This window comes from Lutra lutra, chromosome 6, assembly GCF_902655055.1.
Source record: "Lutra lutra chromosome 6, mLutLut1.2, whole genome shotgun sequence".
NCBI classification, from domain to species: Eukaryota; Metazoa; Chordata; class Mammalia; order Carnivora; family Mustelidae; genus Lutra; species Lutra lutra.
This window is the reverse complement of record NC_062283.1, coordinates 86,776,309-87,064,666: the sequence shown is the minus strand read 5'-3', so window position 1 is coordinate 87,064,666 and position 288,358 is coordinate 86,776,309. Positions and strand designations below refer to the sequence as shown.

General features: G+C 37.8%; 1 protein-coding gene and 1 pseudogene across 10 annotated transcripts; both read left to right on the top strand.

Annotated features, from left to right (window-relative positions):
- Positions 1-55,314: 55,314 nt before the first annotated feature.
- On the top strand, positions 55,315-269,653 carry AHI1 (Abelson helper integration site 1). Of its 10 annotated transcripts, none has more exons than XM_047733427.1 (26): positions 55,315-55,451; positions 59,964-60,031; positions 62,938-63,062; positions 69,919-70,478; positions 73,021-73,202; positions 84,108-84,321; positions 85,467-85,659; positions 90,224-90,319; positions 95,429-95,614; positions 96,970-97,122; positions 99,313-99,445; positions 103,043-103,166; positions 108,654-108,883; positions 111,054-111,160; positions 114,351-114,469; positions 117,165-117,295; positions 119,016-119,156; positions 132,939-133,135; positions 139,049-139,075; positions 152,610-152,727; positions 185,648-185,703; positions 220,093-220,255; positions 223,667-223,767; positions 244,568-244,623; positions 259,452-259,555; positions 268,771-269,653. In XM_047733427.1, the coding sequence occupies exons 2-26, from the start codon at positions 60,022-60,024 to the stop codon at positions 268,779-268,781; spliced, it is 3,537 nt and encodes a 1,178-aa protein (XP_047589383.1). In that variant the 5' UTR covers positions 55,315-55,451; positions 59,964-60,021; the 3' UTR covers positions 268,782-269,653. The 10 variants fall into 10 exon arrangements, 8 of the variants coding, with proteins under 8 accessions (XP_047589383.1, XP_047589385.1, XP_047589386.1 ...); XM_047733428.1 differs by lacking the exon at positions 55,315-55,451 and adding an exon at positions 55,824-55,892; XM_047733429.1 differs by lacking the exon at positions 139,049-139,075.
- Positions 113,398-113,788, top strand: LOC125102332 (40S ribosomal protein S12-like; annotated as a pseudogene).
- Positions 269,654-288,358: the final 18,705 nt, after the last annotated feature.

Here is a 288,358-nt window from a genome sequence, read left to right as displayed (position 1 = left end):
CACCCCAATGTTCATAACAATGTCCACAATAGCCAAACTATGGAAAAAGCCAAGATGCCCTTCAACAGACAAATGGATAAAGAAGATGTGGTCCATATATAACAATGGAATATTACTCAGCCAGCAGAAAGGATGAATAACCAACATTTACATCAACTTGTTTGGGACTGGAGGAGATTACGCTAAGTGAAACAAGTCAAACAGAGAAAGTCAATTATCATATGGTTTCACTTATTTGTGGAACATAAGGAATAGCATGGAGGGCCTCAGGAGAAGGAAGGGAAAAATGAAGGGGACGGAATCAAAGGGGGAGATGAACCATGAGAGACTATGGACTCCAGGAAACAAACTAAGGGTTTTAGAGGGGAGGGGTTGGGGGGATGGGCTAGCCTGGTAATGGGTATTAAGGAGGACACATATTGCATGGAGCACTGGGTATTATACGCAAACAGTGAATCATGGAACACTACATAAAAACTAATGATGTACTGTATGGTGACTAACATAAAATAATAAAAAAATTATTACAAAATATCTTATTGGGAAAAGGCAAAACACATAATGATATATAGGTCAAGTTCAGAAATTACATACAAATTCTTTGGTTATTTTCTCTTGTAGATGCGCTTCAACAAGAGAGCTGATTAAATATAATAAATATTTGGTTCATCCACTGGCTGATCTTATTTGCAGCAGAGCAATTTTTGTGAAATTTATTCTTTTTTGTGAAATTTATTCTTGAAATAGCAATTTACTATTTTATTATTTATAATATTGAATTCAAATTATGATTAAATATTATGACACTTTAAAAGTTAAATTAATTAAATAAAAACTTAAAAAAAAGAAGCTGGATTCTGAAATTGGATAGACTTTAGGTTGCTTTACTGATACACTTACTTACTATGCTGAGGTGGATGTTTGATGTATAATTAGAGCTCACTAAATATACATAAAACGATGAAAGTATTGTACTGGGCAATTAACATTACCATCCCTTTCCCATAAAATAGAGTTAATATTAAGTCATTCTCAGAGTAAATACAAGAGATTATAATTATCATAAATAATGCTTGAAGAGAATTCAGTACGATGCCTGACATTGTTAGCACTCAAAAAATGGTTTCTAAAAACCCACTTATTGTTGCACAAATAACTAGCACCTATTAAATCCCACAGTTAACTGCTTTCTTTGCTCACCACTGTTTTTACCAAATCCTCTCACTCTAAGCAGACAGACTTGCTTCAAACTTCAAACAGAAAATAGAGGCCATTTAACAGGAGGTAAGAGGCCCCATATGGTTGACTTGCCACCAGGTGGCTATTTGGTCTCCTAAAATAATAATGCTCTATCAGGAGCTCAGCATTGGTCTTGGTTACTGACCTGGGGTTGCTGGGTTGTAGGATTTGACATTCTGGCAAGGACTCCAGGCAATGGAACAAACTTATTGTTCCGGTAGATCTTAGAAACCAAATAAAGCAATCATCTGAGTGAAGTGGAAATGACAGACATTAGAGGGAGGAATAGAAAGGTTAAGGGAAGCTGTACCTCCCAAGGAGTAAAGACATTTTCTCAAATGTTAATGCCTACCAGAAAGCATACACCATGGAAGAGGTACTAAATAACCAAGCAGACAACATGTCTTAGCCATTTGGCATTATCCAGTCTCTGACCAGTCACCCAGAACTGATGGGATAGGGATATGAACTCTCTGGAATGTGAACAGAGTGGCCATGATGGCAGAGATGGTCAAAAAGGTTCTTTTTATACAGTCTTACTTCTGGGCCCCCTTGATTAAGTCTCATCAAAATCCAATCACAAGTGTACTCCCCTGACTCCTGACCACACATGTGAAATAATTCTCAAAAGTTCTTTGGTGTGCTATTTCTTTCCTCTCTTATCAGGCTCAGCATAATCCCAGCAGAGTTGTGTTTGGGACTTAGGTTACCAGCTTCATAACTAGATGAGTGGGGAATTCCTGACATGGACACTTGTTGTCTTGTAGGGGAGAGGTTTCTGAGGTATCTTCCAACAAGAAAAATAAATAATGCTTGGTAGGGAGAAGAGGACAACATCTACAAATCCGGAGGGCTTGGGGGAACCAGAGACAGCCAAAAATTCGCAGGGACATTCTCCCAGATATCTTCATCCCATGTATCAGGGTCCCAGGACCTACTCTGTCTGAGCATTTAAACGTCTCTGAAGCTGTCACTTTGACTACAAAATCTTGTGTCTGCTTCTTGGCTGGGTATGTTCCTCCACTCTAGAAGATAAGGGTTTATATGTAAGCCACCAGAAAGTCCCTCTGGTGTTTTTAGTTAGCTCTTAACTATTTGTTAACCATCCCTCAGTTTTCCATCCTCCCTTGTAGAACATCAATAGAACTTAGCAATAATCTGCCCTCTGGCTGTCTGGTTCCCCAAATCATAAGTGAAATCTTAATAATTGGGCCTCCAACTGTACCAGGACCCACATTCTTCTCAGGAGAAGGTTCTCCTCACTATCTGGGCAAAGAAGCCAGTCTCTAAATGCTATCTTAGTGCCTGTTTTCTCAGACCCCTCCCAGCTTCCCTTTGCCAATTTACGTCCTCTGAGAAGCAGAAGCCAAGATGAGATCAGACATGCAGGTATTAACTGGGATTAAAGTCTCTGTGAGATAAAGGAGGAAAAAGCAGGATTAAGTAGGGAGAGCCTTAAAACGGGCATGCCAAACTGACACCTGTAAAAGAAGAGAAGGAAAAAAGGATTGGATAAGAAATCCCCAGACCACAACTCAGTTGTAAGAAACTTTTGACCAGGCCAACATGGATGGGCATTCCCAAGCAAAGGCTGCTCATTTGAACTAGGGCAGGAATGGGCCCTAAAACCTCTGCCATACTCAGCCATTGGCTGGGAGCAATCCAGGGGAAGTGTGGTCTAAGCCTCTCACAAGGGCAACAATGGAGGCGATCCCTAGAACTGGCTCTCTCAAAGGATACCGAGCAGTGCAAGTCCATAGCCACCACACTTGGCATGTTTGAACGTATTGGGAGATGAGAGGAGATCTGCATATTCAGAAATGAGAAGAGATCAGGATTTTGGGAATAAATTAGTGATGAGTGCATAGACAGCTAAACTTGACAAAAGGCAATTAGTAGAAAAAATGATAAGTTGTACAAGAAAGAAAAGTCAAATTCACTATGGTTCAGTGGTGAGTGATACTTCAATGATCTCAAGCATAGAATTTAACCAAGTAAAATGTACCAAAATGATTTTAATCAAAAACTACACTGTAAGAGGGCAAAAGTGTGAACAGCAAAGGGGGGGGGGTCGGTGGGGAGGTGGTACAAGAGACCAGAATTACTATCTTCCATTTAGGAAGTCATAGGACAATTTTTAGGAATAAAGACTCAAGCAATAACAGTATAAGCAGTTCATTTAAAATTATTAAGGTAAATGATAGAAGTAACAACTGAAATAATTGAAAATGTTGTCTCTAGGGAGCAGGAATCTGTGGTGGAAAGAGGTTTAGCAGAGGACTACTGTTTTTCTTTTTAAGCCTATGGTATTACTTGACTTTTTAAACTGTTAATATTGAACTTTGAAATATTAAAATTAAATTTTAAAAAGCAAATAAAGAATGTCCCATAGTTAACTGTAAATTCTACTGAATGATTTATGCAATTTTCAGATATGATGTTGTTGAAAAATACATCAAAACTTAAACTTAACTCATACTCACTAAAGGGATACACTTTTACTCTCATTTCATATTTCACTATAAGTGTTTGAGCATGCAAAATTAAAAAGATCATCTACTGTGTCGTTAGGAGATTTTAAAAGGAATGTTTTTAATTCAGTCAATGGGGAATTTTATGGGGTTTTTAGCTCGTTTTCTGATAATATACACTTGGCTTAAGATCCGCCTGTGTCAGCTGTTATCAGCTGCCTGTGTGCGTCACTGAGTTTGCTTTGTGGTATTATCTGTAGCCAAAGGAAACACAGAGGAAATCATCACAGCAGCTCCACACATTTTAATCAGCTGAAAAAAAAAATCTGTTCCCCCACTGGTATTTTCACACATACCTTCAACAGCAAAGCCTACTATATTATAGCAATAAAAAAATGCAAAACAAAAAACTGTATATGGATTCTGATAGCTCCTAATTCAATCTTTAAAATGTAATTTATATAAAGTCAATAATTCTAAAAAGCCCTCTAGTCCCAAAATTTGCATTGACCTTTTCCACAACAATGTCACTTGCATTTTTGCTTAGAGTTGTTTCCACAATCTTGCCTTCTTTGTTTCACACCCGACTCAGGGAAAGCCTCATCTTTCAGTAGGCAAAATTAAAACCCCTCCCTGACAGAGAAAAAAACAAGTCTGGTAAAAATCTATCTTGAATGGAAATGATAATAAATATCCATCATCATGTGTATCAAGTATAAACGGTTCCATAACATAAAGTGCTGGAACCATTTAACTTATATTCTGTGTCAAATTATTCTCAGTTCTGAGCCCCCACCTGCCTAGGTAGGGAAGCAGCTGATCAGTATCAGTAATTAGTTTTTACTCCCACACCATTCAAGGGGCTGTAGAAGAACCCCAGGGTCCAGAGGAAATGTTATGTTCCCAGATTCTTATTCCACTGTGGTCACCATCTTACTGTTCCTCCTTTGAGCACATATCCTGCCACAATGCATGTATCTTGCACCACTGCAACCTGCTGATAGAGCAGCCTACAGAAATTTACAGAAATATCTGTCTGGAATACATCTTGTCTGAAACAAATCATACTTATCATTAAAACCTGTTCTGCTAGAAAATCTTCCCTGAGCTCCCCTTTCAATTGTTCTACAACCACTGATGCTGTTTTGTGATCTACTGAGACAGATGTACTCATAAGCCTGATCACTCAGTTAAAAGGATTGGCAACCATCACCCACTTGCTTGAAAACTAATGTTACATTTGCATTCTTCCTGTATATAAACCCAAAGCCCTTACCCTACACAGGCATGAAGGGCAACTGAAAGAAGAGAAATAGTGTGTATGCGTGTATGCGTATATTCAACATTGTTTATACAAACACAGACACACACACACATATACATATGTATCTTCACAACACTGGAGGAGTTAGAACTATAAAACATTTTCTTTTTCTGAATCAAATAATGCCTATAACTTGTCACTCACCAAGGATGGCAATAATTTCTATATTACTTATCACTGGTGTTCACCTATTCCCTTTTAGAAAATGCCTATGCCTTTTAATAAGTTATCAAGATGATTAAGAAGTACTATTTTCCCATACTAGTCTACGCATTTGTTGAAAGGATAAAATTTAAAAGATCTTTTCTCTCTGCATATCCCCATAGACCTATACCCAGGTCTGAAAGAGAAAAGAGAAGTCTGAGGGTTTAGTATTCTCTTGCTGCATAAGGATCACTGAAGCACCTGTTAAAATACTAATTTTTGGCTGCCATTCCTGGAGATTATGATTTAACGGGCCTGGGGCAGGGCCCAGAAATTTGTATTTTGTATATTTATGAAGTTTAATAAGTGATTTTGATAGAACTAGATTTGGGAACACGTGTAAAGAACTGAACTGAACTTACATATGTAAAAGATCTCAGACTTTTAAAATTTGTTATAAAATGTTAAATCACTATAAATGTACCCTAGAATTCTAAAAGCTGTGGTTGGAAAGAGATTACTATAATTTTATGAGATATAATTTTATACATATGCCCCCTGCTTTTTGTCATTATGGTAAAATACGCATAACATGAAATTTACCATTTTTAAGTATACAGTTCATGGGCATTAAGTACATTCACATTGTTCTGTAGCTATTACCACTATCCATCTCCAGAGCTCTTCATCTTCCCCATCTGAAACTCTGTACCCATTAAACACTAACTCCCCATCCCCACACCCGTGCCCCTGGCAACCACCATTCTTTCGGTCTTTGTGAAACTGACCACTCTAGGTACCTTATGTAACTGGAAAAATACAGTATTTGTCCTTTTGTGACTGGCTTATTGTACTCAGCATCTTGTCCTCTAATAGTCCATTATATATATATAGCACATTTTAGTTATCCATTCATCCACTGACAGACAGACAGTGGGGTTGCTTCCAACTTTTGGCCATTGTGACTAACACTGCTATGAACATGAATGTACAAATGTCTGCTCAAATCCAAATCTGTTGGATATATGGCCAAAAGCAGAATTGCTGTAATTTTGTAATACTCTTAATAAGATAGAAGAGTGCCTGCATGTATTTTAGCCTAAAATTCCTAAGGCATAAATTTAATTCTGATTTTTTAAAGTGACAAATACAAGACTGACCTCACATTCATTTTAGAGTTTTATCTCTACTTGCTCTTTCCTTTCAGGTCTCTGCATTTCAGTATGTTTTATTTTCCATCCTCAACACACCTCTCATGACAAGTTCACTATTCCCAACCTTCAGTTATTCTCACTTGTCCTTTAGTTTCCAAGTTCATCATCAAGCCCTGGATTATCCCTCCAATTCCTCTTGCCCAATGAGCCATATCTTTGTGAATGAACAAGTTATCTGCCAAGAGCATTGTTCCACTGGACATTCCCTCTCTCTCCTGGCCTCACCCTCTCTGGTTCTACCGGCTCTTTCCCCTTAGGCTCTAATTCTGCTTAAAACCAGAAGGAAACTCCTTCTACCTTTAAAAACAAAAACACTCAAGCCTACAAGTTCATTGTCCACCACACCTACTTCAAATGCTGAACACAGGCACATGCATGCACCCACACACAGAGACTTGGCCTCTGCTCTAACTCATGCAAAGGATGGTGTACTCACCTTACACTTTGCCCTAGTTAGTAGACTCGGTAACCAGGGAAACAGTCCTAGCTTCCAACCAACACAGAAAATAAGAGGTCTTTCAGCTAAAGATTAAAAGCAAAAAACAGGGCTATATTGTTTGCCCAATATCACTTAGACAACAAATAGGATTCCAAACCCCATTATTTCCATTGGTAGTGTGCACACACACATACACACACATACAGAGCTACCTTTCATAGGTGGCATCCTGTCACAGACTTTCCCTCATGCCTGTTAAGTCCCTGACCAGGTCCTTCTGTCCCGCTTTCTGCCAAGTGCAGAAGCAGATGAATCACTTGTTCTAACTGATGAGTGGCCAAATGTCCTAAGAATGTTTGAAGTCAGGCCTTCCAAGTACCAAAAATTATAAAACATGCTTCAAAAAAAATCTACTGGAGTTTCCAAAGCCAGACTTCTGATTCAAAAGTTGCCTCCTAACCAGACAGTGCTCAGCCTCATTTGCTGGACTTCCCATGCTCTGAGGGCTGTGGCCGCTAGAAACCAGAGGTAGGTCCAGATGAAGCACCACATGAGACCCTGTCTTCCACTACCACATACAAAATAGTGTTGGTAGAGACAAAAGTAATAAATCTCTTAATAAAGTGGCAGGTGGTACTGTACTCCCAACAAACTCATAAAAAAGGTATAGAACAGGCCAAATTTTAAAACCCAAATCCAAAAAGGACAAGGAAAACCCTGGGTTTTTTAATTAAAACTCTTTCACACTCTACTCTACACCCAGCTGAAAAATCTTATCTCACACTCGGCTTACCTTTTACTGCTAACCACCACCAGAAAAACCTTGAATCTCTTGTTCCATTCACCCTAACCACAACTGTATTTCTACAATGGCACTGGACCTACTCTGCCAAAGCCATCAGTTTAAAACAAAACACGGAAAAGTATTATTGCATCTTTTGAATTGGCTTCTTTATTTTTGGTGGTGATGCAGTGAAACCAGCAATTTCAGAAATTGCTAATTGTCTAAAAGTGTATAATCATTTTCTAGAGCAATTTGGTGGTATGTATCAAGAACCATAAAAAATATTACACATTTTACCTTAGTAATTATGCTTCCTAATAATATAATCCAAAATGGGTAAAGGGGGATTATTTATATACACATTTATAAATACATATTCATAGTAGTGATATTTTAATAGAAAAATGGAAGACTATTCAACAAATGAGCAACGTTCAAGCAAGTTAAAGTACACTTAGACTATTGCTATGTCTATCATAAATAAGCTTGTAAAAATATAGTAAATGTAAAAATACACATGATTGACTACTAAATACAGAAAAATACAACTATGTAAAAATCTGCATAAGACAAAAGTCCATGAGAATGGATAGCAAAATTTATACAATAGTCTGTTAAGGGAATGGTCCTGTTACTCTCCTGTTATCTAAAGAGTTTGTAACATTTTTTTCATTATTTCTATGATAAAAATATGTCCGACATTTTTAAATGGTTAACATCAGATGGCTACATAAAATCATTAACAAAACACTGTTTAACACTTTACACTGATTATGAATACATATTATCTAATACATAGTAATTTTAGTTTCTTTTTAATGCATATAGATTTTTTTTCATTTGGAATTCATCTAAGATGATTCCAAACAATCTAAAAACCGAGTGCAGTTATTCCATTCAGCCTGATAAGCCAGCTATTTTATAGTCTATCGACCAAATGGATGTCTCCAATGTGTGCAAATGTGTGCAAATGTGATGGATTTTCAAGCTTATTCAATTCCCAACCATATATCCTGACTGAGACTTGAAGTTTATATTATTTTATTTCAGGTACTAGTGAAATAATTTTGACTGTATAATTTTCAACAAGACCAAATGAAATCTTCACAAATTATATGGCTTTGGTGCTTTTATCACTACATATATGTGAGATTAAGAACCAGCCAGGAGTAGAAAATTTGAAAAATAAAAGGAATCTAGAGCAGAGGGGAGAGTTTTATTCCACTGATTATATTCTGGACAAAAAAAAAAAAAAATACAAAATGCAAAGCGGCTGAGAAGCACTTTTACTTATTTAAAGATCATAAAAAGTACCATATCAGAATAAATGCATGCAATGTCTCATTCCTGTTTGCAGATAATGCTTATCAAAGATGTGTCCTGATCATAGTATTCTATAGGACTACACAGATAAAAAGAGGCAAAAGTTATGTGAAATGCAATTTAGAAAGGAGAAAAAGTTGCAAAAGTAGTGGGTGAACTCCCTTTTTATCATCCACTCCTTCCCCACCTCTTCCCCGAGCTAAAGAGTGAGGAATGTTCCAGGTAGAGTGTCAGTGAGTTTCAGAGCTTCCCACTCACTTCATCTTTTGTAAAATGAGTTGTTACTCTCAGAACAAAAAACAGGAAGAAAATGTTTGTGTTCAAAGCACATTTATAAATTATTGTACTAGTTCAATCAGCATGTTTTAGGACTTTATGGAACTTAACCTCATGGTTTTATATAAAATGTTTGTCAATGGTAGTTTCTAGTATTTTTCCAAGAGTCAATTTAAAATGGTTGTCAAAAGTTTCTTATTACATCAAGTTGAAACTGATCAACACACAGTGTTAGAAGGGGCTTAACAGATATGATTTTGTAGATAACAAATCTGAAATCCTCAAGCAACTCACTTAAATTCTTTCATCTGTGCCTCCTTGTATCCCATTCTTACTCCACAGTGGTCTCTTTTCTAACCTAGTATAATCACAGGCTCTCAGAGTTTAAATTATATTTAGATTAAAAAATTTGGTCATATAAAATTTTTAAATTTCTGTGTAGCAAAGGTAAAAAAAAACAGATAAAATCAAAAGATCAAAACAACTTAGAGAAATAATCTACAAGATGACAAAGGGTTAATTTCCTTAATTAATAAAGAGTTCTTCAGGTCAATATGAAAAAAACCACAGTACAATAGAAAAATGAGCAAAAGATTTAATTTAGAACTTGTCATTACACTGGGAATTCCCTTTATTGCTTTTCTATGATAAATCTCCTGTTTCCTAGATCCCCTTTCTTAATTTAGTCCCTCATTTTCAAAGAGTACAACCTCCAGTGCGCTTCTGAGAAAAGGCATAAATATTTTGAGGTAAACATTTTGAGCCTGTGGAAGGCTGAAAATATCCTTATCCTATCATACATTTGATTGATGCTAGATTTCTATGCTTGAAAAAAAATAAATGGAAACAAATATTTTCATTTCATTCTTTATTAGCCATTATTACTATTAACAGGATGTGCTTGACATTGGGCACTGTACACTTTTCAAAACTTGGAAAACTGTCACCCCTATTTCACCACAAAATCACCCACACTGATCTTCACAGAGTACCTGCTTTTAACAGCATAAACCCAGTTTTGCAAAAATAATGCCATTAAAAGGAATACAGCCCAGTCTAAAGCCGGAACTGTGAACTACCTCAATCTAGTATTTCAGGATGCATCCAAGACATATCATTACCACTGGGTCTACCTTAAAAGTAAAACAGCCAGTTGTTTTACCAGCAAAATGCATCCACTGAGGCATAGCACAGGAATTGCAATTTGTGCCATGCAAGCCACGGGCAAGTCTGGAGATCAAAGGAGAAGAATGTTACTTCATGAGAAAAGGAGGAAGTTCAAAGGGGCTGCTCTGAATGAAAGTCCACTGGAGAAAAGTAAGAGTTCAGATGATTTCTCATTGGCTGATTTGTAGTGTTTTCTTATTGGTTGACTTTGTTGCTGGTCAAGTAGACAAGGTACACTTTCCTCTTTTGGGTTTGCAACTGATTGGGAGAGACAGGATGTGAAAGCTCCACTTTTCTGGCTTCCCAATTCCTTATGATATGAGTTTTCCTTTATTCATTTTCACAAATGCATTTTCCTGAAGATTTAAAAAATTCTAGGGACACCCTGTGAGTTTGTTATAGTGCCCTGGACTATAGTGCCCTATAGTTTACTATAGTGCCATAGTTTGCTTTGCTTTTTTTCAAGCTTTGAAATTCAGCATCAATCAAATGTATGATAGGTACTACATTCGATATAATATAATAAAGTTAGATTCCTTTAATATGTATTTACAGTATAAGTACATTTTTTGTATTTGTGTGTATATACACTAAATATACATATTATGTCTTCACATACATATACACATAAATGTGTGCCATTTTTTCTGTGTGTGCATGTTCATTATATATAGCTATATAAATTTAAATGCTTTAAAAATTATAAACTGATTTACATCAAAATGATGATTATGGTCTCTAAGTGGTGAAATTATGGGTGATTTTTACGTTCTTTCTGCTTCCTATGTTGGTTTTCTACTTCGTATGAGGTTCTATTTCATAACCATTGAAGCCAGGACAGCTCTATTCTGAACAAAAGAAATTAAACTAAAAACTAAACCATAAACCAAGGTTCTCTCCAGCTTCTTTTTTTTTTTTTAATTTTTTATTTATTTATTTGTCAGAGAGAGAGAGGGAGAGAGAGCGAGCACAGGCAGACAGAGTGGCAGGCAGAGGCAGAGGGAGAAGCAGGCTCCCTGCTGAGCAAGGAGCCCGATGTGGGACTCGATCCCAGGATGCTAGGATCATGACCTGAGCCGAAGGCAGCTGCTTAACCAACTGAGCCACCCAGGCGTCCCACCAGCTTCTTCTTTTAATGAGGAAAGTAAATTTAGAACTCATTCAATGAAAGGATTTTCCTGCTAAGAATGCATTTAAACCACTGTAAATAATCAGAGACATACTGAGGTAAAAGTAGTACCACTCTATAGCTCAATTAATTGCTGAGAAGAAGAATCTTCCTCATTCATAGATTGGTCATAATTTTTAAAAGGAACAAGCATGGGGTTGAAGCAATAACACTCTGAGAAAAAAAATAGGAAAGACATATGACCAAAAAAATAGACCTAAACCCACAACACACACCTCAAATATATTGCCATGAAGCTGGTGAAGACTTTAAACAGTCCTCTTGGGTAACAGTGAACTTAATCAAACAATGGCCTCTAAAAATACTCCAGTAGGGTGGGGGTGGTGGAAAGGAAAAAGAAGGCCATCACAAAAATGAAAGTCACATTAGGAAGGAACAGAAAGGAAAGTCGAGAAAACAAAATCCAGTTCATGGAGGGCAAGCTTGAGAGCATGAGCCAAACCGAAAAGTAAAAAAGGATTAGAGAGTATATTGAAATGATAGAAGACAAAAGAATTCAAATATACACTTATTTGATGTTTCTGAAGGAGAAAACAATAAGACACAAAAAAGTATTCAAACTATAACTCAAAAATCATTTTTTCAATAAATACTTGAATCCACCAATTCAAAGGTAATAGTATGTTTCAGTAAAAATGAATGCAACTGGGAGGCCTGGGTGGCTCAGTGGGTTAAAACCTCTGCCTTCGGCTCAGGTCATGATCACAGGTCATGGGATTGAGCCCTGCATTGGGCTCTCTGCTCAGCAGGGAGCCTGCTTCCCCCCTCTCTCTCTGCCTGCCTCTCTGCCTACTTGTGATCTCTGTCTGTCAAATAAATAAATAAAATCTTTAAAAAAAAATGAACGCAACTGATAAAACTGATAAAGTCTCTTTCCTGGTAAAGATGTTAAACTTCAAACATAAAGAAAGAAATCTATGAGAAGTGTAAATCAAGTAAACTTCAACTTTCCCCAAGCCAAATTATAATGCCAAAAGATGGTGGGAAAATGTCGGGTCCTTGGGGAAGAGATCTTGCACTCCAGATATGTGTATAGTCAAAGGATTGTCCAGGCACAAAGGGACCCAGCAGACATCACAAACATGGATGCATTAAGAAATATGGCCCTTGAATACTTCTTAAAGAAACTAACTTTAAGAAATGATGGTGGTGATGTTTGCACACAGAAAGAAAGAAAAAGAAAGAAAGAAAGGAGAAAGACACCAACTTTAGCCAATCAATAAAAAGAAGAAGAAGCTGTGGCAAGAGTAAAGGTAGTGAGTAATGAATCCATTTGAATGTAGAGCTAAGATTGAACTACTGGGGTGATGGTGGTCACAGGTCAGGCCATGGACTTAATTGACCACGACAATGTACAAAGGGTCATCCAGTAGGAGGGCTGGTGTGAGAGAACATAAAGGGCCAGGGGGATGAACTGATAAACGTACACAATTCGTGTACAATCTAAATAATGCTCTGTGTATACTATTTTATGGTATAAAAAGACCCACCAGAAACCAAAGAATATACATCCTTTAGAAAACATAAAAGCAAAGGTTAAAAGAAAGAAAAAGACTCAGATAGGATCACATAATAAACTTGGTGTGCTGAAAAAACAAAGTCTGAAACAAAGTGACACAGTAAAATTGGAAACAGAAGAATCAACAGAGATTTAACTGGAAGATACAAACCCAAAGAAAGCAAGGTCATCATAGCAGTAGGAGACAGTGCTGAACACAAGTCAAAAAGTACCAAATATGGCAAAGAGTGGCACTTTAGAACAATGCCTACGATACACAATATAGATCTGATAGTCATGAATATCTATGCACCAAATAATAACAAAATGGTCTTAAAACAAAAATAAGAAATACAAGTGACATTATCAGTTAAGGTTCTTTGGCAATAAACAACAAAAACCAATTCTGGCTCATTTAAGACTAAAAAGAATATATTGAATCACATAGGTGAAAATTCTAGAGCTAGAACAGTTTCAGACAAACCAGATTAGGACATCATCCTCAGGGGCTTGCTTGATGGTTCCTGACAACTTCCATTTCTCTCCTGAGGCAGCAGAGCGGGTAATCAGCTTCCTCAATAGCCCAAACAAGGGTTCAGATATTTAATCCTGGGTTTTGTGCTGATGTAGACACTGCAATCATGGGGAAAAAATCATACACTGATGGTCTAGCTTAGGCTCAACTAACTTTTTCTGTGAAGAGTCAGAGAGTAAACCTTTTTGACGTTGCAGGACCCATGATCTCTGTCACAGCTACTCACAACTACTCTGCTATTGTAGCATAAAAGCAGCCATATATAAATGAATGAACATGGCAGTATTACCATAAAACCTTATTTATGGACAATGAAATTGGAATTTTGTATGATTTTCACATATCATAAAATATTCTTCTCTTTTTTGACAGCCATTTAATGATGTGAAAAACTTTCTTAGCTCAAACTTAATGGGTGGCATGCAGGATTTGGCCCATGGGTGGTAGTTTGCCAACCTCTGCTATAGGACACCCACAAAACTTGAGCACAGAAGACTGAGAGAAAAGGAGAAGTTGGCCCCTCAAAGCAAATCAGAGTAATGAGTGCAGAGCAGCAAACACCATAAATGCTCACCCTAGTACCATGATGCTTTATACTTTTAGTCCCGAAGGGCTTACAGGGGTGTTGCCCACGGAACTCAAATAATTCATCCTGATGCTAGAAGCATAACAAATGGCCCACCTCCAACTCCTAACTCCCTTTCACCCACCATTACTATTGCCAGGAGGCGGAGCCTGTATGACTGTACTTCCTGTGGCATCAACCAAACAAGCAAGTCACCAGTCAGGATAGCTCTGCACTTTCTGAATGTGGACCACTCAGTCAGTGCCTGGTCCCCAGTGTTACTGACACCAAGAAATTATATAATTTGGGGAATATTCTGCATGTTCTTTCATTTATTCCACAAGGAGCTAGTTATTGATGACCACCCATTATTCTAGGCTCTAGGGAAAAGAACAAAAAGCAGAGGAAAAAAGGAGGGGAGAGCACCTGCTGTCATGGAGCTTATTAACTAATTAGAAGTAAATAGGGAAAACAGAAAAGTAAAACAGGGAAAGGAAGAGGGAATGTCGGGTGTCATTTTAAATAGGTAATCAAGGAAAGCCTACCATAAAGATGACATTCAGGCAAAGATTTGAAAGAGAAGAGGGAGTGAGCTCTTCCAAAAATTCAGGGAAAGAGTATTTTAAGCAAAGAGACTATCAAGTGCAAAGGTCAAGGGGTAGGAGTGTGACTAGCATTTAAGGAGGTTAGGATGGCTGGAACCCTGTGAATGAGGAGACAAGTAAGAGAAGATGAAGTCAGAAAAGTAGCAGGACAGGAAGTACAAATCATAAAGACCTTGGAGGCCATGGTACTCTGATTTTTACTCTGAGGGTGCCATAGAAGTGTTCTGAGTAGACAAAACATGATTTGACTCACTCTCTTAAGCAATCATTTCGGCTCTTGTATCAAAGAATTTTGAGGGGCAAGGTCAGGAGACAGGAAGACCAGCTAGGAGGCTGCTGTAATCATCTAGGTGCCTCATCCCCCACTCTCAAGCAGAGAACATTCTACTGGTGGAACTACGACTCTGTCTTCAAGTCTCCAAGTGCAGCTTATGAGAAACTAAACCATCACACAGCTTTGCAGAACAAACGCTAATTACAGTTAGCTCAGATATTCACCACCCCACGCTGGCTCCTGTATGAGCAGACATTATCGGGGGATCCCCAGCTGACACCCCCCAGCACTGCACAAAAAGAATTGAGAAAACAGTGCCGTCTGTGACCTGTTGCCTAATTTTACCCTCAACCTCTGCAAATCCACTACTCCATTTATTCTAGAATATGTTCCACCTATGCTTTAGTTTAAAAGTCTCCTGCCAGCATTCACTTAAGCTCTCTACTCAGCTGCCTTTCTCGCTGCAAGGTTAATCACCATGAGTTGTGTTTGGGGTAAGAGGTAGCAGAGATGCCACCAGTATGTTCTCATTATGGAGGAGTGTCCACTTCCTTACCCAGCAGGCACATGCCTTCTTTGAGCTAAATACTCTGAACAAATACACGGACATTAACTTCAGGCTATTTTCTTTGACCTTGCAAGAGCCCTTACAAGTTTTGTGGCAAGAAGGGAAAAGACAGCACCACCCCCTCCACCAGAATGTCCAAGCCACCGGTTCAGCAGCACCACCTTCAGGGATGCCCTGAGATGTGCATATCTGAGAGCCTGAAAGGGATGAAGTTCTTGAACCTAGGTGAGGTTTGGTGGGGTGAGGTTTGGAGCCAACGGCTAAGAAAGAATTCTTAAGACGTCTTTGGTGCAAAAATGTGGTTTATTAGAGCACGGGGACAGGACCCGTGGGCAGACGGAGATGCTGCACCGGGCATGTGAGGAGTGGCTAGTTATATACACAGGAGTTGGGTAGGTGAGGACAAAGGGGTGTTCAGAAGGGCTATTGGGGTAAAGAAGACTGTCAGGATATTGAAGGCCTGGTTACTATCAAGCCAAGGCCGCTTTCCCACTAATGAGGCACTAACATAAAGACAATTGGGAGTCTCCTGGTGGAATGTTACATTCCTGCTATCAAGCGTCCTTGTTAGTGAGATTTAGGTTTAAAATATATTTAACTTTATTTACTTTTCCTTCTACCTCAGCCTCCTTCAGTTTTTATGGAGGGGAGGGTGACATTAGGGCTTGAGGAACTGAGTTATGTGCCTCTGGAAATTGGGCTATTGATAAGGTAACTTCTTTGGTGTAAATCTCAGGGACATTTGTAAACCAAGGGAAACTCTGTCTTGCAGGATTGTGATCTCTGCAAGTTAACTATTTGTTTCTCGTTTATGGCAGTCAGGGGTACCTGAGGAATGTGACACATATTACCGAGGGGAGCGGGTGGAGAGGGGGTGCAAGGTGCCAGCTTTTGCTTTGTCTTCAGCCAGCCTCCTGCTCCCTCATCAAAAGGGACCCGTTTTTATATCCCCAACACCCATATAAATGCCAGAAAAGAGATCCGTTATTCTAGAGTAAGAGGATTCCACAATGGTCAAAAATGTTTGAATAATCCTGAGTCTCACAAGATAATGGCAGAAAGTCAGCCCCAATTTCCCCCAAAGGGAGAAGGTTTGAATGATGCTTCACTTCCTCTGAGAATTTAAGGGCCCTGAAGTTCCTGTTTACTGCCACCAGCTGCTCATCTGCCCTAAGCTCTTGTTTTTAAGATGAGCTACAAAATAGTATCCTGGGGGGGAAAGGGTAAAAAGTGCCAATGCCTATGCTCCTCCCCAGGCAGCTGACTCGGAAATCCCATGAGTGAGGTCCAGGCATCACTGGAGTGATTAAAATGTGCAGACAGGGTTGAGCACATCAAAACTCATGTATCCATTCCTTAAGTTGGGGCAAAATCATTCAGGAAAATCCAAGGACAAAGCAACCTGTGTCTCTGAACCTAATTCAATAGAAAAGCAGCCCTGGGCCAAGGTCTGCTCTCCCTTTGGGAATGGGAGTTGAAGGCTACCAAAACTCGGTTGCAGATTCAGAAGTACTTCCCTTTGCCTTTGCTCTCTAACACCGCAGCCAAGACAAAGTTACAGATCTAGCATCCCCTGTATGCTTCCCGGGGGTGGGGGGGAGGCCGGGGGACAGGTTCTGTTTCTCTGTCTGCTTCTTGACAAGCTGCCTTGTCATCGGTGAGCTTATAATTCCCTCTTGGAACACTCCCCACTCACAGTACACTTCACTCCATTCTCTTCTGCACACGACTAAATTTGCCCAAGGCAATAAACCCTCCCTGCTTCGAAGAGATGATCTGTTTGCTGCATAGCATTCTCTGCTCCTTGCTAGTATAGCACTCAGCACACAATGTTACATTGCTTTTCATCATGTCTGAGACACCATCAATTAGGAGATACCTTATTTCATGGAATACTAAGGAACAAAACAAGCTGTCAATAAAATTATAACAATGCTTTCTTGTAACTTAGAATTTTCATTTCATACATATTGGAAGAATTCTTTTGGTGTAATTTTGAGTTTTATCAAAAAGCCACGGTTTTGTTAGCATTTCTTATTTAACCAGCTAATAGTCTCAACTTTTCCTATGTGGACATGCCATAGAAACTTACGCAGCTGCTGTTCCAACTCAGCAAAAGTTGCTTCCTTTTTTTTTTTTCCAGCAATACTTTCTGAAATTCATGTTTGATACCCGAATGACAGCCCTGCATGACCTATGAGTTGGTCACATCAACTCCTTGTTGTTTTGAAATTTCTTTCATCTTTTCAAAGGGATTTGGCAATTTCTCCTGCCTTCAGTTGAATTGCTTGGTATGATATTTTTGGTATTTCTCAGACTTTAATGTGCTTATGAATCACCTGAGGATCTTCTTAAAATGCAGATTCTGACTCTGTGAGTCTGGATGAGGCCTGAGATTCTGCATTTCTCACCACTAGTTCTGAGGTGATGCTGATGGTCTGTCTGGAGACCTCACATGGTATGGCAAAATGACAGGCAATTCTTTTCATGCATCTCGGTCCCAACACCTTACACAACTTACTCAGCTGGTATTTTCATTCCTTAGGATCCATCAAGCATCTTATTAATTTGCAAGGAAATAAGAAAGGGGGTCATCCTTCCAATGATAAATACTTTATTTCACTAATACCAAAGAGATACCCCCACTGAAGTGTTTCTAGCCTTTCTGCAAATGTAATAACTAAAGCTGAATTATAGTATCATCTTTAAAAACTTTATAAATGACAATTAGCTCAACCCATAGGAGTATCAACAACGTATATAACGGTGAAGAGAAGACAGTAAGAACAGCTGTGATCCAGTTTGTACATACACAAACCAAGACCACTTAAAACTACTGCTTTGCCAACAGCATTTGTGATATGCCATCAATTGGAATGTGCAACTTGATTTCAAAGATGTGCAACTGTGGAAAAACAATGCATGCCTTACCATGGATGCAGTAGTACAGTAGTCTATGTTCTTGTCTCTTGACCTCAAATGTATTGTTACTTGCATGCAGGAACTAGGAAAGCCTTTGTCCTAAGCCCAGAACTCAGTGTCAGGCATGAAGTAAGTGCGTGCAGTGCAGATGCAGCCGTAACACTCTCCCAACAATGTCATTTTGGCTGGACTAGATAGGGGTCGGTGACACACTTATTTGTAACATGTATATCTGAAATGTTTTCTGGTCATGCCTACCCAGGGCTCACTGTGAGTAGACTGGGGACAACCATGTGCTTGTCAGCTAACCCTAGCCCAGGATAGTAGAGTAGATAGTAGTGGTGCCAAAAAGGCTTACTGTGTGATTCTCTGAGATTTGGGTAACCATAATTTGCCTTTTCCTACAGTATAACTGGTTTACTCCTTTACTCCCCACTCTCCTGGCTGGCCTAGATTTCATTTCTCCTTTTTTTCTGGGTGATGGTTCAAATCAAACAGAAACTTGGTATGTTTAGGTATAGGGTATCCCTATAGTATGATTCACTTGGACTTTTTAGTTCATGAGCTTCTCGAAGATAAGTAGGTAGTTTCCCACCTTCAAAAGAAAATGAGGGAAGAATTATGTTTAGCATGTTACAAAGGCATTTCATGGAACAGCATGTTCATTAACACAGAAGTTGGAAATATATATTAATTAAATATTCTGAGGATATCATGAAAAATCTCAGTAGCTGTAGAAAATTAGATTTTCATGATCTGATTTTTTAGCTTCCAAACCATGATGCATAAGACAAATATTCAAATAAGAAAAGCCCTCCACTTAAAGCAATCTTACTGGAACAGAAACGGACATCTTATAGTCCAAAACATGAGAATTTAAATAAAGTCATTACATTTTCAGACTTGAAAGATCTTAGAAATCATCTTATCTGAACCTCTATATATTCATAGGGTTGAAATCTTTATAGGCCTTCCCATCCTCACAATTCTAATATTCTTTATGATTTTAACATTCTTTAATCAAATGGAAGTGTGAGAGTGTTCATCACTGATTCACAACAAAAAACTTTTTTGTATATGCTTAAATCACAGTATTTTAAGTTAAATATTCCTCATTTCAAGCAAGAAAATGAAAAGGTAAGGGAAGGTTCTATCTGTATCCTCTGCCCCTGTGTAATAGAACTCATTAAAAAATGCAACTAGTGACCCTAACTAGGCAGATATACAGCCAATATTCTTACCACTAAAGGATACTAAAAGTAACATTACTAAATATCCATTATATCCGTTACATAAGGGATACTAAAAGTAAACCTGAGGAATGGAGAAATCAAAGAACAATACTATTTTTATGATAGGGTAATATGTCTGTAAGGGTTGAGGGAAATGCTTCTATAAGGAAAAATATCCTCAAATTTTAAGTTAACTTTTTCTAAGCCATAATTTCAAATTTCTTTCTTTAATTTATTTTTTTAAAAGATTTTATCTATTTACTTGACAGAGAGAGATCACAAGTAGGCAGAGAGGCAGGCAGAGAGAGATGAGGAAGCAGGCTCCCTGCTGAGCAGAGAGCCCAATGCAGGGCTTGATTCCAGGACCCTGAGATCATGAGCTGAGCCGAAGGCAGAGGCTTAACCCACTAAGTCACCCAGGTGCCCCTCTTTCTTTTAATATTTATATTTGCTATAAAGAAAATTGAGGTTGTTTTAAAAAAAAAATCTTTACAGGAATCTGACTGCTTACATCAAAAAATCTTCTGCACAAGTAGTTTGATCCAGCAGCAAGTTCCATCACTGATAATACTTTCAGTATTTCTTCATTCAGTATTCCCCAAGCAGATATTTATTGCATGCAAACCTCTTTTATATTTCTCTTGAATTATTCTGATATGTGCAAGAATGTGGAATATCAACCCAAGGCCTAAAAAGTGCGAATGTCCCTTTAAAAGGGTCTAATTTATGGATAAAGGAATTTAGTTATTGAGGTTGGAAGGTGCCTGTGTTATCTTTTCCTTTCCTTTCACATATAAATTATGTTAAGGAACCATTTTTCTGAAGTCCATACTATAGATATCCTTACAATAGTTGGCCCATACAACAGATGGCTACAAATGTCTATAACTTTCTTTGGCCCCAACTAAGCCCTGATTCTGTTACTCACTTTCATGTCTAGCTGGAGCAGACTAGCAGATCTGAGTAAGCAGAAAACCAGGAAACAAAATGTTTTTCAATTCATTTGCAGGAAGGACAGAAGTCAAACTCATACTCTGTAAAAACTGGAGCTTTGGTGACCTCTTGTGGGATAATTTATTAGTGGTTCATAATAAAGTAGTCCCAGAATGGAATCTGAGATAAGTTTTCTTTGTAGGTTCATTACACTGACAGGCCTACTAAGACCTAATGGGCCTGTTATAACCTAGAAATGTCTATACATACTTAGTTATCAATGCTATGATAATAACTGCATTTGGTTATATATTCAAGAGAGCTTATCTATATATAAACACACATTCAATATTTCATGGCCTTCTGCAAGGGATGAGATCACAAGGGAGCTTGGGAAGAGATAATGGATAATCAAAGCTAGACTACTAGGTATAGTATAAGGGCTCAATAAATGAATCAATGGAAAAAATAAATTAAAGGATCATCTTCATACTTAATAGTTAACATTACTATCATGAGGCCTTTAATGAGGCCACATAGCTGGCAAGGAAGTGTTGTTACTTTATAGCTCTACCCTGCCTCATTTGTATAGATTTGTATATTGCAATTTGGTGCCTTGTAAAAAATACATGAAAATATATGACATATATTAACTGGTATGAATGAATGATTTCATAGAAAAAAAATTTAACTGGATTTTCCTTAAAAGAAATGTGTCTAAGTTGGGGGGAAATATTCATTCAGGAGGAAAAAAAAATGTATAATCGTTGATGGTTTGGGAATATGTACCAACATAAACAGTACCTAGTTTAACAAGGTAAGCTTGTTAAAAGCATCAGAAAATAATGAACAGGAAAAATGGCTCCCTGTTTGGTTCTATAGCATTCAAATAAAACATGCATATTGCATTCCCTTTAGTGTCTTTTGGTCCTTTTGCTACTCTGTATCACTTATGTAATAAATTACTTCCTTCATAGAGAGCATTGTAACAAGCAGAAATAGATTTCTGTGGCTCGTTGCAATCAGAGTTAGGGAATATTGATTAGTCCCCTTGACCAATCTCTACTAAAGTAAACCAGCACTCCTTCTCCATCAAAGGCATGACCATTTGGTGTTTGGTGAGTCTGAATACCTCATGAGAGACAACTAATGGAGGAGATAAAGCCATTACCCCACACTTAGAAAAATATTAGAATATCACCCCGAGAAATATAATGTTGTACTTTGCTATTGAATGAGAAGTAAAACAACTAAAAGTGAATTGGATTGAAACATTAAGCAATCAGATCTAGGGTTGTGATGGTTTGAGCATAACCACTTGGGATATTCATTAGTGACATTTCATCAGAACATGTCTATTTTCCATATGCTCTGGAATATCACATTTTAGAATTCCCTCTTAAGAGTGTTTCCTTAAGAATCAGTGTTGTCTATAAATTTTTTATTAAGAAATCTGAAATATACATAAAATTTCTTTTTAGTTTTTCCTTTTAGCTCCATTTTAGTTTTTTCTCCTTAAAATCCAGGCAGGCATCAGTCTTATGACTCTGAATGTATTAAGTGGGAATCTGAAATGTAAATATTTTAAAAGATAGGCCAATAGAAATAAAGGCTATTGAATATACATTGAAAAACTAAGAACCAGCTTACCTGACATAGGTGTCCAGATAGATTTCCTTTGTTTATACTTGGTTCAAAGCTGATCATTTGTTTAGGACATTACACCTTGATTACAAACCACTGGGAACTCTACATGAAGCAATATTTTCTATTTTACAAAAACTGAATTTCAACCTTGCAAGTGCCAGTCTGTTAATAATTACAGCTAGGTTTTAGAATTAAGGTGTAAGAAAAATAACAACTGATATCCCATTAATTCAAAGGATCATAAGAGACTGCTATAAACAACTGAAAACCCAAAAAGTGGACAACTGAGAAGAAATGGAAAAATTCTTAGAAACATACAACTTACAAAAACTGAATCAGGAAGAAAATTTTTAAAAAAGCTAAAGAGACCAACTATTAGTAAGAAGACTGGATCATCAATCAAAAATCTCCCAACAGATAAATGCCCAGAACCAGATGGCTCCACTGGTGAATTTCACCAAACATTTGAATTAACACCAATCCTTCTCAAACTCTTCCAAAAATCAAAGAGGAGGGAACACTCCCAAACTCATTTTATTACAACATTATCCTGACACCAAAACCAGAAAAGGACACAAATGGGGGGAGGGACAAAACAAAAAATACACAACAACAACAACAGAAGACTCACAGCTATAAGCCAATATTCCTGATGAATATAGAGGCAAAAATATTCTCAGTAAAAACTAGCAAACAGAATTCAGCAGCACATTAAAAGAATCATTCATCACAATTAAGTGGGATTTATCCCTGAGATGCAAGCATGGTTCATCATATTCAAATCAATGCAATGCATCATGTTAATAGAATGAAAGAAAAGACTATGCTCACCTCGACAAATGCAGGAAAAGTATGGGTTAGATTCAACATCTGCTCACGATAAAAACTCTTAACAAATTAGGCATAGAAGGGACATATCTCAATCTAATAAAGACAAGCCCACAGCTAACATCACACTCAATAGTGAAAGGATGAAAGTTTTTCCCTCTAAAATTAGGAACAAGCTAAGGGTGCCCGCTATTATCACTACTATTCAACATAGTCCTGGAAGTCTTAGCTGAGCAGTCAGGCAAGCAAAAGAAATAAAAGGTATTAGAATTGGATAGGAGGAAATAAAATTGTTTTTATTTGCAGATGATGAGATTTTATCATTTAGGAGAAAATCCTAAAGACTCAACCAAAAAACTGCAAAATCTAATCAATGAATTTGGTAAAGTTGTAGAATACCTCATGAATATACAAAATCAGCAACATTTCTATACACTAAAAACAAAAAAATTTTGGAAGAGAAACAGATCCCATTTGTACTAACATCAAAAATAATAAAATTCGGGGGAATAAATTTAACTAAGGAGTTAAAAGATCTGTGCAGTGCAAAGCAAAAGACATTGGCGAAAGAAATTGAGGAAGACACAAATAAGGGAAAAGTATTTTGTATCCATGGGTTGGAAGAATTAATCTTGTTAAAATGTCAATTTTACTGAAAGCCATCTATAAATTCAGTGCAATCCTTATCAAGATTTCAATGGCATTTTTTTTACAGAAGTAGAAAAAAAAACAAATAGCCAAAAAAACCCAAAAAACCTTAAAAAGAACAACACAGGAGGTAAGACATTTCCTAACGTCAAGCTATCCTATAAAGCTATAGCTATCAAAACAGTATGGTACTGGCATAAAAACAAGCAGACCAATAGACCAGAACTAAGGGCAGAGAAATAAATCCAAGCATATATGGTCAACAAATATTTGACAAGGGAGCCAAGAATCCTAGATGGGGAAAAGACAGTCGCTTTGGTAACTGGAGTTGGGATAATTGGATATTCACATGTAAAAGAATGAAACTGGACCCATATCATACAACCTCGCACAAAAATTAATTCAAAATGGATTAAATACAAATATGAGACCTGAAACCATGAAACTCCTAGAACAGGAACAAAGCTCCTTGACATGGGTTTTTGCATCCCACCTCAAATACTTTATTTCTATTCCCACATTTTCTTCCTTAGTCTCCCTGTAGAGATGAGTAATATTTCATCACGTTGAGGTAACATCATTTATTAATAATTTGTTTTATGGTAATAGGAGTTGATTGTAATTTATTTGCTATCAAATACAAAGCTGCAATGCTGCACTATAAAAGTTTTGGAAGGCTTTATTACTACCAATAGTTTGTGCTGATCTCTTTTGAAATAGTTTGGGAGCTCTCAGGGACCCAGCAAAAAAAGAAGATGGCACATTCCAAAGGGTTTTACTCAAGAGAGTTTAATGAAAGGACTGTTTACCAATGCATGGATAGGATTAAATGTACCAGCAAGGATAGGTTAAGTACACAGAGGCTAGCAAAAGTAAGACACCATCACCAAGCCATTAAACCTGAAGTGCAAAGACAGGGAGCCGGGTAAGAAGTAGTACTGTGGACACAGGTTACCCAGCGATGAGTTGTAGGGTTGAAGGAAAATAACCATGGCTAGGACTATGATGACTGGGAAGGGTGGGATAAATACTCCTACCTTTCCTCCTGCCTTCCCATTGCCTGCCATGTGGCCGATTGGCTGAGCCAACTGGAAGCCAGGGAAGGGATGTGGGTGTAGAGAAGGTACCTGGTGGTATAGAGGTCAGTCTCCTGGGGCACAGAGAATGTATCTACCTGGGGAGGTGGGATGGTAGACAGAAAATAACTAGTGTAGAAGGCCCATATTTTATTAATTTAAAAGTTGAAGAAGCACAATATTCAAATATTTAAAATTTCAATTTTTTTCTCAGCACTCTCTGCTCCCTTTCCTATATTATTTTACTCCATAGGACTTACTGTCCTTTAACATATTTTACAATGTAATTCTTTATTTTGGTTATTTTCTACCTCTCTCATAAGAAAGCAAGCTCTTTGAAGGCAAGAATTTTGCCTGTTTTCGCCACTGCTGTGACATCATTATATATTTGTTTAATGAATGAATATGTTAAGGGTCCCTAGCAAACCAGAGAAAAAATCTTTATACAGGACTCTTTAAAAATATAAATAACTGAAGATATGAGATTTACTCTGAATGTTTAAATGTTGTAATGTGGTTTTTCAAAGCAAAGAACATAGGCTTTAAATGATTTTCAAATGTTCCATAATACTCACAATAAATAAAAGGAACTCAAATTTAATACAGCATATAAAAATATCTCTAATAATGCTTATTTACTAATGTGCATTAGTAAAATGAATATAGTGCTTTCTTATTTAAAACTAATAGCATTAATATAATGTAATGCCAAAAAGATGTAAAATAAACAAATGCTTTATGCAAGTTAATTGTCCTTTAGAACAGTATATCTATGAATTCGAAGTCAGGACACTAAACCACACTTTTAACCCTGTTGTTTTTCTGCATAAACTTAGAGCTGCTGTTTACTCATATTCTTCATTAAGGTCCCAGCACGAAGCAGATGTGTAATGCATATTTAGTCCCTACTATGTGATAATCACTGTAGCAGCACCACATATATAAATTATGGCAGACTGACATTAACTGATATGTTTCCCCCTTTACTCCCTATCCCCACCCCTTACCCCAGACACTAGAATTTAAGCTCCATAAGAATAAAGACCTCATTTTTCTTGTTCACCACTGTATTTCTGACTACTGCACTAGAACTTGGCACATAGTAGATGCTCATTAAATGTTTTTTGGAATGAATGTTTATACTCCTCAGCAGCAAATATTAGAGCAAAGAATAGTTCCTTATAGGCCAAAAGTTATAGTTCCTTATAGGCCATTTTGTTTATATAAGAATAGCAGTAGATGGTCTTTCTTTTCAATGAGCTTACAAGGAAGATAAGACATCCTTGTGTAAGAGACACAGCAAAATGTTATTGGAGCAAAGGAAGCTGACAGGATGCCCAACTCCCCACCTGGGAGCTATTTGTCCTTAGGCACAAACCTTTCCTTGCAGTATCAGCTTCATTGACATTAAAGTCAAGTCACAATGGCACACACTTCATAGGGCTCTTGGGAGAATTAAATGAAATAAAGTATATAACAAGCTTAGCAAAATATCAACAGATAGCAAGAATTCACTAAAGGCCAATTGCTTATAGTTCCTACTAAAAAGTTCTGTGATTTAATTAAGTGCTATAAAGTGTGTTTTACATAAAGTTGAAAAAATATTTCCTGGTATTACCTCTGGTAATTACAGCTCATTCTTATTTAGCTAATTAGTTTTATTGGACCTGCATCTGAACATCATGGCCTATGCCTCACCTCAACGAACAAGAAAATTACTATTCATGAATTAACATTATTGAATAAATGTGATTATATAGGAAAGAGCAACTTTCTTTTTTTTTTTTTTAAAGATTTTATTTATTTATTTGACAGAGATCACAAGTAGGCAGAGAGGCAGGCAGAGAGAGAAGAGGAAGCAGGCTCTGTGCCGAGCAGAGAGCCCGATGCGGGGCTCAATCCCAGGACTCTGGGATCATGACCTGAGCCGAAGGAGAGGCTTTAACCCACTGAGCCACCCAGGTGCCCCGAAAGAGCAACTTTCTTAACCAACTTCTAATCATACATATTATGGGAAAACAGACCTTTTATTAAAAATGGAGAATTGTTAATCAAACTAGGAACCTCTGCTAATCTGTGGAAGTTATCCATGAAAGTTTAGCTCACTCATCTGTAGAAATGTCATTTGTGTAATATTCTCTACCACTTACTTACTTCTGACATTATTCAAGACTATATGCCTTCTTCCACAAGGTACCTATGCTTTGATTTGTAAAATACTATCTTTTTTTAAAAAGATTTATTTATTTATTTGATAGACAGAGATCACAAGTAGTCAGAGAGGCAGGCAGGAAGAGAGGAGGAAGCAGGCTCCCTGCTGAGCAGAGAGCCCGATGTGGGGCTCGATCCCAGGACCCTGGGATCATGACCTGAGCCGAAGGCAGAGGCTTTAACCCACTGAGCCACCCAGGCACCCCTAAAATACTATCTTTAACCACAAGTGCCTGGGTCAAAAAGTCTTATAAAGCAAAGTACCATCAGAAATAGTCAGAATTATCTAAACATTGAATCATTTATTAGTAGTTGAGCAAGATTATCTCCTGGACAGTTAGTCATGCAGGTTTTTAGGTTCACAGATGTAACATTTTTATGTATAGTCAAAGACTGATATTTCTAATTCAAACATCACACAGATATGAAGAGACTTATATCCAACATTTCAATCTATTTTTCACTAATAAGTATTTGAAAAACAAAAGCCCCCAAATCCTAATTATTCAAGTATGTAATTAAAATTCATCATGAGAGGGTGCCTGGGTGGCTCAGTCATTAAGCTCTGCCTTTGGCTCAGATCATACTCCCAGAGTCCTGGGATCCAGCCCCATGGTGGACTCCCTGCTCAGCGGAAAGCCTGCTTCTCCCTCTCCCACTTCCCCTGCTTGTGTTCACTCTCTCACTGTCTCCCTCTGTCAAATAAATGAATCTTTAAAAAATTTTTAAAAATACAATTCAATATGAGAAGCCTTCCGAAAGAAGTTTGATAGTGACATACTTGGCTGAGTTTTTATGAATACACACACAAATTCTGTCTCTGCATTTATCTCCTTTACAACAAGGGTATTAGAATATGTAAATATATGCTACAACTGCTAGAACTCTGGAACAATATTGTAATCTGAAAAGTCAATGCTGATTTATTCCAGACATCATTTGACAGAAATAGTACATCAAAAAGGAGTAAAATATTAGGAGATATTTATTGCAAATTAGGTACACATATACTTTCAAAGAAAAAGAGTAGGGAAAGAGAGCATCTTTAAATGTCTTCAAGAGTAATGCCAAGACGTTGTGAACTGGCCATGTCACAGGATAGCAAAAGAATGCGTAACTTGGGTGCCTGGGTGGCTCAGTGGGTTAAGCCTCTGCCTTCGGCTCAGGTCATGATCTCAGGGTTCTGGGATTGAGTCCCGAATCGGGCCTCTCTGCTCAGCAGGGAGCCTGCTTCCTCTCTCTCTCTGCCTGTCTCTCTGCCTACTTGTGATCTCTCTCTCTGTCAAATAAATAAATAAAATCTTTAAAAAAAAAAAAGAATGCATAACTTAACTACCATCTTCACATATAAATGCTATAGTTTTTAGAGACAGTTTTCACTTGGGCCTATTTATTCAGACAGTATTATATTCCCAACAATAATAGTGTTTATTTCTTCATCCGTTTAAATCAGGCTTAAGCAACCAGCTGTAGCATGTTGAATTTTTAAGAAACAAAGTCAGTCCAGTTTCATGAGTTTGGGCTTTTTATTCCATATTTGAATTTATTTTTCCTGGAAAGGAAAAATTGTTATAGCAGTACCTGGTATGGTACCATGAACATAACAGACGTTTAATAAATATTTATTGCTGTTGAAGTTAAAAGAAACACTGATCTGCACTCTGCATGATATGTTGAAAAGAACCATTTTGCTTGCAAAAAGCATAAACATTTGGTGAGGCATATGAATCTTAGGCAATTTTTGAAATGATTATTTTGCAGGTGGTCTAATCTACTACAGAAAGGATAAAATGTTACCTACAACTATGATTAAGAGTCATTAAAGTGTAAAGAACTGTTTAGAAAAGCAGACTCTACGGAATGCTGATTTGTATTGTGATCTGATGGCCTTTGCAGCAGATGAATTCAGAAGAGAACCCCAGCTGCAGACCAGCAGGATAGAAGGAGGGAAACCAAGTGGGGACAGAGCCAGCCTGATGGCTATGACTCTAAAGTCTGCCCCAATTTCAGCTTCTAAAGGGATATACAAACCTTGAGTCCAGGCCAGCTTAATGTTGATTGTCATCATCTTAAATATGGCAGGTGAGAGCCTGTCACCAAAAATTGGTTAAATGGGAAATGCTATTATCCAATAGTTGGCAGTTTTGTGTTCGGAGAGGGAGTGGTTGTCTGGGTTATAGGAGAGCCTTAGTCAGTGTCCCGCAGACGAGAGAACACTGGGATAGGATCCAGATCCTCCAGAGAGAAGGGCTGGCAAGACGAGTCAGCTTTCCAGACCCAGACAGTTTGGCCAGGGCTTGGGCCTGGAATCCATTACCAGCAGAAAATGAAGTCCAAACACAGAATAGAGGCAAGAGCCTAGGCATACAGTAGGGCTGGAATTGGGACTAAGGAGCTTAATACTGGTGGCCACAGTGTCGTTTATACAGGCTCACTCAGCAGCAAGCGTAGGGCAATAGATAAGTTCCAGACACTGTTTCTTGATGGGAATGAAATTCCTGACAACCTGTCAAGCTTGAGTCTCATCGAGTAACAATATGATGATACTGTGTCTACAGGTTAATGTTAAAGTCATATTTGCTTCTTGGGCATGGCTATACAAGAAATGTCAGTTTGAAGTGTTTGATTTTTATTTTGGAATAAACTGAAATAAACCCAAACTTAATTAAAATTGACCATTCACTTCTATATTAGAAAGTCAGCCCCACAAAAATCCTCTTTGTCTCTTTGTTCACTGAAATATGCCATATGCCTAACTGGTACTCAGCTAACATTCAATACGTATTTGTCAAGTTAAAGAATGAATTAGCCAAATACTAAGTGCCATCACATGATCTGAAAGCTTCAGTGCATGCCCTGACAGAGACCCTTCTCTCCTGTAGCAGCACGGCTGAAACTGCTAACAATCAAGCACAGAACTTTATACTGCAACTGACTGAACTACAACGCAGGTTGAACTCCCAGCTTCAGGGGGTGTCTACTGTTAAAGTGAGGGTACTATCTGGGAAAGGACGGGATCCTGAAAGTTGGAATGTAGGAAGACTCTGATGATGCTGGGGCCATTGAGCCCCTAATTCAAATGAGTCTTCTTTGACAGGGGAAGCCTTCCCTCTGCCCAAAATGAATGAGGTCTCTCCACTTCCAAGAGAAAAGAACCCTCCACCCCTGCATGAGGGGATTAACTCTGACTGAGAAAACCATCATGGCCTCTCCTGAGGCACTTGCCATTCAAGACATAGCTTAGTCTCCTCAAGATCAACCACTACTACCCCTCTTTGCTTCCAGATCTAAGACTTGACTCAAACCTCAAAAGGTCCCTAAAATTGAGGTACAAAGTGTGACCCATAAAAGGTGTGCTACACTCCTGCAAAATATTTAAACATTCTAATTTGTATTAACAGAAATAGGGAAAACATGTATGGAAATGGATATTGAGGATGTGGGATAATAGTGGAAGAAACATAAACTGAATCAGGCTGAATTGATTAATATGGGTTCACTAAGCAGAAATTCTGTATTGAATGTTGCAACTTGGGGAGTTTCTTTGGTTGGTTGGCTGAAACATAGACCAAATGGTAGCCCACAGTGAGCAAAGTGGAAATGCTGGACATGCCTTAGTTTAATGTAGAAGAAGGGTCTCAAAGATTAGATTAGAGTGGACTTATCTTTTAAGACCTACTCACTCACTCACTCCAGAATACATACCTTTCATCAAGACTATGAGAAACAAATTTGTGACGACAGCCCCAGCATCCTTGAAGAGTTGTGATCACTCTTCTCTGGAGACTAATCCTTAACAGTGGGGACGGTGGTCACTGAATTGGGAAACCTAAATGTACGAGAGTAAGTGGATCCTGGTGGGGCAGGGGTAAAATGAGCACACTCAACTATCAAAGGCAATGTGGTCATGGTTACTGCAAGAGAGCAGAGTCAAAGCGAGTCAGACTAGTCCAACTCACACAGTCCTATGGCACTGGCTAGCTCATTATGGTGTTCCTAGAAGTGAAATAGACAGTCTACTAAATTCTTACATGATCAGTATAAACAAAAAAGTTCTAAATCAATTGAACAAAAGTCTAAGTAGAACCATAAAAACAGAGAGCCATGGTCTCTCAATTATTTCCCAGACTTGAGCGAGTGTACAGTCCCAGAATCCCTTGAATGAAAGAGAGACCAAATCTCCTTAAAGAAGGACTCCACTATAATGCCAAAAATGTATACTATTAATGTTTCCTCCAGTCTTTCCTACAGGGATCTAGGGCTCTTTACTAGAGGATCTGTGCCTAGGGAAAAGGAAATAATCAGACTTTTCCAGGGATTACTGGACACTGGCTCTGAACTGACACTAATTCCAGGAGACCCAAAATATCACTGGGATCACCAGCCAGAGTAAGATCTTATAAAATTCAGGTGGTCAATGGAGTTTCAGCTCAGGTCCACCTCACAGTAGGTCCAGTGGTTCAACCAAATCCAGTGGGCCAACCAAAATAACCCAGTTTTGGAACTCATAATTAGAAGACACATACTCAACAGCTGGCAGAATTCCCACATTAGTTTCTTGACTTGTAGAGTTCAGGTTGTTATGGTGGGAAAGGCCAAGGGAAGCCATTGGAACTGCCTTTACCTAAGAAAATAGTAAACCAACAGCAACACATTCCTAGATGGATTGCAGAAATCAGTCCTACCAACAAGGATTTTAAAAATGCAGAGATGATGAGTACCATCACATCCTCTTCAAAATGCCTATTTGACTTGTACAAAAAACTGATAGAGCTTGGAGAACAACAGTGGACTATTCTAAGTTTAAGGATGTGGTGACTTCAATTGCAGCTGCTATACCAGATGTGGTTTCACTGTTTGAGCAAATTAACACATCCCCTAGTACCTAATGTGCAGCTCTTGATCTGGCAAAAAGCCTTTTTCTCCATCCCCATCACTTAATGTCCACCAGCAGTAGTTTGCTTTCAGTTGGCAAAGCCAGCGAGACCTTCACTATTCTACCTCAGGAGTCTATCAACTCTCCAGCCCTAAGTCATAATTTAGTTCAGAGAGATCTTGATCACCTTCCCTCCACAAGACATCACAATGGTCTATTACACTGATGATATTAGACTAATTAGATCGAGCAAGCTGTACTATAAACTGATTGGGAAGACATTTGTGTGTCAGTGGGTAAGAAATAAATCTGACAAAAATCGAGGGGTCCAGTGGTGTGGGGCATGTCAATATGCCCCTTCCAACATGAAAAATAAGTTGTTGCATGAAGCCCCTCCTACAGTCAGAAAAAGAGGCACAACATTTAAAGGCCCTCTTCAGGTTTGGAGGCAACATATCCCTCATTAGGGCATGCTACTCCAGCCCATTTACCAAGTAACCTGAAGAACTGCTAGTTTTGAGTGGCGCCCAGAATAAAAGAAGGCTCTGCGACAGGTCCAAGCTGCCATGCAAGCCGCTCTGCTTGCATGTGTGATCTGGCAGATAGAGATCCTGTTTGAAGCCTCTGGCAGGCCCTGATCAGCAAATTGCATTGTAGGCTCTAGCGTTTTCGGAAAAAGCCCTGCCATCTTCCACAGATAACTACTCTCTTTTAAGAAATGATCTTGGATTCGTACTGGGACTTATAAGAGACTGAATGCTTAATCATGGGCCACCAGGTTACCAAGCAACCCATTGCCCATCATGAGATGGATGCTATCTTCCCCATTAAGCCATAGGGTTAGTGTACACAGGATTCCATCATCAAAAGGAACTCCTATATACATGACTGAGTCCAAGCAGGCTCTGTGGCATAAATAGGTTATATGAAAAAGTGGCTCAAATGCCATGGTCCTTACTCCTGCTACATTACTTTCTCCCTCCCAGGTTGCACCCATGGCCTCACAAGGAATTTCCTATGATCAACTGACAGAGGAAGAGAAGACTCAGGTCTCGTTTACAGATGATTCTGCACAATATGCAGGTGCCACCGAAAAGTGGATAGGAGGAACACTACACCCCCTTTCTGGGACATCCTTGAAGGACAGTCGTAAAGGCAAATCTTCCTAGTGAACAAAACTTTAGGCAGTGTACCTATTTGTTCACTTTGCTTAGAAGAAAGAATGGTCAGATACGCAATTATTTATCGATTTATGGGCTGTTGCCAGTGGTTTGACTGGATGGTCAGGGACGTGAAAGGGACATGAAAACACGATTGGAAAATTGGTGACAAAGAAATCTGGGGAAGAAATACATGACTCTATCTCGGTATGGGCAAAAAACATCGAGATATTTGTGAATGCTCCATGTGATGTTCACCCAACAGTGACCTCAAAAGAGGAAAATTTTAATAATAGGTATGTGTTCTGTAGATCCTGTCAGCCTCTTTCCCCAGCCAGCCTCTGTCATCACCCAAGGGGCTCATGAATAAAATGGCTATAGTTAACAGGGATGGAGCTTATGCCTGGGCTCAGCAACATGGACTTCCATCCACCGAGGCTGACCTGCCTATGGCCGTAACAGAGTGCCCAACCTGCCAGCAGCAAAAACCAACACTGAGTCCCTGATATCACTTCATTCCCTGTAGTAATCATCAAACTATCTGGTAGCAGGTTGATTGCATGGGATCCCTTCCATTATAGAAGGGGCAGAGCTTTGCTTTTATAGGAATAGACACTCTGGATATTGATTTGACTTCCTTTAATGCAATACTTCTGCCAAAACTACCATCTGTGGACTTACAGGGTATCTTATGCACTGTCATTGTATTCCACACAACATTGCTTCTGATTAAGGAACTCACTTCACAGTAAAGGAGGTGTGGCCATGGGCCCAGGTTCACAGAATTTCCTGGTCTTACTACGTTCTCCACCATCCTGGAGCAACTGGCTTGATAGAATGATAGAATGGCCTTTTGAGGACTTAGTTATAGCACCAGTTAGATGCCAATACCTTGCAGGGCTGGAACAAGGTTTTCCAGAAGGCTGTGTACGCTCTGAATCAGTGTTCAATATATGATGTTATTTCTTCCATAACCAGAACTCACGCGTCCAGAAATCATGGGATGGAAATGGGAGTAGCAGCATTCACTATTACTCTTAATGACTCACTAGCAAAATTTTTGCTTCCTGTTCTTGCAACTTTATGTCTGCTGGCCTGCAGGTCTTAATTCCAAAGTAATGAAAGCTTTCACCAGGAGACACACAATGATTCCATTCAACTAGAAGTTAAGATTGCCACCTGGCCACTTTGGACTCCTTATGTCTCTGAAGCAACAGGCAAAGAAGGGAGTTATTATACTGTTTTGGATGAATGATTCTGACTGCTAATAGCATATTGGACTGCTACTCCACAATGGAAGGTAGGAAAAATATGTCTGGAATAGGAAAATACCTCAGTATTCCAATGTTTTGTGATTAAGGTCAAGAGAAAACTACAAAAATGCAATCCAGGAAGAATTACCAGTAGCCCACACCCTTCAAGAACAAAGGTTTGGTCACCTCATCAGGTAAATAACTATGACCAGCTAAGGTGCATGATGAAGATGAGGAGAATACAGAACGGGTAGTAGAAGAAGGTAGTTATAAACAACAACTACAACTATATGACCAGTTACAGAAATAAGCACCATAATTGTCGTGAGTTTTTTCTCCTTATTTTGTTGAGAATATGTCTGCACGTATATTAGTGTGTATATGTATATCTTTATTTTATTCCTGCTGTTATTTCCCTACTATGTGAAATAAAATGTATGGACTTTATATCATATTTAAGGATTGCTCATTTTACATCATAGTATTTAAGTTATAGGATATCAAGAATAGTAAATAACACTCAAGGACTTTACCTCCTCTTCTAGAGAAGGGGGCATTTTCAGTTATATGAAGGTTAGATGTATCGTCTTAAATGAAATTATGCTTGTTATTGTCTTCATTTGGAGAGTAAGTATGGTTTGAAGAGATGGTTATAGGTGACAAGTTGATAAGAGTGAACTTGTGATGGTTAATTTTAAGTGTCAACTTGACTGAGCCATGGGGTGGCCTGGTATTTGGTAAAACATTATTCTAAGTGTCTCTATGAAGGTGTTTTTGGATGGGTTTAACCTTTAAGTCTGAGAGACTGAGTGAAGTAGATTGCCTTTTCTAATGTGGGTGGGCCTCATCCAATCAATCAAAAACCTAAATAGAACTGAAAGGCTGACCCTCAAGCAAATAAGAGGGAATTCCTCCTGCCTGACTGTCATTGAGCTGACCCATCAGCTCCTGCCATCAAACTAAGATTCAAAAACATCAGCTTTTTGGGGTTTCCAGTTTGCCATCCTTTGTGCTAAAATGACACCATCAACCTTCCTGGTTTTGGGGCCTTTGGACTCGAACTGGAACTAGAACTATGCCATTAGCTCTCCTAGATCCCCAGCTCACTGGGCAGATTTTGGAACTTGCCAGCCTCCATAATCACATAAGCCAATTTCTTATATATATAAAAAAAAAAGAATACACACACACACACACACACACATATATGTATTGTACAATCTCAGATATATCCTATTTATTCCGTTTCTTTGTAGAATCCTAATACATGGAGTTGCGGGGCTGGTTAATTCAGTAGCACAGAAGTATTAGGGAGAAGATTCTTGCTACCTTCTCAGCCTGCCATCTTAGCATCCTGCTTATCATCTTATGCTGATTCCTCTCATGGCCCCAGTGGCTGCAGCAGCTTCAGATATCACTTCTTCATCCAGCCACCCTGAGAGTCAGAATAATACTATTGTTTTTTAACATGTTTCTTTTTAAAAGAAGCCTTGGGGAGAAATAACCCCAGGATATTTCCCCTCATCAAAAGATGAAATGATAATTGGCCAGAAAGATCACATACCTCTTCCTAACACAGTCTCTAGAGAACAGAATAAAATTACAATGATTGGCTAAGAGTAGTCAGATTTATCCCCTTGAGACAAGGGATCTGAGTGACTTTCCCTAAGCCAATGGCCACCCATCAGGTGAACAAATGAACAAGTTTTAACAGCAAGAAAGAAGGGGAACATAAGCTTAAAGCAAACACCAGGATCTGCTCTAAGTATCCTGCCCTAAGATAGCTCTCCATTTCCATGTAGATGGGAAGCTTGAAATTTCCTAATGGTGCTGAACCTCAAAATCAGATTTTCCCACTAAGTGATTAAGAGCTAAAGGGTCCACAACTCAGGTCTCCACCCACCCCCTTCAAGATTGAAGCACTCACTGCAACAGCTGTTGGCACTATTGGCACCTTCAGTTTTTATCTGATTCCTCCTTGGGAACTGACTTCAGCTGAAGAAAGAACCCTCATTCATCAGGTTGCACTGGGGTGGAAATAGAAGACCGGCCCGTGCAGGAAAAGAAAGGTGCAGGCCACTTTGCCTCAGTGCTGAGGTCATCCCAGACTTCCCTGTAGCATTGACTGAGGTCTTTATTATGACAGCATTCTAGTTCAATCTCTCCTTTCACCCAATCCTGCTTTCTTCACTCACCTTCTTCCACCCGGCCCTCAGGTATAAAAGGCCAAGAGCCCTCCCAGATAAACTTGCCATATTGAAATCTCAGAGTCTGTTTCAGGGAAAATCCAACCTGCTCAGGAGAAGACAGAGGGGTCTGGACACAGTTGATGGGATATTCAGATCCATTAGTAGAAACTATGTTCTGACATCTTCTCCAGAGTAAGAATTGTAGCTGTGGTGAAATATATTACATCTGCAACTTCTGTTGTCTTAATTGGTATATAAAGTTCAAATTTAAGATCAAATTTTTCCTAATCTAGCTGTAGAGATACATTTTTTAAAAATAAATAAATAAATGTCTGAAAAAAGCACACATGTAGATTTCTAAAGAAAAGCTTTAAGCAAAGGATTTGCAAATGCTATTATTTTCTCCCTTTGTGCTGATACCTTTCATAAGAAGGCAGAGCCACCTTGGCATAAATTGCTTTAAAAACAGTAATCAAAATTCATTAAATTCATCTGTCCCCATGAGAAGAAAACATCATTATGAGGCAGTGCCTAGGATTTCAGAACCTATTTGGAGATTTTTCAGAGGGCCTCCCATGAATAACACCTAAAATGTACAAGGCGCAGCCCTGGAGATACAAAAAAGTTATATTGCCTTAAGGAGCTTATACCCTAGTGGAGTAGACAGAGAAATGGAAAAATGTAGTGTGAAAAATGTAGTAGTTGGACTCAGTTGCAGTAGTAGTGAAAAATGCAGTAGTTGCCCTCAGTTGATACATCAAGTATAAGGAAGGAAAGGAAAGAGGTAAGAAATGATGTTGGAAGGGTACATAGATATTAGGTCATGAAAAGTCTTCCTAATATGTCAAATTTAAAAGTTTAAACTTTATTCTAGAAGATTGAGAAAATTTAAAAATTCAAGCATGGTGGCCATGGGCAGAGTTGTTAACAGTCATGCCCAGAACAGATTTAGAGACACAACTAAGGTAGGTAGGTAAAGAGACCATCACAGGAATCCAGGCAAGAAGTAGCAGGGACTTGAGAAAAGGTGACAGAAACAGATAAATCATAAAAATCAAGGAATCATGGAGATATTTCAAAGTACTATGAAGAAGGCTTGGGTAACATTTTCGATGTGGGTCTTTGGTGAGATACAAACACGTTTACTTTGAAAAATCTTAGGAATTTTACTGGCCATTTAGTGTCCACCATGCAATGTTAGTCAGTTGTCCTAACTGATCTGACCTCTAAAAGAGAAACTGTCACCAAGTCATTATAATCCCAAATGGTACCATATATTCTCTGGTTTTCTTGGTTCTAACCCCTTCCATTTCCTGGTAACCCATGTAATAAAGGTAAAAGAAAAAGAGATTTCTGGTGTCTGTATATTTCAGGGCTCTTGTTTTTCTTTGATGCTTCAAAAAGTAGTCCTTGCACCAAATTTTAATTATTCTGAGGAAATAACAAGTCAACTGAATATTACCAAGGGGGAAAGATACATTTTGTAACTTTCCTAATCTATACTCATCTTCAAGGGAAGCCATAGCTAAACCCAAATTGATATTGATAGATCTTAATAATATTCCCAAGAGGGGCGCCTGGGTGGCTCAGTGGGTTAAGCCACTGCCTTCGGCTCAGGTCATGATCCCAGGTCCTGGGTTCAAGCCCCACATCGGGCTTTCTGCTCAGCAGGGAGCCTGCTTCCTCCTCTCTCTCTGCCTGCCTCTCTGCCTACTTGTGATTTCTCTCTGTCAAATAAATAAATAAAATCTTTAAAAAAAAAAAATAATGTTCCCAAGAATGATAAGCTGGGATTTACAAAAGCAACAGGAAAGCCTGGCTGGCCACTCAATGTTATGCCACCTGAAAGAGATGATGACAGATAGTAAAGACAATGGGGGAGGGGGGAAAAAGTAAAAGTTCTGTTCATTTCCAAGTTCACTCCAGTGGTCTGCTTTTAATATTAGATCTTCTTATGAATAATACCAGCCCTCTATAGTCAGTCTCAGGAATCTACAAACTTAATTTTTACTCCTACATAATGCCATAAGTTTGAGATAGAGCAAAAGACAGTAATTTCAAAAAAAGGTAAGATATGAGCTAGAATAAAGTATCACCATTATTTTAGTCACATATTACCCACTTTTCTCACAGATAGGTTCACAGTAAAATGGATAGTGAAGAAGGAAGAATAAAAACTTTCAGCCCTAGTCCCAAAGCTATCTTACATACGTTAACATTTTCATTCCCATTTATTACAAATGTATACTAAGTGAGGTTGAAACACCTGGGATATGAGGCACCAGGTGGTATCATCAAGCAGGAACATGTCACACCCATTCAAAGCAGTGAGATCTGCCCAGCAACATCATGTTGGACCTTTTAGAACTTCTTCCATATGCCTGCTTCCAGTTGCCATGTCTACCTTGCTGACTCCTTTTATTTGGATCCAGTTTGGGGTTTCTAGGGTCTTTTCTCTTTGACCCTTGGCATTGCTCCTTCAATAACACAGTAATTGCCTCTGAATCTACTACATTGCTACTTTCTCCTTAAATTAAGTTTGAGGACACCAGCAGATCTCCAGAATTGACTGTTATGTACCCAGTGTCTGGTGTTCCTAGAGTTTGTGCAGTACATATTAGGATCCATCAATGAGCCACAGAAAATCAACACATTAAGACTGGGCATTCAAAATTGGATTGTGATGAGGGTTACCCAATGTATAAACTTGTTAAATATCATTAAACTGTACACTGAGAATGGGTGAATCTTATGATATGTCAATTATCTCAGTAAACCTGAGATTTCAGTTTACCTCAGTAAACTGAAAGAAACAGTTTGGTCAGATAATGGAAGTAGGTAGCACAAGTTTGGACTGACACTGAACCCAACCAAAAAATAAGTAAACATAGAGAGTGCTATCATCTTGAAAAGGGCTGACTACACAGAAAATCAGTTCACTGGGGCAAATCATAGGATCTGTTAGTTACATCAGCTCCCAGTCCCCAGAAAATTGGGGTATTACTAAAAACCTAGTAAAATATAGCATTGTTGTTGGTGTTGGTGATTCAGCATAGTTACCACTGGGATCCCAAGATGAGGTCCCAGTTGCAAGGAAAAGCACCGCAACAAGGAATTTATGTTTGTCTAGTTGGGCTTTAGTATGCAAATCAATTCTATTTAATTTAAGGAGACCCCCCCCAAAAAAATGATTTATTACAAAGGTATGATGTCACTTATAAAACCGAACAACAAATTGTTGGCTAGAACACTGAAAGAACCAGGACAGGGCTGACAGCCTTGGGCAGCCCTCAGTTCCACCCCAAGACTGGGCTGTGGTGCACATCTAAGGCCCTGAGTTCGAGTACCTCATGCACTCGGTGACCCTTCCACACAACTGGTCCCAGGACTCAAAGAACATGAGCATTGGCCACTGGGGCTTCCTGCTGCAGCACCACCTTGAGATCGTCATGCCCCCAGGCATCAGTGGCTGCGGCAGAGCTGCCACAAAGCTGTCCCTATAGCCCAGGCCCCAAACCGGCAGTGACTTCTACTTGCGCTGCCTCTGCAAGAAGCCCGTGCTGGTGGACCCTGTGTTCCAGAGGCGTGGCATAACGCCACGGCAGCTGCCACACATGTTCACGCTCAGGTGCCAAGCGCAAATATCAAGATCTGCTCAGTCTAGTGGCGCCCAGAATTCTGAGACCTGGGAGGGAAGTTTCACCAGACCCTGGAACGAGAGCCCAGTGCCTCACAGTGACAACCAGCGGCGGTCCAGGAGGCCCAGGCCGCCCGGGGTGCACCAGGCTCACCCCTGTCTAGTTGGCCTGTTTTAGTGGCCCTGCAGTGGTAGCTGCCGCCCAGGATCAAGCCCGTCACTTACACCTTCCAGGCCCTTGCGACCACCTCGACCTCCCAGCAGCCAGTCATGCAAGCGGTTCATACGGCCCACGGGCACCCTGCGGTACCCGTCCCCAGCGTGGCTGGCCTGGCCCCAGCGAACACTGTCGCCGGGCAGGTTGCAGTCACTCAGGCGGCCACACTGGTTCCTCCTAAGCCAGGGCCTCAAGATCCGCGTGCAGATCACAAAGCAAAAGTGAAAGTGGAACCTATTCCTGCGATTAGCGGAGCCACACTAGAAGCCGCTAACTGGTTCATTCAGTTTTGTAACAGACCACCCCATCCGGACTGTCACCATAGTACAACAGGCACCTCCCATTCGGCAGCAGCCACCTATAAACACTGAACGGCAAAACAGGACTCACATGATGCCAGTCGGCGTCGCGGGCCACGGCCAGGTGAACAAGGCAGTGCAAGTGGTCTGCACAGGCTGGCGACACGCGTGAGCATTGGTGTTCCTGCCCACGAAGTGCTGGAACCGCGACCAGTCCGGAGCTCGGGCGGCGACAGCTGCGTCTTCACCCTGCACGTGGGAACGCCGCCGGCAGCCACGAGCCAGGCTCCGCGTGCAACTCGAGCCGCCGGGAGAGCTTTTCTTCTTAAACGTCAACTCTGTGGAGCCAAAAGGAGACACGGCCTCTCACCCAATGCTTCCAGCGCATCCTCTCCGTGGTAGACCACCAGGAGGTTGAACTTCACCTCAGCGCTGGAGACACGAAATTCAAGTGGCTTTCAGTTAAAGACGGAAGTCACGCCAGCATAAACCCACGTGCACGGAAACCTGCGTGAGGCCGTGTCTCCCCATCCCGCGCGCAGCTTTCTGAGGTTATGAAAGGTGTGCCCTTCCGGGTCCTTCCAACGGGTTGGGATGCCTGGTGAGGGAAGACCTGCGGGGACCCTGGCCACGGCCACCCGGCCACCCGGCCACCGTAAGGGGAGCCCGAGGACCAGAGGCTGTGTAAAACAGTACTTTGTTGTTCACATGTGGAATTAGAATATTTTGAAGTGTACTTTATTTTTTCTTCTTCTTCTTTTTTTTTTTTAACAAAGTAAGAGAGCCTTTGATGTTTCAGATCCGTCCATTTCTACTCCAGACATTTAAGAATCACACCAGACCTTTCTAGTGGTTTCAGTAGGAAACAGTACAGTTTTATGTCCAGCCTATGGCATAGTTTACTTGTTGTGTCTGTCCAGTTAAAATTCAGGTGGAGTTACTTGATGACATCTGCAAGTTTTCCCTGTTAGAGAAGGGGCCTGAGGCATTTAATGCACCTCCATTTCAGTGTGTAGGATGGTGCGACAGACTGGACAGACCGCCACCTCCTGTCGCCCTGAAGGAAAGAACTGCCAGGCTCACCAGAGCTGTGCTGAACTGTTTCTCCTTCCTGCTCCTCGTGGTAGTTCTTGTTTCTTTGTGTTGACTTTGTTCCTGGAATAATTTTCCACCCTAAGTAAAACAAGTCTCCTAAGGATTGTGTATGCGTAAGGAATAACACGGAGGACATGGGGAGACGGAGAGGAGAAGGGAGCTGGGGGAAATCGGAGGGGGAGATGAACCGTGAGAGACTATGGACTCTGAGGAACTAACAGGGTTTTGGAGGGGATCAGGGTGGGAGGTTGGGTGAGCCTGGTAGTAGGTATTCTGGAGAGCACATATTTTGTGGAGCCCTGGGTATGGTGTATAAACAATGAACTCTGGAACACTGAAAAGAAATTTTAAAAATAAATAAAATTTTTTAAAAAAATAAAATAAAACAACAGAACTGTTATTACTTCATTGGGTGGGGGGGGGATTCAATCTTTTACCACACACCCTTTGGAAAATGTCAGAGATCTCTCCATGGCATGCTTGTGACTCGGTGTCACTGGCTCTAGGCATCCTCCAGTCCAACCATTTGTCTACCCCATGATGTTGCCCTTTGCCCTGCTCACGGGGAGCCCTTGCAGGGGTGGAACAGAAGCTGTGTTTTAAAAGCAGGGGCTTGGAAGCAAGTGCTGTGTAGCTAAGCATTGGAAACATCCAAGTCATTTTCTGATTTCTAATATAAAATTCCCCTCAATCTTTCAGAGCTGAACCAGTACTAAGGCTGACTTCTGTCTTATAAAAAATAAAATCCAGAGGAAAGGAAATGAAGGTGAGAGAATAATCAGTAGGAACCCCTCCAGGCTTCAGTCTATGCTACCCCAGAAGAAAACCACTGGGCTTTCCAGAGTATTCCATGGGGTCCCAATTCAGCTGTGCAAACAGGAAAAAAAAAGCTTTGGCCTTATTGTGAATTTCTAAATGTCATCATCATAACATTATTCATTTAAATGTAGTTATTCTGGTATCTAATAGTTATTAAAAAACCACACCCCCCACATACATATATGTATACATACCTATAATATATATGAGTACATACACAAACTCAATAAGGAAGACAGAAAGTAGGCCATCAGCAGACAAGAAATGCCATCAATTTCTTTTGTTTTGTTTTTGTTTTTTGTTTTGTTTTGTTTTTTGAAATGCCATCAATTTCTTAAAGAGAATAGCAGTTAGGAGAGTGAGATAGAGAGTTGAAATGAGGTCTCCCAAAAGATATGTCCATGTCCTAACTCCCAGAACCTATAAGTATCACCTTATTTGGGAAAAGGATCTTTCCATGTAATTAAGGATCATGTGATAAGGAGATCACCATTGATTTTCTAGGTAAGTCCTAAACCCAATGACAAAAGTCCCTGTAAGAGGGAGATTACACAGACACAAGAGAGGATAGCCCTGTGAAGACAGAAGCAGGGACTAGAATGATGTGATTACAAATCAAGGAATGCCCATAGCCACCAGCAGCTGGACACGACAAGGAATAGGTACTCCCCAGAGCCTTTGGAGGGAGCGTGGACCTGCTAACATCTTGATTTTGGAGTTCTGGTCTCCAGAACTATGAGATAAATTCCTTTTGTTTTAAGCTACCAAGTGTGTGTACATTTGCTATAATAGTTATGAGAAATTAATGTAAGTGGTTTCTAAAGAACCTGAGAAAATTGGCCTTGTAGAAATACAGAGCAGCTCATAAAACACTAATTGAAAGCAAGGAATGGAATATGGGGTTAAATGTGGGAATTAATTGAAAATAAGTGAAAGTTGTTAATTGTCCCTCAGACTACTTGCTCATCCCAACAAGCAGAATACCATCATCCAGGCATTTACCACCCTAGCAAAAAAATGACAGATTCTTCTCTACAGAAACTTTCCTGTGGAGAGAAGCAGGGCAGCTCACATGAGTGTTCCCCAAACACCCTAAAAAAAGGTCAATTGGCTGGCAAGCCCAGCCCACAACCATGGAATTATCAATCAGCTTTTCATTGCTTTGTATTTTAGTGAATAACCAATAAGGAAGGAACCCCTGAATAAAGAGAGGCTAGAGATAAACAGGGAATTGTTGGAGAGGGTGCAGGGGTCCAGAAACAGTTGAAATAATTCAAAGAACAAGAGAGAAGCAAGAAAGAGAAGGCAGTCTTTTTTTGAATAGACTCAGATGTCTGCCAGGGAGGGCAACGACGCCCACTCCTCAGTGTCTGAATCTACCTCCTCAGGGCCACCTCGCCGGAGGCTCCAAGTTCCTTCCTTATTCACTTTTCCCTCAACTTTGGACATAGTAGCTCTTCTCTGGTTATTCCTTCTCCATACCTTAGAGTTCTCTCTCAACGCTTTTGTAAATACATCTTTCCTTAGTTCAAAATTGTGAAATCGTATACAATTTCTGGACATGAGAGACTCCATTTTCAAATTCCACTTTTCTTTCTAACTAATGAACTTTTGAACTGAGCCATATAAGGTTATTGTTATAGAAGCAGTTGCTCATAAAATCCAACAGCGAAACCAGCAATTGAACCATAAAATTGTTGATAGGAACTTTATGAGGACAGCAAAGTTAACTAATACATACCAGGAAGAGTTTTGTGTGATAGCACCAATAAAGTAATCAGATAGTAATCAAAAGTGGTTCAATCGGTCAGCACCAAATTAGCAGGGTTTTTGGGTTTTTTCTTCATTTCCTTATCTAAATCATGTAATTACCCCTCCCTTCCTTCTCATAAAAACCTCTTGCTTTCTGCATATGAGCCAGACACTTTTCTGGTTACTTCTGAGGCTGTGCCCTGCAAATTGCAATTCTGAGACCCCAAGAAGGCCTTTGTTCTTTTTCAGTTTGCCTCCTTTTCTCGATTGATGCAATGTACTTGGTTCACAATTATTTTCTCTATGCAAATTATTGGTGTGGTAATTTTTGTCCACTGACCAGACACTGACTAACACAGTAGTCAATAAGAGTCTGAATCTTTAAAATCCTGTAAAACTTAACACTAGAGATTAGGTAAAACTCTCAGATTGCTAAAGTGTAATTTTCAATAGATGCTTAGAAGCCAAACTGAGAAAATCTCCCGGAAAATAGAACTAGTTGAAAGACGGGAAATATTGGAAGTGAGATTGAGGTGTGGAGAGGGCAGAGAGGGAAAGAAGTGTAAGGTTGCTGATATCTTCATCTTAAAAAGTGGAGTGACCTAGATGATATATAGTTGACCAAAAATAAAGGGGTAAGTATACTATTTAAACTTACAAAGATAACCAAGACAGAAATTAAATATAGTAATAGTAACACTTGTTTAGTGCTTTTAATGTATTAACCCATTTATCCTCATAATAATCCTCCAAGGAATGGATTATTATTATCCCCATTTTATATATGAGGGAGAGGGTTCAGAGAGACCAAGTCACTTGCCTAAGGTCACACAGCTGGTAAATGGCAGAAATGGGGTTCCTGAGTGTGTGTTCTTATCCATTGTACTCTACTGCCTCCTTACATGACTTTATTGAGAAGAGATGGGTAAGGAATGTACCGGGTGATGCAAATGACTTAATTCATCTTTTAGCGGTAGATAAAGGCAATTCTTAAAACTGATGAATTAAGCAATAGTGTTAAGAGATGGAGAAGTGAGCACCAGAAGAAACAAAAACAGAAACTGTTTAAAGGGATGTATAATAGTTCTCCCTTATCCATGGGGAATATGTTCCATGACCCCCAGCAGACGCCTGAAACTGCCGATAGTACCAAACCAAATATACACTGTTTTTTTCCCTATACGTGCATACCTATGAAAATGTTCAGACTATCAATTAGGCACACTAGGAGATTAACAACAAGAACCAATGATAAAATGGAACAATTATACTGTAATAAAAGTTATGTGAATATGGTCTCTCAAAATATCTATTATACTGTACTCATCCTTTATGTGATAATGTGAGATGACAAAATGCTTATGTGCACAGATGATGTGAGGCAAATGACGCAGACATTGCAATGTAGAGTTAGGCTACTATTGACCTTCTGCTGATTCGTCATAAGGAGGATCATCCGCTTTCAAACCATGGGTGCCTACGGGTAAATGAAAACCTGGATAGCAAAACTGGGGGGCAGGAGGAATTGCTGTACTCTTAGGACCAGCGCTTTGGGAAGGAAGTGGTGAACCACGGATTTGTCATTTTCCCTGATAAATATCTTTCTGTATCATTAACATCTTACTTTAATAATCATTTATTTTAGACATTTTAAAAAACAAAATTATAAATTATCTCAGGTATGGAGAGGAAAAAATGGGATCAAGAAGCTAACTACACAAATTATGTATTTTTAAATTTGACATGCTAATTATACAAAGATAATCTTAAATGTGAAAACGAGGAAAGTCCCCTCTCACTTGGGGTGGAGATATCTAACCTGAGTCCCTCAGAGAAGGAGACCTGGTAATTACTCACAACAGTGTTGGGAAAGCCTCTATTTTCACACTTTGTAAGAGAGATGCAGCTAGTTCTCAATCTCATAAACAGATGTCATTTGAATGATAAGATGAAAAAAGTTAAGCATTGATCAGCACAAAAGACCTGCAGCGCAGAAAAGGGAATGAATGTCTGATATGTATCTTTTGTCCAACCACTGGACCTCATGAGCTGTCTAGATAGTGATCTCCAGAAAGTGGATTCCTGGAAGTGTTGATAGACAGACTGGTGGTATGAGGACTCTTCTGTACTGTATTTATTAATCTAGAGACTACCTTGGTGTCAAATATGTCTCAAGCTATTATAAATTCAAAGTAGTATGTTAAGCATCAGTAAATTAAATGGTTTGAATAACAAGCGGGTAAATTATAAGATGTAATTAAGGGCATACCTTTAAAACGTGGTCTTTCTGGCACTGGTAATGACAGATGTTGCTTTACTGCCATCTAGTGTTCATTGCTTTAGAGACCTAAATTGAGCATAGGCTGAATTTTTTGTTTTTTTTTCTTTCCTTATCTCTGGAGTAATTCCTGTTTTTCATGGGGCCTTTTGAGACTTAAATTAAAACCCTTTTCCTAACAGAATAATATTCATATATACACAATAAATCCATAAATAGCTTTATACTTTATAGTTCCATGAATTCTGATCTAACCTACATCTATAGGTTCATCAAGTTTATCAAGTTTTCTTAGCAAGTCACTTCACAGAAAGTTTATAAGGAAGGCTCAATTATTTCAGTAAGTTGTCTACTAAATTTGAATGGCAGCCACTATTACAAGGCAATTACTATTAACTCATAAATACCTTGCAATATGTGTTAGGAGTTGAGAGAGAAGAAATTCTTTTTTACCCAATATGTCAAAGAGATACACTGTGGGGGGACAAAAGTTCTGAATATCAGCTAAAAATTCCCACTAAATCGCATCTTTGAGTTCTCATAAAAGTAAAGGAAGTTCCCCGGGGGCCAAGGAGAAAAAAGTGATAAGTAGGGACTACTTAGTGGCGATCCTACACTAGAAGTATTTGCTGATTCCCTAAATGTAGTCCTGGAGTGGAAGGACTTCCCAAAATGTAAGATATGAAGTCTCGTTCAGTGTGGGAATTAAGTTCTTTGCATAAAATCGGGACCCTCAAGAGACTACGCCAGCAAAGGAGGCTTGGATGTCTGAGTTTGATTAGAAAAAAATTTCCCCCTCTGAACTGTAAACATAACCTCTTTTATGTAGGATTTAGGTTCGAATCAATATTAACCTGATAGGTTGTATGTGGGGTGTAAGTAGTCAAAGACTACTCAAAGGTGTTTGATGTTTGGCTTGAGTGGGGAAAAAAAATGGAGTTGCCATTATACAAAACGGAGAAAGCTTCAAGGGAGGGGTTGATCTTCAAGTGGGGATTAGGAGTTTAGTAAATCTGAGATGTGTATTTGACATTTAAGTGGAGGTATCTAAGTATGCGGCTGGATGTACGAGTCTGAAGTTCAGGAGTGAAGAATGGGCTGTGGAGATATCTCTGGGAGGAGTCTGCATGACCATGGGACCATAGAGACTGGCAGAGATACCAAGTGAGTACATGTGGATAGAGAAGAAGTCTAAGAGATTAAGTTTGGGATATTCTAATATCAAGAGCTCAAGGAAATAAACAAAAATTAGTAAAACAGACCCAGAAAGAGGAAAAGTACATAAACATGTAATCCCACTGGTTAGCAAATAGAAGTTAATGAATTCAAAATAACACCAAAATTATTTAAAATACTGAAGAACGAATTTAGTGACAATATGAGAGAATTATGTGAAAGCTCTCTTAATTAAAAAACTATCATATTTGGCACTTTTATTATAATTGATGAAGAAATTCTGGAATAAAAATAATATAGCATGAAGCCATTAAAATGGATTAAATAGATGCATATTACTGACATATAAATCCTTCTAGAATGGTAATACATGATAAAGACTAAAACAAGGCAGCAGGAAAAAAGTCTATAGTATGAAATTGTCTTTTTAAATTTAGTGCGTTTAGTATATATATGAAGGAAAGTCTGGAGTAATGTATTAAAGACTATTATCAGTGATCCACATATGGCAGAGTTTCAGCTTCTACAGTAAAAATGTCTGGATGATTGATTGAATTTTTACTATGAGCACATACAAACATTATTTTTAAAAATTTTATTATTATTATTTGTTTGGGAGACAGAGAATGAGTAAGCAAGGGAGAGAGAGGGAGAGAGCATAAGCAGGGTGGAGGGTAGAGGGAGAGGGAGAAGCAGACTCCCTGCTGAGCAGGGCCCTGGGATCAGATACTTAACCGACTAAGCCACCCAGGGGCCCCTACGTATGAACATTACTAACAAGCTTGACATTATTTTTAAGATTTACTTATTTTAGAGAGAAGCGTGTGTGTGCACCCGTTGGGAGGGCATGGAAGGAGAGAATCTGTAGCCAACTCCGCTCCGAGCAGGAGGAATCATCCCAGGATTCATGAGATCATGAGGTCATGACCGAAGCCAAAACCCCAGTCAGATGCTTAACCCACTGAGCCACCTTGGCATCCCAACAAGCTTAACAATTTTAATGAAGTTTATAGGGCCTATATAAAAATGTAGAAATTAGGGGCGCCTGGGTGGCTCAGTGGGTTAAGCCGCTGCCTTCGGCTCGGGTCATGATCTCAGGGTTCTGGGATCGAGCCCCGCATCGGGCTCTCTGCTCAGCGGGGAGCCTGCTTCCTCCTCTCTCTCTGCCTGCCTCTCTGCTTGTGATCTCTCTCTCTGTTAAATAAATAAAATCTAAAAATAAATAAATAAATAAAAATAGAACGAAAAAAAAAAATGTAGAAATGAAAGTATAGCATAATGTTAATTCAAGGAAGCAGAAATATCTTACATACAACATGACCAAAATTAAAATATACATACAAAACAGACTGAAAGCAAAATTGCTTTAAAAAGCTAATTGAGTCCATCTACAGACGAATGGATAAAGAAGATGTGGTATATATACACAATGGAATACTATGCAGCCATCAAAAGAAATGAAATCTTGCCATTTGCGACGACGTGGATGGAACTAGAGGGTATCATGCTTAGCGAAATAAGTCAATCGGAGAAAGACAACTATCATATGATCTCCCTGATATGAGGGAGAGGAGATGCAACATGGGGGGTCGAGGGGGTAGGAGAAGAGTAAATGAAACAAGATGGGATTGGGAGGGAGACAAACCATAAGTGACTCTTAATCTCACAAAACAAACTGAGGGTTGATGGGGGGAGGGGGTTGGGAGAGGGGGTGGGGTTATGGATATCGGGGAGGGTATGTGCTATGGTGAGTGTTGTGAAGTGTGTAAACCTGGCGATTCGCAGACCTGTACCCCTGGGGATAAAAAATATATGTTTATAAAGCTGTAAAAAAAAAAAAAAAAAAAAAAAAAAAAAAAGAAGAGCACCACTGTTTTTTACAAAACATGGAAAATGACCACCATAGATGATGGGAATTTTACCCTCTGCTCCAGCTGGATAATTTGGACCATAATACTTTGTTGCTCGTGCTGATAGGACCACTAGAGTCCTCCCACCCCCATCTTCTGTGAGGGACGCCCCCAGAAGCAGTCACGGGACCTTTTCTTTCTCTGCTGCAGAGACACCATCAAAGGCACCATTGTCTGCCTCCACCCACCATCCCTACCAGGACCCCGAGTGACACCTCCTCACTATCAACTCCCGCGAAGGGCCAAATTTCAGCCATGGAAGAGAGATTCCCAGGTGCTGATCTTGGCTCTGACTTTCTTATAGTCTTCACGTGCCATGCTCCTCTCACAATAATGTAGTTTACCCTTTTGTTTCATTAGTACCATTGTTAAGTTGCCACGACATTTCTAGAGAGGGGTGCAGGAGGCTGTCAAAATAAATAACGAGGCATGCAAGCCATTTTTGAGCCTCTGTTACCTACTGCTGTGGGTTTGGTGGCCAGAGTCAGGCCAGTGCCCCTCCACCATCACCCACGCAGCCTCCACCACCCGGCTCGTCTGGTTCTGCCAGCTTCACAAAGGCCCCATGACGGCTTGCACACCTGGCTGAGCTACATTTCTCCATCATAACTCAGAGAGACTACTTCCAAACCTGAAGACCTCACCCTTAAATGGAATATGCCTAAAGACAAGATGAGGGGGAATGTGTGTGTGTGCACGCACACGCATTGTGCCCACACAGTGTATTAAACATGGCGTGAGCCAAGTCACTTTATTTCTGTCCGTATTTGCCTTGTGAGCAACCATGGGGTTGCCCCAACCATACCCATTTCTTTCCGCTTTCCTTCGGCTGCTCTCCCTTGCTGCCCTTGCAAGGGAGGAAGTCTGGAGAGTGCAATACTGGGAACGAGGATGGGGAAAGGAGCAGAAGCCCCACACCACAGACTAAGTGGGAAGAGGAAAGGGAGGTGCGCGGTGGACATCATGGGAGGAGGCACATTTAGGAGGCCCCAACGTGGGTGGAAATGCCGATGTCCACCAGCCAGCTGAGCATCTCCCTGGACCTCAGGGAGCCTGACATGTCAGCAAAAAAAAAAAAAAAAAAAAAAAAGCTAATTGAGATTCTCTTTAGGAAGTAGTACTAAATATTTTTTCCTATTCCCCTGTGGTTCTATGTCTTTCAAATTTTCTATGATATGAGTTCTCCTACTTTTGTTTTGCCTGCTTATTACAAAAATTTCCAAACACACAAAAAAAACATATAATAGAATACCAGGTACCTATTAGCCAGCTTCAATGGCCATCAAAATTTAGATATATATGGGTTATCTCCCCTCATGTGTTTTTTTTTTGTTTGTTTTAATTTTGTCAACTATTCTAAGCAAATTTCAGGGGCATCTGTGTATCTCAGTTGGTTAAGTGGCTGCCTTCGGGCTCCCTGCTCAGCAGGGTGTCTGATTCTCCCTCTCCTTCTGTCTGCCACTCCCCTTATTTGTGCTCTCTCAATCTCTGTCAAATAAATAAATAAAATCTTTAAAAATAAATAAATAAAAATAAAGCCAATTTCAGACATCAAGTCATATTCTACAGATTTAAGAAAGGCTTATTCATACATAATGACAATGCCATTTTTTCCTTTATACAGAAAGAAATAAAAATTCCTTTAATATAATCTAATACTTAGCCCATACTGAAAAATCTCTGTCTGAAATGTCTTTATACAGTCAGTTGGTTTTGAATGAGAATCCAAATAGTTCCTGTCTTTGTATTCTGTTGTAGGTCGAGCACAACAGCAGCAAGCCAGGGTTACAGGTTAAATTTTGATCCCTCCCCCCAAAAATGCATAAGTTGAAATCCTAACCCCTAGAACTTCAGAATGCGGCTATATTTGGACATAAGATTTTTAAAGAGGTAATTACACTGAAATTAGGTCATTAGGGTGGGCCCTAATCCAATATAACTGATGTCTTAAGAAGATTAGGACTCAGGTACAAAAAAAAGACTATGTTCAGTCACAAGGACAAGGCAGCCATCTGTAAGCCAACGAGAGAGGAGAAGAAACTAACCCTGCCAACATCTTGATCTTGGACTTCGAATCTCCAGAATTGTGAGAAAATAAATTTCTGTTGTTTAAGTCAACCAGTCTATGTATGGTACTTTGTATGGCAGACCTAGCAATGTAATACAAGCAGTAAAGCCAACATGTTTTGATGGGATAATGTACATTTTGTACCGGGGAGTAAGTATTCTATCAACCGTATTTATGTTTTATTCAATAAATTATTTATTTAATAAATGTTTGAATGCCCTAAATTTATTTCATGAATGGTTGGCCAATTTTGTTATTACTACCACTACTAGTCTTAATTGCTTGCCTCTTCAAGTACCATTAAAGTGATCTCACTCTTATATTCTGAACTAATGAGAAGGAAAGCGCATATCTGCTTTCTCCAGTTTGAATGGGGCTCACTTATATGTTTGCTATGTATTCAATTGCTTACTGGATATGTCCCTCTGAAACTATCTTCCCTCTATACCTGCTAACTTTTCACTGTTAATTAGCCATTTTCCATCCAGTTTCCTAAGCCAGAAACCTCAGTACCTTTAAACCATTTTTTATTATTCTGAAATACTTTTAAACTTACAAAAAAAGTTGTAAGAATAGTACAAAGAACTTCTAACTTTGCCCAAACTCTTCAATTGTTGACATATTACATTTGCTCTATCATCTTTTCTCTATACACATTCACATTTTACTTACATATGTTATTTATATATACTTTTTTCTGAACGTTTGAGTAAGTTGCAGGCATGAAGCTTCATTACCTCTAAATAATTCAGTGTGTATTTTCTGGAAACAAAGTTAACTCCTACATTAGCAGACTATAGTCATCAAAATCAGGAAATTAACTTTGTTAATATATAGGTGATATGTAAAATATCACCTAGTCCACAGACCCAATTCAAATTTTGTCAGTTGTCCCAATAATATCCTTTACAGAAAAAGGATCCAATGCAGAGCCATATGTTCCATTTTGTTGTCATGTCTCTTTAGTTCCCCACAATCGGAAAAAAGTTCTTTAGTTGTTCTTTTGTCTTTCATGACCTTGACAAACTTTTGAAGAGTAGAGATCTATGATTTTGTAAAATTGTCCCTTTTTGAGGTTGTCTGATCCTTCCTCATGATTAGATTCTCACTTAGCATTTTTTGGCAGGAGAATCACAAAAGTGTGTTCCAATTGTCTGTTTCCACGTGGCATACAATGTTGATTTGTCCTGTTACTGGGAATGGTAACTTTGCTTCCCAGTGCCAGATTTCTCCACTGTTAAGTTTTTGTTTTTCCCTTCGTGATTAGTATATTTGGCCAGGAGATACTCTGAGACCATTATGTTCCTCTTAAAGTTCTCAGACTCTAGTTTTAGCATACACTGATGACTCTTGGCTAAGTCAATTTTTACTATAATAATTGCCAAATGGTGATATTTCTACCTATATCATTCCTGCTACATATGTTAGTTAGCATATAAGGAATATATATACATATATGTATTTCTATTATAAGGAAGAGCGTTACTTTATACCCATTTAAAAAATATTTATGCTTTTATTTCAACATAGACTCAAGTATTCCTATTTTATTCAGCAGATCATAATCTATTAACATTATTATAATGGTGCTCAAATTGACCCAGATGTGGTCAATGGAGGCTCCTTCAAGCTGGTTTCTGTGTCCCTTTCCTATGTTCCATCATTTTGTAAAAACATCTTTAATTTCTGGTGCAACAAGATTTTTCAGGCTCATGTACTTCCCCTGTTACTGTTCTGAATCAGTCATTTCCCCAAGCGGCTCTAGTTCCTTTTAGTAGAAAATGGTGTTTAGAAACCAAGATCTAGGCACTACCTGCTCATTGCTCCTTACATCTCTTTAGCAGAGAGCCCTAGGGAAAAAACAAAATAGATGGATTCAAAGTATAGACAACATTTGGGTAGAGATATGGAGGTGTAGAAGTTTACAAGAAGAGATTTTTCAGAGAGAGGAGACAATATGTACAAGAAGGGACATGTGAGGGTATGGATTGTTTTGCACAGTACACATAATTTAATATTACTGAAGCATAACAATGAAAAGAGGCAATGAGAGAAGAAACTAGTCAGGCAGATGGAGTATCTTATATCCTAGGCAAAGTAACTAAATTTTCTCTTACAGATAATCCTTTGAAGAATTTTCAGGACAGTGGCATTATCAGATTTACATGTTTAGTGAGGTCATTCTGGTAGCAGTATGGAGGATGGCATTATGGAATCAAACCTGGAATCAGGGGACTCGCAAAGAGGCTATCTCAAAAGAATAGCTGGAAGTAATGAAGGCTGGTATGAGGCAGCCCCAGTCAAGATGGATAGGCTATACACTAGTAGATAGTAGATAGGAGAACGGACATAATTTGGTCTAAGAGGCATTTAGGATGCTCTATAGGCATTTACAACACGGGGAGGATGGTGGTTGCTTAAACCAAAATAGAAATCCAGAAACAGGAGTAGGTTCTAGGGTGAAAAATTGAACAGTTCGGTTTAAGATGCTTTGGATTGATGGTATTTCTCACTGAATTCTCATAGGATTTGTAGAAAGAAAATGAAATATGTTTTGTAAAGTGTGGTTTTGCTAATACGAATAGAAAAGATGGCCTCTGAAGAAACATGCTAACACTCTCACTTTGCAAACTAAGCAACAGGTTATGTATGGTGCAGTGTATGACCGCAACTGCAGGAAATTCAAGAGTTGGGGAGGGACCTGTCTCATATTTTTCCATCCCTGGTGACTCAGAGGTAAAAATGGCGCCTGTGGCAGAAAATTAGAAAGTGGGAGGGAGCACTGGGTATGGAAAAAATGAGGGTTTTTTTTCTGTTTGTTTGTTTTGCTTTAAACATCTGGTGTGATAACACAGCGCCACACGAATTACGAACATTTTTTTCGTTAAGGTTTGGTCTATATTCTCCGCGTTTAAAAGGAAGTTTCATTTTGTGGGCGCGATCGCTTGGGAGGTGGCGTGCCTGCGGCTTTGCCTCATTCACGCTTCTCGGCCTTGGCGGGTTCCATGACTGCCTCCCTATCTCTGGCCCCTCTCGTTTTTTTCTCCAGCGCTGGCTCCAGTTCTGAGAACACTTTCTCGGCGGTGACGACCGGACGGGCTCAGACCCTACGCATTCGCAGGTCTCCCTGGCGCTAGGGAACGGGAGATTCTTTCTTGGGAGGACCGCGACCTCGCGCTTCCTACAAGCGCACGAGGAGTCCCGCGCGCGGCCGCCGGAGCGCGTGCCCGACCGCAGTCTGAAGGCCCGCGGGCGCGGCGCGCGCACCACCTCCGCAAGCGCGACACTGCCGCAGCTCCGGGCCCCGGCGTCGGCGGCGCGGGGGCGGGGCCGTGGAGGGGCGTCAAGGCCCCGCCGCGGTCCAGGCCGGGAGCTCGGGCCGCACGGGTTGTCGTGGGAACGGAGGCGTAGGCAGGGACTGACGTCAGCGGGCGGTGGCCGCACTGCGCCACCCGGTGGGCTCTCAGAGCCGGAGTGGCTGGCGGCTAGGGTGGCTACGTGGGTGCCTGGCTCCCGGCTCGTGCCCCCGGCGGCGCAGAGATCCGCTTCGCACAGTCCCAGTGTCGGCTCCGGCGGGACGGACTGTCCGCCGCTCTGGACTCTGTTCTCCGTGAGTACGCTGCAGGCCTGCTGGTGGCGGGAGCCCGAGCCGGGCGCTTGGCCTGCCTGGGCCCTCTTAGAGGGGGCGGCGGCTAGGGGGACTGGTCAGGTCCGAAAACGCGGAGGCGGCGCGCTGGGGGGCGGGACGGGGGCGGTGCGGCGCCACAGAGGGCTGACCAGCCCAGTGCCGTGGAGCCTTGGGAGGTAGTTCCTAATGAATAGCTCTAAGTACTTTCCCGCTCCCTTCCCTGGGCTCTTGTCTCGTGAGTCCTCGGCGCGGTGTCCAGATCCGCCGTGGAGGAAATGCAGTCTTTGTCTTTCCTACTCCGGATTCTGGCTTAAAAGTATTTAACTCAGACATGCACTAAATACGTTTATTTCCTTGTAGGGTGTCAGCTTGGTGCTGAACCTCGAACCTGTGAAATGCCTTCTTAATTACATCCGAGAAAAGGTGATAAGTGTATTAACGTTTGTAAGAGTCATGTCGATCTGTATACGAACAAAAAAGAGTGCACTATTTAGAATCGCTACCAATGTGTATTTCAGCATTACTGTGGAAACAAACTGCAGTGTGTGGCTTTTACTTTTTTGAGAAAAGGATGCTAACAATTTTTTTCACCTGTTGCATTATTTTGCTGTTACTGCTTGGAGTTTCAAGGAAGAGATTGCTCGTCTGAGAACTCTGGGAAATTTCAAAAAGTATTTGAAAAATCCAAATACCAGAAGTTTTTAAAACCATATTTAGAATCTTGTTTGTTTATGGAGAGTATCTTGATTTATCAGTTCAATTATGTATACAGGGTTTTCGTTAGTTTCTTTTTTTCCTATGCTATAAAATTCAGCTAAAGGGTGAATTATCCAAGCCTCTGCTGCTTCTCCCTTTGATCTTTAGACATTTATTGGCCGGTAATCAGATGTTTAGAGAAAAAGAAAAATGAGATGAAATGTATTGTTAATTTTCCTAGTTAGTATTTCTCAGCGTCTCTTACAAAAGGGTTTGTGAGGGAGAATCTTTAAAATAATCGTATATATGAGGCTCAGGGATGTCATTTTAAGTTTGACCTTATTTTTGCCAATGATGTTACTAACCAAATATTAGTCATTAATTCTATAATGTATTTGCTATGGGACACATTGTTTGGAAATGATTATTTCTGTAATGTATTTGCCATATTAAGTAGTATTAGTGTTTGTTCAACTGTTCATTGAACTACTAAGTAATAGTAAATAATGTCACTACATTATGTATTGTATTGATGTATTTTATTTTATTGCACACTTATATTTAGTACTATAATAATAGATATAAACTTATTTTATTGAGCTCCTACAGTGTGCCAGCCACTGTGCTGATCACTTTGCTTTTCAGAATTTCCTTTTCTCTTTACAATAAAGTAGGTACCATTTTAATTTCCTGGGTCATAGAACATTTTACCAGGGTGAAAATAAAGGACTGAAGTAGAGAGGGAGGTATGGAGCTCAAGGCACTGTGGGAGCACAGAAAAGTATTTAACTGCCCCTTGAGGGTAGAGTGCTCCCAGAGAAGATACAATCTGTATTTAGCATTAAAGTATAGTTAGGAGTTTGTTGGAGTGACAGAAGAAGGCATATCTCAGGAGAAAGAGGTGGGTGTGTAATGGTTTAAAGGCAGGAAGGCGTTTGGCACAATTGAGAGCCTGTAAGTATTTCACATGGTTAGAATTCAGAATGTGTGTGGAAATGTGGCTGGAGAATGAGTCATTTCATAAATAGCCTTGACCCCCCCAATGGTATGGACTTCCAATTTTTTTTCCAGTAAGTGACTGAAATCTAGTGAAGAGATTTAAACAAAGAAATGATACCATTGCATTTGTATTTTAGTACATTTCTTCTGCTTGCAATGAAGAGGATGATTTATTTTTTAAAAGGATAAGGTGATAGAAGCATGGAAACAATCTTAAGAAAAAAAGTAAAATCTTTCCATAGCTTTTTTTTAATCCCTCAAAGCTGCTGTATCATGTCCCTGCCTTTGAGGGTGAGGGAAGTCAGTAGGAAGCAGAATCGTGGAAAGAATTAGCCCCAGGGGTCTCACCTTCCATTCATCCCTCCACCTGTTGCCACCAGATTTCCACCCCTGCACAAACAGCTTTGCAAACATGTGACTTGCTGATTGGACTGTAGATCCAGTAGACACTCTTTACAACTTGGTACCACACAGTGATAGAAAACTTCTTTCTTAAAATTCTTTTTCTTTGGGGGGCACCTGGAGGCTCAGTTGCTTAAGCATCTGACTCCTAATACCCGCTCAGGTCATGATTTCAGGGTCCTAAGATCTAGCATGGCGCCTGCCTGAAATTGTCTCTCCTTCTCCTTCTGCACCTTGCTTCCTCTCCGACCCCCCCCCCCCACTTGCTCTCTCTCTTTCTGTCTCTAACAGCAACAACAACAACAACAAACTTCTTTCCCTTGGTTACCTCTCTCTTCGAGCTTTCTCCTCTCTCTTTGATGTCCTTTTGCTTTATTTTTGGGCTCCCAGAATTCTGTCTTTGGCACTTTTCCCCTGAAACCACCACAGATATAAAGCCTAGTTCTCAAATCTTTAGCCTACTTGCTGGATTACTATATTCTAATGCCTACCAAACAACCTGATTATACACATAAACAAATATACAGTGATAATAGCTGTCATTTTCAAAGGGCTTGCCATGTTCCAGGCATTGTGCTGTTTTATTTGCATATTCTCACTTAATCTGTACAAAAACCTTATGAGTGATTTATTATTGTTATTCTCTTTTGAAAGATTAGGAAATTGAGGTCCAGAAGTTAATTTACTGGCAAGTAGAACTGGGATTTGAATCTAGGGGTGTGACACTGAGCCAGTGCTTATAGCTGGCTGGTGCCCCTCAGATACCCAGCTAACATGCCCCACTAAGCTCACTGAGTGTCCCCATAAGAAGTATCTATTACAGTCGTAACAGATGTTCACTGGTGTTTGTTTGTTTGTTTTTTAAGACATTATTTTAAATCATTTGACCCTTATAACAACCTTTTGAATATGTACTGGTAGACTGATTTTACAGATGAGGAAACAAATTCCTAAGGTCACACAATTAACTATTTGAGACTAATTCCAGGACTTGGGTTTTAAACTTATCCATTATACTTGTCCCGTATTCCAAAAAATGATACTACTGGCCTAAGTATTCTATTTTCAGAAAATGAGAATCATCCTTGACTCTTTGTCCTGCACTGTCAGTAGTTTTTATTTAATCTTTCTGAAATGTCTAAAATACCATAAGTACCATAATTTTTTTGTTTAATGGTAAGCAAATCAAGCTGAATATAAGTAAGTCACTTTTCTTAGTGACTCATAGTCATATAGTTCAGCTGTTTTCCTATATATTGAATGACCACAGAATATATAAATATTAAGTCATTATTTGGTTTATATTTTTTCTACTTATGTGCTTTCAGGTTTCAATTTCTGATACAGTTAGGTTTACATCTTCTCTCTTTTCTAATTTGCGGTAGATTGGAAAGTAGATGACCAATACTTCTTAGGTGTGTATCTACTAGGAAGAATACCTTTGGGCTCCCATCCATAAAGCACAGGAGTCTTTACTGTGTGAATTTAGTGATATCTATTTTGTCTGTGTACCAGAAAATTGTTATATGAGTTAACCCACATAATTAAGTATATGTGTATAATCATTCTTACCTTTTTAGCCTTTCTTCTCAGACTTTTCTGTCCAGAGTACCCATGATATTAGAGGAACCAGAACGTGGATCCCCAGGGATCTAGAGCCTTAATAGATAATTGCTCAGCCAACTCAAATTATGTTTTTATTTTTTTTTTACAGTCTTCTGTTTTATTCTTAAAAATGTGTGAATATTGTGTTCTAATGTGGACATTAATATGTTTGTTTTGGACATACACCCTCATCTTTAAGTAAAATTGGAAATTCAGGAATACATATACTGAGTTTATCCCGGGTTTTGATATGTAATAATACACACCCATTATATTTGAGGAAGATAGTACAAATGCTTATGCTTAACCTTTTCTACTGCAACATTTTTAGTGGCAGGTACAAAAGTGTCTAAGTGCATTGTCTGTGAATATGCTACCTACAAGCATATTTTACTAATTTAATAGTGTATGCTCTTGGGAAAGTCAATTCTTGGGTGGAGTTTGTTTTCTTAAAAGTACATCGAAATGTTTATTTTTCACTTTAAACACTTTTAAAAGTACATTAACATATTAAGTACATATTTATTGCCTTTCAAGATTTTTAAAAGTTTTTTGTTTCAAATACATATTTTATTCAAATATAATCCAGTTTTCTTTACTTTTCTTTAGACTCTAAATTAATCATATGTACTTTAAGTCATATACATAAGACTGGATAAGAGAATTTAGCTTTATTGGTATAAACCTGATGAGGTAGCTTAGACAAATCATCACATAATCTTGTGTGAAAAATGTTTTGTAATTTTTATTTGCAAATTCCCTACTACAAATAAATTCTTGTTGTTTTAATAGGATCCTGATTGAGTCATTGCTTTACATTATAACTCAGTGCTCTCCATAAAGCTGAGAGATGCCCAATGGTAAGACTTTTATGAAATTTATATCTGCAATACATTTTATTTATTTACTTATTTTTTTTAATTAATTTTTTATTTTTTCAGCATAACAGTATTCATTATTTTTGCACCACACCCAGTGCTCCATGCAATCCGTGCCCTCTACAATACCCACCACCTGGTGCCCCCAACCTCCCACCCCCCACCCCTTCAAAATTCTCAGATCGTTTTTCAGAGTCCATAGTCTCTCATGGTTCACCTCCCCTTCCAATTTCCCTCAACTCCCTTCTCCTCTCCATCTCCCCTTGTCCTCCATGCTATTTGTTATGCTCCACAAATAAGTGAAACCATATGATAATTGACTCTCTCTGCTTGACTTATTTCACTCAGCATAATCTCTTCCAGTCCCATCCATGTTGCTACAAAACTTGGGTATTCATCCTTTCTTTTTTCTTTTTCTTTTCTTTTTTTTTTTTTTTTTTTTACAGCTTTATAAACATATATTTTTATCCCCAGGGGTACAGGTCTGCGAATCGCCAGGTTTACACACTTCACAGCACTCACCATAGCACATACCCTCCCCAATATCCATAACCCCACCCCCCTCTCCCAACCCCCTCCCCCCATCAACCCTCAGTTTGTTTTGTGAGATTAAGAGTCACTTATGGTTTGTCTCCCTCCCAATCCCATCTTGTTTCATTTACTCTTCTCCTACCCCCTCAACCCCCCATGCCGCATCTCCTCTCCCTCATATCAGGGAGATCATATGATAGTTGTCTTTCTCCGATTGACTTATTTCGCTAAGCATGATACCCTCTAGTTCCATCCACGTCGTCGCAAATGGCAAGATTTCATTTCTTTTGATGGCTGCATAGTATTCCATTGTGTATATATACCACATCTTCTTTATCCATTCGTCTGTTGATGGACATCTAGGTTCTTTTCATTATTTACTTATTTTAAAGTTTGAATTATTTTAAGGGGTTCTTTGATTTATTAATAAATACATTAACCAAATACTACAATTAGATAATTAATAGTTTGATATTCAATTTCCTATTTATTTTATTTTCTTATTTCTTTTATTTTTTATGTTTTTTTTTATCAATTTTCTATTTATTTTATTTTCTTATTTTGTTTTTTATGTTTTTTATCAATTTTCTATTTAATGTTAGGTATTAAGGTTAGTATGTATTAGATGGCAGTTTGGGACTTCACTGGAGAAGGTAAATAATCATTACAGCAATGGTGAGTTTTTATTCCTTATTATCAAAATGGACGGTTTAGGGACGCCTGGGTGGCTCAGTTGGTTAAGCAGCTGCCTTTGGCTCAGGTCATGATCCCAGCGTCCTGGGATCGAGTCCCACATCGGGCTCCTTGTTCTGTGGGGAGCCTGCTTCCCCCTCTGCCTCTGCCTGTGCTCACTCTCTCTCACTTTCTGACAAATAAATAAATAAAATCTTTAAAAAAAAAAAAAAAAAAAGGACGGTTTACTCCAGAGCAGGTAATAGCAACTTTTTCATAAAGGGAAAGCTAGTAAATATTTTAGGTTTATTCTCTGCTATAATTGCATAAAAGCATACATAAGAATTCTTAACAGAGTGGGCATGGCTGTGTTTCAGTAAACTTTTATATATAAGAGTAGATGACTGCCCTGTAGGCCGTAATCTGCCATCACCTGCTCTGGGGCAATCATCCATTCATTCAGCATTTATTCAGCATTAGGACATGTTTATTGAGTAAGTACACTGTGCTAGATCTCATGAAAATAGTAGGGATGGTAGCATAGTGTAGTGGGCGAGACAGAGACAATATAATTATTTGTGTAGATATACAAATAATTATACGGTTTCAAGCTGTGTTAGGTGCTGTGAAGAAAAAGAACAGTCTGCCATGTGAGGAATGGGGAAATTCAGATGAGATTGTCAGGAAGTGTTCCACTTTTAAGGCAACATTTGAACAGGCAGCTTAACACCAGATAGCTGAGAAGTTAGAGGAAGTTTGCACCAGGTAGAAGCAGCTTAACATGGGAAGGTGCTTATTCTGGTGGAGGAATGAGAAGGGCAGAATGGCTAGAATGTAGGGATCTAAGGGGCTGTTTCTCTTGGTTTCAAGCTGTAGAGGTAGGCAGGCCAGGAAATGAGAACGCTGTAGGGCGTGTGAAGGAATCATTTTGTCCTAAGTGAAGTGGGAAACTGGCAAGGTCTTAAGCAAGGGAATAACATGATCTGACTTACGTTTTTTTTTTTTTTTTTAATTTTTTTATTTTTTTAAAGATTTTATTTATTTATTTGTCATAGAGAGAGAAGCGAGAGTGAGCACAGGCAGACAGAGTGGCAGGCAGAGGCAGAGGGAGAAGCAGGCTCCCTGCCAAGCAAGGAGCCCAATGTGGGACTCGATCCCAGGACACTGGGATCATGACCTGAGCCGAAGGCAGCTGCTTAACCAACTGAGCCACCCAGGCGTCCCCTGACTTACGTTTTAAAGAAAAAAAATAACTTTCAGCTTTTTGTATTTATGGTATGCTGATTATTGCCTAGGCAAGTGTTAGCCATTCTTCATGCAAATGATCTTTGATATAGAATTATTCTGATTTTACAGATAACAAAGATGAAGTTTAGAGTTGTTAAGTAACTTGCTTAAAGCCACCTAACAGTGGTAGATGCTATCATGAGTCACAAGTGGAAACTTAACTTAGTAAAGGAAACTTTTAAAGGGAGTAGCCCAAAAGGTAAGAGGGATTCAGGTGAGTGTGGTGTCACCAAAGCCAAAAGAAAAGTTTTACAAAGGAAGAACTGGTTAGTTCTAAAGTAGCTGAAGAACTCATGCCGATATTTACAAGACTATGTTCTTTAACATCTGCTAGCATATAGCAGATACCTGCTATCATAGAGTTGTTTAGAAAATGACAGGAGTCTTTATCTTTGCAGTGGAGAGTGAAGCCAAGGTAAAATCCAAAGTTCGCTTTGAGGAATTGCTTAAGACCCACAATGAGCTCACTGATGAAAGAAAAAAACTGAAGAAAAAAATGGGCAAATCTGGAGAAAAAATTGCAGTGAGTAATCGATCATTTGGTAATGATGACATATATCTGCATGGAATTATGACTTTGATATTAAAATTCTGAGGAACTTTGGAAATTGAAAATAGTATATCTATGTCATAGTCAATAGCACATGGTATAAAAAGCTTATGTTAGAATCTGTATGACTCTTGGGATACTGAGTTCAATATTCAGTGCTATGCTACCAAAATAATGTAGACAAAATGATGAGAGTGCTGAGAGAATGGGCAAACTCAAGTGGCCAACATAGTACACATTTTTAAAGAAAATGAAGGTTTTTTAATCCAGAATTGTGAAGAATTTAGGGAGTAATATGTTACTCCAGATATTTAGCGGCTTGTCTTTATTTAGACTGATTGATCTGATTCTACCCAGCAGAACCAGGAGAAGTCACTGGAATCTGAAGGCAGTAATTATCTTTTTGTATTTGAGGTACACGTTCAAATGACAGGTTTTGGCAGCACAGTTGAAGAGATTAAAAATGCCAAACTCACCAGTACTAACAGATCAACAATTGACTACAATCTGATTCCAGAATATTATAGAGTCTGTAATAGTATCCACGGTTAATGTACTATTCACTCTTCAGACCTGTCTTGCTATATTAGTTGGACCTTTTATTCCTTTGACCATAATCTGTTATGTGTACACACACACACACACAGGTGCAAATAACTTCATGCATGTTCTGGTAATTGGTACATAGTATTTCTTTGGCTAGAGTTTTATTACTTATGTATAGCTTATATTTTACTTGTTGCAGATTTTACCCTATTCTGAATTTTGCCATGTGACCTCTTCATTCTAATATTCTCTCTGGCAGCCATCAACATAATAGTATATATTCTCAAGTGAGACAAAAATAAGTACTAACACTGGCCAGAATCCAGCTGCACACATGTGAGAGGTTTGTAGTACAGCTGTTTACTGTTGCGTACCAATTTAGAACTCCTGGTGGAATCGGGCAGATTAGGTCTTCCATAGTGGATGCTGCGCATTTGTATAATGCGCTTCTCCCGGTGGTACTTGTATGAGTATGATAGGGAGTAGTGGGATATGGAGGATGGAATATTGCATATTGGCATATGCCCTCCCCTTGGGTAGGTGATATACATTGGACAAAAACAGAAAAAACCCTGGAAACAATTGTATATTTTTAAGGACTCAGTCAAAGTAGAACCTCATGTTTTCTCTTACTGGGCTTTGTGAACTGGACTTTGTGAGCATGGACTAGATGCTGTTTAGGCCGGGAATGCTCAATTGAATGGATAACGAAAAAATGGGCAGAGGAGATGTCCATTTAGCTATTGTCCAGTTAGATGTTGGGAACATGTGAGGTGACTAAAGATAATCTACCTCGCCTCTTTTGGTACATAGCAGGCCATTCAGACACCACCTTTATCAGAGATGAGTATCCTAAGAAAAAATAGGAAGAGATTTTTTTAGCTCAGAAGAAGGGGACTATTCCTGGAGGACTTACAGGAAAACAAAATATTTTTGAAATGATTTACTTTAGGAAATAAAGTAAACCTCTTTTTATTTACTAGATAACAGTGCTTCCTATCTTTCAAGCACTTCTAAACATATTATGTATATTCACTAGTTTTTAATAACATGAAATGATGAGGTTTTATTCCATTTTAGTTAAGGAGACTGGATCACAGAGAGGTTGAATAACTGCCTAAATTTGCAAAGTTGGTGGCAGAACCAGAATTCAAACTCTAACAATCTGGCTACAGAGCCCACTCTCTTAACCATAACCCAGTAGAACCTCTTTGAATAACATATGAAGAGATGGGACCTCATCAGAACAAAAACATGTATAGAACAGGCAGGCTGAGATTGCAAGGGAAGCTGGCTGAAATAAGAAAAGGAAGCAAGGAAAAGGCTGTACTAAGAGAATTCATAATAATGCAGATTCATCTTATTATTTTTCAATAATCTGTTAGGCACTGTGATAAGAATTTTGCAAATTCTGTTTCCGATTCTCATGTTAATCATGAAACATAGGTAGTGGGGCTTTTATTTTGCATGAGAGGTTTTATAAACATCAGAACAGAAAAACCACTTAACAAAGATGTTAAATGTTTTGCCAGAGCCTTAAAGCCAGCAGTAGAGTAAGGGGGATTTAAAATTATAGTCTCTCCATGTTCTGCCTTTAGTTGCTCTTTAAAAACTTTGTCTTCAGCCTAAAACAGTAGAATTGGTACCATGGAAATATCTAATTAGCGATAAGGAAGATGAATTTGAGGCAGTCTCCCATGAGAAGAAATGGCTAAAACTAAAATGAAGTAAGTAATGAAAACCTATAGAAATATTTGACCTCTAAGTAAGTGTTCCCAGACAATGCTAATGGAGCAGAAACAGTAGAAAAAGCATGGTGAAAAAAAACCTTCTTGAGATTAACAGAAAGATCTAGGAGGAGATGAGTCTATCTTGCATTCTGGGTAAAATTTATGAGATGAGAACTATATTTAGAACTTTGTAATTTCAGGAGAAAAGTTAATTTTGCAAGTATCTCAACAGAAAAAGACAAATCTGGTACATTTCAGGCCTCTCTCAGAAAACACTGAATCCAGAAGACAATAAAACAATATCTGTATAGTATTGAGGGAAAAATTGTATCACAAGAAATCCAATGACCTAAGTGTCAGTTGTTTGTGAGGTCAGTAGTGAACATGAGAATGAACAGAGAATTATTGTAAGTGTTCCCTCCCTGAAAAAAAGAAAACTGTTGAATGTGTATTACTTGAATATGTAGTACCATTTCCAGAAACAATCAAAATTAAGAATGTAAGAACAGAGAATTTATGGTCTGAAAATATATCTGCATGAGTCTTTTGAGACCAGTTAAACATATAGAACTTTATTATTTGTGCCAAAAATAATTACTGAAAATTTATATTACATAATGTACCTGTGATAATGTGAGATAACAGGAACATTATTTTAAAACATTGGGCAAATCTTTCCTAGCTTGCAGAGCAATAAAACGTCCGATAATGATTACTTTTACCTAAAGTGTAGTCAGAAGTTACTTCATCCTGGAGTTCAAAATAAGTGAAACAAGTAATATGTAAAATTGATTATTTTACTTTCAGAGTCATCAGATGTCAAGAGAAAATGGGTGCCTGGGTGGCTCAGTCGTTAAGCGTCTGCCTTCAGCTCAGGTCATGATCCTGGGGTCCTGGGATCAAGCCCTGCATCTGGCTCACTGCTGGGCAGGAAGCCTACTTCTCTCTCTCCCACTCCCCCTGCTTGTGTTCCTTCTCTCTCTCCCTGTGTCTCTCTCCATCAAATAAATAAATAAAATCTTAAGAAAGATAAAGAGAAGAAAGAAAGAAAGAAACGAACAAGTGAACACAACAGACTTTTTTAAAGATTTTATTTATTTATTTGACAGAGAGAGGTCACGAGTAGATGGAGAGGCAGGCAGAGAGAGAGAGAGGGAAGCAGGCTTCTCGCTGAGCAGAGAGCCCGATGCGGGACTCGATCCCAGGACCCTGAGATCATGACCTGAGCCGAAGGCAGCAGCTTAACCCACTGAGCCACCCAGGCGCCCCACAACAGACTTTTTAAAAAGGAACAAAGGTAGTGAAAGAAGAAATTTAAGAATAAACTCTTAGGGGTGACTGGGTGGCTCAGTTGGTGAAATGTCTGACTCTTGATTTCAGCTCAGGTCATGATCTCAGGGTGGTGAGATGGAGCCCTGGGTTGGGCTCTGTGCTCAGCAGGAGTCGGCTTGAGATTTTCTCTACCTCTCCCTCTGCCCCTCCCCCTGTGCATGCACACTCTATCTCAAATAAGTAAATCTTTAAAAAGAAAAAAAGAATGAACTGTTAATCATAAAAATAAATGTAAACAGTTTAAGTTTCCTATTTCAAAAAGCAAACTCTAAAGTAATTTTTTAAAATGTCAGGTGTTTAGCTTGCAACATTGACAGATCAAACAAAATGACATAAAGTTTAAAACTAAAAGTTGGCAAAAATATATACAAATCTAAAAAGAAACAGAATTTTCTCAATTATGAATATATTGAAAGAACAAAAAGCTTAAATAAAAACCATATGTTGAGAAAATATTTGTCTTAGCCAAAATAGGGTTTCTCCCTAAGAACTCAAGAGAATAGCATTGGGGCACCTGAGTGGCTCCGTCAGTTGAGGTCCAACGTTTTGGTTTTGGCTCTGGTCATGATATCAGGGTCATGAGCTCCATATCAAGCCCTATGTGGGGGCATGGAGTCTGCTTAAGAGTCTCTCTCTCTCCCCCAATGCTCCCCCATGCACACACACATTCTCTCTCTCAAATAAACTAATAAATTAATTAATTTTTAAAAAGAATATCTTAACAATTGGCTATAAGTCAGCATCAGTAAATCAGTACAAATAAGTTGAATGAAAACCATACGATTGTATAAAAGTAAGGGAAAAGCCGTAATATTTTACTTAGAGGTTACTAGTGATTTTTGAAAAAAAAATTTAGTGTTCATGTAAGTGATAATTATGTACCTTCTGAGGTGCATACACATGGCTTATTGTGTCTGATTTCAGGAGCTTCCAGGGCCCCCTTTGAGAACGGAGGGTAGTCCCCTGATGACCTAAAGATACCTCACCAATAAGTACTTGCTTCAAAATCAGGATCCATAAGGAAAGATCTCTTTATCTCAAGAATATAATTAATATTCTTGAAGTTTTAGTAAATATAATTAGACAAGAAATGTAAATAGCATTATCATAGCTTTTCTTCACCTAATATTTGTCTCTACTACATACCAGGGACTATGCTAAGTGCTCTGCGCACTTACTTCACCTTATCTCGCAGGAATCCTGTCACCTGAGTATAGATCGGAGAACAGAGATTAAGGAACTTACCCAAGATCTTACAACTATTAAGTAGTGAATCCAGATCCTTATGACTCTGGAGCTTATATTCATGACAGCTGAACGGTATGGCTTCCTTGATACACCAGTGTGTAGTGTGAGCAAATCTATGACTCCCAGTAAGGAGGGCAAGGACTTATACTTGATATTCCAAATAGTAATGCTATCTGTGCCAGTCAATTGAAAGTGAACAAGTATGCAAAAATCATCTGTTATAGCCTAGAAACACATCAGAAAATACTGCAGAACAGGGTGCCTGGGTGGCTCAGTGGGTTAAGCCGCTCGGCCTTCGGCTCAGGTCATGATCTCGGGGTCCTGGGATCGAGTCCCGCATCGGGCTCTCTGCTCAGCAGGAAGCCTGCTTCCCTCTCTCTCTCTCTCTCTGCCTGCCTCTCTGTCTGCTTGTGATCTCTCTCTGTCAAATAAATAAATAAAATCTTTAAAAAAAAAAGAAAATACTGCAGAACAAGCAAATTAATAAGCATTTCATATACAGAAACTATAAAAGCCTTACAAGATCTTAAAAATAAATTTTCTAAAAATACAGATTCTTATATTAAAAACCTGTGATATTTTATTAGTAGATATTTCAGAAAGCATGCACTTTATGTATGCTAGTTCTTTTAAGCTTAACCCAGTAGTAGCAGTCTCCAGTGGGCTATTTATTTATTTATATTGGAGGGGTTCTGTAACAAATTATCTACCTATTTATTTATTTATTTATTTTAATTAACATGTAATGTGTTATTTGCTCAGGGGTATAGGTCTGTGAATCATAAGTCTTACAGAATTCACAGCACTTACCATAGCACATACCTTCCCCAATGTCCATCACCGAGCCACCCAATCCCTTTCACCCCCCTCTTCCCTCCAGCAGCCCTCAGTTTGTTTCCTGAGATTAAGAGTCTCTTATGGTTTGTCTCCCTCTGTGGTTTTGTCTTGCTTCACTTTCCCTCCCTTCCCCTATGATCCTCTGTCTTGTCTCTCAAATTTGTCATATCAGTGAGATCATATGATAATTGTCTTTCTCTGACTGACTAATTTTGCTTAGCTTAATACCCTCTAGTTCTTTCCATGTCGTTGCAAATGGCAAAATTTCGGGTTTTTTGATGCCTCATAGTAATTCCATTGTATGTATATACCACATCTTCTTTCATCTGTTGATGGACATCTATGTTCTTTCCATAGTTTGGCTATTGTGGACATTGCTGCTATGAACATTCGGGTGCACATGCCCCTTCGGATCACTACATTTCTATCTTTAGCGTAAATACCCAGTAGTGCAGTTGCTGGGTTGTAGGGTAGCTCTATTTTCAACTTTTTGAGGAACCTCTATACTGTCTTCCAGAGTGGCTGCATCTAGCCTTTTTTATTAAAAAAAAATCTCATTTAAAATAGTTTTGATTAGAGAAATATATACTGGTGTGTTTATTCTGTCATTTGACCTAATTTGATAATATTGAATATTGGGCAGCATTTTCAGTGATGTATTTGGATTAATTGTAGGGTAATTCTGAATTATAGACTTTTGATTTTACAGTATAATTATGAGCAAAATGAATGACCTGGGTGTGTTTTCTGTTGGGAAACCTGAAATGCTTTAACTCTGTGGCTCCTTTAGCAATTTCTCAAATATCTTATAATTATAGTATGGATCATTCTGCCAAAGAGAAAATTAACATTTGAGATGTGAGCAATTTATTCACTTCTGAAAAGTCATTAAGTATTTTTCTCCATGTTAATTATCTCATTTAATCTGAGGTTACTCTCAGAAATTATGAGTCTTAATGCCAAGAGCATAAACTAGGCTAGTGCTAATGAGATGGTCTAGAATGCTATCAGTGTGTTCAAGTAAAAAAATGAATTTATTTTCCCAATATTACACTGAATACGGATCATTGTGCTTTAGCTTTATGTCACTGAACTGCGCTTGGTTGAAACTTTGTTACTGTGCTTTCTTTTCCTAGCTTGACACTGTTAGAAGCAATCGTCTGAAAAGTAAAGAAACTAGAAGTGATGATGTAAGTCCTGCGAACACTAATAACTCAGAGGAGAGCATGCAAGTCACTAAAAGCAAACTAAGGAATCCTCAGTCAACGCCTGAAAATCCAGATGATGTTAGTGTAGAGGAAGAAAAGCAAGGAAAGATAAGTAAAAAGGCGGTGAAAACAGTATTCCAGATGACTGTACAAGGAATGGAACTGGAAACTCCTGTGAAGAAGGTGGATTCCACACATCAGAAAGCACGGACCAGGCCACAGCCAGGTTTTGCTCATCAGAAGAGCGAGAAGGCAGATGAAGAAAGAGAAAATGGTAATTTAGATGAGGAGGAAGAACTGGTGCAAATGTACCAACTCCAAGTAGCTGAAGAAATGGCGAAGGAGATTAAGAAGAAAATAAGAAAGAAACTCAAAGAACAGTTGACTTACTTTCCCTCAGATCCCTCATTGCATGATGGCAAACTGAACACTGAGAAAAAAATAAAGAAAAAAAAGAAAGTTTCAATGTCGTCCAAAGCTGAAACAAGGTACTTTGCATGGACAGATATAAAATTTCCTCTAGTATTCTCAGCTTTTGAGTGATACCTGTAGTTACACTAAGAAAATTCTTAATCTTTCATGTGGATACATTACCAGTACAATAATAAGTTACACTTTCCATAGCACCTTAATATGTGCTAACTGCTTTATAAGAATTAACTTACTGATGCCTGGTAACAACCTTACGAGGAATAGTAACACTATCACCCTATTTTGCAGATAAGGAAACTCGAAAGTTTAAGTCACAGAACCAGTATGAAGCTAAGCCAAAACCCTAGCAGTCTTGTTCTAAAGTCTCTACCCTTCAATACTTACATCTGCTTATTAAATAATAGAAACCCAATTTCTCTCCCTTTTTGGAGTTACAAATGCTTATTTGGAAAAATGAATATAGTGTTTTTCTTTATCATACAAATGATATTTGCTTATTGTAGAACATACAGTAAAGACACAAAGAAGGTGAAAGTAACCTAACCATCTAAAGGTGATCATTATAAGCAATTTAGCATACTTATTTTTTTCTATATATGGTGCTTATACATATATGTTTACATTTGGGGTGTGAGTGCTTTTGTGATCGTATTTATATTTATATGTCTCTCTTTGGGGGAAACGAGATAAAAAATACCTTTTAACTACTTAGCTTTGTTTTCTGCAGTCCACATCTATATAAACAACTTGAAGTGGGAACATTCTGTATTTGATTATGCCCTGGCCTTCAGGGACAGTTTTTGCTAACGTCCTCATCCAAAAATAATTCCGTTCTTACCAAAAGCTAGATAACTAGTGGTAACAAAAGGAGAGCAAAAAGAGTTGCTAGGCGAACATGTTACTATATGTATTAACTATCTGTTGCTGCACAAAAAGGCTACTCTAGAACTTAGCAGAACAACAAACATTTATTGTCTCTCGGTTTCTGTGGATCAGGAATCTGAGCATGGCTTAAGTGGGTACCGCTGACTCAGGATCCCTCATGGCCTACAGTCAGCATGTCATCTGGGGGTGCAGTCATCTTAAGGGTTGGCTGGAGTAGGATCTGCAAGTGACAGAGCTGTTGGAAGGCTTGGAATATCCACTTCTAAGTTCACTCATGTGGTACTTGGCAGGTCTCAGGTCCTGACTGACTTGGCCAGAGACATTGATTCCTTGCCACATGGGTCTCTCCATGTGGGCTATTCACAACATGGCCACTTGCTTCCCCAGAGCAGGGGCTCTGAGAAAGAGTCTTTATGGAATCTAATCTTTTTTTTTTTTTTTTTTTTAAGATTTTATTTATTTATTTGACAGAGAGAGATCACAAGTAGACGGAGAGGAAGGCAGAGAGAGAGAGAGAGAGAGGGAAGCAGGCTTCTTGCTGAGCAGAGAGCCCGATGTGGGACTCGATCCCAGGACCCTGAGATCATGACCTGAGCCGAAGGCAGCGGCTTAACCCACTGAGCCACCCAGGCGCCCCGGAATCTAATCTTTAATCTTGGTTTCAAAGTGGCATCCATTACGTTTGTCATATATTGTCTATTAGAAGTGGGTCACTAGGTCCAGCCCACAATCACAGGAAGGGACTCAACAAATATATTAAGAGCAGAAGGCAAGGAACATTGAGGGCCATCTTAGAGGCTACTTGCCACAGTATACCATCAGTCTTTCTTACAGCTACCGTATCCGTTATGAACTTGTAAGCCATACTTAACTATTACATGTGAGTTCATGAATTTTAAATAAAACCACGGGTTACATGACCATGGCATGCCAAGGGTAGTTCTCTTTAAATAATAGTATTTGGTGATGTGATAAAACAGTATGGCTTTCTGGAATGATTATTTTGAATTATTTCTCTAATCTTTTTATTTCTCAACCTCTTTTTTAAAAATATGACTATATTGGAAGTCAGTTTTTTATTATTCAGGTGCAGATTTTTTACTTGATAAATTACAAACTTTAATAGGCTGGTTTTTCTCTACAATGACTATAACTCTAGGCTGCTACTCCTTAGCATTTATTAGTTCACATGATAACACATTTTCATTTTAATAATGGCCTTCTGAAAATGTGGTAGCACACCAACCCCTGGAAAAGATAATTAATTGTTATCTAGAAACCAAAAGTTGAATATCTGAAGCCTCTTGAAAGCAGAACAAACTTAGAACACTTTTTTTGCTTTTAAATAAGGTAATTTAGAAATTTGTTCCTTAATCGTTGATTTGGCAACACAGTGAGGATGCTTTCATCAGTCCTATAGAAAAACAGATTTACTGCTCATAAAACATATAACTTCATCTTTCCTGGGAGTTTAGAGCTCAAGTTTAATTTGGCTCAGGGGTATATAACTCATTACCAAATATAAAATAATACCTATTGATACCTAATTTGACAGTTCACCCTTTTAATGCATAATAAAATATATGTATCCCCTAGCAGGAAAGAATACTGATTTTAGGATTATCCTTGACTCTGTTCACTGTTCAGTTTGCTGCATCATTAAGAAGAAGAAGAATATATTTTTAACGGCTTGTACTTGGTTTGTATTTGCAGTACATTGACCATCTCTGATGACACAGCTGAAAGTGAACAAAAGAAAGCATCTCCAGTTAGAACAGTTACTTCAGATTCTCATCAAGATGAGAAAATAAGCTCAGTGGAAGACAATGTAGAAGACAGCATGCAAGATGACACAAAATCCAAACCAAAAAAAAAGAAAAAGAAGGCTAAAACAGGTTTGTTATCCAAATTAAATGAAAAATGTGCCTTGGTAGAAATAAGTTGATTCTAGGACTTTGAGTCCTTAAAACTAAAGAAGATCTATTCCCAAAGACTATAATTTAAAAAATCCAGTATAGACTGCAGTTGACCCTTGAACAAAAAGAGTTTGGGTTTGAACTGTGCAAATCAGGTTCACTTACACTGATTTTTTTTTAATAAAAAAGTAAAGTACTGTAAATGTATTTTCTTTTTCTTATGACTTCCTTACAGCATTTTCTTTTCTCTGGTTTGCTTATTTTAAGAATATAATATATGATACATGTAACATGTAAAATGTATGTTAATTGACTGTTTATATGTTATCAGTAAGGCTTCTGGTCAGCAGAAGGATATTAGTCTTGGGCGAGTCAGAGATTAAGCACAGGTTTGCAAATGCGCAGGGGGTTGGCACCCCTAACCCTGGCATTGTTCAAGGGTCACCTGTATGTGGCACTTATTCTTGGATTCATGTATGTTAAAACATTTATTTATTTGTAACTGTGGGTCTCTTTGGTCAGTTAATATTATGTAAGTCATCTCTAATTCTTGACTTAATTTAATTGAACCCTAGAATGACATTAACTTTGTTGCTGTTGTGGCACAGATTTCTTCTTTATACCATTGAGTTTCAAACCCCTAAATAATTCAGACTCATATTTATTGAAAGTGTTAAGTGGTCAGCAGTTAATAAACATTTCACATGTTAAGGCTGCAACCCTCTGTCACACGTGATTGTCTTCCCACGTCCTCAGCCTGATTCAGTTTGTTTTTCCTTTCCACTTTTCCTTCCCACCCTCTTGCTTCGTGTCTTCCTCTTTACTCATTTTCTTTCTTTCCTCTTATTTTTCTTTACTTGTTATTGCCTTTTTCCTACTTCTTACATTCTTTTTTTTTTCCTTTTCAATTTCAATTTAATTGGCCAAAAATGGGGACCAAAGTATGCAATTTTAGAATTTATGGTAGTTACTCATTGGATATGCAATTGATGATGCTTTGTGGTTCCTGTGAGTACATTTGTAAAACCTTTGTTAAAGTATGATACACATACAGAAAAGTGTTCATGTTACAAGTATACTGCTTAGTGGATTTTCACAAACTGAACATGCCTATAAAATTGTCATCCAAATCTAGAAACAACACTGTTAGCACCAGAAACCCCGTAAGTCCCCTTCCCTTTCATTGCCCGTTAGGAGTAGACATTATCTTGACATATAACACAGTTTATTTCTGCCTGGTTTTCTACTTTGATGTGAATAGAATCAGAAATACTGTGCTCTTTGTGCCTGAATTCTTTCACTGAAAATTATTTTTGTGAGATGTAGACTGTGTTGCTTGTGGTTGAGCTTATTCATTATCGGTTCTGCTTTTGCACTGTATGGATATCCATTGTGGGGCTATACTGCAGTAATTTACCAATTGTACTGATGGACATTTGAGCTGTTTCTAGTTCTAGGTGGTTACAAATAAAGCTGTAATATTCTAGCCATGTCTTCTGGCAAGCATATATGTACATTTGGGGGGCATCTTTTTTTTTTAAGCATAGTGTTACTTATTTATGGAGTTCCTATGTCTTTCAGAACTGCTCACTGGTAGGACACAGGCTGGGAAATGCTACTCGGAAACATGGCTGTGATCCTTTAAATCTAGCATCTAAAGAAAAACTGAAAAAGTATTCCTCATTGCTTTCTAATATATTTTGTTGAGCATCTTGTTAGGAGAAAGTCACTGTCAGAGATTATGAATATTTTTCACTTTAATAAATACTTCCCATTTTCCAGAGTTGATTTACAAACTGATGACACTAGCAGTATTTGAGAACTTCCAGTGCTCTACGTCTTCACTAACATATTCTCAGTATTTAAAAATTTTTAAATTTATAAATAGCCATTCATAATGTATAATGATATTTCGGTTTTACTTTAAACTTTGGTAATTAATGAAGTTGAGCATCTTCATGTTTGTTGTGTACTTGGATTTCTTCATTTATAAGCTTGTTTAAGTCTTTCGTGTATACTTTTAAGAAATGGAATTGTTTGCCTTTTATAATTTGTGAGAATTTTTTTTAATTTTTAATTTTTTTATTAACATATAATGTATTATTAGCCCCAGGGGTACAGGTCAGTGAACCTCCAGGTTTACAAACTTTTCAGCACTCACCATAGCACATACCTTCCCCAATGTCCATAACCCCACCACCCTCTCCCTACCCCCCTCCCCCCAGTAACCCTCAGTTTGTTTTGTGAGATTCAGAGTTTCTTATGGTTTGACTCCCTCTCGATCCCATCTTGTTTCATTTATTCTTTTCCTACCCCCCAAACCCCCCACATTGCCTCTCAACTTCCTTGTATCAGGGAGAGCATATAATTATCTTTCTCTGTTTGACTTATTTCACTCAGCATAATACCCTCTAGTTCCACTCACATCGTTGCAAATGGCAAGATTTCATTTCTTTTGATGGCTGAATAGTATTCTATTCCATTGTGTGTATGTGTGTGTGTGTGTGTGTGTGTGTGTGTGTGTGTATACACACACCCCACTTCTTCTTTATCCATTCATCTGTTGATGGACATCTAGGTTCTTTCCATAGTTTGGTTATTGTGGACATTGCTGCTATAAACATTTGGGTGCACGTGCCCCTTCGGATCACTACATTTGTATCTTTAGGGTAAATACCCACTGGTGCGATTGCTGGGTCGTAGGGTAGCTCTATTTTCAGCTTTTTGAGGAAACTTCATACTGTTTTCCAGAGTGGTTGCACCAGCTTGCATTCCCACCAACAGTGTAGGAGGGTTCCCCTTTCTCCGCATCCTCGCCAGCATCTGTCATTTCTTGACTTGTTAATTTTAGCCATTCTGACGGGTGTGAGGTGATATCTCATTGTACTTTTGATTTGTATTTCCCTGATGCCGAGTGATATGGAGCACTTTTTCATGTGTCTGTTGGCCATCTGGATGTCTTCTTTGCAGAAATGTCTGTTCATGTCCTCTGCCCATTTCTTGATTGGATTATTTGTTCTTTGGGTGTTAAGTTTTTTGTAGATTCTGGATACTAGCCCTTTATCTGATATGTCATTTGCAAATATCTTCTCCCATTCTGTCAGTTGTCTTTTGGTTTTGTTAACTGTTTCCTTTGCTGTGCAGAAGCTTTTGATCTTGATGAAATTTGTGAGAATATTTTATGTAGCTAGACATAAGTCTTTTCTTGGGTACAGACGCGCGCGCGCGCGCGCACACACACACACACACACACACACACGGCAGACATCTTCCCAGTATGGATTTTACTATTCTCTTATTGGTATCTTTTGAAATATAGAATTCTAAAATTTGATATAGCCCAATTTATCCATTTTTTCCTTTGATGGTAAGTGCTTTCTCTGGTATAAGAAATCTTTCCCAAGTCCTGAAGATGTTTTTGTATTTATTCTTTTCTAAAAGTTTTTTGTTTGCTTTTCATATTTAGCTCTGCAGGTCATCTGGAATTGGTTCTTGAATATGGTGAGAGGTAGTAGTTAAGGCCCATTTTTTTCCTGTGTGAATATATAATTGACCTAGTACCATATATGGAAGAGAGCATCTTTTTTCCTCTGTATTGCAATGTCACCTTTATCCTAAATAACATGGCTGTGGGACTGGATCACTTTCTATTCTGTTACATTACATTGTTTGTACCAACACAACTATGAGTAATTATTATAGCTTTATATTAGATCTTGCTATTCAGTTGTGTAAGTACTCTAACAGATTTTTTTCTTTAGCATTACCTGGGCTATTCTTTTGCCCTTTGCATTTCTATATGAATTTTAGAAGCAGCTTCTCAATTCTCCCTCTTCCTCCCCCACCCCAGCATTATTTTTATCCAGATAGGGTGAATCTGAAGAGATTCACAATTTAACATCTCTCTAGATAGAGTTGACATCTTTACAAAGTATTAATTCTTGCCATCCATGAAATTGGTATGTACCTCCATATTTATATCTACAGTTTATCTTGGTAATATTGTAAGTTTTGGTAGAGTCTGTCTTTAGATGTATTCCTAGGTATTTGATGTTTCTTAAGGCTGTTATAAATGACGTTTTTTTAAATGGCATTGATTTTTAAATTTTTGTTTTCTCTTTGTTGCTGGTGTGTGTGTATGTGTAAATGCATAAAAATATATGCAGCAGTTGGTACAGCCACTTTGGAGAACAGTGTGGAGATTCCTCAGGAAATTAAAAATAGAGCTTCCCTGTGACCCTGCAATTGCACTACTGGTATTTACTCCAAAAATACATATGTAGTGAAAAGAAGGGCCATCTGTACCCCATTGTTTATAGCAGCAATGGCCACGGTCGCCAAACTGTGGAAAGAACCAAGATGCCCTTCAACGGACGAATGGATAAGGAAGATATGGTCCATATACACTATGGAGTATTATGCCTCCATCAGAAAGGATGAATAGCCAACTTTTGTAGCAACATGGACAGGACTGGAAGAGATTATGCTGAGTGAAATAAGTCAAGCAGAGAGAGTCAATTATCATATGGTTTCACTTATTTGTGGAGCATAAAAAATAACATGGAGGACATGGGGAGATGGAGAGAAGGGAGTTGAGGGAAACTGAAGGGGAGGTGAACCATGAGAGACTATGGACTCTGAAAAACAACCTGAGGATTTTGAAGGGGCAGGGGGTGGGAGGTTGGGGGAGCCAGGTGGTGGGTATTAAGGAGGGCACGGATTGCATGGAGCACTGGGTATGGTGCAAAAACAATGAATACTGTTACGCTGAAAAGATATTAAAAAAATTAATTAAATATGCAGTGAGAAATATAATTTGTTTTTAAAAAATTAACATTGTATCCAGTGTTTTTGCTAAATTTATTACTTCTAAGTGTATATCCATGGATTGTTTTGAATTTTCTACATACACAATCATATCACCTGTTAATAATGATTGTTTCATTGTGCCTTTTTCAGTCCTTATATCTTCTTTTTCTTGCCTTGGTACACTGGCTAGGACTTTCATTACAGTGTTAAACACCTTGGAGAAAAGCTTCCATTAATTCACCACTTGGTGTAATGTCTGCTCTGGGATTTCTTGTAAAATACTCCTTACCAAGTTTATGAGTTACCTTGTATTCTTATTGGCTAATGGTTTTTTTAAAATCATAAATAAATACTGAATTTTACCAGGTGCTTTTTCTGTATCTTTCAACTTGGTCATACAAATTTTCACCAGTTTTTCTATTAATGTAGTCAATTGTTATTCGAATATTAAGCCATCTTTGTGTTCCTGGCAGGGGTTAGAGGGACCTACAGCTGCAGCTTATTACAGTGTATTCTGTGTGTGTGTGTGTGTGTGTGTGTGTGTGTGTGTGTATGTGTGTATTTTAATCTGTTATTGGATTTGATTTGCTGATGCTTTGTTTAGAATATTTGTATCAGGGGTCATGAGAGAGAATAGTTTATACTATTCTTTCTGGAAATACCCAGTTTTTGATAGCAAGGTTTTGATAATCTCAAAAAAATTTGGGAAATATTTCATATTTTTCAATTCTCTGGAAGCATTTATATAAATTCGTGTTATTTCTTCCATAAATGTTTGGAATAATTTGCTAATGGAGACTTTTAAGCCAAGGTTTCTTTGTGGGAAGAATTTTAAATCAGATTTAGTTTCTTTAATAAATATCACTCTTCACATACTGTTTTTTCTGTCAGCTTTGAGAAACTATTTCTTGAGGAATTTGTTCATTTAATCCTAATTTTCAAATTTTTTCTGTCTGTGGCATCTGAAAGGGTATCCCTTGATATTGGTAATTTGTTTTTCCTAGATTTCTTGATCAGTCTCAGGATTTTCAGTTTTCAAAGAAATCAGCCACTGGCTTTGATTTTATCTGTTGCTCATTTGTGTACTATTTTGGTTATTTTATTTGTATTAGTTTCTTCATTCTCTTTTCTTTGATTTGCTGTTTTTAACTTTGTAAGATAGATTTTATAAGGTTTCAGTCTTTATATACATTTAAGACTTTAACTTTTTCACCTAAGTACTACTTTAGCTGCATCCCACAAATTTTTGATAATATCTTCATTGTTGTTCAATAAAAACATTTTCTAATTTCCATTTTAATTTCTCCTTCGATCACCTATTTTTAGAAGTATATTGTTTCATCTCAGCCAGCAGGTGATTTTCTGATTCCTTTTTGGTTTTAGTTTCTCTCTGCCATTGTTATCAGAGGACATATTGTTGAATGATTTCAGTCTTTTGAATTTATTGAGGCTTTCTTTATGACCAGCTTATGGTCGATTTGCTAAATATTTCATGTGCATTTAAAAAGAGTATGAATTCTGGTGTCATTGGGTGCAGTGTCCTGTTTACGTCAGATCAAGTTTATTGTGTTCAGCTCATCTTCCTGATTTTTTTTTTAAGATTTTATTTATTTATTTGATATAGATAGACACAGCGAAAAAGGGAACACAGGTAGGGGGAGTATGAGAGGCAGAAGCAGGCTTCCCGCTGAGCAGGGAGCCTGATGTAGGGCTCATTCCCAAGAGCCCAGGATCATGACCTGAGCTGGAGGTGGATGCTTAATGACTGAGCCACCCAAGTGCCCCTCATCTTCCTGGTTTTTTTGGCTATTTATTCTATCCATTTGTTGAAACAGGTATTAAAATTTGCACTGTGATTTGAGGTTTCTTTGTTTTTTATTTCTGTTAGGGTTTTTTTTTTTTATGTATTTTGAAGTTATGTTGTATCTTCTTGTCAGATTGACACTTCCAAGTTGTCTTAATCATTGTAACAAAATATCATAGACTGGATGGCTTAAACAATAAATAGTTATTTGTTCAGTCTGGAGCCTGGAAAGTCCATGATCAAGGCACCCACAGATTTGGTGTCTGGTGAGGACCCACTTCCTGGTTGTAGACTGATGCCTTTTTACTGTAACCTCACATAGCCAGGTAGCCCATCCATGAGGGCTTACCCTCATGACCTAATCACCTCCCAAAGTCCCCACCTCTTAGTACTGTCACATTGGAGGTTAGGATTTCAACATATGAATCTTGTGGGGATACAAGCATTCAGTGTATAAGAGCAATCATTATGCAGTAACTTTTTTTGTCTCTAATAATTTACCCTCCAAGTCTACTTGTAGTTTGAGTTTGCATAGTATAGTTTTTCCCCATCCTCATTTCTCTGTCATTACCACCATACACCGCCAGATGGTGCCAACGTGGTGGAGCCGGGGTAGCCTTCAGACCTGTGCTTAGTTCTTGGTCCTCAGGTCTAGATGGAGCTTGCCATTACTGCATCTCTCCCCCCTCTAGGCTTCTTTGCCTCTGCCTACTTTGCATCCCCCTTACTTGGGACAAGTGTCTGTTCATTGCCTGCCTTTTTTGCCTTCACCTTTTTTATTTTTTTTTCTTTTTTTTTTTTTAGATTTTTTTTTTAAAGATTTTATTTATTTATTTGACAGACAGAGATCACAGGTAGGCAGAGAGGCAGGCAGAGAGAGAGAGAGGAGGAAGCAGGCTCCCTGCAGAGCAGAGAGCCCAATGTGGGGCTCGATCCCAGGACCCTGGGATCATGACCTGAGCCGAAGGCAGAAGCTTTAACCCACTGAGCCACCCAGGCACCCCTCCTTCACCTCTTTTCTTACCCGACCCTAGAACATGGGAGGGTCTCAGTCCCTAGCCTGTGAGCTCCTTGGGGGCAGACCCTCAGTAAATGTGAAGTGCTCTGCCCCCCTCCCAAAAAGCAAAAAACCCCCTTCTTGTTTCTAGTCTTTCTGTGGATTTATATTTCTTATCTCACTGTTTTGTGTATGTATTATACACTGTTTTGTGTATGATCCACCTGTCTTACATTCCTTTTTCTCCTTGTCTTCTTTTGAATTATTTATTTAAAAATTTTTCTTCTTTTATTAACTTAATTATACATATTTTTACAGTTTTGTATTTTTTTCCTCAAGAACATTGAGTTTATTCTTAATTTATTATAGTCTAATACAAATTAACTCCCTAACAAAATATGCTTCCCCAGCACTGCTAGAGCATTAGGATAGTTTAATTCCATCCGAATTTTGTCACGTGCTTTTTCTATATCTCTGTCTTTCCTGTCTCATAGGTTTCTTATTATGCATTTTAGTTCTGCATGTATTTTAAACTTCACAGCTATTTTAGTGATCATTTTGTACAGCTGATATTAATTTATTTTCATCCCAAAATTTACTTTTTCCTTAATGAATTTTCATTTTTCCATTTTTCACTTGCTTGAAGAGTTCAATTTAGTATTTCTCCTGGTATAGGCCTGCTAATCCCCTTAGATTTTTGTCATGTTAAAATGCCTTTACTTTCATTTCTATCTGTATTTGCTAGCATAGAATTTTAGGTTGTAGGTTGGTTTTCTTTAGTACTTTGGAGAAGTTATACAGTTGTCTCTTGGGTTCCATCATTTCTCTTTCTAGCAATTATGTCCCATTAGTGGGAATGTGACTTTTTTTTTCATCTGACTCATCTTTAGATTTTCTTTTTGTCTTTGATGTCAGTATTTTATCACATTATGCCTAAATATGCTTTGTTCGAATTTACCCTGCTTAGAGTTTTTTGGTTGATATCACTCACCAGCTGTGGAAAATTCAATTATTCAATTTTTTTTTAGAATATGGCTTCTTCATTATTCCCCCCTCTTTTTCTAAATTATAAATTCACATTTTTTAAGTATGTCTACTTGTTTATGATTTTTCCTTATATTCTTTAAAAAATTTTTTTCCATTATGCTTAAGTTTGGTTATTGATACTGCTTTTTTTTCTGTTTCACTAATCATGTCTTTCTTTGTGTCCAACATGATATTAATGGGTATGTGGATATAATAGAGGATATATGTCCTCTATCTTATTGAGTTCTTAATTTCAAATGCTGTGTTGTTTTGTTTTGTTTTTTAAAGTAGGCTCTGTGCTCAGCATGGAACCTAGTGCAGGGCTTGAACTCTGAACCCTGAGATCAAGACCTGAGCTGAGATCAAGAACCAGACATTAACTGAGCCACCCAGGCACCCCTCAGATGCTATATTTTTCCTTTCTAGAATGTCCGTTGGATTTTTTTTTTCAAGATTTTATTTATTTATTTGAGAGAGAGAGTGAGAAAGAGCATGAGAGGGAGAGGTCAGAGGGAGAAGTAGACTCCCTGCAGAGCTAGGAGCCCTATGCGGGACTTGATCCCAGGACTCCAGGATCATTACCTGAGTGGAAGGCAGTAGTTTAACCAACTGAGCCAGACAGGCGCCCAATCTGTTGGGTTTTTTAATGGATTCCGGTTCTCTGTTGAAAGTTTCCATTTTAACCCATTTTTTCCTTTATTTTCTTGAACATATTAATAATCATAGTTATCTAAAGTCTTTGTGTGCTAACTCCAGAATGGATCACCTGTGGGTCAGCTTCTGTTTTCTCTCTTTTCTCCTGGTTGTTGATCATATACTCTTGCCTGTTTTATATGTAGTAACTTTTTATTATATGCTGGATGTTGTGTGTAGAAGACTAGAGGCTACAGCTGATTTTATCTTCTACTAGAAAAGGTTTCCTCTTTACTCTCTTAGGCAGATAGGGTGAAGAAAATGATCTTAATCCATCAGGAATTGGGCTATGTCAGGGCTAGATTGTAGTTTTGATAAAAACTGTATCTTTGATTTGCCCCATTTCTAAGATGTGGCATTGTAGGAGTTTTGCACTGAGAATCTGTCAGGTATTTGTCTCTTCAGCCTCAAAGATTGAGTTTTGGCCTTCTGAGGTTTTCAGCCTGGTTCTTTAGCCTTCTGTCCCATTCAGCTTCAAAATTTGGCAGATACCTTGAAGGGGAGACTGACCATGTGTTTGAGGCCCCTCAGGTCTACAGTTTTGTCACTCCAGCCCCATGTGAACGCCAGAATCTCTGCTGGTTTCTCTGTCCCCCCAGTAGTGGTCTTCTGCCAGGGCCATGCCTGGATTCTCAACCTCTAGTTGTGCCCAGAATTAGTAAGTGACTCCAGGTGAAAAGCAGCTATAGGTGGAAAATGACCATGCCCTCTAGGGCTTTATTTTGCCCGTTTTGTTTCAGGCCCCTCCCCCTGGTGGGTCATTGTCTCCTAGTACCACAAGCCTGAGAGATTTCACTACTACTTTAGTCTATCACATAGCCTCAGAATTCAGTTTCAGTGGGGGAAAATTAGCTATGTGTTTGAGGCTCCTCACATCTCTAATGTGACTGCTTTAGCCCCATCAGCCACTTACCACTAAAAGTTTTGTGGGTACTCTTTCTCCCAGTGGTGACCTTCTGTGGGGGCCAAGCCCTGATCCTCAGCCTACACCCTGAAACAGTAAATGTCCCCAGAGACTAAAATAGCTACTAGTCCATCAGCTTACCACTGAATGATTCTCCCTTTCTGGAATTTTAGCCCATCTGCTGTACATTGTTTCTGTACTGTTCTGATGCCTTTACCAGTAAGGTTTTTGTAATTCATTTGGCTTTTTCAAGTTGTTGTTATGAGAAGCATTGACCTGCTACATCCTACTACATCCAACCCAGAAGTAGAAATTATAGTTACAGATGAATTGAGTGTTGCATATTCCACTACATAAAATCACTTTTTTGTCTTTTGTTCTTACTATTTTATTTTTGTGTTCTTGGTCCTTGTTAGGGAAAAAAAGATTCCTCATCCTATTTTGATGCATTAGTAAATGTAATATTTTACTCTCAGAATGTAATCTGCTCTTGTCGGCTTTTTCTTTTTTTTCCTTTGAAGTTACTTTGTTAACAAAGACAAATAATCATGGATTGTAAAGATTGGCTTATATTTAAATTCAGTGTATATTGTTAAATATATTGTTGTGGGAACAATTAATTATAATGTTGATTTTCTTCTATGCATGTAGTTTCAGATGATAATGAAGACACTGATGGTGTTCATGAAGTAACAAGCCAAGATAGTCCAGTTTATCCCAAATATATGCTTGATGATGATCTTGTCCTGGGAGTTTACATTCACCGCACTGATCGACTTAAGTCCGATTATATGATTTCTCACCCAATGGTAAAAATTCATGTGATTGATGAGAATACTGGTCAATATGTCAAGAAAGCTGATAGGTAATTTTTTTAATTGTACAGCCAACCCTTGAGATTGAAACTATCTACAGTAGAAGTCCTCTTTTCTACCACTGAAAGTCAGTGGAAAGGTGCCTGGGTGGCTCAGTTGTTAAGTGTCTGCCTTAGGCTAAGGTAATGATCCCAGGGTCTTGGGATGGAGCCCCACATCTGGCTTCCTGCTCAGCAGGAAGCCTGCTTCTCCCTCTCCCACTTCCCCTGCTTTTGTTCCCTCTCACTGTTTCTCTCTCTCTCAATCAAATAAATTTTAAAAATCTTAAAAAAAAATGCAATGGAAATAGAGCTAAGGATTTGTATTAGAGAATAATTTACTGGTTGTAGGTGTTCTTAGACCATTGATACTGATCAGTATGTTTTCTAGAAGAAATAGAGAACATTTCTTAATTCATTGATTCATTTTAAGTGGAGGTGAGTTGAGAGAGCTTCTCCCTAACTTAATGACTAATTTATGGCATTGAATTTGCAGTATAAATCATTGCATGTTGCACTGTACTTGCTTTAATTGTCTAACTTAATATTTTTCTTTTGAAGTTAATATGTTACTTGGGCCTCATATGAATTCAGTAAATCTTGACTTTTAATTTTTTCCTAATATTATATAGCTAATATGTGCTTGAAGCTTGTAAATAAAAAGCACCGTAAAATATTTGATTATACTAGAATTCAAAAGTCATTTGCTTGGAAAAATGACAGTGATGAGGACTGTGAAGATTATCAGTTATTCAGTTATCTTAGGGCACACACACAAAAAAATGACACACCTCAAAGAGTTTGCAATCCTGTTGTGCTCATTTTCTTATTTAAATGTAGTGTACTATTTTATTACAAACTTATTTAAGATTCTGAAGGAGTCTAGCTCTGTCACACTCTCTATGTTTCTGTAATAAGATAATTCTGTGAAACCAATCGATAGTGTATAGATACAAGATGGTAGTAGGGTACTACCATTTCTAAGTGTCATAAATTTGTAATTTTCTCGATGTGGACAGTCAAAATAATTTTTCATTGTATATCATGACTATATTCATTATTTCTTCACCTTGATCACTATATTTTTCTCACCTTCTCAAAATTATCATAAGGAATCATGTTAATGGAAGCATCTTTTTTTTTTTTTTTTTGGACAGTGAACAGCCTGTTTCATCTCACTATGAAAAAGAAAGTGTGGATTACATTCTTCCTATTATGACCCAGCCATATGATTTTAAACAGTTAAAATCAAGAATTCCAGAGTGGGAAGAACAAATTATATTTAATGAAAACTTTCCCTATTTGCTTCGAGATTTTGATGAGAGCCCTAAAGTCATCTTGTTTTTTGAGGTATGAGTTGAATGGAGCAATTTATTTATTTATTTATTTTTTTTAAAGATTTTATTTATTTATTTGACAGAGAGAAATCACAAGTAAGCAGAGAGGCAGGCAGAGAGAGGAGGAAGCAGGCTCCCTGGTGAGCAGAAAGCCCGATGTGGGGCTCGAACCCAGGACCTGGGATCATGACCTGAGCCGAAGGCAGCGGCTTAACCCACTGAGCCACCCAGGCGCCCCGAATGGAGCAATTTAAACTAAATTTTGTTTAATACTTTAATAGCATAAATTTAAGCTATTGTTTTTACTTGTTTAGTAATGCAAGAAAGTACTGTGCAGATTTAATCCCTAAGATTTAGTGTTTGTAATAAGCTGTGGAGATGTGATATGCTATAATAGTATATGTGCTGAGCATTTACCAGTGTAAATAGTTAGCCATGTAATTCACTTGGAATTATTTAATTCTGACAGTAATGACATGACTATAAACTGAAGTGATGAATCTAATCTATATCTATACAGTCCTCCATTGTTAACCCATTTTACAAACTGTAAAGTCATTTAACAGTATTGGACTCCCTAAGAGTTTGTACACAGCCAAGGGAAAGAACGATGAACACACACAGACCACTTGACTAATAAAATATAATATATAACCAAGATGAAGTAGAACTTCCTAGATGTGGAGGGTGAATAGAGGGTTGGGGCTGTCAGGGAAGGTTTTATGAAATAGATGGCATTTGGTATGATAGCAGTCGGTTAAGCATCTGCCTTCAGCTCAGGTCATGATCTCCAGGTCCTGGGATTGAGCCCCATGAGCCTCATGGGGGAGTCTGCTTCTCTTCCCTCCCCTCCCCCCTTACCTCTCCCCCTGCTTGTGTTGTCTCTGTCTCTCCCTCTCTTTCTTAAATGAATAAAATCTTTTTTAAAAATGAAATATATGGCCTTTGAGCTGACTTGTTATTCTAACTTTTTTTTTATGCAAACGAAATCAATGTTGAGAGTATAAAGTTCTTTACCCAAAGTTACTCCAGTTTTAAGCATAGGTAATTTGTGTTTCAAGATGGTTTGAATCTAAAGTACACGTTTTTTTTCTCTACTTCATGTCATCTCTCTATAAGCAAAAGGAAGTAGAGAAAACCTCTCTTTCAGTTTAAGCAAGATGGGGAGTTGGAACAGCAGGGCATGAACATCACCAATGACTGATTTTGTGGAATTACTGGTTTTTTTTATCTTTAACTTTCAGATGATTTGTTATGTTTGTGATATGAATATTCTACCATTTACATCTGTGATTATATTGTCTGATTTATACAAAGCTGTGATTTTTTTTTTAAAGAGCACTATAACTTGGGGGCACCTGGGTGGCTAAGTGGGTTAAAGCCTCTACTTTTGGCTCAGTTGATGATCTCAGGGTCCTGGGATCAAGCCCCACATTGGGCTCTCTGTTCAGCGGGGAGCCTGCTTTCTCTTCTCTCTCTGCCTGCCTCTCTGCTTACTTGTGATCTCTGTCTGTCAAATAAATAAATAAAATCTTTAAAAAAAAAAAGAGTAATAACTTTATGTCAAGGAACTTTTTCTTTGTCATAGAAATTTGTCCTTGGTTATAATGTTCCTTCACATTCATTTTAGTAATAGTCATAAATTTAAGGAAGATTGTTGGATTTTGACATTTTTGGTTTCTTCTTAAGGTTTTGGGGGTTTTTGTTTTGTTTTGTTTTAGTTTCAGGAGTAGACTTTAGTGATTTATCAATTACATATCGTACCCAGTGCTCATCCCAACAAGTGCCCTCCTTAATCCCCACCACCCACTTAGTCCATCCCTTCACCCACCTCCCCTCCAGCAACCCTCAGTTTGTTCTCTGTGGTTAAGAGTCTCTTATGGTCTGCCTCCCTCTCTGTTTTTATCTTATTTCTCCTTACCTTTCCCTGTGTTCATCTGTTTTGTTTCTTAAATTGCACATGAATGAAATCATGTGGTATTTATCTTCCTCTGACTTATTTCACTTAGCAGTAATACACTCTAGTTTCATCCATGTTGTTGCAAAAGGCAGTTTTATTCTTTTTGATGGATGAGTAATATTCCACTGTATTTTTTTTTTTTAATGTGTGTGTGTGTATTTACATGCACACACACACACACATACCCCACAGCTTCTTTATCCATTCATCAGTCAGTGGACACAATGGGCTCTTTCCATAGTTTGGCTATTGTTGATAGTGCTGCTATAAATATTGGGGTGCATGTGCCCTTTAGAATAAGTATTTTTGTATTCTTTGGATAAATACCTAGTAGTACAATTGCTGCGTTATAGGGTAGCTCTGTTTTTAACTTTTTAAGGAACTTCCATACTGTTTTCCAGAGTGGCAATTGCTTCTCAAATTTTAACATAATGTGTTATTGTCTACAAAACTACTTTTGATTTCAGCTTTTTAGAGTTTATTAAGAACAACTTGATACCTATCAGAAGTCTTAAAAATCATTATTCTACTTTTCAGCATTACTACTAAGGGAAAAATTACAAGAACACAACAATGTGTGTGCAAGAATACTTAAACACTGTTAACAGTCAAAATTTTAGGAAAACAAATCTCTTGAATCAGGAAGAGGTTTGGTTATGTAAATAATAGTTTTTATTAAGTTTATGGTATTTATAATACTAAAGTATATTAGGCAGACATTAACATGATGAAATACATATGTATGCATTAACTTGAAATATTCACTGCATGGTATATAAAAATAGTTGGCAAAATAGCATTGGATTTTTAGTAACATGCATATACTCAGGAATGCACAGAAAAAGGTTTAGGTGTTTAAACCAGATGTTAATTTTGATCATCTATGCATCTAGATTACAAGTTGTTTTTACTTTGTTATATATTTTTCTTGTATTATGAATGTTTTTTCCCTGAGCTTCTATTGTATCCAAAAACAGATTTAAATGTATAAAGAAGAGGGATGAATGGAGTCCTTATTATTTTTTAAGCTATCTATAAAGATTTGTTATCTTAGCTAAGCTTTTGAGAAGCACCAGTTAAGTTCAAAGTGATAGCCTATGACAGGTATGTAGAATACAGAGAAGTCTGTGGCAGCTTCGTTCCAAATTCCATGAGTTTTAACATCTAGGCAGGATGGAGATAATGAAAGAAATCCTCTTGAGATGCCTAATGACAGCATATATCCAAAGAGAAAATCCCCAGCTTTAGGAAGGTGTTGCAAGGAAGGACCCAGAGATAAGATCATGAGTTTGTTAAATCGTCATTTGAAGTCTGCACTCAAACATAGAAAAATAAAAGATTAAAGCTTAAGAATTCTGTGACTGGAATATTTGTGCCTAGACTATATTTGAGGTGATTAATACTTGGTCTTTGATGTGAATTAAATCTTAATAAATGATTTATTAATAAAAAGTAAACTGGTCAAAAAATACATTCTCACTGATATGTCCAAAATCTATAAAGAACTTAGCAAACTCAACACCCAAAGAACAAATAATCCAATCAAGAAATGGGCAGAGGACATGAACAGACATTTCTGCAAAGAAGACATCCAGATGGCCAACAGACACATGAAAAAGTGCTCCATATCACTCGGCATCAGGGAAATACAAATCAAAACCACAATGAGATACCACCTCACACCAGTCAGAATGGCTAAAATTAACAAGTCAGGAAACGACAGATGCTGGTGAGGATGCGGAGAAAGGGGAGCCCTCCTACACTGTTGGTGGGAATGCAAGCTGGTGCAACCACTCTGGAAAATAGCATGGAGGTTCCTCAAAATGTTGAAAATAGAACTACCCTATGACCCAGCAATTGCACTGCTGGGTATTTACCCTAAAGATACAAACGTAGTGATCCAAAGGGGCACGTGCACCCGAATATTTATAGCAGCAATGTCTACAATAGCCAAACTATGGAAAGAACCTAGATGTCCATCAACAGATGAATGGATAAAGAAGATGTGGTATATATACACAATGGAATACTATGCAGCCATCAAAAGAAATGAAATCTTGCCATTTGCGATGACGTGGATGGAACTAGAGGGTATCATGCTTAGCGAAATAAGTCAATTGGAGAAAGACAACTATCATATGATCTCCCTGATATGAGGGAGAGGAGATGCAGCATGGGGGGTTGAGGGGGTAGGAGAAGAGTAAATGAAACAAGATGGGATTAGGAGGGAGACAAACCATAAGTGACTCTTAATCTCACAAAACAAACTGAGGGTTGATGGGGGGAGGGGTGTTGGGAGAGGGAGGGTGGGGATATGGACATTGGGAAGGGTATGTGCTATGGTGAGTGCTGTGAAATGTGTAAACCTGGCAATTCACAGACCTGTACCCCTGGGGATAAAAATATATGTTTATAAAAAATAAAATAAAATAAAATACACTCTCACTAACAGGATGAATTAATGTAAATCTGAATGAAATAAATTCTTTTCTTTCCTGTGAAGAAAACACCTTTTAAGTGTACAACTTACTTTTTAAATTTGAATAATATGTTACTAGAAAATATTAAATTTTAGGTAGGTTAGTATTCTGAAGTAATTTTTTATACTTGTTTACAGATTCTTGATTTCTTAAGCATGGATGAAATTAGGAATAATTCTGAAGTTCAAAACCAAGAATGTGGCTTTCGGAAAATTGCCTGGGCATTTCTCAAGGTATGTATTTCACCCATTTTAAATGCTTTAAAAATCCTCTTCAAATCTGATTGGCTGCATTTTCCTAAGCAGTTTAGTTTCGTATAAGGAGTTATGATCTAAGATTTCAGTTGTGAAGAGTTATTAATGCAAGCTAAGGTGGTAACTTGGATTTGTAGATACCTATTGAGTGTCTAGTGTGTGCCAGATACACTATTTGGTTCTGAGTATGAAGTATTAAAAAAGATACACAACAACCTGCCATCATTTATTCACCTTAAAAGATATTTATTAAACCCTTTCTGTGTGCCAGCAATGGTTCAAGTCAGTGGACAAGAAAATAAACTCCTTGACCTTATTGACTTCATATTCTAGTAAGGAAAACAGATATAAAACCATTGCTTATACAATTTATCAATTATTGCAATTTTTGTAAATACTGTGTGGAGGTCAAGGAAAGATTTCCTAAGGAAAAAACATAACATTGAACCTGAGTATTAGCTAGACGGTAGCAGGGGGGAAGAGAGAGTTGTGGGTAGATAGAGGGTACCATATTTGCAAAGACCCTGATGTTGGAAGGAGCGAGATACCCTCAAATAACCAAAAGGCCACTCAGATTGGAGGATAGAGACTGAGGGGGCAAATGGTGGTCTTGATCATGCAAGGTCTCTGAAGCCGTTATAGCAACAGGAAGCCATTACAGAATTCTAAAGAACAATGGAAAGCCATTATAAGATTTTAAACAAAACAGTAGAATACGGTGCCTGGGTGGTTCAGTGCGTTAAGCCTCTGCCTTGGGCTCAGGTCGTGATCTCGGGGTCCTAGGATCGAGTCCTGCATCGGGTTCTCTGCTCGGCGGGGAGCCTGCTTCCTCCTCTCTCTCTCTCTCTCTGCCTGCCTCTCTGCCTATTTGTGCTCTCTCTTTGTCAAATAAATAAATCTTACAAAAAACCAGTAGAATAATCCAACTTATGTTTTAGAAAGATTACTTTGCTTGGTGGAGGATGAATTAGAGAGGGTGTACATATATATATACTAGAAGATTAAGGTTGAAAATTCTTACAGTAATCTTGGTAGGAAATTATGGTGTCTTTAACTAGAGTGTTTCAGCATAGATGGGAGATGTGATGGGTTGATTTTTACAAAAGGGGAAATGAAACTTTATAATTCTTTTATCTGGAATCCTTTATTTCTGATTTCAAATATAAATGAGTTATAAAAAATCGGAGGGGGAGACAAACCATGAGAAACTGTGGACTCTGAGAAACAAACTGAGGGTTTTGGAAGGGGGGTGGTGCGGGGATGGGTGAGCCTGGTGGTGGGTATTAAGGAGGGCATGTATTGCATGGAGCACTGGGTGTGGTGCATAAACAATGAATCTTGGAACACACACATGCACACAAATTAAAATTTTTTTAAAGTCTTGAAATTAACCTATTTTGTATAATTTATAAAACTTTCTATTTGTGTATCCATCCTTTGAACAATATTTATTAAGTGTCTGTGAAGTGCCAAGTACTCTGCTAAATACATAGCATTCATAGATAAATTAGACATTGTCCTTGCCTTCCAAATCAGTTTCCATATAAACATGTTACTTGCATGATTATGTGCTATAGAGTAGATGCTGTGAAAAAGCATGTAAGGCACTTAATCCATATTGGGGGTTAGAGAGAGGCTTCAGAAGAAGTACAGGCCGGGGTACCTGGGTGGTTAAACTCAGGTCATGATCTCAGAGTCAAGAGATCCAACCCTGTGTGGGGATCTGCATTGAGCATGGAGACTGCTTGGGATTATCTCTCCCTCTCCCCCAACACTGCTTGCATGCGTGCGTGCTCACGCTCGCGCTCTCTCTCTCTCTCTCTGAAAATAAATCTTTTTAAAAAAAAGGGTGCAGTCTGACTGCTGAAAGGAAGCCAGATTGGCCGTAGGAGGAAATAAAGTGGACTTAGGAATCCCTTGGTCCAGTATAGCTTCTAAAATTACCCTTTTGTAACCTGTTACAACTTTTCTCTATCCCCTTCATACTGCTTTAGAGGGAAAAAAAAAAGGCCAAAAAAAGTTGTTTTCACATAGTAAATACTGTCATTGTGTGGTCTTATCAGAAAGCACTTTTGTTCCTTTTAAAAATGTTAAGATTTGTGCAGAACTGCAGTAATAATTATAAATTGCACTTGGGAAACAATGTGTTATAGCATTTTTACCTTTAAGTGTGTGTAGGTTTTTATTTATCCATTTTATGCCATTGGCAGAAATGGCAAATCAGGAATTCTCCCATCTCTACCCCCTACAAAGTGTGAGTATTCTGTGTAATTCCTCTACTGTAACATTTCTGTACTGCCTTCATAGATTCTAAGTTGTTCAAAGTCACCAAAGTGACTTCTTTTTGACAAATTCATTGAACATGTTTTTTAGTCCTTATTTTACCAGATCTCTGCATTTTTATAGCACTCTCTTGAAACTCTCTCTTCTTTAATTATCACCAGCTCCCAGCATATTAGTGCACACAGAAAGTGTTCAGTGAATGTCTGTTGAGAGAATTAACAAATGTATGGATTAGGAAAAATTCACCTTTGGAAGTAGCATGGGGATGCCTGGGTGGCTCAGTTGGTGAAGCATCTGCATTCAGCTCAGGTCAAGATCCTGGGACCCTGCGTCAGGCTCTGCACTCAGCCGCGAGCCTACTTCTTCCTCTCATTTTGCCTCTCCCCTCTGCTCATGCTTTCTCACTGTCTCTCATATAAATAAATAAAATCTTTAAGAAAGTGGCATGAATCAAGTTAAAGTTTAAGTGTGTTAATACCTGTACCATTGATTCCAGTAATGTCCTAGATAACTGTAAAGTTACTGTAGTGGTCCAAATAAACCCCAGCAGGGAGAGTCTGGACCCTACCTAGATATAAATGAGACTTTATCTTAATTCTCAGCTAGAGGCACTTTTAATTCATTTAGCATATATATATTACTATTATTTTATATTATAAAATAATAAAGCCTTATTTAGCCACATTTTACATTATATAATTGTAACCATAATGACAGGATCTTGACTGATTTTAGTCATGGACTCATGCTAAGCGTCATACTAGTGTAAACTAGATTGCATGGTGAGTATTAAAACAACCTATAGAAAGTATGATTTAGAAGCTGGGGAATAATATCTCCTTATAATATTTTTCTCTTAAAAGCTTCAGGCAGATAGGAGTAGGGCTTATGAAGGAAGTCTCTTGAGGGCTTAATGTTTAATTACCGAATACCTCTATTGAAACTATACTTTATCCCCGTATATCATAACCACCTGTCAGTTTATGACCTCCATTGACTTTACATCCTTCCCTAAAAGGCTAGGGATGAAATGGGCTATATATTTGCCAGCTCTGTTGATTGATGCCTCATTCCTGAACACACTGCAATCTGTATTTTGTTTCAGCTCTGAAAGTATCTCCAAACAAATCATCAGTGACTTCTGTTTGCCACATTAGTGAGTGAACATTTTTCCTTTATACTTTTATCACACCTGTATGTGTCTAATACATCACTCTTTTGAACCTCTTTTACCTGGGTTTTCTTGACACCATCTTTTCCTACATTTCCCTATTACCGTTCCTTCAGTTTCCTTCATGGTCTTCCACTTCCTTCTCTAATATCAATCCTACTCATGGTTTCAGCTTTATTCTACTTTTCTTAGACTCTTTTCTTGCCTCCACGTCAGATTTCAGATATTTCAACTTGGACAACCTATAAATATCAGACTTCCCCAACCTGAGCATCCTACCTAAATCCTCTGCTACTTCAGTGGGTAGCACTGCCATCAGCCCAGTCTCCCACATTTAGAGCCTTAGAGTTGCACTGTTTGTTTTGGTAGCCACAAATCACATGTGGCTAATGAATTCAAATTAAGTAATTAAAATTAAATGTAATTAAAAATTGAGTTCCACCGTTGCACTAGTCAAACTTCAAGTGCTCGATAAACCATATGTGACCACTGTGTCTTGTGTTGGGGGTACCACAAGTATAAAATGTTCGCATCATCACAGAAGATTTTCTTGGACAGCACTGCTTTAGAGTCTTTCCTAAATCTTCCCTTTTTTCCCTTTCCAAGATGCGTCAGTCAGTAACAACCACTGAATATATTCTCTGCCCTCAGTCCTTGTTCTCCTAGGCTGCCACCTTCATGTTCTGCCTCATGACATTTTCTACTTAGATTCATAGCCTAGTGAAAGAGGACCTATTTTGAGTTGATGAGATTTTTATTTTTCTTATAAACATTTTATAAGAAATGTAAGAAAACATTTATATACATTTTATTTTTCTTATAAACATCTCTGCTTATTTAGTTTAAATCTAAGTTGTTTTAGGTTTTTTATTGAATAGCCTTTTTTAAGAAGGTAGACTAGAATATTTTTAAATGTGATTAATGCCTGAAATGAGTTTATGTTAATTACTTTTTGAAAATGATTTTGACGTTTTAAAAATTGAAATGTTACCATTAAACATTAAAATGTTACCATTAAAGGAGCACCTGGGTGGCTCAGTTGGTTAAACATCAGACTCCTGATTTCGGCTCAGGTCATGATCTCACAGTGAGATTGAGCCCTAGGTTGGGCTTTGTATTGGGTGTGGAGTCTGCTTAAGATTCTCTCTCTTCGCCTTCCCGCCAGATTTGTGCATGTGCAGGTGCACTCTGTCTTCCCTCCCCTCTCCTGTACATGCTCTCTCTCAAAAAAAATTTTAAAAACTGTTCATTAAAAATACTGATACTGAATAAATAGAAAATGTCTTTTTGTGTTTAAATACTATGCTTTTTATCACTGTTATTTCAAACAGAGGTATCTTGATTATCTCCTTTGTGCCAAGTAACATCTGACACAGTAATGTAAATGCTTTACCAACAGCCTGAACTTGTACAGGCCAGGCATCTATCAGGAAAATATTTAAAAAGTAATTTGGGTTACCTTTTTTCGAAATGATCTTGAAATTGTGTTTAACCAACTGTGTCAGTGTTCTTTGCTTTATATATCTAAGGAATTTCAGCAAATGAGTTTTTTTAATGAGTTTTTGACTATGTACTGTTGCTCACTGGACATATTTTTAGTGAAAATAACATTTTATTGGAATTCTTATTTTAAGCTTCTCGGAGCCAATGGAAATATAAACATCAATTCAAAACTTCGTTTGCAGCTGTATTACCCACCTACTAAGCCTCGATCCCAATTAAACATTGTTGAGGTTTTTGAATGGTGGTCAAAATATCCAAGGAATCATTACCCATCAACATTATACGTAACTGTAAGAGGATTGAAAGTTCCAGAATGTGTAAGTTAATAATAGCACATAGAAAGATATATTCTCTGTTGTTGAAATTAAATGGTGACTTTGACTTTTTCATTTCTAAAAAGATAAGACCTCTAAAATTATTTTATTAGATTTCTAGAATATAAAGGTACTTTAAATAATTATGTATTAAGACTGTGCTAGCTAATATATAAAAGATACTTAAATGAATATTAAATCCTAAATGTAAGTTTCAGTGTGAGGAGAATTTTTTTTTTTAAGTAATACTGGTTTTTTAAAAATGGAAGGTAAAAGAATAATGTAAAATAGGTGTTGACAAATATTTTCTGTAAAGCCCAAGAGTAGTTGGGGCGCCTGGGTGGCTCAGTGGGTTAAGCCGCTGCCTTCGGCTCAGGTCATGATCTCAGAGTCCTGGGATCGAGCCCCACATCGGGCTCTCTGCTCAGCAGGGAGCCTGCTTCCTCCTCTCTCTCTGCCTGCCTCTCTGCTGCTTGTAATCTCTCTGTCAAATAAATAAATAAAATCTTTAAAAAAAAAAAAAAAAGAGTAGTTAATATTTTAGGCCTTCTAGGCCATACAGGTTTTGTTACAGCTACTCAGCTTTACCTTTATAGTTGAGAAAGTAGCTACATAGACATATGTAACCAGTGTTAAACAGATGGGTATGGATGTGTTCCAATAAAACTTTATTGGCAAAGACAACAAGCTGCATTTGGCCCAGGCATTTGCAGTATCATGATTTATAGGCACACTTTCCATAATATTATTCAAATAATCGGTAAATAATGTTTCTACTACTGTTTTCCACAGATTAAAACAATGAATGATTCTAGCAAATAATTCGCTCTAAAACAGAACTTTTGTTTTTGTCTTATTTGCAGTAAGACATTTCAGGACAGTTGTATGTTCTGTAAGTGATATTATATATAAGTGTGACCACAGGGTTGGTTTACATTAATTTGAATGGAGTTAAATCTCTTTTTAAGGAAAGGAAGATTTAAAAACTTTAGGTCTTTTTGATATCAGTTTTGTGATGTTAAAGTGAGGAATACCATAGTATATCAGAGCCTGTGATATAACATCTGGTAGGTATTGGTGAAGAGGCAGAAACAAAGGGCTAGAGTTATTAAAACCATTTCATGTAACTATTGGAGTTCTGTTTTTTTCCTCCAAACTTTCAGGGCTTTTTGGGTATAGAACCAAGCACTTTTCATCTTATGCAGAATAGTGTACATAAAAGTAGAATGTTTTTCTGGGTTACATTTTGAAAACATTTCCACGTTGTTTGTTTCAATATTTAAAATACCCTAGAGGCTAGAAAAGAAAAAAAGGGTTAATTTGCTATTTATATTTTCTCATCTTCTATACACATTCAGATAAAGTCATCTTACCATTCTGTGGTGGCTGTCCAGGAGGAGAAAGGTAAACCAGTGCATTGTGAAGGACACCATGAGGCCAGTTCAGTAGATGCAGAACCTGGACTAGAAGATTCCAAAGAAGTAGTGAAGTGGAAACGACTACCTGGGCAGGTGAAATACTTGATTATTCTCAGTTCGTTTAGAGCTGCCTATATTTATTTTAAAAGCTCCAGTAGCTCTGAGGGAAATTTTAGCTTACTACTGGAAACTCTCAGATTATCCTTGCTTTTAACCACAGTCTTGTCTTTCCATTAATTTACTTGATAATAATAGGGTATATTTCGTGTGCATAAAAGCACTATCATAAGCTCTTTGTTTAAGGACTTAGGTTAGTTTTATCTGTTAGCTGGAGCTGCCAGAAGGAAATAACCACGGATGGGGTAGCTTAAATAACAAGCTTACTCCTTCATAGTTCTGGAGGCTGAAGTCCCAAGGTTAAAGGTTGTCAGAGTTGGTTTACTCAGATGCCTTTCTCCTTGGCTGGCAGATGACTGCCATCTTGCTCCTCTTCATGGTCTTTTCTCTCTGCATTTAGATCCCTGGTGTCTCTTCCTCTTACAAGGACAGCAAGTCTTTTTTTTTTCTTTTTTTAAGATTTATTTATTTATTTGTCAGAGAGAGAGCTTGAGTGCATACACAAGCACGGAGAGTGACAAGCAGCGGGAGAAGTAGACTCCCTGCTGAGTAAGGAGCTGGAAAAGCAGACTCTTAACTGACTGAGCCACCCAGGCATCCCAGGGACAACAAGTCTTATTAGATTAGGACTCCACTCTAAAAAAAAAGCTCTTTAAAAATTTTTATTTCCAAATACTGCTACATTCTGAGGTACTGGAATTAGAGCTTCAGCATACAAATTTTGGGGGACACAATTCAATCCATAAGAGCAATTAAAAAAAGATTTTTTTTTATGTTTTAAGAGGTAAACTTTTAATGAGTTTTCTTAGTAAAATGGATTTTATTAAAAAAAATAGATCATTCTAATAGATTCATGAGATTTTTTTTACAGTCCCCAGCTTCTTCACAGTGAATCACATTTTGATGGGTTATATATGTATATTTTTCTACCATAGGTTGAGGATTATTTAAGCTTTTATTAATGGTTATCATATTTTGCAGTAGCAGGAAGCATTGCTGATACAGTTTTGCAAATCTATTACTTAGTTCCACAAAGAGTAGAGTGGTTCATTTTGTACATCTGAGCCATTGCCAAATGCAGTTTATCCAAAATCTTAATTTATCCAAACATTCAGGATGCTGTGACTAATACATGAAAAGACATTTGCAAGGAAGTATACCACATTCATTGCATCTAGTAAAGGACCAATATGTGTTTAATTGAACTTTCAAAATAATAAACCCAGGAACTAAAGATCACTGAAGTTTGGAAGAGGTGTAATTAGGATAAATAAAAGTAGTATTTTCTACAGTAGGTATTATACATGGGAAGTTTTGGTTTCATTTGATAATAGGAAATGAAAACATAAAAACTATGAAATTTTAATAAAATTAGTGAATGGGAAACCAACAGGAGGTGATTACTTTGAAAATACCTTTCAGAAGGTAGCCACAAATGATGGTTATTTTAAGAGATAAAAAGAGAGAGAAAATGAGCATTCATACATCCCACGCTTAAGCTAGGCCTTTAGGGCAGTTATGGTCTCAGAAGAAGTTTATGGCTCAGCAAAAATCATGAAAATCGCTATCATGGAATAAGGATGTTACAGCGTTTTGTGATAAGATATTTTGTGTGTGTGGCAATACATATACGTATCATTGTGTGTGTGTGTGTGTGTGTGTGTGTGCAAATGCGCATGCAATAGTGACAGCTTTAGAGTACCAGATAATGAATTTTCTTTCCTTTTTTTTTTTTTTTAAGATTTTATTTATTTATTTGACAGAGAGAGACAGCTAGAGAGGGAACACAATCAGGGGAAGCGGGAGAGGGAGAAGCAGGCAGGGAGCTCCATGCGGGGCTTGATACCAGGACCCTGGGATCATGACCTGAGCCAAAGGCAGAGGCTTAATGACTGAGCCCCATAGGTGCCCAATTAAGTATTTTTGGTGAATTAAGTACTAGTTAGAAGTGGAGTGTAAAGTGACTTTATTTTATGGAGACCTGATCTCCTCGTTAGGAAATAAAATAATTTACTCTAGTTTTCCATCCATTCTGTTTACTTTCCTCTTTCTCTGCATCACAGTCAAGAAGCTTAAAAATAAAGCTCTACCACTGCAGTAATTTAACAACTAGCCTTCAAATTTTAATGCTTCTTAATTTATTTTTTTTTAAATGTATGTTTTTAGGCTTGCCGTATCCCAAATAAGCACCTCTTCTCACTAAATACAGGAGAACGAGGATGTTTTCGTCTGGCTTTCTCTCATAATGGAAGAATATTAGCAGCGGCCTGTGCCAGCCGAGATGGATATCCAATTATCTGTAAGTAATAATTCTATCTATTTAATGGGATCGAAGTCTATCTGGAAGACATTTGTTTTTTTAAAATTCATTGAAATCTTAATTTGAGTAAGGCCCAGTTTTTTAATAATTATTTCACAGCTTTCTATAAAATATATGTTCAGAAGTAGAATGAGAATAATCAAATGAAGGGTGGTAAGTTTATTTTTGAAACATGCAAGAGGATTTTTGTAAGCATTTTCTTATCTTAAATATGGAAATTTAGAAACATGAAGGGATTAATAAATCCCATGAGGAATTCTAGCCCATGTGGTCAGTTGATAGAAGTGATAATTTAAATTATGAAAGCCGTCAAATTTCATATGCAGTAGAAAGTAACAGCTCAGGACAGGAGTACCTAGAGAACGATTTCTCAGTAGTAGGGAAGGCAGCAGAGAGACCAGAAACCTTTCACTTTCAAATTGCCTTTAAAAAATACAGAAAACCGTGTTAAAAAGGAAAATTTCTATCGCTTTAAGTGAGCATTCTCTACTCTTCTAAAGTGAGAGACATTAAATACTTTCCCTAATTTCTTGTGTAATAATGAAAACCAGCTTCCTCAGCAGGAAGTTGCCTGCCCCTTGTGGGTGTCTGCCCTAAGTACTAGGTGGTATTAAATTTCCCTCTGCCTCACACAGTTTATTTCAGATGATTTATTCTTTTCAGCAAGGACTCATAATTGGCTTGGCTACCATTTATTAAATACTCCTCCTCATGGGGGCGCCTGGGTAGCTCAGTGGGTTAAAGCCTCTGCCTTCGGCTCCGGTCATGATCCCCGGGTCCTGGGATTGAGCCCCGCATCGCATCGGGCTCTCTGCTCAGCAGGGAGCCTGCTTCCCCCTCTCTCTGTCTCTGCCTACTTGTGATCTCTGTCTGTGAAATAAATAAATAATAAAATCTTTAAAAATAAATAAATAAATAAATAAATAAATACTCCTCCTCATGAAATAATGTTAGCTTTAAAAAACAAAATTATTTGTGTAGTTTGATTATGACTGTGCTATTTTAAAAATTCACCAAAACCAATGCATGGAGGAAAAAAGATTCTTAGGATATCTACTTCAGAGAATTAATAGAGATTTCTTATTTGGATAGTGAAAGAATTATTTTCATTCTGATTTATATTTTAGCATTTCAGTGATAAATATGTGTTACTTTATTCTTAAAGAAATCTTATTCAGAATGCTATATAAATTTAGACATACTTATTGCTTAAGTCTCCAAAGCACAAAAGAATTTTTGTCTTTCGTTTCAATTGTTTGGCTATGATGTATCTACTTGGAATTCGTTTAGCTTGTTGGATATGTAGATTACTGTTTTTCACAAAATGGGGAAGTTTTCAGTCTTTATTTCTTCAAATTGTTCTTCTCCTTTCTATTTTTTCTCTTCTGATACTCTCATCATCTCATTGTTGATACACCTGGTGGTGTCCCACAAGTCTCTGCAGCTTTATTCATTTTTCTTCATCGTTTTTCCTTCTGTTCCTCAGACTGCATAATCTCAAATGACTTGTCTTCAAGTTCTTTCTTCTGCCAGCTCAGATCTGTTAGTAAACCTCTTTAGTGAATTGTTTATTTCCATTATTGTACTTTTCAACTCTAGAATTTTTTGTCTTTTTTAATAATTTCTGTCTCTTTATTGATACTGTTATTTTAGCAAGAAATTATTCTCACACCGTAGTTCTTTAGACATGGTTTTCTTTTTATCTTTGAACATATTTATAAGAGTGAATTTAAATAAAGTTTTTGTCCAAAACAATGTCTTGGCTTCTTCATGGACAGTTTCTGTGGACTGCCTTGTTTCCTGTGGGTGGCTCTACTGGACTGTTTTGGTTTTTTCTTGTCTCTGTATTACATGTGCGACAGGTCTGGAAATCCGATTCCTCTCCTTCCCCTCCTCTGCACCTACCCGCCCAGTATTTGTTGTTGCTGAAATCTCTGTTCACTCAGCTTGGTGGTCAGCTATGGTAGAGATTTTTAAATGCTTTGCGTGAGTAGATCGCCCAGCCTTTACCAACCGGGTGTGTGTGTGTGTGTTGGGATGCGTTCTTAACACTTCACGGCAGGCAGTTGCAGCTCTGCCTTACTTCACTTTCAGGTCAGTCAGAGGGAGAGAGCGCCTCTGGTCTTTTTGTTCACATGCATATGTCCTGCTGGGTTCCTAGGAATTTGTTGCATCTTTTCAAAGTCCTCTGTGGACATCTCATTTCCAGCTTTTTCCTTTTACATTTTTTTGCTCAGCCTCTCCTGGGCCACTCTCCTTAGCTTCAGTTGGCATCACTGCCTCAGCCAGCTGTGCCACTGATTATTTCAGCATGCCCCCTGGGGTTAGGGCTTTTCACACAGAGCAGGCTCTGAGCCAAGCCAAGGAAAGCCAAGCCCTGGGAATGGAGCTTTTTAGTGGTAAGTATTGCGAGTGGGGCTTTGGGGGGAGCTTCTTATATTTTCTGGCCCAAGCCATGGCTACTAGGCTGCTGGCTTTAAGTTGTGCGACTATTGGTTTCTAAAGCTACTCTGCAGCTTGGGAGAGGGGAATGGGACCATGGCAAGTTAAAATGCCACAAAGCTCATGTTCCTACCAAGATTAAGCTGTTTTTCTTGAATAAATGCTCCTCAGGTTGTTGCAAGCCTTTGTTTAACTTATAGAGTTCAGAAAAAGTTAATTTGGATAATTTTTGAGGTGTTCTCATTGCTTTTGTCAGGGAGCAGATATTCTGAGGTGCTTCTTTGCTATTCCAGAAGTACTTTTGTGCTGCTTAGTATTTTAAAGGGCATTTGGTTTTACCACTAGGTGGAAGTAGAGACTTGCAAATTTTGTTGTTCTCAAGTCACTTTTTCAAAGCTTTCATTGTGAACCTAACTTAGAGCAACACCTTAATGTCTTGTTTATCAGATTAGGTCTCTGTTAATTCTCTTATTATATCATTTTAGTATTGGAATTTTTTTTTCAAACAAGGGCTGCCTGGGTGGCTCACCTGGTTAAGCATCTTCCTTCAGTTCAGGTCGTGATTCCACGGTTCTGACAGGATTGGGACCCCTGCTCAGCAGGGAGTCTGCTTCTCCCTCTCCCTTTGCCCCTTCCCTCGGCTGGCGCTCATCTCACCTTCTCAAACAAACAAATAAATAAATAAAATATTTTTTTAAAAAAGAATTCTAATAGCACAGTTTAAATTTCTTCTTTAAATAATTAAAATTTTGGCTGGAATTTAATGGATTTTCAGGTAAAGTAATATCTTATTCATGAAAACTCAAATTATAGAATCTTTGAAGTGAATTGCAATTTAACTGTTATCTATTATTTGATTAATAAATTGATGGTGGAAGACTACTAGGAAAATTGCTTTGACGAGATGAGAGTAATTGTAGCATGCTATAAAACTTTATATGTGTAAATTCTTGTGTCTGAAGGAAATGAAAAACTACTTTTAAGTAGACTTTGAGATTTTTTTATGCTGAAAATATCTTTGGTGATGGTATTCTTAGAGACTGTGTGCAAATTTTTATAAGCTATATGTTTGTATGTTACTGGATTAAGGACTCTCTGGCTGGAAACCTACTAATTTTTGAATATTTTCTGTAGTATATGAAATTCCTTCTGGGCGTTTCATGAGAGAATTGTGTGGCCACCTTAATATCATTTATGATCTTTGCTGGTCCCATGACGATCGCTATATCCTTACTGCATCATCTGATGGCACTGCCAGGTTAGTATACTTGAGAAGTACTTACTGTGTATGTTGTTGGCCATCAAGGAAAGTAAAGAAAATATAAAGGGATATAGCTATTCTTAGGCTTAAGTAATATTTTGCTTATCAAGGGACTGTCATAGAGATGCATCATATAGACCTATTAGATCAGTAGTAGTGGGAAAGCTTTTTCTTAAATATGTTTTTATTAAATATATCTTTTTAATGTAATACATAATGCTTCTAGTTCCCAGTGTCCTTAAATGATCATTATGTACACTATTTGATTAATACTCTGCACTGTTTGACATAAGGTAAACAGTTGATATTTTCCTAGAATATAAGCTCTTAATGGTAGGGCTTCTGTTTTCCCTGTTAGCTATGGGCAGGGGCCAGGCCACAGTGATGCACAGTGCATGGTAGACAGGAATGGAAACCTTGTCTAAGACAAAGGTATGGCATAAGGGGAAGAAGTTATAACTGTTAATTTATATGGAAAAATTTTTGAGCATTCTCAGACCCAAAAATAACTTCTCTTGGAGTTTTCTGATACCTTGGGACACATCTTTCTTTAAGGGGGGCACAAAATAAATTGAAATAAAGCACCGGTGCTCACAGATACAGTTCAGACCTGTGGCAGCTTGACGTTGAGATGCTGAGTGTAGCTTCCAGGGACGAGTGTCGCAGTGCCCCCTCGCTGCTGGGGTTGCGCTCTCCCTTGTGGAAGGGCTCACAGCAGAACAAGTGCTGAACCCGATTTTGCCTTTTCTCCTTTTTTCATTAAAGTAAAAATCCTCTTCACTTTTCTTCTGGTTAGTGAAAACAGGTACTGATGTAGGTCTTAGGTAAAAGCCAAGTGGTGTAAGGCAGACTTTGAAAAGCAGGGGATACCTACATGTAAGTGAATATGTGCCTTATGTTTTAAGAGTTTTATAATTTTCAGTATTTGCATTTTTCAGAATGTCAGTTATAAAATAATTTAATCCCTCCCAACTTAATATGTATCATAAAATTTTTTAAATCTACTTTGTAAAATTTCATTGACCTGTTCTAGCTGCTTGTTCTACCTTGTTTGCATGCTAAATGTATTATTAGGCAGTTTTTCAAGATGCTTTATATTATATATATATTATATATGTTATTTAATTTGACTCCAACAAATGTAGGTGGATACACATAAATCTATGTTATCTCTGTACACCAGGAAGCTAACATTTAGAGCAGTTTGGGATGCCTTCTGACTTCACTCTTATTTAATTCTGCTTTCTGAATTTTAACACACTTTTTAACAAACACTTCTAGTGTCTGAGTCTCTTTTATTACTCCTATCAGCTTCCTTTTTAATATAAAATGTCTAATTGATTAAGATGTTATCAGGACTGTTGAGTTTCTGTTTAAACAAAAGGTGGTAATTGGTGAGACTTGATTTCCTTCCATGTGTAGCTAGGCACCTGCTGTTGGTCCCTCTTAATAGGATCCTTTGGAACCCCTGGTCTGCTTGTTGTCTCAACACAGCCATTCTGTCCCATGCCAGATTGTACTAGAGGAAAAATTCATAACCTTGGAAAGGCCTGATTGTGGATTTGTAAGTCTTAAAATCCCCCGAGCAGTCATCTCAGCCAAGCAAGCTTTTTCCTTATCTTTATTCTGCTATCTTTTCTTACTCCTCTGGCAGCACATCCAAGCCTTGAGGCACTTCAAGTTCTCGACCCTGAGTCACATCTGCCCGCTTTCATTAGCTGACTGCCTTTAGCTTCCAGTGAATTATGCCAGACATGAACTTCCCGTATCTCCCTCTGGTTTCCCACCCAATATCTATAAATGTACCCATCTTTATCTCTGTCCACTGCTCTTAACAAAGATGTATGGGTAAGGACACCTTTCAGGCCACTCTTTGACATGTGCATTTTTAAAAAAATTTTTTTAAATTTTTTATTAACATATAATGTATTATTAGGCTCAGGGGTACAGGTCTGTGAATCGCCAGGTTTACACACTTCACAGAACTCAACCATAGCACATACCCTCCCCAGTGTCCATAACCCAACCACCCTCTCCATCCCCCCCCTCCCCCCAACAACCCTCAGTTTGTTTTGTGAGATTAAGAGTCTCTTACGGTTTTTGACATGTGCTTTTAATCTCAGCCCTTCAATCTACAATTCTGTTTCCTACCTCTCTTATCTCTTCAGTATCTTCCTCTTTATTGATTTTGTCCTCTCATCTTAAAAATATGCTCAAATTTCCTTATCTTAAGAAATCTTTCTTTCAGTTCTTCCTCCTTTTCGGACTACCACATTATTTTTCTTTCTACAACATCAGGAACGTTCTACACACGTCTTTAGCTCAACTCTGTGAATCTAGTTTTCACTGCCCCCGCCCCCGCTAGATCAACCTTCTTTAAGAGGTCAGCAGTCTCTTGCTGATTTTCAGATTCAGTGGCCAATTTAGGTCCTTAACCTATCTGCTTTCACTGAAGTGATTAATTATTGACTAGTTTTAAAATAGTTTCAATTAAATGGTTTCTTTAACAGCCTCTTCTGTTTGCTTTTTATGACTGGCCAGTTCTTGTTCCCTGTCACTTGTTCCTCTTCGAAGCTCTGCCTGTTCTCTGTAGATGTTTATTCCCAGAATCCTCCTATTTGAGCATCTTCCTTGGTTTGCTGTGCTTATCCTGGTCTCTCTCATTTTCCCCAGTTTTCAGTCTCACTTCTATGGGCTGACTTCTAGCGCCCACTTTTTTTCTGAGTTTCACTTTCTGTTACTCTGTCTGGACTGTCAGTGGCACCTTAGATCTAAAACCAGACTTGATATCACTAGACTGCTTTCCTCATTTTGTCCTCTTGTGGATTTTTTAATGGCATCCACCCTGAATCCCAAGCCAGGAGTCCAGAATAGCACTCATTTCTTTTTTTCTTCCTACCCTTCCTTCCCATATCTAAAAGTACCACAGATCTGTCAGTTTGCCCTCCTAAAACCTTCACCATTCCATCACACCCTTTCTATCCTCACTGCTGTTACCTTCTTTCAGGTCCTTGCTACCTCTAGCTTAAATTATTGGTGCTAAACTTTCCCACTGTTCAGTCTCTCGTTCCTCCGTCTTTTCACAGCCATGCTTCATAATGCCCTGATCTTCAGAAGTCTTCCCACCACCCTTTTGAAAATGTTCCAGATCCTTAACATGGCATTACAGGCATGTTTCTCATTGATCCTTCTCCTATGCACTTGCCATGTACCCTTGGCGTCACCCACACAATCTTTTAAAATACTCTTAGTATCTTCCTCTCCATGTCTCTTCTTCCGGTGCTTAAATGCCCTTTTCCTAGCCTTCCTGCCCAACTCAGTCACTCAGCAACCATTTAAGTGCCTTTTGTGATGGCTCATAGTCATTGTTTAAAACCCAGCTCAGATTTAACCATTTCTTATAGTTTTCTTGTTTTTTTGCCAGCATATGATATTTTATATATATACACAATATAGTATAAAGTATGCTTTTTTCTTTATGTAGCTTTGATACTGTTGGAGGATGTTTTACATCATAAAAATACTTATTGTGTAGGATTAACTGAGTGAAGAGAAACATTGTGGCTAGAACCAAAAAGAGTGAGGTTTTTGAAAGAGGTAAGGACTACTTAAAATGAATAAGGTAAAGTCAAAGGAAGAGAATTAGAGTTGCTAATGTTCCGAGAGGCAGAGGCATGGACTTCTGGCTGTGTCTTCTCCTTGTCTTCCTGGTTAGTGTTAGTGACTCCTGAGTTATTGTTTCCCACTGGTTAGCTCTTTGCCATGTAGGGTTAACCAAAATCTTCTTTAGTTACCTTCAGTACAAATCTGTATTTTTCTCTAACCAATGGCTCCTCATATAATCAGACTTTTCCCACATGTAATGGCTCCCATTTAGGCACATATGTCTCCGTGTTGCCCCTCATCATACATACTGTTGTAACTGTATGTTTTTTTCTTTCCCAACTATAATAATTTTTTTGTGTGCTCATCTAGTCTTCACAGATTTATGTATTTCCTTGTTCTTTGTGATTAGCTCTTTTTTCCCCAAACTCATTAATACATTTCTGTTGTTCTTAGACTCAACCTTTGCTTGCTTGACTAAAGCCATCATTGATTTCAGTTAGGTTTTTACATAAAAGGCTTCATTTTTATTGTAAATTACTGTGTCTATTTTAATTGAGCTGCTTTTAAGATATGATTATTTCATTTCTGCCTGTTACATAGGATTTCACATAATACTGCTAAGATTTTTAAGCAAACAGCTGAAGTTTTTCTTTTAAACAATCTTCTTTTAACAGTCTTAATCACAAATTTGTTATTTTATTCTTTTAATAAGTATTGTATTTCATGTAGCATATATTCATTGAAAGTATTACTATGGTAAAAATGTTTATGCAGTGATACATGTGTTTTATTTTCACTTGAAAACATGTTCTTTCACTTCCTTCATTATTAGTTTGGATTCTTAGTAATTGTAGATCATATCCTTATTTGAAGCAGCTGCTGAGAAGACTCAGAATGTTATTCTTGAATGGCAGCTGTATTTTTTTCTTTCATCGATAATTTTGAAAAGGACTTAATTTGCCTTAGTTCTTAGGTCATGATTAAAAGAAGGAACTATAAATCCCCCTATTAATAATTAATCTATTTTTCTAATTCTGACAATTTAATCAGACTGTTTAAAAATCCAGTGTTCCACACTCATTTAGTACCTTTCAGTCGCTAGATTTTTGCCTATTTTTACACACTGACTAGAACTGCAGAGTATTTAACATAAGTTTTAACCCTTAGGGTTTAATCTTTTGTCAGGACTGTAGCAGTGACAGTAATATTACTTTTTAAAAATTATCCATAATTTAGAGGAAGACATATTAAAAGTGTTAAATATAAATTGATTGTTTAATGTAAGGTAGCTTGTTTTCTATCAGAATATCATAGTTAATCTTATTTTACTCAGGTATCAAACAGTAATTTCAATATGGCTTTTAAGACTTTGAGATCACAGTCACTTTCTAGGCTTGGAAATTATAAATACAGAGTTAATGGACTAGCTTATTCTCTAAACCTCTACTAGGGAGCACTTTACAAAAACAATATATACAACCTAAATGGAGAATAATTGAAGCTCTCCCTATATTTTATTTTTTGTGTGTATTGTACTAAATTCAGTATTTCACCAACTATTCCATGTGTGTTTAATCAATGTCAAAAATAATTGTTTAAAAAAATCCAAATACAATTTTTCATTTTACAGTATAGATTAAAATTAGTAGACAAATTAACCATTATGCTTGATAATAACTAAGAAATAGTTTTGTCAAAATGTAAAGAACCCCAGCCATAAAATATTTGATCACATTATTTTTGATTGTTATAAAATGTAGTTTGCCTTTGGTTATTGTCATTGCTTACTTAAGTTCCATTGGCCATGTTGGTTTTTGGGAAAAGTTTTAGAAACTTCTGCCTTTCAGAAGCAACATATAACTTTTTATCCTTTTCCAGGATATGGAAAAATGAAATAAATCATACTAGTACTTTCAGAGTTTTACCTCATCCTTCTTTTGTTTACACGGCTAAATTCTATCCTGCTGTAAAAGAAGTGGTAGTTACAGGGTGTTATGATTCTGTGATACGGATATGGAAGGTTGATATGAGAGGGGATCCTGCGATATTGATTCGACAGTTTGACACTCACAGAAGTTTCATCAACTCTCTCTGTTTTGATATTGAAGGTATGTCAAAATATATTCCAAATGAAGGCTAGTTGCATGAAGAATTTTTTAAAAATAATTTTTGTTCATTAAGGTAATATTTTTAAGCTTGAGAGGGATTTTGTGTATTGATGATTATACATTTTTAGATTTATGTGTATTTTGCAGATCATATGATAGACCTGGGCACAGATTTGGCAGTCAGGGAGTTTTGTTTGTAATTTTAAAGTCATTAAATTCTGGGGGCGCCTGAGTGGCTCAGTCCGTTAAGTGTCCAGCTCTTGGTTTCAGCTCAAGTCATGATCTCAGGGTCATGACATTGAGCCCTATGATGGGCTCTGCGCTCAGCATGGAGTCTGCTTGTGTTTCTCCCTCTGCTCCTCCCCCTGCATATACTCTCTCTCTAATAATAAAATCTTTTTAAAAAATCATTTGTCATTAAATTCTTAAATTTTAGATTCAACTAATCTTTGCTGTAATAACCAGTCATATACCAAATTTCATAAATATATTTCGTTGGATTGGTAATTATCCCCTCAGTAGGCTTCTTTCTTTCTTTTTCCAGTAGGTTTCTTTTAAGTGGCTTTTGAGTTAAAGGGTAAAATGAGGAAGAAGAGGGAACTACCAAAAGAATATTAGATAGATAGCAGGGAAAACCTATATTTACACTCTCTACTGAGTACATTGTGCATTGAGCACCTCTGCATTCAGCTCACAGTTAATAGGTATGTATTATATAATTGTCTGAATGTATCTTAAGAAACATTCTATTGTTGGCAGTACTTAGGATGTTTCCAGCTTTCTCCTACCATGAACATGATTTCTCTGAATAATATAGATACACATGTACATATATGTATATACAAAACTTTGTTGCACTGTTTTATAATTATTTTCTTAACATAAATTCCTAGACCTGAGGTTTCTGAGTCAAACATTTCTGGAGTCCTTGCTTTGTGCTGTAATGTTTTTAAGTACGGATATATAGACTATAGCTATAATTAATTAGTATAGCATCCAGATCAAAATGAAAGTATTGCCAATATATTCAATCTAACTACAGGGATGATAAGAAATTGGAACACATTAAGGAAAAGTCACCAGGGATAGAAAGGTGCCTACAAACTTTGTCATAGTAGAAGTCATTCAGATTATAAAAGACATGAATTTCTTCAAATACTTGACTAAGATATGCATATGTGAAACAAAAAAGAAATCAGTCTGTATTGCTCCAGTAGAAAAAGATAGAGCTACCAAAGATGGATATTCTTTGTTCTGAATTGGAAAGAACGTCTAGTATCTAGAGCAGTTCATCAGTTGAATAGCTCCCTTGTAAAAAACCCAAGTTCACAGTTACTAAACAACCGTCTGTTCTTGATGGTGTGGGAGATACTCCTGAGTGAGTATACAGTGAGTTTGATGGTCTCTGAGGTCCCATTCAACTATAAAATGGTTTAACTCTAAGAATATATGTTAAGGGGCGCCTGGGTGGCTCAGTGGGTTAAGCCACTGCCTTCGGCTCAGGTCATGATCTCAGAGTCCTGGGATCGAGCCCCGCATCGGGCTCTCTGCTCAGCAGGGAGCCTGCTTCCTCCTCTCTCTCTGCCTGCCTCTCTGCCTGCTTGTGATCTCTCTGTTAAATAAATAAATAAAATCTTTAAAAAAAAAAAAAAAAGAATATATGTTAAACCTGAACACCTGTCATTTATCGTTTTATTCATTCCCTATTGTTTATTGAGTTTCTACTGGTCTCAGGCATTTTGCTAACAGTATATATTAGAATATAGGTGTTTTTTCAGGAATATAGAAGAGATCATATAGGTTAATAAAGGTGAGCAATATAGATAACATACTGGATAATTCAAATGATTTATTTGGCTATAGAATTTGACCTATATATAAATGCAATAAGATGCTCATTTCTTTGTGTATTCAATTTCATATGAGTAAAAAAGGGAATTAAGTCATCAAAAGTAATTCAGAAGAATGAAGAATTCATTTAAAAATAATTGGGAATTTATTATGATTTGTATTGGGGTTTTTTTATTTTTTAGGTTTTTTTTTCTTTTTACTAAAATACTGTTTAATAGCCCTCTGATTCTTTGTTATATTGGGATGTGTTTTCCCAATTTCATTTTGTTTCTACCTGGTGTAGCATTCACAAGTGAGTAATTTTTTTTTTTTTAAATAGGTCATCACATGTATTCAGGAGATTGCACGGGGGTGATTGTTGTTTGGAATACCTATGTCAAAGTCAATGATGTGCAACATTCAGTGCGCCACTGGAGTGTAAATAAGGTATATAAGATCATATTTAATACATGAGATTTAATTTTACAAATTAGAAAAAAATTGAACTACATGACTTTAGAAATAAGACATCAGGACATTCTTTCTCTCTTCTCAAAAAAATTTTTCTCAAGCCCTACAAAGTCAGTTATTATTGATGAATTGTCTAGTTTTCCTGATGGCTAAGTGATGATATAGCAGCTTAGTGAAAATTTGCATTTTGGCCAAACTTTACTTTCTTATCCTTGAACCCTAGTTTGTGATATGGCTTCACTGATCCATTACTGGAATTATGCTAAAATGAGGCCTATGTTATATTACCACCTATAAGTAATAACTTACATTTTCTGCTATTCATTTTCTTTTTTTTTTGACCCCCATAACATCACTCTAAAAACAGTGTGTTCAATGTTTTGTTAACAGTATTATTTTTCACAATTATGTAATCAACAGTATGTAATTATGACTAGGGTCTATCATTTACTCACAATAATTGTTTTCACTTGAGTTTTGCCAAGTAGGCAGAAACAGGTGATCTTTCATTTTTGGAAGAGATTGTTTTTAAGGTACCTGGTGTATTAAACAGTTTTATTGGTGCATATTCAGTATTTTTAATTAAAAGTATAAAATAAATTTTTAAACCTGAGTTTGTTTTATATAAGTTGATACAGTTTGTCTTATATGCTATATTTTGTTCTTCGGTGTTTTGTTCTTCTAACAGTTGTCCTCATTTGAAAAAAAGACATTCTAAGTGAAAAAGAATTTTTATGAACTTGAGTTAAATCTGTTGAATCTATCAGATCTATTTTTAAAACTTTATTTTTAGTCATTTTCATCTAGTCTATAGAATTAATGATTGATGGCTTGGGATTCATGTGATAACCTAATTTTACACACTTTAAAAAGAACTTTCTAATTACTTATATACCTAAGGGATTGACAAGGTTCCAAAGGCATCTTTTCCAATAAGTTGAGTGTACAGTGCAGAGTCTACTATATGTGTTAAAAAATCATGTTTCTTTACCTCACTATAATAACTAAAAGGCAAATTTACCTTCAAAATCTGCAGCCGGGTAGTTACTCAAGATAGTTCAAAATAAAAAGTTAGAAAATGAGCTGAAATATCTTTTGGTAGCTAATGCCCTAGGACAAACTGTAGATTTCTTAACTTGGTTCTCTTTAGCCATCAGTGTGAGAAATGCTAAATTATACTCATCTGTCCCTTAAGATGACATGTCCATGTGCTCTGGCACACACTCTGTGGTACAGGACATGAGCATTGAAACTAAGGCTTTTTTTGTTTGAGTATGAATATGATAAGGGAAAAATATAGAAGAGATCATTAACAGATACTATAAATGCTAAATCTGGTGGCACTTTTGTCGAATTCATGCCTAACACTTAACTTGTTAGACAGTTTTGTGTTTTTTTTTATTTTGCACACTTGCATCTGTGTAAGTGTTGCTCAGACCCCCAGCAGTGCATCCCCATCCCCAGGCTGTTGTAGTTCAGTCACTGCACCCCTCATCTGTGCTGTCAGTATTTGACTTCTGTAACAGCTAACAGCAGGCCTTCCTGTGGGCAGTGCGGTAGTGGGGCTTAGCTGCCGAGACTCGGATTGTAGCAGTTTGTCCCCCACCTCTGCTGGTGCCAAACCATCTCCGAAGAGGAGACCCTCTAGAGAAGGAGACAAAACGTACTAGCGGGTCCTCGAAGGAGGAGAAGGCTAATTCAGGATTCTCTCTGGGGCTTAAAGCAGACTTGCTTTGGCATCTCTGGACTTCTGTCTAAGCAGTTTGCATTTACGGTCTTTTTTCTTTTTTCTAGTAATCCACTCAAGAAGGACCTTTAGTAATTTTTCCTATGTAAGTCTCATCCAGGCAGATTTTCCTTCAGTATGTAGGTCTTTTTTTTTTTTTTAAAGATTTTATTTATTTATTTGACAGAGAGAGATCACAAGTAGGCAGAGAGGCAGGCAGAGAGAGAGAGAGGAGGAAGCAGGCTCCCTGCAGAGCAGAGAGCCCGATGCAGGGCTCGATCCCAGGACCCTGGGATCATGACCTGAGCCGAAGGCAGAGGCTTTAACCCACTGAGCCACCCAGGTGCCCCAGTATGTAGGTCTTTCTTGACATCATTTGTCAGACACCTCCTGTAGCTACCTTAAGTAACTACCAAAAAAAAAAAAAATTCCTAGAGGCTCAGGTGCACTTAAGATTCAACTCCACCTGGGACCCGCCGCCGTGGCCTAGGAAGGCATTGCTGCTGGAGCTGTAATGGCCATTAATACTGCTTTACAAGAGGTGCTGGAGAACACCCTCATCCACGATGGCCTAGCACATGTAGTTTGAAGAGCTGTCAAAGTCTTAGATAAGGGCCAAGCCCATCTTTGTGTCCTCGAATCCAACTCTGATGAGGTGTATGTCAAGTTGGCGGAGGCCCCTTGTGCTGAACACCAAATCAACCTAATTAAGGTTGATAACAACAAGAAGCTAGGGGACTGGGTATGCCCTCTGGAAGCTGACAGGGGGAAACCGCATCAAGTCATTGGTTGCAGTTGTGTGGGCGTTAAGGACTGTGGCAAAGTCTCAGGCCAAGGATGTCATCGACAAGGATGAATATTTCAAATGCAAGAAATGAACAAATAAAAAATTTGATTCTTGTTCCTCAAAAAAAAAAAAAAAGCCACAAACCTAAAATTACAATCTAAATGAAATGATCTTGGATTATGATGCCAGTCACATACCTTTTTTAGGACAAAAGTACAAGTAAGAGCATGAAGAAGTAATCTCACACTGAAATAGAACTTGAAAGTTAATTCTATACTAACTCTTGAAGTCATAAAAATTAGAAGCTTTTCTTATATGATGGTAAGCAAAAAAATACAAAGTTAGAAGTTGTGTTTTAGGAAGTGCTTATTTGGGAATACATCACAAAAATGCTAATTAAATGTAGCTATATATATATGTGTGTGTATATATATATACACACACATATATATATACACACACACACACACACTACTAGCTTTATTTTCAACCTATAACTGAAGTTACTGGGATTCCTTTTGCTAATGATTTTAAAGGATCCTTTAAATTGCAGTCAAAAATGACTGACAAATTAATTTTGTGCTCTAAAATGGGTTTCATATTAGACAAACTGTACAGTGATAATATTTTATAATCTTTTTTAATCATTTTAGGAAATTAAAGAGAGTGAGTTTAAGGGGATTCCTATAAGTTATTTGGAGGTTCATCCCAATGGAAAACGATTGTTAATCCATACCAAAGACAGTACTTTGAGAATTATGGATCTCCGAATGTAAGTATATTTCTATATTGACAGGTTAAGCACTAATAGAATAAGAAATGAGTTAATTCATACTTATAAAATACAGCTGTGGTTCTCATATAGACAGTTTTTCCCCTCAGAAGACATCTTACATTGTTTAGAGGCATTTTTGAATGTTAGAATTTAGTGGATAGAGACCAGAGATACTGCTAAGCATCCTACAGTTTATAAGACAGTCCCCCACAACAAAGAATTTTCTGGCTCAAAATGTAAACTGTTCTGAAGCTGAAATGTAGTCAGTTGCTTTTTGTTGTCACAATTAAAAAAAAAAAAAAAGAGGAAGCCTCTGCCTTAGAATATCTTTTATCTCTCTTACAATACTGCTATAGCATAGTACTATGCAATAATACTGTAACAGAATGACACAGCTTTTGATTAATATATCCTTGTTTTTCCTATTTTGTGTTATTTCTAAATAAGGAAAGGAAATTTTCTTAATATAAAAAGTGGAAGCAGAATGCTGGAAAAGCCAGCATAGTTTTCCAGTGTGCTTTTGTTTTGTTGTTAAGTGTACCAATAAAACAAATGAGAACTCTAGTTTTATTAGATTTCATGATTGTGTTTAGAAAGGAAAATGTAATGTATACTAGTTTATTCTGCAACATTTTTGTAGGGCTAACTCTTCAGGCTTTCGTTTATGTAGAGCTGTTCAGGATACTGGCATCAGTGCTGTGAGAGAATGATTAGCAGAGTAGTTCATCAGGAGTTTATAATCTAGTTACAATACCTCCAAAATAACACAAAACATTTAATTAGGCTAAATTGTGAGATCTTCTAGGAATGGGATCTGCCTTATTCTTCTTTTATACATAGTACCCATGTCATGCTTGAGAGATAGCAAGTACTTGATATGTATTATTTTAATGACTATAAATACTTAATAAAAGGCTTATATCTTTCATGGCAGATAAAGGTAAGGATGGCTGTACTATAGTCTTCTGTTAAAGGCTCTGTAGAGAGGCTGGCCTTTGAGCTCAATATAAAGGATGGATAGAATTTAGATAAGATAGAAGTTGGTCAGGAGGGTGGAAAACATGAAAAACCTGGAATAAAATTCAGAGGTAGAATAATAGAAGTTGTGATCAAGTCAGGGTGAGTAAGTCTGTAAGAACATTAATTTCTTGATAGTGCTGAGAAAGAATTTTTTTAGAAATAGAGATTAGTGCCAGGTTTTAAAATGCCAGGCGTAAAGAATTTGGTTATTCTCTTTTCAAGTAGTGGATAGTATTCAGCTTAGACTTCTGCTTGGGCTCTAGAGGCGAACTGCTTAGTGTCAAATAACACCTTTTCCATCCCTGACCAACTGATGAACCATTCTGAGACTCTCCTCCTCACTCAAATGGGGGAAATAATATACCATATTCATAAGAGTTTCGTGGGGAGTAAATAAGTTTACACATGTAAAGTATGGCAAGGACTCCAGAAACTTTTCAGCCAATAACCTCAGGTCTGGGAATTTATGTGGAAATAATGATAAAACAGTGAAAAAATACGTATACACAAGATTGTATGTAGAAATCATGTTCATGGTAAGGGAAAGCTAGAAACATCCTAACTGTTGTCCCATAGTAGAAGAATTCTTAAGGTATGTTTAGACAGTGATATATACCTACTAAAATGAATACATAATCTATATTTTCTGACAAAAGTGCCATTATTCATGATTTATTGTTAAATGAAAAAAAAAACATATAATGGGACACTGTTTGTAATGTCCTCTCTGTAAACCAGGGATGATAATAGTACTTACCTGGCATGTAGTGAGCACTAAAATAATGTTAGCTGTTGGGGCGCCTGAGTGGTCGGTTAAGCATCTGGCTCAGATCATGATCCCAGAGTCCTGGAACTGAGCCCCGCATTAGGCTCCCTGCTCAGCCGGGAGCCTGCTTCTACCTCTCCCTCTGCGGTTCCCCCTGCTTGTGCTCTTTCTCAAATAAATAAATAAAATCTTAAGAAAAAATGTTAGCTATTATTCACAAATGAAAAAAGTCTAGAAGATTATATACCTATTTAATAGAGGATTTAATAATATTTTTGTCTAATATTCCTGCAAGGATCCAAGTATCTGTTGTGTGATTTCAAAAATTTACCACATGGGAAAAATATAAGAATATAAAAATCTTACACATTTTTAAGTAACCAACTCAAATGCTGCTTCCATAACGTAGGCTCTCTCTTCATAGCTAGAAATAATCATTTTGGGGACGCCTGGGTGGCTCAGTCGGTTAAGCATCTGCCTTCAGCTTAGGTCTGCGGTGACCATGGCGCTCCCTCCTCAGTGGGGAGTCTGCTTCTCCCTCTCCTTCTACCCCCACCCCTGGCTCATGCTCTCGATCTCTCTCTCTCAGATAAATAAAATCTTTTTAAAAAAGAAAGAAAGAATCACTTTTATCCAAATCATTTTGTTTTCTTGTGGCACTTTCTACCTCCAATTTCCATTTTATATTGATGCATTCCTTCTCCCTCCTAAATTATAAACTTCCTGAGCTCTGGGACTCTCTCTTCTTTATTCTTCATCCATCATAGAATGTCTATCATGTAACAGATTCTCGAAAAATTGTTTGTTAAATGCAAAAGAAGTATTTAAAAGAAATGGTTTTTTTTAACTACCAGTCTTTTCAATGGGTAGGATAGGTTACATTTGTGAAATCTTTTTTCTTTGTAGATTAGCAGCAAGGAAATTTGTGGGTGCAGCAAATTACCGGGAAAAGATTCATAGTACTTTGACACCATGTGGGACTTTTCTCTTTGCTGGAAGTGAGGATGGTATAGTATATGTTTGGAACCCAGAAACAGGTAAATATTTAATTGACCTTAAAACATTTTTAGGGTTTGTTTTTATTTTTGAAGAAGTGGGGAAACTATCATTTTATGGAATAATTTTCAAGAAAATTCTGATTTCAGGTTCTCAATTATGTTTTTCAAGATGGGAGAGCTGATAGTGGGACTCAGCTGTAGTCTATATTAGATTCTGTCTTTATTGTTTTGATATCTTCATGGATTTGGATTTTGTATTATAATTCAAGGTTTATTCTTTCCTTGCCTATAATAAGGTATTAGAAATCTTAAGAGAAGTATTTTTTATTGTGGTTGACATACGATATTATGTTAGTTTCAGGTATACAACAAACATAATGATCCAACAGTTATATACATTACAAAATGCTCCCAGTCATAAGTGTAGTTACTATGTGTCACCATACAAAGTTATTTTACAGTATTATTGACCATATTCCCTGTGCTCTGTAAGAGAAGTACTTAAGATTGTAATGCAAAATTTGGAATGTAAGTGGGTATACAAATGGCTAAATATCTGTAACGTATTTTTTATTAGAAGTAATTATATTCCTGTCAAAGTTTTGGTGTCTGAAATTTAATAGCAATTTACCTGGAGTGCCTGACTGGCTCAGTTGATAGAGCTTGCCAGTTTTGATCCTTAGAATCATAAGTTTGAGCCTCATATTGCATACAGAGATTACTTAAAAGTAAAATCATTAAAAAAGAAAAACAAAAGCAAGTTACCTCAATTACTGTAATTCATGTTTTTCCAATATAGTAAGTATATTGGGAAGTTTATTTGTACTTCACCTTTGCTTTTCAAAAGAAAAGTTAAAGCCACATAAACATTTTTAGTAATAAGTTGGGAGTATTTTATAAAATTTAAAATATCTTTAGTCAATAGTATTTGGTTCACTGTGTTAATTTTCTTCATTTTTTTTCCTTAAGTTTTTCATCTAAATTCCAGTTAGTTAACACACAGGGTAAATATTAGTTTCAGCTGTGGAATTTAGTGACCCATCACTTCATATACAACACCCATCACAGCACATGCCCTCCTTAATCACACATTCTCCATCTTTCCTTTAAGCATTTTTGACTAGTCGGTTCATTTGGAGGTTTTTCTCTTACTGTGTTTTGATGCTTTGACATCAGTTTGGAAGTGTTAAATCTCTTTATCCTTCAATAAATTGTTCTTGGTTGTTTGCTTTTTGAATTCCAGTTCTTATAGGTTCCTTAGACCTCTGCTATAGGCCTCTTTTAGCCCATTGATAATCATATCTATCTTTAAAGCAGGTAATACCTCAGTCTCTGGAAAAAAAGAAATAGAAAAATGAATTCCCCACCAAACCTCCCTCAACCAGTGTCTTCAGTTTAAGGCCCTCAGTTCCTCCCAGAGTTCTCCGTGAGTTCTTTGTTATTAGCTGGCGTTTGCTCAGCTGTCAAATCTCAAGAGTCAGGTACTTCCCTCCTGCTAAGCTCTTTTGTTTTTTGTTTTTTTCTTCTGTGCCTTGAAAATCTCATTGAAGAGTTAGAATGAGAATTAGAAAAAGGAGGTCCAATAGGATGAAAAATAATTAATATAAGAATTGCTCAATTATTTTTAAGTAATCAAGGTCTTCATGTATATAATGTGAGCTTTGTTATTATTTACTGTGTTTTTAGTTATTTACAGAATAATCTTCTAATGAGAGATATTTGAGGTAGTACAAATTATTGCATGTCTTTTCTTATTTAGGAGAACAAGTAGCAATGTATTCTGACCTGCCATTCAAATCACCCATTCGAGACATTTCTTATCACCCACTTGAAAATATGGTTGCATTTTGTGCATTTGGGCAGAATGAGCCAATTCTTCTGTATATTTATGATTTCCATGGTAAGTTCAGTGCTGATAAGAAAAGAATATTTTAAGTAACCTTTCCTTTTAGTCTGAACCAGGAATCATGAGCTTTGTGAAAACTGTCAACCTTTGTATTAATAAAGCTCCCTTGAATATATTTTAAGACACATATTAAATAGATTATATTATTATATGTTACAACATTTTATTTTTCCATAAGCACTATTATTATGGAGTTGAAATATCAGCAAAGGTATACATAAATGGTTGTGTCTTTTTGTTGGAATCACAGAAAGGTGATCATCACTTTTTTTCTAACTTTAAACAAATAAAATTCACCTAAAAATTATTTGAGAATGTGTTAACTAAATTTAAAAGGTAAACAACATTTGGGACCTTTAATATGCTCAGCTGAATGTTTAGTTTCTTACTCCGTGTTTTTTGTTTTTCCCTAAAGTACAAGGTTGTAATCTAAAGTTTTAAGAATTTCTTAGCTTAGGGGCGCCTGGGTGGCTCAGTGGGTTAAAGCCTCTGCTTTCGGCTCAGGTCATGATCTCAGGGTCCTGGGGTCGAGCCCCACATCGGGCTCTCTGCTTAGCAGGGACCCTGCTTCCCCCTCTCTCTCTGCCTGCCTCTCTGCCTCATTGTGATCTCTCTCTGTAAAATAAATAAATAAAATCTTTTTAAAAAAAAAAAGAATTTCTTAGCTTAAAAAGAAGGTAAAGCATCAAATATCAGTGAAAATAAGATCTGGAATTAGAAATTTAATGTCTTTTTCTACTCTAAAATTACACTATTCTGTCTTTCTGAGAAAAAATAAGGATATGACTTGGGCACACTTTTCAGGAATAAAATGGTATTCTTAGAATTATTTGGATTTATGCTATTTTCATACATTTCTTTAACTTCTGTCCTGAAATTAGGATTTCATTGTTCTGCACTGTATTTACTCATAGTACTGTCACTCCCAAAATTGCAGTTTGATTTTCTTTACATATTAAATCTTGTTCAAAATAAACAATCTCATTAGTCTCTGATTTATTTAGGATATCATATATCATCATTCAGTTTTTCTGCTAAGCTAGACAGGCTTACATACAATATCTTAAATGCATAAATATACAATTACATACCTATATATAATGTAACATTAACATGGGGTTATTTGGCAGAGAGTCTTAAATTTAAAAGAAATGTGAGTCATTCCACTTATTGCATTAATACAGATATTGGTTAGCAGTTAATTGGTTATTGGTTAATTGTTCTGGTCAATGCTAAATTATTAAGACAGTTAAGTTCTAAACCTGAAGTTGTTGATCATTGTGTAGATTTTATTATGCTCTTCCAGGCAAATTATATTAGGGAAAAAAAATATGTAAAATTGATATTTATTTTGAAAAATTTTTCCTAGAAGAAATAGCTAATTTCTCTAATGCATATTCAGGCCTGGTGTCTAGTTCAAACAGGCTGAAAAACAGGCTGAAACAGGCTGTTCTTTGTGTGCACTCTCACTCTTCACTTGAAGGAGAGTCACACCTAGGCGCCCCATCCTCATCACTGGGCCTAGAATACAGAAGCAGGCCGCACAGTTATTTCCTCAGAACCTTTAGAACTTTCACAACAGTTGCCATTCAATTCCTAATGTGCTTTGTAGGCTTTTGAAATTTTCATAAGGGCAAGTGGAAGTTCCACTCTTTATCTTTCTTTTTTCAGTATTTTTTCCTGTCTTTGATCCATCATCAGGTTAGCCCAGTTGGGTTTGCCAGTTTGGTTTTTAGACCGTTGGCATTTAGACCAAGAAGTCCATTCTAGAAACATAAGCAGAAAGAGCAAAGCATTTTTAGGAGTTCAGAAGCAGAGGTTTTAGGTTCAGTTCTGTTTCTGTGTAGCTTGTGCAAGCCTCTTGCCTTCCTGAAGCTCCATTTCCTCATCTGCTAAGTGGCACCGCTACTGTCCACACCTGTGCTACCCCGGAGAGCCATTTGTGAGGATACTGTGAGGCAGGGACTGTGAAAGTACTTTGTAAATTGATAAGGACTGCAATAAAGAAAAAAGGTAAAATGTGTTGTTATCATGCTCATTTAACCCATATATACTTGACTTTATGGGAACTGAGGTTTTAATATGCTGATAAGTACCTCTATATGAAAGGGAATTGAGAAAAGTTTTTTCCCTCTCTTTTATTCATTCTCTTGGCAGCCCTTTTTTTAAAAATTATGATTAGAATGTTTACCTTTCTGGGTCAGTTGTATTAGAAAATAGAATGCATGAAGTTAAGGACATTATATCTATACTGTATTAATATAGAAAAGGAAAGAATTCCAAGTGTTTCAGAAATTAAAATGTTCAAATAATACACATGAAATTAAAATTATTTTGTGCCATGATTTTCTATCACAATTTTCAGTGTACTAACACCTTTACAAACAAAATTCAGAATGTTTCAACACATTTCCCTAACTCTTTGCTGCCTATTTTTAAAATGAGGAAGCTTAGGAAGAAGTTACATAATCCCAAGCAATCCAGGATTTAGCACAGTTCTTGTGAATAGTATGTAGTCATAAGAAAAAAAAAAGTTGTTTTAGACTCTAAAGTGTTTTAGTCATTAAAAGCAAGCCATAATCATCAAGTCAATAGTATTTAGGTTTTTCATTAAAGCCTACAATATTTATCATTAACCTGTTACAGCTTTGCCTTATATTTTACTTATTTTTAATGCAGGAATATTTTCCCCACACTTTCTTGGCTGAAAATAAAGTTTACATGTATCTTTACAGAAATGTTTTTAGTGGCATAAAATTTGAAAGATGTAGAACAGTTACATGATTTTTAAATAGTATTTATCAGAGCTACTCATACATTTATGTATTTTTCAAGAAAAATGGAGCAAACTCATTTTTTTTTTGGTAAGTTAAATAAGCTGCGAATGAGACCACAGTGGTAGCTAAATGTATCATCTATCTTTCAGTTCTAGCAAAATCTGTGAAGAGTCAGCAAGCGTCTTTCCCTGTTAAGCATGTGTTCAGGTTGTGGTCTTTTGGGTCTTTCATTCTACTGACTTTTTGCTTTTTTTGGTAAGAAATACAATTTTTACTTTCAGAAGATAGTTTTATTTGCCTGATGCTGAAAGGGTTAATCATCTAGTAATACAAAATTTAGTCACAGAGTACCACAAACAATGTACTTTTAGGATTCCCATAATAACAGAGTGCTAGTCAGAAGAAACGGCTTCTGCTGAATTAAATTTATGAAGCTAGACTTTAGCAGTTAATGTTCTGTTATTAATATTTGTCTACCTCCATCTCTAGGATCCTGTTCTACATGTAGTGATAATCATAACTAATACTTTCAAAGCACTTACTTTGTTCCTGGTACTGTTTTAAGCACTTTACATATATTTACTTCATTTTTCACAATAATCTTAAGACATAGGTCCTATAATTATCCTCATTTTACATGAGCCAGGACTTGAATCCATACAGTCTGGATTTGGAGACTGTGCTCTTATTTGCTGCACTAACCTGCCTTTTTAGCAAATTTCCTGAAATACTAGCTTTTAATTTTCTAATAAGCAAACCTTTTTTTCCTGCAATACGATTTGCTTTATGCCTTTCTATGATTTCTTTGTATTATTTGTACTTTGAAAGCAGCAGAGGTGAAGGCTTATTCATCTTTCTGTTATCAGTACCTAGCCTGAATACTGACACACAATGAATATACATGTAGTAGGATCGAGTGCTAATTTGGGAAGTTCTCCTTATTGATAATCCCAGGTGATGAGCCTAATTTTCCACTAGGTGGCAGTCTCTTCTCTGAATCAATGTTAACTCTCCCTTGCTTGGTCGTAGTATCTTAGGCAAGACAAATCTTTATTGAGCATCTACTGTGTGCCAAGTTGAGCAGGACTGTAAAATCCAGGAATTAGACCCAGATTACCATGCTCTTTTCCAGTCTTTTATGCTTCCCAAGTAGTTGATAAAACCTCTGGAAGAATTTTAGTTACACTGAACAGCAATCCCTACCATTGACCCTGGATGTGATTTTATTTAAAAAATTCATATTCATTAATGACCACCTATATTGTTGTTGTTGATAGCTTTATTTTTCACACTGTGACATACTGTATTCAAGGTAATGAAGATAATGAAGGTAATGAATACCTTTATGTTCCTATAAAAATTTTGTTACATAACTTGCTCATTGACCAAAAGTCCATGGTGTTTGCAATTCCTAATGTCTAATCTAGTACCTGGTATATTCCTAATGTGCAGTAAGTGTTTGAAATGAGAATTACAATCCTATAGAATAGCATTTTCCCCTTATATTTTCTAAAAATATAGAATGAAAGTCATGATCAGTGAGTAAATTGGAGGCTAATAATAATAGTGGTAGTAGTAGCAGTTAACATTTATCAAACATTTACTGTGTGTCCTCTACTCTTATGAGCTTTTTATTTACATCCTTCCATACAGTCCTTTCAAAACCCCGTAAGGTAGATACTATTATTATCCTCATTTTGCAGATGATGAAACTGAGGTACAGGGAGAATGAAGTAATTTACATAAGGTCACACATTTGTTAAAGTTTATTCAGCTGTCTGAGTCCAGAGCCCATACTCTTAAAACACTAAACTACTTAGTCTTTGCATTTCCTATTTCATGAAGTAATTTATTTTTTTTTAAAGATTTTATTTATTTATTTGACAGAGAGAGATCACAAGCAGGCAGAGGGGCAGGCAGAGAGAGAGGAGGAAGCAGGCTCCCCACCGAGCAGAGAGCCCAATGCAGGGCTCGATCCCAGGACCCTAGGATCATGACCCGAGCCAAAGGCAGAGGCTTTAACCCACTGAGCCACCCAGGCACCCCATCATGAAGTAATTTAATTAAAAGGGTAACCAGATATTCCTATGATGAAGTATATTGTTTTCAATTTTAATATTCAGGAGGAGTTATTTGGTTATTTTAATATTAATAGTTCAGTCTTTTACAAATGTTGGGGTTAATTATAATGCCTTAAGTAATTATATTTTCAGTATAATCCAAAATATGAATTATCTTTATTATGCAGCATTCAGTTTTAATAGAGCCAACTTTATAATATTTTTGCAACAAGATAATGTCTAATTGAAATTAATTTAGTATGCATAGTTGTCTATATAATTTCATAGTGTTCTTAAAGTACTAATGATGAATGATTCAAAGACACACTCAATTACTACCAATTCTCATACTTGGATAAGATTATACAGTAACATATATAATTGATTGTAGGTCATAGTTTAAGTATCTATTTTTAGCCTAGTAGAAGAATTAAGAGATAGAAATGCCATATTTGAAGACGTGCTTAAGCTACCTATTTCTTGGTTGTATCCTGAAGTCGGTATTTTAATATTCTCCACATAATGGATATTTTGATTTCAAAGGCTGTGCCATTCAAGGAATCAGTACAAATCAAAAACTAGCTTTGAACATAAACCAGAGCCCTGAATTCCTCATCCAGGCTTTTTGTTGTTGTTGTTGTTAATGCTTACATTCGTGCTTTTTAAAGCACACCAAGAAGAAAGAGCAGTACAGTGCAAAATAGTGTGTCGGGAAAGGCTGGAGTAGGAGATAACTCTGGAGTAGGAGTTAACTCACTGGGGTTCTAGACAAAGTACCATCACTTTCTCTTTGACGCTGGTCAAGTAACAGCGTTTTTGCATCTGTTTTTTAATCTGTAAAATCAAAATACCTGTCCTGTTTTATCTCAGTGTTTCATCAAAGGCAGAAATGAAACTGTAAAGCATGGTGTGGAGTGGGGATACACTAAGAGCTCCTGAGCCAGGCTGCAGTCGAGGAATCCTAGCTGCTTTCTGTAGCAGTGCACATATCACACAAAGCACCTGAATAGCATTATGGGTGAGAAGTGATTGTTAATGGAGTAGGAAATCAACAAAGGACAATAGCATGTACTTCAGGAATATAGAGATAGTTTATTATATTTTGGTGTTCACCTAACAGATTTGCTGAATGATGGTAGATGCTCTTGCTTTTGGTTGGCTTTGAGACATGAATCTGTTACACTTTCTTGTTAAAAGACTTTGGACAGTTTCATAAGTAATACTGGTTCTCCTTGACATGTTAAATATTCCAAGAAGTACAAAATAACTAACAGGCCCTGAATATACCTGGGCTACTAGAGTCAAAGTGTTACTCAGTAGAAATTCTCTGATCAATCCACACAGTTTCTTAAATTAGCTGAAGTAGGAACAAGTCAAGCCCCGTAAAATACAGTTTAAAAAAGAAAAAGTTTTAAGCACTTCAGCGTTCTTGTCTTAGTCCATTCTGACAGCTATAACAGAATACCAGAGACTTCATGGCTTGTAAGCAACACAAATTTATTTCTTAACAGTTCTGAATGCTGGGAAGTCCCAAGATCAAGGCTTGGCAGGTTCGGTGTCCAGTGAGAACTCACTTTCTGGTTCACAGATGGCACCTTTTAGCTGTAACCTCACATGGTAGAAGGAACAAGGGAACTCTCTGAGGCCTCTTTTATAAGGGGATTAGTGCTTTTCTTATCCATAAGGGCTGTGTTCTCATGCCTCCCAAAGGCCCCACCTCCCAGTCCCACCACTCTGGGCATGAGGACTTTAGCATGGGAATTTCAGGGGGACACAAACATTCAGACCACAGAAATTCCCTACACATAGCAAATGCTAGAGGAAAGCAAGAGGATGCTGCATAACTGCTGAATGCTGGGAACCTCATTCAGTAGACCTACCAGCTTACAGTAATGCTATGATGAGAAATAGAATCATTTATAAGAAAGAATTAGGTATCCAGTAAAGTGACTGTACCCATGAACAGAACTGTGTCCAACAACAGATCTTGAACAAAGGGATTAAGTGTTGAACCAAAAGGAAATCTTACTGTTTATATAGTGTAAGAGAAAGAATATTTGGGTTTTTTAGTTGTACTTTGCTCTAAAGTCAATAACTTAAGTAAACATAGGTTTTAATAATAACAAACCTTTTATTCACTTCAATGCAAAGGGCTCTAGATTAAAATATCTTATTTCCTCTATTCTTCCTCCTATCAAGATAAAAATCTCCTGAGAAAACCATGTTATTTCTTATAATTGTTTAAGGCCAGAACATACACAAAAGCACTGACCTTATTATAAATCAAAATTTGATTATTAGTTATTAAAACACTTCATGAATTTTTTAATTGTATAAAATTTAGAATCCCCAATTTTAGCCAATTGTAGGTAGATTTGGAAGTAATTTGATAGGTATAACGTTCCTTTAAGCAAATGTAGTTGCCACCTGTATGTTCTCAGCCCGTTGTGGATACATAGTTATCCTGTAACTGTTACCACAGTAAGCACATAGTGATTTCTTGTTGACCTCTGAAAGATTCAAACCCCAAGAGGGGGCCGGTGTCTTTGTATTCCCAGAGCCTCTCTAGTGCACTTCTCAAAAAGTGGTGTATGGATGGGGTGACAGTGTTAAAATTTTGAGTTTTGGGGCACCTGGGTGGCTCAGTCAGTTAAGTACCTGCCTTTGGCTCAGGTCGTAATCCCAGGGTCCTAGGATAAAGCCCTGTGTCTGGCTCCCTGCACAGCAGGGAGCCTATTTCTCCCTCTCCTCCCAGCTCCTGCTCTTTCTTGTTACCTCTATCTCTCTCTCTCATTCTCAAATAAATAAGTAAAATCTTAAAAATAAATAAATAAAATAAAATTTTGAATTTTAGCAGGTTAGGTTAGAATTTTAATTGTACGAAGTTAAATTAGCTAAAGAAGAGAAAATGACTAAGTGAAGAAATACAGTTCTTTAATTGCAACATCATATCCAGTCGTGGCCTATGTAAAAATGTTTTAGATAGCTTTGAAATGTCAGAAGCATTGAGTTTGAGGGAATTTCAGAAAGCATCAGTTATGACCTATTCTACAGTGAAATAATCTATACAGATGTTATACAGATAGATGTACATATTGTGGAGGGTGAGAGAGGGGAAGAACGCAAGAACTTGTAAGTAGCTTCTGTTTCTAGTATCTGAATAACTAGGTCTTTGTCAATATTTCTGCGGATTTTTATTTTATGGCTGCCTTCACAGCACTAGGAGTTAAGTTAAAGTAGGGTGTTAATGTGAAACCTTGAAATCCAGTCAGTTGGCTTTTGTATAGAAAATTCCCCTTAAACAACAGAAACAAGTATTCATAATTGTTTGATATTTATTTTTGTTATCTGTATCCATGTAGGCCACTTTAATTCTTTCTGAAAGGCATCATAATATCCAAAAAATAAATATTTAGACAACGCTTTTTATTTTTTACCAGTTTAAAAAAACTCCTTTTTTAAAAAAAATGCATGTTTAGCATAGCATAATACTTAGAAAATACAGTTTCACAAAATGAATATGATAAATATCAAAATCCTGCTCTCCTGTATAACTGTTGCTTATATCCATGTTTATGTGCTTCTCCGCATACCCACTCAGAGCTCAATGTGAAATTGTGGTTGGCAATAGGTAACTAGCAAGTATAGAAAAACATGGAGTCAGTAAATGCCATTAAATAGTTAAATCCAGCTTTACTTTCCATTCATAACAACAAAAAACAATAAAATGTTAAAAGGACGGTTTTGAAAAATAAGGCAAAGATCATATAACATAATTTTTATCTGTTGATTCATTCATCCCTGGCTCATCTACTACTGTTAAGCTTTCCGATATCCAATTCATAGAGCACTTTTCTTTCACAGCTTCAGTTTCTCTTGTTCTTTAAATAATCTTTGAATATTTAGGAGTAAATTGTCGAGAGTGCTGTGAAAGGAAGTCCAAAATATGTACTGAAAAACAGCAGTCAGACCCATGAAAATCTAAGTATAGAAGCAGCTACACTTCCATCTGAGAACAGTAATTGGTATTGAGGAACGAACATCTGTCTCTGAAAGGGTGGATTGTAAGCAGGTCTTCTCCCTTAGTAATGGTGCCCGGCCCTTACCTCATCAGGGTCTGCAGGGAGGGAGTGCCCATTATTACAGAGCTGTGCTTTAGTTAGAGTGTGTAAATGAAGTCGGACATGAATACAGTGATCAAGGACCCAAAATTTTTAATAAGTGCTATCTCACATTCATGGGTGTTGCAACCAAGGTTGTGACTAAAAAAAGCGATCCTTTTGTATATTCATTATATTGCTTTATAAACTATTTGCCTCCAATTAATAATATTTTAGCAATATTTCATCATGGCAGTTATACTTCTGTATATAATTTTAGTGTCTGAATTCCCTTTATTAAATGTATATACCATAATTTATTTAAATGAATATTGTACAATTCTGCTGTTACATATTTTTTCAGTATTTTAAGCAGTACTTCAATACACATCTGGCTACTCTTATGCAGTTTATTTCTTAGGAAAAAGTATTTTGAAGTTCAATGAATCAGGCCAAAAAAAAAAAAAAAAACTAAAAAGAACCCATCACTTTCTAATTTTCCTTTTTCCCCCCTTTATTCCTTCTTATTCGTGAGGTTGAATACATTTTTTTATTGGCCACATAATTATTCTTTTGTGAATTTTCTATAGTGGTCCTCTGCCCATTTTTGTTAGATTATTTATTTTTAATTCATTTTATGGGGACTCTGCTTGTTAAGAATATTAATCCCCAGGGTACCTGGGTGGCTCAGTTGATTAAGCATCTAACTCCAGGTCCTGGGATGGAGCCACATCTGGCTCCCCGTTCAGCAGGGAATGCTTGTCCTTCTCCCTCTGTCCCTCCTCCCATTTGTGCGTGTATATGCATGCATTCTTTTTCTCTCAAATAAATAAAATCTTTTTAAAAAAAAGAATATTAACCCCTTTTATCACTAGCTGTCATTTGCTTTTTTTAGTGTGAGCAGCTTTTTTATTAGGGTACAATGATATGCAATAAACTATGTTTAAAATGTACATTTTGATAAGTGTAGACATATTTAAACACTTGTGAAACCATCATCTCAATGAAGATAACATATCCATCATCTCTAAGTTACTTTGTGCTCCTTTGAAATCTCTCCTTACCTCCTCTTTCCCCCAGGCAATCACTATGAATTAATCTCCATTCTCTAGAATTGTATATAAGTGAGACCATTTATACCATGTACTCTTTTTTTGTCTGGCTTCGGTCACTCATAATTACTTTGAGACATCTATATTTTAGATTTTATCAATAGTTCATCCTTTTTATTTCTGTGTATTGTTTCATTTTTTGATAGATCAGTTTGTTTTTCTGCCTACCTGTTGATGGTTGTTGGGGTTGTACCCAGCTTTTAACTATTAGAAATAAGCTGCTAAAAATATGCATCTGCAAGTCTTGGTATAAGCACGTGCTTTCATTTCTCCTGAGGAAATTCCTAAGAGTAGAAGGGCTGTATCCCATTGAAGATGACCATTTAACTTCTTAAGAAGCTGCCAGACTTTTTAAAAAGTGGTTAGGCCATTTAACCTTCCTACCAACAGTATGTGAATGTTTCAGTATATCCATAGGCTTGCTAAAATTTTTTTAAAAGATTTTATTTATTTATTTGACAGACGGAGATCATAAGTAGGCAGAGAAGCAGGCAGAGAGAGAGGAGGAAGCAGGCTCCCTGCTGAGCAGAGAGCCCCATATGGGGCTGGATCCCCGGGCCCTGGGATCATGACCTGAGCTGAAGACAGAGACTTTAACTCACTGAGCCACCCAGGCACCCCTAGACTTGCTAAATATGAAGTGGTCTGTCTTTTCCATTTTAGCCCCTCTCATAAGTGGGCAGTGCTATTTCACAGTGGTTTTAATTTGTTTATCTTTTGTGACTAATGATGTTGAGCCATCTTTTCAGGTACATATTTGCTATCCATTTATCTTCTTGAGTGAAGTGTCTGTTTAAATCTTTTGCCTGTTTTTTAATTGGCTTCTTCGTTTTCTCACTATTGATTTTTAATTAACAGTTAGGTTTTCTCTATACAAGCGGTGCTCAGTTAGATACATAATTTGCAAACATTTCCCCCAGTCTTTGTCTTGCCTTCTAATTGCTTTCTTGACAGTTTTCAAGAACAAATGTTTGAAATTTTGATGAAGTGCAAAATTACCAATTTTTTTCTTATATGGATTTTTGGTTTTGTATCTACAAACTTTTGCCTAATCCAAGCTCACAAAAATATTCTCCATTGTGTTCTATGAAAGTGTCTTATGGTTTTATGTTTTACATGTAGATTCATTTTGAGTTATTATTGTACATGGTATAAAGTATATATCAAAGTTCATTTGCTCACATATGAGTATCTAATTGTTCTAGCACTATTTATTGAAAAGACTATCTTTTTTACATGGAATTCCCTTTACACCTTGTCCATACATGCTAGGCTCTTCTCTGTTCTCTTGTTCTATTTGTTTATCTTTATGCCAATAATGAAGTGTCTTGATTACTGCAGCTTAATGGTAAGACTTGAAGTCAAGTTGTACAAGTCCCCTTTGTTCTTTCTTCAAAGTTGTTTTAACTCTTCTGGGTTCTTCGCATTTCTGTGTGGATTTTAGAATTTGACAATTTCTCCAAAAGTGACCTACTGGAATTTCAAGTGGAATAACACTGAATGTACAGGTCATCTGAGGAGAATTGATATTTTAACAACACTGGTTAGTCCAACCATGAACATAATATATTTCTTTATTTTAGGTTCTTCTTCAGTTTCTCTCAGCAGTTTTGTAGTTTTCAGTATGCATGTCTTCCACACCTTTTTTAAAAAGTATTTTTATTTTTGAGAGAGAGAGGAAAAAACAAGTGGAGGCGAAGGGGCAGAGAGAGAAGCAGGCTCCCTAATGAGCAGGGAGCCAGTGAAGGACTCTATGCCTGGGATCATGACCTGAGCAAAAGGCAGATGCTTAACTGACTGAGCCACCCAGGCGCCCTCACATTCCTGAAGTATGAAATATTTTTATAGCATTGTAAATGATATATCTTTTAAATTTCCAATTTCGTTTTATTACTTGAATATAGAAATAGAGTTATTTCTGCTTACTGATCTTGTATCCTGGAACCTTGCCTAAAGTTGATTATTAGTTCTAATGGCTCATTGTTTAGATGCCATTCAGATTTCTTACACAAAGTGGGGCCAGGACCTGAGATTGAGCAAGTCTCCTTAAATTTTTTTCCTCATGTACTTCACTTGCCTCGCCTTCATCTTAGCTCTGTATAGATGATCCTATCTGTAAAGAAAGATGGTTTTATTTCTTCCTTTTATACATTCTCTCTCCTTTTTGGTAGTGTCAAGCAGGAGGCACATCTGGTCCTTTTTACTCTTACTTTGGCCAGAGTTAGAAGAACTGTATTACTTATCATTTGCTTTTTAATTTTGATTATGATAGTTTTTTTATTTTAATGAAGACTCTGTAAATGTTTATGTAGCAAAATCTGTCCATCTTTTATGTTGACAATTCTTAACATTTTCTGACTCATGCAGTCCTTTGACAAATAATCTGATAAAAGTACAGATCTGATTTCCAAAAACATTTATACACATTCATATTTCTGTATGTAACTTCAATAGTACACAGAATCCCTGAAGTCTGGTCTATTGTTTCCCTATTACAAATCTTGATTATATCAGTTACTTTTCATGTTATGTTTAGAAAGGCCTTCTATTTAAAATTATATAATTAAAATACTTTTTAAATGATCACGGTATTTTTTTTCTCCTTTTAATATTCAAACAGGTGCTTACAAATTTTCAAATTCCTTTAGTTTAAATGATCAAATAAGATAATATATGTGAAAGCCCTCTAAAAACCATAAAATGCAGGGGCGCCTGGGTGGCTCAGGGGGTTAAAGCCTCAGCCTTCGGCTCAGGTCATGATCCCGGGGTCCTGGGATCGAGCCCCACATCAGGCTCCTTGCTCAGTGGGGAGCCTGCTTCCCCTCTCTCTCTCTGCCTGTCTCTCTGCCTACTTGTGATCTCTGTCTGTCAAATAAATAAATAAAATCTTTAAATAAAATAAAAATAAAAACCATAAAGTGCAATATATATGCTGTTGTCCTTGTCATCGTCATCATCATCAAAAACATTCACCCTGTTGACCATCTATTCCATGCTGGATAATTAAATCCAAAGAAAGAATTATTTTAAGAAATAATTTAAACTATGAAAGTACTCCTACATACATGGTCTGTAATGAGAGAAGACGAAACATTGTAAATATTCAGTAATAGAAGAAGAATGCATAAATAAATAACTGCTTCATTAGATGAGTTGTTGTAAAGGACTTAAAAATGGTAATTACAGAGTAGTAAAGATATGAAAGATGTCTGTATTTAAAATGAAAAACTTTACATTTTATTCACATTATGGTACCTTGCATAAAATGTACATATGCATAAAGATTAAGAGGGGTATAGAAATATGAAAACAGTTGTTTTAGGGAGATGGGTTTGTAAATAATTATTTTTATTATTCTTGCCTTTCCTTTAGTTCTACTCTGTATGCCTTTGAGTTTTTGTATTAGATACTTTCTGTATACGTATAAATAAATTAGGCTCCCATCCCAGATTATTGCTTACCAGACCGAGATTGCCATGGCCTTCAAGGCTCGGTGATAATACTGCCTGACGTAAATTATCTGTGACATTATTTTTTCCTTTTTTGTGTTTTTATAATATTTTAAAAACTTCCCATTTTGTCAGTCATGTTGTTTTCTTATTACCCAGTTTTTAAAATGTATTATGTGGTTTCTGATCATTTATTTAATGCTGTAATTTCATGGCTTAATTATTTCATTGTGCTTTTGTTGTATTGACTTGAACTATTTATGGATTTATTTTTCCAGCTGCCCAGCAAGAGGCTGAAATGTTCAAATGCTACAATGGAACGTTTCCATTACGTGGAATACACCAAAGTCAAGATGCTTTATGCACCTATCCTAAAGGGCCTCACCAAGGCTCTTTTCAGATTGATGACTGTGTCCATGCTGAACGTTCTTCAATGAGGATGCAGCAAGTGAAACAGAGACTCGATTCTGTCACAGTATGTATAATAATTTTATGCAGTTGAGAAGTTGGAAATTTTAAAACAGAATGTTGATTCTGTTTCACATTGCCGTGACAATAAATACTAATTCAACAAAGTAAGTTAATTATTTTAAAATAGGCTTTCTTGTGCTTTTATAGTTGCTTTGTGGTGTTTGTTCTGAAATCACTCATTGCAGTAAATAGACCAATTTAGGATAACCTACATGCTTTCTTGAACTGATACTTCTATAAAAACCAGCCCAAGACCTGTTTTGCTGTTTAAAAATGGAAGCGTATGTATGCATATGTACAACACACACAAGCACAACAAACACCAACCTGGGAAAATATTTATATAAAATATGTTAGGAACAGCCTCCTTAATATGCAAAACTAAACAATAAAGAAAATTAGACCTCCACAAAGAAATTGATAAAATTATAATAAGTACATACTTCCAAAAAGAGTGGATACAGATATTCCTTAAGCATATTTAGAAGGTCTGTTATCTCACTACAAGAAAATAAGTGCCTCAAAAACCAGGTGTTGACCATAAAACTGGAAAATAGATTATGAAAATGAGGAGGAGGATGCTTAGTTAAAAATATTGTGCTATTTATCCTGTTATTTATAAATTACTACACAGTCTTTCTCAAAGGTAAGATGTATGGAGAAGCTTAAATATCCTTAAAAATATTTATGCTCTTTGACCCATAGTAGTTCTTTTAGTTAGCCTTGAGCTCCTTGAAGACAGGGACTGTGCAGACTCGTTCCTTGTTGTGTACTCACCTTTTGGCACAGTGCCTAGGACTTAATAAATATTATCCCTTTCTCTCCTCCTTTGATAGGAATCTTTACCAGTTTTAAACCAAACATGTCAGGAGCTACACTGAGGCACCTTTAGTTAGGACTGTATTTACTTTCTCTCCTTTTCTCTCTTGAGAAAATTAGAATTTCAGGTATATCAGACTGCAGGTTTAGTTGGAATAGCAGAGAAATATTTTTATTCTTCTCAGTATAAATTTTAGAATATACACTATGAATTAGTAAGTTTATATCAGTGTTATAGTGCTGTGTGTTTTAACATTTAATTTAATTGAATAATGTATGATGTTCCAGTTTTTAAAAAGAAGTAGAAATAGACAAATTGAGTTTTGAAAATTAGAGGAAAATCTTTCTTCACTAGGAAGAAAAGAAGTGTCCTCTATCTAAAATTTTACATGAAAAAATGATTTTGCAGATTTAAGAGAAACTGACTTACAGATAAAAGAATAGGTTTCCTACAATCTGTTGATCTTCATACTATAAAAGTTAACATCCTGGAATCAACTCAGTCTTGTAGCTTTTCTTTTCCATCATCTTACATAGCTGTCATCTTCAGGTAAATGAAAGGATATATGAACAAAAGAAAGCAGATGTAAAGGAAAAATCAGAAAGATATTTTTTAAGATATGACATCAAAGGCATGGGGGAAGCACATTGGTAATTTATTGTAAGAGAAAAATTCATTTCTCTTAGAATCAGTAATTTATTTAGCTTTTATCACATCTTTCTTTTTTAAAATTATTTAGAGTATATCCATTTGCATGGGATAGAGGTAGATCGAGGCTACCTTTGGATTTGAAAACTTTGTTTGCTGTATTTTTTTGAAAAACTGTATTTTTCCCACGTTGAGACAATTCACTGAACTTTTTTCCAAATGTTATCTGCGGTGGGTTTTTTTTCTGCAGTGGGTATATAACATGTATGGGAATAAAAAACAAAAGTTATCTTTATTCCCATGGCAGCTCTGTTCTTTTTATATTTTGCAAACATTTGAGGTTGACTGGATTTTTACCTTTTGTCACAAAGTATTTTTCTTGTTTCCTGTAATTTATTTTGGTAGATTCCCAATTTTTTTTGTCAGGTTATTACTTAATCCATTAAAGACTATAACACTGGTCTAACAGAGAAGTATAATAGAGACTTACTTCTGTATTATAGATTATTTCTATAATATAGAATTACTTCTGTATTATTCTGTATTACTTCTGTATTCTGTATTACTTCTTTCTTTGTAACCACAGTAAGAATTTCTTAAATAAAATATAGTGCAAGTTTAAGGTATGGGGGTGTGGCTGTGTGTGTGTGTGTGTGTGTGTGTGAATTGCATAACCAATTTAGTTCAATTGGCATTTAATAGGTGTTTACTGATTAATGAGTAACAGATACAAAAATAGAGAATTCTGTGTTCTCTATAGCTTTACCATGTAGTCCTTTTGCTGTTTCCTATATAAGAGGTTTTTATGTACTGTTAAATCCTATTAGCTAGGATCTTGTTGAGAATTTTGGCATCTGTGTTCATCAGGGATATTGGTCTCAAATTCTCCTTTTTGATGGGGTCTTTGCCTGGTTTGCGGATCAAGGTAATGCTGGCCTCATAGAAAGAGTCTGGAAGTTTTCCTTCTGTTTCTGTTTTTTGAAACCGCTTCAGGAGAATAGGTATTATTTCTTCTTTGAATATTTGGTAGAATTCCCCAGGGAATCCATCAGGCCCTGAACTCTTGTTTTTTGGGAGGCTTTTGATCAGGGCTTCAATCTCGTTACTAGATATTGACCTATTCAGGTTGGCAGTTTCTTCCTATTTCAGTCTTGGAAGTTTATAGGTTTTCAGGAATGCATCCATTTCTTCTAGGTTGCTTAACTTATTGGCATATAGCTGTTGATAATAATTTCTGATGATTGTTTCTATTTTCTATTTTCTTTTTTTTTTTTTTTTTTTTTTTTTTTGTTAGTCGTGATCTCCCCCCTTTCATTCATCATTTTATTAATTTGGGTCCTTTCTCTTCTCTTTTGGGTAAGTCTGGCCAGTGGCTTAACAATATTATTAATTCTTTCAAAGAACCAGCTTCTAGTTTCATTAATGTGTTCTACTATAGTTCTGGTTTCTAATTCATTGATCTCTGCTCTAATCTTAATTTTCCCTTCTCATGTGTGGGTTAGACTTAATTTGTTGTTGATTCTCCAGATCTTTAAGGTATAAAGATAGTTTGCATATTCAGGATTTTTCTGTTTTTCTGAGTAAGGCTTGGGTGGCTGTGCATTTCCCCCTTAGGACTGCCTTCACCATATCCCATAGGCTTTGGATCAATGCGTCTTTGTTCTCTTTGGTTTCCATGAATTGGTTCCTCAAAAAATTAAAAATAGAGTTACCCTATGATCTGGCAATTGCACTACTGGATATTTATCCCAAAGATACAGATGGCATTTACCCCAAAGGTACAGAGGTAGTGAAAAGAAAGGGCCATTTGCACCCCAAAGTTCATAGCAGCAATGTCCACAATAGCCAAAATGTGAAAAGAGCCACATATCCTTCAACAGACTAATGGATAAAGAAGATGTGGTCTATATATACAGTGGAGTATTACTCAACCATCAGAAAGGATGAATACCCAACTTTTGCATCAACATGGATGGGACTGGAGGAGATTATGCTAAATTAAATAAGTCAAACAGAGAAAGTCAATTATCATATGGTTTCACTTACTTGTGGAACATAAGGAATAGCATGGAGGACAGGAGAAGGGGAAAATGAAGGGGGAGAAATTGGAAGGGGAGATGAACCATGAGAGACTATGGACTCTGGGAAACAAATGGAAAGTTTTAGAAGGGAGGGTGGGTGTGAGGATGGGTGAGACTGGTGATGGGTATTAAGGAGGGCACGGATTACATGGCACACTGGGTGTTATATGCAAACAATGAATCACGGAACACTACATCAAAAATTAATGATGTACTGTATGGTGGCTTACATAACACACACACACACACACAGAGAGAGAGAGAACAGGTTTGACTGTGTTGCTGCAATAGCAGTCCCTGGAAGGCATCCTGCAGCCCAGATAGGATCTCCTAGGTAGACAGTATCTTGAGAGCATTGACAAAATTCATTCTAAGGTTTTAAAATTTGTTCCTGTCAGTGCATCCAGACTTGCTCAGAATCTGGGTTACCTACTAGGAGTAATCAGTCTTAAAAAATTTATTTATAAACCTAAAAAAAAAAATCTTATAGTGAAAAGTTTATCTTTCCAGTTGCCTGCCCACTCAAGACTACTCTCCGTTTTTAAAATTAATCTGAAACCCAGGTTAATGGTTACAGAGTTGATTATTAAGCAGAGTCATAGGAATAGGGATTAGATGGGTTTGGTTTAAAGACATTTTATGGTAGCTTTGAAAAAAAAAAGGTTAATTTTCTTTGCCCTATAGGAGATTTCACCTAATAATGCTTGTTTGGTGCTAACCAACATCTGTATAATTATGAGTAATAATTGACGTAATGAATTCCTGGGCTAATTGCTTTACATGTTCATCATATTTAATCCTCAAAACCATCGTATAATGTGGGTGCTAGTATTACCCCCATTTTTTTCTATATACAATTTTTTTTTTAATTTTATTTTTTATAAACATATATTTTTATCCCCAGGGGTACAGGTCTGTGAATCGCCAGGTTTACACACTTCACAGCACTCACCATAGCACATACCCTCCCCAATGTCCATAACCCTACCCCCCCCTCTCCCAAACTCCCTCCCCCCATCAACCCTCAGTTTGTTTTGTGAGATTGTCACTTATGGTTTGTCTCCCTCCCAATCCCATCTTGTTTCATTTACTCTTCTACCCCCTCAACCCCCCATGTTGCATCTCCTCTCCCTCATATCAGGGAGATCATATGATAGTTGTCTTTCTCCGATTGACTTATTTCGCTAAGCATGATACCCTCTAGTTCTATCCACGTCATCGCAAATGGCAAGATTTCATTTCTTTTGATGGCTGCATAGTATTCCATTGTGTATATATACCACATCTTCTTTATCCATTTGTCTGTTGATGGACATCTAGGTTCTTTCCATAGTTTGGCTATTGTAGACATTGCTGCTATAAACATTCGGGTGCACGTGCCCCTTCAGATCACTACGTTTGTATCTTTAGGGGTATTACCCCCATTTTATGGAACTTGAAGCTGAGGTTTCCAGAGCCCCTGCTGTATTGCCCATGTTACAGAGATGGCAGGCACTGGAGCTGAGATTCAGTCCACGCAGTCAGACCTCATGACCAGTCAGTTTCACCTTCTCCTTTTAGGGATCAAATTACTAATATCCGTTAGACAGAATGTCTCTCCCTTAGAAATTTTTGGATAAAAAATTGATGTTCCTCATTCTGTTTTCTTTTTTCCTAAACTCCACATTCATCATTACCGTTTTTCTTTTCTCTAATTCTTTTGTACGCTGATGATACATGCTAGCCAACCCTTTTGGAGTTGAGTATTTTTTTGTGTCTCCTTAGCAGAAATTTTCAAATCATTCATTATATGTTGACTTTTACTAGTTTCTTTTTCAGAAGTGATCTTCTCTTGGCCTTGTCCCATGAATTCTTGGCAGTTCCTTCCTGTAGCTCTTTCAATATGGATCATATACTTTGCCACTCAGTAAGGTTTATTCTTAGATTTCCTATGAAATAAATTATTAATGTGGGAATTATATTTGTGGGCATTGTTATTTATGGAGATAATTATAAATGGCAATTAAATCTGGGTGTGTCTTTGAAACTTGTTAGTGCTCTTGTAGAATTTTAGTGTTTACCAGTTTATTATTATTGTTTGTCATTAAATTTATTGAAGCCATATGTCCTTCTTGAAACAGATACATGTAGGCTCTCCAGGGTCTTTATCTCAGTGCCTTCTGTTGTGGCAGGTTAGATTTACCAAGAACTCATTGAGTCTCTTTAATTCACAATACAGAGTGACAGGTATAGGGTAAGAAAGAAACTCTTCCAAATGTTGATTTTGGTTATTAAAAGATTAATATCAGGATGTATTGAGAAGAGTTGATAATTGTATTAAAGAGAAATTATGAATATTTCCCTGCTTAGTGTATTGTTTTTCTTTTAGGAGGTGATACAAGCCTGTGCTGCAAAGGTAAATAATTTTTATTAGAAGAAAGATAATTTGGACGCCTGGGTGGCTCAGTTGGTTGAGTGACTGCCTTCAGGTCAGGTCATGATCCCGGAGTCCTGGGATCGAGTCCCACCTAGGGCTCCCTGCTCAGCAAGGGGTCTCTTTCTTTTCCTCTGACCTTCCTCCTCTCATGCTCACTCTCTCTCATTCTCTCTCCTTCTCAAATAAATAAATAAAATCTTTAAAAAAAGAAGAAAACTTGAAAACCGTAGCTTTGACTGTGATGTACCAAAGAATTGAAATGTACCATTCATACTTTTAAATAGGACTTTTACAAAAGTTAATCAGATGTGTATTTTCCTTATTTCAACTTGAATTTATCAAGGAATTACATATAGGAATCTGAGAATTTAGCAAGTACCTTCCTATTTTTGAAGATTTAAGAATATTAAGTGATAGGGATATACTTTTAGTAAAGGACCTGCACAGTCATTTGATCCTCTGAAAAAAAAAATTATATATGATACTTAATAGGTAAGCGACACCAGTACAGTTCCAGTGGACGTATGCTGAGTAAATTGTGTAAGCCTTGAAATGCATGTAAGCTGCACATGAATAGCAATGATAGACTGTGCTGGTAATGCTCTTGATTATTTATGCCAATGTTTCACACTTCTTTTCCCATTTAGCTATGTAGCAATCCTGAGACACAAATTAGATATTATTGTTATTCCAACTTTAGAAAGGAGAAAGCTGAGGCTTATTGATATTAAATAATTTCCTCAAGACCCCAAAGTTAATCTAAAAATAGTAGCATATAAAAAGGCTCTGATTATTAAATAATTTCAACAAAATTGTATCCGAGATGCTTTTAACACAGCAGCTTTCTTCCTTTTATAAGCAAGTTTATTTTATATCCAACCTTTAACTCAGTTCTCAAGAAAATAAATGTTAATTTAAAAGAGTTGGAATGGCACATTTGTCCTTCCCTCTTCTTCTGTCTACTCCCAAAATTCAGTTGAATAATTAAACATTCATTCATTTATGAAATGTAATTATATCTGTCACGAGGTGAAAGGATGAGACCTTCAGAACAGAATTAGACGGTGTTTGTATGTTCAGAGACTGCTTTATGTAATAACAGTGCAGCGTAAGCATTTTTTTAATTTAGTAGACATCTACTACCATGTGGCAGGCACTTCAAATACAGAAGTAAGTAGTAGGCTATTACTTCTTTTCACATGGGGCATCTTATGGAGGAAACATGGCAGAAAATACTGGGCTCACCCCATCACTGAGCTGTCCAGTATCAGTGAGGACCCATCACTTTTTTACCTAATCATCACAAACAGGATAATGGGATATAGACAAGGGGAAGGAAGATGGCGGGGGAGGGGAAGAGAACAAGCTATATTCTGACTTGGGCTGCAGATGTTCAGGAAACTTGTTCCTGATAGCAATGATTAGTATGACGATTATAACTCTAAGATTGCTGAATCTTCTTAAATATACATAGTATATAAAACCAAAGTCCAAAAAATAACTGATTTTCTGACTAGCAATTCAGAGGTATTTCTCTTTAACAAATAAATACCCACGCTTCTTTTATAAAACTCTTTGAATGTCCAGTAGTAAAGTGTTCTGCATGTATTTGGCAAAGGTTTATGGAAACTCTTATCTGCTAATATGGAACCTCTCTGTGGATGAAGGATCTTGTTCTATTCATCTTTGTATCCTAAGTACTAATCAAAAGTAGAATAAATGCTCATTGAAATTACAGTGACATATTTGGAAGTATTTGGAAAGATTAACCTTACTAGTTACTTTAGTTATTTTTTATACATTTTATTGAGAGATAATTCACATACCAAAATATTTACCTTTTTAAAATGTGCTGTTTACTGGTTTTTACCCTGATAACAAAGTGTGCAAGTATCACTACTATTTGATTTTGAAACTTGCATTCCCTCCAAAAAGAAATCCTCTTTCTCTTAGCAGTCCTTATTCCTGTATGTTTATACACATACACACATACACATACACACACAAACTCCTGGTAACCACTAAAACACTTTTTGTCTCTATGGGTTTGCCTATTGTGGACATTTTATATACATGGAAGCAAATAATATGTGGTCATTTATAACTGGCTTCTTTCACTTAGGATAAGATTTTCATAATTCCTCCATTTGTCACATGTTATAAATGCTACTTTTAATTGCCATATATGATTCCATTATATAAATGTATTACATTTTGTTTACCAGTTCATCAGCTTATAGACATTTGGGTTGTTTCCACTTTGGGGCTATTACAGACAATGCTACTACGATCATGTGTGTACACATTTTTCTGTAAGCATATGTTTTCATTTCTTGGGATATATATCAAGGAGCAGAATTGCCAGGGCATATGATAACTCTGCATTTAATGTTTTCTAAAACTACTAAACTTACCCAAAGTGGTTATACCATTTTATATTCCCATCAGGAATGTATAAGGGTTCCAGTTTCTCCCCATTTGTGCCAACACTTGTTATTTTCTGTCTTTTTTAGGAAATAGCTATCCTGGTGGGTAAGAAATGATACCTCATTGTGCTTTTTTGATTTGTGTTTCCCTAATGACTAATGGCACTGAACATTTTGACCTGTCATTTTTGTATCTTACTTGGAGAAATATCTGTTCAAATCCTTTGTGCATTCTTTAAATTTTTTTTTTTTTGTCTTTTTAATGTTTACGTTTTAGAGTTCTTTGTATGTTCTGGATATAAGTCTCTCATCAGATAGATGATTTGCAAATGTTTTATTCCACTTCGTGAGTTGCCTTTCCACTTTCTAGATGGTGGCCTTTAAAACAGAAAGATTTTAATTTTTATGAAATTCAGTTTATCTGTTTTTTTCTTTTGTCACTTTGATTGTGGCGCCATATCTAAGAAACCATTGCCCCGAACTCTGCATTCCAAAGATTTAGTTCCTTTTTTTAAAATTTTAATATGTTTAACATTTAGGTCTGTGATTATTTTGAGTTCATGTTTTTCTATGTATAATGCGATGTAGAGGTCTAATTTTATCCCATTGCGCGTGGCTGTCTAGTTGTCTCAGCACCATTTGTTGAAAAGGCGATTCTTGCCCCATTGAATGGTCTGAGCACCACTGTCAAAAGTCTTTAATCTTGAAAGCAAAGAATATTTCTGCATTTCTCTTCTGTTACAACCAGGATAGTAAATATTTGCCAAGTATCCAAGTTTCTTCTTCCCTGAATCCCAGCCAAAGTTTTATGTTGTTGAAAATTCATTCCTTTTTTCTGTTAACATTCTTTAATCCTTGCCTACTAAGTATGGTGTGTTTGTGTGCACGCGCACGTGTGCTTGGGATATAACGGTGTATAGGCACATTTTGTTATAGGGAGACAAACAATAAAAAAGGAAATAAGACAATTACAGATAGCAAGTGATGTTGAAGACAATAAAAATAGTCCCCTGGGACAGAGAGTGACTGGTAGGTAAGGCTGCCCGTAGTAAACTATTCTTCTTAAAGACCTCTCTGAGAGAAACACTTGACAAGGAGCAGATCCTGTCCTGAAGAAGTCCTCATCTAGAGAGATAACTGGCATGCTGGAGAGCAGAAAGAAGAGCACTGTGTATAAGTAGTAATAGTGAGCAAGCAAGGGGAAGCAGTGTTTGATGGCCAGGTTGGGAGAGGTGATCAGGAGCTCATGCATGTCTGTTAGTGTGGAAATGCAAGGGAGGAATAATTTCCCTTCTGTCCTAGATTCTGTGGCTGGTCTAACAGTTAAATTGACTTAAGAAAAATAATTATGTCTATATGGGAGCCCCACAAAGATAGGAGACCACAAAGCTACCAGGCAGTTGAGGCTTTTCTACCATCTTTACTGGAGGAAAGGAATAGGGGTCGGGGCTTCAAAATGGGAAGGCTGAGAGGGGAAGCTGAGAGGAGGAACTGTTTGGTAAATGAAGGAGGTGAAAAAGTTTTCTGGGCACAGCTCTAGAGACCAACTAGAGGCCCCTTTTTAAATGTAAATTTCTCTTGTTAAAGGGCAGCTTCTATACTTGTTCTCAGAGCTTCTCTAGTATCTGCAGTTTCTCAAAATAATCCTTATGCCAAAGAGGCATATTTGAGGTTGACATGTTCTGCTAAACCTTCAGTAAAGATTTTGGTATTGGTTTAATCAGAGAAGCAGTGATGGAGATAATTAAGTTGGGGAGAATGTGAGAAGAGATTTTAAAAGGGGAATAAATCTTTCAAGTAGAGAGATCAGTTGGCTGACTTTTATGGTAATCCAAGAGGAGATGGTAGCCTGGACTAAGAAAGATAAAAGATAAACAGATAGCTATTAAAAATTTTAATAAATAAGTAAGTTTATTTATGTATTTTTTTAAAGATTTATTTATTTATTTATTTGACAGAGAGAGAGAGAGATCACAACTAGACAGAGAGGCAGGCAGAGAGAGAGAGAGAGGGGGAAGCAGGCTCCCTGCTGAGCAGAGAGCCCGATGTAGGACTCGATCCCAGGAACCTGAGATCATGACCCGAGCCGAAGGCAGCGGCTTAACCCACTGAACCACCCAGGCGCCCCTAAATAGTAAGTTTAAACAAAAAAATTGATTTGAATGGCATAGTCCCAAACTGGAAGTGGTTAGAAGTGCTCCACAGGCAGGAACTGAGGAAAAACTTTTATAGAAGAAAGGCTGAAGCAAAGCAAGGAAATTATAGATTGGCCATATTTTAAAGCCTAACTGGCTGTTGGTGATTGGTTGTCCTTAGGTTTTGATTTTGTAACCTTGAGGTATTTACAGTCTTAGATTTGGGCTTGTTTCTGTAGCCTGTAAGCCTAGGGACCATGGCATTAGAACTGCCTCAGACTCTTGGCCTCCTGTTTAATTAATTTACCAGTGGCAATAATGAAGATGCAGGCAGTGGACAGAATTGCGATACATTTTGGAAATAAATTTAACACAGCTCGGTGATGGGTTGGATGCGGTGTAAGTGAAGAAACTGTTGTCACTTCCAGCAATTGTACAGATGCTAGTAGTGCTTTTTAAAGAGGAATGCTGGAGTGGAGGGAGCAATTTTAGGAGTGGAGTTTTGGACATGGATGTAGTTGTGTAATAGACAATTGAATTTCTGAGTCTCAAGACTCAGGAAAGTCGGGGCTAGTGCTCTATATTTTTAATCTGTCAGATTGGGTAAGATCACCTGGGGAGAGACAGCTAAAAACCTGAGGCACTCGTCCAGGAGAAGGGGATGTCAGGGAAGCCTAGAGGAGAGTATTTCAAGAAAGAAGAGTAGTAAACTGTCACATGCTACTGAGAAAATGAGGAAATGAGGATAGAAAATTGACAATTGTATTTGGCTTGATGGTGTCCTTTGGTTACCTTGATGAAAACCATTTCAATATGTGACAAAGACAAAAGCACAATTGAAATGGGTCAAGGACAAAATGGAAGCCCATAAATTTTGACTGGGGAGCAAAGAAACAGGGACTGAAGAGGAATCTTAAGTGGACAATATTAAAGCATACTTATCTGCTGATTGGGATAATTCAGTGGTGATGGAGAAGAATTACCATGGAGGTGGTAATTGCTGGACTCAAGTCCTTGAAAAAGTGAGAGGAGATGTAGTCCTGAATGCTCACGGAGACACTGGCCTTAAGAGAAGGGATTTTTCATCCCTTCTGATTGGCACATAGGTAGAAACTGGGTAGATGCTTACTTAGATACAGATTTGATGATAAGAAGCTGAGAGTTCTCATCCGATTGCTCGAAGATAGTAACTGGTATTAGAAGTGTTGTATTGCTCTGAACTGATAGAGCCCATAAATATCTACATATGAATTTATAATTTACAAATTTCCTTGCTCCTTTCTTTGCTTGGGGTTGGATTGAAGTATATTAGAAATGGTATTAGCTGGAATCTGTTTCCATTAAGCTTTGTATTATTCCTCATAAACATAATTAATTTGTTTTTCTTATGTTCCCAAACATATTTATATTCATACCTGGCATGTGATATAATTGGGCCTACTCTTCCTTAAATTATCATTAATTCTGCCTGTCTTTGTGAATTCAATTATGAATTCCCTCAGGGAGAAACAACTCTCTTTCTGCTTTCTCTCCTTTTTCCTTCCATTCTGCCATGCTCCCTTCCTCCCATCTTCCCTCTTCCTCCCTGTTTTCCCTCCCTTCCTTCTTTCCTTTTTTTCAGCTTTATGTAGTATTGCCTCAACCTCTGATCTTGTATTTTTGAATTTTCAAACTCCTCTGTCAACTTATTAATGCCATGAAACTCTATTTGTTTGTTTGTTTAATTATTAATATCCCCTACCCAAGATGAATATAAGGGCAGCCAAGCTAAAGTTTATTAATTATATTTAGTAGAATAATTTTATTCAAGTAAGGTAATAATTACAGTCAGATATATCTTAGAACATTTGTTCACTGAAAAGTAAAAAAGTTTAAAAAATAGAGAATCCAGAGAAGATAATTTTTTTAATCTCCTAAAAAAAGTTTGGATATTTGAGATTTGAATAGAATAATGGTATGCAGTTTTTTGGACAGTTTCTTTTTAATAATTTGTTTTTAATGCTTGTAATTATTTCTTCATGTCATTCCAAAACTGGATAATAGCAAATCAAGTATTGTTATTTTGACAGTATTTGGGAGACTGGCTTGACTGTAGGAGTGGTACAGGCCACAATAGGCCACTAAAATTACGGAATTTCATTCCTGGAAATTTTAGAAAAAGTCCTTGTGTTAGGAAAAGCCAGTTTTTCTCCCAAGTGTCTCCTTTACTCTTGCACTGCTACCAATACCTAAAACACTTCTGACACCAAATGTGCTGTGGTTTTCCCCACACCAAGTGGTTCTCTGCGATCCCAGCTGGATGTTCTACAATTTGACTCCGTTTTGACACTGTATACCTGGGGATGGTAGCAGATTGGCAGATCCCACAAGTTAAGGACTCAGTCCCACAGTACTTCACCTGCTCTCCCTGCCCCCACCCCTGCCATTTCCAATGTCATTTGCAGGTCCAGGTTGTTACCTGTGTTTCTGACCAATCAGCTATAAATTGGAAACATGACAGTTCCTCAGGTTCAATTAATTTGCTGGAGCAGCTCACTAAGAACTCAGGAAAACAAATTACTTACTATTTGCCAGTTTATTATAAAGGATACAGATAAACATCCAGATGGAAGAGCTGCATAGGGCAGAGTGTGTGGGAAGGGTCCTGGAGCTTCCATGACCTCTGTAGGCACACCGTTCTCCAGCATTCCCGTGTGTTCACCACCCTGGAAGCTCTCCAGACCCCATATGATGGGGAGTTTTATGGAGGTTTCTTCAGGTAGGCATGGTCAGTTATAATTTCATTTCTAGCCCCTCTCCCCTCTCTGGAAAATGAGGGATGGGCTAAAACTTCCAAGTTTCTAATCATGGCTTGGTCTTTCTGGAGAGAAAGAGCACACCAAGAGTCACTTCAGCAGAACAAAAGACATTTCTGTCACCCAGGAAATTTCAAGATATGTTAAGAACTCAGTGTCTGGAACCAGAGTCAAAGACCAAATACTAGAACAAAAGATCCTCCTAGTAGTTTTATCACTTAGGAAATCACAGGGTTTTAAGAGCTCTGTGCCAGAAACTGGAGCCAGAAGCCAATATTTTTTTTTCTATTATTTCACACATTCATTTCTAGATTTAAATTTGAGTATTAAACCACGTATTTTAATGTGTTCCTTACATTTAAGCCTTTTATTCTCTAATTCCTATCATTAAAAAGTTAGATTTGCGGGGTGCCTGGGTGGCTCAGTCAGTGAATCGCTTGCCTTTGACTCAGGTCATGGTCCCAGGGTCCTGCGATCAAACCCAATGAGCAGGGAGCCTGCTTTGCCCTCTCCCTGCTGCTCCCCCTGCCTATACTCTCTCTCTCATGTCAAGTAAATAAATAAAATCTTTAAAAAAAAAAAGATTTGAGAAGTCTGAAAAATAAAAAGGTTTAAAAGAGAATCCAGAGAAGATAATTTTTTTAATCTCCTAAAACAAGTTTGGGTATTTTTATCATGAAGAGGTAAAAACTAGGTTGAGATTTGCACAGAATAGTGGTTCAACACAAATACCATGTTAAGTTTGGGCAAGACAGTAAACATATACTCCTTTCACATGTATATTAAGTCATTTGACTTCCATGCAGTTCTTATTAGTGCTATATGAGTTATTTACTAAAGAAAGATGAACAAAAACTGGTTCTTTACCCTCAAGAAGATTACAGTTTGGTGGATGGTAATTAACTAAATACATAAGCACACCAAAGTGTTACTGGTGTTGTGATAATAGAAGATAGAAAATACACAAGACATAGTGGAGAGACAGGGAAGGGAGTAAATTCTCCTGGGAGAATCTGAAAGGCTTTTCACACATGATGTAATACTTGAGCTAAAGCTTGAAAAAGGAGTTGGCATCCACCAGGAAGATGGAGCCTAAAGGAAAGCCCATTCCTGGAAATGGAACAGTAAGAGCTGAGTCACAGAGACATGAAACAACCTGGCGGGTCTGCAGAGCTCCATGCATTTTGTTGTAGCCGGAAAATAAGGAGCGATAAGGTTGGAGAGCTAGGTAGTTGTTAGAATATGGAAAGCTTTGTATGTCAGGCTAAAAACTATGGACTTTACCTAGTAGAACAACTGATGGTGGGTTTTAACCAGAAATGTTACTGAATAAAATTAGTATTTTAGAAAGAGCATGTTGTCAGCAGTGCAGAAGAATTAGAGAAACAGGAGATAGGGAAAACAAATCCAGAGGCGATTGCAGTAGTTTGCAAGCAGAGAGGAAGGCCTGACCCAAAGCACTGACTGGAGAAAGAATGAGGTCAGATGTCAGAGCACTGAATTGATTTCATGACTGATTCTCTGTGGAGGGTGAGATGGCAGTGTAGGCTTCCCACCTTTCTGGCCAAGGCAACTTAGGTAGATAGCAAAGCTTTCCTGAGGAAGTAAATAGTCGAGGAAAAGTTGGTTTAGTCTTGAACCTACTGATTGGAAGAGTTTTGGATTTAAAAAACGTCTTGTGATGAGCACTGGGTGTTATTGAACACTACTTCTGAAACTAATGACATAATCTATGGTGGCTAACTGAACATAATAATAAGAAAGGGAGGGAGGGAGGAAGGAAGGGAAAGAAAGAAAGAAAAAGAAACATCAGCATAGTTGGCAGATGAAGTGATGGAAACAAATGTTGCTGCCCAGGGTAAGCTTGCAGTGTGGGGGAAGAGAAGGTCCCGTGGGTCTAGCAAACAACCCTGATAAGCAGTGGCAGGATAAACCAACAGAAAATGGTTTTCCAGAAACAAGAGAGGAGAGTGATGGGCAGTGTTGGAGATCCTAGCTGCTTAAATCAGTCTGTTAACTGACCATTTGAAGTCTTGGGTGTGGTGACTTTAACTTCAGATTTAGTCTTCTGGTGGAGAAAAGCTTAGTTGTACTTGGTTGAGATTGAATGTTTAAGTTAAATGGGTAGTAGTTATGTGCTGTTTTTCAAGGAGTGTAGCTTTTAGTGAAGCTTAAGGAAATTATGGAATCATTGAGAGAGTTTTTGATTGTTTGCTATTTGTTTTTATACTGAAGTAAAAGATCTGTGCTTATATCCTATAAGGAAACAGTCAGTAGAGAACTTGAAAGTAGAATTAGGAAGAACTTTAAGTATCCCCAAGGGAATAGATGGAGGTACTAATCTCAAACAGAAGGACACTAGAAGAAAAGACATTGAAGGTGGAGGCAAGATGTATATTCTTTTATAGGTTTGAAAATGAAGATTTCAGAGGGTTGAAGACCAAGTTTTCTCTATGAAGTAAGGAAATATGTTAAGAAAAGAGGCAAACAAAGGTTTGAAGAAAACCAAAATATATTGAGGTAAATTGACTGTGACTAAGGCATGTTGTTGGGTAGATGGTTTGAACCAGCACCAAATCTTAATTTTAAGTTTTACACAGGGGAGTCCCATTAATCAATTATCTTGCACTACCAGTCCTTGGTATATATATATCAGAGGCTCAAAAAGTCTGCATTAAGTACTGAAAAACTGAACTTCATTATAACTGATTCAAATTGGAATTCTGGTTTTAGTTCATGCAGCCGTGATGAACTGATTTGAGGGGAGATTTTCTGGCACCTTACCCCACTGTAGAAATTTCTCTTCCAGCAGGAACCATGTTTCTTCCTAATCCCTCACGTCACTATAGTAATTTATAAGGAAAATATCTAGAGAAGTAGAACTCATGTTTGAATTTCTCTTTATGACCAAAGGCTACTCATTTGTTAGGTCTTACCTGGAAATCACAAGAACTTAAGCTACTTTAAATTTATGGTGCTAGAATATTGATAACTGCCTTCAGTTGCCTTGAATCTCACTGTGGCTCAGGTTTTCTGTTTCATTTGTTCTTTAATTACTGGGATTCTAATTTTTATAATAGACATTTGTTTTGCCATAAAACATTTCCTGGGTATTGGGGTTTTTTTTGCAACCAGAACCATCCTCAAATTAAAGTATTAACTGTATTGTTTTTCCAATTTAATGGAAAAAAAAACAGCCTTCTGCAGGAAGAAAGGGGAAAAATTTGCAAACGTGAGTATATAGACAGTATTATCATGTTTCAGGTTACAATTTAAAACCAATTGGAGGTGTCTTCACAGCTTGAAATTTTAAAAACAATTCTTCAGGTGAATGTAGCATGTGATCTAAAATCAGCTAAGATGATTAGGCTTATAAGTGTATATGAAAATGAGTGTTACATATCTCCCAAAGGTTTCATAGTTTAGCTAATCACCAAAAAAGAAATTAATTGTTAGCTTGTTCAGTGTTGTGCCCTCAGTTTTAGATCAGGACAGTGACTTTTTTAATATGAAAACTAACCTCCTCTTAGAGAATTAGTGTTTGCATATTTTGCACAAAGCTGCTTCTGCTCTGAAAGAGTAGCCAAAAACATTTTTGTGATTAACGTGACAGAAATTCAGGTGATACTTTTTCTTTTTTTCTATTATAAATTTCATCAAATTTTTATGCTTTTTGTTTTCCCCAGTTTGGAGGTATTAAACTGACTTTGGCAGACTGTGGTTTTTGCATGAAGCAAGCAGAAAAGCGTGTTGTGAAAAGAGGGCAGATTCGTGTAGGGTAGACTATCTTAGCCAACCTTTCTGTTGTTGTAAAATTATTAAGCAATTCTTTTCCACAGCATGTATTTCAAAAATAGATATTGCTTCACTCTATTTAATGGTTATTATTATTTTTCTCCCTCTAAGTAGTGAATGCGTATAGGCTAGCTTTGAAAATGCTTTGAGTACTAATTTCAAGTCACTGTAATAATTAACAACTGTCCAAAACCTTTGAAATCTGCTGTATGTTGCCAATTAACCACTTCATAGTTATAAGATAGTCTCTTCAAAAATGTGTCAAGAAAGAGCAGAATTTTAAAAATGCTTAGGAAGAAACTGTAAAGTTTCTCTCTTTGAGCAGAGACAAGTATCCTATTCTAGCTTTCCTGGTGTTCTTTTTGTTTGAGCACAAGTAAATATCTGAAGAGGAAGCCTGAAAAGACTGTGTGTGTGTGTGTGTGTGTGTGTGTCTCCCCATCCCCAGCATACACCTGTTCTTTTGCACCAGATTTCAAAATGCATTGTTTGACATGTAGGATAAAAATTTTTAAGAACGCAGAAGTAAAACTGAAAATGATTCTAAAAAGAGAAGTGGATTAAATTGTTAAATGATAAATATATCAGTGTAATATAGTCCTTCCATTTAAAAGCATAGCACCCTGAAATATTTACTGCATCATCGTACTAAATTACATATCCCTAATTACTCTGATTTCTAGTGATGTTGATAACCAGTATTTCTATAGAGCTTTATTTGTGTAGTGTCCTATGGCTTCCCTTTGCCAACATACTCATTTTAAATCTGTTTTTTATTTAATATGTTATTTAGGGCTTTATGTCTCGCATATGTGAATGGTAATTTATAATACCAGTTCATCTTTATTGTTTCTCCAGCACATTTCCCACTGAAGCATGCTTACTATTTTTATTTTTATTATCTGTGCTTTAAGGTGGAAATAAAGCTCAAAGATGTGAGATGATTTCATTGTTACTTTAGGTATTATATTACTATAAAGTCACCATTAATTTCGGTCAATGCTTAATAATGGATTCTGATAGAATTTTTAAAGCCGGATAATTTTTTTTTAGCACTGGTGTGGTATTTGACCCCATCTAACTACTTTGAAAAATATTTTTGCTTTTTGTAAAATAATATCACAACAGTTTACCAACTTTAGAACTATATTGTCATATGATCTTAATGATTGTAGACTTTTTCACCAAATATGTAAAAGCCCTTTGCTTAAAGAGAAAAGCTTAATCTAAGATATACCATTTACTGTCCCTGAAAGAAGAGAAGCATTTACAAACATTATATAAATGATGAGTCAGATAAAGGACATGTAATAATCACAATCCACTACTATGTAGAGCATCAAAAGGGAATTTCGATTATTTTTTACAATGAGAGAAGGCAGCTGTTTTCATATATTAGCGTTTATATGCCGTAAACTATCATTTACTAGTTGACAAGTCACAGATTACATTTTGCAGTAAATTAGAAATTCAGACTTCCAAATCTTTCAGAATTAGATCACATTTTTATCCTGATTTCTGAAAATTTTTATCCTGATTTTCAAAAAATAAGTAATGAATAATCAGACAAGAGACTAGATCATTGCCAAAATTAATTCAAAGTTACAAGATAAATTTACATGTAAAACTTTCTTTGTGAGCTGTTCTTTGTTTTCCTACAAAAGCAATAGTTACAATGTTGTACTTGTTACAGGTGTCATTTCTGGAGGACAGTATTGTATTCAGACAGTCATAGTAAGCTTCTTGTGTTATAGAGCATTGTATTTACTTACAGAAATTTTGCTTCATCATTAGATCAGTATTGTTTTTAAACAATGCCTTAAGAATAAGTGTTTTTGATGCAATGATAGCTATTCCATTTGGCAAGTGAGGTTGCAGCTCTGTTACCCATGTCACCATGATGTGTGTAAACATGAGTATTATAGGAGTTTTCTGTGCAGTCTCTGAAAAGGAAGGACCTGCTAGTTCTCGAAATGCTGAAGAAATGTGACTGTGAAACATTTTAACTTTCTTAATTGAAAGTCGGAAGTGGGGTCACTTTTTTTAATTTTTGCCTGTCTTTGGATAACCTTTAAGACACTCTATTTAAGTTATTAATAATGTCAATTTCACGATAAACAGATTTGTTTTGGTAAGGCAGATGTACTTTCATACAGTGACACTTTCATTACCACTGTACTCCTTCCTTGATAAAAACTGTTCTGTTCTGTAAACCTTAAAAACTAAGCATATAAATCCTTACCATTTGTTTTGACCTGCCATGTGATCTGGTTTGCATCGCAGGCAAATATTTCTCATCCAGTTTTTGCATCAGTAACCCAGGAAATTACACTTTGGTTCTGATTTGCCTTTCCTATTACAGGTCAACAAAAATCTCTCCTTTTCTTCAACGTCAGCCTCCTCACAGCAGTCTAAGTTAAAACAGTCAGACATGCTGGCCACTCATCAGATTCTACCTCAGTCTGGTTTCCCTCAGACCGGTGAGCCCTTTCTTATTTTGAGTATTCTTTTAAATGTGCACATGCTATTTTTTTTAATGAATATCCTTTATTTCACTTCAGAAATACAGCTCATAGCTTTGTAATGGTCGGTTTTCACACTTGAATGATATTCTAGCATCTTTTTTCTTTATAATCACTAAAATTCTTTTCAAAGCAAATTTGAATTTAGTAACTTTAATAGTGGATACTCTAAAGCTCTATTTTATTGAGCAGAAAACAATTTTAAAGTAGCAAAACATGTGAGTCTTAAGTCTGGGTAATATTAAACCTGATTCACTTTTCCTTGGATAAAGGAGCCATAGTTGATGAATACTCCCATTCTATAACTCATTTCAAGAAAAACCAAGGTAAAATGCATTTGAGAAGAAACAGGATGCAACCTGCCAGTGATACCATGTTTCTTCAAGGTTGGCAATTAATAAGATATGCAAAGAAGCTACTTATAAAAATCTACATGAATCACTGAGTTGAAACAAACTATGCAGTTGCAAATTTTTAAGCTAATGTTTTAAATTTAATTGAATAAGATTTTCACAGGACGTAAAAGAAAAAGCATCAAGGTGAGAAATGTATATTTTGGGTAATTAAAGGAGACGATTTCTGTTCATTAAGCTATATGTTTGCACAGTATTTTTTCTACTGAATTCTTTTAGAAAGGTGAGACAGCAGAGAACAAAATTATTATCTTTGACAAAGAGATTATAATAAACTTGAGCTTCAAAAGAGCAAAATAATTTATTTAGAAATTTGGGAACCATATTACTTTTCTACTTTATTTGACAGAGAGAGATCACAAGTAGACAGAGAGGCAGGCAGAGAGAGAGAGAGAGAGAGAGAGAGAGAGAGGGAAGCAGGCTCCCTGTCGAGCAGAGAGCCCGATGCGGGACTCGATCCCAGGACCCTGAGATCATGACCTGAGCCGAAGGCAGCGGCTTAACCCACTGAGCCACCCAGGCGCCCCTACTTTTCTACTTTAAAAGTGTTTGGAGTTACATATGGAAGCTATTTAATATTATTGTATTTTAATGTTGCTGTATAAGTTACACATTATAGTGAGAACATACTTGAATTAAGAATTCTTGTATTCAATCCTGGCTGTGCCTTTTATTACCGTCATCCCCTTAAATCTTGATTTGAAAGTGGAAATGATGTTTACACTTGGTGTTGTTGGAGTTCAAGTCACAATGCACATATGAAAGCACTTTGTAAGCATAAGGCACCCTACGCATGTAACATACTTATAAACATGATGAGTGTGCATGCTAGCTTCACACAAACTTTCAATTCCAATTGCAAATCACTATAATAATGAAGTTATCCCAAACCTTAGAAATTTTAAATTTCTGATGTTTCAGATGTGTGCCAGAAGTTGGAACAGCGGCGTTGGTCATTCTTGAGCACAGTAGAGTCACAGTCCGCACCACCCCTTTAGACTCTTACTCTCTGCACCCCATCTAGATACTTGGTTTGCCTTCAGATCATGTCATTTTAATGACCAGGAGGGAGACAACTGGTCTCCACCACTTGATTCCTGCCATCTTCCTGCTGAGGTCTAAAATTCTTCTGGGAACAAATCCAGGATTCCATACTTCAGGATCAAAAGCGTAGAAGTGTCTGGTTGAGTTATAATATATTGATTAAAATTCATTCAAGTAGTATCTTAAGTTTGTCAGCAAACAAGATGAAGATAATAGAAATAAAATTCTTTCCTATTTCATAAAGGGAAAAATAAGGATATGTAGGAAGCCTTTTGAAATGGGAGGAAGGATTACTACTGAAACAGGTAAAGAATAAAGGGAAAGCTAGATATGATAAAGGGAAGTTGTACAAACTTCACCATTGTACATAGGCTTTGGTCCATTTACCTTTAGCTTTCCGTGGCCATATAGCTCTTAAGTATAGCATTTCTATCATGCACGTCTCTGTGTGTGTGCCTGCTCTCAGAAGCATTACCGTCAAGCCACGTAATACATGGTAACACTGCTTCACGTGACTGTTTTAGTTACTAATATGCTTGACCTCATTTTAAGGCATAGCCTTCCTGTAAAATTTGTTGAGATATATATATATATGTATAGAAAAATTATAGAAGCAGAATATGTAGTCCATTGCAAAATGGCCACATTAATCCATTTTATTCATTAAGAAGTTTATCTTTGTGGAAAAGAATCATGTAGTAGGAAACAGGTGAACTAGTTTCTACACCTGGCTCCTTTTCTACATGACTGTAGAATCTCGAGAAATTTTTTTCAGGCCTGTTTTCTTATCCCTACAGATAAATGAGGGCTCTGGATTTAGTGAGTTTCTGTCTTAAAAATTCTGTGATTTTAGGGACTCCTGGGTGGCTCAGACAGTTAAGCATCTGCCTCCAGCTCAGGTCAAGATCCTAGGGTCCTGAGATAGAGCCCCATGTTGGGGGATCTGCTTCTCCCTCTCCCTCTGCGTGCCGCTCTCCCTGCTGGTGCTGTCTCTCTCCATCTCTCTCTCTCTCTCTCTCTGTCTGTCAAATAAATAAATAAGATCTTAAAAAAAAAAATCTGTGATTCTATTCAGTATTCAAATGAGCTTTTAAAAGGGATAAACAGTTAAATGTTCCTGACTATACAAGAAATCTATTAGAATCTGAAATATAAGAATCTCTGTATATTAGTATCTGAAATACAAGACTACAAAAACAGGGGGCCTGGTTGGCTTAGCCTGTTAAGCATCAGCTCTTGATTTCTGGTCAGGTCGTGATCTCAGGGTCATGGGATCAAGGCCCCCAACCCTCTCTGCCGCTACATGTGCGTGCACTGGTGCTCGCGCGTGCTCTCTCTCTCTCTATCTAAAATAAATAAATACAATCTTAAAAAATAAAGATTACAGGGGCGCCTGGGTGGCTCAGTGGGTTAAGCCGCTACCTTCGGCTCAGGTCACGAACTCAGGGTCCTGGGATCGAGCTCTCTGCTCAGCAGGGAGCCTGCTTCCCTTCCTCTCTCTCTGCCTGCCTCTCTGCCTACTTAGGATCTCTCTCTGTCAAATAAATAAATAAAATCTTTAAAAAAAAATTACAAAAACTAATGTAGATAATGTTTAAAAATAAAAATCTTACTTGAAAACCTATGTAAATATTCAAATCATATCTGTAGATATTTGGCTTTGTACAGTATAAAGAAAAGCTTTTTATGGGTACCTGGGTGGCTTAGTTGGTTAAGTGTCTGTCTTCGGCTCAGGTCATCATCCCCAGATCCTCGGATTGAGCCCCATCAGGATCCCTGTTCAGTGGGGATCCTCCTCCTCCCTGTCCCTCAGCCCTCCCACTGCTTGTGCTTTCTCGCTTGTGCTCTCTCTCAAATAAATAAATAAATGAAATCTTTAAAAAAAAAAAAAAAGAGCGAGAAAGAAAAGCTATTTGACACTGAGCTAATCAGTATGGGCTCCCTGTTAGGAGGCTGAAAAACACAGGTTGATTTGATATGTGTTCTATGTGAGTTTCTGTGCTGGAAGCCTAGACTCCGAGCAAGGCGGGTTTATGGTCTGCAGTAACTTCTGTTAACCCTGATTCAGGGTAAGTTCTGGATGATGGAGACTGCTAGAAAAGTAACTTTTTCTTGTTAGGTTGGCATTCCTCAGTTTCTAGAACGGCACCTTTTTCATTCTATAGTCATTTTTTTTTTCATTCTATAGTCATTTTAAGTGACTGCTTTGTTGAAGGTCCTCTCTTAAGGATATGGACTAAATATTACAGTCTCTGCCCTCAAACAGCCTCCAGTCTGACTGGAGAGAGTGATAAGCATGGAACAAATTATGTCAGCATGTGACAGATTATAAAATCACAGTATAAACAGTGTCACTGGAATCAAGAGGGGTAGAGCAACCAAGAGCTTTCTCAGATTTTTTTTTTTTTAAGATTTATGTGTTTATGTGAGAGAGTTCATGCATGTTGCACATGTTGGGGGAGGGGCAAAGGGAGAGAATCTCAAGCAAATTCCTCGTTGAACGCAGAGCCTGCTGCAAGGCTCCGCTTCAAGACCCATGAGAATATAACCTGAGCTGAAACCAAGTCGGGTGCTCAACCACCTGAGCTACCCAGGCGCCCTGAGCTTTCTCAGATTTTATATGTCCAAACAAAATTCATGCCCCACACCCCTTCTTCTACCTCGGCTTTCCCTCCTACACACAAAGGCTTCCCAATCCCAGCACTCTGACCACATTTACCCAGTTGTTCAGAACTAGGAGCCACTTTTTAGTCATGTTTTTCCTCCCACCACTTCCCTACTTACACTCTTGTCTCTTAGCTTATTCTCCCCATAGCAGCAAAAGTGATTCCTTAAAAAATGAATTAGATCAGGGTGTCTGTGTGTCTTCCTATCACAATTAAAATGATTCTTAGAGTCCTTATGCTGTCTTATAAAACCTTCGAAGATCATGCCTCTGTCTTCGTTTTGGCCTCATCAGCATCTTGGGGGAGCAGGGTTTCAGGAGGCCATGCCAAGTAAACGAAGAACTAGGTAAACAGACATACCATTTGATGACAGCTTGACTTGGCTAGGAGTCAGGCTGACTCTTAGCTGGAAGAAATGCTGAGGTGGATGTGTTCAGGAAGAACTGAGTCTGTAAAGGTAGATTAGGGTCAAATTGTGTCCTACTGAGTAATTCACATTTTATTTTCTAGATAAACTAGAGCTGTCCAAACATATGAGTATGAAAGACATATGATAAAATGTGTTTTTAAAAAACATATCTAGTAACTAAGTGAGGGATGGGTTCCAGAGGAAAAAAGCTGGATACAACTCTTTTTTTTTTTAAATAATTTTTTTTATTTTTTTATAAACATATAATGTATTATTAGCCCCAGGGGTACAGGCCTGTGAATCGCCAGCACTTACCATAGCACATACCCTCCCCGATGTCCATAACCCCACCACTCTCTCCCTACCCCCGCCCCCCACCCCAGCAACCCTCAGTTTGTTTTGTGAGATTAAGAGTCTCTTATGGTTTGTCTCCCTCCCGATCCCATCTTGTTTCATTTATTCTTTTCCTACCCCCCAAACCCCCCATGTTGCATCTCCATTTCCTCATACCAGGGAGATCATATGATAGTTGTCTTTCTCCGATTGATTTATTTCACTAAGCATAATAAAAAGCTGGATACAACTCTTAAGAGATACTTTAAAGTATTATGAGATAATTTGTGAAGTAAGATTCATTAGGCTATTTTCCTGGGTTCTTAATTACAAAGAATCAATCAACTAATCCTATTAATCCAGTTAAAGCTAAAACTGGGGCGCCTGGGTGGCTCAGTGGGTTAAGCCGCTGCCTTCGGCTCAGGTCATGATCTCGGAGTCCTGGGATTGAGCCCCGCATCGGGCTCTCTGCTCTCTCGGGGAGCCTGCTTCCTCCTCTCTCTCTGCCTGCCTCTCTGCCTGCTTGTGATCTCTCTGTCAAATAAAAAAAAAAAAAAAAAAAAAAGCTAAAACTATAAATCTCTCCCTGAGTAACTTTTATGAGAAAGAAAAGTTTACAGTTCTGTCAGTTATCCTTTAATAAAACGGGGTGGAATAAAAGAAAATTGTAATTTTAACATTTTAGGTTAAATTGTAGGCTGTAGCTCATAATACCTCGCCATGTAGAGAACATGTAATACTGCATCTCAAAACTGTGTCCATACTTCTTTAATACAATGAAGATCTCTAAAATAGTAACAGCAATTTGTGTTTGTAAAAAAATGATAAAGTGCTTTCATGTACATTCTCTGATCCTCAGTAAAACTTTCTAAGAAATAAGGTAAACATTAAAATCATACAGAGTGGAATTTTTCCGGAGCTTCTAGGACTTTAAAACTTTTGCTACTCAGCCCCTTTAGCATGGAAGTGAGAGGCTGAGAGGCAGTGAGCCTGACTGGTCAGAGTACCCATAGCTGGTGTTGTCTTAAAGCAGGATCTCCTCACTGCTAGCTCACTCCTTCTCATGCTACAGAATCAAACTGCCTACTTCTAGAGGAAGGCACAAGTGCAAGAGGTGGAGTGGACTGACCCTCCATGAAGCTGTGCCTGGAGCCACTCCATCATTCCTGGCCCAGGGACCTCCCGCTCTGCCTGTGGTCCCTCTGGCTGTGGGTGTTGTCTGTTGTTACCAGCTTTGGAGGTCTATGATCTACCGTAGAGTAATAACTTGAACAGTATGGCCTCTGTGGAACAGGTGCAGGTGTTAAAATTGAGGTGTCAAGAAGGTATTTCCTGAGGATTAATGAACTTATATTTTTCTTTGACCTTTAAATATAATTCTGTTTGCTACTTATTGATTTTTTAAAAGAGTTTATTTATTTATTTGACAGACAGAGATCATAAGTAAGCAGAGAGGCAGGCAGAGAGAGAGGAAGGGAAGCAGGCTCCCTGCTGAGCAGAGAGCCTGATGCGGAGCTCGATCCCAGGACCCTGGGATCATGACCTGAGCCCAAGACAGAGGCTTAACCCACCGAGCCACTCAGGCGCCCCTAGTTATTGATTTTTTTAAGCTTTGGTTTTTGTGAGACTGTGGTATTTAAGGCGGCAAACCAAGAGGTTCTCTGTAGGAAAGTTTTGTTCTGTGATCATTTGTCTGAATCCCAGATCCCCTTGAAATATCTCAAGGGTTTTTATGGAAGTAAATTTTAAAATGTAGATTATTCATTAAAAAGTAGAATTAATTACTGTTGCAGGGGGAGCAGAAATTAGCAGGAAATGCTTATTTGTTGGCAGGGGTAGTTGTATCATCTTTGCATGTTTCTATTTGAAGGACAACATGTATCATTTGTATATACTTAGTAGGTCTTTTCACATTTAGCTGGAAGTTAAATTTACTTCATATTTATTAGATAAGTTGTCATATAAAATATGAATCATTTTATTAATATGTCTTCATTAATGTAGTTTTATTGCATCTTTTTTTAATTGTGGACTGGGAATTTGATGGGAAAAACAGTGTGACATGGTGTTTTAAAATAATCAATAGCTTCTGTCTTCTCCATATTTTGTTTGTACTTTTCATTATCCCATGTAAACATATATTAAACCTTATAGCCAACCATCTAATCTTTTTATCTCATCCTAAAATAGGCAAAGTATTCGATTCAAACGTAACCATAAAATGATTCAGATGACTTCGGTATTTGTTAAGAGATGACAGGTTAACTTCTGTGCATCCACATGTTTGATATTTGAAGAACTATATTTTTTCAGTTGACTTTTGTATGTCTTTGACAAGTGTACACTTACTCCCTTGACCAGCCGTTAAAATTAGGAGCCATTTCCAGTTAAAATTTATTTTTATTGTTTTCAAGATTTCAGTGTCTCTTAAGATTTTAATTTTCCTATAGAAAAATACAAAACTTTTGGGGTGCCTGGGTGGCTCATTTGGTTAAGTGTCTGCTTCAGCTCAGGTCATGATCCCAAAGTCCTAGTATGGAGCCCCACAATGGGCTCCCTGCTCTGCAGGGAGTCTGCTTCTTCCTCTCCCTCTGCTCTCCCCTCTGCTTGTGCCCTCTCTCTCTCTCTCACAAATAAATAAGTAAAGTCTGAAAGAAAGAAAGAAAAGAAAAGAGAAAGAAAGAAGGAAAGAAAAAGAAAGATGCAAAACTTTTAAAATAATACCACTGAAATCTAAAATGAATCCTGGGTCATAGTTTAACCAGAGATTTTGTGATATCATTATATAACTCATTGTAGAAGGTAGATTATATCTAAGTTGGAAACATCATGCTCCTTGTATTTCAAAGGAAAGGAAAGAAAACATTTTGGCAAAAATTGGGAGTTAGAATGACCGTGAATAAACACAGCTGATGGCAAAAGGGGGTTTCCATTATAAGGAAGGTAAAATGAGCTTCAAAGAACTTTCTCTTATTATCAGAATTGGCAGTTTTTTGATAGTATTACTTAATAAGCTTTAAACTTTTAATTGAAAAGCATGTTTTATTCTGATTTCAAACTTTCAGAATTCCAAGATTTTAATTCACGTAGTAGATGGGTGAGAGGACTCCATTCAGTGCCATAGGTAAAGATGTCTACAGAATTGATTTTCTGTAGACAGGTGTCTTTAAATGTGCTTTATGGTACTTAAAAGAATCAAAAATGTTTTTATTATGCAATTTTTAAGAGCAAGAATTTGTTTTCCAAAACAACCACTTTTCTGAATTCAACACATGTGCATTATGGTGCAGAAAGCACTGGACCTGGGGTCCGGAAAGGCTGGGGAGTTGGGCCTGAGCCCTAATTGTGCCACTTCCCAGCTATTATTTTGGCTGACCGCCTTTATCTCTCTAGGTGTATTAGCTCTATTTTCTACTTCATATGAATCTTCTACTTCATAGAATGGTGAGGATCAGAAAAAATATTTTAATACTTCGAAATCCGTAAGAAACTGTAGGAATAAACAACATGAGATTTCCTAGGAGATTCTTTTTATATACTTTTTTTAAGTTTGAAATCATGCAATTTGTATTGTGGTCAAAGGAATGGAGGAAGTCTTATATTAAGACATGATTTAATAAAATGTGTTAAGTGATATTACAGAAAAAAAAACATGTTATAGAAGCAAACAGTGGATCTAGAATTTTCAGAAGCATGCCAAAAAAGACATTAAAATGAAGTAATTTTAAGAGGTAGGTTTTCAAACAAGCATCTCAAACTTAATCCACTGGAACCCACTTAGCTTTTGAAACTTCAGCTTTCCCCATAAGTACCAGTCAACACAACAGCCCTGGAGATGTGGTACTATTTTCATATTTGGATTTTTCTCAACACTGAGCAAATGACCTTGATTTCATAGATTTTTTTTTCTTTAACACATCACTATTTCATACTCCCTTTCCACAGAGACTGAGATTTCATTTGTTACAATTTCTTTGTTGTCTCTTATAATTGGATTCTCTAAAATTCATGTTTGATTTGTACATTGAAGATATATGATGCCATTTTAGTCACCAGTATCAGTATTTTACTAAGTAATTCTCCAGGGATCCAACTTAACCCATTCGTTAAAGATTAAAACTTATCCTCACTTGTAATAGAAGCCCATGTATTTCCTGAATAATAAATAATACTTGAATTATTAAGGTATTACTGTATTGATAACTTAAAGTATATCCTATATTTATCAGTTCCTAATTTAAAAATTACTCTGTCAACTCTAGTAAATATTAATGTACTTAATGGTTCTTCATTCACATGGATATGCATTTAGTATTCATGTCCCCATCTAGCTACTAAATTTCTCCTAGTAACCTCTGAAGAGAGAATAGGAATGCAAACTTTTCTCCTCATTTAAATCTCGTGATTTGAATGAGCTTAAATTTGTCCACTATTTCCTAGCCAATTATTTTCTAAGAAGCTATTTTACATGATATTTACATAGCGTATAGGTTCCAACCTTACAATTTTCAGCCCTTTTCCCCATACATCTGTTAAAAATAGAAAACTTTAAGGTTTTTTTTTTTTTAAGTCACTTTCTCTGTGTGTGGGTGTGTGTTTTGTTTAAGAACCTAAATTAAATTTAGTTGTTGAAGTATATTATAACATTTGCCCAGTAGGTTAATTTTTAAGGTGAAATAATTATATTAATACTCAGTGAAAAGCAAAAAGAAGGCAACTGAAAACTCTTAACTGTAAGAAATTAAAATGAGATCCTATTGATTTGTTAAAAATGAAAACTACATAATATTATCTTAATGCAACCAGAGTACATGCCAGACCACTTAATTTGCATTTTATAGATATTCTGATGTTTACCTTTTTTGAAACTTTCCAGTTAGTGTATTAACAACTTCTTAATTTGTCTTCTTTTATATTTTGAAGATTTATAGGAGATATTCATATATAGCATCCTTTTTTAAAAGATCACGTGTGAATCTTTTGAGAGCATAGGCAAAGTTAAACAGAGCTGCTGTAGTATATAGATGGTTCTGAAATATGAAAACCAATTTCAGAAAAGATATTCAGCTGCAAGCTTGTATAGCAAGATGTATGTAAACTAACCACTTTTGTCATGTAAGTGGCAGAAACGTAATCATCGTCATGCATGAGCTTTAATTTCCTGAAAAAAGCTCCTGTATTTTACTTTCTTGTCTCATTTCCAATGACAGCATTACCATTTTTCAAGTAGAAACTGTGACGCATCTTTGACTCCTTATCCTTTCCTCTAACTAGTCTCAAAGACCTCTCATTTCTTTACTCTAAATCTTTCTTAATTCACCAAGAGTCCTTTTGATCTTTATGATCTCTTTCTTATCCTGTTTGTTCCTTTTTTCTAGTGTCTGAGTTTTGTGGGTATCATTACATCTTCCTAAATCTCTCTAAGTTCTTTTCTCTGGATTGATGTTTTCCTCTGTGCTCAGTTTTTTCATCTGTTTATGTATGCTATATTTTCTTTCATGGCAGTGTTTTTTCCTTGATGTTTGATGATCCTTGGTATCTGTCTCTTTTTAAAAAGGAAGGACTGGGTACAAATATGATGTCCCTTTTCAGTTGTGTAAATAACTCTGTTCAGTATTTTGTTCACTTTAGCAGACATCTCTTGAGAACTTTGCACTTATGGCTAACGCATATTAACTGGCAACTTATATTTAGGGTAAGCAAGCAAGATAAATGAATCCACCTGTCAGGCTATCAGATTCATTGCCAGAATGAGAATAAGGGGACAATAGTGTTCACTGTAGAAGTCTTTACTCTTCCCAAGTGGTATGTTCAATAATATTTTTAGGGACAATTCCACTGATTTATTTTGTATTTTTAAATCTTTTTTGCCTATGGTTAATGCTCAGCAGCATCCGTTTTATGTGGGACCTGCAGCCAGTTTGGCCTAAGTGTTTTACATACTAACGTTCAGTTATTTCTCCTGGGTTTTGTTTTGTTTTGCCCCCCACCAAATATGCTGTTTCTCTATTCACAGATCCTGACTTTCATGTCCAGATAGATTCTGAATCTACTGCAGCCCATCATAATGTTTTCAGGCAGATGTTTCTAGTCACTTTTCATCTTCTATGAATTTGTTGAAATCTCTGACCTGTTTTCTTCAAGCTCACCAGTGACTTTCACATTGCTCATTCCCATGGTCAAATCTTTGTGTTTATCTTATTTGACCTATCAGCAGCACTTGACAGATTCGACGACTTCTTAATACATTGGTTTCTGGGACACCACATTCTCGGTTTTCCTTTTATCTCATTAGCCACCACTCTGCATTCTCTTTTGCTGATTCTTCTTCTTTTCTTCCATGTCTTATTAGACAGTTCCACTGCAATCTGATAGACCTGCAGAGTCCAATACAGTAGCCTCTAGACTCGTGTAGCCATTGAATACTTAAAATATAGCTAGGGTGACTTGGGAACTAAATTTTTAATTATATTTCATTTCAGCTTTTAAATATAAATAGCCACATACATTACCATTGGCTATCATGTTGGACAGTTCAGATTTACAAAGTCTACTTCTATATAAATCTTCATTATCTGACACCAGACTGATCACATGTTAAAATGTAAAAAATAGATTACTTTTTTAAATTTAATACACATAATGGTTTTAATATCAAAACTTCCTTGAATATAATGTTGAAAATTTCATAGTTTTTCATCATCATCATCTACAATCATCATGATTGTAGAAATGTTATTAATGTTATTAATAAGCACTGTTGGGGGGGGCAGTTGGGTGGCTCAGTCTGTTAAGTGTCCAACTCCTAATTCTGGCTCAGGTCATGATCTTAGGGTCATGAGATCGAGCCCTGTGTCAGGCTCCCCACTCAGCAGGAGTCTGCTTGAGATTCTCTCCATTTCCTTCTGCCCCACTTCCCATACCCTAGTACACACATGTTCTCTCTCTCTCTCTCTAAAATAAGTAAATGAATCTTTAAAAAAGATAAGCAATATTGATACTAATTTGAGTAGGGGGGTCTACAAGTTTCTTACTCTTCATATTTAAATCAATACACGACATTCTGCTTTTACTTAGCTGAGAGGTCAGCGACACCTGAATTTAAATCCAGATTCTGTTAGTTATGCTATGACCTGGAGTAAGTTATTTCATTTTAGTGACTTGTCATTTGAAAATAGAAGATGGGAAAGTGTTTACTGCAAGTGAAAGTTTTTAAGTCCCAACCTATGCTTGACTTAAAATGCACTAGAGTTATAGATAGTATCCTTATGACTGTATTCAGAGCTATTTTAAACATTGAGCTTTTTACTTTAAATTTACCTAACTTCCCAATAAATTTTAGAAGGAGAAATAACTATGTTCTTAGAATTCGATTTAGTAAATGTCTTATGTTAAAATCCAAATTCCTCTAGTACATACATATTTTTTCAAAATACAATTTCCAGGCATACTGATGAAAGCATTTCTGTAACAAAAGTGATTTTTATTATATAAGTTTAAAGTAGGAGAGTGGAAATTTCAGCTTCTTTATCAGAATATAATTTACATCATGATGAAAGCGGTGAATGTTTGTGATTTACTGCTGTGCCTCCAGGGTAAAATGAAACTGTCAGTAATCGATTCCCTCAAAGGTGAAGATTAAAGGAAGAATTACAGCTCAATATGGCTATATCCAGCAAGGGGAGAGGGCAGGTTATAAAATGGATAATTTGCTTTTGACCAGGGATAACTTTATTCTTATATAGTTTGAGAATAAGTCTACATATAATGTTATTTAATATCAACCATAAGATGCATTTTACTGTTTTTATAATCTTAAACTGAAATTGACGGTTTTTTTCTATTTTTAAGGCAGTGAAACATACAAAATAATGTTATTGTTGGGTATATTTCCATATATGTAACTTTTTTTTTTTTTTAATTTATTTGACAGATCACAAGTAGGCAGAGAGGCAGGCAGAGAGAGACAGGAGGAGGCAGGCTCCCTGCTGAGCAGAGAGCCCAATGCGGGACTCGATCCCAGGACCCTGAGATCATGACCTGAGCCGAAGGCAGAGGCTTTAACCACTGAGCCACCCAGGCGCCCCCATATATGTAGCTTTTAAAGTAGATTTTTTCATAACTTTTTTCCTGAAAATAAACTTAATGCATGCTTTTTGAAGGAAATAAGTATTCCATAATTTTGATGTCTGTCTTTAAATGTAGATATTATTTTTAGTTTTTCAGTATTATATAGTGCATATATCTGCATATCAAAATGTTGTGCCTACCTCTGATGATAAAAAATATTTTTAATTCATGTTTAAAATAGGTCAAATTTGACTCCCCATTAATCATGTTTGCTCATTCCTGCCCTTGATGTACCCGCACGTGTTCCACTCACTGCTTTTTCAGCCTCCATGTTCTGTGATTCTGGGAAAAGTGATGAATTTTAACAATATTAATCATTCTTTGATTTACCAGCTTCACTCAGGGTGGTCACTGCTTATAACCAAGATAGCAGTTCCCCATGTATACTCCCTTGTTAGGGGGAGGGTGAAATACCATTGATACCATAACAATAATAATTCTTGTTTCCTTTCTAAATCCAGGTTCCCTAAGTAACTTTGAAAAAAAATTAAGTCTATGACAAGACATTTTTCAGTTTTTAAACATTTTAGTTTGTGACTACTAAAACTCTAGAAATTTGGAGGAAGACTGGAAATTTGGAGGAGGAGGGCTATCTAACTTAAGTTCTCAGTCACTCTTAGGTTATGCTTTATAAGACTATCTTCAGAATAGCCTTCAGATTTCCCTTAGACTAGCTAAGTGCATACTTTTGCATTTTGTGGTTTAGTCAGTTTGGTCTGGATAGCGAACAGTCTATGATATCATAGAATTTACTGGTAGTGTTTTCTGGAAATGAATATCCATCACTTATTGAAAATGTCAACTAACAGTGGAAATTAGGTTTAGGAACCAGTTCTTCTGGTAATAATAGAGATGTCCAGATAATGTTGATTTGTATTTTCCAGAATTTTAAATGTGTGTTTTCAGGAAGCTTTTTCCTTGAATGAAAGGTGAATGAAAATGTAAAGAATCACTCTTTGTGTTGTTCTTAGTCAGCAACTTGCCTACAAGTATGAGAGCAAAGTTGATGACAAATATGGCAATTAAGAAATGACTAAATGGAGTGACTGGTCATATTTTAAAAATAATTTAAGAAGTTTTTACTCTGTAAATGTCCAATAAGTAAAAAGTAGAACATTGTGCTAATGTTCTAATTTCAGGCAATTTACTTTTTTCTCAACTTTCTCCCCTGAAAAATATTCAACTGTAATTTTATAAAGAGTAAAAATTGAGAATGGCTTTTTGACTAGCATCCATCTTTTTGAGCTGAACCAGGAAAACTGTATTTTAGCAGAAGCATCTTAATAAAATCTGTTACTCAGTTTAAAAAATAAAAACCTTTGTATACTTTATCAAAAACTAATTCATGCAGTTCATCAACCAGTGTTTACAGAGAGCCTACTATGTGCCAAACTCTGGGAGAAATGGATGATGAAAGACTGCCCTCAAAGCCCTCCCAGTCCTGTTGGAGAATCCGGTGGGCAGAGAAATAGTTACAGTAAACTGGGGCTGAGTTCAGTAGGAGATAAGGATAAAACACTAAGGGAGCACAGATGGGAATCAGTCTGCTTAAATTTATTATTCCTATGAAATGCACTTAGTTTCATGGCCTTGCTTAGAACTCCATGTTGTCTATTCAATATGGAATAATATTTCTATTTAAGACTCCTCCAAACCATAGTTTAGAACTAGGAGTCTGAATTTTGATGCTGACCTTTTATAAAGCCAGTGTGACACAAGTCATGGTAATAACCTGCATTACTGTACTGTATCCTTCAACTCTGCCTCCCTAGGGTGTTCTGGGAATAAGTGAGTGAATATTTATAAAGCACTCCAGTTTCTTTCCTATTAATATGTATGTCTCTGTGTGTGTGTGTGTGTGTGTGTACTATATGCTCCCCCTTCTTTTGAAAAGAAATCAAGTCACATCTCACAGCTATTAAGTTTTGTCAAAGTGAAGTAGGTAGTAAGCAGGTGTTGTATTTTGGCCAATTCAGAGTCAGTAAAGTTTGGGGTGTTTTTATTTGGTGCAGGGGGGAATGTCTTGTTTTCTTTTTTTCTTTTCTATTTCTATTTTTGTAATAACATGAGGCTTGATACTTAATGTCATCTCAGTCTTTTTAATCTGTGTATTTTCAAGTGAAGATTTAACAGAATTGAAAGTAAAACACATTAGTAGCTAATGTTAAAGGCATTTATAAATGCACAGTATAACAGGCAAATTAATCTGCTCGATTTACATGAAACTTATGGGGAAAAGTTGATAGAGCAAAATAAGCATATTTTTTAAAAATGACTTTTCTTTGCTTTGAGTTATGGAAAATGTCTTTTAAATCATCATGCTTGTGTTCAAAATCTAAATTTACTTCCTCTCTCTAGAATTTAAATATTATATTTTATGGATAGACCTGAGAAAATGAGTTCTCTCCTTCATATGTTCTCAATACCCTAACAGTGTAACAGATGAAAATACTTTTTCCATTATTAAATCTTTTCTTATTTTAACTTTGTTCTTTTGGGGGTTTTTGTTCTGTTTTTAATTCTAAAGGATGTCTTATTCTTACACATGCAGATACTAGGAATGCAAAATTCATTCATACATTTAATAAGTACCCAATAAGTACTCGCTTTGTCTCAGGCACTGTTATCGGTGTTGTATGAATGTATCAGTGAACAAAACAGGTAAAAATCCATATCCTTGTTCAGTCGAAAGAGGCAGACAATAAGCAAATAAGTATAGAATAAATAACAAGCAAAGGAAGGAAGGGGGATAAAGTGAACTCAGGAGTGAGGTTATGTTGATGTTTTAAATAGGGTGGTCAAGGAAAATGTCAAAAAGAATCTGACACTTGAGCAGAAGTTTGAAGATAAAAGAAAGCCATGTCACTAAAATTAACAAGTCAGGAAACGACAGATGTTGGCGAGGATGTAGAGAAAGGGGAACCCTCCTACACTGTTGGTGGGAATGCAACCTGGTACAACCATTCTGGAAGACAGTATGGAGGTTCCTCAAAAAGTTGAAGATAGAGCTACCCTACTACGATCCAGTAATCGCACTGCTGGGTATTTACCCTAAAGATACAAACGTAGTGATCCAAAGGGGCATGTGCACCTGAATGTTTATAGCAGCAATGTCCATAATAGCCAAACTATGGAAAGAACCTAGATGTCCATCAACAGATGAATGGATAAAGAAGATGTGGTGTGTGTATATATATATATATATATATATATATATATATATACATACACATATATATATATACATACATATATATACATATATATACATACATATATATACATATATATACATACATATATATATACACACACACACACACACACACACTGGAATACTATGCAGCCATCAAAAACCAAAATCTTGCCATTTGCAACGACATGGATGGAACTAGAGGGTATTATGCTAAGCGAAATAAGTCAGTCAGAGAAAGACAATTATTATATGATCTCTCTAATATGAGGAACTTGAGAGGTTAGGAGGAGGGTCATGGGGAGCAGGGAGGGAAAAAAATGAAACAAGATGGGACTGGGGAGGGAGAGAAACCATAAGAGACTCTTAATCTCAGGAAACAAACTGAGGGTTGCTGGGGGGTGGCGGGCGGAGGGCTAGGGTGGCTGGGTTATGGACGTTGTGCTATGGTGAGTGCTGTGAATTGTGTAAGACTGATGATTCACAGACCTGTACCCCTAAAGCAAATAATACATTTTATGTTAATTAAAGGGGAAAAAAAGCCATGTCATCTGAAAATAGCATCCCCAACCAAGATCTCAAGTCAGAAATATGCTTGGTGTGCAGTTTGAAGAGCAAAGAGGCCAGTATGGCTAGAGTAAAGGGAATGAGGGGGAAGTAGAAGACAGTGAGGCCAGAGAAGTAGCAGGGGGTAGATTGCACAGAATCTCATCTAAATGAAGTGCAGAACACTACCTATTCCCTAGTACTGGCATAATTCACAAGAGACATATTTTTTAAAGGCAGGGGGAGGGGAAAGGTATATGGAATCTTATGGTTTGATATTTTCTAAATAAGAAAAATGAGTAAAGTGAACTGGAGAGTATATCTGATGTAGTGGAAAATGCTTAGAGAAGGCACTATTTAAACTGATTGTTATCAGATGAGAAAACTAATAATCCTAAGTGTTGGGGGGTTCCTGGGTGGCTGCCTCTGTCAGTTAAGCATCTGCCCTTGGCTTAGGTCATGATCCTGGGGTCCTGGGATCCAGCCTTTCTGTCAGGAATCCCTGCTCAGCAGGGAGTCTGCTTCTCCCTCTGCTTGTGTCTCTCTCACTTTCTCTCTCTCAAATAAATAAAATATTTTAAAAAGAAACAAACAAATAAAAAGTGTTAGGGCATTCCAGCTAGGAAGGTCAGTTAAAAGGTGATTTTACAATTGAGGTGGGAGAATGAGACTGAAGTAAGAGAGATATTAGGTCATTAAGTATTAGAGATTTGGAATGAGAGTGGTAAGGGATAGAGAAGTAGAATTTGAGCATTAACTAAGGTTACTAATTTTGGTGAATAAGTGGATGACTGTCCATTAGCAAAAATAGGGAAATCTAGAAATATTGGGAAAAGGATAATTATATTTTGGATATATTGAGTTTGAGATGCCTGGAAGACATCCAGAGCGAAATCTCTATTAGCTTGCTCGTTCATTTGGACCTCATTTATTAAATACCCTGCTATGAGTCAGACCCTGTGCTAAGAACAGACTGTATGCTTTGAAATATGGGTTTGGAGCATAAGTAGATATTAAGGATGTATAGTCCTTGAATCCACAGGAATTAACAAGGTAAGGTGGAAGAAGCTATTAAATGAAAAGAGGCCAAGAGACTAAGAAGCATTAGGATGACCATGAGATTGATGGCATGGATGCTCACTACCCAAAGACAGTCAAGGAAAAATTGAGGACACAGACAATTACAAGAAGTTTCTTTTGGTGCTATATGTCTTTTTTTTTTTTCAATTCTTCACTGCTGTAATAAATTTGAATTTAAAAAGAAATTTGTATTATGATAGTATACATTTTATCTTTTTTGTAGCTGTGCTTGTAATTTTCAAGATTCTATAACATTATTGCTAAAATAATATTAGTGTTAAAGACTTACAGATGTTAAATTATATTTTAAGGATTAAACATGCAATTGAATATTTTGGCTTTATGTATATAATAACTATGTCACAATTATATGGAAACATAGCTATTATCAGATTGAATATCTAGAGCATGTCACAAAGGATATGATTTGGACAGACTTCAGTTTCCTGTTAGAATTTACTGAAGATATTTGTCCAATACTAAAAATTGTATGCAGTTTTTGACAATAAATAACTACTGTAGGATTTGAGTAATTATTGGTTAGCACAATTAAATTATTTGGACATCAATTTAAAAGTTAAAGATGTACTAACATATATTCATTGGATCAGTGAATTTCATTTTTGATTAATATTTAGGAATAAATAGCACAGATTATTGGAGACTGAAGAGACACTCCCAAAATGCATGAGGCTTAAAACTGAAGCACAGAAAGACTAAATTATACTCACTTTTGGTAGCAGGGCTAAAACCAGGAGCCATATTGCCTAATCGATGAAGTCCACACCATAGAGTTATTTACTTTTCCCTGCTTGCTTTGTGCTTTTTCAGAAGCATTAATTTACCAGTCTCAAATATTAGGGACCCCTTTCCCTCCTTCTCAGTATTCTACCTACTCATTCATGTTTACATACCCTTGATGAGTGGGTCACCACCAATTTCCATAACTAACACAGGAAAGCCTACTGATTTGTGGTTTTGTATATTCACTGTGCTTTACCTCTGTGGTCTGTGTAGGCATCCAGACCTTATAGACACAGGGCCCTCAGCGTTTGATGTTTCTGAGTTTGGGAGAATTTTTTCTTATAATATATGAAGCATATTGTTCAAAGAATGTTCTCTTTCCACAATCTGAAATGTGTACCAAATAAATAGAGGGCTTCCCATAGCATCCTGAACAAGTCCAGTATAAAATAAATATTAACATTTTACTGGGCTACATGAGGATAAGTCACTTTAAGATTCACATTTATTAGATGAATATTTAGAAAAATATTTAGAATATGGGATGACTGTACCACTGGGGAATCTGTAGCCTATTTTGCCACAAGATGTTTTTAACTCTCGTTTTCTGCTTTTTTGTATTCAGTCATTCACCAGGCACATGCAACTAAAATGCGTTTTAGTTTTACAAAATTTACAAAATTGCACCACCATGCTGGAGATGGGTATATGAATCAGTGGGGTCAAGAGAAGAATATCATAAACTCTTTCCTAGAGGACACAATGTTTGACCTGAGCTTTAAAGAATGTCTAAGAAATAATTAAGCTTGGAAAGAGGTGTCAGAAAGGGAGAGAGCTTAGGTACACCCTGACTGGAGTAAAGAACAGTTGGAGGAATGGCAAGGGTAAATGAATGGGGGTGGTTTTAGTGAGCTGGGCAGTCGCTATGTCCTGAAGGGATTTGTGTGCCATTTTTAGTTAAGCAGTTTGAGTTAAACACTCAAGGAGGATGATTTTTTTCCTGAAGGCTATGCTGGAGAATGACAGGATAACAATTTTTCCTTAGAAGAGCTATTCTGGCAGTATGGAATGTCATTGGAAAGCCCGTAGAGCAAGTCAGCGGCCTTGGTTAGGAAGCTATTCCAGTAATCCAAATGAGGAAAAAGGGTCCAAGCTAAGGAGTGGGATAAAGAGGAGCAGACAGGTTTTATCTATCTATCTATTTATGATGTATACACATATCTAAACACACACATATGTCTGTGTGTATATAATTTTTAATACAAATATTTTTAAGGTAAGATTATTTTCACCTCAGGCTGTATGAAGCAAGCCATTAAGTTTTCTAAAGCAGAACTCATTGTTAGAATGTCTAACCCTTGTCATATAAATATTTAATTATAATGCTTACTGTGTTTTATTCCTTTAAAACTTTAGTTCTACATGTATTTAAAGGCTGCTGAAAAAACATACAAATATAGGATATTTTAAACAACAAAGTCAAAATAAATCATGTGTGTGTGTGTGTGTGTGTGTATCTCAAACATACATAGCATGCCAAGTATGATTTAAAGTGTTTTTTCGTGTGTTAGTTAACGAATTAATTCTCCCATCAACCTAGGAGATACATATTGTTTCCCCTGTACTGAATGAGGAAATGGAGGCATGAAGTGGATAAATAACTTTACCAAAGTCACATAGCTAATAATTGCCAGAGCCGGTCTTCCAAAATATACAGAGTGCTCCAGAGTCAGGATATCTTATACTACTGAATTGTCCCTTGAAATGCACTTTTTTTTCCATGGGAAAGAGACAAAAAGTAATAATAGAGAATTATAAATAACTCATACTTCTGATTTGGGACAGGAATTTGCCCTGAAAATTATTTTTTTTAAAGATTCTCTTTATTTGAGAGAGAGTGCACCAGCAGGGTGAAGGGCAGAGGGAGAAGCAGACTCCCCAGCAGGGGTCCCGATGGCGCTCAATCCCAGAACAGAACTCTGGGATCATGACCTGAGCCAAAGGCTCAACCAACTGAGCCACTCAGGTGCCCATGCCCTGAAAATTATTATTTCTCAATAAACATAGATTTATTGAGTGAAGGTATCAATATATTGTAAAATATAAATACATGTTATAGTAGCTATTTATTCATTTGTGCATTAATTTTGGAGCCCTCTCTTATTTTTAGGAAGATACTCCAATAAATCCACAGTTAGGAGGAGAAGTGTTTGGTTTTCATTGACTGTTTTTAAATAATGCTGAGAAATTTTTTTCAGTGAAAACCTAAACCCTGTTTACTCTGCTTACATGGAAGGTTTAGCAATATTCAAAACCATTGAACATATGTTTGCCTCCTATGTAGTCGTTAAATGTCTAATAAGGGTCTATAGTCCTTTCCTGAGTGTGTTCTGAAATTTTTTAAAACCATAAAAAAGTTGAGAAGAAAGATAAAACTCCTAAATTTATACCATTTGCTTTTTCCCCCTCAAAAACTTCATTGATATATCTGCTAAGAATGAGGATATTCTCTATATAATCGTAGTACTGTTATCATATCTAGGAAAATTAACAATGATTCTATAATATCTAATAAACAGTTCATATTCAGATTTTCTTAATTATGTCTAAAATATCTTAAGCAGTTTTGTTGTTTGCATGCTTCTTTTGTCTAGCATCCAATCCAGAGTCACACTTATATTGGTCACTACGTCATTTTAGTCTCATTTAATCTCTGCTAATCTTGAGTCCTTTGTTGTTGTTTTTTCATGACACTGACTTTTTTAGAGTCTGGCTGAACCAATTGCCCTGTAGAATATCCAGTGTTTTGTTTTTATCTATTTCACTGTGATTAGGTTCAGGTTAAACTTTCTTTGGCAAGAACACTGTAGTAGTAAAAAATAAAAAGTAACACGTACTTTTTTGCATCACATCAGGTAGCATGTAATGTCAGATTGTCCTACAACTTATTTGCTAAATTTAATCCTTGATTAATATAGTGAACACTAGGTGCCGTTGTAAAAATAAACTTTTCCCTTTGTAATTGCTGGGTATTCTGTGGATCAGTACTTTGAGACCATGTGAATAGCCTGTTCTCCAACAACCTTACTTAGTGGTTTCAGCAGCCATTGATGATTCTTGCCTGAATTAACTGTTAACAGTGGTTAAGAGATGCAAAATGACGGGTTTCTTTTTTTTCTTTCTTTTTAAAGATTTTATTTATTCATTTGAGAGAGAGCACAAGCAGGGGGAGAGGCAGCAGGAGAAAGAGAAGCAGACTACCCACTGAGCTGGGAGCCCACTGTGGGACTTAATCCTAGGACCTAGAGATCATAACCTGAGCCAAAGGCAGATGCTTAACCATCTCAGCCACCCGGGTGCCCCAACATGGTCGGTTTCTAATGTTATCATTGCTTCTGCTTCTATTGGCTGGTGTTTGTCAAGAAGAGCACTTTCTTTGAGTATTGTGAATTTTTTCCCATTCAACTTGTTATACTTCTTTACTATCATTTTCTTTGTGTTGCTGAAGTTGTTCACTAATCTGGCAAAGGAGAGCCCCTTCACGTCTATTCCTGTATCCTGATACAAACCAGTTAGTTTAGAATACTTCATGCTTGCAGTGTGTCCTCCGTGCATTGTGTACTTTCCCTGCCCTGGATTCAATCATTTCTCCAAGAAGCCCTGGTACTATTTTAGTGGAAAATGGGATTTAGAAACTAACATTTGGGGCTAAGTTGCTATTGGAATAGCATTGCTTCTTAGACATTTATAACTGGACTATTTAGAAAATCAAGTTTTAAAAAATCATTGAATTCATAGAGTGATTTCCAATTTAAATTTTAAATTATCTTTATTGTGTATTTGTATGTTTTTGCTTTGTATAATAGGGAAACTTATCTGTCAGTAGTATAAGTTGCAAATATTTTCTCCAAGTTGAACATTTGGCTTTGACTTCACAGTACAAAATTTTAGGAAAGCTTTTCTTATACTTGGGTTTGTAGACAGATTCCTATGTTTTCTTCTAAGATTGGTATAGCTTCATTTTTAGTATTTAAATCTGACCCATTAAGAATTTATTTTCCTGGTTTATGGAGTGAGATAATACAGTTTCTTCTTTCTTTTCTTTTTTTAAAGATTTTATTTATTGAGAGAGAGAGCATGACCATGGTAGTTGGAGGCAGAGAAGGAGAAGCAAACTTCTTACTAAGTAGGGAGCCCAACACAGGACTTGATTCTAGGACCCTCAGATCATGACCTAAGCCGAAGACATACGCTTAACTGACTGAGCCACCCAGGTGCCCCAGGATCCAGTTTGTTTTTCAGAACAGCCATTCCTGCCCAACACCATGTATTTAAAAGTATCTCTTCCTCTTCACATGTAATTTCTATATGTAATCAGCTATTTTTTGAACATTTTAATGTATTCTATTGGCCTACAGGTCTATTCATGTGTCATTATCACATTGTTTTAATTGCAGAGTCTTCTTATAATATAAATTGATATTTGGTAGTGTTTATTTCTACTCTCTGCTCTTTTTATTCCCCACAGTTTTTCTAGGTAGTCTTCTATAAAATTCTGTATGAATTTTAGAATCAACTTGTGCTGGGGAAAAAACTTTTTATCAGAATCACACTAAATTCGTATATTATCTTGGAGGGAATGGGCCTTTATATAATGCTAATTATCTTGTTGCAGAATAAGGGATGTCTATTTGTTCAAGATTACTTTTATGTCTTTTATGTCTTTCAGAAGTAGTTTAACATTCATATTGTTTCTTGTATTTATTCAAGTAGTCTATCTTTTGTATTGCTCTTAAAAATAGGGTATTCTTTTTCACGTATCGTCTAACCAGTTCTTTGAATATATAAAGGATACTGATTTTTTTATATTAAACTTTATACTGTGTTAACTTTCTGATGTATTAGTTCTGTTATTAATGTTATTTTTAGCAGTGATTCTTTTGTATTTTCTAGGTATAAAATTATATTGTCTGAAAAACAGTTTTACTTCTTTTGTAGTTATTAAAAATGCTTGCAACCTCTGCACAAACAACTTTATATTTTAAATTTGGCAGGAAAGAACCCTTGCCTCTTAAAACTGTTTTCTACTGGAATATAATAATTTTATTTCATTTTTTCCTAGCCAGAAGTAATCAAAGCATAATGCTCTCTGCCTTATATAGAGACTAATGGTGATCTCCAGAACAAATAGGACGCATAGTTATTATAGTGTTGCCTGAAGCAAATGACTCCTAAAATATGTGTCATGAAAGAGAGAATCAGGGTTCCCCTGTCCCTAGCACAGTGCCTTGTGCTTAGTGGGTAATCATAAACGGTGATGATACATAATGTTGCTGGATATATGTTCTGGCTTTAGAATTTGGCATAAATCCTGTTTTTTTTTTTTCTTTTGCAATAAATCTGATCATCTTTGTTCTTTTTTTCTTTTGGTCATTGTCTTGAATTTGGGAGAGTTGAGGAAAACTAAAAAATATGTAATTCTCCTGTTCAGATCAGTCAAATACAGTGGGCTAAAACGTCATATTCTAGTTTTCTACAAAATAAAATACCTAACCATCTCCCCAAAAACATAAAGTTTTTCTTTCTAAAAAAAAAAAAAAGTTTTTTTTAGTTTTATCTTCTCTAGAGTGTATAATATGTGGAGAATTGGGGAACTTTTCAGATAACATATTTCAGTTTTATAGAAAGTTTAGATGCATTATGAAAGGAAATAGTAAATTAACATTTTTCAAAATAGTCATAGAAGATTAACTCAAACATTCTGATAACTAATGCACACAGTTAAGAATTCAGTGTAGCACACGAACTCAGTAGATATGGTATAGATTCCATTTATTCAGTTCAAGAGTTGAAGGCCTTGTGGGTTTTAGGCATTTGGACTATAAGCATTGTAGATGGAAAGATGAATAAAATTAGGGCCTTACTACAGGAACCAAACACACAAATGGGTCTGGAGTGCTTCTGACTTAGATGCATAGGTTTCAGTCACAGTATTGCTGCTCATTGGTTGTATGACCTTGGGAATGTTACCCATCTTCTGATTTACTTTCTGGAAGCCACTACTCTTTCCTTCCTTTGAAGTGGAATTATCTTTGTGGTTTGTTAATTAACTCTCTTAAAATCCTTAATAGTCATTGAGTTTTATTTGTTTTGTGATGTTTTAATTTTAAAAATGTTCTAATTCTTCCTCTGTCATCAATGGCACTACCAGTTCTAGAAGGTTATTTGGTCATGTTCAGGTTTCTTAAATTCCTTATGAGAGTTGCTGGTTTTCTTTTCACGTTCATGGTTTGTGGTCCCAACAAGCTGTGGCAAAAAAACAAAAACACCCCTCTGCGGAGGCACAGGGCTAAGCTTCTCCTCTCAAGTCTCATCAGTTGCAAGTTACAGTCATTTCCCAGTGGCTGGGCCTGGGACTAGATACTTCTAGCTATGTGGGTCCTTTCTCATGTAGGCCCCTTATAGGTCCATTGTGGTACATAGGATCTGCCAGACCCTCAGTATACTACGGACATTAAAATGACAGAGATAGCCAGTTACCCAGAGCATTACAGCTTCTGCAGGCTGAGAGCCCTCAGTGAATTCTGAAAAACCCATTTTTGCGTATCCCTTTAGAGGAGACCTGCTTTCCCTGCACAGGTCCTTGCTCAGCACCAAGAACAGAGCCCTCCCACACTCATATCCTGTCCCCTTAACCCCATTCATGACACACTGACCCTGAGATTCCAGAAAAATCTTTGTTTTCTGATATATTCTCCAGGGTTTGCCATCCCTCTTGCCTTAGTCTTTGTAGGCCTCTAGAAAGAAATTAAACTAAACTGCATGATTTCAGATTTTAAAATCATGAGACAAAGTGAGAAAAGAAGATGCTCATCTAGAAGATTAAGTGGAATTGTTATAAAGAATAAGCTATGGAAATGGATAAAAGATCTCAACGTGAGACAGGAATCCATCAGAATCATAGAGGAGAACATACGCAGTAACCTCTTCGATATCAGCCACAGCAACGTCTTTCAAGATATGTCTCCAAAGGCAAAGGAAACAAAAGCGAAAATGAACTTTTGGGACTTCATCAAGATCAAAAGCTTCTGCGCAGCAAAGGAAACAGTCAACAAAACAAAGAGGCAACCCACAGAATGGGAGAAGATATTTGCAAATGATAGTACAGACAAAAGGCTGATATTCAGGATCTATAAAGAACTCCTCAAACTCAACACACACAAAACAGATAATCATGTCAAAACATGGGCAGAAGACATGAACAGACACTTCTCCAATGAAGACATACAAATGGCTATCAGATACATGAAAATATGTTCATCATCACTAGCCATAAGGGAGATTCAAATTAAAACCACATTGAGATACCACCTTACACCAGTTAGAATGGCCAAAATTAGCAAGACAGGAAACAACGTGTGTTGGAGAGGATGTGGAGAAAGGGGAACCCTCTTACACTGTTGGTGGGAATGCAAGTTGGTGCAGCCACTTTGGAGAACAGTGTGGAGATTCCTTAAGAAATTAAAAATAGAGCTTCCCTATGACCCTGCAATTGCACTACTGGGTATTTACCCCAAAGATAAAGATGTAGTGAAAAGAAGGGCCATCTGTACCCCAGTGTTTATAGCAGCAATGGCCATGGTTGCCAAACTGTGGAAAGAACCAAGATGCCCTTCAACGGACGAATGGATAAGGAAGATGTGGTCCATATACACTATGGAGTATTATGCTTCCATCAGAAAGGATGAATACCCAACTTTTGTGTCAACATGAACGGGACTAGCAGAGATTATGCTGAGTGAAATAAGTCAAGCAGAGAGAGTCAGTTATCATATGGTTTCACTTATTTGTGGAGCATAGCAAATAACATGGAGGACATAGGGAGATAGAGAGGAGAAGGGAGTTGAGGGAAATTAGAAGGGGAGATGAACCATGAGAGACTATGGACTCTGAAAAAAAATCTGAGGGTTTTGAAGGGGCAGGTGGTGGGAGGTTGGGGGAGCCAGGTGGTGGGTATTATGGAGGGCACGTATTGCATGGAGCACTGGGTATGGTGCGTAAACAATGAATTCTGTTACACTGAAAAGAAATAAAAATAAAATTGGGAAAAATAAATAATATGAATTAAAAAAAAGAAAAAGTTATGAGGGTAAAATAAAATGAACTGCAAAATTTAAAGAAATAATAGAATAAAATTTCCCTGGGCAGATGATAAGACTGCAGATTAAAGGGTTTATCAAGTCTTGGGAAAGATGAATTGTAAGCAAGACACAGTTAGATATACCTTGGTGAAATTCCTGATTTCCCAGATGCAGGGAAAATCTCAAAGCCTGTACAGAGGAGGAACAGGTTCTTTACCTCGAAAGAGAGTTGAATTGGACTTCTCATCTAAAACTCGAAAAGCTGGCTGATAGTGGAATAATCCATCCAGACAACCAAGATAAAGGGTTTCTTATCCAAAAACCCATTATTCAGACAAAGCATCATGTATCTACTAGCAATGGAAGGCATTGAATAAATATACTGGGATTTAGAGAGTACTCTAATTGAATGACAACTCAATTAGAATGGAAATCTCAAGATACAGGGGAAAACATTTAATTTTTCTATTAGACATAAAGGAAACATTAAGGTTTTTTTCTTACTATATTTTTTGTTTCATAAATTCATACTAAGCACTTGTACAAATTCCTGTGCACTTTTATCCATTTAAATTTAACTATAATTTATGTAGAAAAATAGAGAAGTAAAAGCCTTCTATAAACCTAATCTTTCGTGGAGTAAGGATGTATTGGTAAATATAGTATCCTGGTTAGAGGGATATTTAAATAGTTCATTTGTATAAATAATTAATAATGTACTTATTACTGTTAGAATTAGAAGATAACCAATAGCATCATTGAAACATTGGTAGAAATTCAAGAAAGAAAAAGGGTATGCACTGAAATGGACCAAAAACAAGATAAAAGATAAGATAAAAGACAATATAACTAAATGGAAGTGGAGTTGTGCTTCCAGGTAGGAAGTATAAGGTTGGTGATGATCATTACTCCTAGTGCAACATCATGTTGACTTCGTATAAAACAAAAAGTCATCAAGATACTCTTAACTATAGGAAACAAACTGAGGGTTGCTGGAGGAGTGCGGGGAAATTGGGGTAATTGGATGATGGGCATTAAGGAGAGCACATGATGTGATGAGCACTGGGTGTTATATGCAACTGATGAATTATTGAACACTATCTGAAACTAATGATGTACTATATGTTGGCTAATTGAATTTAAATAAAAATTCATCAGAGGGATGTGGACACAAAGACGTGTGCATGGATTAAATTCCAAAGAGTGCCTACTCCATAAGGCAGTGGAGACCAGCAGTCGCTTTAATACCTGAGACTATTGAGACAGAGACACAGAAACTGGTAGCAAGTGTTTTATAGGCAGAATGACTTTGCTAAAACAGGAATCAACTGAATTTCCAAGGACTGTGTAGGCTGGCATAATGGATTGGAATCCAAAAGGCCCCAGATATGTGTCCGTTGTCTCCACACAGCACCTCCCCCAAAAGCAGTGTCATAGGAAATGAGAATAGCAGAGAGAGAAAGTTCCCTTATTCTCTAGAGGTTTAAATTCCAAATTTCTAGAAGGAGGAACTGATCTTATTTTTTGGATATTTAATAGATAAATCAGCCCATCCCCAACCCAGGCCAACTCCAGATTTGAACACAAAGATGCACCCCTCACCAGAGCTTTCAAGAAGAGGAAAGAGTGAGCCCTTTTGGGGGAAGCATGTTTTCTGTTTCATTCTCTACTAATTATATGTCTAACAGATCTAACCTACAGTCAGAAATATGAAGAAATAAATGAGCAGGAATAGGTGGCCCATAATCAAGAAAAAGAACAATCAGTAGAAGGAAACTACAGATGATGAAAATGTTGGATATGCAGACAAGAACTTTAATATGGCCTTTATAACTATGTTAAATGACTTTTGAGGAAACATGGTGGATGAAGTATTTCAGCAGAGAAATGGAAACTATAAAAAAGAAATAAATGGAAATTCTATACCCAGAGAGTGTAATAGATGAAATGAAAAATTCATTAAGTGGGCCTAATTGCTGATAGTGCACATGGAAAGAAAGGGTCAGTGAACTCAAAGACAGAACAATAAAATGTATCCAAATTGAAGCACAGGGTATGGGAGGGAAATAACAGAGCATCAAACTTGTGTGACTACATCAAATTATCTAAACAAGTATAATTGGAATTCTAGAAGGGAAATACAAGATAGGGTAAAGAAATAATGGGCCAAGAGTATTACACCTCTAATAAAAAACATTAATGTAGGAGATATAAAAAGCTTACCAGATCCCAAGAAGGATATATATAAATGAAATCTCACCTAGGTATATTTTAATTAAACTGAAGGAAATGAAACCTAAAGAAAAAATCATGAAAGCAGCCAGGGGGAAAAATGCATCACATTCGGAGAATAATAGGAAGAATTGATGGCTCCATCCTCATAAGAAATAATGGGATAAATCAGTGAAGTTCTGAAAGACAATGGCTATCAACCTAGATTTCAATACCCAGCAAAAATGTCCTTCATATATAAATGCCTGCTAAAGACTTTTCAGAAAAAAAAGTTACCCACAGAGAGATTCTACAAAAGGTCCATCAGTCTAAATGGAAATGATCTCAGGTGAAAACCTGGATCTGCAGAAGGAATGAAAACACTAGAAAGGATAAATATATGTATAAATATAAAAAGCTGATTTTTTCATTCTTAAAGACTACTGACTGCTTAAAACAAGTATTGTGACAGTATGTTCTGGGATTTATAACATATAGAGGTAAAATATGACAGTAGCGTAAAGGGTAGAAGGGTAAATAGAATAATACTGTTTTAAGATACTTAACATTGTTGGTAAAGTAGAAAAATCTTAATTCAGGGTATACTGTAACAAATTAGAGATGTCTGAGACAATCTCTCACCACCAAAAAAAATAGAAAAATGTGTAGCTAACAGTATAGCCATCGGGGATGTAAAATGGAATAGTAATAGTATTTGATTATTTCAAAAGAGTATGGAAAAAAGAAGAAGGAAGAATGGAACAGACATAGATGCAATGAAATAGCAAGATGGCAGACTTAAACACAGCCATATTGGTAATCACAGTGAATGTAAATCAAAAAGCAGAGACTGTCAGACTGGACAGTCTAGTGGTGGATATTTATTGACACATTGATTTTTTTATTTGGTAGAGCAATTTACTCTACAGATGTAATATTCTTAAGTTCATTTGAGGTATTTAATAAATTGGACCTTTTAACTGTATTACTACTGCACAACTCACGTATTTAGTAAACAAAAAGTTAATTTAAATAAACACAAACAATTGTATTTTCATTTTTTTATTTGTTTCCCAGAAAGTGAGCATATTAGGTAGGATTCTCTAGAGAAATACCACCAGTAGGATGTATATATAGATTTATTTTGAGGAATTGGTTTACATGATTGTGGATTCAGGCCAGGTACAAAACCTGCAAGGTTAGGTGGCAGGCTGGAGACCCAGGGAAGAGTTATAGTTCAAGTCCGAAAACAATCTGTTGACAAAATTCCTTCTCTTTCGGGGGAAGTCAGTCTTTTTCTTAAAACCCAGGATGAAGCCCTCTCACATTATGGAAAATAATCTGCTTTACTCAAAGACTACCAATTCAAGTGTTCATCTTATCCAAAAAATACTTTCACGGAAGTATCTGGAATGTTTGACCAAATATCTGGGTACTGTGGCCTAGCCAAGCTGACAAACAAAAATAACTAGCACAGCAATCTATTTATTATGAGCTTTCACTTATCATCATACCTTAATAAAAGTGAAATAACACACAAACAGATTTTTTAGATAAAATTTACTTAAAATAGTTGTTTGGGGACATTTTTTCTTAAGTTTATTTTTTCTGTATATTCTTTACCAAAAGCTTGAGCAAGCATGTTTGATTGTCTTTCCAAACGGTATTATTTCAATAGGCAATCTAAGTTTCAAACTGAGAATTTATCTTTGGGTAATCCACTTTTCAAAATGTTAGGGTTTTTTTTTGTTTTTAATTTAATTTTATTTTATTTCGGTGTTCCAAAATTCATTGTTTATGCACCACACCCAATGCTCCATGCAATACATGCCCTCCTTAATACCCACCACCAGGCTCACTCAACCCCCCACCCCCCTCCCTTCCAAAACCCTCAGTTTGTTTCTCAGAGTCCACAGTCTCTCATGGTTCGACTCTCCTCTCCGTCGTTTTTATCACCTTCTTATCCTGAAATTGAAACTGTAAAATATGTAATTTTTTCTTTGTAATTATATAAGCTGAAGATATATATCTGGGGTTTTTTGGATTTTTTTAGTTTTTTATTTTCAACATTTTGAAATTACTTTCTAATTGGATGTGAATTTTAAAATTAGTAATCAGTCTAGGTCAATTTTATAACAGTCGGATTACAATAGTGAGAACACACATGTAAAATGTTGCTAATTCCTGAGTCTCGTGGTGTGACCGCTCATTTAAAAGCCAGTGTATGCCAGACTTCTCAGTGAATGTGGCCAAAGAGGGCTGTGGGAGTGTGGGCACCAGGGAAGTGGGGATTTCACCATTTGTTCTTTAGACCTCAGTATTACTAAACTCTCACAGTAAGGATCAACATTATCTGAACATTTTCTAATATGTTTCCTAGGGGTTTTTTAAAAATTTTTTTATTCAAGGCCAGTGTTACTCCATGAATAAAAATGAATAAATAAAAATAAAAATAAAGTGATTTCCATAAAAATCACTTTAAAGATTTTATTGATTTTTTAAGGCAAAACTGTTAATTTGCTGTCATTTTTTTTCCCAAAAAAAGGACATCTCTGTTTTACTCAATTCTTGAGGTCAGAAAGTACAACTTAGCCTTTATAATTTATCTTTTTTCATTGATCCCAAGTATAGCTACTCAGTAAATATTACTTGATTGAATAAGTATTATTTATACTTCATTTAATAATAGACGCTGAGAAAATTTTTTTTAATGAAACAAAAACCATGTTTTTTAAGATCATGTTTTATGATACTTTATTCATTTTTAGTATATTCTTGCACAGTGATAAAAAGTGATTGTTCTGTGATGCTCTCACTTAATCCTTTATCATACTTGAAGAAAAATGAGTTTTATAAGATTTTTTTTTTTTTTTTTAATTTGACAGAGAGAGATCACAAGCAGGCAGAGAGGCAGACAGAGAGAGAGGAGGAAGCAGGCTTCCCGAGAGAGCAGAGAGCCCGATGCGGGGCTCGATCCCGGGACTCTGAGATCATGACCTGAGCCGAAGGCAGCGGCTTAACCCACTGAGCCACCCAGGCGCCCCGAAAAATGAGTTTTAAATGCCTGTAAATGAGAGAACTGGTGTTTGTTTCAACTAGAAATTGTGCTAATTGCTAACAGTACATTGCAGTTCTTGCTTCTAACCAGACCTGCATGTAACAGCCTATACCATTATTTGAAAAAACTTTTCTAAGTCCTGACTCACATATCGGTTTGCTGATGGACAGAGACTGTAAAGCAAAGGAAACCCACACCTGTGTTCTTTTTTAACTTGAGCTAGACTTTGAACCAGTATCTTTACAGATGAGATACAATGTGTTATATCCTTAAAAGCTGTTTATTAAAAAGAATGCAGGAGAGGACATTGGGAACAAAAAGGTAAATCTACACATGATAAAAGGAATTTTCTGAAGTTTAGCAGTCATTATTTTAAAGGAGAGAATCAGGGCAACTTTTTTTTTTTTTTTTTTCAGACACTCCATGGTGATTGAATAAATAGAATATGGCATGGTAGGAAGTCAAATGATCAAAGAGAAATTCAAGTGGATTTATTTATTCTTTTTGAGAAAATACTGAGGTGATTCCTTTTATAGCCTTTGTGATATTTCTTTATGAAAACTTGACGACCTCAAGTCAGAAATAAAACTTTAATGGAAGAAATGCAGCAGAGTGGAGATAATGATACAATTTTTGAGCCAAGAGCAGGATATGGACACATCTTGCACTATTGCTAAACACCACTTGAATGGGATTGTCTCAGCTCACTTTGAATTGGGTCTCTTAGTTAGCTAAACTCTCCAACTGTTTCTGACCAAAGAATTCATGATACGACTTTAAAGGATCCTTCCATTCATGTGAGGCTTTTTTTCTTATAAGCTGTAGGAGTCACCTCTTATTGACATAAATGTTTTTAAAATAAAATGGTTAGGTATAATAAGCAAATATTCACCATCTTTTCTTTTCATAGGGATTAACAGCATGGAAAGAAAGCCTGGTAACCATCATGTAGATACAGCACCAATGGTAAGGCAGTCTATTTCTGCATTGTTAAAATGGATAAGCTACAAATTGATACTGGTTATAGTGACACAAAATGCCACTGTAGAAAAAGCTTGTAACCTTCCTTTTTTTTTTTTTTTAAGATTTTATTTATTTATTTGACAGAGAGAGAGAGATCACAAGTAGGCAGAGAGAGAGGCAGAGAGAGAGGAAGGGAAGCAGGCTCCCTGCCTAGCAGAGAGCCTGATGTGGGGCTCGATCACAGGACCCTGGGATCATGACCCAAGCCGAGGGCAGAGGCTTTAACCCACTGAGCCACCCAGGTGCCCCATAACCTTCCTTTTGCCAAAAGTTATATCCCTTCCAGAAAATTAACCTCATGTTTTCTTACTTAATGAGGAAAACATACTAATTTTTACCAAGATATAGGAAAATAAGATACTGTATCATTTTTACAGGTACTTATTTATATTATGTTATATATAGAATGATTTTAATTTAAAAATATCTCATATTTTGAACAAATTAATATAAATACGCAAATTGATTTACACTCTTTTTAAAAGGAGTGTTATTTTGCACACTAGCATCATTATTTAGAGTGAATGTTTCATTTCTTTTATGGATTGCTATGCTTTATTATTATAGCAGTGAAATCTCTTATCCCTCTTCCATTACTGCCAGACAACAAAAGGCATTTAACAATTACAGTACCTATTTACTATGTTAAAAATAATTATACAAGAGAATGTAGAAGGAAAACAAATTTCCCTTTTAATCTCTGAATATAATATTTGAATAAAATATGTACCAGTTGCCAGTTTCCACTTGAAAGAGTCATATGATGATATAGGCTAGCACATATTTTACTCTTCACCAAGCATAATCTTGTTTCTCTTACCCTTTCTGTACATTAAGTCTTCCAAGTACTCCATAGAATTCATCATTTCCTGTTAGAAAGATTTGGTAATATATTTTAGGGACATAAAGACAATATTAAATCATATTTAACTTTATTGATAATATTTTCCTCACTGGCAGATTGATTCCACTTTGTATTTGTAAAAAATTCACGTGATTGAGACAACATGTTTGATAAATTAGTATGTGGGGCTCTGGAAAAGAGTACTGTTTGAGGAATTGAATATCATTATAATCATGAAAAATACTTGGCTAGGGGCATGTGGGTGGCTCAGTTGCTTAAGCTTCTGCCTTCAGCTCAGGTCATGATCCCAGGGTCCTGGAACTGAGCCACATGTCAGGCTCTCTACTCAGCAGGGAGCGTGCCTCTCCCTCACCCTCTCCCTCTGCCTTCCGCTCCCCCTGCTTGTGTACTCTCTCTGTCAAATAAATAAATAAATCTTAAAAAAAAAAAAAAAAAGGAAAGAAAGAAAAATACTTGGCTCTAGTGTGTATTGTAGTTATACTGGTAAGTATGCTAAAATAGTAGTTACAACATTGTGTAAATTGTGTTTTTTAAGATTAAAAAAAATGAAGACTAGCAATTATGGGAAATAATTTCTTTTCTCTGAGGTGTAGGTCTTAAAAGTTGAGGTGCCTGATGTGTGACTTGAACCTTTTGCTCTTTGGGGAAAACTCCAGGTTTTACTTTTTCTCCTGGTTGTGGGTCACTGTCCTGGAACGGGGTTTATGGCAAGGTTGTACCTCAGGCTCTCTCCTACATGCTTCTGTGTGGTTTTCTTCTCGTTTGCCTCAGGTGTAGTCAGCATTCAGCCAGTCTTTAGGTTTTGTGGTTTTTTTGTGTTTTTTTTTTTTAAGATTTTATTTATTTATTTGACAGAAACCACAAGTAGGCTGAGAGGCAGGCAGAGAGAGGAAGGGGAGCAGGCTCCCTGCCAAGCAGAGAGCCCAATCTGGGGCTCGATCCCAGGACCCTGGGATCACAACCTGAGCTGAAGGCAGAGGCTTAAACCCACTGAGCCACCCAGGCACCCCAAGTCTTTAGGTTTTTTAAGAGGAAACTGTTCCATATGTAGCTGCAGACTCAGCATGTCTGTGGGAGAAGGTACGGTGATGATCTTCCTATGTAACCAACCATCTTGAACTGGAACCTCTTAATGTATTTCGAAAAGATACTCACTGGATTATTTTACATACTTTTGAAATTAATTTTATTTCTACAGGCATTCCTACAGCATCTGTGTTTACATTTCTGGTTTTGTTGGTGCGGGGGGTAGGGGGGTTGTGCATTCTAGAACTCAGAAAAGTACATCCTGGCAGAGTTGTATTTCTTTTTTAAGTGGGCTCCACTCAAAATCCTGAAATCAAGACCTGAGCTAAAAATCAAGAATCAGACACTTAACAGACTGAGCCACCCAGATGCCCCCAGAGACTTTTTTGTTTTGTTTTACCTGTAGACAGATTATAGGTTTCCCTGTTAATTAAATGAGGAAATAATAGAACTGACTTTTCTTGCAGTTGTGAGAAATAATGGCATTAACGTTTGCAGGAATGCTTTAATGATCTCGGAATGATTCCAAAGAACCAGGAACAAAATCTAATACATAGGAGTTTAGGTATTGTTGATTTTTGTTTATGTTCTTCCAGTTGGATTCTTAAATGATAGCTCCTAATGTATTAATAAAATTTCCAATTTGTGAAGTCCATATGTTTTAATATACTTGGTTTATAGAGGCACACCCCAAACACTCATTAGTTTTCCAGGTTCTCACTTGCGCCAGGCTGCATTTTCGGTATGTTTTTCTGAATCCTTCTGTCCGTTTACTACAAACTAAAGATATTCTACTGCCCCTCACTCCTATTTAGTCCCCCAGCTTACTGACAGTTACCCTTGGCCCTTTCTCCATAACATAGAATTACAAGCCTTTTACCCAATGTCTTCTGGTCCTCAGGACAGGAAAAGTGATTCTTCACAGAAATATGATGATACCTAATTTCTATCCTCTATATGGGTGTGCCCTTGTTTTCCTCAAAGGGTTTAAGAAAAGAAAATATTTATAGAGGGATGCCTGGGTGGCTCAGTGGGTTAAAGCCTCTGCCTTTGGCTCGGGTCATGATCCCAGAGTCCTGGGATCAAGCCCCGCATCGGGCTCTCTGCTCGGCAGCGAGCCTGCTTCCTCCTCTCTCTCTCTCTCTCTCTCTCTCTCTCTCTCTAACTGCCTTTCTACCTACTTGTGATCTCTATCTGTCAAATAAATAAATAAAATCTTTAAAAAAAAAAAGAAAAGAAAAGAAAATATTTATAGAGATAAAAGAAATGAAAAGGTCTGTTTAAAAATATAACAAAGTATGATATTTATAAGTTCAAATGTGGTACCCTACTAACCTAAAAATGAGAGATACTTCTGGGGCCTGAGAAAAGGAGAGGACCCAGGGTCTAGTATGGCTGAGGCCATGTCTCTGAGTGACTTCCTAACCTGGCCTCTAACCATCAGTCTCCAGCTTACCGCTCTACATGGTATCATCCCAACTTCCCACTTGCTCCACATACAGCCATGAATGGCATGGGTCTAGGAGAGTGCTAGATGCTAATTACAGCTATTCAGCAGGGAGGGAAATGAGACTTTCTCAGACCTCTATAACAGGGAAAGCTGTGTTTCTTGAGATTCCACGTGGGAATGAACTTTTCAGTAAATATGTGGTTACAGAGGATAGTTTGATCCGGTAGCACTATAATGTGATGCAGTGTTTTTTAAGTAAGTATAGGTTAGCCTGAGAACAAAACCACCTCAGTCTTTGTTCTGTGTTCTCTCCCACTCTCTTTTTAACTTACTTATATCCTTCTTTTTTTCATTTATTACATGAGATTTAATTTTTTTGTTTGGTATTTTTTTCTTTCTGACATAAATAATACCATATGTGTTTTTGAGATGCCTTCAATAGAAATAGAACATTATATCCCCACATGATGTGACCTCCTCCATCAAACAGAATCAAACCTTTGTAACTGGCTATAATCACTATTTTTTTTTTTTTTTGCATTTTGCGCTCTTAATTTTGTTCATATTTAGGAGTACATTTTCAAGTTTTGTTTTGTTTTGTTTTAAAAAGACTTATTTATTTATTTATTTGACAGGGCACACCAGAGAACACGAGCAGGGGTGCAGGAGGTAGGGGAACAGTGGAAGGAGAAGCAGTCTCCTTGCTGAGCAGGGAGCCTGATAAAAGGACAGGTCCCTGGACCCTGAGATCATGACCTGAGCCAGAGGCAGATGCTTAACAGACTGAGGGACCCCTCAAGTTATTTTTTTCAAAAAATATATATTGTCTGAGTCTAAATATCTTATTTGTCTTTGAATAAGACAGTTCGCCAGAGTTTTTAATTATTTGGACATAAACTTTTCCCCTCAGAGCATTGACCCTCTTTTGCCTTCCGGTATTTAGTGTTTTGGGAGAGACATTAGATATCAGTCTAACAGTTCTTTTGCATTGGTAGCCTGTTTTGCCTACTCATGTGTTGTAGATTTTCTTTTATTTTCTTTATACCTGATGTCCTAGTTCAGATTTGATGGTTAAATGTGTATCTTTCTTTTTGTCCTGAATGGTATTTAGGACACTGAGTTTTTGTCCTGAATGGTATTCACTCAAACACTTAACTATTATAGGAAAAGCAAATAAGACATGAGACAGTCTCATCATAATAGGTTATATGAAAATAATTAGATCATGCCACTTTAAGAATTAGTTGCTGTTAAGGATAATATCAGACTCAGATTAATCAGAGGTCATTGTCTGAACCCTGAAAAGCAGGTGTAAAAGTTAGTTAATAGTTAAGTCAGCGCAGGCTTGAGTCCTCATATTTACTTTAAATGAAAGACTCATTTGCAAATCAAAGAGAAACAGCACCCAGCATAAGGAAGTCTCTGTACATGTTTGTTCTTATTTAGGTTATTACAAACCTGCCTATAACCTACTCTATGTATAACAGTTCCCATAGCTTTTTATATTTTCTGGTGGAATTAAAACATGGTAAGCCATGCTGTATATATATGCAAAATTTTTAGTGACTTGAGAAGAATTTTTTTCAAGTCTCTTCTAGTGAAAACTGATATGTTAAAATTCACACATCAGCCTAGCCTCTTGTAATCAATTTCTGATTTTTGTAAAGCCCCTGCATTCCACACCTGTAACACTAATATTACTCCTTTCTTCTTTTACTCAGTGATCCCACAAGTCCCATTAATGAGAACAGATTTTCTTTTAACAAATGGATTTCCTGGCCGTTTATAAAATTACAGCTTGCATTTTCACAGAAGCCTACACATATCCCATAGCAGGTTCAAACAAAATTCAGGCTCTCTCATTTAGATTATACCAGTTATGAGATACTTTTGCCATTTTTCTAAATATTCCATTAGTTATTAGGAATAAAAATATCATAGACTGATTGGAAATTTAAATATTTAAATATTCATTTTTCTTGTTATAAGTTGAATTTAACAAATTTTTAATTCATTCATTCTGCAGTTATATACCTAGGTTTTCTTTTTTTTTTTTTTTTAAAGATTTTATTTATTTGTCAGAGAGAGAGGGAGAGAGAGCAAGCACAGGCAGACAGAATGGCAGGTAGAGGCAGAGGGAGAAGCAGGCTCCTGCTGAGCAAGGAGCCCGATGTGGGACTCGATCCCAGGATGCTGGAATCATGACCTGAGCCGAAGGCAGCTGCTTAACCAACTGAGCCACCCAGGTGTCCCTATACCTAGGTTTTCTAAGGGTCTGACTGATAAATTTTTGTCATATAATTTTCATCAGTAGTAAACTTTAATATGTTTAACAGCATTTTATTCTGAAAATATATGAGATGTTCATGATGTTGTTCACCCTTTAAACTTATTTATAAAGGTATTAATCTGAATCATACAAATTAAACTTTATTCTGAGACTCTTTTGGATTATATGATCATCTGTACTTATTCTACAACATTTTAAGTTGTCTTTGTTGTTAGATTCATATAATTGTTTAGCCCATTCTAAGTTCACAAGACTGCTACATGTTCTATTATTACACGCTAGTATAGTATGCCTTATCTATATATTTATGTAAATTATGTCTTTCACATAATATTTAACATAAAATTTGGGGCAGTTTGTTTAGTTCAGGTGAAATGTCCTTGATCCAAAGGAAGCACTCTGTTTTTTCCAATCTGTAGAATTTTCCAGGAATTCATAGTATGCAAACTGGGGTGAATGTGCCCCTATAAAGCTCATAAAATAGAATCTCTGACCAATCTCTTTCTGAAGATAATTGCAGGGTGGAGAGGGAACCGATAAACTATAAGCTTTTATAACTTGTCATAAAAGAATCTGTTTTTACTTATCAATAAAGTAACAATTCAGAGCAGTCCTGTTGAAATTCAAATACAAATACTGTATAGGTTTCCTTTAAGATCACTTGTGAGTTGTCCGTAATATAACATTTTTCTTAAATACATAGACATTGGTTGTTTCTCCAGACATTGTAAATTATGAAGCTTTATGTAGGTTTTTCCTGTTATCATACTCCACTGACATTTCTGTGTTTCTTAGACTTTTTTCCCCCTAATTCTCTTTTGACTTTATGATTTTTAGAGAATAGTAGATTCAGTTTTAGACATGTTAGATTTCAAGTAACCAGAGGCAACAAGTACAGATGTTCAGAGAACTGATAATATAGGCTTGAATTTCAGAAGAGAGGATGAGTTTGAAGATGGAACTTTGCTGTGCTTGATAGAGCCACACTCTACAGCTGTGAAGTCCAGAAGGGAGATGCAGGAGTCAGAAGGCTCAGGCATAGGTGTGGGAAGTCCTGTGTATCATCATGGGCAGGGAGCACGCAGGTTCTTTACAACAGGCATCCAGACATTGGGAGATGGAGAGGAGAAGTGAGTTGGGGGAAATCGGAGGGGGAGATGAACCATGAGACACTGTGGACTCTGAGAAACAAACTGAAGGTTTTGGAGGGGCAGGGGGTGGGGGGTTGGGTGAGCCTGGTGGTGGGTATTAAGGAGGGCACGTATTGCACGGAGCACTAGTGTGGTGCATAAGCAGTGAATCTTGGAACACTGAAAAATAAAATAAAATTACAAAAAAAAAAAAAAAAACACCAAAAAACCCACACACCCAATCTTTATAATATAAGCTGAATCAGAAACAAGTCTCCTCCTTCTCACCTCTCAAATCCATTCTCTGCAGAGCTGTTTATCCAAAGTGCAAATATAGTCAGACATTTAAGATCCCGTGGTGTGCCCCTTTTCCTACCAGTTGAAAACAAAGCTATTTAACATATCATTTGACATCCTTCTACTACCTTTCTAAACTTATTTCCAGCTTTTCCCCCGTGCTCTGAGCTACTTGCAGTTCCCTGAACATGTCTCTGCCTCTCTCATTGCAAAACAGTATCGGAAGAGGGGCAAAGAACACTTGAGAACCACATTACCTGGCTCCACAGCCTGGTTCAGTTACTTTTGCTCCACGTGACTTTAGGCAAGTTTCTTTTGCTCTTTGTGTTTCAGTTTCCTCATCTGTAAGTGGGGATAATAACACCTACCTCAAGGATTGCTATGAGGAATAAATGCGTTAGATGCATTACACCCACTCAATATATTTGTATATACCAGGTATTGAATATAATTTCATCACAAGAGATGGCCAGATATTAAGGAAAAGAACATATCCCAAGCCTGAGGAGTAAACTAAGTCAAGAATCAAAGGGAGGACCCCAGGGTCCCAGCTGGGTCAGGGACATCATGAACAAGGGAATCTTTGCCACAATGGCCTGCCCGTGTCTTGCCCAATGTTCTTTGTTGTTCTGTGTTCATTTTTTATTTTATTTATTTTTTTTTAAAGATTTTATTTATTTATTTGACAGAGAGAGATCACAAGTAGGCAGAGAGGCAGGCAGAGAGAGAGGAAGGGAAGCAGGCTTCCTGCTGAGCAGTGAGCCCGATGCGGGGCTCGATCCCAGGACTCTGGGATCATGACCTGAGCCGAAGGCAGCGGCTTAACCCACTGAGCCACCCAGGCGCCCCTGTGTTCATTTTTTATAAAGTTTGTTTTAGGATGTATTTATTTATCACATATTGTGACTCACAAGGAGTTGATGTAGAAGTTACACCAGGACAACAGGCCTAAACTGGGACTGTTAGGCAACTCTCAGCTTATTCATCAGTTCCATAAATCATGACAGCCAGGGTGATCTTTTTTAAAATGTGAGTCATAATGGCTTATCATTCTGCATAACAGTCTTCAATAACTTTTCCTATGTTTAGAATAAATCCTAGGGCCTGTAGGGCCTTGCATGATCTGGTCTCTGCCTACCTCTTAAGCATCGCCTTACGATACTCTCTGCTCTGAGTTTCTCAAACACAGCCAGACTCTTTCCCACTCACCCACAGGCCTTTGGACATTTGGTCTCTCTCCCAGGAATATACACAGGTTTTTTACGTAACAGGTTTTTTCTTTAGATCCCAGTAAATGTCAACTTTTCAAAGGATTTTTCTTTACCACTCTGTCTGAAGTAGATACACTCCCCCTTTTAATCTTTATTATTGTACCTCGTTTTTTCCTTCCTAATATTTTTCTCCACTTATAATTTTTATTTAGTTCTTTATCACCTGTCTTCCTCAATAGGATATAAGTTCCATGAAAGTAGGGACTATGTCTCTCTTACCATTGCCAGTAGACTGTCATTATATACTCCTTGGATGAATAAATGAAAATATGCTGAAACTATAGGAATAAGTGAGAGCAAAGAGCCAGGATGGAACTGAGGGATGTCCATATTCAAAATGTTGGAAGAAGAACCTTCACAAAAGACAGGTAAAGAGAGATGAATGCCGTAAGAGATCAGGAATAGTGTAGCATCTTGGAAGCCTGGGGAGTATGGAAACAGGGAGGTTTTGTTCTATCATAGGTAGGAACTTTTGGAAGAATGGGAACTGTGCCCTAGAAAGGAAGCTAGATGGTCCTACTTGTTGTTACGGTGAACCAGAATTCAGGAAGCCTGTCACAAAAAGAGGATGGAAAATAGAATACAAATTAACTCAGCCTTTTGTGTATGTTGCTGACTTATTTCACAAAAGAAAGTAGCATTTAGCCAAAAGGGTTGCTACAAGATGATCCTATATGGAATGCAAAGTAAATGTTTTTCCATGTTCTTCAAAAGTGAAAAATTACATTTGGGTATTTATGTAATAATATTACATTCAAAATGAGTATTTCCCAGATGGAAGAAAAGATCCAGCAATATAAACAGGGCAGGAAAAAGATGCAGATTGGATTTTAACATTTGGCAAAGGAGTAGGATAGGGCACCCTTGCCAAGGAACTTACTTATCTAGTTGGTAAAATGAGGAATGTTGAAAGAGTTCATTTTTGGGTCTAAAGTTCTATGAATCTTAGCTGCCCTTACTGTTCCAACAGAACTAATAAAGCAGAAAATCTAAGCACGTCTCTGACAGTCATCCCTTGAGCTCTCACTCATCATTACTCTCATTCATCTTCTCGGAATTCAGTTAGAATACACTTCCTTATATTATACACGTGGCATTTGTGCCCACCATGTCACGTAACAAATGCCCATGACCATCACTGCTATTGGAAATTGCCTGCGCTTAAGTGGTGGACACAGCTTAGCTGTCTTCAGTAGATCAGAAACATCCCTTCCTTTCCCTTTCCTTCCTAAGTCCCTTCCCTATAGGACTAAATCTCCACCTTCACAAGCCCAGTGCAAGGTGAAAGGATGCCAAGCAATAGAATATGGCATTCAGGTGTCTGTGCAAGTTGGCCAGCAGGCTGGCCGGAGAGCATGTGTAGTACAGTCAGGGAGAGGCACTGGCCAGGCTGCCTGGTGTTCCACTGAAAGAATGCTGCTCTTCTTTTTTGTCCATTTCAAACTCTTTCACTGTTTTTCCTAAAATAGGAAAAGGCACGTTCAGTTATACAAACTTGGTGGAACCTGAGGAATAGGCTAATCAAAACCATGACTCAAGGACAATTCCAAAGAGCCTAAAATTTTTTAAATAGTACGTACATCTGAAACATTTGAAAACCAAAGAAATTAAAATTATTTTATTTTAGGTGAGGTACTTTCTTAATTAAGCCAGTGAGATATCTAGAAGTATGAACACATGGTTCCCATAAGACCTTACTCCAGAGGAATTGTTTTGGTTATTTTTCCCTTCTGTGCAGCAGAAAAAGCAAGTGCTAGAAGAGTGTCTGCTCCCTTACAGACTTAACCTAGGAAGACAGGAGCCAGAAGGTAGAAGCTCTGTTTATTCATACAAAGGGGAAGTGGTGATATGCCCTGCCCAGAACATTTGCTTAAGCCCCTAACCTTTTTTGTAGTATTTACTGTCGTCGTAAGTACAGTCTATGTTTCTAGGGTATCAGTTAGCCTGTGTGCATTAATAGATGAATGATGTCAGTATGAAAGCAGAGGAATTCTTTTCTGCATGTTTTAAGTGTTAAAGCAATCAGAGGCCAGCTTTCTCACCATCGAATGGAAAGATGGAGCAATTTTTTCAAAGCCAAAAAAAACCTTTTTTAAAAAGTGGCTACTTTAGTCGCTGCTAGTACAAATGAAGGTGCTAAGACATTTCTCCCATTTTCAAAAAATTGTCTTATTTGATGGATGAAGTCTAAAACCCAGATTGGATTTTTAATTTCGATGAACTGGGCTCTATTAAAAGTAAATCTTTTTAAGGACCTGCATTTCAGGCGAGATCTCATGGATGCTAGGCAGTGGGGCTGCAGAGTCTCAGGATTGACAGACAGTAATGCTGGGAGCAAATGCCTGCACAGATTTCACATGGCATTAGCACTTCGGTTAGGATTGTTACTGACAGTACCCTGGTGACGAAGTACCATAGATTTTAAGTAGTTGGCAACAACCAGATTTTTTCCATAAACCCTGCTATATTTAATTCACAGTTTTAAGAATGTGAGGTCTTATAGCAGAAAAGCATATAAAAAAAAAAGGAATATAGCTCCCTTACTAAAACATATAATCCATCAAGAGAAGGAGTTTCGTGTTTTATTTTTTTGGGTTTGATTTTGGCTTTGGTTTTTTGTTTGTTTAGTACCTCTCTCTCCAGTTTGACATTTCATTGTATTGTATGGTATTGTATTGTAGTTGAAATGTACTTGACACACAGTGTTACATTAGTTTCAGGTATACAGCATGATTCAACAGTCCTGTAGCTATGTGCCCTCACCAAAAGTGTAGCTGCCATCTTCGACTACAAATACTATTACGATACCATTGACTATAGTCCCTGTGTTGTACCTTTTTTCCCCATGATTTATTCATTCCATAATGGAAGCCCATACCTCCTACTCCCCCTTCACCCATTTTGCAGCTTTTAATATGGTTAAGACCATCATTTTACCTTGGTCTTCTCTTTTTTAGCTTAATTATATCATTTTCTTCTACTTACATTAATCTATATTGTTTCCATTCCAGTTTGTTCCCATTCTTAGGAAAAGTGGTATCCAGAACTGGACTTAATATTCTAATTATAGTGAAAAATGTAGTGGTTATTATTGGTTTCTGTAATCTGAATATTGTGTTTGATACTAAACTATGACCTACCATCACTCCTCGAGGCTTTAAAGATGTGCTGTTAAAACATATTTCCCATTATTTACAGATCTGTGCCTCGGTATCCTCATCTCTAGAATGGAGCTAATAATAATACCTACCTTATTTAGTGTTAGACTGTTGTTTCAAGTACGGAGTCCAATGTCCAGCACACAGTAATTTTTCAGGTATTAGCTTAGTATTATTTAACCCAAAGCATAGATTTGTTCATTTATCCTTGTTGAATTTCATCAGATTATTTTTGACTCACTATCCAGCCTGCCAGAATTCTTTTGAATTCTATGTTTTTTGCATGTACGGTAATAGCTCTTTCCCAAACTCTGTAACATTGACAGATTTTATAATACCGCTTATTAATTATATTTATTCAAAACATTAGAAAAATACTGAGCAGTGAACAAAACCAAAACAGCAATAATTTCCTTGCATGTGGACAATTTAAGTTTTTATTTGTTAAGTCATTTTGGGGGGGGGACATATTATTATTTAAAAGCAATTTCAGTGTTACATTGCATTATATACTTTAGCAAAGTATTTACTTACATGTCTTTTAAAATAAGATTTGGTGATTACTTGAAATTTTTCTTCCAACCAGTATAAAATTTTATTCTTAAGGAAGTGTTAATATAGTCCATAGCAGAAACCAAAACTTGAGTTGATCATGCCAAAAAAGGAAGGAAGCAATCGTTTAGAAAAGAAAAAATTTAACACTCATCATCTTACAGAGTATTATTTTCCACTTCGGGGGAAATTTAATCAAAAGTCATCACACTAGTGCTCTGTTTTTCCTGCCTAGATAGACATTTATATCTGCAACTATTAATATTCCATAGATCCTTTTATTTTCCTTGACAAAATACATACATTCCTCTTCTGGAATTTATCCTGCTCTTTATCCTACCATTATCTCAGGGTCCCCGGAGATCATTCTTTGGCAGAAGTAGCAGGACAGCATTCAGTAGCACAGACACCTCCTGGTATAACCACATAATTGGGTCACAGATTGGCTTGATGAACAAAGATTGAGATAAATCCCTAGAGGAAATGAAACTTCTTTTTCTGTGTCTTGAATGAAACTTCACAAAGTTTCCATATCACCATACCTCTGCCTGGCATTATATATCTTATGGCAACATGAGCAGACTTCTCTGAGGACACTTTCTGGATATAGAGCTTATTTGCCAAACCTAGAAATAAATTTTTGCTTTGGGAAATGGAATTGGAGTTAGTAGATCCGTATTTGGATTAGAAAATAGTTGTTTGGTGTTCTGCAGAAATATTTTACTACAAAACACCTTTCCTCTGTGATAACTTGAAGAACTTTCGGAGTTGAATGGTAATGATTATACATATCATTTATTGGGCACTGACTGTTTGCTAGACACTGTGCAGAGTGTCTTATGTAAGTTATATCACTTGAATGTCATAAGAGTTCTAGAAAATAAAAATATTATCATCATCATTTGCCAGTAAGGGGTCTGAGACACTAAAGGTCTTTAAATATCTTCTAGAAACAATTATTGGATGTGTTAATAAATTATGGTAGATGAACCACAATTATTAATTCCCTAAAAGTAGAGTCAGTTAATGAGAATAAACCTTTACATACTAATATCACTCAGTGGCACAAGGAAACTGGGAGCAGCTCAGGTAATGTTAACATCAATTAGCACTTATGAAAACATAAGTTTTAAGAGCCCTGCTATGTACTCTATATTACTTCATCTGATCTTTGTATCCTCACTGTAACTTGTAACGGGATTGAGCAGGGGTAGTCATGAAGCACTACTGGAAAGGCTGACTAAAATAACAGCTAAAAGTGTCATGTGGGCCTGGATTTGAGGAAAGCACTAGCTATATAGGACTCTTCCCTCTGAATAAATCTAATATAAAGTTACCTAAGAAAGCCAATTTAAAAAATATATATATTTTGGAAAATATCCATCTGCCCACCAGGACGTTTTAATCAGATATGATTTGAGGTTAGTGGATGGAGTCTTAGTAGATTTCCTGGAAATAATTCAGTTTTAATAGTTGTGGGTGAGTTAAAGTCATATAAGTAGCAGAGAGTAATCTGGATGTGAGAAGGGGATCTTGGGGTTTGGTGGGAAGAAAGGGGCCCAGAAGCTGTGGTTTATCTAGTGCACTGGCAGAGTCACCTGTGACCTTGAGAAAGGAAATTACAGACACCTGCTGTACTTCAAACTATGCTACCCACATGCCACAGACAGCTGTTTGAAGAACTGGAGTGAAGGAATGAGAAGGTAATTGTAACTATTACCCAAGAATGAGGTGATTGGGCTTCATCCCTTCTTCCTTGAGACTTATTGTAAAGCTCATTGTATACATGTAAGTTTCAGCTGATACCTAAGTATGACTGACTCCTCAATTGATGTTTCTGATCTTATAATTTTCTTTCTCCGTTCTGCTAGAAAAATCTTTGTAAGAAGTACTTAGGCCGTTAACAGTTGTTAACCCAAAGAACCTAAAAATGAGTACAGCTCAAAATTCCTGTCTTCCCAGGACTTTCATTGGGCCTTTCCATGGTAATTTTGTGTCACTGGTGCTACTAGCTGCTTAGTTCTTACCAGCAAAACCTTGTAATATACATATTCAGCTTAGCTCTCTCTCTCTTGTGTCCCACATGTATTTCTTTCTCTTCCATTATATTTCTGCAGTTGAACCTCTCTTGTGCATGGTTCCATAGCCAGAATCAGGGCTCTCTGCTGTTTCATGGAGAACTCTGTATTTTTGCTCAAATCTGTTGTTTTATTTATCATAACCAATTTTACTTCCCATAACCATAATTTCTGTGATGCTCTTTTTTGAATCACAGCTTTATTTGGATTTAATTCACATAGCATAAAATTTACCCTGATAGGGGCGCCTGGGTAGTTCAGTTGGTTAAGCGCATCTGCCTTCAGCTCAGGTCATGATCCCAAGGTCCCTGGATTGAGCCCCTCATTGTAGTCAGGCTCCCTGATCAATAGGGAGTCTGCTTCTCCCTCTCTCTTTGCCCCTCCCCCTGCCCTTTCTCTCTCACTCATTCTCTCTCCAAATTTTTTTTAAAAATTTTACCCTGTTAAAGTCTATAATTCAGTGAGTTTTAGTATATTCACAGTTTTATAACCATCACCACTCTCTTTTAAAGTATATTTGTTACCCAAAAAAGAAATCCCATACTCATTAGAAATCGCCACCACCGTCACCACCTCTCTCTAGCCCCCGCAAATACTAATCTACTTTCTATCAGTATGGATTTGCTTACTCTTAACATTTTATATAAATGCAGTTATATCGTATGTGACCTTTTGTATCTGGCTTCTTTCACTTAGCATAATGATTTCAAAGTTCATCTGTGTTGTAGCATGCATTAGAATTTCATTCCTTTTTTATGGCCGAATGATATTTTGGTACATGGATATACCTTACTTTATCCATTAATCTCTTGGACATTGGGTTGCTTCCATTTTTAGCTATGATGAGTAATACTACGTAAACATCTGAGTATAGGTCTTTGTGTGGACATGTTTTCGGTTCTCTTGGGCATAAGTAGTACTGGAATTGCTGTGTCATATGGTAACTCTCTGTTTAACATTTTGAGGAACTGCCCAAATATTCTTCAAAGTGGCTAAACCATTTCATAATCCCACCAGCCGTGTATGAGGGTTTAAATTTCTCCAAATCCTTACTAACACTTATTATTGTCCTTTTTATTATAGCCATCCTAGTGGGTGGAAAGTAGTATCTTATGACTTTGATTTGTGTTTCATTAGTGACTAAGGGTAGAGCATTTTTTAATTGCTTTATGTGTATCTTCTTTGGAAGAGCTATTCAAATCCTTTGCCCATTTCCTAATTGGGCAAATTTTAATTCTGTTTTACTATATTATTAATTAGATTTTTTTAATGAATGTTATATAAGTATGTGTATATATTAGATTGAAAGATTATTATGCCAAATGTAGAAATGAATTGTTTTTAGAAATTGAGTTAAAGTTAGCAAATCTATATTTAATTTGGAAGACAGGACCACATTTATAACTGTGGGCATCCTACAGAAATATGTTATTACAAAACCTCTATAATAACTCAAAGAACTTTAGGAGTTAAATAATAATAGTTATACCTAACACTTACTGAATGAGTACTTACTATGTGCCAGGCATATGATGTATAAATATATACATGCTATATATACATCAATTGTATAACTATATAAACTATATATAAATATAAATATGTACATCTAATTGTATTACGTATGTCTAGTTGGGTTTGTCTTTTTATTGACTTGTAAGAGTTTTTATATACTCTGAATACAAATCTCTTATCAGATATATAATTTGCAGAAAATCACTCCCATTCTTAGGTTGTCTTTTCTCTTTCTTGATTGTGCCCTTTGAAGCACAACATTTTTAAAAAATTTTTATAAAGTCCAGTTTATCTACTCTTTTGTCGCTCAGTGTTTTGATGTCTTATCTAAGAAACCATTGTCACAAAGATTCGTGCCAGTTTTCTTATGAAAGTTTTATACATTTCGTTTTACCTTTAGTTCTAGAATCCATTTTGAGTTCATTTTTGTATATGGTGTGAATTAGGAGTGCAACTTCATTTTTTTGCTTGTGGCTATCTAGTTTTAGCAGCACCATTTATTGAAAAGACTGTTCCTCCCCCATTTAATTGTCTTGGCACCCTGTCAAAATCACTTGTGAATGTAAGGATTTATTATCTGGGCTCTTAATTATATTGCATATAATTCCATATTCCTATGTTTATATCTGTAAACTACTGTTTTAATTTCTGTACCTTTGTAGTTTTAAAATCAAGGTATGTCCTCCAACTTTATTCTTCTAGTTTGTTTTGGCAATTCTAGGTTCTTTGTTTCCATGTGAATTTTATAATCCCCTTCTCAGTTTCTGTAAAATTTTTGATAGGGATTTTGTTAAATCTGTAGATCAAAATTGAAGAATATTTTTGTCTTACTATTAAGTCTTTAATCTAGTAACATGGCTCTTTCAATTAATCTAGATATTCTTTAATTTCTTTCAAAGATATTTTGTGATTTCCAGTATATAACTCTTGGACTTTCATTTGAAGTACTTCATTTTTTTATGATATTGCAAATGAATTGGTTTTATATTTGGATTGTTCATTCCTCAGGTATAACAATATACTTGATTTTTGTTTATTGATGTTGTATTCCACAACCTTGTTGAATTTGTTTATTCTAAAAGATGTTCTGGGTGTTTTTTTGTGGATACCTTCTTATTATCTATATATAAGATCATGTCATCTACTAATAGAGGTAGTTTCACTTCTTCCCTTCCACCCAAATGCCTTTTTATTCCTTGCCTAATTATCCTAGCTAGAATTTCTAGTTCAGTGTCTTGTTCCTAATTTGCGGGGGGCGCAGGGGGAACTTTCAGTCTTTAACCATTAGGTATGTTTTTTGTACATCGCCTGTATCAGGTTGAGAAAGTTCCTTTGTGTTCTTACTTGTTGAGCGTCTTATCAGGAAAGGCGGTTGGACTTCGTTAAATGATTTTTGCATTATCTATTGAGGAATTATATGGTTTTTGTCCTTAATGCTATTAATATGGTGTTTTAGGGGCACCTCGGTGGCTCAGTCTATTCAGTGCCCAACTCTTGATTTTGACACAGGTCATGTTCTTAGGGTGATGAGATCAGCCTCACACTGAGCAGGAGCCTGCTTAAGATTCTCTTTCTCCCTTTACCCGACACGTATATATGGTCTTTTACACTGACTGATTTTCATGTTAAACCAAACTCTCATTCCTAGGATAAATTTCACTTGGTTATGGTGGGTAATCCTTTTTACATGTTGCAGATTCTGTTTACAGGTATTTTATTAATGCTTTTACATCAATATTCATAAGAAATCTTAGTCTTGTCTAGTTTTGGAATTACAGCAATACTCCATAGAATGATTTGGAAAGTGTTCATTTCTCTCTTATTTTTTGGAAGTGTTTGTGAAAGATTGATGTTATTTTTTCTTTAAACATTTGGTACAGTTCACCAGTAATGCATACCATGTGGGGGCTTTTCTTTGTGGGAAGTTTTTTGATTGCTAATTCAATCTCATTATATTCAGGTTTTCTTTTTCTTCTTTAGTCAGTTTTGTGTCTTTCTAGGAACGTATTCATTTTATCTAGGCTACTTAATTTGTTAGCATACAGTTGATAACAGCACTCCCTAGGATCCTTTTTATTTGTCTAAGGCCAGTTCTGATATCTCTTCTTTCATACCTGATTTTATTAATTTGAATGTTACCTCTCATCTGTTAATTTTATTGATCTTTCAAAAGAATTATTAATTTTCTTTATTCTTTTTCTATCTGCTATCATTTACTTCCATGCTAGTGTTTATCATTTTCTTCCTTCTGCTTACTTTACATTTAGTCTTACTTTTTTAAAGTATAAAATTAAATTATTGATTTAATATCTTTCTTTTCAATAAAAGCATTTACAGCTACAGAATTTCCTCAGAACACTGCTTTTTGTTGCATTCATACAATTTGGCATATTGTGTTTATTTTTTTGTGTGTATCTTTTCCTAATTTCCCGGGTTGATTTCTTTTTGATCCATTGGTTATTTAGGAGTGTGTTGTTTGATTTGCACACATTTATGAATTTCCCAAAGATTCATAACTGGTTTCTGTTTTTATTTCTTTGTGGTTAGACAACATGCTTTCTATGATTTTAGGAGTTTTTTAAAAGGCTTATTTTATGGCATACAGTTGTTATGGCATAGCTTACAGTCTATCCTAGAGAATGTTCTGTGTGCACGTAAGAAGGATATGTACTCTGCTTTTGTTGGGTGCAGTGTTCTCTAGATGTCTGCTAGATCTAGTTGGCTTATGGTATTGATCAGGTCTTGCGTTTCCAGATTGATGTTGGGTCTAGTTTTTCTCACTGTTGAAGGTGGGGTAGTCTCCAAACATTGCTGTGGACCTGTTTCACATTTTAGTTCTACCAGTTTTGCCATATGTACTTAGAGGCATACATACTTAGAAGTTGTATTACGTGCACATGTATTTATACATACTTATGTCTTCTTAATTGACTGACTTTTTTTTATCATTTAGAATGTTGTTCTTTGTCTCTACTAATGATCTTTTTCTTAACTTCTATTTTGCCTGATACTATAATAGCCACTCCAGTCCTCTTTTGATATCTGTTTGTGTGGTTTATTTTTTTCATCCTCTTTAATTTTTTTTTTAAGATTTTATTTATTTATTTGACAGACAGAGATCACAAGTAGGCAGAGAGGCAGGCAGAGAGAGAGGAGGAAGCAGGCTCCCCGCTGAGCAGAGAGCCCGATGTGGGGCTCGATCCCAGGACCCTGGGATCATGACCTGAGCCGAAGGCAGAGGCTTTAACCCACTGAGCCACCCAAGCGCCCCCTCTTTAATTTTTTTTTGTCTTTAAATCTAAAATGTGTCTATTATAGACAGCATACAGTTGGATCATTTTTTTTTCCCATTCTGATAATCTGTGTTTTCTGTTTGGAGCATGTAATCTATCTACATTTAAAGTAATTACTGATGGGGTAGAATTAAGTCCACAGTGTAGTTTTGTTCTCTTTTTTGGGAGGGAGAAGAACAGAGGGAGAGGGAGAGAGAGAATCTTAAGCCAGCTCCATGCCTAGCATAGAGTCTGATACAGAGCTCCATTTCACATATCTCACAACCCTGAGATCAAGACCTGAGCCACAATCAAGAGTTAGATGCTTAACTGAGTCAGCCAGGCACCCCAATTTTGTTTCCTTTTCCTTTTTTTTTTTTTTTTTTTTTTAAGATTTTATGTATTTATTTGAGAGAGAGAGAGAACATGAGGTGGGGCGGGGCAGAGGGAAAGGGAGAAGCAGACAAGCAGACTCCCCACTGAGCAGCGAGCCCAGTCAGGCTTGATCCCATACCAAGGATCATGACCTGAGCCAAAGGTAGATGCTTAACCATCTGAGCCACCCAAGCACCCCCCCCCCAGTTTTGTTTTATGTCTGATATATCTTTTTGTTTTTTTATTTATTTTTATTACTCCCTTTTTCTAGTTAAATTAATATTTTTCACTATAGTATTTTAATTGCCTTTTTTTAAAAATATGACTTCTCTTAGTAGTTACCCCGAGAATTACAGTTAACATTTTAACTTAAAACACTCTAGTTTGGATTAATATCAGCTTAATTTCAGTAGTATGTTAAAAGTTTACTGTAATGCAGCTCTTTTTCCTTTTATCTCCTTTATGCTATTATTGTTACTCAGATTACAGCATTATACATTGTAAGCTCATCAACACTTTTTTATAATTATTTCCTTATGAAGTTGTCTTTTAAATCAGATGGAGGAGTTACCAAAAAAAAAAAAATACTCTTATATTTATCTATGTAGTTACCTTTTCTTCTGCTCTTATTTCTTCATGTAGACCTGAGTTACTGTCAAAATGCCCTTTTGTTTCAAACTGAAGGACTCCCATAGTTTTCTTGAAGGGCAGATCTGCAAGTTATGATCTCTGTTATCATTTATCTGGGAATATGTTAATTTCTCCTTTTTTTTTAAGATTTTTTTTTTATTTTATTCATTTGACACAGAGAGAGAGAGATCACAAGGAGGCAGAGAGGGAGTCAGAGAGAGGGGAGGAAGCAGGCTCCTTGCTGAGCAGAGAGCCCAATGCAGGGCTCGATCCCAGGACCCTGAGATCATGACCTGAGCTGAAGGCAGAGGCTTACTCTGCTGAGCCACCCAGGCGCCCCTTTCCTTCCTTTTTAAAGGATAGTTTTGCTGCATGTTGAATGATACGTATGTCTTTTAGCACAAAATGTTGAAAGCCTATTCCTACTAACTTTTGACCTCGCAAGATTTCTGATGAGAAATCTGTTGTTAGTCTTATTGAGAATCCTATGTGATGTGTTTTCTCTTGCTACTTTCAAGGTTCTTGGTCTTTGTCTTTCAGTAGTTTGACTGCAATATTTCTAGATGTGGATCTTTTTAAGTTTATTCTTTTGGAGTATGTTTAGCTTCTTGGATGTGCACATTAATGTTTTTCATCAGATTTGGGGAGTTTGGGGCCGTTATTTACTCAAATATTTTTTTCTCCCCTTTCTCTCTTTTGTCTCCTTCTGGGATTCCCATGCATATGATAGTTTAGTTGGTATCCCATACATCTCTGAGGCTCTGACATTCTTCTTTTTTGTTTCTGTCCCTCAAACTAGGTAATCCCAATTTACTTATCTTAGAAGTTCACTGATTCTTTCCTCTACTGGTTCAAATCTCTTGAACGCTTCTAGTTAATATTGTAATTTGTATTCTATTAATACAAATTTTAAACTCTGGAATTTGTATTCTATTAATAATTTCTGGTTTTATTGGTATTTTCTATTCATTGTGACATATATATGTAAACATATGTGTGTGTGTGTGTGTGTATTTTTTTTTTTTTTAAACCAAGTAAATCTAATGTCTGGGCTTCCTCAGAGACCATTTCTGTTGACTTATTTAATTCCCCTGTATGGTTATACTTTACTTCTCCCTTTTGTGTATCATAATTTTTTGTTGATAACTAGACATTTGAAATGGTATAATGTGGCACATCTGGAAATTAGATTTTCTACACCTGCTCCCCATGGCTTGTCATTTTTGTTATTGTTACTATTAATATTTATTTAGTTGGTGACTTTCCTGGAGTAATTCTATATGATAAAGTCTGTATTTTTTGTGTTGTTTGACCACTGAGGTGTCTGTTTGGTTAGCTAATGGTTGGAGAGAAATTTCATTAAATGCCTGGAACCAAGTTCTGTAGCCTTTTCCAAGGGGTTCTGTATGTGTGTTGGGATTTGTTTTCATTGTTTCAGTAGGCAGCTTATAACTCTGCCTTACTTACACTTCACTTTCTGCTTGCAAAAATTGTCAAGGTTAACCAGAGATGAAAAATTAGAGCCTTCTCTGGGCATACACACAGTCCTGCACATGCACATGGCCTTCTAGGTTTCCAGGAATGTTAGAGCTTTTCAGAGTATCCTATAGACATGTCATTTCCCAATTTTATCTTTCAGGTTTTTTGTCCAGTTCCTTATTTGTCCTAACTCGTATCATCACCTAAGTTGCCACTCTTTGTTTTTGACAAATGCCCTCGGGATACAGCTGTACATACTGCTGGCTCTGAGTCACACCAAGTAAAGACAAGCCCAGAGAATGGAACTTGACAGACTTTTCAGGAGCTGCCACCTAGGTCATATTCTTCTCTGAATATAGGGCTTTGGAGGCTTTGAACCTATTCTGTGCTATCTGGTGACTGCTAGCCTGCGACGTTTTGGTTACCATAGTTGTGAGTCTGTTTTCAAGGCTGCCATAGAGCTGGCAAGAGGTTAATGGGAATGGGACAGGTTAAAACTCCACAAAGCTTGCACTGTTTGCCAAGATTCAACTGGGGTTTTTGTGAATACATGATCCTTGGATTGTTGTAGTGCTTTGGCTAATATTCAGACTTCTTAAAAAGTTGGGTTTGACCATTTTTGTCAGTGTTCTTGCCTTTATGGAAGAGCCAGATTTTCTCCCCCTTTCCAAAAGTGCTTCTCTACTCATTTGTTCATAATCTCAAGTTTTCCATTTGCATCTTTAAAATTCTATGTGCTGATTCTTGTTTTTCCATTTGAAATACTGTTTGGTAAGTTTTATAGTGTCTTACTTATATGTGTACATCTCCATACATTACACAATTAAAATTATATACTAATGTAGGGATGTTTTCCATTATGCTTTTTCATTATCTTTCTATTATTCTTATCTTCTTCCCCACTAAACCAAATGCTCACATGTGTGTACATGAGCTTTCCCTAGAATATTTGGATTGACATTAGAATTGGAAATAGATGAGCATCAGTGCTTAAGATGAGCAGTGAATTATTGATGTCTAGCTATTAGCAACCTGAAAAGTTTCTCTCTTTACATTTATAAACTGATTACTCAAGTTTCTTTTGCAAAGTCTTTCCTAAATAACTCTGCCTGTAGTCATTTTAGTAATTCCCTCCACCCTTAAATATAAACTGCAGTAATCAGATGGGCACACATGTTAAGATACATATATAAGCTGTCGCCTTGGCCCAATTTCAGTTTTCCACCTAATTTCCCAGTTCAGTGACCTCAACAAATTGTGACTAAGAAGCTAATATAAAGAAAATGTTTTGATGATCTTCTTCAGGTACCTTCTTTTATAGAAATCCCAAGTTTTTAACACCTTCCTTTCAGCATAACCTTAAGGAAAGTCACAGTGAACCAAGCAGCCTCATATTTATGTGGTTCCATGAAGGCCTCTAACTTCAAAATTAAATATGTAAATTTACAGATTAGAAGCATAGGCTTAGGAGAAAATAGACCTACTACTATCTAGAGTCTTCCAGACTGTGAATTAGACAAATAAAAATTATTTTAGTTTGTAATTAAAGAAATTAAAGGCATAATAAATACTAAATACGGTAGTGGTTATGAATGTGTGTGTATGTTTACAAATACACACAAACACATACATAGAATATGCTTTAGTGCACCTGGGTGCCTCGGTCGGTTGGGTGTCCAACTCTTGGTTTCAACTCCTGTCATGATCTCAGGGTTATGAGATCAAGACCCGCTTCAGGCTCCACATTCAGTGGGGAGTTAATTGAGATTCTCTCTCCTGCTGCCCCTCCCCCCACTCATGTGCTTGCTTGCTCTCTCTAAAATTAAAAAAAAAAAAAAAAGAATATGTGTATATACCCTATGTGCTTAGCACATCCCTGGCATATAGTAAATATTAAATAAATGGTAGATACACGTATTTCTGGATATAACTAGATGAATACACACATGCCTATAGCATAGCAGATTATTAAATAAGAGTAAATGTATATCGACGCTGAGAAATGACCCAAACTGAGATTTATATACTTGCTTTAGAACTAATACATTTAAACCCTTGGTTGAATAAGACTAAGACATATAAATGTAGTGTTGTTTTTATGTAAAATATATCATAAAACAAAGCAGATTGTTATAAATATATTAATTTCTGCTAAACTTTAAAAATAAAGATGTATAGTATATAATGCTTGGAACAATATGTTTTTCTTAATTTTATTCTAAGCATTTTGAGGTCAAGAACCATAGGCTGCATTTCTTTGTCTTTCCCATACTGTGTACACTGCCATATATATAGCACACACGTGAGATATTTATTATATGAATGAGATATTAATTAATTCATATTTTTAGAAATTGCTTATAATTTGAATGAGTTCTGTTAATAAATTTAACAAATGTATTTAGGAGTGCTCTTAAGTAGTTCTCAAAAGTTTCTGTAATATCAAGGACTGCAACTCTTTACAGTTAGGGTTGGTGGCCAGAAAATCTTGAAGATGACATTAAGCATCAAAAAAAGATTTAAATTACGTTCTCAAAAGACTTGTCTCCAGACCTTACATTACTTTTAAGTAATATGTCTGTTATCCCTATAGTGGGTGTTTAAGCACAGAGATGTACACCTGTACTTCACTCTAAAAAAAAAAAAATAGAAATTGCAGCTCACTTAGACATTTTGAGTTCCTGTACGTGCCTATTCAAGTTTAGAGAACACTTTTCCTAAGTAGTTTTGCAGCAATACAGGTCTATTTGAAGACCGTTTCCTAACTTATTTACCTATATTTATTTTTAAGTTTTTAACATTTATCTGTTTGCCTTTATTTATAGTCTTCACAAGTTTATACATTTTTTCATTTTAATATTTATAAATTTTCATGTTTCAGTATTTTAAAAATTCTTTTACTACCTCTCACAGCTCTATGACTCATGGAAAGACCTGGCCAGGAAAGCAGCATCTACACATAGATAAAACCAAGTAATAAATGCGGTACAGTAAAGGAAGAACATTCACTTATCATAAGGGATATATCTCTATCTGTAATCTCTATAAAGCACTACCTTTAAACCATGGAGTATAAAATTTATAACTACTAAAACTGTGTCTATAAATTGTTCATAAATATGTTCTTTGCAAATACTTGAATTTATTTTTGTTTAGATATGTTATCTGCATCTAGCTCTTTCTTACTAATATTTTTATATTTACTTATAGCTCATGGTTTATTAAGAGAATTTAAAGAAATTCATCATCCTTTTCTGAAGGAATTATAAATTATTATTTTAGAATTTAATATGAGCATATACCCTGGTACTATGTATTAGCAACTTGAAAGTATATAAACAGAAGAGTAACTTTTACAAATACTAAGAGTATCCCTTTTCGGAAAAGAGCTACCAGACCAAAAACAATGAAACGTGCAATAAAACTAAGCTCTCTTAGAGCATGGATCTTTGTTGGTATGGTTCCCTGATGTCTTCCTAGCCTGTAAGAGTAGCTCACTCACAGTAGGGATGTCATAATTACTGCCAGATGAACAGATTTGATTTTTCAATTGTGCTTGTTTTTCTATTTTAAAAGTTTTACTAATCCTCAAGAGATTGTAGGGAAACCTAAGAAATATTTGCCCTGACTCCTAGTTGCAGTTTGAGCATCTGCTTTTTGATAAAATGACAAAATAGATGTTAAATTACTCAAATCTGGAGCTAGTCAACATTTCAGTGAGACAAGAGGAAAGCTAAGTGAGATAGTGAGATAAGTAAAATTAATAGGAAAGGAGGAACAGGTTTACTTTTTTTTTTTTTTTTTTAAATTTTGCCAATAATACTTTGTTAAAAGCTTTGGCTTTATATTTCTTACCCATTCAGTTGCATACTTGATATGTGCAAAAAACAAGTATTCATGTTTTATAAAGTAGATCATTGAAATAAAGTATTAACTAAATAAACTTTAGGTATGTTAGAATCCTCTGGAAGGCTTGTTAAAACACAGATTCCTGGGCCCATCCCCAGAATGTATGATTTTTTTTTTTTAAGATTTTATTTATTTATTTGACAGAGAGAGATCACAAGTAGACAGAGAGGCAGGCAGAGAGAGAGAGAGAGGGGGAAGCAGGCTCCCCGCTGAGCAGAGCCCGATGTGGGACTCGATCCCAGGACCCCGAGATCATGACCTGAGCCGAAGGCAGCGGCTTAACCCACTGAGCCACCCAGGCGCCACACAGAATGTATGATTTTAATTGCTCTGGAATGGGGCCCAAGAATTTGCATTTCTTTTTTTTTTTTTTTTCCTAAGAATTAGCATTTTAACAGACTTCAGGTAATGTTACTGTTGCTGGTTTGGAGACCACACTTTTGGGATCCTAATCTAAATCAGTGATTCATAATTCTTCTTTTCCTATCCCTCCCAAAAAGGAAAATTATAGTACACTGTCATTTTTTTCTTCACTAACAAAAAAAACAATAACAACAACAAAAATCTGTAGTCTAGTCCAAAAAAATTTGCATCATTCTCTTGATTTTTTAAAACACATCTCAATAAAAAGATACATTTTGGAGCCTTTTTAAATGAAGCACTAATGATTCACTGTAACAAAATACATGAATTATGATTTCTAGTAAGAAAAGTTTTAAGTGAATACTAATCATTGTATAAAATGAGTAGCTTTATTTGTGAAGTCCAAAGGTCAAGTCATTCATATTTGTCAAAGAAGTAGTATTTCCAAATGTTAATTCAGAAGAAACGTTTTATTGTCATTGTTCTTTATTTATTACCGGGAGGCTTTTCCTCTGTAGGGTTGCAGCAGTCAAACAAGCTTTTCCAATTCGTGGATGATCACAAATTATACAGCTACACTATTACCCAACAAATTAATATTTTGAATTTACTTTAAAATCTATGAATGCTCTTCTTTTAGAATAGTTATTGGAGTGCCTGGTATAAGAGAATTTTAAATCTGGAGGGTATACCATATACATACATAGCATCGGGTCTAGACCCCTCCGTCTATAGACATCCAGTGTGAGTGTTTTTGTGGTATGCTTCAGCCTTAGATGCCCCAAACAAGGTCTGGAAACTCAATGTTTTGATTCCTAGTTTAGTATTCTTTCCATTACCCTAGTTACTTTACCAGAAGGTGTTTGGATAAGTATTTTCAAATATTTGTCTGATGAAGTGTATATAAAGTTCACATATATATAGCAGGATAGAAACAGATAGTTTGGTACAGAAACAATAAACTTTGTGCAATTATTTACTTTTTTATCTCTGTTTTCTTAATTTATTATTATTATCCAGATAAGATCAGTTCAAAATAACAGGACCTTATGTCTTTTTTTTTTTTCTTGGTGTCTTTTTTATAAATATCTTTCGGGTATCTTACATAGTACTTAAGGGAATAATCATAAGAGACCGTATATATTTTAGCACATGATGCTTAAATAGGGCTGTATGTTTCTTTATTCCTTGCATGAAATAAAATACAGGTCCAGTGTCACTCTTAGAAAAGTATTTAGTCTTTGGGTATTCAGTAATGCACTTCTGTGCAATTCAGAATTTGTTGTTAAATTTGGTTTCCTGCTAACATTTTTTAATCTGTTCCTTGTTTCTATTTTCATAATAATGATCAAATATTCTGTAATTGATGTTATTGAGGAGTGAGACTTTCTTAAAGCTTATTTTACTTGTTAAGTAATTACTGGGGACAGTGGGCAGGCAGAGCCAGGGCAGGAAAGGGGGCCCACGTGGAGGCTGGCTTGCTGCAGCATGGCTCATGAGCTGGCACACCAATGCTCAAGTGCACGGTGCTCAGTGAGACAGGGTGCTGGGCAAGTTACTCCTGAGCTTTATGCTGCTGACACCTTCCTGAACCAGTGGGGCCCACCATCTGCAGGGCAGGCAGCACCTCATGAGGCTCTGACACAACAAGTACGATCAGACAGGAGGACTATGGTTGTCTGAGGCCTTTAGCTTATCCAGTGACTGTTGTCTTCCTTTGCTGCTCTGTGGCCTCACTTCAAAATGTGAAAGAGGAGGGACACCTGGGTGGCTCAGGGGGTTGAGCTTCTGCCTTCTGCTCAGGTCCTGATCTCAGGGTCCTGGGATCAAGCCCTGCATTGGGCTCTCTGCTCAGCAGGGAGTCTGCTTCCCCTGCCTCTCTGCCTACTTGTGATCTCTCTTTCAAATAAATAAATAAAATCTTAAAAAAAAAAAAAATGTGAAGGAGGAATGGGCACCAGAACTTAGGGAATACACACTAAATGTCCCTCATTTAACAGGAACTCAGACTGATCTGCAAGGTGATCCCACAGCTTTAGCAAGACTGAATAATATAAAAGAAAAACCTGTGTGTGTAGAACAAGGACAGAAACTAGCAAAGAAGATAGACACTGACAGATGGAAAGTTCAGCTTTAACCCAGAAAGGATTGAAAACAGTGTGTGACGAGGCTGTCATAGCCGTTTTAAGTCCAAAGAAATACACAGTTAAAAAAAAAAAAAAAAAAAAAAACGAACAACAACAACAAAATCAAGATGTATAAACTGTTGTTTGAGTTGAAGTGCTACAGCTATACCTAGACCTCTTCTATGAAGAAGTTTACAACTGAAAAGAAGTGGAGGGTGGGGGGAGGGGTCGGCGGGATCCCTGTCCTCAGAGATTTACAAATTCATTAAAAATGTTTCCTAAATGTCCAAGCAGTAAGGAACAGCATCTGAGACACAAACTATTATAAATATTTTGTTTCAGATAGCAGTTACAGTCTCTCAGGCTGTTTCAAAGTTTTAAAAAGCTATAGTCCCATCACATTGTAACTACATAAAAAAACAGTGCTGTAAGTGGAGCTGCCTGGCTTAAACCATACCCATTTCTGCACGATCCTTACAGAACCTGTGAAAAGAAATATCTGCTCTCTTTGCTCCAATAATTGTAAGAACATTCAAGAGCATGTGAGTCGCTTTCTGTTTACCCAGAGTGGTAAAAATCACAAGACCAGCCACACAGCCAGAGGTCACTCTAAGGATAGAGGAGAGGGCCATTCATGAGGAGAAAATACATAAAATAAAAATTTTTTTTTAAAAAAAGGTCTTATTATCACTTGTGCACAAGTTAGGTTTATGTAACCTAAATATTTCTATATAAAAGATTAATGTGCTTTCTTAAAGAATGCCAAATATATAATAAGGTTGTAAGTGCCTTTATCATGAGCACTAAAACTACACATTTTAGTTACTGTGCTTTTAACTGTAACAAGGCATCTGGCAAAAAAAAGATAAATAAATAACAATTACTGAGATGTTACTTTTTGTTTCACCTTACGTTAATTGGTCATAATCCTGCCAGTAACCATAAAAGTACCCTTAATAAGTCTTTGGCTGAGTACTGATGTGCCCATGTTTGGGATAAATCTCCATAAGGAAAGAACCATCGGGAATTAGTAGGCTACGCAGAGAATGGGAACAATTCACATTCCCGACAGCCAGGTTGGAAAAAACCTTCTAATATGTGGGCATCAAGTAGAATTATCAAGAGGGTCACACCCTGGTAGTGGGGGTTACTGAGCCCTAGACTAAAATCCTCCCAAATCCACTCTAACACAACTTAAAATCAAACCTGGAAAGGGTCAAACTGATAAGGGGAAAACTGTACTCCAAGATAGCCAACCAAAGCAGCCAGGGAATTCCAGTCCCTGTCTCAAAGCCCTTCCAGGTTCTTCTTCCCTACCCCATTTCCCGCATGCATATCAAAAGTACCAAGTATGCAGAAGTAGAAGGGTATAAATTACCCTCCCTGCTTGTGCTCCAGGGTCAGATCTTTGGAGAACACTCTCCTCTGAGCCCACCGGGGTTAAATAAACCTCCAATTATCCAAAGTCTCTGAGTGCCCCTTGGTTCTTCCATCAGGATCCAGTCCAGGTTCCCTAACAAAACTAACAAGTAACTACATGCCAGAAAAAGGTCCAACACTTTGTACAAGTACAAAGGTCTTATACTCTTTAAGGGAGTACAAGAAAATCCAACATTCCCCAAAGTAAAATTCACATATATTAGTTTTCTAGGGCTATTATAACAAATTAGCATAAATATGGTATGGCTTAAAACAAGAGAAGTTCATTCTTTCAAGAGTATTCTAGAGGCCGGAAGTCAGAAATCAAGTTAAGCAAGGAAGAAAGCAGAGGGAAGGTGGTGGGATCCAGATGCACGTTGGCTGCAGCCTGGCACAAAGAAGTTTCCCAGTGGCCAGAGAGTCAGCTGGGGCAATCAGAGAGGAGAAAGTACTCAGGTGTCTGAGTTTATTCAACATAACTTAGCCTGTTAAATGACTTGGGACCATTATGAATATTGATTCTTTGATTATTTTAGAGCCAAAGTTGCAAGAAATCTCTGCTGCTGGACAATGCTGATTAATGTTCCTTCAGTACACTGGTTTCAAGAACTATTGAGACTTCTTCAGAGACAACAATAATCATGAAAAATCTCTCAGAAGTTAATATAAAGAGGAATTCACCTAAATGTCTTAAAACAGCCTTACAGACTCTGCTTTATTAGAACCAAGAAATTGTCTTTGGCAAGCACTGCTTAGAAGACTGAAAAATGAACATCAGGAAATTAATTAACTAATTAATTAACTAATTAAAAAACAAAACAAAACAAAAAACCCACAATGGCACCTCCCTCATGCCTGCCCCAAGCAGTTTGGCAGGCTTTGAGAAGAAGGAACCCTGTTTCAGGTATTTGAATCATGGACAAAATTTGACCATTTCCCAGACCTGTCATTACCAGGATGGGCACATAAATGAATGGTTTTAAACTTCTTTTGCAGAAAGATGTCATAACTCCTCTGTCAGCTCAAAGATCTTGCCGAAGATACTCTGTCATGTAAGTTCCAGAGCGCTGTGTGGTACGTTGTAAAAGATACTCATCACAAGAATGGTCAAGACTAATGACAAGAGCTACCAGAAGACAGAGAAAAGATAGATGCAGGATTAATTTAAAACACATTAATTTAAAACACACCTCTTGATGAGATTGTGTCTCCCAACATTTTTTGGTTTTTGTTTTAAAATTGATTGATTGATTTGAGAGAGAGAGAGAGCATGACTGGGAGGAGCAGAGGGAGAGAGCGAATCCCAAGCAGACTGAGCTTAGAGCCCCATGCGGGGCACTATCTAAGGAACCTAAGATTACAACCTGAGCCAAAACCAAGAGTCAGACATTAAGCCAACTGTGCCACCGAGGCACCCTCCCAACTTTTTTATGGAGCTTTACTTTACTCTGAAACAGTGAGATTATAACAAAGTATAATTGAAGATGGGGAAGACAATTTATACAGAATCCACTACAAATCAAAACAAGCAGAGAAGTTTACGGTGTATACTAAGATGCTCAAAAGAGAGTAAGTAGTCCTCAAATGAGAAGATGGCATATTGGATGAAAACACACACTGGAATGTAAAGCAGATTATCATAAGCCACATGGCTTTTGTCACGTACCTTCAGTATGAGGAAGGAATGGTCATAACTCCACTGCCATAATGTAGACTTGGCATGTGAAGCACACCGATTCCTCACTTATAGCAGTTTTGCACTTTCATGTCAGTAATGGTATGAGGATAAGATTCTCCAAATACTTCCTTTGCTTTGAGAGATGTAGCCTTCCCAGCCATCACCCTCCTGAGGATGTTGGTGACAAGGCCATTCATTGTTTCTGCATCAGGAAATAATACTATAATGGTGTTGGATGCAGTACTGTAAGCTGGTGAGGACCCAAAATAGCTAGAAGTGAAGTATTGGCCATTTGCGGTGCCATGACAGGCCGTAGTGAGTGATTCATCCAACACCATCCAGCTGTAGAACTGTATTAGTCTGCCAGGACTACTGTAACAAAGTACCATCAATTGAGGGCTTCAACAAAAATGTATTTGCTCACAGTTCTAGAAACTAGAAGTCCAAAATCAAGTAGCCAGCTGGGTCAGTTTCTTCTGATACCTCTCCTTGGCTTGCAGACAGCTGCTTTCTCAAAATGTCCTCCTGTGTCCTTTTTCTCTGTGCACATGTGCTCCTGCTATTTCTTCCTCTTTTTTGTAAGGACACCAGTCCTGTTGGATAAGGGTCCCACCCATATGAGCTCATTTGGCCTTAAGTATCTATTTAAAGGCCCTCTCTCCAAATACAGTCACCTTATGAGGGCTTCAATCTATGAATTCGGGGTGGGGGGGAAAGTGAGGGGGTGAGGGGGGGAAGGGGCGGCATACAATTCAGTCCACAACAGGAATGTAGAGGGTAGAACATATTTACCAGGACTGGAAAGCCACGTAGAACTGGTGTGCTAGATTTGATTATATGAGGAGGGCAATCCATGGATAATTTAATTGGAAAATGGAAATGTAGAATCTTCTAGATCTTTTGGACCCCTGTACCTCTGAAGGAACTCTTATCATCAGGCCCTGATAGACAATTCAGGAAAGGTTTTCTGACTCCAGTTTGATGAATTCCACATTATCAAAATCTGCGGAAGGACACAAGCCTGATGTGGGACTCCCTGAATGATTCTCTTGCCTAAGCTGAATCTCTCGTACTCTTCTTCCCAGCAGCCACCTCAGCACTTATTCAGAGAAATAAGTGCACACGGCCTTTCTCCTTCCATAAGATTCATCAGAGTTGTGCTATTTCTGTGTACCAGAGCTAGGATGAGGAACAGCAGCAGCAGATGCTTACAGTTTTCTAGGACTGGGTCTCAGGTGTCTTGAAAGGAGCACAATGGGTCTGCTGGTGGCCCAGGATTGTTGGTCCTCCCTGCAGTCAGCCACTTAAATAGTGCCACCCAAAAATGTGACTGATCTTTCACGAGGGATTAGGATCTCTGTCCCTCCCTTCCCCTCTGCTGCTTCTTCCCCAATGTTTGATTCTAGACTGAGATGTCCTATACATGTATTTAGTTTGAAGAAGAAAAAAAAAAGTGTAACTCATAGTTAACTTTAGTAAGTTACTAAATTTCTCTGTGCATAAAATTTCTCATTTATGAAACTGAAATAAGAATTCATACCCTGACAAGATTGTCCTACAGATTGTATAAGAACTTTCGTAAGCCACTAGCATCATACCTAGAATGTGGCAGGCACTCAGAACATTTTCATTAGCTTCTTCTGTGATAGTACCAGGTAGAAGAATAAAGAGAAAAGGTTTGGAAACGAAAGAAGGAAGCGAAGAGTTAAAAGTTCCACTTTTACATAAGTGATTTGATGTCAATACACTCAAAGGCATAAGAGGTTTGTAAACTTGAAACAACATACTGCGTAATGCATTGTGAATTACAGACTGTGCTAAGCAGTACAGTTGGAATGGCATTTGTACCATTTGACTTAAATTATTATTACTGCCCTTATACCAGGTAGTGACAGCAGGTAATTCCAGATTTATCCATTAAAATCTCCTGGTTAATGTGTTAATAAATACTGTAAATTAATTTAAAAAGCACTATCCAGAGTTTTGTGAACTCTTATGGCATCTCCTACATAAAACCATTATCTCTTCCCATTGCCGGTAGTATGAGTATGAGCTCCTGTAGCGTGCATGATCTGGCCCCTACTACCCCTGCAGCCTCACCTCCCCCACCTGGCTAGTGAGGCTCTTACCTCTAATTCAGGCTCCCACCGTATTAGTCTATTGTAGGTTTCTCTTCCCTGGACTCTAACACATGTGGTACAGTCTGCCCAAGACACACTTTCCATCTCTTCACCTAGCCAATTCCTGATTATCCTTTCTAGATTAACCCTTCTAGAAAGGATCCTATTTATTTTTATATATCTAGCCCCTAACCCCTAGGCACATTAGGATTTCAGTAAATACTTGTTAAGTAAGTGAATGAGTACTCAACCTAAATGCAAAGGATTATAATGATAATTTTCCATTACATATATAGTTGTATAACTTGTTACTTTTTTTTTATTAAGTAGGCTCCATGCTCAGAGTGCGGCTTGAACTCATGACCCTGAGATCAGGATCTGAGTCAAGATCAAGAGTAGGACGCCTAACACACTGAGCCACCCAGGCACTGCCTATTAATTTTCAAATCCCATTTAAGTAGGAAAAGAAGTAGTTTATTCTTTAGTACGTACACATACTATGTCCTACATTATACAATGTATGACATATAAAACGGATACAAGGTCTTCCTTGTAAACTGCTATAAGGGATTTGTTAAGTTTCCGTGCACTCATTCATTTTGATTTTACTTTTTGGAAAAGAAAAAAATCAAATATAGTGTCTACTGTACAACACAGAGAATTCTTATAGAAAGGCTTTTCCTCTTTAATTTGTGTCTAGTGAAAATAACCTTATTAAGAGTGTTTTTTTTTGTTTTTGTTTTTGTTTTTTTTTAAGAGTGTTTTAAAGGTAGTCAAAAGATTTAGATTGCGGATAGAAAATACCAAAGAGCATGTGTTTTGGGGGAAATATATCTTAAAAAGAAATATTAACAGTAAACCAAGTGATCACAATGAAGTTATGTAATCAAGTTGTTTCATTGCTCTTTCCTTTTTATAAAATTGTTGACATTCTGAAGAATTTTTTTTTTTGGATACATCTGCTTCGAGATGGGAGAATGGGATCTGAAGGTAGTATAAAAATTCTAAGAAAGTGAGTGGTGTGTGAGCCTTTTTTTTATTTGCTTCACAAGTAATTCACTTGTAAAAAAAAATTAACATCTGCTATTTTGAAGCTAATCTTAGTGTATTGAATGCTCTTAACCATTTCTCAATCCCACAGTCTTTTATCTTGCTTCTCCTGCTGTGTTCCCACCACCCCTGATCCCATTAGCAAACCTTGAGACAGCCTCAGACTTACCAAAGTACTGCTTTGGTTTCAGCTGCTCTTCTGCAAGAGGAAGTGAATGTTAGGGGTTTTCTCTGTGGTACAGTTGTGATAAAGCTGTGGTGGTCTTATCTCTCTCGTAGGTAGTGGCTCTTTATGACTATACAGCGAATCGATCAGATGAACTAACCATCCATCGCGGAGACATTATCCGAGTGTTTTTCAAAGATAATGAAGACTGGTGGTATGGCAGCATAGGAAAGGGACAGGAAGGTTATTTTCCAGCTAATCATGTGGCTAGTGAAAGTAAGTTTTATGCTCCCTTCCTGGTTTACGAATATGGTGTAACTGATAGTCCAAGATTTTATCATTTGCTACCCTTTAATTTACTCGCTTTATAACTTTTGCTTATGTTTACCAATGGGTATCACTTTTCATTCTCGTGATATAAAAATAAATAAATAAAAAGAGGGGGCAATAATGCACGAGAAAGCTACTCCATTCTGAGATTGGAATCTGTGCTTCACAGACTCATCCTTGGGGGCCCTACCTGTCTGGCTACAGAGACATTGTCCTTCAGCCCTTTCTGCCCGCCCCCTGCTCTGCACGCAGTTGTGTCAGCTCTCCTCTGGCCACAGCGGCTGCTCAGTTGACAGGCACCTTCAGGACCTCTAGTTCCCCAAGTCCCATTCTTTGACTTTGCATACCTCAGTCCCAGCCAGAACCTGCTGAAACGAACCTGCAGTAGGTTGTTTCATTCTCGGGTAAATAAAGTCCCAATTTGTGAGAAGAAAGAAGCTGGAGGAGAAATTCTACACGGGAGTTGTAAGAGCTGTCGATTTACTCCCAGGCCTTGAGAGGCGCAAATAGAGCCGATAACAGAGAAGCTGGAAATGAAATGGCTTACAGACTGAGGAAAGAGGAGAAGTAGAGCAGGGCTTCTTCAGGAGAATGCTTCCTATCGACAGACAGTTCCCTCGGTAATGTGGTAGGAAAGCCCAGTACTCAAGGGTCAGGAAAACTCGACACTGATAACCATACCCCTCAGTTTCCTCCTGTAGAATGAGGAAGTTGAGCCCTGTCACCTTTAAGCTTCCTTCCAGAAACACTGAAATTGTATAGTTCTGGTTTAAAAGGTAGTCTAGACAGCCTTGAAAATATTCCCTTTTGAATCATTATCGTTAAGTCTTTTGTTTCTGCAAAGAAGAAATTATTGTAAATAACAGTTGACTTTCAGTTTTGTCAGTAAAGCCCCATCTAACCCAAACTGGCTGAACAAAAGTACTATTGATTCCTACCTAAGTTCTAAATTTTGAAAGCAAAGGAGATGAAGGAAAACAGGAAGAATAATTTCATCCATGAGGACTGGGTGCTGGGCTAGGCACAGATGAAATTAGTTTTCTTTCTGCACCCACCACCCTGTCTACACCCTGGTACTTCCCAGGGCTAGCTGTCTCTGCAGCTCTTTCCCTCAGCTTATCTGCTGCTTTCAGCAAACTCCTCCCCTCAGAAGTGCTAAGTGTCTCAAAAATTACCCACTTCTCTCCCTCATAACAAAATTCTTCGTTTCCTCCGTGCCACTGTTGTAATTCTTCTTTGAGTACTAAATGATTGATAGCTCCTAAGCTACCTTTAATGTTCAAAAGAGGATATGTAATGGAGAAAAATTAAGGCAGTGTGGAAGGAAGAAATTTTAGGACAAGTTAATTCCCAGTCATTTTTCATAAGCTCAGTACTTGCCACTTCCAGGTTGCCTCACATATCCCAGTTTCTTCCCTCCCCTTCACAGTGATGGCTTTCTCACTGCATCAGCAGCTCTAGTGCAGCAGGAGTAGCTCCCATTTCCAAATCAGGAGAGCTGCCTGTGCAATCATAGTGGCTCCAGAGTATGTCTTTAATTTTAACTGGATATTACAGCCCATTGTTTCTTCCAGACACGAGTGGAAACATTTAAACTCTTTTTTTCACTAGACAGGATAAAGGTGATGTGTGTATTTCTAGAGAGGATGGTATCAGATTTTTAACTTTAGAATCTAGTTAATTTGCAGAAATAACCCCTTAAGCTTATGAATCTTGAGAGGCTGTAGATACTTCATCCACAGTGGGTTAAAAATCCACTAAAGTTAGCTTTTCTCCATAATAACCAAAGTGCGACTTCTAAAGCATACCGCAGTGCTGCGTGGTGGCTGCATGCAGAAATTAATTCCGTGTTTCAAGTAGTGATCATCCTCCAACTGCCAGAATTCCATATTGTATCCCAGAAGAATTAGTACTTTTTTTTGGCATCAGTCACTGCTACTTGAAAAAGGCTTTTAAAGGCCAGAACAAACAAAGAATTCTCAAAAAACCTGAGAATATAATGTTTGAAATTCTCACTTCATCAGGGGTTATCTTCTTTTCCCTTTTATCCTATTTTATAACCTAAATTTAACAAAAACTCACCTGCTCAGTTTTAACATTAGGGGGGAAAAAAGACCATCAGCAGTGTATTCCACTCTAAAAATAGTAGGGGAAATTGTCCTTTATCTTTATCTGAAGCCAAATATGCCAAGCAAATGCTCTAAAGGAGTGTATAGATGTGAACAGAATCTCTACCAGCTGTTCAGTTAAAAGCCATGTTCTCTAAGAGACCAACACAATGGATGTTCCCCCCCCCATCATTATAAATAACTTACGCCTATTGTATCTTAAGGCACCAGAAAGAAAAACATGAACAGATTCACTAAATGACATCTAACACCCTTTCCAATAAGAGATAAAGGAAGCCATTAGTAAAATCAACCCATACACAAAGCCAATTAATATATCTTAATAGTTGTAGCATTTCAGTCTGGTGTATTTTACCAATTTCTCTCAATTGAGAGTCTCCCAGGGTTGTCATTTCACTGAAACACATTTTCTTTTTAGTCCTTGAAAATTCCCATATAACTTTTTAGAGTCCACACTGTAGATTAAAAGATTATATAAATTGTATGTATATTTTTTATTATATAATCTCAAGTTTATAATTATATATTCTCAAATTATGTATCTCAATTATATAATCTCAAACTCAACCCTGTGAACAAATTCAAGGTTATGTGTAGCCATAGCCCTGTTCTCATTTCTTTTGTACCATCTTCCCAAATTATTCGTTGTCCACACTTCTGCCTGGCGAAATCCTACCTGTTTTTCAGAGACTGACACACTTACCACTTCTTGGCACTGAACATTTGCTATCCATATCAGAATCTGTCTTTATTATCTCTCTTTGGAATAATGTCACATTGTGCTGTATGTTACACTTACTTGTGAACATACTACCTCCAACCAGATTGTAAGCTCCTTGAGAGCAAAGACTGTCTTTTGATCATCTTCTGTCAGCTCCAGCAGTACCTAGCAGACAGCCTTGCATATGGCGGGTTCCTGGTGAATGTGAATTGAGATAAAATAAGCAAGTCTCTGCATGACCACATAATAAGTGAAAAGGACCTGTTTTCTGTTTCTGAAATCCTGCTGATGAAAACTTTCCAACCCTAAATTATGTTCTTTTAATAATTAATGTGCATAGCTATAGATCTCCTTAACACTAAGTACCAGGTAACTTATTGTTACATGAAGGAAGTGAATATCAAGATCTTTAGTTTCATATCTGCCCCCTCTCCATTACTGTTTATTTTCCCCCCTGGCTCAGTACTCCTCAGTTTGATTACATGCACTCCCCTTGTTCAATTCCAGCATTATATCAAGAACTGCCTCCAGAGATAAAGGAGCGATCCCCTCCTTTAACCCCAAAGGAAAAAACCAAAGTGGAAAAACCTTCTTCAGCTGCTCAAAAGGTAAATGTTTTTAAGAATATGGATTGCCTATGAATTTAATTTTTGCTCTCTCTGTATAAAATACTACTTAATTTTTCATGCTTATATATTTCATGGCTTTCATTATTATTTCTTTGACTATTGACACCAACATTATGGAATATATAAGGCAAATATTATTTTTATAATCATTAGCATAATATTATTAAAGCCACTTTCCAGAAGAGGAAACCAAGGAGGCTCAGAGAGATTAAAGTAGGCCCCAAGTCACAGCCCAAGTGATGGGACATGGAACCAGTCTGGAACATGGGACTTGAAGTGTGAGCAGTATCCAGCGGACACTTATTTCTGTAGCTGTTATTCTGGCACTCTCGTCAATGCCACCGGAGCAGTACACAGTAACGCTAAAGGTCCCTGAGGCCCATAGAATAAGTAGGTTCTATTTTCCGTGAGCATTCCTCTTACTTGCTAAGTACTTCAAAAATGTTTTCAAGTTAAAATGAATATGGATATATTAGCTAGAAAAATGTCCCGTTTCTAGCCTGTGCCATCAGATCCCCCAGGGATATCAGTGAGTATTCTTTTGTTGATGGTGCTACTTTGGTAGAAAAACTTAATAAGCACTGTACCATCATATATATTACCTGTTAAACTTACTTTATTATGTAACGTTAGCTCTTGCCTTAGACTGAATGACTTCACTTCTTGACTCCTTGAAATGACGTACTTTTTTTGTACAAATACCATGTCATGATACAGTTGTGGTCCCCCCAACAGTGTTTTGACAGTGGAACCTCTCATGTGTCATCCGGTCATTCAGCCATATTTACTGAGTGCTTATTTCCATGCTCGGCATTCTGTGATCCTCAGTGGAAGAAGATTGAGTAGGCAAAGCACTTCCCCATCAGGAGGTTGCAGGCCAGTGGGTGAGACAGCCACAGACTGGCAATTCCAGCAGACTGTGGCAGGAACTATAATAAAGATATGTGCACCATGCATTGGGTTAGGGTTAGAAACACCCAGGAAGAAACCCTCTAACTGTGGCCTGGGAAGTCCAGGAGGAGTTTCCAGAGGGGATCATGCTTGAACTAAGGCTTGCAGGATGAAAATGTATATGCTAGGTAGAGATTCATAGAAAAAGATATTCTAGCAGAGGGAATAACTTGAGAAAGGTGTGGTGTGGTATGGTACAGTTCTGTTTGGGGATTTTAGGGGCTAATGGAGAGGATGGGAGAAATGCAACAGCCAGGCCATGGAAAGCCTAGTGTGCTCTGCTGAGATGCTTAGGTTGTAAATCCTTCAAAGGAGATCCCCTAGGAGGTAGTCCAGAGAGTGACATGGACAGATTTGCATGTTAAAAATACATTCTAGTGGCCACACAGTGATTATATTAGAGGTCTCTCAGACCTGGGTCAGGGAAATTCATTAGGAAACCATTGAGATAAAATATAAACACCTGAACTAGTGTGGTTGGAGAGGAGGGCATAAGTATAATTGACAGGATTTTACAATTGATTGGATATGATTAGAGAAATTGGAATCTAGGATTGTGCTAAAGCCCTGCCTGCTTATACAACTGAATAGATGGTGGTATCAAAGAAATAATAAAGGAATAAGGATATGTGGATTTGGAGATCTAGAGACAGGTAGTGGTAGGGAGTAGGCTGTGATGAGTTCCATTTTAGGTGTCTGGATTTGTTAGCGGTGTCTGTAGAAATATTCCCTAGGGAGTCTGACATGCAGGACTGGAATCTGAGAAAAGGTAGGGCTTCAGATCACATGGGGAGGAGTTAGTGTATTCAGTGTATTACAGCAGAAGAGTTGAAGCTTGTAACGAAGAAGATAGCCCAGAAGAAAAAAATGTTGTAGAGTTCTGAGAGAAAGGCCAAGGACAGAATCCCAAATGAACACTGTTATTTAAGGGACAGTCTGAGGAAGAGGAGAGATTAAGAAAAAATAATCGAAGTGGAAGGAAGAACCAGAAGAAAAGTATTCTGGAAACCAGGGGACAGGAGAGGGTCAAGGAGGGTATAGTCAGTAGTGTCAGAGATAGCCAGTCAGTCTGTCTGACCATTTAGTGATCAGGAGAACGCTGGCACCTGTGCAGAAGTATCAGTGATTGATACTAGCATGACAAGGTTTGAAGAGTGCAATGGGGCCTCGGGAAGTGAACTCATGGAAGTCATTCCCAGAGCTTCACTTGGAGGGGGAAAAAAAAAGTCACATGGTGACTGGTGGGCGATACACTTCTAGGAATGACTTTTTTTTTTTTTTTAAGATTTTATTTATTGAGAGAGAGAGTGAGCTTGAGAAGGGGGAGCTATAGAGGGAGAGGGAGAAGCAGGCTTCCCGCTGAGCAAGGAGGCTGATGCAGGGCTTAATCCCAGGATCTCGGGATCATGACCTGAGCCCAAGGCAGACACTTAACAGACTGAACCACCCAGGCATCCTAGAAATGACTTTCTAAATACGGAGTGATATGGAAATTTATATTCTAAGGAGACAAAAACCAATGGACAGTTTCAGATTGGAGATAGATAAAGAAAGCACATGTGGATCTTGGCGGAAGCCTGAGGTTTTTATCAGAAAGACAGGTTGATAAATTAGTCTTGACTTACAACAGTGCTTCTCAACCTAGGGTGATTTTGCCTCCCAGGAGATATTTGGCAATGTCTGGAGATGTTTTTGCAAATACATGCATGTGGGGGGCTACTACTGGCATCTGATGGGTGGAAATCATAGATATTGCTAGCCATATAGAATGCAGAGGACAATCCCCACCCCACCAAACGATTATCTGGCCAAAAATGTCAGCAGTGCTGAACTTAGAGCAGTGCCCCTCTACGTCAGTGAGGGATACAGAGAAGTTGATAGAGTGGAACTCTAGAAATTACAGATACCGTTATGTCCTCCAAAACATACAGGAGGTCCACTTCAAAAGTGGAAATCAAAGCAGTTAGAAAAATAGTGACCATTAGAGCACCTGTAAGGGTAGTAGGAGCAGGAACTCATTTGGAACATAAAGAGGTTCATAAGTAGTGCTGAGAGCTGCAATTTGGATGCCCTAAAAATGTAAGCGGCATAATTCTGTGTAGTTGGATTTTTTTTCTTCAGTAGCGCTCAGGATCCCGGCCATAGCAGTGGAGAAGGCATATTTGGCATGATAGGTAGTTGGGGCAGTTGAGAAAGTGATCAAGCACAAGAGGATAAAAGATATGATTGTGTTGTTAAGAGAGTCACTGGGGTGACAGACACGCCACAGAGGGCCCACCAGATTGGAAAGGGCATGGAATCAGAAGAAGACTGGCCGCCTTAGAAAACAGCATTCTCTGCAAGATTGCAGGAAGCCGCGTACACCCTGGAGGAGGCATAGTGTCATAAAGAAGCTAACAAGCCAGAACTGTGGTCTGTAAGCCCGCAGACACTTTTGCTTATTTAATACTTCAGATGTCCAGCAACCCGAGGGTCTGATAAATTCAGAGTGTGTGTAAGAGATGAAGTGCTATTGAAGGATACATGATTCAAATTGAAATGGCCAAGGAATTAGGACCCAGAGCAGTGGACATGTTGTACTCTTCGATTTTCAAGTTCTGGGATTGTTGCAAGGGTTGGAATGCAGGGGACACTGGGAAAGCAAGAGCTTAAGTCCTTGGTGTCTCACCCGACTACACATTGAAATCAACTAAGAAATTTAAGAAATCAATACTGAGGCATGTCCCCATACCGACAAAGTGATTGAATTGGCCTAGAATGGGAGCTCAGCATGGGTAGATTTCAAAAGCTTTCCAGATTGTTTTAATGCGTGGCCAACATTGAGAACCATTATGTGTTAGAGTGACTGTAAGGTCTGAAGGTAACAGCTACAAAGACAAATAAGAGATGGTCTAGGCAGGTGTCAAGGCATCCAAGGAGGAGTGCTTTGAAAGTATAATAGCCTGTGGGGCACCTGGCTGGCTCAGTTGGTAGAGCATGCAACTCTTGATCTTGGGGCTGTGAGTTCAAGCCCCTGTTGGGTGTAGAGATTACCTTAAAAAAAAAGAAAGAAAGAGAGTATAATAACCTAAAATTAGCAACAGAGAGCTAAGAGGGGGCCAGTGTTAACTCCAGATCCCTGGGGTTCATGATTGGGTTATGTGAGAACAAATAGCCTGTGCTACAAAGAACTGACAAAAAAAAAAGTTTCTAGGTAAAGCGCCAGTTTCAAATACAGCAAGGACATATGGCAGTGGTTGCCTGTGACAGTATGGGGACAACAGAGGATACAGTTCAAAGGATTGTTATGGAATTTGGGCACATGTTGCATGTGTAACATTATCCATTGTTTGGAAGTGAGCACCAGATTTAAGAATTTAAGGAGATACTGATGTAAACTTACAACCTAAAGACATTTAATGCAATGAAAGCATTTATAACATTAACACAGGGACTCATTGTAACAGCTCACAATATTCCTAGTCTGTGTCAAGAACTGTGTGAGATGCTATGAAAGACATAACGTTTACTTACAGTGACTTACTAGTATCCCTGACTCCACATCGTGCTGACCTTTGAAATTTGGGTTACTCAACCCCACGTCTATGTGCAGTAGCCTTGAACTCTTTCTGCCTCAGCTGGAGGAGGAGCTAGAAGGAACTTGGTCAGTATCTTACTGGCTGCCTGGGAAGTTGGTACTGCCCCTTCCTCTTCCTGATGTCCCTGTAGATAGAGACCTCTTACCTGCTTCTCAGGTCCCTGGTTCTCACTACCTCGGCCACCCCTCCTCCACTTAGAAGAACTCACTGCATCGTAGTCTTTGCTGATTTTTTAGTGTTGTGTACTTTTTCCTCTCACAGACTGATCTCTGTATTTAATGTATACCTTTATATTTATATCCCAGTGGACCAATTCTTCAAATATCCATCTTGACCCTAATCTCACTGCTGCCCTCACTAATTCTAAAAAGAGTTAAAGGAACTCACAAGACATGCAATGTAAAGCATTTTAGAACTTAAAATAGGTAAAGCAAGGAAGTTGCAGAGGATAGGACTCCATGTGGGCAAAGGAGTAGTAAAGTTCTCATGGGTGAGAAGGAACTCCAATGGCCTTTAGGGTTTAAGTTGCATAGATATCTTTTGTTGAAGAGCATGATTTGATCTGCTTGGTCTGAATCCATGTGTTACAATAGAATCCTACATGGTTTTCTTCTTAGGGATGGAGGTACCAGGTGTGTAGTTAAATAATGTTTGACTTCTCTCTACAGGAAAATATCAAGAATGATCTCTGCTTATAAAAAGAAGAAACAGTAATGTTGTCCCAAGTAATTAAAATGCCTTGGGTTCACTCTGAGTCATGATGCCAACAGCCAGCCTTAAGAAATGTGTCACTGGGCTTCCTTAGCACCTGGCATAGTTGCATTTCTTCAGTTGCTTTCCTTTATCAGGATATATATGGTTTGATTTTATCAAGATCCTGCCACAAATTCTATCAAATGTTTAATTTCAAGAGCAAGTTTTATATTTATTATCATATAAAAGATATGTTTAAAAAGAAGAACATGAAAAGTAGTCTTTTATGTTAAGTGCCTAGAATTGGGGAGGGGAAGGTTCTATGTTCTTAGACTGACAGAACTGGCGACCTGGAAGGAACCCTAGAGATCATCCACAGTGATTCTAGTCAGTCCCTTCATTTTACGGATAAGGAAATCAAGATCCAGAGAACTTGTAAGAGTTTTGTTCAGGATGACTCCTAGCTGAGAGCTGGGCCTTCATGTTGTCAGACCAGTGCCCTTTTGTCCCTTATACTAGTCCGCAGCACGGACAGCTGCCCTCCGCACAGCCAGCCACAGTTTGTGTCACACCAGCTTCCACATTCCTGTGAATATCTGCTTCGTGGTGTTCGTCTCCATGTGTAAGTTTTTAGAATTGTACTCTCTGTACTTTTTAAGGAAAAAAGGAAACCTCAGTAGTTTTCTTTCTTCTTTAAATTTTCTCTATTCAAACTATAGAATAAGAAGTAAAATTATACCTTTTTAAAAGCTTGGCAGCTGCTGCATCCTATAAGTCCTTCCAAGTGGCACACACCTGTCCTGTTGCTGCTCATGCCAGGCACCTTCCAGCTTTTCATCGAGTTCACTGCAGTGTCAGTGGGTGACGGCATCGTCGGGCTCTCCCAGGGCAGGTGGCGGGCACAGGGCTAGAGGCGGCAACTCTCCGCGATAGGCCAGAAGGTCCCCAGACACATCAGCGATGACCTGTGGTGCAGGGGAGAGAGAGGAGAATGCTTTCCTCAAGCTCACTCCACGACATTTGTAGCACGAGGTGCTGTAAATTTGCATCTAATAGAAGGAAGAATATTGGTGCTATCAGGGAGAGGAAAAAAACCGAGATTTGAAAAAAAAAAAAAATAGTGCTGATGGCCTTGGTTTATTTGTGTTTGTATTTTGGATCTTGTTTTCTTAGGCTCTTTATTTTTGCCAGCCTAAGCATGAATCTATGTCATCCATTTATTTGGGTAAGAAGGTTGTTAAAATTCCTGTTTTAAAAAATTTTTTAATGATTTTAAGTTGTTTTACTATAAAAGCAATATATGCTCATAGTTTTAAAATTTTAACCAATAAACAATAGTGTAAATAAAAAATAAAACCCCTCTGTCTGGCTAATATTTGTGTTCATTCTAATAGTTTCTTCCATGTCCTGTTAAAAATGTTGTCTGCAATATGATCTCCCTGATATGAGGGAGAGGAGATGCAACATGGGGGGTTGAGGGGGTAGGAGAAGAGTAAATGAAACACGATGGGATTGAGAGGGAGACAAACCATAAGTGACTCTTAATCTCACAAAACAAACTGAGGGTTGATGGGGGGAGGGGGTTGGGAGAGGGGGGTGGGGTTATGGATATTGGGGAGGGTATGTGCTATGGTGAGTGCTGTGAAGTGTGTAAACCTGGCGATTCGCAGACCTGTACCCCTGGGGATAAAAATATATGTTTATAAAGCTGTAAAAAAAAAAAAAAAAAAAGGAAAGGATGAATACCCAAGTTTTGTAGCAACATGGACGGGACTGGAAGAGATTATGCTGAGTGAAATGAGTCAAGCAGAGAGAGTCAATTATCATATGGTTTCACTTATTTGTGGAGCATAACAAATAGCATGGAGGATATAGGGAGATGGAGAGGGGAAGGGAGTTGAGGGAAATTGGAAGGGGAGGTGAACCATGAGAGACCATGGACTCTGAAAAACGATCTGAGAATTTTGAAGGGGTGGAGGGTGGGAGGTTGGGGGCACCAGGTGGTGGGTATTGTAGAGGGCACGGATTGCATGGAGCACTGGGTGTGGTGCAAAAATAATGAATACTGTTATGCTGAAAAAATAAAAAATTTAAAAAAAAATGTCTGCATATGAACACACATGTCTTTATTCATGTATGTTCTTTTTTTTCAATGAAACTAAGATCATACTTAATATTCTAATTTTTTCTTCCACCAATATATCCTGGATATCTTATTAGCATGGGCTAATGAGAAAATGACTCGTTTTCTTTTTTAATTCCTAAAATGCCCAGTATTTTTAGATTTCTGAAAATTTTTTTTTCTTTTCCTAAAAATGAAACCCGAAGCAGAAAAGTACCTTCTATTCTACAAAGGTTTCAACACTGATACAACTAGGTATGTTTTTGTGTAAATGCCAGACACAGAGTAGTAATTATTCATAAGAATGTTAGATTATTTCTGAGCGTAGAGACATTACTGTCATGTTGTTTGCTTTTCTCTAAAAAGTCATTAAAAGAATAATATTTAATAGTTTTGCTTATTTCGAGATGACTCTAAAAATATCCATTACAGCTCAGCTCCTCCCATGAGGAGAGTATTAATTTTAATTGTTTTCAGTATTTTACTTAGCATCTAGATTCAGAGTAGGCAGGGCTTATTCAAAAAAGCTGACCCCTAGGGACGCCTGGGTGGCTCAGTTGGTTAAGCAGCTGCCTTCGGCTCAGGTCATGATCCCAGCGTCCTGGGATCGAGTCCCACATCGGGCTCTTTGTTTGGCGGGGAGCCTGCTTCTCCCTCTGCCTGCCATTCTGTCTGCCTGTGCTCGCTCGCTCTCCTCTCTCTCTGACAAATAAATAAAATCTTTAAAAAAAAAAAAAAAAAAAGCTGACCCCTAAACCAAAGTGCAGACTCCAGTTTTATGCGGGAACAGCTTTTTCTTGTCTAGTCCATACCAAAACAGAAAACCCAGAGGCATCAGTTAACTCCATGGTAATTCCCCTTCCAGCCAAGCCATACAACGCACACGGGATTTTATGTTGGTAATTCTCTCAACCTCTCAGAAAAACAGTAGGCGGTAAATAAGTTGCCTTCAAGGTGCTTGTGTCTGTCTTCCTGTACAGAATATCTGATTTTCATTTACCTTCTTCATGCCCAAAGGAGTCACAATTCATTAAGCCTGGATTCATTGTCCTCTATGTCGTCATTTTCACAAGTCACTTCATACAGAAAAAAAATTTCCATTTACTGGTCCTTCTACCAGGAGTGCCATCTGAATTATTTTTAACCATAGAAACAATATGATTTTATTGTGTTAAATCCAACAACCTGTTTATAATGATTATGGCTATTTTTGGCATCTTGAAGCACATTTTCCAAAATATCCAAAAGTTAATGTACACTAGATCATTTAAAATACAATCATAACTTTATTGCCTCTTTCCTCTATTGCTAAAGAATAATACTGCTATAGCACCACATTTTTCTGCCCACAGGTCCTGTCCTTGTGCTTTAATAAAACCAACTTTCTGTACCAAAAAAAAGAATACCAATTTATGTCTTTTTTTTAACTTTAGTAATTCTGTTTATCAAAGAAACTACAGGTGATTTATCTCTAATTTGTTATATTGGGTAGATAAAAGTTAATTTATGTTTGCATTTGTTTCAAAATTTCAGGAATGTTTGAAGTTTTCTTCCTTCATCTGAAGAGAACTAAACCAAAATCGTAACTTCTAGTGAATATAAAACCAAAGTTCTAATTTGTGTCCCATGAAGAATCTCAATGCAGACAATATTGATATATATATTTTTTATAATTTGTTTCAATAACTTGTAAGTATTTTGAGAAAACGATATTAATTTCAAAAGCCATTATTTACATATGAACATTTTCTGTTAGTCTAGAGAAAGAACGTGTCTGCAGAGAGAGTGAGTGGACCCTGGTGATGGGACAGCAAAGCATGCCCGAGTCACCTCACGCCCAGGGACTCTGCCCCCAACAGTAATGTCCCTAGATGTTCATCTACCGAGAAACTTGAAAAGCCTCCAGAATCTCTTACCCTGAAAGGAAACCATAGTATATTTGACACATGTACCTCAGCCCTGGCTCCGTCTCTTCCCCTCAGCAGCTGTGTTGCTTGCTATTGGGGCAGTTTCCCTCCATGTCTCCAGGACCGTCTGACCTTCAGCAGGATGAGACCACACTGACAACTTGTCTACTCAGTTTATCTAGCCTGAGGCCCAGGACCTAGATAATTGTCAGTGCCAGGTAAAGGGGCTATGAGAGAATCCCCCTGCAGCCTCGCCTCTACTATATCTGAGTATACATAAAAGGTTTAAGATAAGTGATATTATACTAGGTCAAATCAATATTCCACTTGGCCCATTGCTCTATCTTACTATAACTTTAAGGGTTGTTTGATAGAATAATACGGTGTTTGTTCTTCATGATGATATTTTCAAAGGTTAACCTAAATGTCAGCAACATCCCTCTAGTAATCTTTCACAGATCTAAAATGTATAAGATATTGTTGGAAGAACTTGCCATCAGTCATTCCTAGTTGTAAATTGTCCTTTAGATAGTGGCAGAATTGATTATTATCAGTCACCCTATCTTCTGACTTGACCAGCAACATGTCCTTTTTTCTAAAGGTCTCTGATACCCTAATTCTCCTGTCCTCTTGTCTGGTCAAGTATTCCAAGGTTTCTCAGCCTTGGCGCCCTGGCATTTTGGGCTAGATAATTCTTTGCTTGAGGAAGTATGTTGTGTATTATAGGATGTTTAGCAGTGTTCACTAATCCACAAGGTGCCACAACTTGTGGCAGCTTTTTCTAGTTGTGACAATCAAAAATATCTTCCAGACATTGCTAAATTCCCCGCTGGGGACAAAATCATCCCTTCCAGTTGAGAACTACTGCTCTATTTTAATTTTTAAAAAATACAGTACATATGTTATGTATATATGTGTGTATTTCCTTAAATTAAATTTTTAATTTAAGGTCCTATTGTTGAGATTTGGGCTTCATTTTTCCATTTCTGGCAAATATATGAGTACTGGTGCTGGGGTTAGACGATCCTTCTTAAAAATAATAACCTCACATGAAAATGTATCCAGCAGAGTCAACATGAAGAATATATATAAAACGCTTCCCACTTACATGTAGATAGCTCTTGACGGCCATTTATTTCCTTTGCCTTAGAAATTCTCTGGATGCTAATGTTCTTGTCACTGCTTAGCAGTCCCAGTAATGCCGTAATGCTCTCTGATTTTAACATGGTTCTCCTTCAGTTGACATACAAAGGAAGAACCTTTTTTTTAATTTAAAAGTCTCTTTTATCCACACAAACCCAGCATACAATACAGCACATTGAAACAGATTTGTTTTTATCACTCTTCTGCAAAAATTTTGTGCTTAATGAGACTTTTCTTTCTTTTTACCCCTATTTATGCTTCCCCATCACTATGGGTATGTTGAATTAGCAACCTCTGTTAAATACTGCTGGGTCTTACACAAAGAAAGTATAGAATGCTGGAACGTCCGGAGGTTGACATCTGCTGTGTAAGAAAATCTTCTCTGCCCATGTGATACCAGTTCGCAGAGTCACTGACTAGAAAGCAGCAGCATCCCCAAGATAACTGTAGAAAAACATGCCTAAGCCAAGATCATGAGACCAAATATTGCCCTGTCTTAAACTCACTAACAGGTCTAAGTCTAAATTACATTTCAAATTGAATTTTCCCATATGAGCAATCTTACAGTGTGGATCACATTTTTTATCACAACTCTCGTAATTATCACGAACACCATATAATGTTATTCAGTCTATTAGAGCTAATAAAGTTTACATTGTAAATATTGTTAAAACAAGAGTGTGGTTTGTTCTCAAGTACACATAGTAGATATAAACCTATTAAAAAGATATAAACAGCAAAGTTAAAAACAACAAGTTAGGGCGCCTGGGTGGCTCAGTGGGTTAAGCCTCTGCCTTCGGCTCAGGTCATGATCTCAGGGATGTGGGATCGAGTCCCGAATCGGGCTCTCTGCTTGGCAGGGAGCCTGCTTCCTCCTCCTCTCTTTCCGCCTGCATCTCTGCCTACTTGTGGTCTCTCTCTGTCAAATAAATAAAAAAAATAAAATCTTATTAAAAGAATAAAAGTTAAAAACAGCATCACTGAACAATTTTGTTTTGTATGGATATATGTGCATATGTATGCATATTGAAATGAGGAGTAAGGAATCATTCATTTAGACTGCAGACTGCCCAGAACCTCCACTTAGAGGAATGCTTTTCCCCCATAATCTCATGGCATATTGTTTTTCTCTTACTACATTTATCAGCTGCTACCTCAGTGCCAAGGTATTTGTATATACATTTGCCCTCACTAAATTATGAGACACAGCCTCACTATGTCTATTTAGTGTTGTTTATCCAGAACCCTAGAAACTTCTAGGGAAATTGAAATCCTTGATGGGTAGGTCTAGTAAGAATCAGGATTAAAAGCAAGAAGGGAAGAAAGCAAGAAAGGGAGGAGATATGACAACAACCCATGCTTATCGATTGCTAAGCTGTACTCACTAAGTCAGTCTCAGACACCCACATCAAAGATTAGTCCTTAGCTCTCCTACCTCAACAAATTGCCAACTCCATATATGCCAGATTAATAGTTGTCAAAGTGCTAGGCCTCAGATTCACCTTGGGCACTTGTGTAAAAATCCTGGTGCCACATCCTATCCTAAACATATTTCTGAAAGCCTCCTTGGTGGATGCAAGAGTTACACAATTTGCTAGAGAGTGCCCTTCCAGTCTCGTTGGAGGAATAACATACCTATTTCAGATCCCATAATCTCAGAATATAAACTCTGAGTTGACCTGACTCTACAGCAGCTTCCAAAACGTTGCACATAGCTGTGTGAAACCAGTGGGAATCAACTTCCCAGTAGCCCTATTCCCTCCAAAGCCCCCCACCTTAGTACTCTACATGTAGAATAGTCTCAGTAAATGATTATGATTTGGGTGAGACAGAGGTCCCCAAAACTCCATAGGTATATCAGGAATAAGAAGGTAGCAATGAAGAACTGTAAATTAGTAATTTGGCGGATACGCAGAAGCCATGTGGAAAAACATAGGGTGGATTCTCACTGTTCCCAGTAGTTATGTTCTCTGAAGTCATCATGAACACTGAATCAGTGCTACTAGCAAATATACAGGATTATGTTCCTGTGAACCTCTGGTTATAACATTTTCATCAACCGTTATAAAATGTAAAGGCACTTTAACATATATTGTTGATTCGTTAAAGGTGAGCTATCCAGCAGTACTAGAATTTGTGCCTGAACAAAGCTCAAACTGACACATGTATTTTATCTAAGGCATATCAGGCTCCCTGCATGTAGTCACACTAGACAACACTTCAGCCCATTGTTTAGGTATCTTTTAAACCACAGAATCACCAACAAAACTCAAAACTGTAACAAACGTAGGGATACGTATTTACAGTATGGAAGCTGAATTAGAGTATTTGAAACATGCTAAAGCATTAGAAGTTTCTAGGGTTCCAACCTCGGCTGGGCCACTAGGACTTGGGCAGCTCAGATTTTCAGCACTCAGCCTGTGTCCGTGCGTTCCAACGGCTATAGAATGCACCACGGGCTTTGATCTGGGCTTACAAATGAGCTGCAGTGAGGAGGTGAATTTGCAAACAGGCAATCCACAAATAATGAGGCTCAGTTGTGTTTTAAAGCTATTAAAAGTACATAGCTGTTTCGGAAAACCCATTAAGTCTTCATAATAAAGATGAAGGAGAAGTTCAGGCAAAGGGAGTTGGTTCAAAAGGAAAAAAAGAATAACCTGCTACTTCTAGCGTGGCTCATGTGTCCGACTGTTTTATTTCTTTCTAACTTTCTGGATGGAAATAAAAGGGCTAAAAGTTCCTTGAAGGTGGGAACCATGTCATGTTCAGAATCAAATTCCCAACATTTAGTGAATGTTTGTTGAGCGACGGAAAGATCCCGTAGACAAGTAGGATCAGCTGCACTGAAAACTGAGGTCATTACAAGACTTCCAAGTCAGCCCTGCCCCACACCAGGGTCCTCTGGCGCTGGTGCTGCACGCCGAGGATGTTCCGCCGTGCAGGGAGGGCTGCGATGGACTTTGTAAAACCTTTAGGTCTCCGTCAGTCTCTCCAGGTTCATTCCTTAACTCCCATCTCTAGGGAATAGTCCTGTCCCAGAAGAGGCAGTGGATGACCCGAATGGTTCTGTAGTCTGCAGGAATTAGATGGGGATGGCATTATGATGTTTCCTGCCTTCCTGCTTATCTGCAGTCATTTTTCCTTCTCCCTGAATCAGGTCACTTGGGCCACTAGGACATAAATCCACGGAAGCAGCAATTATTTACCAGTTTGATGCCAGACACTTGTAGTATTTGGAGCGCATGACTGAGCCTCCTTCTCTTACCAGTCCCCAGGTCGGGGGGCAAACTAGTTGCCCGTTTTTTGTACTTAGCCTCTGGAATTTTATCAATGCCAAAGAAAGTCACGTGATTGTCTTGGGTGTCTGTGTCATTCTTGTGATGGATTCCCAGTCTCATTGGGGCTCTTGGTCTCCATCATCGTTTTTGTTCTTCCTGACTGACTGCCTACCGTCACAGTACTGTCCACGTTCCTTGGGTCCCTAACCTTACTCCAAGTTGACTTTGTCTCTTCTTCCTGAAGAGAAGTTATCCAGCATGAATGTCCTCTACTTCTCGTCTCTCCTTCCTCTCTATTTCTGTTAATTTCACCTTTCTTCTCCAGCCGCTTTCAGATCTCACAGAAAGAAGCACCCTTCTTTCTATAGCTGACCCCTCCACTTGTAATTTTGGTCCTCTTCCCCCTCCCACATCCTTCTAGCTCTCCCCCATCAGGGAGAGCCAATGTCCTCATTCTTCCACTCCTCTGGCATCTTCATTATTTATTCATTTCTCTCCTACATACTGAAACCCTACTGTTTTCCCAGGCACTGTGATGGAATGTTATCTGTATGGTAGAATGGCAAATTAAACACACAGCCTCTCCACTTATAGAAGTTACTGTCTAATGAGTGAAAGTCACTGAAATTAGTGAGTCACAGAGGGAAGCATAGAAGCAATGAGAAGACAGTGAAGGGAAACTATGAGGCCATGTGGTGAGAAGTAGATGGTTAGTTTTTATGAGGAGGATACATTTGAGGCACTAGCAACCACAGGTGCAAAAGCCCTAAAGTGGCCAGAAATGCTCATCAGAAAAATTGAAAAGCCGGCTGGTCACAGGGGGAAGGGACAAGGGATGAAGTACAGAGTGGAGGAAGGACCAAACCCAGCAGTTAACAGACAGTGTGAAGAAATACTCCGTACCCTCAGTGTTCTAGGCCATTCACACCACCATCTCTCTGCTGTTTCTCTCTTTCCTTTTGTAACGCTGCACTTAGAGCTCCTTCCTCCTTCTCTGGCTCAGCCTGCCGCCATAATACAAGCCTTCTCTAGCAAACATGCTGCTGTTATATATTGTTATATATTTTTCTCTAATGTATTTTTTTTTTCTAGATTATCCCTTCTACCCCCAAGTTTTAGCTAATAGTTTGGTATTTCAGATGTATCAAATCCTACTTCTGTAACTCTGGCCCTATCCTAAATCCCCAGGTCGAATTCTACCTGCCTCCCAGAAATTTTTGTGTAGATTATCCTTCTGGAATCTCTGGCCTCATATGCCCATCATCTGCTTTCGTCTTGAGGGAGTTCGCTCTTGAAAGAGCTGGCAGATAGTCCAGCATCGGGATTTTGCAGCACAAGAGGATGATAGACTTCCACACGAAATGCAAGAACTAATAGAAATGGTCCCTGACCTAAGCTTAGTGAGGTCAGGAGAGCTTTCCAGAAGAATCGGTTTCTCAGGAGAGTTTCATGGAAGGAAGGGCATTCCTGACAGACTGAATCTATACTAAGGCAGGGTGCACGGGGACACCATAAAAATTTCATCATGGCTTGTGCTTGGGATGCAAAGTTTAAAAACAATCTGCTGAACCTGAACAAATGGGCAGGATTAAGAAGGTCCTTATATGGCATGTTAAGAAGCTGGGTTTTATCCTGGAGGTCGTAGGGAGCCGCTGAAGAAGATAGCATGATCAAATGGGTTATTTCAAAAGCTCGCTCTAGGGGCACCAGGGTGGCTTGGTCAGTTGAGCATCTGACTCTTGGTTTTGGCTCAAGTCATGATCTCAGGGTCATGAGATCAAGCCCTACTTCGGTCTCCATGCGTGCTGGGTATAAAGGCTGTTTAAGATTCTCTCTCCCTCTCCCTCTGCCCCTTCCTGCCTCGCTCCCTCTAAAAAACAAACCGAAAAAGCTCACTCTAGAAGCTTCGGGAAAAAGCAGTACTGAAGGAACTAAGCAGGAGAAGCTGTTGCAATAAACTAAGCCAAACGCAGCGAGACCCTAGGGCATGGTGACTAAATGTGAAGGCAAAGGAGAAATCTGGGTTTCTGACTGGACTATCTCGGTGTGTAAGAGTTTGAGACTCACAAATTTGCCAGGATCTGTGCAGCAACCTGTTGCAGACATCTTGCTGGCTTCTGAGGAAGTCAGGAGAGATTTGCTGAGAACTCAGACTGGCTAGGTAGTTTTGATGAAACTAATTATGTTTCAGAAAAAATCATGTTTATAAAATGTGCTGAAAAGTGGCGATTTCCAAATCGTCTTGAAGAATACTTGAGATCTGGTTTCATGGTATTTATTTGGAAGCCATTAGCCTAAACACACTGGTTAAATGCATGGGAACAGAAGAATATAAAGAATGGAAAGGACAAGGGGCAGATGTATTAGGGATGCCAGTTTTGTTTTTTTTTTTTTTTAAGATTTTTATCTATTTATTTGACAGAGAGAGATCACAAGTAGGCAGAGAGAGGAAGCAGGCTCCCCGCTGAGCAGAGAGCCCGATGCAGGGCTCGATCCCAGAACCCTGAGGTCATGACCTGAGCCGAAGGCAGAGGCTTAACCCACTGAGCCATCCAGGTGCCCCGTGATGCCAAGTTTTTTAAAGAGTGAACTGAGAGGAGGGAGCACGGTATGGACATTGCCATGACCTCTGGTCCCAGCCTCCAGCAGTCTTCGATCTTCCATTCTCCAGCCTTTAATTCACCTGTACCCTCGGGCACCTGGGTGGCTCAGTACTTTGGCGTCTGCCTTCGGCTCAAGTCATGAACCCAGGGTCCTGGGATTGAGCCCCCCATCGGGTTGCCCGCTTCTCGGGAAGCCTGCTTCTCCCTTTCCCACTCCCCCTGCTTATGTTCCCTCTCTTGCTGCGTCTCTGTCAAATAAATAAAAATCTTTTAACAACAACAACAACAAATGTACCTGTTCCCTGCCTACCAGAGAGGAGATACCTTGCTAAAATAGAGATCAAGTCCTGTGACTTACCAGCTCAGAAATCTTAGTTGGCTCTACATTTGTCTATAAAGTTCAAATCTCATAAATGTTTATCTAGATCCCACACCTTAAAGATTGAATTGAATTCCAACCTACTTTTCTTCATCTTCTAAAACAACCTCCTGAGTAGGCTGCCCAGCACACATTCCTCAAACCTTTTCTCACCCTGTTTTCTTGAACTTTATAGTTTCGTGTGCTTCTGCAGTTATCAGAATTTCAGTTCATCCTTTTAATATCTCTCTAAATGCTCCCTCTGCTATGAATCCTTCTCAAAAACCTCAAGTTACAATTCGAGGCTACTGTTTATTTCCACACATTTTCTTTTTACCTTTATCGTAACATTTATCCCTTTCTGCCTTGCTGGTTGTAGCCACAGCTTTTGCCATTAGATCGTAAACTCTTTACTCTTAAAGCCTACTCAGCTTCGTACTCCCAGCACTTCTAACACAATTCCTCCCTTACAGAATGCGGTTTCATAAATATCTGTTGTTGTTTTTTAATTGGCACAGTTAATACCAAAAACTACAAGTCAGGGGGCGCCTGGGTGGCTCAGTGAGTTAAGCCTTTGCCTTCAGCTCGGGTCATGATCTCAGGGTCCTGGGATCGACCCTGCATCGGGCTCTCTGCCCTCTCTACCTGCCTCGCTGCCTACTTGTGATCTCTCTCTCTCTCTCTCTCTCTCTCTCTGTCAAAAAAAAAAAAAAAAAAAAATCCCAGAACTCCAAGTCATGAACCAAGATGAAGACCTTTGCTTTTTGTTTTAATATACTTCTAGAAACTGCATCTTCATGCAGGGGACTATTCTGTCCTTAAGGAAAAGCATTATAATTCATCATATAAAATTCACATAATCAGTAATAAATTCTAAAATCAAAGAACAGCAAACTTATATAAATATATAAAATTGTAAAATCGTGTTCCTGGAAACAGAATTTTAGCAACAGAGGAAATCTGGAAGAGCTTGTCTAATCCAGTGGTCTATAAACTCTCTTCCATAGACTCCTACTCTTTAGGGCTCTGGGGAGTAGGGCTGGCCACCAAACCTAGCTTCACCTAGAGTAATTCTCTGCTTAGGGGGTTTTATATGAGCCTTTCAAGCAAAACAGTTCTGAAAAATAGTTTTGCTGTTAAATCAGTTTGGAAAAACAGAATTGTAGCCTTCCACTACTTCTGTAAGCTTGGTGACTCTGGGCCTCCATTTCTTCATCTGTAAAATACAAGAATGGTGCTATGGTCATTCATGCTTTTATGCTGAGCCCCATCTGTTCATTTTCAAGTAAAAAACAGATCCCCAAAGAAGTTAAGTTGCTTGTGCTTAGGCCACAGAGAAAGTTAATGACAGAACCAAGACTGGAACTTAGCCACCAGCTCTGGCGGTGGTGGTTTTCCTCTCTCTCTTTTTTAAAAATTCCTGAAAAGTGGGTATAAGTAAATTATAGGTACTAATAATATAGGCAAGATAGAAGATATCAGAAGGTATTATAAACAGCATGTATATATAGAGCTATACAATATCATAAATTTGCCTTATTTAAAGCTCACTGGTATGCTAGCTACAACAGACATTGATTGAACATTTACCTAATTTTACATTCGTTCCTCAAGTTTACAGAAATTTATGGGTGAGTTGTCTGCATGGCCCATTTTTCTTTTACAAAGCTATTTATGAGTAGTTTTCTTCTTGGTGAATCTCCATGTGCTGAGTGGAGGCACTTAAAATCACGCCATTAATCATTCCTCTCATGTTTTAAGTCTCACTGCATCTAAGTACAAAAGCATCACTGAGAAGCTGTGAGGGTTTGGGAAACAGGAGTCTCCGGATTCTGGTCCTTTCATTCATCTCCTTTGCTTTGCTCATCTTCCTCTCTTCATCCCCTCCTCCTCAAATCAAGGGTTTCCGTGAAGAGAAAACGAAGTCACAAAACAACTATGAGAGGTGTACGTGGACGGGAGGGAAAGAAGGGCGTCATGCTCCTAGACCATGTTGATGGTGGGGGGTGGTGCTTATGGGATGATTGTATTATAGCCTTGGGGGCTTTTTTGTTAAAAGAGAAAATGAAAGAAAACAGCTCACAGAGACACCTCCTTCTTCCCCCTTCTTCTGCCTCCATAAGTAACTACTTATATGGTGTGCTGAAACCAAGGAATGAGTGAGTAAAAGTGCTTAGAAGTGGCAAATTGGTCTGAATTAATTAAGTGTCCTTTAACAAATAAGTGTTAAAACTTTGTAATGTGGATACCCTAGTAACTTAGGATTCATAGGTTTTGAACACAAGCCACCTTTGCATCATGAAAAAGGACTTGAATGTGCCAATTACTGTAACACAGTAATACAGTAGGAAAGGTGGCAGGGACACTGTTAAACCCACTAAGACAAACTTTCTGAGGACATGACAACATCCATTTCACATGAACAGATTATTAAAGGCAGGTTTGGTAAGACCTACACGTGGCAGTATGTTGTTACTCATTTGTCAAGCTCACTAATGATTAAAAGTAACATTGGCTTAACAGTGATGTATAATTGTCTGACTTAGTTTCCCTCAACCTCTGGAGTAAGTTCAGATTCTGATTAGAGCTGCTTTGTTGAGGGGTTTTTTGTTTGTTTTTTTTTTTAATTCAGAGTTTTACAAAGTTTCACACATTATACATAGGTTTATGGTAAGACGTTGGTCTTGCTGTGGGCAAAGAGATGAAAGTAATACTTAGACCATGTAAAAAATAAAATTAATGCAATTGCTATGTCTGGAATTTATTTCTTAAGTCTGGGGGAAAACTAAAGAAATTCGGTTATAAACGATGCTCTCTGAGGGTAGATTTTGATGGTTTTTCTTTGCGTCATATTCTATTGGGTTGAGAACAGGTAGACTGTTCTGCAACCTGAATTAGTCCTTGAATTTGAGTTTTTCATGTGTTTGCACTTGTTTTCCCAAATACATTTGAACTGAGATCATCTTCACCAGCAGAGAAAAATCAAGATGTTATGGTTCTTTTGTTGTTTTGTGAAATTGGGTCACTTGCTACAACATCCACCTTTCACCACCAAGTCGTCGTCTTTGATTCTTGTTTTTATGATATGCTTGATTTAAAGGTGTACAGAGAGCAATAATATGACATAATTATGATCTAGAAAACAATATCTTCTTGAAATATTTATGGTAAGTAATACTTGTCTCAAGATAGTCAGTGCCAAATCTTGCAGAAATCTGACTGTGGAGGAGGAAATCTACAACATGAAACAAGCTACAGGAAGAGAAGAACGGGAAAGTAGTAGTGACTCAAACAACGTAAGCCTCAAAGAAAAGGTTGTACTCCTTTTCTTTCATTTTGGTTTTTTGAGTTTTTTTTTTAATTTAAATTTTATTTTAAATAATTAAGTAGATATGACATATTTGTATCTAATTATATGTTATATATTATTTGTATATAACTGAAAACTTTAACATAGGAAAAATGTATATTTTCTATGTGAATTTTAAATGAATTCCTTTCCATGACATGTAATTATCTCTAAAAAAAAAAAAAACTGTAGTCAATTTTATAGCACCATTGGATTGATTTATAAAAGACCATCTTGTGATTATCAAACGCCATTCTCCCACAGTATACTTTCATCTGGAGTTAATGCTCGAATTCTAGAGGAACAAGACACTCTGTATAATCTGGCACCCTTGGAAGTGATTAATAATTTTGTTTTCCTCAGGAAGGTGCCATTAACAAAATATGTACTGAACAGATTTTGTAGAAGACCAAGTTTCCAGACCCAAATTTTTACATTTGGCTCCATGATTATCATCACTATGAAAATATTAAGTGTACCGAAATGATGAGAAAGGAAAGCTGCAATGATGAAAGATAAATTTAGAACTTAAGCAATCTCCTCATAGTGTTTCTCGATTAATTTAGACTGACTCACACCTGACTTACTTGCCACATACCGGAAAACTGACTTTAGGTAGAAAGAGTGTTCCGATGATCTGGAGAACCAGTTCCTTTGTTTTCCATTGGAGTGAATACACAATGCTGATAGACATTTATGTTCAGAACAGGCATGCGCTCTCATTTTGAAAGTTGTAACAGTTGCCTGCGCGGTCTTCTCTGAATCTTTCCTCACCCATTGTTGTTCTTCCTTCACAGCGGCCAGTCAAGGACAAGTCCCAGGATTTCCAATTGGGCTCAGAGTCCATGACACAGTAAGCAGCTTTTCCTCCTAAATAATTTGCAGCGATAAATAGTTATTGTTGTTGTGGTTGTTGTTTTGTTGTTTTTTTTTTGTTTTTTTAAGGGCAATTTCTCTATTTCTCTTTTTACAACATTACATCAAAAGTTAAATTTCAGATCATTGATTTTTGAAAGAGTTAAGCTAGCTGAAGGAGAATATTTTAATGGACTTTGAGGATGTATATATAACTAAGTTACAAGAAATAATATTAAATAAAATTAAAATATCACACTAAATTTTGTTTCTGTGGACCTACTTTGTCTTTTATTTTTGAGTAACATATTTTTTTGAAAGATTTTATTTCTTCGTTTTAGAGAGAGAGAAAGTGTGTGCACACATGTGAGGAGAGGGAAGGGCAAAAGGGAGAGGGAGAGAATCCCAAGCAAACCCTGAGTGCAGAGCCCGAAGGGGCTCAAACCCGTGACCCTGCACTGACACCGTGACCTGAGCCAAAATCAAGAGTCAGTTGTTCAACCAACTGAACCACCCAAGCACCCCTGTTTGAGTAACATTTTTTTCCTTTTAAAGAATTTATTTATTTATTTGACAAAGAGAGAGAGATCACAAGTAGGCAGAGAGGCAGGCAGAGAGAGAGGGAGAAGCAGGTTCCCCGCTGAACAGAGAGCCCAATGCAGGGCTTGATCCCAGGACCCTGAGATCATGACCTGAGCTGAAGGAAGAGGCTTAACCCACTGAGCCACCCAGGCGCCCCTTGAGTAACATTTTTAAATGACATTAACTGAAAACAAGTAGATGGTGTGGTTAAAAAATACATATATGAAATACCTATTTTGAGGCATTAAAGAAAAAAAGCTAATACCCAGAACATTATCATTGTGTATTTTCTACAAAGCGTAATAATATATTTAAACAATTTACTTTGAGGTATTTATTTGAAAGATCACTAGGAAGTCTTTGTATTTTTATTTGGTAGTTGCTCTGTTACTTAATAAATAGAAAATCCCTTTTACTTCAAAAAAATTACATCAAAGATCTTCCCAGAATATTTCTCATTTATTTTAATCACTGCAGATCACTCTGTACCTAACTTTCAGCCCAAACTTCATATTCACACATCACTAGCAAACCATCACAGGAGTTTAACAGCCTCGAACAATCTAGATACCTGTTGTGTCCTCCCATTCAACCACCGCTATCCCCTCATATGCATGAGAGTATGTGCTTACACACGCATGCACCCGGATGATCCCTGCCGAATTTCCTTCAGATAGGTATTTGTTCAAGTTAACCCTGCTATCTGCTTTGACCATTTTTTTTTTTAAGATTTTATTTATTTATTTAACAGAGAGAAACACACAGAGAGAGGGAACACAAGCAGAGGGGAATGGGAGAGGGAGAAGCAGGCTTCCCACTGAGCAGGGAGCCCGATGTGGGGCTCGATCCCAGGACCCTGGGATCATGACCCGCGCCGAAGGCAGAGGCTTTAGCCCACTGAGCCACCCAGGCACCCCCGCTTTGACCTTTTGAAGAATAATATGTCTCTCTCAGTTCAAAAATTCTGAGGTAGGTGACAGTCTAATTTACCGGAATTATCAAATAAACTTGTGCGTTATCTTACAAAATAATGTTTCATTCTATAGATGAAAGACAAACATGATTTTCAAGTGGTGTTTTAAAGTCACAGAATCATGACCTAGAAGATTCCTCAGAAAGTCTCTGTTTTCTAGTCAAGAAAACTAGGGGAAGGCCTTGAGTAAATATCAGCACACAGACCAACACGGGAGAGTCCCAGACTATTGCAGTATCTGTCTGTTTGTTTTTTTAAATCATATTTAGTATTGTCAAGCTTCTTGTATAATTCCATTTTGTTGGAAGCTTAAAAATCTTTCTGAGAGAGGGGCGCCTGGGTGGCTCAGTGGGTTAAGCCGCTGCCTTCGGCTCAGGTCATGATCTCAGGTCCTGGGATCGAGTCCCGCATCGGGCTCTCTGCTCAGCAAGAAGCCTGCTTCCCTCTCTCTCTCTGCCTGCCTCTCTGTATACTTGTGATCTCTCTCTGTCAAATAAATAAATAAAATCTTTAAAAAAAAAATCTTTCTGAGAGAGAAAATCTATTGGTGATGCTCTATCTATAGCCCTGTATGACTTCAGAGCTCAGTCACTCACGTTAATCACATTTGACTCCCACCATTTCGCTGCAGACCCGTATCCTGACCCCTGTCTTACATATGGAGAAACAAGATCTTTAAGGTTGGGACGTGTTTCACGTCACTGTGGGTACTGAGTGGCAGACCCAGTTCCAGAACACAGGTCCTCTGTGTCCTCATCTCCTTTTCTCTCCAGGCTTTCCTGTTGCCAGTTATCATAGGATGCAAGCACACATCCCGGGTCTTTCCAGTTTTCTTTCTTGTTACATCTGCCAGGAAAGTCTTCAGTTCCATTCTCTAAAAGAGTGAAATTTTATATAGTAGTTGATAATACAGTCAAACTCCCCTAAGGAGTTTATACTTAATGACAGATTATATATATAAAAAGTACCCTAGAACAACGAGGACACACTGTTTCAGTGACCAAAAAATAACCACATCTAATAGATTATGGCAACAGTTTTCTTGGTGTTTTTGAGCATGTTTTATAAAAACTTTTAGAACCTTTCCCTCAAATGCAAATGAAAGGCTATAGTCACTCTGACTGCATTGGATACCTATTTTCAAGTGATAACAGAGATCCAGCCACACCACGCTCTCCTGATTAAAGTTTAAAACAAAAACAAAAACAAAAAACAAACAAAAAAAAATGGGGCGCCTGCTTGGCTCAGTGGTAAAGCGTCTGCCTTTGGCTCAGGTCATGATCCCAGGGTCCCGGGATCGAGCCCCGAATCAGGCTCCCTGCTTGGCAGGAAGCCTGTTTCTTCCTCTCCCACTCCCCGTGCTTGTGTTCCTCTCTCACTTTCTCTCTCTCTCTTTCTCTGTCAAATTAATTAAAAAAAAAATAAAATCTTAAAAAAAAAAAGAAAAACAACCCTCACAAAACATTCCAGCTCTAAAGGCTATGAAGGTAGCTTGACTTTTCCTTTTGAGTGTAGAACACTAACCAGGCTGCTGAAAATAAATTTTCATGAGAAGTTCAGATATGTCTAAGTGCTCAAGTTCATCTGCAATCTTCGGGCTTTCCCTATACGAGTAATTTCTTAGAAGTAAAGATGAATTAAGATACATTTCTCATGACCTGTAAACTGTAGGCGAGTTGAATGTGAAGATATGATAGTCCAGTATGTACAAAGTCATTTCTTTATTTCTTTAATTTACCTCGGTGAGTCCATTGCACCCAGGTAAATGGAGAGAGGCTAATTTTTCTGTTCTTTGCAGTCTTGCCATTCAGTTTGCAAAATCTACTTATTTAGTTGGTTGACCAGAATATATAAATAAGCCATGTAGGACTACCTCTTACCACTTCCACTTGAATTTCTTGTCTTGTTTATTCTTTCTTACTTTTTTTTAGAAATGTCAGTACTTCTGTGCAAGTGATTTTTACACATTTTAGTAAAGCTACACTTCTTTTTAAGACTATCAAGGAGAAACTCCAGTAGGTTAACTTAACAAAGGCATTTTCTTAAAAGTCTTAACACTTTCAGTATTTGTACTGCATGCCCTTATGATGTTATTATCTGCTGCCTAAGTCAGAGTTTGTAATAAAATTTATGCAAATATGTTACAGCCCTTAATAAGAAGTATTGGTACTCCTTAGTCATTAATCTGTTTTTAACTAGAATGTGTTTGGGACTTTGTTGTTGTTGTTGTTAACATAGAATGTTCTGAGCACCCGGGTTGCTCAGTGGGTTAAGCCTCTGCCTTCAGCTCAGGTCATGATGTCAGGGTCCTGGGATGAGCCCTGCATTGTGCTCTCTGCTCAGCAGGGAGCCTGCCTCCCCACCCCACCCCCACCCCCCGTCTGCCTCTCTGCCTACTTGTGATCTCTGTCTGTCAAATGAATAAATAAATAAATAAATCTTTAAAGAAAAATAAAAAATAAACATAGAATGTTTTGTTTCATTAGCAGCTTTGATCAGAGAAAAGTTCATTCAGAAGGTCCCTCATATTAAAGTCCTTTATGAACACTCAAATGTGACCTGAATGAATGAATGAAATCTCTTCTTAATATAGTGAAGCCATAGGGATTAATTCTAAGTATCCTGTCAATCCTCCTATCTACTGATTCCATCTTTATAATAATCCTATTCCAGACACGCTCACTTTCTTTTTCTGTCCAGGAGAAGGAAGTAGTTTATCTTTTTCCCTAAAATACCCTATTGTTTGCAACCTTTTTTTTTAAAGTTCATTTTATTTTATTTTATGTTAGTAACATAACATAATTATGTTATGTTAGTCGCCATACAGTCCATCATTAAGTTTTTGATGTAGTGTTCCATGATTCATTGTTTGCATATAACACCCAGTGCTCCATGCAATACATGCCTTCCTTAATACCCACCATCGGGTAACGCATCACCCGACCCCCACCCCTCTGAAACCCTCTGTTTGTTTCCCGGAGTCCGTAATTTCTCATGGTTTGATCTTTATCCATTTTTCAGCCTTTTTCTAACCCTCCCCTTTGTGAGATGAGACCCATCCATGGTCAGGGGTGTGATGTCACAATGTTCTTTATATATTTTAAATATATTCTTCATCAGGTACATGATTTGCAGATATTTCCCTCCGGGCTCCGTTTTTCCTTTTCTTTCTCTTAACAGTAGCTTTCGAAGAGCAAGCTTTATTTCGATGAAGTCCAGTTTATCAGTTTTTTTTTGTCTTATGAATCATGCGTTAGTTATAGTATCTAAGCACCCTTTACCTAAGGTCATGAAAGTTTTCTCCTCTGTCTTCTTATAAAAGTATTATAATTTCAGGTTTTATATTTAAGTCTATGATCTGTTTTGCATTCATTTTTATATATGGTATGAAGATCAGAAGGTTTATTTTGTTCTGTTTGCATTTGCGTATCTGGTTGTTCCAGCACCATTTGTTGAAAAAACAATCCTGCCTCAAATGAATGGCCTTTTCGCGCTTTTGTGAAAATCAGTTGTCAGTCTATGTGTGGGTTTGTTTCTAGCACGTGGACTCTTTATTCTGGTCCATTGATCTATTTTTCTGTCTTTACATCAATAACACACTGTCTTGATTACTACAGTTTTATAATATGTCTTGGAATTAGGTATCATTGGTCCTCCAACTTTGTCCTTTTTAAATTTTGGTTTAGCTATTCAAGGTTCTTTTTATGTCCACATGAATTTTAAAATAAGCTTGTTCTACAACGGAGCCTACTAGAATTCCAGTTGGCATTGCCTTGAGTCCACAGATCCGTATGGGGAGAACTGACATGTTAACAATGCTCACTAATTTGACTCATTTACATGTTATATTTCTTCATTTATTGAGATCTTCTTTCATTTCTCTCAACACTATTTTTTTTTTTTTTTCAGTTTTCAAAGTATAAGTCCTACACATGTTTGGCTCACTTATTCCTGAGTATTTCGTAGATAAATGATATTATTTCCCAATTTCAGTTTGTAATTGTTTGTTGCTCATTTATAGAAATACTGATTGTTGCCTGTTAAACTTGTACTCTGCCATCTTACTAAAATGCCTTTTTAGTTTTAGTAGCTTTTCAGTATATTTTACTGGATTCTCTACATAGACATCCAAGCAAATAAAAAAACAGCTTAATTTCTTTCTTTCCAAACTGGATGCCTATTATTTTTATTTTTATTCTTCTATTTTTGCCTTACTGCATAGGATAAATCTCCAGTACAGTGTTACAATGTCAAATAGAAATGATGAGAGTACATAGTGTTATCTTCTTCATGACCCCATAGATAATGAGTGGGAAAGCATTTAGTCTTTCACCATTTAATAAATGTACTTTATCAAGTAGTTTCCTTCATTTCCTGGTTTTCTGAGAGTTGGTATCAGGAATGGATGTTGGATTTTTGTCAAATGCTCTTTCTGTATCAAAATAATCACATGATTTTTCTTTATTAATTTATGCTAATACGGTAAATTGCATAGATTTTCAAGTTTTTTTAAAGATTTTATTTATTTATTTATTTGACAGAGATCGCAAGCAGGCAGAGAGGCAGGCAGAGAGGGAGGGGGGAAGCAGGCTCCCTGCCGAGCAGAGAGCCCCACGTGGGGCTCGATCCCAGGACCCTGGGACCATGACCTGAGCTGAAGGCAGAGGCTTAACCCACTGAGGTACCCAGGCACCCTAGATTTTCAAATTTAAACTTATCTTTCATTCTTAGGATTAACCCTGTTTAGTTGTGGTATGTTGCCATTTTTATAGATTGGTGAACTTGATTTTCTTTAAAATCTAATTTAGAACTTTTTGCATTTTGTTCATGAGAAATACGGGTCTATAGTTTTCTTGTAATGTCTTAGTCTGGTTTGTTATCAGGGGAGGTCAGCTTCATGGATAGAGTTAGAAGAATTTCCACCTCTTCCATTTTCTGGAAGAGGCTGTGTAGATTTGTTTTTCTGTTATAATTTTTATTTCTTCATTAATACCCCCTATTTGATGACGTGATTTCCTTTAGTTTTTTTAACGTATTTACAACAGTGGATTTCAAGTCTTTGTCTAGGAAGTCCAATGTGTAGCTTCCTAAGGGACAGTTTCTGTTGATTGCTTTTTTACTCTTTGTATGGGCCAGACTTGTTTTTTTGTATGTCTTATAATATTTTGTTGAAAACTGAATATTTTAAGTGCTATAATATGACAACTCTGGAAATTAGATCCTTCCCTTCCCAGGGGTTTGTTGCTGCTGCTTATTGTAGTTGTTCTTTGTTTGTTAAATAACTTCTCTGAATAACTTCCATAATGCTATGATGTTTTTGCCACTGAAGTTTCTGCTTGGTCAGATTAGTGATTAGCTAATTGAACAAAGATTTCCTTATTGCATGGAGCACTGGGTGTGGTGAGTAAACAATGAGTGCTGGAACACTGAAATGAAATAAAATGAAATTAAAAAAAACCTGGAAACAGTAGGTCTTAAAATCTTGCTAAGGGGTTCTCTTGGGGTATTGTGCACCCCTTCAATATTTAGCCAAGCCATTAGCAGCTCTGTCTTGGATTTCACCTCCGGGTAGCACAGGGCATTAAGATCAGCCAGAAGTGAAGGTGTAAGGCCTTCTTAGGCCTCTGCTGTACATGCACACAACCCTACACATGTGAGACATTCTAGACCCTCAGAACTATGTCCGAGCTTGTTAAGACCCCTGTGGACATCTTACTTCCCCAACTTCTGCTTTTCAGCTTTTCAGGTAGTCTATTGTTTGGCTACTGTTAATCCGTCACTCAGGCAGCCACAAAGTTAACTGTAACTGTTTTCAACAAGTGCCTCCCAGGGAAAAGGCAAGCTCTGAGATAGGTCAAATACAGACAGCCTTACAAGTGGTATCTTCCAAAGAAATACCAGACAGATCAAATAATGAGCATTCTTTGGAAATGAGGCTTTGAAAGAGCTCCATCATTCTTCTATGCCTGCTGCAGGCTTTCACCATGAATGCAGGCTCTTCTTTTTTAAGGTCTTCACAGAGCCAATAGTGGGATGAGACTAGGACAAATTAAAATGCCACAACCCTCCAAGATCTTACCAAGATTCAACCATTTTTATTGAATAAACATTCTCCAGTTGCCACAAGCTTTTGGCTAATCTCCAGAATTCTGAAAAAGTTGATTCTAACCATTTTTGCCTGCTTTCTCCTACCTTATTTGGAGAAGAGAACATTCAGAAGTCACCTCCACCACTTTCACGGACATCATTTTGTTTCTTCTTCAAATATTGGATAAAATCACCAGTAAAGCCATCTGGTTCTGGAATTTTCTCTTTTGGAAGATTTTTAACTACAAATTCAATTTATGTAATAGAAGTAGAGCTATTAAGGTTATCTAGTTCTTCTTGTATAGACTTTGATAGATTGTTTCTTTCAAGGAATTTGTCCATTTCAGGGGCACCTGGGTGGCTCAGTGGGTTAAAGCCTCTGCCTTCAGCTCAGGTCATGATCCCAGAGTCCTGGGATCGAGCCCCACATCGGGCTCTCTGCTCAGTGGGGGGCCTGCTGCTTCCTCTCTCTCTGCCTGTCTCTCTGCCTACTTGTGATCTCTTTCAAATAAATAAATAAAATCTTTTTTTTTTTAAAGACACATTTATTCAGCGTCATGATCAGACTATTACATTTAGCAATCAACAGCATGGGTGCAAAAAAAAATCTACATTAAAACCCTTTGTTGGAATGCTTTACACTTTCCACAGAACAGAAACTAAAATAACCTGTTATACAATTAGTCACAAATACAGTCCTCGAGTTTTTTTGCCCATACACATAAATAAATAAAATCTTAAAAAAAAAAAAAAGGAATTTGTCCATTTCACTCAAGTGGTTGAATTGATTGACATAGTTGTTCATAATATTACCTCATTATGTTTTCAATATTGAAAGAATCTGTGGTAGTGTTGCATCTCTCTAATCCCTGCTGTTGATAATTTCTTTCTCTTTTTCTCAATCAGCCTAGCGGTTTATCAATTTTATTGATCTTTTCAAAGAATTGACTTTTTGTTTCACTAATTTATATTTATTATTTTCTATTTCATTGATTTCCAGTCTGGTTTTTATTTCTGCTTACTTTGGATTTAATTTGTCCTTTTTCTAAATTTTTAAAGTGGAAACTGTGGTCATTGATTTAACACCTTTCTTCTCTACTAATATAAACATGCAGTGCCATAAATTTCCCACTAAGCACTGCTTGAATGGCATTCCACAAATTTTGATATGTTGTGGTTTCATTTTTATTTCTTTCAAAACTTTAATTTTCATTCAGATTTCTTCTTTGACCTATGGGTTATTTAGAAGTGTGTCATTTCATTTCCAGTGTTTAAGAAGTTTCCCAGAGATCTTTCTGTTACTGATTTCTGATTCCATTGTGGTTAGAGAACATACATACTGTCTTTGATCCAGATCTTTTTAAATTTATTCAGAATTGTTTTGTGATTCTTAATATGGTCTTCTCTATCTGAAGTATTCTTTTATAAATAAATTGGATCACACAGGCTAATTGTGTTGTTTATGTCTTTTGTTGCCTAATTTTCTGTGTACTTTTCTGTTATTGAGAATAGGGTATTGAAGTCTTCAACTAATATTGTGGGCTTGTTTTTTTCATTCTTATAGCTCTGTTAGTTTTTGTGTCATGTATTTTGAAGCTCTGTATTAGGTGTCCATATATTTAGGATTGTTAAGTACTCTTGAAGGATTGACACCCTTATTATTAAATGACTATTTCTGGTCATATTTTTTTGTTCTGAAATCTCCTTCACTTAATATTAACAAAGTTTCTCCAGCTTTCTTTTAGTAGTGTTAGAATGGTGTATGTGTTTTCATACTTTTTTTTTTTTTAAAGATTTTATTTATTTATTTATTTGACAGACAGAGATCACAAGTAGGCAGAGAGGCAGGCAGAGAGAGAGGAGGAAGCAGGCTCCCTGCTGAGCAGAAAGCCCGATGCGGGGCTCAATCCCAGGCCCCTGGGATCATGACCTGAACCAAAGGCAGCGGCTTAACCCACTGAGCCACCCAGGCGCCCCCTGTGTTTTCATACTTTAAAGATGCAAATAGGTTGAGAATTGAAGCATGTTTCTTATAGGCAGCATACAACTGAGTCATGCTCATTTTATCCAAAATGATCATTTCTGCCTTTTAATTAGGGTAATTAGGCAAACATTTATATTAATATGATTATTAATATGGATGGATTTTGGTCTATTGTACTATTTTATTTTCCATTTGTCTCATCACTTCTTTTTTCATATTTTTCTGCCTTATTTTAGATTGTTTTATTTTATCTTGCTTGCTAGCTTAATATCTATAATGCTGTGTTTCACTATTTTAGTGATTTTTCTTAGGGTTTGTAATACAAATTTTATCACACAGTAAATCTTCAGGAGCTTTAGGATGGTACACTTCCATATCTTCCCTCCTAAGCTTCATGCTTCTATAGTCACACATTTATTTAAGTTATAAACCCCAGTATGTTATTATTTTCGTTTAAACTGTCATCTTTTGAAGAGATGACATAAGAAAATCTTAATATTTGCCCATTTTGTTTCCATTTTCAGTATTTTGTAATTCCTTTGTGTAAATCCATATTTTCACCTCTATTGTTTTCCTTATGCCTGGAAGACTCCCTTCAAAATTTATTGTAGTGTTGGCTAGCTAAAAATAAACACCTTCACTTTTCACATGTCTAGAAAGAACTAGTTCATCGTTGTTTCTGAAAGCTTATTTTCATTTGGCATGAAATTCTGTGTTGAAAGGTTTGTACTTTTTTTTCTGGTACTTTAAAAATGTTGCTCCACTGCTTTCTCACCTACAGTTTTTTCCAACAAGAAATAGACTATTATGCTTAACTTGTTTCTCTGTACATATAGCTTGTTTTCTGCCGCTTTGGCTCCTTATAAGATTTCTATCACTGGTTTTGCTCAATTTGGTCTTTATGTTTCTTGTGCTGGGGGTTGGTTGGATCTGTAGGTTTATATATTCATCAAATTTGGAACATTTGGGCCTTGTTTCTTCAGTTTTGTTTTGTTTTTTTCTGCATTCATCCATTACTCTCCTCTTCAAGGGTTCCAATTACACATATATTAGGCCACATAAAGGTGTCCCACAGCTCACTGATGCTTTATTTTTCTTAATTCTTTTTTTTTTTTCCTGTGTATTTCACCTTTCTATTATTGGGGCTTCCATTTCATTTCTATTAATAGTTTCTACTGCTATGTCTTTGAATTATTTGATCTTTTCTCTGCAGTGTCTATTCTGACTTTAATCCCTTCCAGTATATTTCTCACCTCAGGCATTTTAGTTTTCATCTCTAGAAATTCACTGTGGGTCCTCTATCCTCTAGATATCTTCCATGTGTCTACTTAACCTTTTGAGAAGGTGGAATATAGCTATAATAACTGTTTTAATGTTTCTTCTAACATTGTTTTAATTGTAATTCTAACATCTGTGTCAGTTCTCGGGTCAGTTTCAATTTTTTTAATCCTCATCATAGGTTGTATTTTTCTATGCCTTGCCCCCCCCCCCCCAGTAAATTTTTATTGGATGCCATACATTGAAATTTTTACCTTTTGGTTGCTAGATATTTCTGTATTGCTATAAATATCCTTACGCTGTGTTATAGAATGTAGTTAAGGTACTTTGGAACAGTTTGATCCTTTCAGGTCTTGCTTTTAAGATTTGTTAGGTGGGACCAGAGCCATTGATTATTCCTCAGTACAGACACAAATCCCCCTCAGTACTCTATGCAGTGCCTTCTGAGTTGTGAGTTTTCCAGCCTGGCTGGTAGGCACAGGCACTGTTCGGGCCTTGGGAAGTTCCCTCAGCATCCATTCATCAGTACTTGCTAAATACTTGAAGGGAACCCTTTGCAGATTTCCCATTCTCTCACTGTGAAGCTTTCTCCTTCCTGGCACTTTGAACACTCACCACCTCCGTCTCCTCAGACCTTCAGCTGTCAGGGAGTCCACCAGGACCAACGCAGTCTTCACCTCCCTGTGCTATGGCCTGGAAACTCTCAAGGTAGTAAGCTGCGTCACCATAGGGTTCATCTCATTTATTTTCCATCTCTTGGGTATCAGTGGCTTTTGTTGCCAGTGATTCATTGCCTTGAAAACTGTTATTTCATATATATTATTCAGTATTTTGCTTTTTGTCTTGTTTTTTGTGTGTGTGTGTGTGGTGGTTTTAGGCAAGCAGTATAGTCCCTGTTACTGCATCTTGGCTGCAAGCAAAGGTCTAGATATATGTGTTTTCAAGGTAATTTTCTGTTAGATTGTATATAGATTATTAGAAAAGGTAGAGGGGATCACACAGTTGGATTTTCCTACAGTTATCTGTGAAAGCCAAATGTAAGATAGCATTTAAGTCTTAAAGACCATATTGAGACAGGATGAACAAAAAGAAAAGGACCCAGACTTCAGGACATCGGGAGCTAAAGTGTGAAAGTGCCTGGGGTTCCCTGAGGCTAACGGGCACTCTGTGGCTAGAACAGAGGTCAAAAACTAGGGCCTGCCTGGCAAGATGCAGTCCTGGTATCTTTGGTTGGGTTCAACGTGTGTGTGTGCATACGTGCATATGTGTATAATTTTCAGTTGCCCAAATACAAAAAGATTTCACATAAATGCAGACTTTCTACTTCTCTTGAAAATAATCAGGAGTTCTGGACCACCGTTCCACAGTCTTCTGTGGTATCCCTGAACTGGAGCTAAGGCAGTGGATTGCCTCCCCTGTGGGTCATCCACTCTTCAGTTTGCCAGTTTATTGTGTTACCCCCAGTTTGCTTCTCTCCTTCACCATATTACTCTCCTGGATCCTGGAGATACCCAGATTTTTACTTTAATGTCCAAGGATAGGTTCCCTGGAGAGAGATTGCAAATTATCAGTGCTTTTTTTTTTTTCAGGTGAAGCTTTTATTTATTTATTTTTTAAAAAAAATATTTATTTATTTATTTATTTATTTTTAATAAACATATAATGTATTTTTATCCCCAGGGGTACAGGTCTGTGATTCACCATGTTTTACACACTTCACACAGTGCTTATTTTTTTAGAGCTCAGATTTCCTTTCTCTCATTATTCTCCCCCTTTTGAAATAAATACTTTATTCTTTCATCTTTTAATTTCTGACCTTTTCCTTCTCAGCCATCTGATCTCACTTTACTTACCTTTATATCTCCACTTCATCATCTCCAACCTCCATAACAGTACCACTGACTGGGTCACTTAAGCAACAGAAATTTATTTTTTCAGTTCTGGAGGCTGGAAACTCAAAATCAAGGTTCCAGCAGGGTTGATTTTTGATGAAGCATCTCCTCCCAGCTTGCAGATGGCCACCATCCTGCTGTGTCCTCACATGGCCTTTCCTCTGTGCATGTGTGGAGAGAAGGAGCTCCATGCTGTCTCTTCCTCTTCTTATCAGGACTGCCAGTTCCATAGATTAGAGCTTCCCCTGTATGGCCTCATTTAACTTTAATTAACCTCCTTGAAGGCCCTTTTACCACTTTGGAGATTAGGGCTTCAGCCTGTGAATTTTGAGAGAACTCAGTTTAGTTCATAGCAATCTGTATTCAATCCTACATATTACTTGATTTTGAAATTTTTGCATCTGTGGCAAACTCTTCCACCATTCCCAGATATTCTAGAAAGGAGACACTGCCTTCCACTCTAAAGTTCCCTTTTTTGGGATCCCTGGGTGGCTCAGTCGGTTAAGCATCTGCCTTCCTCTTAGCTCATGATCCCAGGGTTTTGGGACTAAGTCCTGCAATGGGCTCTTTGCTCAGTGGGAAGCCTGCTTCTCCCTCTCTCTGCTGCTCCTCCTGTTTGTGTGCACACACTCTCTCTCTCAGACAAATAAATAAATAAATAATTTTTTTTAAAAAAGGAAGCATTTTTAAAAATATTAATAATAAAAATTTCCCTTTTTTCATTGCTTTTGTATTTTTTTGTTCTAAAATTATTTACACTAGTATGCACTCATTCACAAAATATTTGTTTTATATTTACTCCTACTGTTGGACTATTTAAAAAGCTGCATTCCACATCCCACAGGTCTGAATATCACAGCTTTACAGCTTTTTTTTTTTTGAGTATAGTTGCCACGCAGTGTTCTGTTAGCTTCAGGTATACAGCATAGTGATTCAATAAGTCCATACATTATACTGTGCTTCCCACAAGGGTGGCTACCATCTCTCACCATACAACGCTATTACAGTCTCATTGACTGTATCTGCTAGGCCGTACCTTTTATTCTCATGATTATTCATTCCATAACTAGAAGCCTGTATCTCCCACTCCCCTCTGCTCTGGCAACCATCGGTTCTCTGTATTTATAGGTCTGATTCTGCTTTTTGTTTGTTTGTTCATTTGTTTTGTTTTTTTTTTTAATGTTTCACATGTTAGTGAAGTCATACAGTATTTGTCTTCCTCTGTCTGACTTACTTCACTTAGCATAATGTGCTAGATCCATCCATGTTGTCACAAATAGAAAGATCTTGTTCTTTTTTGTGGCTGAGTAATACTCCAGTGTGTGTGTGAGTGTGTCTGTGTGTGTGTGTCTGTGTGTATACCACATCTTCTTTATGCATTCATCTATCAGTGGACACTTGGGTTGTTTCCATTTCTTGGCTGTTATAAATAATGCTGCAGTAAACATAGAGGTGTATATCTCTTTGAATTAGTGTTTCCTTTTCTTTGGGTAAATACCCAGTAGTGGAATTTGTGGATCATCTCACAGCTTTCTTATACACAAATTTCCTTCACCTTTCTCTTTGTCAGTAAGCAATCTCCTGTTATTTCTACATCTCTCTCTCTCTCTCTCTCTCTCACACACACACACACACACACACACACACAAAAGCACACATACACACGTTTTTCCACTAATTTGATAAAAACCTTCTTTTTTTTTTTTTTTGATAAAAAGCTTTCTGGTCTTTCCCAGGCATCTAATATTTTTCTAAGAGAAGTGAAATTGATTTTATTCTCTCCCTTCATCATGATGAAGAAGGAGCCCAGTCAGCTAAAGGTTCATGTCTCTCCATTATTTTGAGCAACTCCCTGCCTCTCACCCCCCAGTGTAATCACTTATATATGGGTGTCACATGTTCTTTCAGAACATCTGTTCTGTCAAGCTCCACTTTCGGTTCCTACAGCCCCTGTCCCAAATCAGAGCCTCATGTGAACTGTTGCCGCAGCTTTCTTATGGGCTCTTGTTTCTCATCTTGCCCTCCTGTAGTTCTGAAGTAGGCAAAGAGCAGAGCTGTGAGGACCAAGCACACATAATGGATATGCACTTGAAGAAGAATGAGCCAAACCAGCGGAAGAGTAACCCTAATAGAGGTAAGAGGAAAACCAACACAAAGTTGTATTGTAGAGTCAGCAGAGAAAGATTTAGGGAAGGCATGGTCAGCCGTGACAAAAGCCAAATAAGTCATGGAGATGAAAAGTACAGCATATTCCCTACAGCACAGGGAATATAGTCAGTAATATTGTGATACCGTTTTTTTGGTAACAGGTGATAAGTGCACTTAGCATGATAATGAGTAAGGTATAGCATTGTCAAACCCCTGTGTTGTAGCCCTGAAACTAATATAATATTCTTTGTGAATTATACTGCAGTTAAAATAAATAGTGACAAATGCCAAAGGGAGAAGTAAAATACAGACTGAAAAGTGCCCTTTTGGGATTTGTAGCCAAGAGGCCATTCACAACCTGCAAAAGGAGAGTTTTGTTGAGAGTCCTGGAAGCATGGAGCTGATTGTTTCCAGTGCAGAGGAAAAGATGCTCAGAAGGGACTGCTTCTCCAAGAAGCTGTGCTTCAAAGGAAAGGAAAAGCTGGGCAGCAAACAGTGGAAAACACAGGATTTAGAGACCCTTATAGAGAGGAGTGACAAGAGTAGGTACAGAGAGGCAAGAGCCTCGTGAGAGGAACCACTCAAGGTGCAGGACAAGGGGAGTAACCCCTGGGGACCAGAGAAGATACACACATTAAAATGTGAAACAAGGAGGGGTCACTTTTCTACCAAGACAGGCCAGTGAGACACATTTGTTTAAATGACGATGTGTTCCGGTGGGGGAAGGAAGATGCGAAGGACACAGTTCTCTCAGTCAGGGACAGTGAAGTCTGTCTGCCGGAAGTGAGCGTTCCACCTGTATCATGGCACGCTTACAGAATTGGCATCGTCAGAGAGCAGATTCGGAATTCTGTAGATTTTCATTATAAAAAAATAAAGATTCACTATACCAAATGCATACAGATACATAATCATGCGTTAAGGAATGACTTTATCCTTGGTAACAGAGTCAGAAAACATTTTGAAACAAATTTTAAAAATAAGAACTTTGAGGGCGCCTGGGTGACTCAGTGGGTTAAGCCGCTGCCTTTGGCTCAGGTCATGATCTCAGGGTCCTGGGATCGAGTCCCGCATCGGGCTCTCTGCTCAGCAAGGAGCCTGCTTCCCTCTCTCTCTGCCTGCCTCTCTGTCTACTTGTGATCTCTGTCTGTCAAATAAATAAATAAAATCTTTAAAAAATAAAAAATAAGAACTTTGAAATGATACATGTCAAAGAGAAAAAACACACCATAAGCAAAATCCAGCAACAAACAATAACCCAACATGAGGAGGAATTTCATAAAATATATGATAGATAAATAATTAATATCCTTAATGTATTTTTTATTAACATATAATGTATTATTTGTCCCAGGGGTACAGATGTGTGAATCGTCAGGCTTACAGATTTCACAGCAATCACCATAGCACATACCCTCCCCAATGTCCATCACCCAGCCACCCTCTCCATACCTCCCCCCACACCGGCAACCTTCAGTTTGTTTTGTGTGATTAAGAGTCTGTTATGGTTTGTCTCCCTCCCAAGCCCATCTTGTTTCATTTATTCCTTCCCTACTCCCCAAGCCCCCCACCCTGCCTCTCAAATTCCTCGTAACAGAGAGATCATATGATAACTGTCTTTCTCTGATTGACTTATTTCACTCAGCATGATACCCTCTAGTTCCATCCACGTCATCGCAAATGGCAAGATTTCATTTCTTTTGATGGCTGCATAGTATTCCATTGTATATATATATACCACATCTTCTTTATCCATTCATCTGTTGATGGACATCTAGGTTCTTTCCATAGTTTGGCTATTGTGGACATTGCTGCTATAAACATTCGGGTGCACGTGCCCCTTCGGATCACTACATTTGTATCTTCAGGGTAAATATCCAGTAGTGCAATTGCTGGGTCATAGGGTGGCTCTATTTTCAACTTTCTGAGGAAACTCCATGCTGTTTTCCAGAGTGGTTGCACGAGCTTGCATTCCCACCAACAGTGTAGGAGGGGGTCCCCTTTCTCCGCATCCTCACCAGCATCTGTCGTTTCCTGACTTTACCCTTAACGTATTATTTTTTTCAACTCTTCAAAATCAACAAAGAAAAGAAGGAAAATTGACGAAGGGCATTCAGAGGACAATTTTACCCTATTGTAGGAAAATATTCAAGTATACATGCACCGATTCAGTTAAAAGGCTCTTCCTTCAAGCAGTGTTTTAAAAATAGGAAGAAAAGGGGCACCTGGGTGGCTCAGTCAGTTGAGTGTCCGACTTTTGATTTCAGTTCAGGTCATGATCTCAGGGTCGTGAGATCAAGCCCTGTGGTGGGCTCTGCACTCAGCGGGGTGGGGGGGGGTCTGCTTCTCTCCCTCACCCCCCCTCCCCTGCTCGTGCTCGCTCTCTCTCTCTCTCAAATAAATATGTAAATTTTTTAAAAAATAGGAAGGAAAAAATTGGATTTATAGAGTTTACTAAGTTATGAAACCTTTATATAAGAGAATACCATGTGATATTATTCATTACATTATGGAAGTATTTTCATAGACATGGAAAGATGTTTCTGATAAATTTTTAAGCAAGCAAAAGATAATTATAAAATAATTTATATATAACATATGTAGTTGACTCTAGAACAACATAGGAGTTAGAGGCACCAGTCCCCAGTCCACACAGTCGAAAATCCTCATATAACTTTAGGATCCCCCAGACACTTAACAATAACAGCCTACTGTTGACTTGAAGCTTTACTGGTAACCTCAGTAGTTGTTTAACACATATTTTGAATGTTACATGTATTATATACTATTCTCTTACAATAGAGGAAGCTGGAGAAACAAAATGTTATTAAGAAAAATATATAAGAGAAAATACATTTATAGTACTTCACTATATTTATCAGTATTAGTATCAGTATGGCATCTGTGGACAAGGTGAATCTTCTGTACCTCCATCATTACTCTCTTATGTGATACAGGACATTGTAGATGTTAACACGTGTGACTAACACTGACATCAAAAATGAAAGGATAATGTGAAAATTTGTATTTATTTAAAGGTATAACTATTTATGCATTGATAACAAAGAAGCAGCAATGTGGTTGCTTTATGGTGGCCCAGTGTAACCAACGTCATTGCTTCCCAGTCGCCTAGCCTATATAGTAATGAATGAATGGTTACAGCATAGAGTGCTATAGTTCTGTTTCATGATACTGATTAAAAACATTGTTATATTAAAAAGAAAAAAAAACAACTTATGTGTGATGAAAGGCGGATAAGCAGTTTCTCTGATTAGGGGAGAGAGAGGTATCCTGTCCTGTAATGTAATTCTTTGAAAGCAAAGTTATAAAACAGGAGGAAAATTAACACATTATTAACTTTATTACCTATCACTGCCTACGTAAGGCTAGTCTGTCCACTTCCATATAAGTGTTGCACACAATGTTCCATACAGTGAATACTTAGGCAGTGATGAGATGATGACACAAGCTACTTAAATTTTCACACGCAGACATACGCACATTCACAGTAGATAAGTTGATTGACTGTGTGGCATGATTACTGTTCATCAATGGAAGTGGAGCATCGTAAAGGTCAGGCAGAGGAAAAGGAGGAAGAGGAGATGGTCTTGCTGTCTCAGAGGAGGCAGGAAAGGTGGGCACACTCAGTAAAACTTTATAGAAATACGTTGTAATTTCTCTCTAACTTGTTTGCTTTTCCATTTCTCTAAAAACGTTTCTATATTGGGGAGGAGGGTGCCTGGGTGGCTCAGTTGATTGAGCTCCCAGGTCTTGATTTCTGCTCAGGTCATGATCTCAGGGTCATGAGATCGAGACCCCTGTCGGGCTCTGTGCTCAGCAAAGAGTCTGCTCAAGATTCTCTCTCTATCTCTGCCCCTCTCCCCACTCACTCTCTTTCTCTCTTTAAGAAAAATAAATAAATCTTTAAAAAAATGTTTCTATAAGGTACCCATCCCTTTTCCACCATTTGTTTTAGTTTCATTGCTACCATTTGCTTCATATCATAAAAGGGTCTCAGTCGTAAATGAAGTCAAATGCATTTTGAATAATCGGAAGACTTCTGCTGGATTGTCTCCTGTCCAGTGTCAATTTGTCTTCTTATGTCTTTCTTCATCATCTGGCACTTGTTCAGAGGTACTCATCTCTATCACATTGTCTTCTATTCATTCCTCTCGTATAGTGTCTATCTGTACTTGAATTGCTCCAAGATCCATATCTTGAAACCCTTTACTACCCCCCTTTTTTGCTACATCTCCAATATTTTCCATGGTTTCCTTGATTGGCTCTGCTATAAATCCTATAAATTCATGGACAGCATCTGGATACAGTTTTCTCCAGCAGGGATCTATCATTTTGGTCTTGATGGCTCTCATGGCTTCCTCTGTAACACTCATGGCATCTTCAGTGATGTAATCCTTCCAGATTTTCATAATGTTCTCTCTGTTGGGGTTCTCTTCCATAGCATTGAAAGTCTTTTCCCTAGAGTAACGTGTGTAATGAGACTTAAAGTTTCCTTTGGCCCCCCTGACCTAGAGGCTAAATTAGAGACATTGTGTCTGGGGACAAGTAGAACATTTCAGTGCCTTTGGTATTGAACTCTTGGGGTTCTGGGTGGCTAGGGGCATGGCCCAATATCAAAAGAACTTTAAGAGGCAGTCCTTCACTGGCAAGGTACTTTCCAACTTCAGGGACATAGCATCAGTGGAATCAGTCAAGGAAAAGGGTTCTCGTTGTTCAGGCCTTTTTGTTGTACAACCAAAACACTGGCAGTTAGTTTTTGCCTTTGCCCTTCAAGGCCTTGGGGTTAGCAGCTCTATGGATGAGGGCAGTCCTAATCATAAACCTGACTGCATTTGCACAACACAGTAGAATTAGCCTATCCCTTTATGCCTTCCTTAAATCCTGGTGCTTGTTTCTCTTCCTTCCCAATAAATTTCCTTTATGGCATTTTTTTTTTTTTTTTTCAGAACAAGGCACTTTCATCTGTATTAAAAATCTGTTCAGACAGATATCCTTTCTCCTCAGTGATTTTATAAATGGCCTCTGGGAACTCTTCAGCTGACTCTTGGTGGGCAGAATGGCTTCTCCTGTTATTGTGACTTTTTTTAGGCCAAACCTCTTTCTGAAATTATCAAACCATCCTTTGTTGGCATTCAATTCTCCAACTTTGGATCCTTCACCTTCCTTTTGCTTTAAGTTGTCACATAATGACTTTGATTTTCTTGAATCATATTAGAGTCTATAAGTACATCTTTCTTATATCAGTCCTGTACACACATAAAAGCTGTGTTTTCAATACAAAATAAAAAGGTATTTTTCAGGGGCACCTGGGTGGCTCAGCCAGTGAAGCATCTGCCTTCGGCTCAGTTCGTGAGCTTGGGGTCCTGGGATTGAGCCCTAACATTGGGCTCCCTCCTCAGTGGGGAGTCTATTTCTCCCTCTTCCTCTGCCCCTGCCCCCACTCATGCATTACTCTCTCTCTCTCAAATAAAGAAATAAAATCTTTTTTTAAAAAATTTTTGCAAAATATGCAGGGTTTTCATCCCTATTGGTGTAGCTGCAGCAAGAACTTCATGAGTTTCTTTTTCTTTTTTTACAATGGTCTTTACATTGCTTTCATGTGCAGACAACCACAGCTGCAGACCTCAGTCTATGGTAGGCATCTCAAGCAATTCAAGTTTTTCTGGTAATGTCATGACTTTTCTTTGCTACTTGGGAACACTTCCAGCATCACTGGTGACACTTTGCCTGGGTCCCATGGTGTTGTTCAAGATTTACTGTATTGCACTAAACACAGTGAAAAATATGCAGGAACCACGAGAGATCACTTTTTTTTTTTAAGTTTTTTTAAATTATTTATCAGAGAGAGCTCATAAGCAGGCAGGTAGGCAGGGTCCCTGCTGAGCAGAGAGCCCAATGCAGGGCTCCATCCCAGGACCCTGAGATCATGACCTGAGCCAAAGGCAGAGGCTCAACACACTGAGCCACCCAGGCGCCAGAGAGATCACTTTTTACTGCCATACGCAACTTATGGAGAGACGTGCAGCTTACACACCTATATTTCTGTATATTTCATGGTAGTAAATGATAAAAGAGAGTAGCATCTACATATATTTTATGCATTCGTGACATACCTTTTTCTTAGGGTTTTTTTATTTAATATTTCTAAGCTAGTTGGCAAGTTTTTTCAAGTTGTTACAAACCTCCAAAAACTTTTCCAACATATTTATTGAAAAAAATCTGAGTCTAAGTGGACTTGTGCAGTTCATACCTATGTTATTCAAGGGTCAACTACATGCATAAGGTATTGAACAATATACATTTTAAAAATGTCAATAATTCCCTCTGAGTGGTGGTGGTATGGTGATTTTTTTCTTTCATTTTACTTTGTGTATTTTCTAATTTTCCTACTCAATATATATTGATATCTACTTAGTCATTGCTTTTAAAATGAAAGTAATTTGAGAAGTTTTCTAAATTCTTTCTACATTTGCAGAAACCAGGGTTTCAGAGTCAGAGGTAAAATGCCGGAACTAGGACTGGCTCCAAGTTCAGGGCCATTCCTGTCACACAGTGCTCAGTGAGCTCCGAGTAGATGGCGAGTGCTTACAGGCAGGGGCTCTACTGTGCTTCCCTCGTTTCTCCCTGGCACTTAGCCTGGTGTCTGGCCAAGTAGTAAGCGTTCAGGGACTATTTACTGGATTGAGTATCTTTCGGGGTAAGGCCCAGTATTTTTATGAGTCTTATTTTTCACACGAACATACACACAAATACTAACCTGGTTTCATATTAATTTTCCAGAATCTTAGTATGCAGATTTTTCCTTTCTTTTTCCATATGATTTCCCTTGGGGGGTGGGGGAAGGCCCTCACTTTGTTATTCTCTACCTGTGTTAGGTTATGGGGCCCCATCCTGAGGAGACACCTCAGAGAAAGACCGCATTTGGATTTGCTCTGGGATCTTTCAGTTGGACAAACTCTCTTCCCTTTCAGCAAATCTCCGTCCACCGCCTCAGCTTTCCAGTCGTGTGCTGTCTGCACTTGTCACGCTTACATGCCACTCCCGTGTCCCCCTTGTCAGAGGTGTTCACTGGACGTCACTTGTCCTTTCCCTCTCTTCTGTCCCTTCCCTCCCTCTCATGGGCAGTCTTTGTCATTCTGTGTCCAGCGGTCCTTCCTCTTCTTAGTCTGATTCACTTCCCTTAAAGATGTTATCTACACTGCCTACTTCAGCATGTTCTGGTTACATTTCTCTAGAGGGTTCCCTCTGCTGAGGGTCCTCTGGCTTCTCTGTTTACTTCTCAGACTGCAGGCTCCACCTGATAATTGTCACTTGTCCTACATCCTCTGCACGTGCGGGGTCCAGCTCACTCACTTCCAGCTGTTCTTTCCCTTCCCTTTTCTGTTTTTCTTCTTTGTTTTTGTTACTACTTTTACAAACGCCTCCTCCCACTCTCTTTTCCCTTGTTATTCTTCTAAGATCCCCTTACCCTCATCGTGACCCCATGTGGATGTTTGTAGGGTCTCTCAGGAACTTGTGCCCACCATCCATTTGAGCCTTTACTACTTCCTTTCTCATTTTTATTGGGCCTTAACTTGGGACAAGTGTAGACACATTCGGTCAGAAATGAATGTGACTCCCTTTTTTGGCCTGTCTTGCCATGGTGTCTTGGCACACCACATCTGGGCCATTTTATACTCTAGCAGCTCTCTTGAGCCTCACGTGAAACATTTTTGAACTTACTGCGTGGAATCCCGGCTTATCTGTGGTAGCTCTGTTCAACAAAGTTAAAGTCAGAAAACACAGACTGGCAAAGGATTTTTCACCCTCTCATGCATAAATTCTCTCATCAAAAAAGATATCAAAGGGGCGCCTGGGTGGCTCAGTGGGTTAAAGCCTCTGCCTTCAGCTCAGGTCATGATCCCAGGGTCCTGGGATCAAGCCCCGCAGCGGGCTCTCTGCTCGGTGGGGAGCCTGCTTCCTCCTCTCTCTCTCTGCCTGCCTCTCTGGCTACTTGTGATCTCTGTCAAATAAAAATATATATATATATCAAAAAAGATAGTGTAACTATTTATTTAAGATTGAGCCTGTCCCTGAAAACACAGATGTTACCTGTACCCCCTGTGCTACCAGGGAAGGACCTTAGGAAATGGTTAGCCTGCCCTTTTGTGCCCAGATGCTCTAGTCTTTGCTTTTCTCAGAAGTGTTCGATGGAAGTGACCACCACCTTAACCAGATTCTTAGGCTGCATTTGTTTTCTCAGAGCAGTTGAGCCTTAAGCCCTTTCTGTTCAGAGCAAGGACAACAGCATTTTATCTAAGTCTGGATACTCACCACTGGTATGTGAATACTTGTTTTGAAGAGTGCCAGGTTCAACTCCACTATTAGTTTTTGTATACTTCCTGCATGGTCTCTAAGAAGCTCCTTGTTTCATCCACATATTGGTTCTTGATTTTATTAATGGTATAACTTGCTTTATTTTAGAGCTGCTTTTAGATGCATAATTAGCCATCACCATCTTTGTTAAAACCTTTTTTTGGACTTATCTGAAAAAAATATAATAGTTAACCCACTTGTAAAAATAGACACAGCCATTGACCAAATGGAAGACTGTTATTTAATATAATGGTCTCTATCCTTTCCATTTATTAACCTTGGAGCATCATCTGTGACCTTTTTTTTCCCCCAATGAGTGAAGAATTCTACGAACTCTGGTTGCCTGCTCTTAATTTCCAGAAGTTGCCCCAGGTTTGGAGTGCTTAGTGTCTGTATTCGAAAAGCGTCTTTCTTTTTCACTTGTCAGTGCTGGGCCTTACGCATCTGCTGATGGTACTAGGAGATGTTGACAGGGTGTTCAAGAAGCAAAAGTGATTCGTACTTTGGTCTTACTTGGGGGTGTGTGTGTGTGTGTGTGACATGGTGTGTTTATTACCCAGGCTGTTGCAGGAGCACACTGAGATTTGGTTGTGGACAAAAGATATTGTTTAAATTCTTTGAGCACGGGGCGCCTGGGTGGCTCAGTGGGTTAAGCCTCTGCCTTCAGCTCAGGTCATGATCCCAGTGTCCTGGGATCGAGCCCCGCATCGGGCTCTCTGCTCCGCAGGGAGCCTGCCTCCACCTCTCTCTCTGCCTGCCTCTCTGCCTACTTGTGATCTCTGTCTGTTAAATTCATTGAGCACATTTTATGTACTTTTCTCCTAGTAAAGAGTTGAAGAAGAAAGAAGACAACCAAATACACAGAAGTGAAATGAAAAATTAAACCAAACAGTTATTTTCAGATACTAAGAAAGAAAGGAAGGACTGCTGCTTCTTGTCCTTATGAAAGAATCTAGAAAAATCAGAAATGAGGTATGAGTAAAAAACTAAATGTGGCCTTTTGACCTTCATTGTTATAAACCATTGTGATTGTTATTGATCAAAGTATTGGTACTTGTATTTATTTATTAGTAATTACATCAGCATTACATGACCACTTTTGGAAAATCCATAAAGAAAAAAAATATAATTGGTATTCAGTCAACATGAAGGAAAAGTATTTACACTGTTAAGATGTCCATTAAGCAATCATTTAATATTATTGTATCTGTAATATGGTTGTGTATATGATGTTATGTTCAGAATATGAAGTGTATGCTTTTGAAATTTAGCTTTATTTAAGAGATAAGCAGCTTCAGAATATTGTGTGTTCTAAATGGTCCCAGTGAGAAAGACATTAAAAGAGAACAAATTTGTTTGTTTTGAATGAATCATATATGTACCTTGATACATATAAACTAAAAATGGCCTTTGGCTAGACTGGCAGCAGGGTTTCAAATTTCCTTACTTTTTAAAAAGAACATTTCATATTTAAGCATATAAGTCATTTGTAGACTTATATTGTTGAATATTTATTTTAGTCTTAACATTTGTTCTTAAATTATTACATTGCATTATTTATTGCTTGAGTTCCGTAATTAATGGTGTCATTACTATGTGACTAAATATTTTAAAGTGTTATAATAGGAAAGGTCATTTGTTTTGTTTTTTTTTCTTGGCTCCTTTCTCAACCATGTGATTTTAAGTCTGTCAATAAAATATTTAACCCCACAGAGGTCAAAACTAATATAGTATCAGAAAATGTATTTACCAAATTAAGCAATTGGATCAATTAAAATAAGAAGTGAGAAAAACAGTGTTGGGCATTGAGGTGTAAATTTTGTCCAGATGTATACCCGATGTGAAATATCTTCTAGTAAAAATATATTTGGCTCCTATCCCTGCACATGTTGTAGAGGCATGAAAATTGGTAAACATGTCCCTGCTGTGTAGAACTTAAAGGGGAGAGCATTTTGGAAGGTGGTGAGTGGCACCAAGCTCCCACTGTCCTGGATGCACACGTCTGTGCTTCAGGTATAGCTGGGCCCAGAAGGCTGGAGTCACCCTTGTGGGAGCTTGTTTTGTCTGTCTTGTGAATGCACTTGATAATTACAGAATTAAATATGCATCTTTCTGCAGTTTCAGCTCATAGTTTTGAGTTATGTGTTGATTCTGTGATTTAGGTTTTTTTTTTTTTTTAAAGATTTTATTTATTTATTTGAGAGAGAGACAGTGAGAGAGAGCATGAGCGAGGAGAAGGTCAGAGAGAGAAGCAGACTCCCCGTGGAGCCGGGAGTCCGATGTAGGACTCGATCCCGGGACTCCAGGATCATGACCTGAGCGGAAGGCAGTTGTCCAACCAACTGAGCCACCCAGGTGTCCCTGTGATTTAGGTTTTAATCACAAAGGATTTCAACAAGCTGCAGAAAGATTTTAAAACAAGATAGGGTACCTGGGTGGCTCAGTCAGTTAAACATCTGCCTTTAGCTCAGGTCATGATCCTGGAGTCCCAAGATCGAGCCGTACATCAGGCTCTCTGCTCAGCTGGGAGTCTGCTTCTCCCTCTGCCCCTCACCCCACTCTTGTGCACTCTCTCTCTCTCTTTCTCTCAAATAAATAAGTAAAATCTTTAAAAATAAATAAATAAAAATTAAGACAAATGTAGGGTGTGGGGGTGATTCAGTTAGTTAAGTGTCCGGCTCATTTTCAGCTCAGGTCACGATCTTCAGGGCCATGAGCTCAAGCCCTGCATCAGGCTCCCTGCTCAGCAAGGAGTCTGCTGGAGATTCTCTCCCTTTCTCTCTGCCCCTCCTCCCCACTTGCGTGCTCTTCTCACACTCTTTTGCTCTCAAAAATAACTAAATAAATCTAAAAAAATTAAAATAAGACAAATGAGGGGTGCCTGGGTGGCTCAGTGGGTTAAAGCCCCTGCCGTTGGCTCAAGTCATGATCCCAGGGTCCTAGCATCAAACTCCACATTGGGCTTTCTGCTTGGCAGGGAGCTTGCATCCCGCTCGTTTCTCTGCTTGCCTCTCTGCCTACTTGTGATTTCTGTCTGTCAAATAAACAAAATCTTAAAAAAAAAAAAAAAGACAAATGAAATATGTCAGGGAAACTAAACATTTGCTGAGGTCTTGATGTTCATGTGAAAAATAAAGGGTTATTTTTGTATTGCAACTACTGAAGACAAAAGTAAGAATTGAGGCAAAATAAGGAATAGTTGGTGTTACTCAAAACCCAGTCCTTTTCTCTTTTGTCCTGTTGACAAATAAGATTCCAGTTATGTTCATGAATGGATTAATAAAATGTCTATATCATACTCTCAGATATGAGATGGAACAGAGGACAACCTAAAAGTGCTCTCCAAGCACAAGTCCAAATTATAGTCAAGTAGAGGAATCAGACAGGAGAATCTATTTGAAGATTCTGAAACTGCACATTTTTCTTAGTAACAGATTAGTTTTATCTTCATTCTGAAATTAATAAATTTTGTCCCATTTTATAAAGTCTCTTTTCTCCAAACAAGTAACAATTTTTGACACTTTTTCTAGATCTAAATATTTTTAAACCATTCTTAGAAATTTATTTCCCATTTGATTCTACTTTATCTTGAACATTAAAGTTTCTTCAGTATCAAAACTATACCATGAATAAGATTTACAAAGCTAGAACAAAAATCAAGTTTGTTTGTTTGGGTTTTTTTTAAAGATTTTTTATTTATTTGAGAGAGAAAGAGCACGAACAGTGGAGAGGGGCAGAGGGAGAGGGAGAAGCAGACTCCCCACTGAGCAGGTAGCCTAACTCAGGGCTCAATCCCAGGATTGTGGGGATCATGACCCAAGCCAAAGGCAGATGCTGAACTGACTAAGCCACCCAGGCACCTCAAAAATCAAGTTTTTAAAGATTTAAGACATGAAACATTTTTCACCATGATATAAATGTATGTTTAAAATGTACATTTTAAATGAAATCAATGTTTCTAAATGGCTAATACTTGGTACTTTTAAAACCTTGTGTAAAGTTTCTTTCTAGAAAAGCAAATACTTGACCTTTATTTTAAGTTATAGTGAAGTTTTCTTAAAGAAAGGTATTTTCTTTTTAGGAAGAAAAATTTTTTTTTAGGAAGTTCAACAAGAGTATATCTAGGAAATAACTTACCATTTCATATCTTCATGTGACATGCCACTTTAATTATATATTTAACTCACATATTTCTTTAATACTATTTATTTACTTTAGAGAGAGAGAGTGCATGTGTGCACAGCAGGGGGAGGGGTAGAGGAAGAGATAGAATCCTAAGCAGGTGCCACACCCAGCATAGAGCCTGATGTGGGTCTCCATCTCCCAACCCTGAGATCAGGACCTGAGCTGAAATCAAGAGTTGGACGCTTAACCTACTGAGCCACTCAGGTGCCCCTTAACTCACAAATATTTTTGAGAGTTATAAAGTTCTAGAACCTCTAAAATTCAAGACCTTACACTTTTTTTTAAAGATTGTATTTTTAAGTGATCTCCAGACCTAACATGGGGCTCAAACTCACAACCCCAAGCTCAAGAGTCACATGCTCTACCAACTGAACCAGCCAGGCTCCCCAACAACCTTACACTTTTATTGATACATATTTAAATAATTTACAGCTGAGAGCCATATTTGTTAAGGTAAATTATGAGAACATTTTTCAACAAAGCAACTTTTTAAAGCTATATATTTGTTGATTTCTGCTTCATTGAACTTAATGACAGAAAATATTCCCCAAATCTTCACTTTTTGTGTATGATCTGATTTACTCTTCGCATCGGACCTATGAGATAGTTAGAATCTTCCTGCCCTATAAATAGGGAAACCAAGATTTTGAAGGTAAAGTAATTTGTCCTAGTGCACATGACCAGTAAACATCAGCGCTTAATTGTAAATGGAGGTTGTCAGACTCCACTGGGAGGTCTCCAAAGTACGGGATCTCAGTTGCTGTAAAGAAGAAGCCAGTAAATGCTTACTGTTGGAGACTCCAGCACAAGCTAGAATAAAGAAGCAATTTAGATGTACCTACAACCACACTCAGACTAGAAAGATCTAATAGGTCTTAATGCAACAGGCACCTAAATAAAATGAAATATATCTGACTTAAAAAAAATTTTTAAGCAAATAACTTGTTTGTCCCATAATTATTTTGGTAAATCTTTACTCCAAACTCTAATTCTTACATTTTCTGAAGAAACCAATTCTGTGGAATCAAAGTAATACATGTACAGTAACATATTATTCAAGAAACAGAAAGGCGCCATTCCAGTCATATAAAAGATAATAAAAACATCAAGAGTCACGTCAATCAAGGGGGTCTGTTGACTGGCAAATTCAATCTATGGATGGACCCAATTATCTGCAGGAGAATTGATGTCAGCATCATTTAGGGTTAACAATGGACCAACGAGGCAGGAGCAGACAGCTACTCTCTGTAGAGACCCACAAAGCAAATTTGGTAATGAGGCTCTTCATTCATCATATCCTTCTGCTCTAATTATTAAAGTGAATAGGAAATACTTTAAGTTAAGGCGGGAACTGGATAACATAAAAACATTTGTTTTGTAAACACAAAGAATGCTTTTTTTTTTCTGATGATCCTCTTCAAATCTACATCAAGCATATGTTCCCAGTACACTGTTTTCTAAAGTTGCTCTTCTAACACCTCATATTCATGCTGATGATGAATGGGTTATTTTTGTTATCTCAAAAAGGGAGGGTAAGACTACTAAGAGTCTACAATTTTAATTTCTACTCTTCAATGTAAAAAAGGTGGGGAGAGGTTCACAAGTACATATGTCACCATAGTACATGGTCCACTGCCATCAATTACATCAAAATAGCCCAAATATATCTACCGCAGTGCCATTTCTAAAAGTCCTGAACACTCTAATTTTACTTACTCTGGTTCATTTTTCTTAATTCATTAGTTGATCCTTATCAAGTGATTGTGAAAGAACATGGTAGAAAAAAATGCAGGAATGTTTTGTTTATACAACCTTTATGTAAGTAAAGGCATATACTGCCAGCCATTTAAAATTGCCTGGGATGGAAATGATTTGCTTAATGAAGATAAAAAGTAAAGTCTAAAAGGAGAAAAGAGAAAGGAGGTGAGGAAAATAACTGTTGGCAGAACAAAAATTAACTGAAGTTTGAGAAAAGCAGTCATGAGACCAAAGGAAGGTTCCCTGGAGAAAAGTGTGGTCTCTTCAGTTCGGTTTTTCAGTGTTTTCAACTGACAATCTGTAGTTATATTTTTTTTCTATGAAGTTTGTTCACAGAGCCATTTTGTATAAATGTTCCACATAATTTTTTCTGAGCTATGGTTCTTCACTTTAAAGTAAATGGAAGATGGTTAAGCACGGTAATGTTTTTAACCATCCCTGCCTGTTCTACTGAAGTTAATGTTCAGAAGTATCCGCAGATACTACTTTTAGCAACTAAATATTTCCATGGTGGTAAAGAAATGTCAGTAAAATCTATGTACTTTAAGAACATCAAATTCTTATTATACTTATCATGTGTGCAGGCAGAGTACATAATAAACTAGTCTATAGCAGCTGTAAATTTCTGAGGATTTATCTAACCACAAATACATTGAAATGGGGAAATAGGGCTATATTAAACCATGCAAGATGCTGCTGGAGTTTTGCCATTTCTGCAACATCCTGTAATTAATTTATCATGACAGGTCTGGCAAACTGAAACATCCAATACACTTGCAACAGACTGTTGTACCATAGTTGCTGGAGATCCTGCAGCCACATAAAGTCAAGGTAGATTTTTCTTTCAAACGTGAATATAGTACTGTTGTATTTAGAATGCCCTATAGCTGAGGACAGACTTGTTGTCACTTTTGAATTTCAAAAAAAAGAAGAAGAAGAAGAACATCTAGAATATAGAACAGATCCTGGGCTGAGATAAGGAGTTTAGTCTGTCTTCTGCATTTTGTGGTCTTTTCCTGAAGAGGGATAGCCCTGGGCAGGAGACTGATAGGGTCCAGTCAACCCTTCCCATGCATGCATGCCTGCAGCTAGATACAATGGGTTTCTCTCCTAGGAGGTTTGACGGTCACTTGCCTTCTGGTAGTCTCTTGGACACATGCTCCTCCTGAAGAGAAGACTCACAAGACCACCTCATCCATCTGGGTGTCCTCCTCTTCTAGAAGTCACAGTCCCACCATTTTGCAAACTTCGAGCACGGATAAATTCAGTATTTATCCCTTCTCCAACATCCTCCAATCTAAAGAAAGAAAATAATGTAATAATGGGGTGGGGATTTTTGTCAAAATCGATTTTCTTACTAAACAGTGAGATCCCGGGTCCCTGGCTGTGTCAGACTCAGCAGAGCATGTGACTCTTGATCTCAGGCTTGTGAGTTCGAGCCCCACGTTGGGTGTATAGTTTACTTTAAAAAATAATAATAAACTCTGAAAAAAACACAATGAGTTCTTTGTCAGTTTGTATCAGTGTGAAAGAATGATCCCCTCTTTACTTGGTGTGTCGTCTGATACAGGTGTTACCGGGGTTGATGCTAAGGATAGATCTTAGTAAACAAGGCTTCTTGCTAGAGAAGTAGAGAGGTACCACCACTCATTAAAATATGAAATCTACCTTGTACCAATGTCCACAGCCTTGCCCATATCCTTTGGAAGGTCAATATTCCTCAGACCACAAACAAGAGGACCCAATGGGGTCTTCCTTGAATCTGGAAGTCTCAGTGAGAGGGGAGAGTTCCCAGGTGGTAGACGGTAAGATGGGTGTTGCTCAACAGAAACAGGTAAGAAGCCAAGCAAACACGGTGGTTTTAGTTCCAGCCCAGTCACCAAAGGCTAACTGTAAACACTTTATGCTCTTTGTATTTTCTCTAGTGGTTGTCTTTTTCTTGCTCCTTACTATATTGAAAATGGATCGTATCTCAGAGGACCTGACAAGCTTGTGCTTGGGCCTAAGTTTAAAAACAAACAAACAAACAAACAAACAAAAAATGGCATTCCCCAAACTGAATAACCCGAGGGAAAGTGAACAAGAGAGAATGTAGGAAAGTGTTTATACCCTTCCACCGCCCACCTCCCAGCTGCCTGAAAAGTTCCCTTCAGAGCTCTTCTATGTAAAACTTTGGAAATCAGATGGATAGTATGTATCTGTCCAAAAAATAAACAAAGACTCTTCTTTGATACACCCCCGTTAGGTAACTTGTCCAGGATCATAAAAATCAAGGACAGGACTCTGCCTTCTGCTGATTCCCCTGCTCCTGCTGCTGTTTACTTGTTAACATTCTTATTTCACTTAAAAACCACATTACCAGGATGCCTGGCTGGCTCAGTCAGTAAAGCATGTGACTTTTGATCTTAGGGTCCTGAGTTTGAGCCCCATGTTGGCTGTGGAGCCTACTTAAAAAATAAATTTTTTTTTTAAAAAGCTGCATTACTAAATCCTAGTGCTGAAAATGCTCTAAATATTCTCAACCTCATATACAACTAAAAGTAAACATTCCATGTAGAGCATGGTCTACATTCAAATAAATCCCCTGTAAAACTAGGTTATTAGAAGTGATGAATTTGAATGGATGAAGTTTGGAAGAAGGTTAGAGTCTGGAGAATTGACATTTTTATGCATGCATGGGAAGAGGGTTTTTTTTTTTTAATTTTTGTGTTTTTACTGTCTTGATGACTAGATACAGAGAGGGACTAATTCTGTTTACATATATCAAAAGCTGGAAAGGAACTACTTTCCTAAATACATTTTTATAATTCAGGATCTCAATGATTTTAACACTTTTAATGTTTCTTAAAAGTGTGTGTTGGGGTGCCTGGGTGGCTCAGTGGGTTAAAGCCTCTGCCTTCGGCTCGGGTCATGATCCCAGCTGGGGTCCAGGGATCGAGCCCCACAACCGGGCTCTCTGCTCAGCAGGGAGCCTGTTTCCCCTCCTCTCTCTCTGCCTGCCTCTCTGTCTGCTTGTGATCTCTGTCTGTCAAGCAAATAAATAAAATCTTAAAAGAAAAAAAAAAGTGTGTGTGTGCCTGCACATGCACACACATTCACTTAGTCAACAGCGCAGGATTGCGCCCTGGTTGTCGAGCATCGGACAAGAGCTGGGTGAACAGTTGAACCAGGAGCCTCAACTCCTCTCACCTTGAAAATGTCACATGTTTTATGGGCATTGTCACCCCACTGTGTTTTTCAGAGGACCTCACCAAACATTACCAAATTTGAGCCTCATTAACAACCTTTATTACACAGAAAAAGCATGATTCTTCCATTTTTCAAACCAGTAACCAGAAGGTTAAATGATTTGTCCAACAACTGTCAATCAGAGTTCAGCTCTCCTCCTCTCAGCCTTGTGTTCTTTCCAACCAGGAAAACTTCTCACTGACATCTGAAAACTGTGGAAATAAATTATGTGGAAAGCCAGCAAATGTTTACTATACAAGAGGCCACTATAAATTAATAAGACTAATTTAGATGTGTCTTTTGGAATTGAGGGATGATCTCCTTCTGTAGTCAGCTCTCAGTTGTTTGCATTTTTGCTGGCATCCTGTATTTGTAGATTTTAAATGTGAGAACTTAAAATGAAGTTCGCCCAAAAAGAGCATGTAAAATATTTTTAATTATGTTTTATAGTGCAAAGAGGCAGAAGGTGTACAGAAAATGCCAGAGTCCCTTTTCTAAAACCTTTTCGTGAACCAAGTAAAACAAAGTCATTTCATGCATTGTATATTTAAGGCAAATGATTATTGTTCATGCAAGTTACACTTTTTGGTAAAGCAGTAATTCCCCCATTTGACCTAAAATGTCATTAGATCAACTGAGCAACTTGGAGGTACCACAGAATATTTCATAAAATGCCAACATGGCATATCACACTGTGCTTGAAACCACTGGTGTCCCTGACCACTGCACTAAATCCATTCAGCTTTTCCTGTTTGCTTAGAATAATGACTGTAAATCAAGTCCTGCGCTCTGATCACAGGAAACTCTCAAATGAAATTCAGTCACCTCAGAAGTGACAGCAAATGCAAGAAACTGGGTTGGGGCGCTTGGGTGGCTCAGTCAGTTAAGCGCTCTTGGTTTCTTTCGGCTCAGATCATGATCCTCAGGGTAGTAAGATCAAGCCCTGAGTCGGGCTTCTTGCTCAGGAGGGGTCTGCTGGAGACTGACTTTCTCTCCCTTTCCTTCTGCCCCTCAACCTCAAGTACGTGTGCACTCTCTCTCTAATAATAAATAAAATCTTAAAAGAAAAAAAGTAAGAAACTTGATTGTTATCTGGAAATTCAAGCAGTAAGGCACAGCACAGATCTCCATGATCTGTCCTCTGCTGCTTCTCCATTTTGTGATTCATGTGTAGGTCCTCTTCACATTTCAGCAAGACCACAGTACTTCCCTCCAAACACCATTGCTACCTTAAAGCCCTTAGGTAATGTCGACTTGAAAACACAGTTCCACACCATGCCTTTGCCAAATATTGCCATTCGGGTTTCATCTTGGTTGTCACATGCAGCAAGATTCCTTTTCTCATTATTAATGACCTCCTTCCTCACTGTGTTCTCATAGTGTCCTCAAAATAATGTCCATCAAAACACTTATTAGCACCTGACATTGAAACGGAGTCTATTGATCAATGTGTTATTTAACATTAACTAGTATATAATTTTTGATCAATGCATTATCTCCTATTTCTTGTGTGACTGAGATAATTCTTATAAATGGGTGTTTGTGCTCAATATCACAGGATGTTCCCAAGTGGAATATAATTTTTTTTTTTTTTAATTCTAAATAGCAGGCAGGGAGAAGGGAACCTATGGAAGGAATCTAAGAAAATGTCATTAGTCTTTCTATAGTACCTTTCCATGATCATAGCAGTCTTTAGTCTTTTTTCCTTCTCTCTTCCCTTTCTCACACTCTCCCCTTTTCTTTTCTTCTTCTTTTTTTTTTTTTTCTGTCTCTCTTTTGTCTTCGCTGCCTGACATCAGCCAGTGTCATTTACTGAATTCAGCATTAAACATTAAAACCATGACGCATCACCATCTAAATGTGTTCGTCAAACCCGGGAATCCAAGATGGAGGACCCATGCAAGCAGTGACTTCTACTCAAGCCCCCAGGTGCATTCCAAGCAACACTGTATTTACATAAAAACACAATCTTAAAATGTAGATGGAGCCCTCCTTTTAAAAATGTCTTTAACTTTTTTTTTTTATTGAGGCAAATTATCCAGAAGATTAAATCTGATTTGCATAATATTTTGCATTCCCATTCATCTGAGGGTAGAAACCCTTCAGAAGGCTTCTAAAATTTGTGTATGTCTGAACTATGTTGCCTGTGAATCTGATATCTCGACCATTCTTTTCTTAAAACTCCAGTAGTTTTCTGAGAGAAATGATTCCTAGATTCATAAACAGAAGTCCATACTATGGGGGCGCTTGGGTGGCTCAGTGGGTTAAGCCGCTGCCTTCGGCTCAGGTCATGATCCCAGGTACTGGGTTCGAGCCCCGCATCGGGCTTTCTGCTCAGCAGAGAGCCTGCTTCCTCCCCTCTCTCTGCCTGCCTCTCTGCTTACTTGTGATTTCTCTCTGTCAAGTGAATAAATAAAATCTTTAAAAAAAAAAAAAAAAAAGAAGTCCATACTATGATTGTTGCTAAGTCTGAGCAACTTCCGTTGAGGACTCACAGCTTCGTGTTATCTATTTTTATGCCTGTAAGTGAATCCAATCATTTTCATCAACCATATTTTTATCATCTAAAAAAACCTAAACGCTTCAAACAACTCTTTGTTCAACAAGCAAGCCCAATATCCAGCCCAGCATGTTTACCTAAAAAGTCGAAGGAGCTGCCTGGAGACCCTGAGGCAGAGGTTTGGGAGTTGGGCGGGGGTGGGGAGGGGAGCACACATTTCTTGGCCTGGGTCCAGCAAAGGCAGGTCTGCTTATGGTCATAACACTGTGCACTTGGATTTCTATGGGACTGATGTTCAAGATGCTGCTCAGCACCTTTAACTTTTACTCTTGATGTGCTTTCAACTTTTGATCTTCTCATTCTCCTTAGGATTAGTGTAAGTCCTAAGTGTAAACAAGAGTCTGGGCAGCTTCTTGAGAATGTGGGCCATTGTGGGTAACCTCACTATGACACTCACTCTGTCTGCACAGCCAGGGAAATAGGATTTTGACATCTGTCCTATTAAATAAGTTACTCTTCAGCACTACTGGATTATTCCACTCAAAAATTTATGGAACCATTTTAGTAGGCTTCATCCATCAAATTCACAAAATGATTGTCATTATTCCCATTCACTTTGTCCTATGCATAATTTAGCAGAAAAAGGAAAATTATTTATTATTATAATTATTCATAATTATAGACTAATTTTAATAATAGTTACCATTCACTGAGCACAGGCTAGGTACGAGGCTCCTGGTATGCATTATCTCATTTAATTTTCGGACAGTCTGGGTGGCTCTTTCGGTTGGGCGTCTGCCTTTGGGTCAGGTCATAATCCAGGGTACTGGGTCGAGTCCAGAATTGGGCTCCCTACTCAACAGGGAGTCTGTTTCTCCCTCTGCCTCTGCCTGCCACTACCCCTGCTTGCACTCACTCTTTCTTTCTCTCTCTCTCTCTCTAACAAATAAATAAAACCTTCATAATTCTACAAAATAAACTTAAAAGGTAGATATTATTACTACTCCCTTTTAAAACAAAAACTGAAGCTCAGAAAGGTAATGCTCTGTATCTCCAATCACATAGCTTATAAACTAGGGTATCAGGATAATTAGATAAGAAAGTTAAACAGTTAATATTTTCCAAATGTCTAATACCTCTTGCAGAACAATCTTCAACAAAATAGGTTGATCAAAAAGGAATCTCGATGTTGCATATTGCCCAGGAAGTATTCACATCAAACTTCAGCATTTAAGTAAAATGTATTTTCAAATTTCTTGTGCTACAGAGACATTACCCTAGTCCAAAAGGAATGGCTAATAAAAGACCACCACCAATACATTTCACCCTCTTGTGGGAATTGTGTCTGCTGGGGTTGCTTTGGGGGTGAAAGAAGACATTTGTGTATGACACTTCTTAGGGCATCCCCTTTTCAGTGTCCCTTCACTACCCTAGGGAGACCAGGCAGGCCCATTCCATTCTCACAGCCCGTGGGACATCTCTGTCATGCTGCTGTCTCACTGTAAGTGTGACTTTGCTACCTGAGCGTAGCATGAACTACCTTTTCACCATCATTGATTCTGAGGGTCTACCTCGGTGCCTGGCACATAGTAGGCACATTCAGTACTGAGCAAGGCAGATCACGGGTCCGAAGGCTTATTTTCTGTACATCGATAATTTGAGGATGAATTGTATGTAGGGATATTACCATATCATGGAAAATACACAGCAGTATCACACCATTACAAATTCCTATGTATTTTTCTATTTCCTCTAGTAAATTTATTTCTTATTCCCTTTCTTTCCCCCCCCCCCTGCCCCTTTCCAGGACTCAGCTCCTAGCATTGGCTTTTCAACTCTTACATTCTCTTTATTTACAGTCAAAAGTATTTGCAATACTCCACACCTTCTGGCTTCCAGCTGGTACTTGTATCCAGGGGCAAACAAAAGCAAGACAAACACATATTGCATCTGTACCTTGAAACAGCCTCAACTCCAGGTGGTTGAAAGGACTCCCTGGGGCACCTGAAATTCAGGTGGGGCCTTAGCAGTGTTTCAAGTCCAGCCCGCCCGTAATTCCCCTTTCCTCCCTGCCTCGGGGCAGCAAAGAGCAGGGGTGCAGAGCTGATCGCTGGAGTCCTATCTGGTGGGCAGCCATGAGGGGCAGGCTGGTTTTCCCAAGTATATTCAGCCTTGGCTTCACGGAGACTACAGTCAAAGGACGTCACAGGTCTACCACTGTTTCCCAAAGAGCATTTTCCTCCTGGACTGACGAGGAAAATCCTACTTCCTACGGTTTTTCTCCAGAACTACTGCACTATGGACAATCGATGGGGCCAGCCCTTGGTTAACCAATGCACTCAACCCCTCCAGGCCAGGTTGGGGTGCTTGCTCGGGGGGCTCGGACTCTCCCTGTCACTGCTCAGGGTTATCTTGTAGCGCCCATGTATCTCAAGGCATGTCAACACTTCCATTACAAGCTCCCTTGTCACTGATTCCTAGCATCAGCACAAATAATCACCTGGCCTTCATCCTGGCAGGAAGGAAGAGATGCAGATAGCATAGTTAACAAGAAGGTAATGCGTGTGAGTCGTTCGGTATTAGCTAATTATTTTCTGCCTGGGAGAACCAGATACACGGTGGCAACGCTTTTTCTGGCCCCACAGCTTTAAAACATCCCTAACCGGAAAATGGATGTGAATCCTGAGAGGAGGGAGGGCAGGTGAAGCGGGCTTAAAAAAAGAAATATGTCTTCTTTCAGTGTTTGGCTTGAGTTCCTTTCTGCCAAGAAATGAAGAAAGCTCCATAACACCTTACACAACACTTCCCGTTTTCTTAATTCTTCTAAAATTCTTTTATTTAAAGTTCGGTTTTAAAAATTGGCAAATCAAGCAAGAAGGAAGTCCGTTTCCTTATGGCACAGCTTAATAAGAGACCCAGGATAAAAACTCAGAATCTTCATTCCCAGGAAGATTGGGGATGGGGGGGGGCGGGGGGCTTTACAAGATTTATGCAAAACTTCAAAGAAAGCCCCTCCCTGCCCACCCCTCCCCCCTTGCGTGGGTGTTTCCTTCATCCCACTACCACCAGTGTTGGTTTTTATGTGAGCATAATTGTGCTTTTGTCTTGGAGTTGGCTCACCTCACTACGCTCCAGCCTGAGATCCCCTGGCCCTGAGCCCAGGGTGGGGCTTTGCCCTCAGAACTGTAAATAATGGTAATTACCTTTACAAACTTAAAAAAAAAAAATTACTTTCCCAAGGCCAAGAATATCCAAAGTCTAGAGCATTCTATATAACCCCTTGTGCAAAAATCTGTTAGAATGAGTGTGGTGATGAAAAAGTATCTCCCTCATGGCGTGACCAAAAGGAAAAGAAAGTCGCCAGCACTCAGTGGCCTCATGGGTCCCTCTGGGTCTGTCAGTTCTTTGCTTCCACAGTCATGGCAGCGGAAGTCCACATGAAAGGAGTAAATATGGAAGTAGAATTTAGGATTTGTTCTCACCACTCCCATGGAAGATTTCATGAACTGGACTGAAGCAAAAGCATATTCCCTGTGCTGGCTAGAAACTCTCAGGGAGAAGGGTTCTGCCGCAGGACTTCCAGACTGTGTGCTTTCCGAGGCACTACTTCCTACAGTATCACCGTCTGCTTGATGGCACCTATTGTTCTCATTAAGTTGACGCACATCCAAGCTTTTGCCTCATTAGATTATCACCATGGTGCCGAGGCTTTCATTTCTGCATAATCTTGGTATTTTATTTCATACGCCATAGCGAGCAGCTGCTATCTATCTTTAAGATCAAAGCAATTACTGAAAATGCAAAATTTTAAAACGCAATAGCTTTTGGCCACATGGCTATACCAAGAGTCCTACATGAATAAGAGGGATTTGTCTTCCAGGCCACAGAGTTCCTTTGATTATTTTACTTCCAGATTAACTGGTTTGAGGGTGGAGACCAGAACATCTGGACAGATGCCCTCAGCCTAACATGGACTCGTTTCAAAGCCCAGGCCAAGGCCAAAGACCCAGAGTAAGGAGCTTCTGGGGCATGTGTGGTAACTGGAAATTTACTAAGACTCCCAAAGTGTCAGAGTGGTCTGTGTGTCACTTTTTCCATTCAGAAGTCAAACCATTGCTCTATGACCATGAGGGTTAAGGAGGTCATGCTCTGTGCTCCTATCACAGTGTTCTAGGCATTCAAATTCTTAAAAATATTCATCGGTAAGGTTTCTGGTGCTGAGACAAGGTGGTTTATAATACACCTACCAGAACAGAAAGCCATCTGACCCACAAAACTATCACATCATTAACATTCTCTTTTGCCCTGGCTCAGGGCTCTGCAGAGGGGTCCACCCCTGGGCTCAGGAGAACAGTAACAAACCTCCCTTCTCACTAGGAGGGCTCCCAGATGAGGAGGTAATTCCTCCTTTGCACTTGGCCTTGTTCCAAATGTTCCAATCTTGTGGAGGTTCTGAGAGCTATTCATGCCACCCTCGCAATGTTTGTTCTTTTCATTTGTTAAACATTGGCCTGTCCCTGTGTGATCCCTCAATTCATCCTCCCACCTCCTCGTGAAAACTCCGAAGACAGCCCCTATGCAGATGACCTGCCCTTCTGGGCTCTACACAAATTCAGCTCCTCCAAGGGGACGCCCCACAGGGCTCACATCCTCGTGCACAACCATGCAAAGTCACCCCCACGGAGTTGTCATGGGAGTTGTCGTGGGGGTTGTTTGCTCCCCCGAAACAGTGAGCCAAGGCTGCCCGTTCTGCCATCTTGGAAAGTTTTAAAATTAGGCTGCATGGCAGTGTCTCCTCTCTGCCGCTTACTCTCTAGAACTTCTTGTTTGATGGTGAAGGGGAAAAGCTGAGGGCAAACGGGAGTTGGTTTTCTAGGTCAGGGACAAGACGCACTGCACACCTCGAGAATCCAACCCGCGATGTTAGTCGCATTCTGGAAGAGCGTCCATCACACACAGTCTCTGACTGGCTGTCTCTCCGTCCAAGAGGAGTATCTCCTCAGCCCTGCAACAAAACTGGAGAGACCCAGCCAGAGCTCTCCAAAACCTTTGTCTAAAATGGTCGCGCTCCTTCTTTCACTGAAGGTAACACTGGCTTGAAGCTCTGTTGCCATCCCTTTCGGTTGTGTATCTTTAGCACAGACAGAGGGGCAGGAATTAATTTGCTAGGCCACGGTACTTGACTCTGGCTCATGCAGGGGAAGAAAGGGTTAAGTCCTCTGGGTAAAACATTGTCAATCACTGGTGACTGCCACCAAGATGAAAAACAAGCTGCACCTGTACACGGGCAATTCAGGAGATTCTGGTCAGCTATTTTTCTCTGGTGCTTTGTTCTGCCAGCTGCCTCTGTGCTTTGGATGCAGGTGGAAACATGGACTTTGCTATCTATAAAAAATTTAATGGTGAAGATCAACTTCCGCTTCACCTCCCCAGGGATCAAAGTTTTGGGGCTTTTTTTTTTTTTTTTTCTCCTTGCTCTGAAAGACTAGCAGAGCAAAGCTCGGTGCAGACAATGGGTATGCTGTTAAGACACTCGTTCTCCCCCCAAAAGTAGCAGGACACCTTTCGTGGGCTAGAATTTTTCTTCCTAATTTGAAGGAAGTAACGGAAGCAGAGAGATGCATGCCTCCACAGGGTGAGGGCAAAGCATCTGCTGAAAAGAGGGCTAACGATGACAGCTGGGGAGCCTCATGACTGACACTGCATTTCCCGTCAGCCACTGGCAGGAGCCTGATGAGGAGCCCATGGAGACAACGTGGAAGTGACAGGCCCCACGCCTGGGAGCGGGAAGGAGGTCCTGACATGTCTACAGCCTCATCTCTTAGAAGCGGGGTGTCACAGATCTGATATCTGGGTCAGATTACTGGCCATGACACAATCAATGGCCAGTGAAATGTGTGGGTAGAAGAGCAGTTTCAAAGTCAGAGCTAGCCTGGATTACCTACTACAAGAAACTCTAAGTGGCATGCTTCCCTGAAGACATTATCGAAGTCCTTGTATTAATTCAGCATTTACTAAGTACCAGGTGCCAGGCACAGAATTAGTTACTGGACATACAGTGGTTCTTACGGACCAAACTGTGCCTCCCCAAAATTCATACATTGAATTCCTAACCCCTGACACATCAGGATAGGACTGTATTTGGAGACAGAGGCTTCAAAAGAGGCAAGTAAGTTAAAAAGAGGCCATTCGGGGGGTCCTCACCCAGTTGGGCTGGTGTCTTCATAAGAAGAAGAAATTTGGGCTCCCGAAGAAACATCAGGGACTCATGGATGAAGGAAAGACCAAGGAGGGGTGCACAGCAAGAAGCCAGCCGTCCACAAGCCAAGGAGAGAGCCCTTAGAAGGAATCAAATCTGCTAGCGCCTTGATCTTGGACTTCCAGCCCCTGGGACTGGGAGGAAAGAAATATCTGTTGCTGTGGTGTTTTGTTATGGCCCCCTGAACAGACCATGACAGCAGTGACCAAGACAAGGTCCTCACCCTCACTGAGCTGGCAAGCTATTGAAGAACTCACAGTTTCACGCCCATGTAGACAAAGGAAGAAGGGAGGTGACTAGAAGCACTTTTAAACATTGCCTAGACAGCCAGAGTCAGTGAAAGAGCCAGGAGCAGGAATCCCAGCTAATATTTGGGTGGATTTTGTTATGGCCCATGAGGCCATTACCTTTTATTTATTAATGGAGAGTGAAACAGTATGATTACTCTGCTTCGCCATGAGAAAGCAAGAAGTCCGCACTGATCACGCCGCGGGGGAGGAAGTCTCACACATCTGACCTAAAAGGTTCAATGCAAAAGAGCCGTGTGGCTGAACACACATCACGTGCAGACACAGCGCAAATATGTGGGCTTCACCATTACCAGCAGAAGCAGAGGACATCTGTATATTTTTATAATCACTACACAGTTGCTTATTTTAGATTGTTTTCTTGAAAGTTGTTAGTTATTTCTTTTTAACCTCACTGCCCCAGACTTACTGCCTCAAAGGAAGCATAACAGAAGATAAAAATACAGAAGTTGCTCCCCGGAGTTCAACAGGTTAAAACGGAGCTGAAAATAGCCCCCAGGCATGTCCTACGGTTGGCTGACTATTTAATCCTCTGATATGTAAGAGAAATGGAAATGTTCTAATCTGAAGAGCTACTAAGTGTCCCAGAAGCTTTGCTTTGGTGGGGAATTTTGAGCACGGTCCCAGGGGGACTGAGTTTAGTGTTCCCAAAGAAAAGCACACAAGGCCGTTGTGTGCTGATTGGATTAAAACAGTGACAGAATGAGGAATTCCTGTTGTGTGGAAAATATACTCCTCGTAGGTTCAGATACTGTTATTCCGTCCACGCAGGCGAGAGCCCCTGCTGTATAGGAATGGGAGTGGGTAGGGTCTCAAATGAAGGAAGGAGTCACAACTTCGGAGAGGGGCAGCTGACAAGCTCCACCACGCACCAGTGAGGGATGTGCGGACACCCAGGGCCGGAACCGAGAATGAGGATTGGGTGGAAAGGGCCTGACTAGGGTGACAATCTAGTGTGAAAAATCTCCTCCCTGGTCTTAAGTACAGTTGGCAGCTAAAATTGGAGCCTCCCAGTCAAATCTGAATGTTAGATCCACGACAAATTGTTTTTAGTGATAAATACATCTCATGCGACGTTCGGACCATGCGATATTTGGGGTGTACTTACTCTAGAAAATTCTTTGATATATGTCTGGGATTCAAATTTAACTGGGTGTCCTGGTTTTTTGTTTTGTTTTTGTTTTTGTTTTTGGTCCTGTTTTTATTTGCTAGATCTGACAATTCAATCTTAAATGGCAGCTACCAGCTTGGCTGCAGAAAGGAAGTAAGATTTGTTCCCTGCTTGTGGCAATGGGCCTAGAGCTGAGTCATGTCATCTGTGAAACTCTACCCATCTTTTGGGGTTTGATCTGAACAACCTCTCTATACGGTATGTGGTACCAGAACCAGCAGGTCTAGAAAGACCGGGAAACCACATTGTGTAAATCTGATAGCTTATCCTTCTTGAGCTCTCTTGGCATTCTTGTCTTTTCTACTCCCTTGGCATCTAATCAAGTCTTCTAGAACTCTAGGCTGTCTCAGCTGTTCAAGGGACAATTCTCAGGAAAAGATCTGGAGCCACATTATGGCAGAAGTGTTAAAAGCAAATCCCAGTCCCCCAGGGGACAGCAAGTGCTGAAATCAAGGAGACAAAATTGGAGCCATTTGGCCCACTTCCCCTTCCTACCTGGGAGGCAGTAGGACTTGTTTCATAGAGAGAAGCAAATGCTTCCCCAAGTGTGAAGAAATCACACAGAACGCAAAAGCTCCCTGGTTCTGTTGTAGCTGCTCCTTCCATCTCCAAAGGATTTCTCAATTTGTCAACTGACATTTAGAGAAAACCCTGCAGGTGCCAAGCACTGCGTCAGTCTGGGGACTTAACAGCCAGGGGGACTGCCTGCACCCCAAAGAGCCTCTGGTCTCACAGGGATCCCCACGCTGCTCTTAGACTCAGCCCTGGGCATGGACCTTGCTGTCCAGCCCACCACCTGCATTACCTCATAGAGGCTCATTCAGTTCTGATCTACTGCCCTTCAGTGTAGGGGAAACAAGGAAAGCGTTGCAGGCACTCATATTGTGCTTGGGTTCCCTTTAATAATTCACATAAGCCTGGGGTTCTTTATTTTCATTCCAGCTTCTTCACACACCGCGCAGCTCGGCCCGCCCCTCACCCTAAGACCAACTGGTTGGTTCCCA

Bases quoted from the DNA above. Each gene is read 5' to 3' on its own strand.
- AHI1 (XM_047733427.1), top strand. The intron at 97,123-99,312 runs GTGAAATACTTG...GTATGTTTTTAG, and splicing joins GGAAACGACTACCTGGGCAG to GCTTGCCGTATCCCAAATAA. The intron at 133,136-139,048 runs GTATGTATAATA...TTTTTCTTTTAG, and splicing joins AGAGACTCGATTCTGTCACA to GAGGTGATACAAGCCTGTGC.